The 283537-nt window shown below is 37.0% G+C and overlaps 24 protein-coding genes and 2 long non-coding RNA genes across 42 annotated transcripts; 12 read left to right on the top strand and 14 right to left on the bottom strand.

Annotated features, from left to right (window-relative positions):
* Positions 1-1370: 1370 nt before the first annotated feature.
* On the bottom strand, positions 1371-4886 carry LOC149616153 (glycine receptor subunit alpha-4-like). The gene is made up of 6 exons (XM_089856157.1): positions 4811-4886; positions 4677-4741; positions 2841-3067; positions 2703-2785; positions 2472-2639; positions 1371-1756 (listed from the first exon to the last, which is right to left on the bottom strand). The coding sequence occupies exons 1-6, from the start codon at positions 4884-4886 to the stop codon at positions 1371-1373; spliced, it is 1005 nt and encodes a 334-aa protein (XP_089712283.1).
* Positions 4887-10294: 5408 nt separating this feature from the next.
* Positions 10295-44459, bottom strand: LOC149616152 (anoctamin-5-like). The gene is made up of 24 exons (XM_089856156.1): positions 43599-44459; positions 22058-22453; positions 20750-20848; positions 20554-20595; positions 20397-20429; positions 19534-19700; positions 19341-19358; positions 19067-19179; positions 18956-19011; positions 18354-18404; positions 18086-18285; positions 17894-17999; positions 16870-16930; positions 16724-16806; positions 16592-16654; positions 16455-16529; positions 15565-15729; positions 15462-15498; positions 13998-14109; positions 13775-13927; positions 13556-13689; positions 12721-12926; positions 12466-12650; positions 10295-10948 (listed from the first exon to the last, which is right to left on the bottom strand). Exons 1-24 carry the CDS (start codon positions 44457-44459, stop codon positions 10606-10608), a joined length of 3759 nt encoding a protein of 1252 aa, XP_089712282.1. The 3' UTR covers positions 10295-10605.
* Positions 44460-57737: 13278 nt separating this feature from the next.
* Positions 57738-61164, bottom strand: LOC149616151 (uncharacterized). 2 transcript variants are annotated; one of them, XR_016375799.1, is made up of 4 exons: positions 61027-61164; positions 59571-60937; positions 59278-59415; positions 57738-59193 (listed from the first exon to the last, which is right to left on the bottom strand). It is a non-coding gene; the product is annotated as an uncharacterized LOC149616151 (long non-coding RNA). The 2 variants fall into 2 exon arrangements; XR_016375800.1 differs by lacking the exon at positions 61027-61164 and having other exon boundaries at positions 57738-58990; positions 59046-59193; positions 59571-60210.
* LOC149616150 (ABC transporter G family member 20-like) lies at positions 60854-73955 on the top strand. Of its 3 annotated transcripts, none has more exons than XM_089856351.1 (11): positions 60854-61238; positions 68357-68516; positions 68584-68738; positions 69696-69897; positions 69963-70166; positions 70472-70834; positions 71236-71413; positions 71939-72054; positions 72157-72493; positions 73030-73116; positions 73188-73955. In XM_089856351.1, exons 1-11 carry the CDS (start codon positions 61006-61008, stop codon positions 73403-73405), a joined length of 2253 nt encoding a protein of 750 aa, XP_089712477.1. In that variant the 5' UTR covers positions 60854-61005; the 3' UTR covers positions 73406-73955. The 3 variants fall into 3 exon arrangements, with proteins under 3 accessions (XP_089712477.1, XP_089712478.1, XP_089712479.1); XM_089856352.1 differs by lacking the exon at positions 60854-61238 and adding an exon at positions 62156-62281; XM_089856353.1 differs by lacking the exon at positions 60854-61238 and adding an exon at positions 68236-68266.
* Positions 73956-74653: 698 nt separating this feature from the next.
* LOC149616149 (staphylococcal nuclease domain-containing protein 1-like) lies at positions 74654-87263 on the bottom strand. Its single transcript, XM_089857028.1, has 16 exons — positions 86973-87263; positions 84637-84883; positions 83483-83564; positions 82333-82582; positions 82129-82272; positions 81311-81417; positions 81068-81250; positions 80798-81004; positions 80544-80730; positions 79590-79731; positions 79212-79513; positions 78310-78448; positions 78042-78235; positions 77836-77943; positions 77241-77486; positions 74654-76446 (listed from the first exon to the last, which is right to left on the bottom strand). The coding sequence occupies exons 1-16, from the start codon at positions 87027-87029 to the stop codon at positions 76387-76389; spliced, it is 2655 nt and encodes an 884-aa protein (XP_089713154.1). The 5' UTR covers positions 87030-87263; the 3' UTR covers positions 74654-76386.
* A 608-nt stretch (positions 87264-87871) lies between these two features.
* LOC149616148 (uncharacterized) lies at positions 87872-89378 on the top strand. Of its 2 annotated transcripts, none has more exons than XM_089856214.1 (2): positions 87872-88252; positions 88339-89378. In XM_089856214.1, the coding sequence occupies exon 2, from the start codon at positions 88359-88361 to the stop codon at positions 88971-88973; it is 615 nt and encodes a 204-aa protein (XP_089712340.1). In that variant the 5' UTR covers positions 87872-88252; positions 88339-88358; the 3' UTR covers positions 88974-89378. The 2 variants fall into 2 exon arrangements, with proteins under 2 accessions (XP_089712340.1, XP_089712339.1); XM_089856213.1 differs by having other exon boundaries at positions 87872-88255.
* Positions 89202-94050, bottom strand: LOC149616147 (uncharacterized). Its single transcript, XM_089856212.1, has 3 exons — positions 93409-94050; positions 90120-91710; positions 89202-89471 (listed from the first exon to the last, which is right to left on the bottom strand). Exons 1-2 carry the CDS (start codon positions 93929-93931, stop codon positions 90251-90253), a joined length of 1983 nt encoding a protein of 660 aa, XP_089712338.1. The 5' UTR covers positions 93932-94050; the 3' UTR covers positions 89202-89471; positions 90120-90250.
* A 10196-nt stretch (positions 94051-104246) lies between these two features.
* Positions 104247-108748, top strand: LOC149616146 (transmembrane protein 216-like). 2 transcript variants are annotated; one of them, XM_089856969.1, is made up of 6 exons: positions 104250-104680; positions 104743-104759; positions 105350-105443; positions 105545-105637; positions 106462-106663; positions 108546-108748. In XM_089856969.1, exons 1-6 carry the CDS (start codon positions 104662-104664, stop codon positions 108568-108570), a joined length of 450 nt encoding a protein of 149 aa, XP_089713095.1. In that variant the 5' UTR covers positions 104250-104661; the 3' UTR covers positions 108571-108748. The 2 variants fall into 2 exon arrangements, with proteins under 2 accessions (XP_089713096.1, XP_089713095.1); XM_089856970.1 differs by having other exon boundaries at positions 104247-104680; positions 106462-108748.
* LOC149616145 (PRKC apoptosis WT1 regulator protein-like) lies at positions 108742-132418 on the bottom strand. 3 transcript variants are annotated; one of them, XM_089856966.1, is made up of 8 exons: positions 132058-132418; positions 130879-131682; positions 118335-118451; positions 118174-118220; positions 115539-115566; positions 115354-115464; positions 115178-115282; positions 108742-113860 (listed from the first exon to the last, which is right to left on the bottom strand). In XM_089856966.1, the coding sequence occupies exons 2-8, from the start codon at positions 131371-131373 to the stop codon at positions 113771-113773; spliced, it is 993 nt and encodes a 330-aa protein (XP_089713092.1). In that variant the 5' UTR covers positions 131374-131682; positions 132058-132418; the 3' UTR covers positions 108742-113770. The 3 variants fall into 3 exon arrangements, with proteins under 3 accessions (XP_089713092.1, XP_089713094.1, XP_089713093.1); XM_089856968.1 differs by having other exon boundaries at positions 130894-131682; positions 132058-132417; XM_089856967.1 differs by lacking the exon at positions 132058-132418 and having other exon boundaries at positions 130879-131790.
* A 1093-nt stretch (positions 132419-133511) lies between these two features.
* TSG101 (tumor susceptibility gene 101) lies at positions 133512-145789 on the bottom strand. The gene is made up of 12 exons (XM_089857480.1): positions 145418-145789; positions 144529-144597; positions 144338-144422; positions 143915-143980; positions 143095-143258; positions 142902-143025; positions 141991-142101; positions 140534-140904; positions 140378-140470; positions 138566-138699; positions 138395-138497; positions 133512-137491 (listed from the first exon to the last, which is right to left on the bottom strand). Exons 2-12 carry the CDS (start codon positions 144574-144576, stop codon positions 137408-137410), a joined length of 1383 nt encoding a protein of 460 aa, XP_089713606.1. The 5' UTR covers positions 144577-144597; positions 145418-145789; the 3' UTR covers positions 133512-137407.
* A 1548-nt stretch (positions 145790-147337) lies between these two features.
* Positions 147338-177389, top strand: Mical (Molecule interacting with CasL). Its single transcript, XM_089856987.1, has 20 exons — positions 147338-147453; positions 147837-148204; positions 149779-150018; positions 151614-151937; positions 152876-153227; positions 155394-155665; positions 155795-156128; positions 159718-160232; positions 161942-162202; positions 166721-167210; positions 168715-169225; positions 169738-170168; positions 170683-170787; positions 171368-174963; positions 175075-175300; positions 175467-175727; positions 175797-175902; positions 175962-176035; positions 176123-176237; positions 177250-177389. Exons 2-20 carry the CDS (start codon positions 147887-147889, stop codon positions 177320-177322), a joined length of 8604 nt encoding a protein of 2867 aa, XP_089713113.1. The 5' UTR covers positions 147338-147453; positions 147837-147886; the 3' UTR covers positions 177323-177389.
* A 7430-nt stretch (positions 177390-184819) lies between these two features.
* kud (oligosaccharyltransferase subunit 5 kud) lies at positions 184820-186517 on the bottom strand. Its single transcript, XM_089857558.1, has 4 exons — positions 186368-186517; positions 186076-186188; positions 185715-185857; positions 184820-184930 (listed from the first exon to the last, which is right to left on the bottom strand). The coding sequence occupies exons 1-3, from the start codon at positions 186383-186385 to the stop codon at positions 185731-185733; spliced, it is 258 nt and encodes an 85-aa protein (XP_089713684.1). The 5' UTR covers positions 186386-186517; the 3' UTR covers positions 184820-184930; positions 185715-185730.
* Positions 186518-192754: 6237 nt separating this feature from the next.
* Positions 192755-202608, top strand: LOC149616141 (nose resistant to fluoxetine protein 6-like). 2 transcript variants are annotated; one of them, XM_089857557.1, is made up of 15 exons: positions 192755-193067; positions 195339-195565; positions 195631-195745; positions 196082-196169; positions 198613-198737; positions 198826-199005; positions 199586-199679; positions 199750-199851; positions 199947-200112; positions 200175-200254; positions 200328-200456; positions 200598-200718; positions 201256-201442; positions 202151-202293; positions 202357-202608. In XM_089857557.1, coding segments are annotated over exons 1-15 (1893 nt in total). In that variant the 5' UTR covers positions 192755-193066; the 3' UTR covers positions 202492-202608. The 2 variants fall into 2 exon arrangements, with proteins under 2 accessions (XP_089713683.1, XP_089713682.1); XM_089857556.1 differs by having other exon boundaries at positions 192755-194296.
* An 894-nt stretch (positions 202609-203502) lies between these two features.
* Positions 203503-204382, bottom strand: LOC149616140 (uncharacterized). The gene is made up of 2 exons (XM_089857011.1): positions 204026-204382; positions 203503-203961 (listed from the first exon to the last, which is right to left on the bottom strand). The coding sequence occupies exons 1-2, from the start codon at positions 204274-204276 to the stop codon at positions 203751-203753; spliced, it is 462 nt and encodes a 153-aa protein (XP_089713137.1). The 5' UTR covers positions 204277-204382; the 3' UTR covers positions 203503-203750.
* Positions 204383-204671: 289 nt separating this feature from the next.
* LOC149616139 (uncharacterized) lies at positions 204672-206172 on the bottom strand. The gene is made up of 6 exons (XM_089856155.1): positions 206057-206172; positions 205757-205833; positions 205596-205668; positions 205344-205508; positions 205111-205279; positions 204672-204988 (listed from the first exon to the last, which is right to left on the bottom strand). The coding sequence occupies exons 2-6, from the start codon at positions 205819-205821 to the stop codon at positions 204672-204674; spliced, it is 789 nt and encodes a 262-aa protein (XP_089712281.1). The 5' UTR covers positions 205822-205833; positions 206057-206172.
* A 2950-nt stretch (positions 206173-209122) lies between these two features.
* On the top strand, positions 209123-217791 carry PNKP (Polynucleotide kinase 3'-phosphatase). Of its 3 annotated transcripts, none has more exons than XM_089857580.1 (15): positions 209123-209439; positions 209521-209808; positions 211022-211266; positions 211703-211782; positions 213452-213530; positions 213611-213818; positions 214515-214582; positions 214654-214746; positions 215379-215483; positions 215577-215604; positions 217023-217084; positions 217165-217274; positions 217341-217449; positions 217526-217593; positions 217649-217791. In XM_089857580.1, exons 1-15 carry the CDS (start codon positions 209298-209300, stop codon positions 217770-217772), a joined length of 1809 nt encoding a protein of 602 aa, XP_089713706.1. In that variant the 5' UTR covers positions 209123-209297; the 3' UTR covers positions 217773-217791. The 3 variants fall into 3 exon arrangements, with proteins under 3 accessions (XP_089713706.1, XP_089713705.1, XP_089713707.1); XM_089857579.1 differs by having other exon boundaries at positions 209132-209439; positions 209509-209808; XM_089857581.1 differs by having other exon boundaries at positions 209137-209439; positions 209509-209808; positions 217362-217449.
* A 7858-nt stretch (positions 217792-225649) lies between these two features.
* Positions 225650-227164, top strand: LOC149616137 (uncharacterized). The gene is made up of 2 exons (XM_089857054.1): positions 225650-225963; positions 226741-227164. Exons 1-2 carry the CDS (start codon positions 225672-225674, stop codon positions 226995-226997), a joined length of 549 nt encoding a protein of 182 aa, XP_089713180.1. The 5' UTR covers positions 225650-225671; the 3' UTR covers positions 226998-227164.
* Positions 227165-227737: 573 nt separating this feature from the next.
* On the top strand, positions 227738-233527 carry LOC149616136 (nose resistant to fluoxetine protein 6-like). The gene is made up of 12 exons (XM_089857049.1): positions 227738-227856; positions 227922-228043; positions 228262-228438; positions 229058-229151; positions 229455-229550; positions 229870-230035; positions 230343-230422; positions 230484-230612; positions 230822-230942; positions 232008-232197; positions 232255-232397; positions 232844-233527. The coding sequence occupies exons 3-12, from the start codon at positions 228369-228371 to the stop codon at positions 233024-233026; spliced, it is 1272 nt and encodes a 423-aa protein (XP_089713175.1). The 5' UTR covers positions 227738-227856; positions 227922-228043; positions 228262-228368; the 3' UTR covers positions 233027-233527.
* LOC149616135 (uncharacterized) lies at positions 233254-236827 on the bottom strand. 2 transcript variants are annotated; one of them, XM_089857048.1, is made up of 3 exons: positions 235983-236827; positions 235773-235907; positions 233254-235679 (listed from the first exon to the last, which is right to left on the bottom strand). In XM_089857048.1, exons 1-3 carry the CDS (start codon positions 236575-236577, stop codon positions 233602-233604), a joined length of 2808 nt encoding a protein of 935 aa, XP_089713174.1. In that variant the 5' UTR covers positions 236578-236827; the 3' UTR covers positions 233254-233601. The 2 variants fall into 2 exon arrangements, with proteins under 2 accessions (XP_089713174.1, XP_089713173.1); XM_089857047.1 differs by having other exon boundaries at positions 235773-236827.
* Positions 236828-237110: 283 nt separating this feature from the next.
* Positions 237111-243291, top strand: LOC149616134 (protein D2-like). Of its 3 annotated transcripts, none has more exons than XM_089857053.1 (8): positions 237111-237195; positions 240158-240183; positions 240587-240662; positions 240758-240810; positions 241773-241831; positions 242358-242481; positions 242555-242692; positions 243062-243291. In XM_089857053.1, exons 3-8 carry the CDS (start codon positions 240637-240639, stop codon positions 243244-243246), a joined length of 585 nt encoding a protein of 194 aa, XP_089713179.1. In that variant the 5' UTR covers positions 237111-237195; positions 240158-240183; positions 240587-240636; the 3' UTR covers positions 243247-243291. The 3 variants fall into 3 exon arrangements, with proteins under 3 accessions (XP_089713179.1, XP_089713177.1, XP_089713176.1); XM_089857051.1 differs by having other exon boundaries at positions 237135-237195; positions 240558-240662; XM_089857050.1 differs by lacking the exons at positions 237111-237195; positions 240158-240183 and having other exon boundaries at positions 240307-240662.
* Positions 243292-244264: 973 nt separating this feature from the next.
* LOC149616133 (uncharacterized) lies at positions 244265-247213 on the top strand. 2 transcript variants are annotated; one of them, XM_089856305.1, is made up of 4 exons: positions 244265-244794; positions 245879-246171; positions 246749-246912; positions 247004-247213. In XM_089856305.1, the coding sequence occupies exons 1-2, from the start codon at positions 244383-244385 to the stop codon at positions 246121-246123; spliced, it is 657 nt and encodes a 218-aa protein (XP_089712431.1). In that variant the 5' UTR covers positions 244265-244382; the 3' UTR covers positions 246124-246171; positions 246749-246912; positions 247004-247213. The 2 variants fall into 2 exon arrangements, with proteins under 2 accessions (XP_089712431.1, XP_089712430.1); XM_089856304.1 differs by having other exon boundaries at positions 244267-244794; positions 245879-246183.
* Positions 247214-252234: 5021 nt separating this feature from the next.
* 128up (GTP-binding protein 128up) lies at positions 252235-256890 on the top strand. Of its 2 annotated transcripts, XM_089856225.1 has the most exons (8): positions 252235-252421; positions 252528-252693; positions 253920-254120; positions 254187-254356; positions 255413-255711; positions 255791-255913; positions 256030-256125; positions 256797-256890. In XM_089856225.1, exons 1-8 carry the CDS (start codon positions 252380-252382, stop codon positions 256801-256803), a joined length of 1104 nt encoding a protein of 367 aa, XP_089712351.1. In that variant the 5' UTR covers positions 252235-252379; the 3' UTR covers positions 256804-256890. The 2 variants fall into 2 exon arrangements, with proteins under 2 accessions (XP_089712351.1, XP_089712352.1); XM_089856226.1 differs by lacking the exon at positions 256797-256890 and having other exon boundaries at positions 256030-256129.
* A 904-nt stretch (positions 256891-257794) lies between these two features.
* LOC149616131 (uncharacterized) lies at positions 257795-258702 on the bottom strand. The gene is made up of 3 exons (XM_089856154.1): positions 258633-258702; positions 258131-258252; positions 257795-258049 (listed from the first exon to the last, which is right to left on the bottom strand). The coding sequence occupies exons 1-3, from the start codon at positions 258700-258702 to the stop codon at positions 257795-257797; spliced, it is 447 nt and encodes a 148-aa protein (XP_089712280.1).
* A 6170-nt stretch (positions 258703-264872) lies between these two features.
* LOC149616130 (uncharacterized) lies at positions 264873-265864 on the bottom strand. Of its 2 annotated transcripts, none has more exons than XR_016375903.1 (2): positions 265322-265445; positions 264873-265210 (listed from the first exon to the last, which is right to left on the bottom strand). XR_016375903.1 is itself a non-coding variant. In XM_089856687.1 (2 exons), the coding sequence occupies exons 1-2, from the start codon at positions 265638-265640 to the stop codon at positions 264972-264974; spliced, it is 330 nt and encodes a 109-aa protein (XP_089712813.1). In that variant the 5' UTR covers positions 265641-265864; the 3' UTR covers positions 264873-264971. The 2 variants fall into 2 exon arrangements, 1 of the variants encoding a protein (XP_089712813.1); XM_089856687.1 differs by lacking the exon at positions 265322-265445 and adding an exon at positions 265550-265864.
* Positions 265865-266859: 995 nt separating this feature from the next.
* On the top strand, positions 266860-277022 carry LOC149616129 (uncharacterized). The gene is made up of 7 exons (XM_089857578.1): positions 266860-267123; positions 267277-267357; positions 267454-267553; positions 272167-272234; positions 272563-272851; positions 273762-273980; positions 274760-277022. The coding sequence occupies exons 1-7, from the start codon at positions 267065-267067 to the stop codon at positions 276644-276646; spliced, it is 2703 nt and encodes a 900-aa protein (XP_089713704.1). The 5' UTR covers positions 266860-267064; the 3' UTR covers positions 276647-277022.
* Positions 276783-278868, bottom strand: LOC149616128 (uncharacterized). Its single transcript, XR_016376115.1, has 2 exons — positions 278556-278868; positions 276783-277266 (listed from the first exon to the last, which is right to left on the bottom strand). It is a non-coding gene; the product is annotated as an uncharacterized LOC149616128 (long non-coding RNA).
* Between the last annotated feature and the right edge of the window lie 4669 nt (positions 278869-283537).

Here is a 283537-nt window from a genome sequence, read left to right as displayed (position 1 = left end):
GATCGTCTTTGGAAGAAACTCAATTTGAAAGCACGCGTGAAAGAACGTAAAATTTTCCTTGGACAAACTTATAAATTAATAATCTACTCTGGACGATTTTCACATGAAGGGCTTTTAAGGCCTGTCCAGACTGACACATTTTGCGAGTTCGCATCTTCACTATGCTTCTTTGCAAGATCGCGCTACTGTCCACATTGGGTTTTCGCTACTTTGCGTCCTCACCTCGCGAAGGTACAAATTTCTTGTGACAAGGCCAAGAATTTCGCGCCTTCGCGAGAAAAGCACCAATCACAGACGAGAGGAAGGTTGGGGCGATTAGTTTCGTTTTTCTCGTTGGACAACGTCGATGGAGAAGGGCAGATGGCGAAATGATTGCTCAAAATTTATTGGCTCTCAGAATGGGAAAAGCAAAATTTTTGCGTGTATCAGAATAGAAGTGCAAATGTTTTTCGTGATCTGTTACGAAGACGCGAATAGACGAAGGCGCGAACACGCGAACGCGAGTTCAATGTGGACAAAGCTTTAGATGTAAATCGATGTTACCATAAGTGGAAAAGATAAGTTCCATAAGTTTGTCACTGATTACTGAGAGTTTGTCATGTAGTGTCGTAGGTCATAGATTCTCGTAAAGCGACGCCTGGTGAGACGCTGTCAAAGGCTTAGAGGGTCTTTAAAACCGCGTCTAGTCAATTCTCGCGTCGTTCGCCTCGAACTAGCTCTCAGTAAGTCTCTAGCATTACGAAGTCATACTTATGGAACATATCTTATAAACTTATGATGTTATTTAGAATCCCACCACCAGACTGTATTTCGCGTCAGACTGTCAGTTAAATATGTTTTTGTCACGATTTCTTTACCAGATTAGCTGAAGGTTGTAAGTGCTATATAGCAGCACAGACTGGTTTTTCCGATATAGTTATGACCTTTCAATATATTTATATTATGACGTTAAGTTTTTCGCTTAAGGTCTAAGTCACTTTCACATCGATTAGTGGATTTTTTAAGTGAAGCAACAATTTATTGACAGATTTATGTCAGTAAATAATGTCAAAATTTCAGTGATTGATATTTCAGTTTGTTTGCAATAGACGCAACCAACAAATCTTTTGAATTTTTATAAACGACTCAGATCTCGTTCTCGGGTTTTGAGGCGAGAAAGGGATAACCTGATTGGCTTGATTTTGCCATGCGCAGAACCTATTTTACCCCAAGAGTCAGATTATAATCCAATCAGAAAAATGAGAGATTTATTTTCGTCGCTCTACGACAGATGGTACTACAGTCAACTTCGGTAGTCACGTGATCCTATCCCTTAGATGGAGGCGAGACCAAGCCAACTTGTTAATTTGTTAGTTCGGTTTATTCTATATTCATTCATTCGCCTTTTCTTCAATGGAAGCCTGAGCTATGATATTTACCTTCACGTTGTCGCGAGCATTTCGTCTCGACAAACTATTCGCAATGACAAATTCCACCAATGATGTAAATACCAGAATAAGGCATCCAAATAACCAAACATCAATAGCCGTGATGTAGTTGATGGATGGTAGGCCGTTCCTGGCCGATATCATTTGAGTTGCAATGGTCAAGAAAGCCGTTATGCACAAAGAAATTCGTCCCGGTACGGCATCAATGTCTAACCAAAATGAAACGTAAGCGACGCAAACCACCAAAAAACTTGGTATATAAGTATTAACAAAAGATGACGTTGTGTAACGTTTGAATTTGAAATGACATTGTAAAGCTGTAGTATTTCCTAAAGGTGTATGAAAATATTAACAATGTTAGTGTTATTCTTAAAAAGACTGTATTTCAAAATATAGGCCTAGGATATTTTGACTCAGCGCTTTTGAATTATTTCGGTTAAGTATTAAATGGATACTCTGGGCTAGCTTTTTTCATTGTAATCAAAAGAGCGTACAAAAAAATAATATATCAATTGGAACACTGTTTCAATCTACAATATTAAAGAATATACAAGCAATTAAGTTTCCGCAATGGTGCGTAATGGACACTATGCGTTAGGCTTTCCCTTAAAGCACAGGAAGTACCCCCATTGGACAAATTGATTATGTAGTACTTGGCTTCAAAAAAATTCTAGCCCGTAGTATCCCTTTAAATAAAGATTACATTAGTTATTAATTTAACAAATATTTTCAACTTCATCTATACAAAGGTGATAGAGAAACATCGTGTTAGGCTGCTATAGGAGTTTTTATAACCAGCTAGAAAAATTTCTCACTGAAATTAATCGCTAATCGTTTCCATCTATGACTAAAGCTAGTATTTAATCAATAAATGTTGAACTAGAAAATTGAGAACTTGGATCACGCGAAAACCAGCCAGCCGTAATGAGTCTCTGTAAAAACTTTTCATACCCGAGCAGCAAAAAAGTAAAAATCAATTATATCTATCGATGTTTGCAAAACTCGAAAGTTTCAATGGTAGGTAGTGAGGGTAATCATACATACCGGAAGTGTATGTCATTTTTCTCGTCATTGGAGTAACTTCTTCAGTGCTAAATTGATGCAGCTTATTCAGTAATAAAGCGTGCATGGCAATGCTGCCGATTTTTCTAACTTTCTCGTTATTTGATTCGTGCATCCAGTTAAGAGTCGCGGTGTTATCTCTACTCGAAACTTATATGAAAACAATAATATTAATTTTCAAATCCGTCTTTATGTGGAAAGAAGCGTACTTACAAAATTGTATGTAAAACGAACATGTTTGGGTATCCATGGGGTAATTTCTGAAGTCCAATTCGCAGCCAATTACTAAAGAATACCTAAAAGATTACAATGAATAAGTAGATTGTCATGTATGTACCTTGACAGTCATACCTGCTGTACTGATAAATGTAGCCACCTGGCATGATTTTAGTCACTACATTTGGAATTGTAATTTTAAATTCTGATGAATCTTTCGAGTTATAAAATACAATATCGGGTTTCCAAACACATTTTCTGAAACCTTCCGGCAAAAGTAACGGTGATTTTAATTGCATTTCTTCAACGTTCAAAAATGGATCAACCCAAACGAGCTTCAATAACGTTTGCACAGAAAATTGCTGTAAAATTGCAATTATAAAAGAAAAGTTCGATTATAATGTTTCCACACTATGAATGTAAACGGGATGTACAAATTCAGCTCAACGGTAAAACGACATTACAACAACGTTTTATTAACCACTAGCTGTTACCCACGGCGTCGCTCGCGTGTAATAAGGACTTCCAACAAAATGATATAAAGAATGGGTAGATTTTACTGATGACTAATATTTTTGTAAAACTCTAGGAGCGAAGGCACTCGGCGTTGCCCGTCGGGACATTTTTTACTACTTTTCATGCGGACATTATTCCATAAAGAAGAGTTTTAAGTTTTTGGCCGCCATTTAAAAAGATGGCAACAAATCTAACCGAAAAGACCATTCAGCCCATCTATAGCTTAAAGGAAACCAGTGTACTAAATATTTGTGAAATCGGTTGAAACGCGCGGACTTTGTTGCATAGAGAAGATTTTTTTACATTTCTGGGCGCCATTTATTAAGATGGCGGCGGATTGGGAAACTATTTCTTAGTACGCGCCTACTACTTATGAGTAACGTTCCTGCAAATTTTCAGCCTTCTTGGGCAAGCGGTTTGGGCTGGGCGTTGATTATCAGTCAGTCTGTCAGTCAGTCAGGACTTTGATTTATATAGATATAGATTGGGCCAGATGGGCATGCACTGATTGCTAGGGGTCCCACTAGCACAGAGCGCTGTTAAGGGGACCCCATAATTTAAACACATTTATTTAAATAATTGGTCCAGTGTACTTGTAATGCTATTAAGGCGGCCAACTATTACTTTTTGGTGCTTTCCTTGACGAGAAAGGTTTTGGCCTATAATTATAATATGCGTAGGTACTTTTAATCAACGTTAATGCACTTCTTAATAGATTAAGTATTTTTCCCAATATAGTACGCTACAATTACATTATTAAATTTAAATCCTGTTATGCAACGATGCTATTGAAATCCAATAGGCATTATCGATCATACAGTTATATAATGTGATATATTTCGAAATCTCTGACTTGTGTACCTTAACCTTCTGAACAATGGAACAAACCAAAAATAACAGTATATTATAACAAAATTGTATGCTATGTGTAATACCAACGCCCCATTTATTGAAAGCCGAGATTGCATCACATCTCAAAACGTGCAATACTTTTCGAGATCTAAAGTAAACACGTGCTTCGTGAAAAATTAACAGCTTATATCGATTCACACTCTTGCCTGATTTAATAAAATGAGAATGTAGGGCAAACAAAAGCTGGGGTTAATGGTTTTGTCTCTTAGCACTATGTGATCTAAGGTAGGCGTTCTGAGAGAAATAAGTATTCCCATAAGTTTATAAGACATGTTCCATAAGTATGACACTATTTACACTTCGTAATGTTAGAGACTTACAGCTCGAGCTAGTTCGAGAACGACAAGCGAGCATTGAATACACTCGGTTTTGCAGTAAATCTATCCTATTTAGTCTGCCCTAAGCCTTTGACAGCGCCTCACCAGGCATCGCTTTACGTGAATCTATGACTTACGTCACTTCATGACAAGCTCTCAGTAACCAGTGACAAACTTATGGAACAAATCTTATGAACTTATGATGAAAGTGATAACGTATGCGTACCATTTGAACTTCGTTAAAATCGTAAAGTTGATACAGCAGTAATCCGGCGAAAACCTCAGTTGGCTCTTCAAAATAAAGTGTGTCAATAATTACACAAGTGATATTAATACGCAGAAATAAATGCAATTCCTTACCTCGTTCGGAAGAAAAATTTGAATTTGAGAAACATGATTTGATCTGACAATTAGAGCATTCATTCAACGGGTTCATGCTTTGACTTAGGCTTGATTACAAAAAACAAATTACAGGCAAAACGTTCATTAGAAATCAAATTAAAATTAATTTCATCCACACGTTCAGAGATGTCAGTCGGTAATTTGCCAAATACCGAGGTAAATTACCGATTTATAGCATACCGTAATTTAACAATGGTAATTTACAGGTAAACTACCGCTGTAAATTACCAAACTGGTTCCAAATTTTGGAGTTCAGAGTCAAAACATTTTTGAGCAAAACTAAGTGCTCAAAACTGCCAGAGACTATAAAAATTAGCCTATTTCACATCGAAGTCCAGGTTTTTAATAATTTCCCATTAGTTCTAGCTGTTTAAAGCACCCAAACTAGGTACAAAGTTCTCAAAATTCAACGTGGTTTAATAGACTATATTCACATGAAGAAAAATAAATTATCAAACAAACTGTAATTTTATTTTTCCCAAGTTTGAATCGGTAATTTACCCAGCAAATTACCGATTTTGCAAATGATTCGTTGCACCTCAGATTAATAACCCCTGGATATGAAAGGCAAGCAAAACCGGGCGTTTTCAAATAGTATCGCCATGTGGCGCCCTCAGACGGCAAAACGTAGCACTTTGTCACCCCATGCAGATGACGCAGTTTGAATTGTACGGTTGTACCGGCAAGGCCTAGTAAACGTAAACGGTTTTTTCTGTCTTCGAAGACCGTTATTGCTTTTCTGTCATTTGATTTATCAAATTTATAGTTTAATCTAATTTTTACATAACTAAAAAACCAAAAACCTACCTAATTTAGTGACCAAAACCTCCGGACCAGGTACCGGGATGAGAAGAGAAAAAGAAACGGGAACAGCGGATAAAAAGTAGCCGAGACTTAAAAAAGCATGGAGTAGCAAACGCGGTCACGCGCTTACTGAGTCTGTTTGGGGTAACTTTTTTCCAAGTTTTGACTATAGGGGCGCTAGAGATGCCGATGCCCTATTCCAGTATGCCTCCCTATTTCCTTTCATATCCAGGGGGTTATTAATCCGAGGTTGCACAATGCCTTTCAATCTAAAGAACTCGCGTTAGCAGTTGTGCAATCACCGAAAACGTGAGGATAACAATTTCAGATATAATTTTAATTCAAAAAATATTACTTACCATAGCTGGTAGGAAAGATAAGTAAACCAAATGAGGGTTAATTTTCCAAATTCCATAATATTAATTCAAAGCAGAGTGAAATTTAAAATAAAATATTTCATGTAATACAAATGCAGTTCTTCAGGTATATCGTGTGAAATTTGGATTCAAGTAAGACTCGTCTAAGGCTTTCCATTTAGTGACTCTATATATAAATAGAAACGCGCGTGCAGAAACTTGGGAAATGCAACTTTTATTGATTTATTTAATAATAAAAGGGACACTTAAATCGGCGCTAGATTTTTAAAAACAACACGACATGGTTAAAAACTTGATGGAAAGATATGAGATGGAGTAAGTGACAATGAAAATCTCCCAGAGTACGTTGTCTCGTAGCGCCATTTAAAAATAGAAGGTGGTTCTTACGATTTACCTTCTATTTTTAAGACACAGGTGGCATTGTAGAGGTTTTCATACCATACGGCCCTACTAAAACCCCCACATGACATTGACCTTGGAGGAACCAGCTTGACTGGAGGCGAAAGGCCTATATATACATTACAAAGAGGTCTTGCACCTATGGTTGGCAGTTTAAAAACCCAGCATACTTAGCGTTAGCCTGGACCTACGCCTCAGGTGACATCTAGTGGACAAAATAGCGAAGATTTTTGAATGTTCACACATACGATAAGGCTAAAAACTGAGGTATACAAGAGATGGCGCTGCAATATTAAGCCCTAGTGAACTAAATAATAGAGGGTAACTTATGCTGCTGAGCATGTCACACCCTCTTTCGCCTCCAGTCAATCTAGTTCCTCCTTGAAGGAGAGAGGAATGGAGTGGACACCCCCCATACCGATAGCGTTGCATTTGTACCCCCACCTACGGCACCGTAGTCCTCCCAGCATCCTCAGCGGTTATGTAGGGTCGTACCGAACCAAATTGTAGGGGACGCTCCCTCTATCTTAAAAATAGAAGCTAGTTCTCATACAAATACAATGGCGCTACGCGGCAGCACTTAACAATCGCCTACCGAAGGTAGGGGAGTGCGCGAGGTACACTGAGAGAGATACGGTGCCGCAGGTCGCCCATCATCATTTCCAATCTATCCTACCTCCCTTATCCCTGTTTCCTCCAAGCATTGGCGTAGCTACCCGCGCAACGACTCCAGCAACCTATGAACGCTGAACCCTAATGTAAACAAATTATTTTCGCGTATGGTCACGGGTGTGTGAACGACGTTTGATGGTTGTCCTATCTATATATGTGAACAGCCAATGAAACGCGAGGAAAGGGGAGCGTTCGGTTTTTCAAAGTTTAAAGTCTTTCCCCTTACATTCAATCAGATATTAGTATTGGTCTATTCCAAGAAGAAATCCATCTACTTTTGGCTTCATTATAGGTATGGAGATTTCTAATCCACTAACCTCTCCCCTACAAGGCCATTATGAGTTTAAAAACAGCCACCTTCTAGCCCTACGTAATTATTATTTGATTAGAGTCTGTTATTACCTTGGACTCGGAGCATTTTATACGCGCATGACTCATGGAACCATACGCGCCACTCAAATGTCACGTAGCGATTTCTTGCACACGGCACGTTATCACTTAAGCACTACCACCAAAAGAAAATAGAAAATTATTTTCTATTTTCTTTTGCTACCACGCGTTGGTTTTAAAGATTTCACGTAAACGTTATTAATAAGCTCAAAAGTACTCTTGAGTGACGACCCACTAACATTTTTCCTTCTGCATGACTATTCCAAATCTTGCTTGTTTTATGAAAGAGCGTAAGATCTCATTTCCAATACTTAAAACGAAACTTTAACAAAAAGAAAAACAAGTTAAAAGCTGCGGACTTTGTTTTACTTCCAAAGTAATTACTAAGGAACAATGCATAGCAACTCCCGTATCTATTTATACTTCGTTCTGATGCTTTTCCAATATTTATATCGTTAGACTAAAGGTTTTTTTATTAATCTGTAATGATTTTTGTTTCGTAGTTTAACTTTACTTGGTTATATTTCTAGCACTGGCGGTAAAAGTTTACAAACTTTCAGTCTCACGCTATGAACTTTGTACAAACAAAAATAATTATATATTAATCACGTAAACTTTCTTTAGCTGTTGCAAAACAGCCATGCTATTTTCTAAAACCCGTCAGTGTGCATGGCAGTTACTCGATCTAGGGCACAAAAATCATGGAAGAGAGACAGATTAAAGGGACTGTAAAGGTGGCATTAGCGGATTGGTAAACATTATTTGAAATACCTCACAGACACCACGTGAAACCAGTATACAAAGACTACATTTGGAGTGGGACTGGACACCTAGTCCTTGTTTTTCAAGAGATTGCAGCGCCATTTCCCCCGAAGTGGTAGTTTTCAAAACAAACGAACGAAGCTTCTTTGAACCTCGTCTTCCCTCAGTCACGTGTCTATGACGTATTTCACATAATGTTTACCTACCCACCGATGCCTTCTTTACAGACCTTTTAAAGTGTTCGCCAACCCGCAACTATTTCCTTGTTTTAGGGCCCAATCAATGTTTGGGATCTCATATCTCCGAGATAACTAAATGTTGTAGCAGGAGTTCATAATAACCCTTCTTCGGGGGGGGGGAGTATGAAACTGGCCATAGAGCTAATGGTAAAAATCGCGAACAAGTTTCTGTCGTTGAGCATAGAAAGGATTAGCCTGTTTATGGACATACAACCATACCGTATATCGTAGTGGTATCTATGCTCCTTGGTTTTCGTTCCAAAACTTCCGTTGGCTGGGATCTCCGTCGAAAAGAAAAATGGCGATATGGTGGACGTAGAAACACGTTGCAATTCTTATATTAAAGATACTGCGAATAAATTTGTCAAAACCGTTTTAATTTAACCTCGGAATTCTCACTCACACATATCACAACAAAACATTATTGTCGATCGTTTAAATGTTTTGTAGAAAACTAGAAACTCCGACTAGAAGCCAAGTTCTTAGCCAAGGCTTAATTTACACCGTTCCGACAGAAGCAGACGTGAGCCATTTTCTCTCTCAAAATCACAAGATAAAAATAGTGCTAAACCGGAAGTGTTAATGCGCGTGGGCGCTAAAAAATGGGGTAACTATTTCTTTGGGAGTTAAGCGGTGTATGAATCCGCTGAGTTTTACGGCGAAACTTTGTTGTTACGGGCTTTTTAACCAGTTTCGTACTTAGGGTTATTATGAACTCCTGGTTTAGTAGACCTCATGTTCTTTGAGACTTTCAACTACCTTGGATTATGGTAGATTGATCAGAAACACACTCGACTACCACACTTTCAAAATTGATCGAATGAAGGTTATCTATCCTTTTTTACAGAAAAGTAGACAAAACTTTCAGGCATTTGACAAGCACGTACCTGGTTGTACATAGTCAGACTGACATCTCCAAAGCACGAAAATCGAAATATAAAAACAATGTGGGAATAAAATCTGACAGCCACAATTGCATTTCTATGTATGACTAAAGAAAGATTAATGTATCGCAAGGGGGCACTGTATAATTCGAGGCGGTTACTTATGTGTACATGTATACATCTTTACTCTATCTGATTGGATCTGACTTAGACTTACGAAGTAACGATCAAATAAATTGATTGGTATACACTCTAACTCAATCATTCAATATCAACAGAAAGAAAAATAGAAGCGTCACACGAAATCTTTACCTTGCGTCTCCACTGTGTTAGGACGAAACTTCGGAACCTATACCCTTCAAACGCTCGACTAGGCCATGGTAACGTTGTTGAAGACGCTCATCTATATACATAAATGTCATCGCGGCGTCACAAGAATTCTTCGTGTCACTTGTAGTTTGTATTTGAGGAAATATAACCCAATTATGCATAAGTATGGGTCTGTCGTATGGGGGTTATAATATACCCCCATTGACCATTCCAGAGAAAATAAATGAGATTTCTGCGTCATCTTTGCTTAAAAAATTCTCCTCTAAATCAAAACAGAGTGCCCCATCATGGTTGGACTGGGTAGACCTCTAATCTGGTTGTTCTGGGTAGATGTAGGTCACAAGAGACGCTTTGTACATGGATTAACTAATTAACATAGCTGTTCGATAAACCGTATGGCAGAAAAATATTCATCCACATTACGTATTAAGGACTCAGATATTAGCACTTTATAGAGGAATCAAAGTCCAAATGCTTATCATCACTGTCCAAACAATTTTTGAGATAATAAGGATACTAGAACTGTATATCAACTACAATAATGGGAGACTATCCACTTTTCTCGCATAAATGAATGAAACTCAATTAAATTAACATTACAATATTTAATATTATTAATTTGTACAGAGCAATGATGAATTTACAATGCGTGTTGTAATAAAATATACGTCGGTTTTTGATTTATACAATCCAATTAAATAACTAGTTAACTACTTATAACGAGTCAAAAACTTACTAGTATTTAATGTCTGTATTAGTAATGACCTAAATATCATAGAGCTGAAAGACAATGAGATATAACCAACACTACTAACAACCTCATTAACATCTCTTTCTCAGAGTCTTTCAGCTCTAGGACAGTAAACAAATAATTGGTTCTACTTTAATCCGGTTTGTTAAACCGAATTTTCTTCGCTGATCGATTTTGAACTGCCTGGTTCTACGGTGCGTAGTCCATTATTAGAATTATTGTGCGTGGACTCATTTGGTACTGTGCCACTAACGGTGCTCATTTCGGCTTTGTAAAGTGCTTCTTGAGCCAGTAGTCGATGTCTTTGAACCTTCATTTGCACGGAACGTGGAATATCCGGAATCAAATAGGCCATCAACCCGGTAACGAAAAAGATCAGGTGCTCAAAAGCCACTACGAAGCTGAGTCGAGCCGAAAATATGTGCCAGTATTCCATGGTCAAGTTATACTTTTTCGTGTGATTGTTGTTTTCTCTGTAATCTTGGTACCTATTTCGAAAAACGTGTCATAAAGTAAACGATTCTGTTTACGAAAATTATTTTGATGGTAAAAGTATGGATATGTCAGTCGGTTTTTGCTTCCAAGGGTTTTTATTCTACATCCACGGGTTGAATTTCGGTAAGGCGTTTTTTGAAACCTTAACAAGGATGTGAAAAATTCTAAAAGCCCCAAAAACGTTTCTCTCGTCTTGATTCTGTTCTGTTTAAAGGAAACACGCGAAAACTACAACAAACCTAAAAGTACCTAACGTTTTCTACCGTGTTGACTCTGGCCTCAACCTTTTAGTGTACTTCAACCTAAGCTTCAACTGAACACTACCTTGACTGCCGAAGATAGGCTTTCAGACTATTACAATTTAAAATTCAATTAAAAGTGATAATGAATTTTACATTAACGAAAGAGCTTCAACCCTAATATAAGGTAAACATTGAAATTGTATCTAAGTCGCGTGTATGCTGATTGATTATTATTGATATTGAAAACGCGTTTTGTCTTCTATCTACTATCTATAATGATTGTTTGCATATGAAAACATAATTTGGGCAGAAAAATATTTGACTTATATATAATATTGAAATTCAACACAGGCAGAAGAAAATAGGGGAAGTACGTATTCTTAGCTATTTCGCGAGACGTCACTTTATCGGTTTTTTCGCGCCACTGAATATCCGCTTTTTTTGGCGGGAAACCGCGGATGAATACAAGAAACTATTTTCTTCGAAGGTTCGTCTGCTATTGTTGATCCTTCTGGTAGTGTCTTTATATTAGACTTCTTCAGTTTACTATGGCCGAGGCTTAACGAGTCACTCGAATTTGGCGAAAAAGCTACTTGAATACCTTTAGTTTTGCCTTAAAAACTTGTCTGGCTTTTCTTGTCACTAGTTTCCCGATATACTAAATTACTCTGGACAGAACTATCCATTTTTAACTCTTAATTGAACGATAACTTTCAATATCAATCTACCGGGGCGAAAGAAGGACGGAAATCGTCGTCTATACTCTGTAGTTCGGTTTCTCACGGTATGGTGGCGCACCTTCAAAAATTTCTATCGGTTCTCTGCCTATCTCTGATTGGCCAATTTAAAGCGATAGCTTGTTTCTGGGAGAGAAGGACGACTTGCACTAGCTAAAGGTACGAATACGTACTTCCCCTATTTTCTTCTGACACAGGTCATTGTTTAAGACTAAATAAATACGTTCAGTAAATGAATCAATAGTGAACCTGGTGCAAGCCTTTTACAATATTTGATCACGCAATACTGGATAAAGGAAAAACAATCGTTGAGAGAAAGGGAAATTTTTTGTCGAAATGTGGGAAGAGCTTTTATATAAGATGATTAGCTTGAGAAAACACTAATGTAATCAGGAACCCTAATGTCACGGGTAATTTATCTAACTCTTGAACCTTATTAGGCAAGACAATATGTAGAAGCATGGTAGAAGGTATCATGACTCTTCTATTACTTAACTGATTTACCTTGTGAATAGAACATTAAATACACACCTACATATTTTTACAGTATCATTGTCTATTGTGGAAATATCTGGCTTGGACTTATCAGGAAAGTCTTCGGCAAGGAAATAAGACATGGAATGGTCAATGTAGCCATCCAACGTCCCGTTCGGACTATACACGTAACGGTAGACTAATTGCGGTATAAAGTCGCTCGTGTACGCTATCATAAAAGCCTACAATTTAAAACCACAATTAGTTATAATTTATTAGGCAAGTATTTAAAAGAAATTCAATTAGTCTTACGTTACTGATAACGGCACATATTGATAGGCCTTGTATAATGGCTTGCCACGCGCCTATGTTTGGCACTCTAGCCGCGAGCGGCCTTTGTAACTGCGTGACGTATTTGTAGGCGTCGAGACGGATCTCCACAACGTTGTTGAGCAAGGCAAATATCGGAGCTAGAGGAAAGGCAGCTACGAACAAGGTCACGAAACCGTACTGAATCACTAAAAAGTAAAATAAATACATTACTAAGCAAATCCTTTCATGTGATCATATGGCTTAAGTTCATCGTCCATTTCGATGGAAAAAGGTGGAGCCATGATTTAACCATATTCTTCAACTCCAAATATAACTTAATTTAGAGAGAGGGTATAGAGGTGCTCTAAAAAAAGGGTGGTAGGAGCGAAGTACAGGGAGGTGATTCTAAGGGTGATTTTGAGTCGAAAATGTAACTTCTAGGACCTTTCGCCCTGAAGACCACCCGTTTGCAAGTTATCATTGGAGTTCCCTTAATTTTAAGAAAGAAACTAAAAGACAATGCTAAGTGGTCTCTAATCATAACTTGTAAAGAGTAATAAATCATAGAACATTTTCGGCTCAAAATCAAACTTTGACTACGAAGGGATGTTCACACTAAGCCTGTTACTTCTCTACAGGTGGGTCCCTTTACAAATCATAGAGGGGTGGTGTCTGGCTCAAATGCTAGAGCTAACTGACAGCGCCCTGTAATAACTATTATCGTTACCCTCATCAAGGTTTGATGTAAGGGAAAAACCGGGTCCTTTAACCCTTTGTGCATCGGTCCTATCACCGTTTTTGGAACATCATGTACATTAATGGATTAAATCCATACCCATTTCTAGGTATTCATCGAAAAGCGCGAGTCGTCCACATGTCTGCAGGTTGTAATCCTGCTCCCATCTTGTTTTGGCAGTTCGACTCTCCTCGTGACCTCGTCTCCAGCTTTTCCACCAGTTATAAAATTTTCTATCATGGACAAGGCGTTTGAAATATTAAACACAAAGGCAGGCAGCTGGTAATTAAGCGAGAAAGTACTGATAATAGTCCTTACGATGTACTGAATTCCATGATGTTGTTCAGTATCTGTTTGCCAACCATAATAATGGCTAGTTGAATGCATACTTCGTAAAGGCAACCACCCAAATCGCATTGATCTTGGCGAAAACCAAATAATGTAATTGCATCGCCCGGATGGCCAAAAAATCTTGAAAAAGAGCGAAATATCATAAATAAACTTTCGAATTATTTTCCAAATTCAAAAGTAGTTAGCTTACCTTCCTTTAAAAAACGCAATATAAATTAAAGATGAGTAAGTATTGATGAATTGAAATAAAAACATCTTAAATGTGAAGCTATCTTCGTAAGCTCGTTGAGTTCGTGGTTGTTCTATGAAAAATACAATTAAACAAACTTAAAACTGTTACTTTAAAGTACTATTTCACACTTTGAACCATTTTCATTTAGTCACCACAACTTCCAGAAATATGAATCTGAGTTCAAACTTATTACCAAAAGCTCAAAGATAAAACCAGAAAGTAGACTTCGTTCACAGTTCCCAGTCTTTGACTGTAAAACCCATATAAAATGAGAAGCAAACAACCCTCCTCTTAACCTCTACAGTAGCCAACCAATCAGAAAAGAGCTTTTTTAGGTCAAAGGCTTACGGAAAATTCTACTCTATGGTGGTGGTCCAAACGTTAATTCTGTTACCATATAAGCCTAATCACGCATGTTCCCTGTGCTACGGTCCTGCAGGTAATCATAATACGCAGATGGGGGTTGGCACTATTCTGAGGCTAACGGTTTTCCATATTACACGGCACGAGTAAGTACCAGTGAAGTATACTTTTTGTTTTAATCTATAAACGTTTGTTTTCCTCATAATTCTCAAAAACAATTCGAAGGATTTGGTATAAGTTTCCAAATTTGAGAGTCTAGTGGTATAGCATTTTCATATAATTAATAAATATTATCAAAAGTAATATAAGAAACCTCCCTACGGTAGGAAAGTGTACAAAGGCGAATTTTTCCCGATACATCCTCGTACCGCGAATGTCCCCGCGCACTTATACGGCCGTAAACAAAGTTTAAAAAATAGGGCTGGGCCGCGTAGAGCGTAGGAATACATTCTCTGATCTCGCGATTGCGTCGGCTGCTTAAGTTTGTCAATTTCACAAACTCATTGTAATTTTAAACTTTTCCAATGAAATAATTCATGCAGTATTTTTAGATTTTGATGATAATCAATCATTAATAGACAGGCAGTGCCTAGATTATAGGATTTTTATGGGTCTTTGCATAAAATTTGAATTAAACCCTTACCTTGCCAAGGTATATGACTAACACTATACATAGATAGATTTTAAAATGGTGTTATTATCTATCTCGAAATTTTATTCTTGTATTCATCATTTTCATCTTCATGGCTTCACAACAAACTAGGTTTTCGTTTCTAAATAACCGTATGTGAATATTTATAAGTAAAATCAAGAATCATCTGTTTCTTACGACAGACGGCTAAGCAGACTACACTAGTTTGAAACGCTTTTTCCTCTTTCCTTTTCCAACGACCATATCGAAGGACTACCGTACCTTGTCCATGAGCAATAGTGTCTGAATATGGTATTTGGCGGTTCGAGGATGTCTCGCGTGTTTTAACGTTATGCCTATGGCGTCTAGTATACTTCCCTCCCGTAGGGAGGTTTCTTATATTACTTCTGATATTATCTTATACTAACCCCAATCTGTGAGCTTTATCGCTAGACGGCGATATACCTGTAAAATTAAACTCGGTGTTTTAATTTCTATTATAAATTGAAAAAGTAATTGTTATAAACCAACATCATCCATGATCATGATAATGATGAGATTAAGCGTGGCGGCTGTGACGGACGTTATTGGTTTCGTCAAACTTCTCCATTCGTCGCTGTCAATGGCGTACAAGGTAGTAGCCACGATAATTCGGTAAACAATGACTCCAAAAACGGCAGCCCCAACAACAAACAACTAAACACAGAAAAAAAACATCCCATTAATTTCGTACACAGCTGATAAATTAATATGCTGGTTCTTGGATTTCAAAAATTATTTTAGCTGAGAAGGGGATTGTTCTAACCATTAATGTCTCAACATAACATATTTTCATAACTTTTTCTAAGGAACTAAGAAGCGAATATGGGAACCCCTTATGCTGAAATAAGGAGAAGGTATAAATTCGCCACATTTCTAGCTTTATCTCCAGTCCAAACATAGGTCCGGAGTTGATCCCCGCCTCTAAATTACAACCAGCATCTCATTGGTCAACGCGACGCGAATGACGAAAATTACGTATTTTCCGACTGAGGAGAGGCGAAATAGCACGGCCCCCTTTTACGTCCCCCCTAGTACTTTGAAAGAGGGACTGGGACTAAGGCGCGCTTATAACTTCTGCCTAGTAAACTAGATATCGCTTCTTGCTTAAGCTGTATGCCACATGGTCCCTAGCTTACACTGGCCCAGGTAAAACTTAAAAGTGGTTCGGCCACTACCCTAAAATGAATCGAGGTTGCAAGTTCATACTTCAAATATTTCTTAAACTTTTCCGCTGGTTATAGAGAGTCCATACCATCAAGATAAAAAAGTGCTAAGCCTTATTTCTGAGCTATAGTGATAAATACTGAATTTAAATATCCGCGGTTGTTAATAAAGTTCGCTATTTAGTTTCTTCGTAAAAGATAAGTATTGAAACACACCATGAATACCACCACGGAATTTGCAGCGAGAAATTTCCCTATTTTCGTCCAAAATGGAAGGTATGGCTCAAACGTCTGTTGAAAAAAATAATAATAATGAAAAACTTTTCAATCAAGTTTTACTGTAAAACTAGTACCATTGTAACAGGATTGACACGGTAAGTGAATACTTGAGCCTCGTATTCTGGTCGGACAACTTCCTAAATCAAAATAAATATCGCAATTAAAATTTATTTTCTCAACGAGTGTGTTCGATTAATTGAACCAACTTGGCTTAATTCAAATGTTCCCAGGTTCCATTCCCAGGCTAATCGGGCTTGTCTTCGTTTCCAAAGCTCCATAAACATAGTGGCTGTTAAAAAAAAATTAAATTGTGATATCTTTTTACAATGATTTTGCAGACAAAAAAATTTACCCCATAGGGACATGAAAGCCGCGAAGAAAACAGTAGCTGGATTGTCAACAACATGGACAACCTGAAACATAAACATTTACCTTAATGATTTAGTATTGTTTATGTTAGAGAAATTTCCTCCCACCCTCTGTCAGTTTAAACTTCAACGCAGTGTTGTCAGGCCCTCTGTGAGTCAAGTTGGTCAAGTACAGAGTGGAATTGAACTGTTTATCTTTGTCTACGCTATCGCTTGACTCACTAACGGCCTGGCAACGCTGGGAGAACACCAAAAAGCCTTAAGTGGACACAAAGTCTGGAACGCTATACATTGAACATGGGGATTCACGCCATTTGATAAAATGTAGTTCATCCCCCTGCTATACATTGTAATCCTACTGTCGTAAGATGAATGATCTAAATGTGGATGAAGGCAACATATCCCCAAGAGTCGTGAGCTTAACGTTTATGTACCAGCCTACTTCGCGAAGTTTCTTTCTAGCACAGTGAACACGTAGATAAGAATTCCAAGTGTCATGTCTATAAACTGCGAAATTATGAAACTTATGAATGTGTGAGGAGATTATCTCCTTTATTGACGTCAACATGTCTCAAGCGTCGCTAGTTTGCTTATGTACCCACCCATCTAGCGAAGTTTAATCCTTACATAATGCTGATTGTTAGTTAAGAATACTCTGTGTCAATTTCATTAATTCATACTTTAACTAAGGTAAATTTATCTTGCAAATATAGATATTTTTGAAATATTACTGTTGTTAAGGCAACTTTATTTCAAGGGCGTAAAAACGGAAGTTATGTCCAAAAACTTACAATTATAGGCAGTGCCGGATCAACACCCTCAAGGGCTCCTAGGCACTAGGTATTCGGGGGCCTACACTGCTCAAGGCTAACCATCGGGGACCTCTAGGCACTAGGTATTCGGGGGCCTACACTGCTCAAGGCTAACGTACCTACAGTGACTTTTGGATAATCCGGCACTGATTATAGAACTTGGTTTCACCGTATATTAAAATATGGCACTAAATACCTCGCTATATGAACAGGCAGCTTTTAACCTCCAATACTCGCATTTTTTATCACACAAAGGGCACATCACCAAATTTCCAGATATATCAGGATCACAGATTTCTCTCCTATATTGAAATGTAAAAAATATTACATTTTCATTTCATATCCTATTTCTTAGAGAAAAGTTAAATTAAATTATGACATATCATACGTGGATGTGTTCGTTGTCATGGTAGCAACTCCGTATAACATTATTAAAAATCCTAGCAGTGCCGCAGGAATTAACATAACAGTGTAGAATCCCAACCATGCGAAATATAAACCAATTTTTTCTCCAAAATATCTTCTAATCATGTAAAGAGGCTGCTTTTTGTACCAACAGGCTGGACGTGCCCAATCTGTGTATAAGATCTTAAAATTGAACAATAAATATTAACTTCCAGAAAGAAATTATCAACCGTTTCATTCAATTGGTTTACATGTCTTTCGTTTGGTTTCCCCAGAGCTTTGGCTTCTTTACCCCAAGGACCCTACGTGAAAGAACGGTAAAATTTATGTTTATAGTTTCAATTTTTCTCGAAAAACCCTCGCGATTTTACTAAGATCTGCGTTTCTTTTTGGGCTGACTAGAATTGTTTAAATTTTTATCGAAAGAGCATAAAAATAATGAATTTATCAATTTGAACCACTTTTCCGGAGTATTCCTTCAACGCCCATTGGTCTCTTGTTTTTACAAACAGTGCAACAAAATATATGAAAAGCTTTTATATTGGCAAATAACAATAATTTTCCATACAGCGAAACATGAGAAAAAAAGCAATTAGAGGTATAAAGAAACGCCAAGAAGTAAATCTAGATGGAGTTAGATGAAGCTTAATTCTCTAACATTCGAAGAAGCTCAGCTATATCTAGGATTTTTTCTTGACATTTCATTCATAGATACTTTGCGCTTGATTCTCTGCATGCAAAATATGAATTCGGCGACGTTTCGGCAATGTGCTTCATCCGCACATTGCCGAAAGCAGGACAGTTGTAAACTACATATAGTGTCTTATAGTAAGCGTTAATCAAAGTTATTTACGTCATGAAGTGGAAATGCTGCCTTGTAAACGTCATCAGAGAGCAAACCAATAATTCCTTCGTAACAAAAAATATTAAGATCATTTCAGTTGTTAATCGGATCTCACTTTACCTCCAGCTTTAGCTCTTTCATCCAACTCAAATGACGTCCTCATAAGAATCTCCCAGACAATTCTACTCCGTTGTGCAGGCGTGAAAAACTTGTCTCGATCAGATATTAGAAACCTGTTGCAATTAAAAGTCTTTACATTGCGCAATTGCTATAATAATTCATAAATTTACTCAGACAATTTATGCACATCACGTAACTACTTTACTATAACCCAGTGACATTAATATTACTATGAAACAGTGGGACATTAACACCAACCAGATCACAAACTTACTCATTATCTTTGTCCTTCCTGACGGGTAAGGCAAGGAAAAATAGGTTAAAATTTACAAGTTTTAAGATTATAGTTAAAGGAAAGGTTCACGATAAAAATTTCTTCTAATTCCATGAACTTTGACCCATGCACCCAAAGGTGTGAAGCTTTTCACTTAATAATCTACTATGATAATAAAAATGAAATAGCGTACTGCTTTTCGTTTTCACGAGTGAAATGAGCATTGACGAAATTGGGATTCTCAGTCAGCATTCGCTTGTCTAGATCAAAAGGGTTCTTGCAATTGAAACACCACAAGTCGGAAAATTGAAACTCGTCTGGGTCGTTTTCGTCTGGCGCTTGAATATCTTTTTGGTCCACCTAGTTAATAATTGTATCGGTTAACACTTCTAAAATACTCATACAATAACAACTGATCGAACGAAATTGTTATGTTTGTTTAACTGTTCATTAAATGGGTGACAATGAATTAAGAAAACCATATGGGTCCAGGACAGTAACGTGAGTCCGACTAACCTCAAAAAACGCCCCTGAAAATGGTGTAACTAAAAACTTAAAACCAAATTACACGAAAAATAGTCCCTAGATTACGCAACTATAACTTTCCCCTCACGTTGTCTGCTACAGTGTGAATAGTTTGATACCGTTCCCAAATTCTAAATTAAAGAATTACGATTTCACTCTGACCTATTATTATTTGTTCTCTACGCGCATCTTAAGGCCATTAAACGTCACAATTACGTCAAAATATCGTTAGCCAATTAGGGAAATAATTACTATATCACGCCACTGTATTTGGTCTACTACAGTGTGAATACCCTGGTACCGTTTCACTACGCTAACTTCCCCAATTTTCACTTAAATAATGGCGATTACAATTCTGATGCGTATTTTAAGGTCATTAAACCTCACAATGACGTCAGAAGCTCGTTAGCCAATCAGGGAAGGGAAGGTAGTTCGAGGTTGGTAAAAGTCTCGTTACAACCGTTAAGTATTAAGGATATACTGTTCGATGTCTTCGATCCCCGAAAACCTAGTAAATTCACTTTAACTTACCCACGCTGCAGTTGACGTACGTCTGTCAGGTCCCTGTATTGAAATGAATTCAATTTAATAATCAATCATAAGCTGACAAATTTATTTTAAGTTTAATCTAAGTGTGAATAAGTTTGATTGTAAATAAGGGTTATTGAAACTAGGGCTTAAAACTCACCCAAGTTATAGTTGATTGCCTTCGACTAACTAATTCATCCATCTTAAATATAGCAGCGTAAAATTGTATTTCAGGGGGTATTTTAATAATTTAAATTTAGCGATAATGATTTAATATTACGAAAAAAGGGGTAGTTATTTCGCAAGCACAAAACTGGTTTTTACTAAAATAATAGAAAATGATCTTGTGTATTTACCTTCAGGGGTTTTTTCATGTTTAGGAACTCAGCATATTTAGTGAGAACCTTCCAGGGAGCGTATAGTTTTGCAAAGTAAGTTTTACCATCTTGGGAAAGCTATCGTTAAAGAAAGAAATATCATAGTTGAACATTCTCGCACTTAGAAGCAGTTAACTCCTAATGATAACAGAAAGGACTATGAAAAAATCAATGTACGCATAAGGACAATATCAAAATTTTCTTTTTGCTTATCTAGACCATTGTTTCACGCGGACCACCAGTGGTGTTGGACTGTTTGGGTCTCTCAAAGATTGTAACTTAACACAATTTAGCCTCTGTAATGTTTTGATGACGAACAAGAACAGTAGCACTTGGAGTAATTAAACTGCGAATTTTTATTTTTCCTACATAGTAACTTCCTTAGAAGCTAACTGCACTTACAGTACAACAAAAACTTCGTTGTACTATGTGGTAGTGGAATATGTTTAGGCGATCAGTAGACATCATTATTAGAGGCGAAGAGTTAATTTATCCTAAAAAATCACAAACATTGCTTTGATCATAAAAGACTGACTTATTCAAGACAGGTATTGGTTAAAATTTCTAAACATTTTCCAAGTATATCATATCGAAAACAACACGAACTATGTGCTATGAAATACTATAGCAATTACTTTTAATTATAATTAGTTATTTGCTATGTGAAACTCATACTGGTCATAGCTCATGTAATGCATGTTATCAGGAATTCAAAAGCTAATGGGAATCATTGTGTAGCCATTACTCCCAAGGTATCTAGGCGTGCTTTGAGGGAGGAGCTATAAAAATCATTATGTATCTCGCTGCGCATTGAACATTGCTCCTGACTTCGCGTCGCTACGTCACAGTCATGGAATATAAGCAGACAACCAACAAATTAAATCACAGTTAGAAAGACGTAAGAATTATGACGCGTGACGTAGAGCACTTAAGCCCTGCCCACAAAACCCGCATTGAAATCAGTCTGGGAAATAGGGATATTTTTTTAAACTAGTCCTTGGGACCAGTGACCCCCCTAGCGTCCTAAGTAACAAACTGGTCTCCGGACTGGTCCCCGCCTTTGTTCTTCTATATATTTGCAATTAATAAAGTGGTCCCGAGGACCAGTAACCCCCACTTCTTGAATTAAAAAAAAACTAGTTCAAGCAATTAATAAACTGGTTTTGGACCAGAGGAAGTGTGCTATTTCCCAGACTAATTGAAATTAACTTGGAATATATGAGGGCAAAATGATAAGTATTCGCTTATGGATCCCTGTTGCGTTATAAATGTGCATGTTCAACTCACGGATTTGTGTTCTATTTCGACTTCTAATCCTTCTTTCTTGAGATTCTCGACAAAGCACCTTCGTTTCTCTTCCTTCCTTATGAGATCATCGGCCCAAGCGAGCATGAAATCTATTCGCCTTTTGCCATCTCGGAAAAGTATGGCATTGGGGCCATCAGTCAGTAAGTCTTCTTCGCTGTTCTGTTGAGGATAGGGTGGAGCGGCGCCCATATTGGAGACCAATCCCGCCGAGGATGAGCGGTGGTAGGTGGAAGCGGGAATTACTTTAAAAGGAGAAGGCTGAAAGGCCGCGGACGGCAATGTGGCTGCATTTAGAATCTCCGACGGCGCGACCACTTGACCAATGCCTGAAACGGGCCGGGTGTTTTGCGCTGGACCTCCACGACGGATATCAGTCTGTAGGAAGAAGATATATTATAAATTATAAACCAATATTTCGTTCAATACCAAGACAGGGCTGATACTTCAAGTTTGCGTCTGGTTTAGTTGAAATATAAACTATCTTTAATGAAGTGAACAATGCGTAGCTAAAAATAAATATGCTAATCAACGAAATTTAATTAAACTTCCGTTTATTAAAATTTAATCGCCGGAATTGACGGTAAGAACAGGATTTCCGCAAAATGTTTTCTAGAACGATAGGGTTGTAAATAATAATGCAGGGATATTCATGGAAACTTAATCCAAAAATGTTATATTAGTTCTTTCTGACAAATTTCACTTGAAAAATATATAGTTATAATATTATATAATAGAGACAACCTCTCGAATTCTTTAAAGATAACCGCTCGAATTTTAGAGAAATAACTTCACGAATTTTATTGAGATAACCTCACGACATTTATAGAAGTTTATTGAGAACCACTCCAATTTTAAAGAGGTAACCACTCCAAGTTCATTGAGATAACCTCTCTAATTTCATAGAGATAACCTCACGAATTTTATAGATTTAACGTCACGAATTCTTTAAACATAACCACTCGAATATTATAGAGATAAACGCTCTAATATTATAGAGATAAGCGCTCTAATATTATAGAGATAGCCTCACAAATTATATCGAGTAAACCTCACAAATTTGATAGAGATAACTGCTTGAATTTTGTAAAGATAACCTCTCGAATTTTATAGAGATAACCTCTCAAATTTTATAGAGATAACCTCTCGAATTTTGAAAAAAAAAAATAACTTGCTTTTACTAACCATATTTCAAAATTAATAACTTCTGCCGTCTGTTATGATAATTAGCATGGCAAAATATCCCTGTAACTGTTTTCATTGAAGCAACATTGTTTCTGCTCCAAACCTTTCTCTCTCTCAAAAAGAGCATCCACGCGTCTTTAGCCGTTAGTTTGCATATGTCAAATACTATGTTTAAAGTGTTTTGAAAATTGTCAAGGGATATTGAATGAATGTCATAACAATGCAAGGAATAGGGAAAACCTTGGGTAAACATAATTCCTTTCTAGGAAAACTTGTATTCTTTAAACTGAATTACTGTCCAAAACATGTCAGGATTAAGTTGGGGAAGAATATATAAATGAACAGCAAAATGTTGGGCCTAATCTCAACTATAAAAATCTCATTAGGAAACAACGTAAATTGAGACACATAATTCATTACATTTCTGTCAACTGGTTGTAGGCTGATCGATTAGTTTTTATTATTAATCTCATTATTCGTGATGTTTCTGTTCTCTAGCTTGTAAAGGAAGTAAAAAGGCTCAAATCTTAGTGTGAATCTCATGTAAAGCATGTTTCTTATAAGTCTGCCATAAATTAAAGGGTGTGCTCTTTGGATCAAATCATAAGTTTATAAGATACTTCGTGATACTATTACTCAGAGCTAGTTCGGGAACGACTCGAGAATCGATTGGCTACACTCGGTTTTGCAGTCCATCTTCCTCATTACTCTGTACTAAGCCTTGACAGCGCCTGCCGAGAATCTATGACGTTTCATCAACGTCATTTCATGACAAGCTCTCAATAACCAGTGTCAAACTTATGGAAGTAGTCATTCATGTGCCGTAATTAGCTTTACTATATCAGTGTACGCACACTACTGCACATTTAATAGTACATTTTTTACTAGATAAAGGTTCAATAACGTTATTAGATTGAAGACTACACATGTGTGATTATTTCAGAGAAAGATTTATTTTTAGAAGTAGGAATAGAGAACGGTTAGTATTTACTTCAGTCCGACTCATAGCCCAGTATAGAGCCTCTCCTTCCAACACGTAACGAAAAGTTTAAATTATATTGACTCACTTAAACTACGTTTTGATGACGTTGCTGACGGGGACGGCGAAAAATACGTTATTCCTTTTTACCTCTTTCGCTATGATCCTCACGCCTCTTCTTTCATACCCCCGTGGAAGGGGTTCCGGGACTTTGACGCGCGCCCACATTACTCTGTTCTCCATTCCTACTTCTAAAATTAAATTTATCCCTGTTATTTCCTAGTTTTTGGAGCCAATCAATGTTTGGGAGTCCATGTCTACGTAAATAAATGTTGTAGACCCCAGGTACTTTAACACTTTAAACTCAGTTTGACCTTATGAGAACATAACCTTTAGTTTATAGTAGTCTTATCAGAAACCCCCTGTAATAGTACATTGAACTTATTTACCTGAGTTTGCTATTTTTTTTTATAAATTTTTTACAGAATTTTTGCATTTAGATATTGATTTATTTAAAAACTATCGAAAGTTAAAACCTTTAGGTTTTTTTTTTATTGTTTTGATTTTGAATTTTCGTATTTTCAGAGTCCAAACTATAATAATAATAATCATAACGTTTCTATTTTTAAAACTTAATGGTACGTTTTTCAAATCTCAAAGATAAAAATACCTTAAAAATAAGTCATAGCTATTTTCAAAAACGGGTTTAACATAATCGACTATATTTGACCTTTCATGAGAAAAAAGGGGCGTGGGCCATTTATGAGAGAACAGCATTTCCTTTCCCAATGGACCAATAATAATTCCTAGTCCAAGTCTTCGAACGAATTTCCATGATATTTCCGGTATTGGTTTTTCAATCTTCTTCTGACTTAAAAATTATGGTCAAGTGAGACGCGATTTTCACATGATTTATGAACAGACGTAAACGATTTGACTTGTCATTAGAGGCCGATTATTATCAAAGCTCTACTTTGTATAAATAAATTCGATTTTCTATACTCGAATTATTATTCGGTACCAATATACGATAGATATTGAACGGAAGTGTTCAATATTCATTTTGGTATTTTTTCTGGATCTTTTCCAGGATTTCGAGAAATTTCTATTCAACTTTCAAACATATATTTCTTGAAGTAAAGAAATTTCCACGTGGTTTGACATATTTTGTAATATTGGTGGTTAAGAAACTTTTTTTAAACTGTATAGCAGTGTCGTCTGCTTTATTAAGGGTTAAGATTGAAAATTTATTGGTATGTGGACCCAAAGACGCTAGATATGGCCTCAAAGTTAACAGTCCACCAAAGTCCATAGTTTGAAGCCATATCTAACGTCTTTGTTGCACATATGCACATGGTTTAAGAAAACAAGGTGGTCAAACAACAGACTCTGTTTCACCCCACGACTTTTGAATTAAGTGTCATTTAAATGAAAGACGTTATTGTACTCGGGCTCATCTAGCGTTGAATCTTGAAATTATTATTTTTACCCCAAATGTACTTCGTATCCCTAAGTTTATAAGATATGTTCCAAAAGTATGACACTACATATATACTTCGTAATGCTAGAGACTTACTGAGAGCTAGTTCGAGAACGACGCCAGAATTGACTACACTCGGTTAATTTGGCAGTCCATTTTAAATCCTTTTTAGTCTGTACTAAGCCTTTGCCAGCGCCTCACCAGGCGTCGCCTTACCAGAATCTATGACCTATGTCACATCATAACAAGCTCTCAGTTACCAGTGACAAACTTATGGAGCATAATCTTATGAACTTATGAAAGTACGACTTTGTTTATGCCGTGAAATTTATTGACAAAACCTATAATAAAATTTCCATAAAAATGAACAAGATTCAAAGGCAAAACAAAATCCCTTAGTGACAATTAACCAGCTCCTCTCAATGCAATTTCAACGGATATTACTCATCTCTAATGTCGCTGCTATTAAAGCATAAGGCAGCCTGAAAATCAATAAATCTACTATCCAATACCCTTCGATTACGTTAAAAATTATTTGAATACGATAAATAATGTACAATGTTCGGTGAAAATCAATTGCTTTGGGTGGGTTGTGCCGCGTAACAAGAAAAAAATAGGGCAGTGTCTTAGCCATTGAAGTTTTTTCCGAAAACATGGCCTTGATAAAATGTCAAACGTTCAAGATATAAGTAATGTTTCAGAAGAAAGTGTAACGGAGACTCGCCTTCTATACAAATATCGTTGTTTATCGAGTGGACCATAACAGTGCTGGACAAGAGGGTAACTTGTCAACGTTACTGGAGATTTAGTGAAGGTCCTGAGATATTGGTACTAGAATTGAATGGAGTGTCAAGTAACCCCGTAAGAAAGGTTATGTCGATGAAAGCATGGAGGAAGTAGAGAAAGGAGAGTTAAAGAGGGAAGGTATCTTGAACGGCACAGTCGTTTCTGTATCTCACGCGCATGTGCACACCTAGCTCGGTGCCAAGCTGAGAAATAAGGCGGTGGACTCGAACAGAGATCCATGTGATTTAAAAATTAGATGGGTCAGTTTAAAAATTAAATGCTTTGAGGGTCTAGTGGCCACTTAATTAATTAAAAACGTTCCAAGGTTTCACCATTTTCAATGGCTAATGGCCACTTTTTTTAATTAATAGTGCTTTGGCTCTACTGGTCAGTTTAAAGAAATTTATAATTTCTCAACCTACTCGGCGCACAGCCGATAAGTCAGAGATCACGTTAAGCATACACGAACACGAACCAGGAACGAACAACCGCAGCTAAGAACTAAGCCTTGGCCGTAAGTTTTAAACAAATCTCTCGCAAATTGCGCTTGTGCGGAACTGTAAGACCGAGCCAGTGATCAGTACCAGTTTCAAAGGGGATGGGAGCTGATGGAGAATTTTGTCTCTTCGAGCCTCCTATTTGTGTTCATTGATAAAAGTTTACTTGAAGAAGTTTTCGAAAGAAATCTTATTAATTAAAAGGCTTGAAATAGGCTGGAAAAGCTTAATTTCGACTACCATAACTGTTTTTGTAGCTTTAAATACTTTAATTTTTAGCCCAAAAAAGTAATTTTGTTATTAGAAACTGAAAAATAAAATATTGAATTTAATACGGTGATGGAGGTCATAATAGTGTCGCTTTCTGGTGGAAGAAATCTGTAGCTGGCGATTTTCGTTTGCTCCAGCGTGCAGTGTGCAATGAGGCAATTAAGGCAACAAATCAACGTCATCACTTCAGGATGTCGCCAAAGATTATTTAAACAGAAATTTTATTTATACTAGATATGTCTCGATCCATGTGGACATGAATCGAGAAATTTATGTTCCAATCAAAAATAGTTTCAATCCGAAATTTGATGATCAATTCATATGCTACTATCCCTTTACATAATATACTTAGAATAAGGTCGAAAGGTCAATATAAATGATAAATGGATCTTTTAATTACTGGACCATGACTGATGGTTTGCCAAATAATACTGTTTGACCAAGAATTCTTTACTTGAAAAAGGCAGGAATGAACACTTTTATATATAAACGAACTCTACGTGTTATGTTTTAAAGAAAACTTATAATAACGTGCAATATTTAAATTTTCCTAAACCCAAGAACTTTTATCCATTAAAATATCAACTTCCCTGACTTAGTCCAAACTCTGACCTAGTTGAACTCGTAAAAACGCTTAAAATTCACTGACTTTGTTAAACCTTTTAAAATTCAGTGGCTTTGTTAAAACTCTTAAACTTCGCTGACTTTGTTAAAACTTTTAAACTTCGCTGACTTTATTTAAACTTTTAAAGTTTACTGACTTTGTTAAAACTTTTAAAATTCACTGACTTTGTTAAAACTCTTAAACTTCGCTGACTTTGTTAAAACTTTTAAAATTCACTGGCTTTGTTAAAACTTTTAAAATTCATTCACTTTGTTAAAACTTTTAAAATTCACTGACTAATAGTTAAAACTTTTAAAATTCCCCAACTTTGTTAAAACTCTTTAAAAAAATCCCTGACATTTCCAGGATTCTTTTGACTTATTTTGAAATTCATTAGAATTTCCAGCTTTTTTTCCTGATCTGTGACAAGTTGACAACCCTAAATAGTCATCGCTGAGACATTACCACACAGTACGTGTACTTTTAAAACGACATCTCATTCGCGCCTCTAAATCTCCTGTGCAGAAAAACGTTAAAAACTGAAAAACCAGACCACTCACATCAGGTATATCCAACGACGAAACTCTGGCGAACATGCCCTAAACTCCTAAACAAAATCCAATTCTCCAATTAAACTCGACGAAAAGTCAAAAATCATCATTGCCCGCATCTTGAATCTAATAAATTTAATTAATTTATAAATAAAACTTCCCTAAAACCGAGCCATATTCGCGAGTCAGAGCGTTCACCGAGCAACTCCTAAGCCCGTGAACGGTGGAATAAAATAATATGAAATAAATCGGTCATTGGGTTGGAATACCGTTAATATAATCGGTTAAGAAATTTTTGACCAACCAGGTTGACAATTGATGAATTTGAGCTATGGGTCAACCTTGGCTAAGATATTGGTGATATTGATTTAACCAAATATTCCATTTCTACCCCTTATCAGGGATGAGTAGAAAAGGAGACGTATTGTACACACATTTTCGACTGATAAAATCAGTAAATCTACGGAAGTGCGAAAAAATTATCACGTGGCAAGCGGCATATCGCAAACTCGCACTATGGATATGAATAAATACTAATGTGCCTATGGATTCCCAACTAGGCCAAAAAGACAGTCACCAAATACGCGTTCCACCCGTGGATGAGAGGCAGCTGTAAATTGAGACGAAAATGGCTAGTTCACGTGGGGAAAGGAACTATATTTCTCTGGCGAATTTTAACCTATGCGCAAAGAGAGAAAAATACTAGTTTCCCTCTCACTCACAAGGTTGGGGGGGGATGGTTCACAAGTGATATTTTTTCTCTGCGAACGGGCGCCTAAGCGAAATGCCTTATAGAACGTAAGAGATGGGAGTCCATGATACGTACGAACTGTCCTCCCGTTTTGACTGTAGTTACGCATTCAGTACGAGATTTTTTTAAAATTATACATTTTGTGTTGAAGAGAGGGCGAGAAATAGTAGCTCAACATACAAACCGTAACCAACGTGACAAGAAGGAACCAATTTAACCAACCTTCGACCCCTTTCTCCCAATGTAGTGGAGTCTAGGCTCGCGGTGTAGAACACTATTTTACTCCACAATACTACTCCCTTTCTACTACTCCCTGATCTTATCACGCAATAAAATGCCCTCGAAATTGTACAAAACATCACGGCCCTTAATTTATTTCTAATGTAAATTTATATTTTCCGAACAACGAAATCGATAACAGCCGATACAAGACTAAGGTTGGAACTATCAGGAGTTCTAGTTTTGTCCGAGTTTCTATATATTAACCTTTCGAAAAATATTATGAACTTTAAAAGTTTATTATTTTCCGTCGTAGACTAACATGAAGTTACCAATATTTTTCTCAGACGTCACTCTACACTACTACCTCGTTAAAATATAACCATGGACTTTGTTTTTCTAAAGCGAACTAGTATCGCTCGAGCACACTTAAGCTATGTTCACACTTCCACTGAAGTCTGTTGACAACTCGTTTGCCTAAATAGTTTTGAAACGGTCTTTATTAAAAGTTCCAAGATATTTCAAAAGCCTCGGTTAACACTTTAAGACGCTTCTGTGAGTGTTGTCTGCTAAGGCCGGTGAAAATACCCTTAAGACTAGTCTCATCCCAGGTGAAATACCCTTAAGACTAGTCTCATCCCAGGTAAAATACCCTTAAGACTAGTCTCATCCCAGGTGAAATACCCTTAAGACTAGTCTCATCCCAGGTGAAATACAATTAAGACAAGTCTCATCCCAGGTGAACTACCCTTAAGACTAGCACACGTATCTTTGCCTTTATTAGGGAGAACAGAGTAGTCTGGGCGCGCGTCAAAGTCCCAGACCCCCTTACCCGGGAAGAGGGGTATGAAAGAAGAGCCGGGTCATAGCGACAGAGGTAAAAAGGAATCACGTGTTTTTGGCCGTCCCCGTCAGCAACGTCATCAAAACGTAGTTTAAGTGAGCTAATAAGATAATTTAAAATTTTCGTTACGTCTTGGAGGGAGGGGCTCTATACTGGGCTATGAGTCGGACTGTAGTAAATACTAACCGTTCTCCATTCTTACTTCTAAAATTAAATCTATCCCTGATTTAATAGTAAAAATTTCACATTGAATTATTTCGTCTTAGACATTGCATGATGTGACCTTTGACCTACGGCAATATTTCATATCGGAAGGTACGGGTATTTAATGAAAACGTTTAAACCGACGCTTACTATATTATTATCACATCTGGCTCATCCCCAAAATAACCACACTCGTGTTGCTTCAATAAACACTTGATTTTAATATCAAAACTAATATATTCGGTTGCAGGGTCAGGAAGTTCTTAAAATACAATTGAAGAAGCGGCTTTTCTACGAGAATAAAGTGACTTCTAAGACGGTTTATTGTAGTATTTATGTATACATAAGAAAAATCGATAGGTAGACATTATTAATTTTGGTTAAGTAAACATATTTGAGAAGTTTCAAATATTAAAAATGTCTTAGCTCACTGGAAAGCACCGTTTGTTTTAATAACCTCGATTTAAATCTTTGTGGTGCTCTGAAAGGTGCTCAGAAACTACGGTTTGTCAATTTCGTGGAAAACTGAAGGGTTAATGATGGTTTGGATAAATATATTTTCTAATTATTTAGAATTAAAAAGTAAATTTCAAATCATGAACTCTATAATATGGATGTATATATTTTGTTTGCTATAGATAATTGCGATGTATATTAGTAAGCCATTAGAAATTAAAATAGTTGCCAAATAGGCAATTCTGATTTTAAATATTAAATGCATTATACAAATATGATATTAAACCTAATCCATTAGTACAGAATTATTATAACTTTGACGAAACCCAACCCAATTTTTCTTCAATTTAAATTCATAGAAAATGGAATATTTAAAATGCAATTTTCCAAAAAGATTAAAATTTAATATTAATAAAAATACTCCACCCATATATAATATACATAAACAAGGCCTATATGCTTTATGTTAACGTTTTCCGCTTAAAAATATTAAAATTTGAGCGTGGAAAAATGTATTCTGATGCACGTGGTAGGCCTTGAGAATTTCAAACGTAATTAAACACCTATGAATCCAGACACCTACCACTTATTTAAGGAACTTAACGCATACAAGTTTACATTAGTGTTTCTGAAATTTGTGACGATTTCAATATTATTCACCATCGAAATAGACATTTCGTTCAATCAGGGATAGATTTAATTTTAGAAGTAGGAATGGAAAACGGTTAGTATTAACTTCAGTCCGACTCATAGCCCTGCAACGCGTAACGAAAAGTTTAAATTATCTTATTGGCTCACTTAAAGTACGTTTTGATGACGTTGCTGACGAGAACGGCGAAAAATACGTAATTCCTTTCTACCTCTGTCTTTATGACCCGCCTCTTCTTTCATACACCCTCCCGTCCCGGGGAAGGGGGTCCGAGACTTTGACCCGCACATAGATTACTCTGTTCTCCATTCCTACTTCTAAAATTAAATCTATCCCTGGTTAAATATATAAAAATATAAGGGATACGTCGGTAGTTTATCGTAGGTAAGTTACACCTTACCATAAAAGGTAACATACCTTGATTACACCAAATTTTAATCGGTAAATTAAAATTTTTAGCTAATTATATGATAACCACAAAGAAGGATGATAACTTCAAAACATTTAACCCGAATCACATACACAATAAATAGTTCCCTCAATATTAGCGCTTAACTATTTGCCAAGGCGCATGCGCTTGTGTATTTTTGTCCCACTTCAAGACAATCAAGGTTTGTGGGTTGATTGCTGTATTTAGTACCACCAAACAGTTATAGAATTCACCCTAGCACGGTGCGATGCTCATCTGAAGTTTGTTGAGCAGGAGAGCAAACAAAAATTGTGAGCCAAGGAAGAATCATGATACATAACTAAAGTATTAAGAGGATACAGAATACATAGTGTTATCCTTCTCTTAATATCCTATTCTGGTGATAATGAATAGCTAATAATGTAACATATTAAAAATGACTGTAATTCCTCGTGTTTAATTGCAACTCTAGCTAAAAAAATATCATCTTTACAAAAAGAGAATGCGCACAACTCAGTGGGACTAAAGCATGATTCTCATCCTTGATAATTTGTGTACAGTTGAATGGAAATGGAACTTGTTTTTCTGCATTCGTTGCAAAACAACACACACTCGTACACAAATCTTATCAAATATTAAGAGCGTTCCAGCGTAACAGACCTACATATGAACGAAAGAGTAGCGTCTAAGGTTACGGACAGGTGAGTACGTCTTTTTTGTTTTTATCGATATTTCAGTATTTGCAAAGCGTTTTACTACGATTGGCAGAGTCTGTCGTATAGCAAATGCAAATAGAAGGAATTGAATGTGAGGCACTGCGATGGTTTGATTGAAGGGCTAGTATGTTGTTCCGAAGGCTGGTCTCGCTTTCTCTCAAGCTTCTTGGGTCAACGACGATATCTTTCTCCTCTCTCCTACAAAGATTATTATGCTTCTAATGTTTTAGTTTTTTGAAAATATTTTACACGCCTAAAAAATGTTCTTATTTCTATAACCAGGTGGCACCAAAAGCGTATGTCCATCTAAAGAACCGGGGTACCATGGGTAGAAGCAAAAGTCTATAAATATAAAACAAAAAGTAGGCTTCGTTGAAAGTTGGTCGCGCCGTGGCACCAAAAGCGTATGTCCAACTAAAAAACCGGGGTACCATGGGTAAAGCTATGCATATTTTGTAGTAGAAGCAAAAGTCTATAAATATAAAACAAAAAGTAGACTTCGTTGAAAGTTGGTCGCGCCGTGTAATATGAGAAGCCCTCTTTGATGCCAGAATAGTGTCGCTCCCCATCTGTGTATGATTACCTTCCCGACCGTGGCACAGGGAACAAGCCGTGAATAGGTTCACGAAATAACAGACGCTTCAGTAACAAGAATTTACGTTGGGATCTATAGCATCATGTACTACTTTCAATAAACCTATGATGTCAAGAAGCTGATGGGTTAATTCATGTAGAGAGTTGAGAGGACGGTAGTTTGCTTCTCAGTTAGCATGTCGTCTACACAGGGCCGGATTAAGGGGGGGCAGAGGGGGCACCTGCCCCCGGGCGCCAGCAAAATAGGGGCGCCCAAGATGTCTGGTGACACCCAAATCTGAGCGATTGTTTTATTAAATTTTCGAAAAACTCAAAAACATGACGTTAGTTTTGAATGATTACGGGACTGTTTTTCGTTTTTAAATAGGTATATTAGCTATCGAGACCAATTTATTACACCAAATTAGTTGGGAGGAGACGATAAAAGGATTTTCCGAGTCTAAATCTAGAAAAGCCTATTCAAAGACATAGGCAGGGCTGATACTAAGTCACTTTTTTCAAATTCGGTTACTAAAAGTCACTTTTCCAAAAATTAGTTACTGTTTGTCACTTTTTTTGGATTTTTGAGTCTTTCGGTGTTATTTATCTTCTCGACCACAAGGTTAAACGTAATATATTTGACTGTATGACGGTTTAAACGCAAAAACAGCGAGATTACAGTTGATCAAACCCAAAAAATTGTGGAGCTCGCTTCGCTCGCTCATCAAATATTTAACTTAATATTTATAATCAATCCAATTCAAATGATTGTTTTAGTTTTGATTTAAAACGACATCAATTACTTTGCATTCTGAGCTGTGCTCCAAAATGGTTTAATTCAATTTCGCCGTAGAAATTTTATGATTGAACCTTTCCTTTGACTGGAAATATCTAAGCCCATAGATTGGGCTTAATTACGGCACCGACCTTTAAAATATCTTTAATTACTGAAAGTAATTATGAAAATCGATCATGTCTGAAAACATTTCATTTAAAGTGCCCTTATTTTATAGCTTAATTTGCCCTTATTAAGTCACTTTTTGCTTACTATTTTTAAATTCATTAGTCACTTATTCAACTAAAATTGAGAGTATGAGTGAGTATCAGCCATGCATAGGGATACTTTTCACTTATCAAAATTACAATAGGGAGCTAACAGCTGGCTAGGGGGAAGAGATAGTCTGACGTCACGCAGCCGCCCTCTGGTTGGCATTTTTGCGCGTAGAATACTGTTTCCAACCGTTAGGGGGTATGAAACTCCAGTAAGAGATAGAAGGGTGTGACGTTTCAGGGTCAGAACTGTTAGCTCCCTATATTTCTAATAAAAACAAAATTGTTAAAATTTCTAGCTGGTTTTTATAAATTATGGGGCCAAGGGAGGGGGCGCCCATCGAGCCACTGCCCCCGGGCGAAAATCTTCTTAATCCGGCACTGCGTCTACAGCCAAATGCGGGGAATTGTTAATGATGTGCACTTCTTGTTTTTACATCTATATACTTTTACCTTTTGGTACTAGCCTGGTAAACGTGATTCTGTCTCTTCGATGTAATAGCGTTTTCCTTTGGGTCCTCGCGGAGCGCTCCCAAGGAGCAATAAAAATGGTAGTAGTAGTTTCCAGCTTCGTTAAAGACTGTTTTTGAAGAATAGGATCTCCTAGTTTTATTCCTCCATGGGAGCGCTCCGCGAGGACCCAAAGGAAAACGCTATAAGAAAGGGGAGAAGCAACCCTCAGTATTGGGATATAAAATGGGGTTGACCCATAGCGAGATAGAAGGCAAAGTATTACCCTCGGCCTCGTGTCTTTCCCTATCGGTTGCATAAAAAATGTTTATATTCATACGATAGTTTTCCTCTATTACACCGTGAAAGGTAGTAAAACCAAAAACGGATTTATGTACTAAGAACGTCGGATCGTAGCTTTAGCCTCTAGTACCATCCTCGCATACTTTATTGAGAAACTTCGTCTGCTTATATTTTGACTCCACCCACAAATTCTGTATATAGCGACTCTAGAGATCGAAAATGTCATTTTTATCTCTATTTTCGTGGTTAAATTTTTTTTTCGAAATTGCTATATACAGAATTTGTGGGTGGAGTCAAAATATAAGCAGACGAAGTTTCTCAAAAAAGTATGCGAGGATGGGTAGTGAACTTGCTACCTTCAACGTTCTTCTTGCATAAATACGTTTTTGGTAAAATCTTTTTCCAAACACACGTCGCCTACGCTCTTCTTACTATCTCATTTTCTGTTACTTCTCTTTTGCCTTTGCGTATAGTTAGTTCTTCTCTCCGAAAACAACTTTGCTTATAAGCTTCAGTTTGAGACGAGATTCAACCTTTTTCCATTATCCCAAATGGAAATTTCAGTAGTCAGTTTCAACATACCAATAAAACTTATAGCCTAGCTTGAATAGGTTTTTAAAATGTGAAAGTCTACAAAGTGATAAAATCGTCTAATACCGAGAAGTTATTTATTTCACTTTGAAAGGATTACAAGTAGATTAGATTATTTAACGTAAAAGCTAAAATTTCATTGAAATTAATTTGTGAGATTGAAGACTTATTACGCTCATATTTATTCCTTAAATTTAAGAAACACAGCACGTATCTTTGCCTTTATCGGGGATAGATTTAATTTTAGAAGTAGGAATGGAGAACAGAGTAACCTGGGCGCGCGTCAAAGTCCCGGACCCCCTTTTCCGGGAAGGAGGGGTATGAAAGAAGAGGAGGGACATAGCGACAGAGGTGAAAAGGAATTACGTATTTTTCGCCTTCCCCGTCAGCAACGTCATCAAAACGTAGTCTAAGTGAGCCAATAAGATAATATAAACTTTTCGTTACGAGTTGGGGAGAGGGGCTCCATACTGGGCTATGAGTAGAACTGAAGAAAATACTAACCGTTCTCCATTCCAGCTTCTGAAATTACATCTATCCCCGGTCAAAATAACTGATAATCTTTCTAATTACCGTTAGGAACTGTTACTTTTTTCTAAATTTAACGTTGAAAAACTGTTTTGATTTTCAAAGGCAGTTTTAAGATAAACCAAGCGATTGAAAGATTTTTACCCATTTAGGATTAACTATTTGATTGCTTCGCGTTTCAACCGGAAAAGCCCGAAAACTTTCACTTAAGATTATGGAGAAATACTTCGGATTATTCTCGACCCATTTTATCTACAAATGCAATGCAAGATGTGTTTAAAGTATTAGGTTTAGTATCATTACGATAGCGAGGAAGAATGAAATCTCTAGATGAGATGAACCTATACTGTATTTTAGGTCTTTCAAAAAAAAGTCCCAAAGGCTAAAAGGAATTTACCTTAAAATATGAAATATGTTGGCTTTTCAAAATATAGTATTAAAACTTTAAAAAGGATTTCTATTGAAAAACGTCATTCAGTTGGAAATTCTAAAAGCGACATTTCAGAAATGTCTTTAGCCGAATTTAAGAGACGAAACTCTTGGGTATTTAGTTGGTTGGTGGTTGCGATAAAAGCAAGTAACTTTATTATTTATTCAATTTTAATGAGCTAGCCATGCAGAAATTTCATATTCATTATAAGCAAATCTATCTCTTAATGTTAGTAAGATTTTGGACCTTGGGGGTTTACAATAATTTTCATTATTTGTAACTTTACAAATTGAGAATTTTCGATTAATGCTTCTAGAAAAGCTTCAAACTTTATGACGAAAGTTTGTAAAACCTTCAAACTTTATGACGAAAGTTTGTAAAACCTTCAAACTATGACCACCGTTTCTAGAACCTTGAAACTTTGACCAACGTTTCTAGAATCTTCAAAATCTGACCAGCGTTTCTAGAATCTTCAAAACTCTGACCAACGTTTCTAGAATCCTCAAACTCTGACCAACGTTTCTAGAATCTTCAAACTCTGACCAACGTTTATAGAATCTTCAAACTCTAACCAACATTTCTGGAATCTTCAAACTCTGATCAACGTTTCTAGAATTTTCAAAACTCTGACCAACGGTTCTAGAATCCTCAAACTCTGACCAACGTTTCTAGAATCTTCAAAATCTGACCAGCATTTCTAGAATCTTCAAACTCTGACCAACGTTTCTAGAACCTTGAAACTCTGACCAACGTTACTAGAATATTTTAACTCCGATCAACGTTACTAGAATTTTTAAACTCTGACGAAATTTTCTAGAATATTCAAACTCTGACCAACGGTTCTAAAATCTTCAAACTCCGAGGAACATTTGTACACCAACTTTTAACACAATGACAAATGATCCTAGAATAGCTTTTAATACTACAACAAAGCTATTTTTCCAGAGTTTCTAAAACTATTTCGAGCTCTTAGGCGATCGATTCTAGTCTTAACTTTAAGCTTTTCCGCCTATTTGAATGTTTCAAAGCATCTCTGAGCCTCTAATAAATTTAAGACTTTACAACTTAAGTAGAATTTTAATTTTACTTCAAACATCCCTCTCTCTTTCTCTCTCTAAACCTCGAATACAATACTAATCCGCATGGAGTAATTGAAACATTTAAAACGAAAAAAATATATGAAGTAGCCAAATGCGAACTTCAGAAACTCGAAACTAAAGTAATTCAACGCATTTTAAACGTATTAAAAATTTAGATGGGACTTCATTAACTCTTAACTCTTAGCAATATGGTAAAGCTCCTGAAAGCTTAAACAAAACGTGTTTGCATTTGATTAAAGTCGAAAGAGGATTCCAAAAAATATTTAACTTTATTAGCAAAACTCAAGAAAATTAGTTTTCGCTCTGCTCATTCCCAAATGTCTTTCAAGCTTTCCGCCAAACACCGAGAGAATTAGATTACTAATTTACTAATTACTTTCTCCAAAAACAAATAACGCCAGAAAATAACTAATACTCTAAAATCAGTATCATCAGAAGTATATAATACTTCTCTTCGAGAGAAGTGTACTTGCACAAAACGGGGTAATTAGTAATTGTAACATGATTCTTCCCAACATCCCTTAACATTTATTATAGCAAGGGTACTAAATCGAATCATGCACATACGCGATAAAAATGTTCCCTCATCAATACTCTATTAGCGCTTAACTATTTTCCAAAGGGCTTGTGAATATTTGTCCCACGTCAAGACAATCATGATTTGTGGGTTGATTGCTGAGGATTTAGTATTCACCCGGGCCCCAAGGTGAGATGCACATCTGAAGTTTGATGAGCAGGAGAGCAAACAAAAAGGGATACCTCACCTGGGAAGAATCGTGTTACGTAACTTAAGTATTAAAAGGATACAGAATGTCATACTTCTTCTTTTATCCCCTTCTGGTTTCACTTATAACAGATTTTTCATATAAAATCCAGAAACACAATTAAAAAAATTTATACATAATAAACCCTCTTCAAAACGGGGGATAGCAGTATTGTCTGCCTGATACAGGGCTAGTACGAAATATCCGGTATTTCAACCCAAAGACCATAAATAGGGCTTCAACGTTACCAGTATACCCAAGTCCTTTCGTTTAAACACCCCAAAATATCTCACATACCCTTCAGAAACACCCTCTATATGACCTTGATATGGGGGAACCATTAATAGTTGGGGTGAAACAAAACCCGAGATCATGGCACTACAACGTACTCAGGTTTTATTCTTATATGGGTTCTTGGTAATACGTAGTCATTATTTAATTTCACCATAGATTAATTAATGCGCCTCAAATTTCGCAATTTTGTCAAATGTGGTTGCAGTGGAGAATACAATTTGCATTGTAGTTAAAAGAGTTAATGAATTATGGCAGCTCGTGGCACTTTAAGACAATGGAGAGAAGCTAAGATGAATAATTATCATGAATTTATTTATGTTAACGATGAATATATAGTTACTCAGCAAGGCTATACCTTTCAAGTTTGAGTAATGAACCAAGGCAGTTAGTAATATGCACTTCCATGAACCTTTTCTTGGCTAGAGGAGGAGAAAATGAGAAGATTCGTACACGCTCTCTATTCTAAAACCTTAACTACCACAAAGAGAGAACGAGGGATCAGGGATGTTATCACGTGGCAAGAGGCAACAGAGTTCCTGCTAACTCTCGTGAGCATCTCGATAAGGAATAAAGGGTAAGTTAGCTGTTGTTGCATGGGCAATCAGTACGAGACTTTTTTTTGAAAACAATGCGTTTTTTGTTCGAAAGAGGGCGCATAATAGTGGCTCAATATGCAAACCGTAACCCACTTGGCAATAAGGAACTAATTTAATTCCCTTTCTAACCCAATGGGAGGAGCCTTGGCTCGCGGTGTGGAATAGGCCTAATTAGTTCACTTCTCAATACAGCTCTGTTTTCTACTCTTCCAGGCTAACAATGGAGGTTAAGCATAAATTATCGATCTGGCAGCCCTGCAAATGTTCGATGAAGATTACTGACAATATAACTTGCCATGATCTACAAACCTCCACTTCTGACTTTTTATCGGTTTGTAGAATCAATCAACGGCCAACTTCAAAAATATGGAATAAAAAAGTTGATCATGTAATTCCATACTCAGTGGCGCTCAGAAGGTAAAAATGGCCGGTGGGTTTTATAGTTTTGATTAGCCTTTGCGAGAATTGTTTGCGCCGCATCTGATAAACATAGCAATTACGCAAGAAGATAAATTTGCATTTTAAGCCAGAGGGTTCTGTTGCAGTGATTTATTTATGGTAAACAAGAATAAACTCAGGATATCATTAAAGATGGCCGCAATTAGAGTGCACTTCCCTAAATTGAAATTCAATGGAAATGTATGTGAAATTTACCAGCCGCTTCTTAAAATGAATACGGAATAGACACAATCAGAAGTATATAATACTTCTCATCGAGAGAAGTTTACTGCACAAAGCGGGGTGGGTAATTGTAACATGATTCTTCCCAACATCAGAACACTTGGAGCAAGGTTACTAAACCGAATCACATACGCGATAAATAGTTCCCTCATCATTACTCTAATAGCGCTTAACTATTTGCCAGGGCGCATGCGCTTGAGGATTTTTGTCGCACGTCAAGACAATCAAGGTTTGTGGGTTGATTGCTGAGGATTTAGTACCGAACAGTTATAGAATTCACCCTAGCACGGTGCGATGCCCATCTGAAGTTTGATGAGCAAGAGAGCAATTAACAAAAAGAGCTCCCCGCTTGGGAAGAATCATGTTACATAACTAAAGTATTAAGATGATACATAGTGTCATACTTCTTCTATTATCCCCTTCTGACATAATGTATATACTGTATTTATATATCTACATTTTCTGCAAATTTACGGAAATTATTCTATCAGAAAATTTTCAGTTCAAGTTTTCCTAATGAAATTCAAAAGAACAATTCCTTCGTTTTGACCTTCGTATATATTTATTTTTCTTTGTAATATTAGACAGCTTCTCAAATTCTCACTGACAGCGAATAGAAAACTCTTTCTTTTTGTCCTGAATCCAATGAGAGAACTTTTGAAATTTCATTTTTAGAAATGAGATTATTATATGGATGCCATCAACTGGTTGAAAGGATTTTACGGCATAAACGCCAGGTTTCAGCTGATGTGAAAAAATGTTTTTAAAAATAGAAAAATAACAAGGTGCCTTAGAAAAGTGTTGGACAGTTACACAATAGAGAGGTCATCCAATTATGTCAAGGCTAAAATTATAAAGCGTCGTACCTATCTCGGACTCTCAGTAAATTTCAGAAATAACTGAAACTTCAATCTATATCTATATTTATGTATGTAAGTAAAAGTCACAAATGACTGACTGATAAGGGAGTCTTGTCTTAAGTAGTGGCAAGAAGCGATATCTAGTTTATTAGGGAGAAGGAATAAACTCGCCACATTTCTAGCTTTATCTCCAGTCCAAACGTAGGTCCGGAGTTAATCCACGCCTCTAAATTACAACCAGTATCTTATTGGTTCTTGAAAACTCACGTCAGCGCGACGCGAATGACGAAAATTACGTATTTTCCCACAGAGGAGAGGCAAAATAGCCCGGCCTCCTTATACGTCCCCCCTTGGATTTTGAAAGGGGGACTGGGACTATGGCGCTCGAATACTTAGGCATCTTTTACCTTCTCCCTAGTAAACTAGATATCGCTTCTTGGTAGTGGCAAGAAAAATAGAAGAGAGTATAATACTTGGGTCAAAATTTAATTTAAACCCTGATTTCTACGTTGTTTGACGGTCGTCCTGTTTTTTAACCCCCTAAAATTTTAAGTAGCCAATCAGGAGGCTAGAGGTTAGATATTGTGTTTATGGAAAGTAGCCCTACTTGAGGGATTTCTGGGAGAGGGAGCCGCTCCTCATCCGCCGCCTCTAGGCCTTGTTCTATTTTTCGGGAACTATTTTTCTCTCTCTAAAAGCTGTAAGTAGGCTATCCTGAAAGGGGTGGGTCTCGACGCTAGAGTGCTAGAAATCTAACCCCTCAAACGAGGCGCAGTACGCGGAGGAAGAAGTATTACACTTTCTTTTATCTTCTCTTGCAAGTTAGTAGTAGGTACTAAAGAAGATTCTTTGGGAACTAGGAGGAGAGATGTGAGACGGAGTAGTAATCTCTATAGCTATAACGTAGCCTCTGTAGATGAAGATCTACGGAACGGCAACAAAGTCCTCCCAGCATCCTCAGCGTTTTGGTAGGGTCGTACATGCCACCTGTGTCTTAAATATAGAAGCTAATTTGCGAGAACTCGCTTCTTTTATCAAATGGACAGCACTTAACAATCCCGTATAAAATCTAGCGGCGTCCGTAAAGTACTGTACTCTGGGAAACTTTCATTGTTCTTAGACTAAATTGTCCTCGACAGGTTACTAAGTCCGGCATAGGATCCGTTTTTCTCTTTTGATACTAAGCAGCTTTGCAAAACTGAGAAAACAGTAGGAGCTTAACAATTCGATCAAACTTATTCTGTTATGCCAGGAATACATAAAGCTAATAGGAATCTTTGGGAACCCATGTTAGTTTCTATGCGGGTTTCAGAACTTAATATCCGTCACGCCTCATAATTCTGACTGTGATTTCATTGGTTGGTAGCAACGTGAGGTCAGGGGCGTGCGCAAGGTACCACGTGCAGTGAGATATATTATTCAAGGGCCAAAATTCATCATACATAATGATAGTCTAGATCTTTCAACAAAATCCGCCTAGATACGTTGAGAAAAACTATGTGTAATCCTGGCAGAAGAAGTATACTTCTGATCCTGGTTATGCTTATTTTGCAGTTTGGAAGTTATTTAAGCCCCTCTTGTTTAGCCTTCCGAATTTTTTACTGGAGTGCAAGATAGAATGACGTTGCATAACGTAGTCCCAATTGGAGTTTCTCTTTAGATAACAGCCGTTCTCAGATAGTCCACTGAACAGTTACCAATATATTTACGCTATTGACTTAAAATGGGATATTTGCTGGGTATAGGCCGATAGACCATTCACTCAGCGTAGGTGAATATATCTTATAAACTTACGATACAGCTAATAGAAATCATTGTGTAGACATTTTCTCAATTTATTTAGAAGGACGCCATCAGAATTATGAGGTAGTGACGGATAGTAAGTTCTCAAGCCCGGCCCACAAAACGCACATAGAAATAAACATGAGAGATATGAGGGCATAATGATTCCAATTAGCTGTATGTATTATGGTATGGTCATTCCATTAATTTTTCTAAAAATTTGAATATATAGCTACTCTTTAATTGTTAAAATAATTTCCAAAATACTCAACAGTAAAATTATCCAAAGAATACTGAGGTACTTCTCCATTAATTAAATTCAAAATTCAGAAATAGAGAGAACAAACAACCTCGACCTATACTATGTCCATTCAAAATTGACGAGCTATTCCACATAATAATTAATATCGATTATCAAAAAGCGCGTTAATTGTCTTATTAATTGAGGTAGAAGCTTTATTTCATTAAAAAAAGTATAGTTAAGTCTTTTTGCAAATTTCTTCATTTTAAAATGAATTTTATGTCTTTGAAATTCGTCAAGTTGTTACAAGTGCCAAATTTTGAGCAACATCATACAGCACGTGCAAGATGAAAAATAAAATGATTCCGAATAAATAAAAACTGTTTTCCATTGCGAATTTCAGTATTTTTAAAAGTGAATTTCTTTTAACGTTCTATAATATATAATACATTAAATTTTCGTGTCCCTAAGTGAAGAGGTCATATATATACTTAATTAAAGTAAATTAGTATAAATTATCATGGAAATTAAAGTTGGGCTAAATTAAATTCATACAAGCTTAAGTACTGTACATACATACTAACAAGGCGAATCTCTCTCCATCAACACCCAAACGAAACATCACCAACAGATAAAATACGATACCATGAAAATAGTAATGATTAAAGTTTATCCATTACCTGAACAGCGACGGATTTTTTCCGTCTATTTTTGTTGCGATCGCCTTTTCCACCGCAATTATAATTAGACGAGAAGGAGCAAGCGGAGTACAATTCTTCTTGTTCCGTGGTGTTAAATTGTCCCCTCGGATCCAGACTGAAAGTCGAGGAACCCAGCCGCGAAGAATTTCTGGATTTCTTACGGTGTCCGGAAAAATCGTTGGATGAATGGCGAGACTCTGGTGATACGTCGCTCACCCTGGTGCTGCTCTGAACGTGGACGGAGCCTACGGAGGAGGCAGCGGATCCGTCGCTAGTATTATCATCCGCGGATTCGATCGAAAAGTTGTTCTTGGATGTAGAGGATAGTCGTCTACGCAACCTGCTCCCGCGTTTCTCGTGCAGGGAACCGTTCATAGGGGGCCGGTTATCCCGGAGACTGCGGCTTCTGCTCTTCCCAACGGGAAGCTCGGGATGATTCGTGGCAACGAGCCCTTCATCAACGAGCACCTCGGAGCTAGGATTGTCTTCCTGTTCTTCTAAATCTGAAAGCAACGATTTAACGGATCCCAGTGAGAAAGAATCAACCTCGGGAGAGTATCGAACAGAACGTGTTTGGGTGGTGGTAGACGTGGGTGGCGTTGTTGAGAACAGGAAGTCGTCGTTACGACTAACGCGGGTAACCGGAAATGACGTCGATTTTTCATCTTCGTCAGGGAGAGACTCTTTTGTGTTTAGTTCTAATAATTCTTCAATAGCCAATGTATACTGGTCGGATTTTGATTCTTTTTTGTATAGAATTTGGACGCAACTGGGGATGTCCTTTAATAAGGGTTCGATGCATTGTAAAGAGTCTGTCGAATCGATATTTGGGTTCGACATGATGGATAGAGGTTTATTTCAATGAGGTTGTTCGCTAGGGATCACTCTAGTGTCACGTGGGGTTTAAACGAACGCGTAAACACACAGTTTTTTAACATGACCGTTCCGTTATTGGCTCAGTACATTGTTGAGTATCAATTTAAACGTCGCTGTGTTCGTTCTTATATTTATTTATTTCAGAAGGTAGAGTTGATTTAAAAACCCACAGAGAAGTTATCACCTATTAAATATGTCAGATTACTTTTATATTTGTTACTTGTCGCAGTGTGGTAGATTGTGGTATAAAGCGACTTCTGAACGGTGAAGGATATACTGACTAATTAGGGTGATGGTGGATTATTAAAAACCGTTCCTGCGTGTAGTCTATTTCAGTGTCGTTTGCAACAAGCGAGTAATAAGTGAACTTTAAACAACATAAAACAGGTCTGCAAGAGTGTATACTTAAGGAATATAATATTCCCAATAGCTTTTTATAGAAACAATATTGTAAATATTACATGGAACTGGATTGTGGAAAGTATATGCGAATAGTTGCCAGGATTAAAAATTTACCACGAATCGAAACACATACAAATCAACTCATTTTCAGTAGCCAATAAGACTTCAAGGCTTTAGTCAACAGACGCTAACCTATATTAAACTCATCTAAGCTAATGACGGTGAGATTTTTAACGTTATTTCAACGACCGTACCGAAGTATTGATCCGAAAAAAAAACGTGAAAGTTAAACTTTCGCTTGCTTCGCGAAACTTTGTAGTATCGATTTTTTAAAAAAAACCTTTTCGGACAACAATAAACCAAAACACTTTATAATATCATATAAATAATTCTAACACAAATTCGCACTTTCATATTTTAATTTTGATATTTATATTTATATTAAAAATACACGACTTGACTCTTACTGCGACCGGCGAGTCCCAAATACAAAATGAAATTTGAAAAACTGAAAATCGAATTTTTCTTTCTCTATGTTACTCGACCCATAAAAGTTATTTTGTTCTTAGAGACGTGATTAGGGTAATATAGTATAGATTGTTGTCGATTTAGAAACGCCCGTTTTATACTAGAAATATATCCTGTTTTCCAAATCGCTTCCAGATATATTACGGTAAAGATAAATTATTGAACTGTATGGGAAGAGAAAAATCGAAAGTTTATTAAAATATCTCTTAGACCCCAGAATAGCCCGCTGCTACGTTTGCTGACGTCACAATAAATATATCGATATACGTCATAATATTTTGATGCGGTTTGTTTGCTATGAATTTATTATAGCACCTTGAGACATTTTCTGAAATTGTGACGTAGATATTTGGCACAATAAATTGGTACTGGTTTTTCATAATTAAATTCGATTAAAGCAAGTGGCACCCCTAAATTCTGGCTTATCTTATACACCCAAATTTTAACTTGACAAAGGCAGGAGGCAATCAGAACTCGTTCATTAGGGAGGAGCTAAAACTGGCCTTTGTTAAGCTTAGAGGACCAGTCAACTCCTTCCCTTGATTACGGGAGCATCTAGTGACATTTGTTTAAACCAAGAATTGATATCTAGTTTATTAGGGGGAAGGAATAAACTCGCCACATTTCTAACTTTATCTCCAGTCCAAACGAAGGTCCTGAATTAATCCCCGCCTCTAAATCACAACCAGCATCTTATTGGTTCTTGAAAACTCACGTCAGCGCGACTCGAATGACGAAAATTACGTATTTTCCAGCTGATGGAGAGGCGAAATACGGGATTTACGTGAGGTTTTCTGTGGGCGCTGCCATAACCTGTCGGCGGCCTTTAGTTAGTGGCTGACATTGCCTGTCGTCGAACGCGCTCTGTAGCCTTGGCAGAACAACTCTCCGAAAAGGGGGCGGTAACCTCGTAAGTCCCGTATAGCTCGGCCTCCTTTTACGTACCCCCTTGTATTTTGAAAGGGGGACTGGGACTATGGCGTGCGAATACTTAGGCATCTTATACCTTCTCTCTAATAAACTAGATATAACTTCTTGTTATAAAGCCGAGACTTGCTTTAAACGAAACTAGAAAATTTTATATAACACTTCCACAAACCACTTTATTTAATATTCAAAAGAACTTATGGCAAACCGGTAAAATTCCATATTAAAAATACAGATATAATATACGAGCCTTAGGGGTTTTAACGGCTGTAAAATGAAAAACTATGCATGATTTATGGCTTATTTAAATGCGGCGTAAAATTGGTACTGGCGTTTCATATTTCACTTGTATTATAATATAAGCGGGAGAAAGGGCTCTAGCATAAAATCAATACGTATTTTTGCCAGCGTTTGCGCGTATTCTTGGAATGTATTTCCATTATAAAGATTGCCAATAAAGCCGAAGAAAGTCGAACAAAAAAGAATGGTCATGACATGGAAGTGTGTTTAACCTCGTTCCAAGGTGAGTTAAGGACAAAAACACACACGAAAAAAAAATAAGAGTAGATTCATTAGAGGAACGGAGATTTCTTATTCTGCACTTTCAGCTTATAAGTTGACACTGATTTAATTTCATCGATTGGTTTAAAAGGATATTGGGATTATGGGACTGAGTGTATCAGGATGTGATCAATATTACACAGTAAATTATTTGGAAATAACTCGAATAATTTCCCAGTAAATTACTTGGAAAATTGCCCAGTAAATTACTTGGAAAATAACTCTGAAAATTTCCCAGTAAATTACTTGGAAAATTGCCCAGTAAATTACTTGGAAAATTGCCCAGTAAATTACTTGGAAAATTACCCAGTAAACTACTTGGAAAATAACTCTGAACATTACCCAATAAATTACTTGGAAAATAACTCAGAAAATTACCCAGTAAATTACTTGGAAAATAAATCGGGAAATTACCCAGTAAATTACTTGGAAAATAAATCGGGAAATTACCCAGTAAATTACTTGGAAAATAACTGGGAAAATTACCCAGTAAATTAGTTGGAAAATAACTGGGAAAATTACCCAGCAAATTAGTTGGAAAATAATGGGGAAAGTTACCCAGTAAATTACTTGGAAAATAACTCGGGAAATTACTCAGTAAATTACTTGGAAAATAACTCGAAAAATTACCCAGTAAATTACTCGGTAGGTTGCCCAGTAAGTTATTCGGTAAATTGCCATGTAAATTATTCGGTATATTTCCGGTAAATTATTCGGTATATTTCCGGTAAATTAATGAGTAAAATACTCGGTATATTTCCGGTAAATTAATGGGTAAAATACTCGGTATATTTCCGGTAAATTAATGGGTAAAATACTCGGCATATTTCCGGTAAATTAATGGGTAAAATACTCGGTATATTTCCGGTAAATAACTCGGCATCTTTTTGGTAAATTACTCGGAAAATTGTCCGGTAAATGTTTTGGTAACTTGCTAGGTAAATTTCTCGGTAAATATCTCCGAAAACTACCCTGTAAATTACTCTGAAAATTGTCCGGTAAATATCTCAGAAAACTACCCTGTAAATTACTCAGAAAACTACCCTGTAAATTACTCAGAAAACTACCCTGTAAATTACTCAGAAAATTGTCCGGTAAATATCTCAGAAAACCCCCCTGTAAATTACTCAGAAAATTGTCCGGTAAATATCTCAGAAAACTGCCCAGTAAATATATAAATTACGACAAACCGATAAATTGTAATTTAAATGCATATAGTATCTAATTCAATCAATTTAAATTGATCAAAACCTATTTTTTCAACTGATCATCGAAACTAGACAACTGAAACTGGTTTTGCTGGAACATTAGTCTAAGACGGGACGGGCCGCCCTCTTAGCCAAAATGACTTCCAGAAAAGAAACTAAAACATCACGTGTAACGATATTTACAAAGAAAGTATCGTTTTTAGTTTGAACTTGTGGCCATCTTGGAAAATGGCGGTCTGAAAAAGTATACAAACTATCCTTACGAAATAACTTTCTTAAATTCAAACTATTCACAAGGACACCGCTAGGAACCTTTGCTAATACCCCAATAAATAAATTAAGCACATTCTATTCTATATCTAAATAATCATAAGTTTATAAGATATGTTCCATAAGTATGATACTTTCTATACTTCATAATGCTAGAGACTTACTGAGAGCTAGTTCGAGAACGACAAGCCAGAATTGACTACAGGCGGTTTTGCAGTCCATCTTCCTATTTGGTTTTTGACAACGCCTCACGAGACGTCGCTTTACCTCGAATCTAGGACCTAGGTCACTTACTTCATGACAAGCTCCAGTTTGTAACCAGCGACAAACTTATAGTGAACATATCTTATGAACTAATGATATAAGTCTTTACGCCAGGTACCTTTACTGCTAATAAAAATATAATTAGACTATTTTCAAGCTGTTACCATGCACGCTCTCGGTCACTTCACCACAGGATTTTTTATCTTCGTCTTTAGATATAGAGCATAGACACCGCCCACCATACACCACGACCATCACCACACTCCATATTCAAGTAACAAAATCAAGCACGGTTCATAGCTTAGAACTATATAAAAGGAGTATAATTAGAATTCTTTTCAAACGCTCCAGGGCGCACTGGGACACTTTCATAAAGAATCTGATAGCTCAGCAAGCAGACTAGACACACTCTGAAGAAAAATCCTTGATAAAAAACGAACCAACCACTAAGAAAAAATTAGAACCCTTTTAAGGATGCCATTCTAGAGTACACTGAAAGTTTCAAAAGGGTTTTTCACTTCGACTAGCGGTAGACTCGTCCTAAATTTCACAGGGAAAATGGTAGCGAATCGAAGGGTTGGCCGCCGACGAGATCAGCAAGACCCTCTTGAAGATAAATCGACTTTTTTGCCGATATCAAAAACCTTAGGCAGGGAGGATTAGAAAAGGAGTCGAATTATGAGGTGAACTAGTATTCTACACCGCCGGTCTTGAGTTGACTCCTCCCACAGTGTTACAAAGGGGGTCGAAGAGGGGTTTAATCGGTTCCTTCTAGTCACGTGGGTTACTGTGAGAATATTGAGATACTTTTTAGCGCCATCTGTGAAACACAAAAGTTACTAGTTTCAAAAACGTCTCGGATTTATTGCGCAACTATCGCCAACGGATGTTTTTTCTTTTTTTCGTTATCAACATCCTCACTAGAGGGCAGTTCGCAATGCGAGTTGGCAGAAACTCTGATGGCGCTTGCCACGTGATAAGGGATAACCTAGTTTTCCAACATTCCCCTAAAGACCATTTCGATGTACCTAAGAGGGAAAGACACGGGGGTGAAACTTTGCCTTCCATCTCGCTTTTTGGCGCCTGCGCTGTAGTCTTTTTGTATCATAAGAGTGCGCAACGACGGCAATGTATCATCAACCCCCTTGTATGTCCCGATACTGAGGGTTGCCTACCCCCTTTTTTTTAACGTCGAAAAGGACTATTTCCCGTTGTGGGAGTTAAGATGTGCGGTTGCCAGTGCAATACTTCTCCTTTTGTAACTCCTCCCTGCCTTGGGAAAGCGGAATAAAAATTGGGGGACTGCCCACTAACTTTATTCTACCACGTCTTCTCTTGTAGAATTTCTTCAAAGAAGGCTTTTTCCATACGGTCAATTGACTGAAGAAAAAAATATTTATTTTTTTGATCGAAATAAAGAATTCGAGCGGTACATAAAACATGTAAGATTGCAGGGTGGTCAGTACGTTACGAGTCTCTTGGGGCTATCTATTCTGGTTCTGGATGATATTGAAGATATATTTACACCGGTATGTTTGGACCGTTAATATGAATAAGTGTATCGTTATAGGTGTCCGTATTAGGAAGAAAAGCATTGCTTTAAACTGACATGGAGTGGAGCACCGTGGGAAAAGTATAAAAGGAGTGGACTACTGTAAAGAAAAGTGATTCTGAGTGGACTAACGAAAGAAAATGAGGCATTGAGTGGACTATCGGATGAAAAATAGGCATTAATGGGCAGACGTAATAACAACTGAAATTGAGTGGACTCTCGTATGACCAACTGATATTTAGTAGATCATCTTATTAAAAATGGAGTTTTAATGAACCATCGTGTTAAAAACTTAGAGTGGATCACCACATGGAAAAATATCTTTGAGTGGGCCACCGCATGTAAATATATCTTTAAGTGGACCACCGCATGTAAATATATCTTTGAGTGGACCACCGCATGTAAATATATCTTTGAGTGGACCACCATATAGAAAAATATCTTTGATTGGAGCAAGATAAGGAAAAATATCTTCAAGTGGAGCACCAAATGGAAAAGTATCTTTGATTGCAGCAAGATATGGAAAAATATCTTCAAGTGGAGTAATATATAGAAAAATATCTTTGATTGGAGCAAGATATGGAAAAATATCTTCGAGTGGAGTAATATATAGAAAAATATCTTTGATTGGAGCAAGATATGGAAATATATCTTTGAGTAGAGAAATATATAGAAAAATATCTTTGAGTGGTCCGGTGGTATGAAAAATGTGAATGAAAAAAGGTTAAAGCAACCCATACTCCATAATCCGTGCACAGGTCATCTAAGTGTGAATAACCCCACGAAACAATCACACGGATGAACCGAAAAGAATTCGAGTCTAGTAGTGATAAATTTCACAAATAATGTTTAAGCAATTTCAGACCACACTGCTTTATAATGGAAACCTTGCCAAGAATATATATACTTGTGTTGATTTCAACGTTTATCCACTTTTCCAATATATCTATAAAATGCTGTTGTACGTTCTATCGTTTGGCAAAACCGGAAATAAACGGGATATGCAACACAAGTAAGCATATATGACCAAGTTTCCATTCGCAGGGAAACCATTTAGAGGATAATATATACAATAATGCACTCGCTTTATAAGCTCATATGAATAAAAACATCCAGGTTGCTGAAAAAAATATATACGCTGTGTGAAAACTGCAGTGAATACCCAGTTTCTTTGAATTTTGCTTTGTCAAATCGACGCAATTTTCTATACATTTTTCAGAGAAAAGCACTTTCACGATATCAAAAATGAAATACATGTGTTACAAGAAAATTATTTTGCATAAAGAATTTCCAGATTTTTTTATCTGGTAAGATTTATGTGATTTATGATAAACATTTTACACTACGTTACACCGTTACGCTTCACCTTTTTTCAGAAAAGATCCTCACAAAAGCATGCACACAATTCCACCATCAACTCCATTTCAGAAATCCACGTGCTATTCGGGATGTTTCAAAAAGGGTTTGAGTACAAAGGGTTCTACCAGAAGTGTACCACAAAGCGAGGTAATTGCAACATGATTCTTCCCAACATCCCTTAACATTTGGAGCAAGCTTGGTTACAAAACCGAATCACATACTCGATAAATAGTTCCCTTATCATTACTCAATTTGCGCTTAACTGTTTGGCAAGGCGCATGCATGCGCTTGTGCGTTTTTGTCCCACGTCAAGACAATCAAGGTTTGTGCAGGTTGATTGCTGAGAATTTAGTACCAAACCGTTATAGAATTCACCCCACGGTGCTATGCCCATCTGACGTTTGATGAGCAGGAAAGCAAGTGTTTTACTGGTGACCATTGTCTTTAAGTTCGTTACTTAAATTTAAGTGGTCATCCGTAAAGCACTCAAATCATACCTTAGGGCAAAACGTCACAGAACACTTTGGACTCAAAATTGATTTCCCTTACAACAAACTGTACTTGGTTCCTACCAATTTTTTAGGAACACACCGCAGAAGCGCATGTACATAAATACTAAGAAAAGATACGTCAGAATGCTAATCAATCAATAATGTTTATTGACTATCCTACCCTATTATAATTAGACTTTGACAAACTAAAAATCAATTAGCCAATATAGAGTTTAAACGCCCAGTTGTCCAATATTGAAGATAATATAACCAGCCATGAGTGTCATAAAGTAAAAAGTAAGACAATGAAAACAAGGTACTGTAGTCGATTTTCACAATCTCACGAACAGTGCCTCTACCAATTGTTGTCACTGAAAGGGAGATTCAATGTGACAGGTTGTATGTTGCATACTTAAGTGCAATAGATAAGTGAATTAATTTCACGATATTTATGCCTTTTCCATTGGCAATTATTCTGCGGTAATTTCATTGGAATGAAAGTGAATCAAAGCTTCCTTAAAAGTGCATTACGACAACTTTTCGGCAAATTGCTGTCAGACAATCGAAAATGGATTAAGATCAAAATAACATGTGGTTTTTTTACAATTTGTCGCATTCACAAATCCGCTTGCTTAGTGCTTAACATGTGTTAAAATTTTGAAAAAACAATTGTCAGTCAGAAAATAGCATTTATAATAGATTAAAAATCAAAATATATAGAACAAAATTTATCCTCGCCTGGCAGCACTGCAAACCCTATCGCATGTGTTAAAAACACGACCTTTTGTGTTAAAAACACTACCTTATGTGCTAAAAAACACTACTTTGTGCTAAAAAACACTACTTTGTGCTAAAAAATACTACTTTGTGTTAAAAAACACTGCTTTGTGTTAAAAAACACTACTTTGTGTTAAAAAAACACTACTTTGTGTTAAAAAAACACTACTTTGTGCTAAAAAACACTATTTTGTGTTAAAAAACACTACTTTGTGCTAAAAAACACTACTTTGTGCTAAAAAACACTACTTTGCGTTAAAAAACACAGCTTTGTGTTAAAAAACACAGCTTTGTGTTAAAAAAACACAGCTTTGTGTTAAAACACTATTCTGTGTTAAAAAACACTACTTTGTGCTAAAAAAACACTACTTTGCGTTAAAAACACTACTTTGTGTCAAAAAAATTACTTTAAGTAAAAAAAAAACATTACTCGAGTCAAAAAAACACTATTTTGTGTTAAAAAAAACACGACTTTGTTTTAAAAACACTAATTTATGTGTAAAAATCACTACCTTATGTGTCAAAAAACTCCACCTCGTCCTCATTTGTCAACCTGGCTCATAATTTACACATTTGTTTTACGAGTGGTATACTTATAGTTTTCTCATACTTTTGTTAAGTTTATTAGTTCTGGGAATATGGGTTACTTTAAGTACAGGGTATCTTTAATGTCCTTCACTTTCGTTAACACTCTTGAATCACCCTGTACGAAAAACTACGCAATTGGAAAATTTCCCACAAAGTAGATAAATCAATGAAAAAGCTTCGAAATTATATAGATTTGTGAAGATGATAGGAATCATTTCGAAAAAAAACTTAAGCCAACTAGTTATTAGGAGGGTTTCTGTTTCAAAACAAAATCAATTGTAAATTCTTCGGATTGGCCTTTTTTTCAAGTTTCGTGTATTGATTACATTTTCAGACAAACCTTCCATGGGTTTATCACTTTAACTCGTATATAGCTACATATGTATATGGCAGAAAAGAAGACTTAAGTAATAGGGTTAAAGATAAATACCAATTGGTTAATGGTGCACACAGTAAAGTTTTTTTTCCATTCTGATTGAATCGCTTGTGTCAATATAAACAACAAAGTATAGACAGTAGCACCAGAAGGAGATAATTGAAGAAGGATGACACTCTGTATCCTCTTAATACTTTAGTTATGTAACATGATTCCTCCCAGGAGAAGGAGCCCTTTTTGTTTGATCTCCTGCTCATCAAATTTCAGATGGGCATGGCACCGTGCTAGGGTGAATTCTATAACTGTTTGGTACAAATTCCTCAACAATCAACCCACAAACCATGATTATCTTGACGTGGGACAAAAACGCACAAGCGCATTGCCCCTTGGCAAATTGTTCAGCGCTAATAGATATAGTAATGATGAGGGAACTATTTATCGCGTATGTGATTCGGTTTAGTAACCTAGCTCCAAATGTTAAAGGACGTTGGGAAGAATCATGTTACAATTACTCACCCCGCTTTGTGTAAGTACACTTCTCTCGAAGAGAAGTATTATATACTTCTGGTAGCACTTGGCAATGCTCTAGTCTTGCCATGGATTCATAGCTCAAAATGATGGAACGCATTGTGGGTGGATATCAAACTTGTACAAACACACGTCATATATGCTTACGTAATAATCTGAGAGCTTCTGATTGGTTAACACATTAAAGTGAAAGGAAGGCAAATAGGCGCATTCGAGGGAGGGAAGAATGCCCTTCATCTCTGTCCCCCCCTCCAGCAGCAACATATTTCTTTCGCCATGGGCTCTTGGCAATCATATTATATCAATTACAACTAACCAATTGTTAGACTAATTGAATTAAAAATTTAAGGTATGGCAAACAACGCAATAATGTAAACCTTCTGAGCAAAAAACGTGGTATTGATATTGGATAGACTATACAATTAAACGAGAATCCACAAAAGACACGAGAATTAAACGTTTTCAAGATGTCATACTTTTACACTATGTTTGAACACAGGAATCCATATTCTCATAGGAATCATTGTGCTTCCATATCTTTAATGTTAATTTCTACGCGGGTTTTGTGGGAGGGGGCTTGAATGTTCTCCGTCACGCATCATAAATCTGACGTCTTTCTAAGGTGATTTCATTGGTTGATCATCTAGTGCATGGGCAATAAAGACGCAAGCCCATATGACTGACGTAGAAACGCGAGGTCAGCTTCAAAGCGCAGCGAGATAAATTATTCACGACACAAAATTTATCATATATAATAGGCTAGCTCCTCCTTAAAAGCCCACCTAGATACATTGAGTAAATGGCTACACAATGATTCTTATTATCTTACGAATTCCTGTTAAACATTCTTAAGACCTAAATAAGTTCTTGAACTAAAATAATAGAACGATATCTTACCGTTATTGTCCTGTTGAGAACAACCATGATTACAATTAGTTACTTCCATATTTACACATATGGCATAAAATTAAACTTAACTTTGAGTCGACCGTGGCCGGCATTCTATTACTTGAATTGTTTAGCTGAAACGACTAAATTATAGCTTTAGAATCGGAAGATAATAGTGTACGGGTACAAAATTATGGATAGAGAAATACGTTATTGGTCTGGAACTCCAGTTCTAAATTGAAACACCTGCCGGATAACTGTCAAGATTATCGATAGGTAATGTAAGCACAACCTGTTTCGTCCTTAAAATGAGTACAGGGATGGATTAAATTTTAGAAGTAGGAATGGAGAACAGAGTAATGTGGGCGCGCGTCAAAGTCCCGAACCCCCTTCCACGGGACGGAGGGGTATGAAAGAAGAGGTGGGTCATAGCGACAGAGGCAAAAAGGAATTACGTATTTTTCGCCGTCCCCGTCTGCAACGTCATCAAAACGTAGTTTAAGTGAGCCAATAAGATAATTTAAACTTTTCGTTACGTCTTGGAGGGAGGGGCTCTATACTGGGCTATGAGTCGGACTGAAGTAAAAACTAACCGTTCTCCATTCCGACTTCTAAAATTAAATCTATCCCTGATGAGTATAAAGAGATTTGAGAAGAGTCTGCTACGGTAAGCATGGGGACAACTTCTTTTTGTAGGTAAAAAATAATTAAATACATTTTTTGGTTACCTTAACCTCCATCAAATCAAATGCATAAGGAAGCACAATGAAAGGATTGCACAATAAAAGAAATTCAAATGCATAAGAAAGACCAAACTATAATCTTACAATGAAAGGATTGCACAACTAAAGAAATAATATTTATACATGTATATAGTTTTTACTATAGTCCTTGTCCATATTTGGGGTAACGCCGCTCTGTTGCCGAAATGGCAAAACCTAGCGCCATTTCGAAGGTGCAATGCTGCCAGACACTTTTCACTAATGTTTTTTGGACTGATTGTCGGCCGCTATTCTTTCAGTTTTCGCATATTTTTGTTTGTGGCTAACTTTAATTGGCTTAATTTCAATAACTATTTATTGAAATGGAATCGTTTTCGCAGTTGGCAAATCGGATCTAACGTGTTCGCAGAAAGCAATTCTTGGCTTCTATTCCCATCGTTAGGATTAATAAGTACACAGCGATCGGCTAGGGTTACGAGAAACGTCTAGCCTCCCAATAAGATTCCAACAAAGATTCACGCAATAGGCCTTTACATAAAATCCGTATGTTGCCGGGGGAAAAAGCAGAGACGAAGGCTATTCTTCCCTCCCGCGAAAAGAAAATGTTGCCGGGGGAAAAAGCAGAGATGAAGGGCGTTCGTACCCTCCCGCGAAATAATTTATAGAAAGGCCTATTGTGGATTTTCTTATAATTTATTGTGAATCAATCGCTTTATATACTCTAAATTTCCAAAAATTGTTAAAGAGGCATACGCTTGAATTCAAACGTCAACAATAACTATGTTTAAAATGTTTTAGGAATAAAGTTTCTTAAAACGATTTAACTAGAATTAAGGTAAATTACTGACGATTAAAATAATTAATATCAATTATATTTATCTAATTCTTTAAGAAAACCCTCTTCTCGACTTGGAGAGGTTTATTTTGGTTTCCCAACTTGTTAAAATTGTGCCCTCTACTTCTCTAAACTGTGAAGTAGACGATAATCAGTTAGTTATGCCAAACAAATCCCTTCTCCATAAATGGCGGTCGATCACTTGTTTATATTTTTCCCGCGGAAAACACCGCAAGGTTCTTGAGACAACTGCGGCATGGGGCAGAGAAATAAGGATATTTTAATAAAAAATAACTGGAAAGTAGAGCCAAAACACTTTTAGTTAAAAACCTGAACATTATCCAATTAAAATTGTGAAACCTTGGAGCGTTTTTAATTAAGTAGATCTCCAAACCTTTAATTTTTAAACTGGCCCAGCTATTTGTTAAAGTGGCCACCGCCTTATTTCTCATCCTCAGATTCTGCTCCGCCTAGGTGGACTAATATTATTGGGGATAAATAAAATGACTCCCCTTCTCATCTTTAACTTGTGTTGTCCAACCCACTGTTAGTCAATTGATTCAATCAGAAGTGAGATGAGACTAGAAGTGAAGGGCTCTAGCATTGGTAATAGATCCTGGCAATAGTGAACAAATTTGAGGATTTTACGCCGCTTCAATCGCGCCTACGCTAGAGAGAAAAAAATTGGTCGAGTTCCAAAAAAATTTCCTATCCCCTTCCCCTCAACCTAAAGTGGCGAAACACGGACGCGGGTGCTTGAATCTAGTTCGGCCGTCTACCACCGCGAGCGTCTCAAGTTTTGGGGGGAAATTCTGAAACCGCCACTAGAGGGCCAACCGTTGGTGTGTTATCAAGAATATTCACTTTCGCCGAGTGAAGAATTTGGTTAGCTCAGTACTTCTAGTCTCATCTCACTTCTGATTCAATGGTAACAACCTTCAGTGAAAAAAATATATGTATTAGTTAAGTATTTTAAATTCCGCATTTATTTATTTATTACAAACCTCTATCTTTTATTTTCCTGGCCATGAGTTTATATGCCTTTGTGAAAAATAAGTTTTCACAATTCATTATTTAACATCTTATAACCCCTTAGACTACCAACTCAGAGAAAACGGGCGGGAGTCAGTCTGGTGCGAGACAGTTATATTAACAAAATTTCCTGTAGTTTGCAGCTGAGCATCTAATTTACTAACCATTATTAAGTTTAGCTTATTGTATATTGAATTTAACCATTACCGAATCAGGAAACTAAGAAATGAAATTAAAAAACTCGCTTTTCATTACGTGTATCGTCTAGGTACTGTACAAAGCATTCGCGCCATAGAACTTATGTTAGTTTTTACCCTTGTTTTTCATAGCAAATTTAGTAATTAACTTTCCCAACTCAATTATTATTTCTAGTCAATTCAATCAGTGTTAAAGAATTTTTTAGCGAAGCTTAGGCCTACAAGTAACTAAACAATAATGATGGATACCGATATTGAATTTTCGACAATCCCCAGTGCCATTCCTTTACTGGATAAATCATCTATATCTATTAGTTCGCGACCGAAAGAACCAAAGACTGCCTTTACAGTGCGCGATGCCAAGTTTACATATGGTAGGAGCGTCTGTGCGTCATTATCAGACGTCAGCATGAGTGTCAATGTTGGAAACTCGTAAGTGTTATGAAGAGTCAACTCTATTTCTATGTTTATCTGTTTGTTAGTGTTTAATTTGTTAACTTCATTAGTAACTCCAGTAATTGGAAAACTTAATATTAATAAAGTTTAAATTGGTGTGGTTAGGGTTTCAAACTTTGGAGAATGTCAGCGCTAGCTCATCCACCGTGACAATTGAATCGTTGAAAGGGTATTGTTTAAATAGTACCAGTTTGAAACATTGTATTATAATTGAAGTTAGATGTACCATTTAAGGCAGTTAATTCATAGTTAAACACTTCAGGTTCTACTTAGTTTTTACTGTATAATGCTTTGTCCCAAAGTAATTGTCCAAGAACTATTCTATAACGTTTATCTGTTCCGAAGAAAATTAACAAAATCAGATTAGAAATCGATACTGAATACGAAATAGTAACAAATCTTCTTCATTGATAGTGGTAATTGAAGAGGTTTTAACGTTGGTTTAATTTTTCACGAGTTTTTATTCAGCCTTTGGGAATTCGTACTATGTTTTTCATTTTTTGGAATGACTTCATTTTCTTATCTATTTGAAAACTTGAAAATACTGAAATTTACAAACAAAATTTAAAAACAACATAAAGGTATTTACTTGATATCTATTGGAAGAGCTATTTGTCAGTATTTAAAGTTCTTCAATTTGCAGTGTGATATCATAGATTTGAACTTAATCTAAATCTTAATCGACGATTTGTTTAGGCTTTATATCTTCTAGAGCGTTTATAAATCGAATAATTGTTCTATTCATTCAAGCGTTTAGGTTGAAAAAAATTATTAATAAATTTAGAAACCAGCGCATTTTTTAATATTAAGAAATTGATTACCACTGTCTTAGCCAGGGTTTGAATTACTCCAGTTGATAGCTTAGGGGATACCGGTAAAATATCACGCGTACTGTACATGTCATCAAACGTAAAATCAAGGAAAATTTAGCCTGGAGTGGAGATTGAGACTTGAACCTCCTAAAATTTAAAACCAAGAATGATTAATAACAGGGTTGGAGATTGTAAGGTTATAATATACGTGTACATGAACAAAGACGGTTCGTCAAACTTAGAAGTTTTAACTAATAGGTAGGCTACTGTTTCCAGCAATAAAAATGAGGATTAAAGCTTACTACACACAAGCATGTTTCGAAGCTTTGCGTAGGGTATCATGGGTAAGTGTTTTCCGGCGCAAAAACGCATACGCTATCCAACCATGGATGGATGGATTCCCATCTCTTTCTTTCCACAAGGCATTTCGCTTAGGCACACGTTCAGTAGAGAAAAAAAATTACTTCCAACCCCCACCCAACCTTGTAAGGTAGATGAAAATTCGTACTTTCTCTCTTTGCGCATGGGCAAAATTTCAAACTGACCACTCAGGATTTTCCGGAGAGCTATATTTCCTTTCCCCACGAGATTTAGCAACTTCCGACTCAATTTAGAACCACCTGACATCCACAAGTGTATAGCATATTTGTTTGCCATCTTTTAGGCGTAGTTGGGAATCAATAATACCATGAATTTATTCATTAACATGAATATACATGTGTATTATTAGCCTTTCTATCATGTTATTCAGGGATGGGAGGGACCTTTCTATTACAAACGCGTTTAACGTCATCGCGGTAGCCAATCAAAATCGAGACACCTGGAAGTTCGAACAGCAGACGACCAGTTTAACAAAATTGTATTAAGGATACAATTTTCGGTTAGCTTTACTAAACTGTGTCAACTGAACATTAAAAAATGATCGCCGATACGTGAATAAATATCTCGGCACGATGTCCGAAGGTGATATTGATCTTTTACAGGAAATTATATTAAGTGCGTACAGTGTTTTTCCGAATCTAAAACTGAAAACTGTTGGTAAAGTGCTAAGCCTTGGCCATAAAGAAAAAGGTTGAAAATTAACTACCAACATCTGAAATGGTGAGAATTGATGATGCTGGGTTTTTTTCCTGCTGTTGGAGGTAAAATTAATGCAGTAGCTGATCAATTTACAAGCATAGCTAGCCTTTCGCATGACAAGAGCTTTAGCTTTAAAAACAAACCGCCGGAGATTCTCTGACGTCACGCAAACTAAGCCCCTCCCATCCCTGAATATGTAGTTTAACTTGTCAATGCAGATATATATTCATGTTAATGAATAAATTCATGATAATACGCATTATTAATACATGGTGCAACGCTTGAAAACGCGCTGATGTGTGGTACGCTTAGAAGTTTGCAAATACATAAATTAATGGACGGAAATGGTTAAGCAACTTATATATTCTAGCATAAAGAGTTTATTCATTAAACCACAGCCTACTCGACCCAAAACTCATATCCCAACCATTATTTTTCTATCCTTGACGCGGTCGAAGTTATTGATGTAAATTACACGAGAAAAAAATCAAACTGGTATTTTTTTTCTTTTTAAATCCGGAGGCACTTTTGTACGTGACGAGCTCAAGTCCAGTTTTTCAAACACGTTCTGCCTTTTGTGATAGTATCTCTGACAGTGAAAATTATATGTCTGTTACGCCATGATCTCAAGGACGTTCGAATCAAAAATTGTAGAGAATGGATTGTTTTCACTCATACATTTATCGAAAGATGGTCGGTTTAGATACGCCAGAAGAAGGCTACGAACTTTCAGTTCATAAAAATAAACCATTAATACAAAGTTATCCTCCTAAAGAATCCAATGTCGCGCTTAAAGTTTGTGATATGTCATTTTGCTACAAGAGCGTGAATGGTTCAGTGAAACACAAAGTGTTATTCAATGTAAATGCTGAAATCCGTGTTAGTAGTCTGTAAGTAAATATGTACTTCTGCAATATTTTTTTCTGGATTGAAATATCAGAACAAGCAAGGCTGGGTAGTTCAGCTATTACTAATAATATATATATCCAGGGAGTCCAGCGGTCTTATTATTCCTATGAAATCCTATATTATCCTATAATTTCATTAAAGGTCCTATAATACGATATCATATATTTTTGATTTTGTCGAAGTTTTACCCACAAATTTATCAAAATTTAGCTCTTCTATCGAGATCACATTTGATTAGACACCAAAATTGCGGAGCTCGCTAAAATTTTTATGTTATATTTTAATTAATCCAAACTTTTCAAAGTAAAATCCAATTTGTTATTTTTTTAGATTTGTCACATAGTTTTAAACAAAATATTATTATATATGAGCATTTTTATTGCAATATTTTCCTATAAAAACATATTCCTTGTCCTATAATTCCGGATAAATGTCCTATTTTTCCTATAAGGAATTTAAAATTTTGGCTGGTCTCAATGAATATCTTATACTGAGATACCTTTATCCCCAATTTATTAAAAAAAAGCCTTTGTACTACGGTTTGAAAAATATCAAAATCCTAACAAAAACATTAACATGTAAAAATAAACCAAGTTAATTAAATTCGCTTTGAAACTGCTAAATTGTAAAAGGATCCGAGATCCCATTTTCAGCCAAGATGTATATAATTATAAAGTTCATTTACCGTTTGTTTAAATAAGACATATCGTCACCTGGCTATCACACAGCAAAAATTGAATAATAATAATAATAATAATATTACGTACGTGTTTACCTGCCGAGTGACGATAGTCATCATGTAAACAAATTGTATAAACTTTACAGTAAAAAACTTGTCTGTACATGTTATCTCAGAACTTTTTAAGGTGTAGCTGTTCCAAAGCGAAGCTTGGCATATCTTTATATATATGTTAACGGTTTTTTTTAGGATTCAAATATCACAGCACCTTGTAAGAGTTTAATCGAAATTTAAATGAAGTATGTAAAACACAAATGGTTTTTCAGGCGCCAACCTTGAAAGATGGTACGTCTTTTCGTAAATGTTTTCAGTTAATCTACTCTTTTAAAAGTGTTATAAGCAGATTTTAAAATTTAATATTATTAATTGGTAATCCCAACTACCTGGTTATGTTTCTATTAATTTTGTATTTGAAGCAATTTTATATTCCCATTTTCTAAACCAAATTTCCAAGTATTAGCATAATTATGTTTGTTTTTTTCTGGGTGATCTAGACGGCATTGCTTTGGCTAAATTAATGTAGATTAATTGATTTAAAGCATTTAATTAAGGAACGTTTTAAAAACAACCTCCGAAGTTAGTGCCATAAACCGAGGGGCTAACCACTCGGAAACACCATGTACACCGATTACTGATTACACGTAATCATTTTAGCACTGTCAAAAGCAGGCTTGGGCGTAATCGTTTTAGTGCAGACAAAGGTACAGCCGTGTATACCGATTACGCTAAGTGACTAGCCCCTCGCCATAAACTCAAGGATAACGACTCAACTTTACCGAGCTTTTTAATAAACAGGCATTAATTAATTTTTTTAATCAAAATAAAGCCAAATTGAAAACATACTTAAAATTCAAAAATAAAAACCGGTCAAAACACTGATTAATATCTATAATCAGATCAATAACATACTCTTAAGCAATATTTCGATTTAAATTATTTTCGGTTGTAAGTCGTTACTCACAGAGGGCAGCATATGATGTTTTTAAATGCTCATAAATAAGGAAATAATTACAATTTGGAATTTTGAAAGTGAATGTTTATTTCAGAGAGCATTTTAACTTTCACTGAATAGGTCTTTCAAAAAATGATTCCAACACGTAAAAAGATGGGAAACTTTGAAGTAACAAGATGACCAAAAGGGCTGGACCATAATAGTATAGCCATAAGTTTATAAGATATGTTACATAAGTATGACACTTCCTATACGTGGTAATGCTAGAGACTAGTGATGCCGCGAATATTGATTTTGCCGAATACCGAATACCGAATATTCGGCCATGCTCTCGGCCGAAGCACCGAATATTCGGCAACCGAATATTCGGGCGTGAGATATGCGCAACTCGCGCGAAACCGATTATGAGCTGTAACCCGTTCTGCGAAATATGTACATCCCCCGCACGGACCGCAATGGGACAGGTCTCATCATGGAAGAAGAAGGGTATGGAATGGTGAGGTGAATAGGCAGACGGCTACGCGAAATGTAGGGTCGCGTGGGAACAGCGTGGGAAATAAGACGGTGGCACAGGGCAAATGACCAGTTTAAAAATTGCCCGGACCAGTTTAAAAATTAAATCGGAGGGGGGGTCAGTGGTCCACAGGACCACTAAGAAAATTCAATGGTTTCCAGAGTCCAGACATTAGCTTATATATTTTAATCATCCACTTCTTCAATTTAGCAGACGATGCGCCCTGGTCAGTGGTCATGGACCAGTTTATTTATTCCAGGCCAGAGGGGTCGCTGGCCCAATGTCCAGTTTAAAAAAAATCCTTATTTCCCACCCTGCGTGGGAAAACTCCTCTCCTCTCGGCACTAGCTGTAACGCGATTACTGCTCTGCGCAATATTGGCGCGCAAGCAGAGAGAGGGATACACTGTTTAGATCCGCTCTTTACCGCCTCTGCTACAGCGCGCCTGCGCGGAAGCTATTAACGTTGGTGATAAACTCGGGAAGGAGGGATTGAAAAGGGGGAAGTTACGATTTTTCAACGCGCTCTCTTTAACACTATAGGACCCGTCTATAGCATCTTTAGGTTTTTGGTTCATTTGAGAGTAGATCGTCTCACTATATGCTTTTTTTTATTCATCACAACTTACCACTGGTAGATTATAAATATGAAAGTAAAAATTGTTATTGAAATAAATAATTTTTGAGCAATTTTTCCGTTTTTTTCCTTCATGATTGGAGATTCGGTATTCGGCCGAATATTACGAATTATTCGGCCGAATACCGAATACGAAAAAAATGGCCGAATACCGAATAGTAACCGAATATTCGTGGCATCACTACTAGAGACTTACTGGGAGCTAGTTCGAAGGAGAACGACGCGAGAATTGACTACACCCGGTTTTGTAGTCCATCTTCCTATTTAGTCTGTACTTGTAAACTAAGCCTTTGACAGAATCTCACCAGGCGTCGCTTTACAAGAATCTATGACGTTTCACCTACGTGTTTCGCTGGAAAACCTAACGTCCAGTGAATTATATGATAATAGCCAGGGGTTCAGTTATTGAGGTGTTAACTTTAACTGTTCTTGAATTCGTTAAAATAGTTAACTCTTTTTAACCTACTTATTTGCCTACATTTACATGGCAATATAGCCTTTAAAGAGATACGAGGACCAAACGTATTTTTCATACCTATACAAATGCAAAAGAACCTTGAATATAATACAAGGAAGAATTCAACTATATTTTCCACAGTAATTTATTATTATTTATAATAGAAATAATTACCTCTGGTACGCCCAATTATTACTTGACTCTAAGGGACAAATTTGGACTTTAAAGGGAAGGTGTTATGGTGAAGGGGAAAAATAAGCAATTTAAGTTGACTATAAGCCCTATTCAAAAATCGGGGGTAAAATTGAGTCTAGTGTTTGAGCATCTTGTTTTCTTAAAATTGAACACCCGGTATGTGGGTACAAAGACGTTATATATGGCTTCTAATAAAAGTGCTTCGGTGGACTGGTAGTTTTAAAGCCCTATCTTATGTTCCGTTCTCAAAATAGATTCAGATTTCATCGATAAAATTAAAATTTGCACCTCCGATAAATCGTCGTCGAGCTAAACAAACAAATTATTATTAATTAACCTATGAAATCTTGATCTATCTTGGTTTTTAGCCACATGGTATGGAGTATTTCTACGAGGATATTAATTTATCCTGTAGGGCTGTAGTGGTAGTAGAGTTAGCGGCGGTGGTAGTAGTGTTAACGGTGGTGGTAGTAGTGTTAGTGGCGGTAGCGGTGGCAGTTGTAGTAGTAGTAGTGGTAGATGATGTGCCTTATTCTTTTAAATTGTAATTTTCAAATGTCGAAAAACGTTCCAGTTGACCTTACAAACGGTCTGTTTTGATTATTAGAATCAATCCTAGATATTTCATTGAGTCTTCCCTTTAATAAACTTGAATTTTTGGAATAATATTTCCGTGACTAGTTTGAAACAGCGGCCATATATTTAAGTATGATAATTTTATAAACATTAAACTATTATTGTATTGTAGATTACGTTATGTAACGGTCAATAAAAAATCGAAAATCTCAATCTAGATAATTATCTACATCATTAAATGAGTATTGTGAAAGCAAATTGAGTTTCCATCGCATTCAGAGTACTCTACTCGAGCTAACGGTTCGGATATTCGTTCTTAAGTGTTTTGAGTTGTACGTGTGCGTTATGAGAGGTGTAACTAACCTAGCTTTTACATTAAACGAAGGAAAAACCGGTGATTTCCAATGTAGCTCGAAAGTTATAATAAAGCAAATTGTGAATGTTACGAATGCGGATTTTAGTTACAGACAGCGTGCCAATGTTTTCGAGAAATTATCTCTTGAACTTCATACAGGAGAATTGTGAGTTTCAAATTTACAATCGTTGAATTGGGTAAAGGGCTTGAAATAGTGAGAAAAGAGGTAAAATGAAGTGGTAATGATGATGGGCGACGAGAGACACAAACTCTCGCATTGTACCTTGTGCACGCCCCTACCCTTTCGGTAGGCGATTGTTAAGTGTTGCCACTTAGCGACATTGTATTTGTATGAGAACTATCTTCAATTTTTAGGACAGGGAGCACGTCCTTCACGTTTCCGTACTGTACGACCATACCTAAAATGCTGAGGACTTTGGTAGGACTTCGGTACCGTAGGTGGGGTTAGAGAGGAAACGTTATCGGTATGGAGATTGCCACTCCATCCCTCTCTCCTTCAAGCTTTAAAGATTTCTAGAGACCAGTCAGCAAAACTTCCATGTAACTTAGAGGGAAAGACACTGGGGTAAAACTCTGACTTCCATCTCGCTTTTTAGCGCCTGCGCTGTAGACTTGAGGGATCATGACAGTTTAGGGAGTGTGCCCCTTTGTATGTCCCGAACTGAGGATTTTCTACCCAGTGTTTTACATTGAAAGTGTTAATTTCGTATGCTTACGAATTAAAATCTGTACATTATATTCTGTCACAAGATGGGTACATCTCATAAGTGCAATAACCCTTCAGTGACAATAAAATTTAAATCAAACACTTCACTTGCAGATTATCAAAAAGTTAAAATTACCTGCTGATTTTACCTAATACCTATATTAGCATAAGTTACACAATAAATGATAAGAATCAAATTACTTATACATCAATATAAGTCAAAGTCATGAATGATAATTAACACCCATAACACCCCGCTTTATCTAGAAGGCTGAAATTTTGGAGAGACTTTAAGCTAAAGTAGTACACATACACTGAGAAAGAATTTCTCAATCAGCCGCCATCTTGAAAAAATGGCTGCCAGAAATTTAAATGGAATAACGTCCGTTAATTTCAACAGTTTTCCGTAATATTAAGTACACTTGGTCCCTATATCCTATAGACGCCCCTTATGGCTTTGGGTTTCGATTTGCCGCCATCTTTAAAAAAGGCGGCCAAAAACTAAAAAAAAATATACGGAAGGGTTTTGTAACCGATTTACTACTCAATTATCTCACAAGCCATTGACTCAATCGGTTTTAGGATGTTCCTCTCAAAATAAGAGTACCATAAAAATTACATAAAATACAGTATATGTAATTTTGCCTTGTGATAATGCTATATATTTGATAATTGCTTATCACACTCAACAATATGTGTATGTAACATATATCATTATTTATGTCGCGTCCAAAGTGCCGTTTTAAGTTCGCTTTGATAATTTGGAAGGATAGAGATTAGTTTTTCTTTCTTTTTTTTTAACTTTAAATTTCTGTAGAAGAAATATATGATAAGTGTTTGATTATGTGTTTATTCGAGCTTGAATATGAATCGCGCAACACCAATGGAAAACAATCCAAGGGATTCGTTAATAGAATTGAATGAGAGTTTAAATGTACTAAGTTACGCGGTTGAAGTTGAATTGGAATCATTTTGTTACAATATTCGGACTAGAGTAGACTCTGATTTAGCACTTAGAAACTTGAGTATAAAAGTGCGTGTCGGTGACATGTGAGTTACATTTTTCTAATGGGTTCTCCTCCATCCCAACCTTGAGGAACTGAACCAAACCACGTGTAATGAACCTTGTACATTATAATTAATGTTCTATCTGTGGTCTCAAATACGTCCAAAATATGAATGTTCTGTTTGCATCTGTGATCTGAAATACGTCCAAAATATTAATGTTCTGTCTGCATCTCTGACCTCAAGTACATCCACAATAATTAATGTTCTGTGACCTCAAATATGTCCACAATAATTAATGTTCTGTGACCTCAAATATGTCCACAATAATTAATGTTCTGTGATCTCAAATATGTTTACAATAATTAATGTTCTATCCGTCATCTCAAAAAAGTCCACAATAACTAATGTTTTATCTGTGATCTCAAATACGTCCAAAATATTAATGTTCTGTCTGCATCTCTGACCTCAAGTACATCCACAATAATTAATGTTCTGTGACCTATGTCCACAATAATTAATGTTCTGTGACCTCAAATATGTCCACAATAATTAATGTTCTGTGATCTCAAATATGTTCACAATAATTAATGTTCTATCCGTGATCTCAAAAAAGTCCACAATAACTAATGTTTTATCTGTGATCTCAAATTCGTCCACAATAACTAATATTCTATTGGTGACCTCACACACGTCCACAATAAATAATATTCTATTGGTGACCTCACACACGTCCACATAAATAATATTCTATAGGTGACCTCAAACACGTCTACAATAACTAATATTCAGAAATACGTCTACAATAATTTATGTTCTATCCGTGATGTCAAATACGTCCACGATAATTAATGTTGTATGTCCCGCAAAATTTAATATTTGTTTTTGTAATGTTCTTATATTTTCATATATAACTTTTAAATTAAAATTAATATTTTTACAGCTATGCCCTTTTGGGTCCATCAGGATGTGGAAAAACTACCTTGCTCAACGTTATAAACGGACGATTTAAACTGGACAAAGGAGAAGTAACGCTTTTTGGGCGATCACTAGATAAATTGCCAATCAGAAAAAGAGCTCCATTAATGGGATTCATGCCTCAAGTAGGTTTATACATGAAACCAAATATTTTCTAAACACAATAAAATTTATAGACGCATTTTTATATAGGAACTATCACAATACTCTCAATTCACAATAGAAGAAACGGTTTATTTATATGGGAAGCTTCAGAATATGAAAGACTCTGAGATTAAAGAAAGACTGGAGAGTCTAATAAACCTACTAGAACTTCCACCAAAACACAAGAACGTTGGGTCCATCAGGTAAAATGATTTTAAAAGGGTTATCGAACTTATGGTATTATCAGTAATACCTGGTAATACATAAAACTAATAGGAATCATTGCGTCCTCATATCTCCATCGTTAATTTCTATTCTGGTTTTGTGGGCCGGGCTTGAGAACTTACAATCCGTCACGCCTCATAATTCTGACGTTGTCTTTCCAACTGTGATTTCATTGGTTGGTAGCAACGCGAGGTCAGGCGCAAGAGGTGCAAGGCGCAGCGACATAGATTATTCGCGTGGTAAAATGCGTCATACATAATGAGTAGTCTAGCTCTTCCCACAAAATCCGCCGCTATAGATACATTGACAAAATGGATAAACAATGATTCCTACTATCTGTATATATTCCTGGTGTTATCTATATCAATGAAAGTATTCGCTGACAATTCAAATTTGAATATGCACGTTACGTAAAGATCACATTCCATACAGAATCGAAACCTTCACCGGCAACTAGTCTAGATACGCGTTGGTGTTAATTTGAAGGGCATTTACAGGCGCCAGTAACGACATTCAATGGTCTTAATACTTTTAATTCAAGACCCCAACTGAACCGTAAGTTTATAAGATATGTTCCATAAGTATACATTTCATATACTTCGTAATGTTGGAGACTTACAGCTCGAACTAGTTCGAGAACGACGCGACCATTCGGTTTTGCAGTCCATCTTCCTATTTAGTCTGTACTATTAAGCCTTGACAGTGCCTCACCAGGCGTCGCTTTACGAGAATCTATTACGTTTCAGTAACCAGAGACAAACTTATGGAACATATCTTATCAACTTATGATAATAATATTTAAATTGGTTTTTAACATCTGTGGCTATTTTACCCGCATTTTTGTAATAGGCATTTTATAATTATGTTCTCAACTAGTCATTAATGGAGTGACCCATGAAGCAAATTAAGTAATTAATGCCATTCATTCCCATTAGTGGTGGTCAGCAAAGACGTGTTTCACTAGCCTCGGCGCTTATTCACAATCCGCCACTTCTAATACTCGACGAACCAACAGTTGGTGTCGATCCACTCCTGAGGCTTAAGCTATGGAAATACCTCACTGATCTTTCAGTCAATAATGGAACCACTGTGCTATTAACCACTCATTATACTGAGGAGGCGAAAGGAGCTTCTAAGGTAGTTTTACAGCTATTAATTTTAAACAAAAAGAACTAAAATCATTAATAAGAATTAATTCGTAGGTTGGCCTTATGAGAAATGGCGAAATTCTAGTCGAAGGCACACCAACGGAAATTATGAGGAGGTTTAATACACGAACGTTAGAAGCTAGTTTTTTGATAGTTTGTTCACAAAAAGAAAAAACTATTAAAGAGGAAGAGACTACCAATGAAAAGGACGTCAAAACCAAAGACATTAAATTGGAGGAAGCGCAAGAAATGCGAAAGGTTAGTTTTTTAAGGGAAATTATCGAGATAACAGGAAAAATTGTGCAACCCCCATATATCCCATATTAATTTCAATGCGAGTTTTTGGGCATCCGTCACGCGTCATAATTATGAGGTCTTTCTAACTGTGGTTTGATTGGCTGGTAGCAACGGGAGGTCAGGCGCATGCGCAAGATGCAATGCGCAGAGATAGATTATTTGATAGGTATAACACGTCATTGGTCTAGCTTTTCCCAGAAAATCTGCGATAAAATTTGCAATACTTGTATCATCGAAATAATTTTTGTCAATATTTTTAATTCCAGATTGACTGTGATGTATTAGAAAAACAGGATTTAAAACCCAAAAACACATTGAAAAGATCATATTGGTACACATCTTTGCGCAAACATAAAGATCACGGTACACGCCAGACAAGTCACAGTTTCTCGTTACACGACTACTACCTCAAAATCAAAGTTGTTTTATGGAGAAATTTTCTGTTTTCCAAGAAGAATTTCCCTCTGTTAATATTTCAAATTATCATACCACTCTTGACGATCATCCTTATTAGTTTCTCAGTGGGTACTAAGTTATTTGACATTCCCATTGGCTTAGTGAATGAAGAAGACCCGCCAAACTTCAGTGAGGTTTTCATAAATTCACTAGACAACGAGACTATGAAATTGGTAAGAAATATTTTGTAAAATAGAATTTTAATTTTCTAAACCGTGATTACCGAAGTGGTTTCGGCTATCGTTGTCATGACAATCAAAAACCACTATTTTGTCACACGCTGAAATAGGACACGCTTTTTTTAAAGCAAATGTCGGCTCCAGTGGCGCCCCTAACATGCTGGCTAATCTTCTACACACCTATTTTACCTTAGACCAAAGACAGGAACCAATCAGAGCTCGTACACGATGGCGGAGCTAAAATATAACCTTTGCTAGGCTTAGCGGTTCAGTTAACTCCACCCCTCGACTTTGGGAGCATCTAGTGGCGTTTGTTTGAACTAAACCACAGCCGAGATTCGCTTTAATCCACTGAAATACCCGCAAACCATTTAAAATTGGTTTCTGAATTGCAGTTTACCTTCAGAAATATCGAAGAAGGTTTAGAAGCAGTGCGAAGTGTCAAAGTTAAGGGTCTGATACAAATTGGCCCTGAATTTTCAGAATGTATCTATAACAAATTACATTTGGGACTCTTAGTCGACAATTCTACCATAGAGTGCAGTGCCATCAGGACACATTTTGACAAAACAAGTACGCTCCTTCTCTTGCTAAGAACAGGGAGCCGCAGCCAAAATAAATCAGAATTATAGGATTTTATAGGAGAAAAAATGTGTTTTTATAGGAAAATATAGAACTAAAAATTCTCATATGTAATACAATTTTGGCTAAAACAATGTAGGAAATCTCAAAAATGACAAATTGGATTTCTTTTTGAAAAAAGGAACTTAATTAAATTATAAAATATGAGAAATCCTGAGCGAGCCTTCGAAACGAGCTCCGCAATTCGGTGTCTAGTCAAATGTGATCTTGATAAAAAGAGATAAATTTGATGCTAAACTATACGAAATCTTCGACTACGTAAAAAATATAGGATATTACAGGACCTTTCGTGAAATTATAAAATAATATAGGTCAGGTTCAAAAATATTGGATTTTACAATAATTATAGGACCGCTGGGCTCTCTGTAAGAATAATTCACCGTATTAGATAAATTCGCCTTAAAATTGTGTCGGAACGACTTCAAGAATGATTTTCAATTCGAAATTCAATTTCAGATAGCGTGCTATTTGGAATTGTTCACCACAGTATTTTAAAAGCGTATGAAAAATTTCATAAAGAAGTACTACATTTGACTGAATTGGAGTTAGACTTAACAACACTGCCAATTGACGTATGTTATAGTTACTTTTGAAAATTTGAATGAAACCTAGCTAAATTTGAGATGGCAAATTTTAAAGTCAATTAAATGAAAAACTTAAATGTTTTTCTACAGATGTCTAACAGTACATACGGTTACGACGAAGAACCATTCTCTCACTTCGTTTTACCGGGGGCCATAGTTTCGTTATCATTCTACATGCCGTTGCTGGCAAATTTATTCACCTTCATCTTCGAGCGAAGAAGCGGTGTTCAAGATCGACTACGCGTTTCAGGCGTAACGTTCAATCAAATACTCATATCTCAGTTTCTAACTCAAGCAATCATCGTAATGCTTCAAGCGCCATTGATACTAATATTTCCCATTTCGGGATTCAAACTTCCAATGCGAGGATCCATCGTGTTGACTTACATACTACAAATTTTGACAGGAACTATTGGCTTAACATATGGTAATTATATTATTATTAAATTTGAATGATTATGAATTAAGCATGCGTTTAATGGTTTTCCAATGTGGGTTGTGACCGAGTATGATTTCATTGGTTTTTTTAAACGTAAAGTGTTCGTTGTCGATCTTAGTATCCCTTTAACTCGATGGGTACGACATTTAGGCAAAATACCGTTTGCGAAACCAGTGCAGTGAAATCGCGAAATGTACGAAGAAATCGCGAAATATTCGAAGAAATTGCGAAATAGTCGAACAAATCGCGAAACATTCGAAAAAATTACGAAATATTCGAAAAAAAATCACGATATATCCGGAAAAAAAATCAGGAAATATTCGAAAAAAATCACGAAATCTTAAATGAAATATATAGAACTACAAATCAACTTCTGAATCAAACCCGTTAACAGCTCTGTTTGAAAAATTTTCTTATCTCGTATTTGCTAGGAGAGGAATACATAGATTTAACTTAACAAATATGAGCCTGGGAATACGTCTTCAGAACTTACTATTTTACTCTGAATTCTTTTGTCATTATAGGATTTTTCATATCAGCGCTAACTAACAACGAAAACACGGCTATAATGATAGTTTTAGCAACACTGTATACGAACCTCAGTTTGTCAGGTAAGTGATACTGTAATATCAGGATACTTAGAATTGACACCAGGGAATATATATATTATTAATTTTTCTAGGCTTCATTTGGCCATTGGAGGCAATAGCTGTGATATTGCGAGACATCGCTTACTATCTTCCTATCACAATGCCCATCGCAGCTCAAAGAGCAATGATGCTCAAAGGATGGGACTTATCATACCCAACTGTCTATCTTGGATTTATATGTACTTTTTGTTGGTCATTCGGGTTTTTAATACTGACAGCAATTGTTTTAAAAATCAAGAGAGAAAAATAGGGGCTATATTTATGAAAATGGCATTGAAATAATTATGCAACACAATATCAATTGTTAAAGATTCAAACAGCCTTCATCTCATCTCGTTCATTGCCTTATCGAAAATATTTCGAAGTCCGCAATAAAATTTATACATTTTTAAAGTTTTAAATTTTGAAAAGGATAGTCTCAGCATTTAGGGAGATGCCTTGCCCTTTAAAAAGACACTAGGCGATATAAAATTGAAGATTATTTTCAAATGATGAAACAGAGTTATAATTACGTCGATAATACTTTGTTATTAAACGTTCATCAGAATGTTAGTCGGGGTCTGTTAAAGGGACTGTTCGGGGGTGAGACAGACGACAATCTAGTTCATGTACAGAGAGTGGGTAAAAATGAAGAGGAAGCCCCTTTAAGAATGTTTGTGCTGGTACTTGCCTTTGATTGTTTCCAAAACATTTTATTATATAATAATTATATAATTTATTATATAATAAACATATATTGTGGATGATTTTTACATGTATATTGTTAAGTTTGATTAAATCTTGAATTTTAACCAAAACGACATAGTTTTTGATAAATTCTTGATGGGTCAAAACGAAAATGGTCAAGTATCTAGAATGGGAAGTTTTAAGTTTAGGTCACATATCTTACCATTTTTCCACCATAATAACGTTGCACCAAAGGAGAGGGGTCACTCTGTCAGCCCGAGGTCAGCCCGTTTAAGGAATGACTCTGGAAGAAACCACTCACTAGCGCCAAAAATATCAAGAGGCAAAACCAGCGTGGGAAATAAGGCGGTGGCACAGGGAAAATGACCAGTTTAAAAATTGTCTGGTCCAGTTTAAAAATTAAATCGCACGGGGGTCAGTGGTCCACGAGACTACTAAGAAAATTCAAGGGTAACTAGAGCCCAGACATTAACTCAAATAATTTAATTATGCACTTCTTTAGTTTAGCAGACGACGTTCCCTGGCCAGTAGTCATGGACCAGTTTAATTATTCCAGGTCAGGGGGGATCGCCGGCCTAATGCCCAGTAAAACAATCCTTATTTCCCACCCTGGTTCTGGTGGCGATTATTTGGAAGTGGCTCAACGCAGGGATAAGGGAGTTGAGATGGATTGGAAATGAAGATGGGCGACCTGCGGCACCGTATCTCTCCCAATGTACCTCGCGCACGCCCATACCCTTCGGTAGGCTGGCTCAACGTAAACTGCCCCAGTGCCCTGTAACCTCATTGAAATAATAAAAAACACAAACAATTGACCTTCCAAGACTTTTATTTCACAATATATAAAATTTATATTCCTTGACAGTGTTATTATTAGGGTCCCTCAGCAATGATACATTTTTTATTGAAAAAAAAAATTCCTACCCCACAAGTACCCACCCAATAAGAGTAGCGTTTCAATTCTATATGGTAGCACTTCACTTATTCTTCGACATAATATAGCTTGTTAATTTATCTAAAAAATTTGACTTGCCTTTTTACAATTGTTGTAATTACGTGAACGAAAGCAAATTTTTGTGTAGCGTTCTATTACTGCATGCTATTCTAATAGTGTTAAGTGTAAACTAATTAACAAACACACCAGTTAAGTAGAAGGAAACTTCGAAACACATTTCATAGCGATTAATTAAAATAATTAGAGATAAAGATATTAATTATTAAAGGTTTAATTAGATGAAGATTTATAGGAAGACATTTTCAAATTATGTTATAGTAAAAATAGATTTTGTTTTTATCAATTCAATTCAATTCAATTCGAAAGGAAACACTATAGTATTTTTATGTTAATTTGTATTGTATTATATTATATAAATTGTAAGCCCTAATTTTTCGTTAGAGTGTAAATATAGCCTTAGATTTCATTATTTTATTTTTATAATTTGAAAAAATATATATACTGGTACTAAGTACTCTTTTTTTAATGGGTACACTAACTAATATAATTTGCTAGCTAATTTTTGAACACGCATTGGACATTCATACACAGTTTTCGGCGGCCATTTTCTTTCTATTACGATCATGATTTTAATCTAATCTTTATTCCAACGATTTTATTTAAACTAAGCAATAGTGGAACTTAAAAAATTAAATTGCGATACAATTGTACACAAATTCGCAGTAAATTGAACGTAATCATAATATATATACGAGTGTGCATTATGAATCTACCATTTATGGCATTAATTGACAACTAACCAATAATTCGTTTCACAATAAAATTAAGCTAATTTCAAGTTTGGTCTTATGTACTTTGATACTTAACAGTTGTTATAATTCATGATTATAAGCATAAAATTCTCCCAAAAGTGCATAGTCGTAACTTTCAGTTGACATTTACGCAACCTGACGAAAAATTGATAAATGGGGGTTCGTTGTTTCTATTCATAATTCGAAATAAATTTTAGTATATCATAATTCATAGTCTAGCACTTTATATATTTTAAACGTGGGAAAAGTAGCATCGTATACTCATGAGTATCACAAATGTGTATCTAGTGACCTCTGTTGATAATTTTTTAGTGCAATGAACGAAACTAAGGGATAAATTTGTAAAGGTACCCGTACGTAGCGGAAATGAATGAGAAATGTTTCATGCCCAACTTAATATAAAAAAAAACAGTCCATGCAATCAATAATTCGTATTAATTACCGAAAAATAGTAAAAAAAAACCATCCTAAGTTTTTAGGACAAAAAAAAATATTTCAGATTTATAATTTTTTAACCGGTGAAATTTATGCTTCTATATTATATTTATATTTCTTTAAAGGGGGAATAATAAAAGAAGGCTTATAATTTTAATATTCATATACTTTTTAATAAAAGGGATTGGAAGGTCCTTTAAATCCAACCATCTCACCTATAATTATTTTTTAATTATATTTCATTTTGTATTTTTGTTTTTTTTTTTGTTTTCTTATTTTATAATTCTGAAAACCCCAAACTTCATTTTGTTTTTATCTTTTCTCGTAGCAGCAAAGATTTGATTACATTCCAAATTCTTTCGCTTCATCTTCAGTAATATCACCGTACTGCCAAAGGTTTAGCTGGGAAATCAAAGTTCAAGGTTATGAATGGAGGAAAAATAGAGGTTTGTAAAGAGGCTATCAACTTTGAAAGCAATTGTACAACGTAACTGTATATTTGTGTTTGAATTGTATAACTATCTCATGCATGACTAAAAACTAGTGTTCCCTTTAACCTATCTATAACCCCTCTGAGTCCCTATTTTGTCATCCAGTTTTCAGTGTAATATTAAGAGCACCGAATTGATAATCTATATCTTTATATAAATCAAAGTCCTGACTGACAGACTGACTGACTGATAATCAACGCCCAGCCCAAAACCGCTTACCCTAGAAGGCTGAAAATTTGCACGAACGTTACTCATAAGTAGTAGGCGCGTACTAAGAAAGATTTTTCCAATCCGCCACCATCTTAAAAAATGGCGCCCAGAAATGTAAAAAATCTTCTCTATGCAACAAAGTCCGCGCGTTTCAACCGATTTCAAAAATATTTAGTACACTGGTTTCCTTTAACCTATAGAAGGGCTGAATGGTCTATCGGGTTCGATTTGTCGCCATCTTTTTAAATGGCGGCCAAAAACTTAAAAACCCTTCTTTATGGAATAATGTTGGCATGAAAAGTATTAATAAAATGTTAAGACGGGCTGACGGGCAACGCCGAGTGCCTTCGTTCCCAGGGTGCTTCAAAAATATAAGTCATCGGTTAAATCTACCCATTCTTTATATCCTTTTGATGGAAGTTCTTATTACACGCGAGCGACGCCGCGGGTAACAGCTAGTATTAAAATAAGAATTATTAAGACACGCTTGCTTACCCTCTTCTTTCTGGCTTCTTCCTCGGACGCGATATAATCCTTAAGAAACTTTTGGAACCTTCTTTCCCTCTTTCTTTCCACTAGTAGTAGACCTTCTCCAATCAGCCCCTTGACAATATCATCGCCGTCTTCCGTTACAAGCGTGACGTAATCAATTCCCCCTAACTTGTATTCAACATTCAACTTTAACGCTTGATTGTTGGTGTCATGATGGAAGACATAACGAGCCTCTTCTAAGATTTCAGGCTAGGAGAAAATAACAATGATTTACATAAGTACTGAACTTGGCAGCCCTCAGATACCAAAAAAAAAAAAAAAAAAAAGGCACCAGGTGTCGCTGTATGCCTACAGTTTAAATTACAATCAAAATTTGATTTACATAAGCACTATATTAAATAGTTTGAACTTGGCAGCCCTCAGATACCAAAAAAAAAAAAAGCACCAGGTGTCGCTGTATGCCTACAGTTTAAATTACAATTATCCTTCAAGTTCTTGATTAAAGGGAGAATGAAAATTTTCCTCATGTTTTAATGTTCTTTTAAAGCTATCTGTCACCCTCCCTATTGAAGTTTCTATAGCAAACTTTTACACTTACATCTTTCGGAAGCTGAATGCAGGCAAATGCGTATTCATGGGCACCATAGGGAACACCGTGATATAAAGTTGGCAATGCTGCGAGCTTTGTAGACTGAGTTTCTTCACGCTGTGTTAATATAAAATAAAAAAAAAATAATGAAACCCTTGCCTATAGACACTAAGCAACAACACAATAACAATTAATAGAGCCATTGAAATCCTTACATTTCCAAAGTCAACATAGAACACTTGAACAGTGCTTCCGGTAACCTTCTCAATTCGTACTCTATACCAAAGATTGTCATCACTGAATTTGGCGACGCAGAGATCTCCCTTTCTCGGAGTGTAAGCACCGGGTAATGGAGGGCTTGACGTTAGTTCTTGCCTCATTTGCAATTGCATTTCTTCGAGTCTTTGACCTGTTTAATGTAAAAAACAAGGTTTTAATGATTTATTTAGACATTTTCCAATGGTTGTTACTGGCGAGGCTCACCATCTTCTTCGTGTTGGGCGTAAAAATTAAGATCAGGTTTAATTTCTGTGATGACAACTTTCTTGTAGTTGACATTTCTATCTGAATCTTCATTCTCAATTAATTCATCTGCTTTTGGCTCAACGTAATTTAACCAAATCTTAAAAAAAAAAAAAAAAGGTACAAAGTTGCAAAATACAAATGATATTAGCGTACTCTTTAAAAGTATGGGTTTAAATGATAATTGCTAAGAGCATGCACAGGATTGGTTGAATTCTCACAGGCTGAGTCATTCTTTTAAGGCATTAACTATGAACAAATGTGGATGAGAGGGAAAGTATGACAATGGCCATAGAGCCTGTGTTAAAAAAAGCGGACATCAAAGTTTCCCCAACCAATAACTATTTAGTTTACTAGTGACTGGGACTTGCAAACTCGCGACTGAAAGTAGTTCAGACATTTAATAAATGCTCCTTGGTTTAACCATAGCCCACTCGATCACGCGCATCATAAACGCAAGCTGCTCGCGCTATATCTAAATAAATTACCGAGATTTGTTATAAATTAGCGTATCTATAGTTTTATGCGCATGCTCTTCTATTGCTTCGATAACCTTACTTAAATCCATATTTTACCTTCAAATACCTTTTAAAACATCACCAGCTACTCTTTCCTGACTACAAACACAACCCGAGGATGTTCTAGCATACACAATAGCAGACGACTGTAACCACGTAACCGCGAATTAACACAAGACCTATTTTAAGGGAGTGAACAGGCCCAGTGTATAGCTACGCCAATAAAACGGTCAACTACGTCGAAACTCTGATGACTCGCGAGTCGACTTTTGGCCATTTTCATACTTTTCCTCTCATCCACTTTTGGTATGAAGTTATGTTAAGCAATTAAAAAAGGTACTATACCTTTTCCTTTCTGGATTTAGCATCATCTTGCTTAATTCTTAGTTCACTCGCGTATGGTGATCTTTCAGCAGTGAAATGAACACTGGCTAAACCTTCAGCCACAAGAGCAATTGATAGATTTCTTCCTTCAACCCAGAGCCAGCCGATAAAATTGCCAGCCTTGTCCATGGCCTCAACTTGAATTTCAACTTCTCTTTGTAAACACTGCTCCTTAGTAAAGAGCAGGGCTTCTTCACCGTAAGGTTCACCCTCTATTCTTGTTCCATTGGGACCAGGTCGCGTTGCTCTTGGACAAGAAATTCCTTTAAAATGTTAAAACATTTTGTATTAATGATCGTGTAATATTACAATTTAATTTTTTGTTGTTTTTCTACAAACCTCCTAGTAAAAAGGTGATTAACTTATTCTCTTTCGGAATGTAAAGTCTTAATCTCGAACCACTGGCAACAAATTCAACAACAGCTTCCATTCTGCCAGCTCGTTCAAGGAATGGGAAAAAGGCCTTTGATTTGGAAAGATCCTACAATTTAAGAAGGATGATCACATTAGAAACTTTTCATAATAAATTTCAATGGCTACCCAGGCTATGATCCGCCATGTTCCCTGACTATCTGAGGTTTTCCCTATCACCTATAATTTTCTATGACTATTTCATGTTTTCCCTATTATTTGTAACTTTCCCTGACTATTTCACGTTTTCCCTATTATCATAAGGAGATTATCTCTCTCTCTAAGGGCCCAAGCGCATCTATTAGCAAAAACTTCTAGTTATGCTAGATGTAACGTAGATTTTGTATAGGGGCTCCTTCCGAATTTTTCGTCAAATTCAAGGGAGAGAAAAATAATTTTCAAAATCAGCCACGACCGATATCCTAAGCAGGTCGTGGTCTAGAGGCGAGCTCTGAGATAACGCTCTCAAGCGGTTGGGAATCAAACTAAAACAGGCGGGGAGGCGAGACGCGAGAGAGGAAGGACTGAGGGGAAAAAATAAGTAAGAGAATTTCGAGAACCCCCCAGCTCTCTCAGACACAAGAGGTAAATTCGCGCTTAGTAAAAATCACGAAGAGCTGTCGTGAGAAATCTTTGAAGGAGGGAAAAATGTTCAATACCGGGTTACTCTGCAGCGAATGCGCTCGGCCTCTGTTTAGGCTAAACAATTATTATACCACTTGAGACGAGACGGATGGCAGACCAAATCGGTCATACATACATTTCAACCGTAACATAGAATCTTGGGCCCTTAGAGAGAGAGATAATGTCCTTATGCTATTATCTGTAATTTTCCAGATCTTCCCCAACCAATTGCAATCATCCAATTTCTCCTTTACTTACCCCAGAAAGATCAACAACTCTATGGACCGCATTGTCTTTCTTGCCATGCATTCCTTTAGAAGTTTTCTGAGCTTTCATTTCGGCAGCCATAAGTTCATCATAATGGGATGATCTCTGATCAACGTCACTCGATTTATGTCGAATAACCATAGCTAAGCCTTTGCCAATGAGTGTTTCGGCTACATTTCTGAAAGTATTAGATTAGTTAAGACACACTGACAACCTGTACTGGAAAAAAGGAGACTAAAACTTACATTCCTCCAATGGTAACGGTACAGCATGTTTTCTCAGGGAAAGAATTAGATGCGGGTTGGATGTAATCAACGGAAACATTAACCTTCTTGCCAATAAGTTTCTTTCGCAAAAATTCACGGGCTTCGTACATGAATGGAATGTCATAGAGAGGTTTAAAGTTACGTCCCTTAGGGTCAGTTTGTCCTTCAGCAGCTTTTTCTTCTAGCCTAGAAACAAACGAGTCCTTATTAACTCATCTTATAAATAATAAAAAAGCAAGGGATAAATACCTGGGGGGTCTAACACTAGAGAGGAAAATCTTTTTAACTTGACCCGATGGTGTTTTAACAACTAAAGCATCAGCATTAACAACTTCAACAACTTTTCCTGTGAACTCCTTGTCTTTAGCTTCAATAGTAACACCAGTGGGAGTATAGTTCTTCCAAATTCTAAGCCTCTTATCTCTAGCTTGTCTGAAATTATTTTATTTTTAATTAGATCAATGAATGAAAGGTGTTATGAGTAATCCATACTTCTCAGCAGCCCTTAGTTTTTCTCGGCCTTCAGGAATCATTTTCAAACTGTACTCTGAGCACGTGGCAAAGCCTTGACTCAAGAGAAATTCAGCAATGTTGCCGTTCTGCAACAACAACAAAAAAATATATATTAAAATAAAATAAAAAAAATTATAATAATATAAAACAAGATGGCCCCGATCACATTATGCTTTTGCTGCGGCGGCCTCTAGCGGCTAGACCATGTATGATTCCGCGTTATTCTTTTGTTGTTTATAAAACATACTTCCCATAAATAAAATCAATTTAGTATAATTTTCGTATAATATAAACACTACTGATAATTTGAAATTAAAATATATGTTTTAGCAAAAATAATTACAGTCATTCGTTTTAATCTTATCCAAAGTTTTTTTGAATTAGTGTTCTAAATAAAATCTTTCTATTGCAGTTTGATAACTCAAATAACCCTTAATAATAATTTTGATCAAGCACTTTCTAAGGTTCTTAAACAAAAATTGGCAAATAGCGTTTGAAGATTAAATTTGCCTATAAACGTTTACGATAACTCTTAATTTTAACTTGTAATAAGAGTTAGCAATATTAAATAATCACTAATCTCAAGAAAATAATTTCTTAAATAAAAGAAAAACGTTAACATTGCAGAGCAACCTAAGTATGGTTCTGAGCACTATTTATAAATTTCAATCCGATTCCGCACGCTTAAAAAAGAGGAAAGCGGGGAAAAGGCGCCCAGCCAGCCAGCCAGCCAGGTTCAGACCAATGCTTTTGTACCCCTAGAGCGCAAAAGCAAAAGTTTAGGGACAAATACTTACAGGATGTTGCACCGTTCCAATGAAGTTTTGATTACTAACTCCGAGAAGAGTAACCTCAACCTGCCTCTGAAGAAGTCTAGATTCGGTAAAGTATTTTGCTTCTTCACCACCATCTTCCGGATTATTTGGACCACAAGACGGACACTAAATTAATGAAGTACAGTTAATAAAGTTTCCCAATTTACTTGCGTATGAGTTATTCACCTTGATTCCGGCAATGAGAACAAGCACATTATAGAAATCAGGAAGCAGTAATACTCTGACAGTACTGCCATCGCGAACATGCTCTACAATAGCTTTCACTGGTTGTTTTTTCAGTGAATCAACAAAATTTGTTGGATTCTCTATCAGATTTTTGATATCTCGGATATGAAGGTGAGGAAGGTCTGTACTCCATTTTCCTTTTAGAGCAGCTTTGGCTATTGCTTCCAAGTCTTTCAATTTAGTTTGCCATCTATGATAGTTACAAACATATGAAAATAACCATTCTGATCTTTCAAACAGGCTAATACAATTTTGGAAAACTAATTTCTCTGACATTTCCAGGTCTTTTCCCCAAGTATTTCCCGGATATTTCTAAGGGCAAGGCCACTTTGTAACTACTGGTTTAGTAATAACTACAGGGTTGGTTATATTTAGTTGGACCAACCCCTTCAGCTCAAATTTACTCAAGCCTCCCAGATTTCCCCGATTCTCCCAAATTTACTACAGGGTTCGTACAAAATTTTTGGAATGAAATTCCCTGACTTTTCCAAGTTTTCCCTGACAAAATTCCACAAATTTCCCTGACCATTTTCAATAATGTACATGGCGAACATATATGAAAACCAATTCACTAGAGTCATTTTTGCACGAATTATTGTTGTAAATAACTAGAGCGAGCGAAGCGAGCTCCGCAAATTTGGGGCTCTGCTCAAGTCTCAGAAGGTCACCCTACTGTTATCCAGACTTTAAATTTCCCTCCAATAAATTTTTCCCTGACATTTCCCTGACTTTTAAGGTCCATTTTTAATTTCCCTGACATTTTAGGCCCATTTTCAACTTCCCTGACCTTTCCCTGACATTTTAGGCCCATTTTCAACTTCCCTGACTTTTCCAGGTTTTCCAGGTCGTGTACGAACCCTGTACTAATAATTAAAAATATCCAAGTTTTCCCTGAAGTTTTAGTCAACAATTTATTTCCCTGAATTCTTAGTCAACAATTTTTTCCCTGAATTCTTAGTCAACAATTTATTTTCCTGAATTCTTAGTCAACAATTTATTTTGTTATGAACCCTTTCAAATGTGTTTATTCTATGCAATTCAAAATTAGCTTATCAATAATTAGAGAATAAATATCCCTTTCAAAACTTACTCGCTGGGTTTTTGAGTCGAAGTTCGCACTTCAACTAAGCCTTCAGCTACAATGGCTTCAGAAACATTTTCACCATTCTGATCTGTGTGTGAAAAATTTCATCAAAAATGTTATTTACCGTATTCCACTTCAGGGAGGAATTAATAACTGTCTACTCCCCTCTCTACCACCACTAATCTATCAGGGTTCATACAACTTTTGGAAAACAAATTTCCCTGAGATTTCCAGGTTTTTCCCCATATACTTCCCTGAATTTTCCAGGTTTTTCCCCTATATGGAGTATCCTATGGAGCAAATGTTAACGAAGGAGGGGAGGAGGCGAATAGGACTATAACATAATCAAAGGACATCCCCTTATCTCTAGTAGAACCAGAGTTATGAGCCCCCAAAGTATAGTGTAATGTTAATCAATGGAGGGGATGTTTATGAACATTTTGCTTAATTACTCGGCCCCTGTTTGTCGTAGCCCTATGTTTTTAGTATGGTTGGATGGGGGACAAATTGGACTATAACATACTCAAATGACATCACCGTATCTCTAATATAACCAGAGTTATGAGCCTCCAAAGTTGGGTGTAATGTTAATCCTATGGAGGGGGATGTTTATGAGCATTTTGCTTAATTACTCGGCCCCTGTTTGTCGTAGCCCTACGTTTTTAGTATGGTTGGATGGGGGACAAATTGGACTATAACATACTAAAAGGACATCCCCGTATCTCTAATAGAACCAGAGTTATGAGCCTCCAAAGTTGGGTGTAATGTTAATCCTATGGAGGGGTATGTTTATGAACATTTTGCTTAATTACTCGGCCCCTGTCTGTCGTAGCCCTACGTTTTTAGTATGGTTGGATGGGGGACAAATTGGACTATAACATACTCAAATGACATCACCGTATCTCGAATAGAACGAGAGTTATGAGCCTCCAAAGTATAGTGTAATGTTAATCCTATGGAGGGAATGTTTACGAACATTTTGCTTAACTACTCGGCCCCTGTTCGACGCAAATTTCCCTGATTTCCCTGAATTTTACTAAAAATTCTAAATTTCCCTGAGGTTTTTGTCAACTATTTATTTCCCTGATTTTTCCAGGTTTTCCAGGTTTGTATGAACCCTGTCTATCTTTAATGCAAAACATATATAAATAAGGTCTTACCCCTTCCAAGAAATAGAATTCCACAGTCTCTGCTAGTGGCTGGTATCTGATATTCAACAGCCAAGTAAACCTCTTTACCAATGACTCTTTCCCTTAGAAATTCTCTGGCTTCCCAAGCATATGGTTCATCTTTACCATCTTTCTTGGCAATCTTGGGAGCCATTAAATACGCCAAATTGACAGTAAACTCCGCAGGTCTGGCTCCTCTCGGAATGTCCCTTATAATCAAGGAATCTCCAGACAACACCTATTTCGAAAATATTACTCATTTTTACAATATTTAAATGGAAGTTTTGGAATTAATAAGTTCATTAAAGGGAGGGTGAAGTAGAAAATCAAGTGATTTTTAATCGATTCTTCTACTAATTATTAGACCAGTCTGCATAGTGAAATATTCAGGAAATACTTCCGAATGATTTTAAAATTCAAATTAGGATCAGATTTTAAGGATAATTTTAAATAAGCCCCTCCGACCAATCGCGTAATGCCCTGCCTTCCATTTAACAAAATTCTCGTGGCACGTTCCGTGTCGAATGAAATTTATCACGAGATTTGATAAAATTTGGCGCGCGACGTGACAATCGTGGCGCGAGACATGGAACGTGCCACGAGAATTTTGTTAGTAAAAAGGCAGGGCGTTACGCGATCGGTCGGAGGACCTTCTTTAAATTTATTCTTAAAATCTGAACCTAATTTGAATTTTAAAATCATTCGGAAGTATTTCCTGAATGTCTCACTATGCAGACTGGTCTTATAATTAGTAGAAGAATCGATAAAAAATCACTTGATTTTCTTCTTCACCCTCCCTTTAACAAATTTAATTCTTTTAAAATGTAACTAAGCAAATTGTAACGATTCTTTTTAATGGAATATTCCTTTAAATAAATAAAAAAAATTCAGGTAATATTCCAAAAAAAAAAACACTCCTAGAAAAAACGCATTTTTGTATATGGCTTCTTAAAAAAAAATTATGACCCATTTTGGGTAATGGGATGTGCATGGACATGATGACCACAAATTGAACACTTTTGAATGAAACTTTGGGAGGTTAGTTTGGGGTTACATATCCTATGTGGTGCAAGACTGAAAAGGATATCAGGGTTCATACAACTTTTGGAAAACAAATTTCCCTGATATTTCCAGATTTTTCCACATATACTTTCCTGAATTTTCCAGGTTTTTCCCGTATATGGAGTATCCTATAGTGCAAATGTTAACGAAGGAGGATGGGGTAAATAGGACTATAACATACTCAAATGACATCACCGTATCTCTAGTAGAACCAGAGTTATGAGCCTCCAAAGTATAGTGTAATGTTAATCCTATGGAGGGCATGTTTACGAACATTTTCCTCAATTACTCGGCCCCTGTTTCACGCAAATTTCCCTGAATTTTACTAAAAATTCGAAATTTCCCTGAGTTTTCCTTGAATTTTACTAAAAATTCGAAATTTCTCTGGGTTTTCCCTGAATTTTACTAAAAATTCGAAATTTCTCTGAGTTTTCCCTGAATTTTACTAAAAATTCGAAATTTCTCTGAGTTTTCCCCGAATTTTACTAAAAATTCGAAATTTCCCTGAGTTTTCCCCGAATTTTACTAAAAATTCGAAATTTCCCTGAGTTTTCCCCGAATTTTACTAAAAATTCGAAATTTCCCCGAGTTTTCCCTGAATTTTACTAAAAATTCGAAATTTCCCCGAGGTTTCCCTGAATTTTACTAAAAATTCGAAATTTCCCTGAGGTTTCCCTGAATTTTACTAAAAATTCGAAATTTCCCTGAGGTTTCCCTGAATTTTACTAAAAATTCGAAATTTCCCTGAGGTTTCCCTGAATTTTACTAAAAATTCGAAATTTCCCTGAGGTTTCCCTGAATTTTACTAAAAATTCGAAATTTCCCTGAGGTTTTTGCCAACTATTTATTTCCCTGATTTTTCCAGGTTTGTATGAACCCTGGATATGTAATGTTTGGTATCAGGTAAGTCTATAAATCAACAAAATAAGGAAAAATTGCCTTTTGATGCTAATACATTAATTGTGGGTTGTGAACTACCAAGAATGATAAGACCTAATTCCATAGTGAAGGAAAAATAACAGTTTGACAACTTCTAAAGTTCTAATGAAGCTAATTTCTAAAAATAAGGGCATCATTTTAATTCAAGTGTAATGACAAGTTAAGAAGGAAGCATGAACCATATGGATAAATTTCTAAAATGCCTATGCTAGTTTTCGACAAAAATTCATAACAGCGTTAACATAATAAAAATGAATTTCTTTATTACAAATACATTTAATTAACATATTTTTAAAAAAACATTTATTATAATAAATCAACTTTACCTGTTTAACGATACCCACGACGGGTTTAAATTGCTGAGGCTGTTGAGGGGTCGCCATGCTTCAAACTTCAAAAACCAATTTTTAACCTTAAATTTCACTTAAATTAACTTCAATACTTTGACTCTAAGATTTTACAGTTAATTGTTAGCTCAAATAAGAAATTAAACGTTAAATTTCGTAAAGTAGAAATACTAATATCCCATACAGAAAAACTATATCCAAGACCACGTAGGCCTAACACTCGAAAGGGCTGTGAAAAGAGTTCACCACGTACCACGACACCGCACGACTTCACCGATGCTTGTATGATTGGCTAATCAAATTTCAAAAGGGGCCCGTAATAGGGGTGATAAAAGTCTTTGACCCCGGAATACCGGCTTTATTTCGGAGTGAGCTTAAGAATTTGTAACATTTTTTACAATACTTTAATAAGAAGTAATCAATAATTAAAATATAGAATATGTTTATTTTAAATATTTGATAGTAAAAAAATTGCTCTCCACATGCACCATAATAAGCCAAAGCAGTCCTTGTTGCGTTGCGTTCAGCACTGGCAGACCACGGGCAGACCACAAACGATGAGAGAAGCCGGGAATGTGGCGCACTCCTGTAAGCCAAGCTTCTGGGCGGCAACGTTTGAGGGAATAAGACACATGTCGGCCAGTCTGGGAAATAAGGATATTTTTTAAGCTAGTCCTTGGGACCAGTGACCCCCTAGGGTCCAAAATAATAAACTAGTCTCCGGACTGGTCCCAGCCTTTGTACTCCTATATATTTGCAATTAATAAACTGGTCCCGAGGACCAGTAACCCCCACTTTTTGATTTAAAAAACTAGTCCAAGCAATTAATAAACTGGTTTTGGACCAGAGGAAGTGTGCTATTTCCCAGACTGATGTCGGCGATCCTACCCTATAGGTGCCGACTGCCCCGTGTCCGCCGGAGGTGACTTGACCCCCACACCCCGTCCGTCACCTCCCAAGTAAACCTCATTTCCTTCCCCTGCTTACACACATAATGATACCTGAATAATCACATCCTTGCCGAGGTCCACTGACCCACTCGCATTGAAAGTTTGAAACCTCCAAAAAAAAAAATAATGCATAAATTGTAGCGGCGTAGGTTCGTCTGCTTAGCATTCTTCTAATTGTTTGTGATTGTGTTTTGAATTCGTTGGCGAGGGTTGGCCATTTTGACGGTTAACTTTATGTACACCACAGTCACAGAGTCAAATAAAATTTCCGCTTATGAGTCATATTCGACCGGCACTTGAAAGGTCAAGGTTGTGAGTTTTTCGTGTTTTATTATTATTATTTTTCCTTTTTTTTTTCATTATAAACAAGTCTAAATCTGGGAAAACCCATATAGCATTATAATTCGTCTTTAAAATGGATTACGAAATGGAATTTAATAGCTTTACCAGTAACGATAGTGATAATAGCTCAAGTTGTGATGATTATGAAGATGATGATGATGAATTTCGTAATATTTGCAAAAATTGTTTTGGTTTTTTTAACCCCATCAAAGACTCATTATATGAAAATCAGAAGCTTGGACCCTGTGTCCAAGCAAAATCTTGCCAAAAATTTGCCCTTATTCAAAAGTGCTTTAAGTCGAGACAACGTCAAGAGGAATACATAATAAACCGTGAAAGATGGTTGACAAAATTGTGGGTTTGGGAAAATGTCAAACAAGACAGGCGTTATCATAAGCGTGCTATTTTTATGAGGGCGTTTAAAAAAGCAGTGAGAAATGATCTAATAGACAATGACACACTCGAAAAAATTGTCTTTCAAATAAGGCGCGGCAAGTGTCCTTACCATTTGCTAAGACCCGAAAGCGCTAACAATGTGAATGCAATTGCAATCACATTATTTGAAAATGATCAACCACCGCAACAACCGTCCATTCCATCTCGACGACATCGAAGAGAGAGATCTACCAATTTTCGGAGATCTGATGAAGTTTCGTGGCATTTTCGCGGTCCTCTACCAAGAATCTAGTTCAACATCGCATCGAAAATACCTTTTGATAAACTTGTCATGAAAATAAAATTTTATGCGTGGTCAAGAAAGACCCAAATTACTTGTTTAATATTAATAATATCCTCTTTAATATGTTGCAATAAAAAGTATTATTGAACAGTTTAGAAGAATATAAAGAAGCGTTCCATCTCTACATCAAAAACAGAGATTTACCATTCCTTTAAAATCTAATAAAGTTTCGTTACATTTTCGCATTGGTTTACCAAGAATCCATTTCAACTTCACATCGAAAAGACTTTTTGATAAACTTGTCATGAAAATTTTATGTATGCAATTGCATGTTCAATAAAGACAAAAATAACTTGTTTAATATTAATATCCTCTTTTGTATGAATGTTTCAATAAAAGTGTTATTAAAAAGTACTATAGAAGACTATAATTCATTGACATTATAAAATCATCGTCAAACATGTTGATTTGTGACACAACATTATACCTTAAAAGAACGGCCTTTTCCTAAATATAAAAGGAAAAAATATATGATCTCTTATTACAAAATAATTAGCATTTAATTAAGTCTTAAAACGAAGACTACTGCGCATGCCGTCATTGATTTAGTGGCGTCTGCTAAATCTAACCTCTTACCTCTCTCTCTCAGCCCGTGAGAATTTAGCCAATCCTGTAGTGGTAAGTGGTTCGAATTAGCAGACGCCACTAGATCAATGGCGGCACCGTAGTTTTCGTTTTAAAGTCTAATTAAATGCTATGACATTATAAAATCATCGTCAAACATGTTGATTTGATTAAAGTCAGGTAACACAACATTATACCTTAAAGAACGCCCTTTTACTAAATATAAAAATTAAATGATCTCTTATTACAAAATAATTCGCACATAGTCTTAAAAACGAGGACTATTGCGCATGCCGCCATTGATTTAGTGGCGTCTGTTAAATCGAACCTCTTACCTCTCTCGGCCCGTGAGAATCCAGCCAATCCTATATGGGTAAGTGGTTCTAATTAGCAGACGCCACTAGATCAATGGCGGGTGGCACTGTAGTTTTCGTTTTTAAGACTAATTAAATGCTAATTATTTTGTAATAAGAGATAATTTATTTATTTTTTCCTTTTATATTTATAAAAGAAGGTATAATGTTATGATACCTGCACTTTTCCTTTAATCTGGCAAAACACAACCACACTTTTAGCTTCTTTCAAGAAAATTCTTTAATGGTTTTCATTTTCAAAAATAAAGTTTATATTATGGCTGCAATTACATTAACGAAATCATCATTTTAATTTGATTCTTCAAATTCATTCATATCATTTAACTCTTTTTCTTTCCTTAACCTGTTATCTATTAAATCTCTTCTGATGGGTTTGGCCACGTGTGTCAAGTTTTCGAGGTAAGCCGATATCGTCCAAACCTTACTAAGCTGCTCGTGCATAGAGATAGGTTGGGTGTACTTAAAGATCTTGTACCGATTCACAACCCCGCCGAACTTCTCAACATATACTGTTGAGCTTATGTTATGTTCAATTTCTGTAACTTCATTCGTATCACTAGTGTGTGAAGCATCTTGAATTTCACTACTTTTGCTTGTTTGTGAAGCGGAATCTTCGTGAATGTGTTGTTGATGTGTAGTAGAGTTTTCATTCAATTGCAATTCACTGGGCTGTGACTTACATTCTGCATCACTAGTTTGTGACGTACAATCTTCGTCACTGGATTGTGATAGATGTAATGCAAAATCTTCGCTAGATTGTGACAATTGTAGCGAACAATCTTCAACACTAGATTGTGACTCAGAACCATCCCTTTGATAGGTACGACTACGTTTGTCATGGTTCACAGAAGCAGACGTTTTTCCTTCAAATCTATCATCTATCGTTTGAAACCGCGAAGAATTTATGACTTGTGATGTTGAACCACGTTGCGCATTATCACGTTGGTAATTAAAATTTGGAGTAATTGTATCACGGAATATAACGGGTGAAAGATCTATCGCTGAATTGTCATTAGCAGATGGGGATTTTTGTTCAGGTCGATCTAACCGAGGGATTTTGTTAGGTATTACAATTTCGTCAGGTACTGCCTCGTTGACATTCGGAGGTGTTTTTCTTTTGGCATTACTGTTTATCTGATAATTAATTAGCGTTGTACTATCTGTCAAAAATGATTTTGGCATAAATGAATCGAGAATTTCTTTAGAGGGCCAGGACATAATTAGAGGAAGTTTGTCATTTAAGAACTTAAGCCACGTTTTCCATATGTTTGAAACGGAGGCAAGGCTTATATCAAAACGATATGCCAAATCTTCTTCCACTAATCCAGCTTTGATACGACATAGGAACAAAAATAATTGGTTTTTAAAGTCTAGGGTAGTAGATCTATCGTGATTTGACTCTGTTCTCGGTTTTTTTCCTATGTATTCATTGGATCTGTTAATTACGTGTAAGTTATCTAAGTCTGGTTCGATACACTTGTAAAACTTTTCAAATTCTGGCGCGGATTTGAATCCAGTGTAAAATTCGAGTTTGCGACTATCTTCAGCAATTTTTTTAATTCGAAAAGGTTGGTTTTGTTCGGTTTTATCGTCAATTGCCTTCTTATATTCTAATAGTTTATCCAATTGGATCTCGTTTTGAAGGGTTAGTTTTTCTATTTCTCTTTTCAAATCAGCGATCTCGTATTTTAATGAGACTTCTTCCCAAGACTCTGATCGATTTATGAAGCGATTGCAGTAACTATGCTCTGAAATGGAAACAAGAAATATTTCCAAATGTGAAATAATAATCTAAAATGGTTTAAAAACTTTAGAGCCTGTGCTATGACGTCACTTCAGACATGGCCACTAAGATGGCGGCCTACGTCATTGTAATGTCATCATTACAAAGAACAAGGCCGCTTTAATAGACGAATCTATAAAGTCCTTTTGCGGGTGGGAAGAACTCCCTCCTCTGGTTTCTCAACATAAGGACTTTATGTAGTCATCTATTAGATTTAAAATAAGTTTAAAATATAAGTTCCATATATTATGAACTTATGATTTACATGAAGTTTTTAAAATAACTCAGTTCCGCAATCCTATGGTATCTGTTTATAGCAAGGTGAGGGTTACGATGGAAATTACTGTAGAAAGATGTTACAAATGGAACATTATAGGAATATTTAAGAAAAGCTAGCTTTGATATAGGGACTACACGCGTAGTCATAAAAAGCCTACTTATTGAAATTTCTTTTAACTATTCAATCAGTTTAAATTCCCCTCTGATGACGTTACCACCGAGAACGCGAGTTTCAAATTAGGTAATGAACAATGACAACCCCTAATGACGTCATCAGGGGAGTTAATTAATTTTATATAGGAGGTAGTGGTAATTGTTTTGAGGTATGTCTTAAAGGGAGGGTGAAGTAGAAAATCAAGTGATTTTTTGTCGATTCTTCTACTAATTATAAAACCAGTCTGCATAGTAAAACATTCAGGAAATACTTCATAATGATTTTAAAATTCAAATTAGGTTCAGATTTTAACGATAATTTTAAACAAGGACTGCCGACCAATCACGTAACGCCCTGCCTTTTTGTTAACAAAATTCTCGTGGCACGTTCCATGTCTCGCGCCACGATTATCACGTCCCGCGCCTAATTTTATTAAATCTCGTGATAAATTTCATTCAACGCGGAACGTGCCACGAGAATTTTGTTAATAAAAAGGCAGGGCGTTACGTGATTGGTCGGAAGTCCTTTTTTAAAATTATCCTTTAAATCTGAACCTAATTGTAATTTTAAAATCATTCGGAAGTATTTCCTGAATGTTTCACTATGCAGGCTGGTCTTATAATTAGTAGAAGAATCGATAAAAAATCACTTGATTTTCTACTTCACCCTCCCTTTAAGGCGCTTTTTTACATATTACAGACAGAAAGGACAAATTTCTTTGAGTCGTTTCACTTAAGATATTATCTTATAATAAGCCATTAGATGTTTTAAAATCAAAGCTAGAAACTTCTCAAAACACGTGTCCGACCCCTTAAAAGCAAAGCGCAAGTCATGTGGTTCCCCTACAAGTTGACTTTCATTACGAACTCCAGTTTAGGCTCCAAGTCCGGTTCGTAAGGAAAGTCAACTTGCAGGGGAGCCATGTGTCCCACGCTTTGCTTTGAGAAACTGATTTCATAGCTCACTCGATCACGCGCTCTACGACGCAAGCTGATCGCGTTACAGGAAATAAGGATTATTTTTCGAAACTGGTCCAAGGACCAGCTCCCCTTACACTATGTATTTAAGTTTGGAATTATTTGAGTAGTACTAAGGACTAGTGAGGCTTGGGTTTGAATAATTAAAAAGTGGTCCAGCAAATTAAAAAACTGGTTTTTACTCGTAGACTTGTCTTATTTCGAAGCCTCGTTTACACACAAAATTAAAACAAAAATTCACATTAATACATACCTATAAAATCTACTGAATCTTTAACACGTCTGTTGTCCAGTAGTGGATGTACATATTTTTCAGGCAGATTTGGGAAAGTTTCAAAAGCTGCTGGTTCAAATGTTTTATAATCATATTCATTTACGCGTATCCAAGATCGATTTGGAGTGGGGATAAGTCTCGGAAATTCATATTCATCAATGTAAATAGGATATCGGTCCACTGATTCCTTTCTACCATTCTTTCTAAAGTGCAAGGAGCACACTGAATGTGAGGAAGTTGGTTCCCATTTATTGGGGAAATTACGCTTCTTGTTCCTGTATTTTTTAAGCAGGTTTTGTCTTTTCGCATCACTTTCAGGCAATTTCATAATTTGTCTCATGACGTATCGAATTCGCGCAATCCATTCTTTTCTAATACCGGGATCTTTGGGGAATTTATGAAAACCAAGAGCGGGATTTCTTGTACCAGAACGACTGTAACAGTTTGGCACACAACAACCTTTAGCAAGTGTTTGAGCTTTAGCACGTTGTTCTTTGGACATCTTCAAATTGTTTAAATGAAGCTAATATCTAAAAACACACTTTCGATCAAAAAATGGTGGTGAAAATTGGAAAGGGATACCGATTTCGCGGCTTTGGTCAAGTAGAATACTAAGCAGACGATCATGACGATGAGAAACAGAAAAAGGACGCTACTAATTTGCATAAGTTTCCAGCAAACCAATTTTTTTGCTTACGGCCGCCATTTTCAAAAGTTTGCTTCCAAAATACTAATTTGCATAAATTCTGAAAAAACTTTTTCATGCATAAAACCAGTATTTTCAATGGTTTGCAGCCAATATACCAATTTGCATAAAATTCCCCATCCACCACTATTTTCAAAAGTTTGCTACAAGAATATTAATTTGCATAAATCTACCGAAAACTCGATGAAACTCATGGTTTTTACAAGGAAACCTAGCTTCGCTTAGGGCTTCGCTTAGCTTCGCTTCGCTTAGCTTCGCTAAGCTTAGTGGTTTAGAGTAGTTTAGAGTGGTTTAGAGTGGTTTAGAGTAGTTTAGAGTGTCTTAGAGTGGCTAGAGTGGTTTAGAGTGGCTTCGCTTAGCTTCGCTTAGCTTAGAGTGGCTAGAGTGGTTTAGAGTGGTTTAGAGTAGTTTAGAGTGGTTTAGAGTGGTTAAGAGTGGCTAGAGTGGTTTAGAGTGGCTAGAGTGGTTAAGAGTGGTTTAAGGTGGATTCGCTTAGCTTCACTTCGCTTAGCTTAGCTTCGCTTAGCTTAGCTTAGCTTAGCTTCGCTTAGCTTAGAGTGGCTAGAGTGGTTTAGAGTGGCTAGAGTGGTTTAGAGTGGTTTACAGTGGTTTAGAGTGGTTTAGAGTAGTTTAGAGTGGTTTAGAGTAGTTAAGAGTGGCTTAGAGTGGCTAGAGTGGTTAAGAGTGGCTTCGCTTAGCTTCGCTTAGCTTAGAGTGGCTAGAGTGGTTTAGAGTGGCTAGAGTGGTTTAGAGTGGTTTACAGTGGTTTAGAGTGGTTTAGAGTAGTTTAGAGTGGTTTAGAGTAGTTAAGAGTGGCTTAGAGTGGCTAGAGTGGTTAAGAGTGGCTTAGCTTAGCTTAGCTTCTTTTAGCTTCGTTTAGCTTCGTTTAGCTTAGCTTAGCTTCGTTTAGCTTAGCTTAGCTTCGTTTAGCTTCGTTTAGCTTAGATTAGCTTCGTTTAGCTTCGTTTTGCTTCGTTTAGCTTCGTTTAGCTTCGTTTAGCTTAGCTTAGCTTCGTTTAGCTTCGTTTAGCTTCGTTTAGCTTCGTTTAGCTTCGTTCAGCTTCGTTTAGCTTCGTTTAGCTTCTTTTTGCTTCGCTTAGCTTCGTTTAGCTTCGTTTAGCTTAGCTTAGCTTCGTTTAGCTTAGCTTAGCTTCGTTTAGCTTAGATTAGCTTCGTTTAGCTTCGTTTAGCTTCGTTTTGCTTCGTTTCGCTTCGTTTAGCTTCGTTTAGCTTAGCTTAGCTTCGTTTAGCTTCGTTTAGCTTCGTTTAGCTTAGCTTAGCTTCGTTTAGCTTCGCTTAGCTTAGCTTAGCTTAGTTTAGCTTCGTTTAGCTTCGTTTAGCTTAGCTTAGCTTCGTTTAGCTTAGCTTACCTTCGTTTAGCTTCGTTTAGCTTAGCTTAGCTTAGCTTAGCTTCGTTCAGCTTCGTTTAGCTTCGTTTAGCTTCTTTTTGCTTCGCTTAGCTTCGTTTAGCTTCGTTTAGCTTAGCTTAGCTTCGTTTAGCTTCGCTTAGCTTAGCTTAGCTTAGCTTAGCTTAGCTTCGTTTAGCTTCGTTTAGCTTAGCTTAGCTTCGTTTAGCTTAGCTTACCTTCGTTTAGCTTCGTTTAGCTTAGCTTAGCTTCGTTTAGCTTCGTTCAGCTTAGTTTAGCTTCGTTTGGCTTAGCTTAGCTTCGTTTAGCTTAGCTTAGCATAGCTTAGCTTAGCTTAACTTCGTTTAGCTTCGTTTAGCTTCGCTTAGCTTCGTTTAGGTTCGTTTAGCTTCGTTTAGCTTAGCTTAGCTTCGTTTAGCTTCGTTTAGCTTCGTTTAGCTTCGCTTAGCTTCGTTTAGCTTAGCTTAGCTTCGTTTAGCTTAGCTTACCTTCGTTTAGCTTCGTTTAGCTTAGCTTAGCTTCGTTTAGCTTCGTTTAGCTTAGTTTAGCTTCGTTTAGCTTCGTTTGGCTTAGCTTAGCTTCGTTTAGCTTAGCTTAGCTTAGCTTCGTTTAGCTTCGTTTAGCTTAGCTTAGCTTAGCTTCGTTTAGCTGCGTTTAGCTTCGTTTAGCTTCGTTTAGCTTCGTTTAGCTTAGCTTAGCTTAGCTTAGCTTCGTTTAGCTTCGTTTAGCTTCGCTTAGCTTAGCTTAGCTTCGTTTAGCTTCGTTTAGCTTCGTTTAGCTTAGCTTAGCTTCGTTTAGCTTCGTTTAGCTTAGCTTAGCTTAGCTTCGTTTAGCTTCGTTTAGCTTCGTTTAGCTTCGCTTAGCTTCGTTTAGGTTCGTTTAGCTTCGTTTAGCTTCGTTTAGCTTCGTTTAGCTTAGCTTAGCTTCGTTCAGCTTCGTTTAGCTTCGTTTAGCTTCGTTTAGCTTCTTTTTGCTTCGCTTAGCTTCGTTTAGCTTCGTTTAGCTTCGTTTAGCTTAGCTTAGCTTAGCTTAGCTTCGTTTAGCTTCGTTTAGCTTCGTTTAGCTTCGTTTAGCTTCGTTTAGCTTAGCTTAGCTTAGCTTCGTTTAGCTTCGTTTAGCTTCGTTTCGCTTCGTTTAGCTTAGCTTAGCTTCGTTTAGCTTCGTTTAACTTCGTTTAGCTTCGTTTAGCTTCGTTTAACTTCGTTTAGCTTCGTTTAGCTTAGCTTAGCTTCGTTTAGCTTCGTTTAGCTTAGCTTAGCTTAGCTTCGTTTAGCTTCGTTTAGCTTCGTTTAGCTTAGCTTAGCTTAGCTTCGTTTAGCTTCGTTTAGCTTAGCTTAGCTTAGCTTAGCTTCGTTTAGCTTCGTTTAGCTTCGTTTAGCTTAGCTTCGTTTAGCTTCGTTTAGCTTCGCTTAGCTTAGCTTAGCTTCGTTTATTTTCGTTTAGCTTAGCTTAGCTTCGTTTAGCTTAGTTTAGCTTCGTTTAGCTTCGTTTAGCTTAGCTTAGCTTCGTTTAGCTTAGCTTAGCTTAGCTTCGTTTAGCTTCGTTTAGCTTCGTTTAGCTGCGTTTAGCTTCGTTTAGCTTCGTTTAGCTTAGCTTAGCTTAGCTTCGTTTAGCTTCGTTTAGCTTCGTTTAGCTTAGCTTAGCTTAGCTTCGTTTAGCTTCGTTTAGCTTCGTTTAGCTGCGTTTAGCTTCGTTTAGCTTCGTTTAGCTTCGTTTAGCTTAGCTTAGCTTAGCTTAGCTTCGTTTAGCTTCGTTTAGCTTCGCTTAGCTTAGCTTAGCTTCGTTTAGCTTCGTTTAGCTTCGTTTAGCTTAGCTTAGCTTCGTTTAGCTTCGTTTAGCTTCGTTTAGCTTAGCTTAGCTTAGCTTCGTTTAGCTTCGTTTAGCTTCGTTTAGCTGCGTTTAGCTTCGTTTAGCTTCGTTTAGCTTAGCTTAGCTTAGCTTCGTATAGCTTCGTTTAGCTTCGTTTAGCTTAGCTTAGCTTAGCTTCGTTTAGCTTCGTTTAGCTTCGTTTAGCTTAGCTTAGCTTAGCTTCGTTTAGCTTCGTTTAGCTTAGCTTAGCTTAGCTTAGCTTCGTTTAGCTTCGTTTAGCTTCGTTTAGCTTAGCTTCGTTTAGCTTCGTTTAGCTTCGCTTAGCTTAGCTTAGCTTCGTTTATTTTCGTTTAGCTTAGCTTAGCTTCGTTTAGCTTAGTTTAGCTTCGTTTAGCTTCGTTTAGCTTAGCTTAGCTTCGTTTAGCTTAGCTTAGCTTAGCTTCGTTTAGCTTCGTTTAGCTTCGTTTAGCTGCGTTTAGCTTCGTTTAGCTTCGTTTAGCTTAGCTTAGCTTAGCTTCGTTTAGCTTCGTTTAGCTTCGTTTAGCTTAGCTTAGCTTAGCTTCGTTTAGCTTCGTTTAGCTTAGCTTAGCTTCGTTTAGCTTAGCTTACCTTCGTTTAGCTTCGTTTAGCTTAGCTTAGCTTCGTTTAGCTTCGTTCAGCTTAGTTTAGCTTCGTTTGGCTTAGCTTAGCTTCGTTTAGCTTAGCTTAGCATAGCTTAGCTTAGCTTAGCTTCGTTTAGCTTCGTTTAGCTTCGTTTAGCTTCGCTTAGCTTCGTTTAGCTTAGCTTAGCTTCGTTTAGCTTAGCTTACCTTCGTTTAGCTTCGTTTAGCTTAGCTTAGCTTCGTTTAGCTTCGTTTAGCTTAGTTTAGCTTCGTTTGGCTTAGCTTAGCTTCGTTTAGCTTAGCTTAGCTTAGCTTCGTTTAGCTTCGTTTAGCTTAGCTTAGCTTAGCTTCGTTTAGCTTCGTTTAGCTTCGTTTAGCTGCGTTTAGCTTCGTTTAGCTGCGTTTAGCTTCGTTTAGCTTCGTTTAGCTTCGTTTAGCTTAGCTTAGCTTAGCTTAGCTTCGTTTAGCTTCGTTTAGCTTCGCTTAGCTTAGCTTAGCTTCGTTTAGCTTCGTTTAGCTTCGTTTAGCTTAGCTTAGCTTCGTTTAGCTTCGTTTAGCTTAGCTTAGCTTAGCTTCGTTTAGCTTCGTTTAGCTTCGTTTAGCTTCGCTTAGCTTCGTTTAGGTTCGTTTAGCTTCGTTTAGCTTCGTTTAGCTTCGTTTAGCTTAGCTTAGCTTCGTTCAGCTTCGTTTAGCTTCGTTTAGCTTCGTTTAGCTTCGTTTAGCTTCTTTTTGCTTCGCTTAGCTTCGTTTAGCTTCGTTTAGCTTAGCTTAGCTTAGCTTAGCTTCGTTTAGCTTCGTTTAGCTTCGTTTAGCTTCGTTTAGCTTCGTTAAGCTTAGCTTAGCTTAGCTTCGTTTAGCTTCGTTTAGCTTCGTTTCGCTTCGTTTAGCTTAGCTTAGCTTCGTTTAGCTTCGTTTAGCTTCGTTTAACTTCGTTTAGCTTCGTTTAGCTTCGTTTAACTTCGTTTAGCTTCGTTTAGCTTAGCTTAGCTTCGTTTAGCTTCGTTTAGCTTAGCTTAGCTTAGCTTCGTTTAGCTTCGTTTAGCTTCGTTTAGCTTAGCTTAGCTTAGCTTCGTTTAGCTTCGTTTAGCTTAGCTTAGCTTAGCTTAGCTTCGTTTAGCTTCGTTAGCTTCGTTTAGCTTAGCTTCGTTTAGCTTCGTTTAGCTTCGCTTAGCTTAGCTTAGCTTCGTTTATTTTCGTTTAGCTTAGCTTAGCTTCGTTTAGCTTAGTTTAGCTTCGTTTAGCTTCGTTTAGCTTAGCTTAGCTTCGTTTAGCTTAGCTTAGCTTAGCTTCGTTTAGCTTCGTTTAGCTTCGTTTAGCTGCGTTTAGCTTCGTTTAGCTTCGTTTAGCTTAGCTTAGCTTAGCTTCGTTTAGCTTCGTTTAGCTTCGTTTAGCTTAGCTTAGCTTAGCTTCGTTTAGCTTCGTTTAGCTTCGTTTAGCTGCGTTTAGCTTCGTTTAGCTTCGTTTAGCTTAGCTTATCTTAGCTTCGTTTAGCTTCGTTTAGCTTCGTTCAGCTTCGTTTAGCTTAGTTTAGCTTCGCTTAGCTTCGTTTAGCTTCGTTTAGCTTTGTTTAGCTTCGTTTAGCTTAGCTTAGCTTCGCTTAGCTTCGTTTAGCTTCGTTTAGCTTCGTTTAGCTTAGCTTAGCTTAGCTTAGCTTCGTTTAGCTTAGCTTAGCTTAGCTTCGTTTAGCTTTGTTTAGCTTCGTTTAGCTTCGTTTAGCTTCGCTTAGCTTAGCTTAGCTTAGCTTAGCTTCGTTTAGCTTCGTTTAGCTTAGCTTAGCTTCGTTTAGCTTCGTTTAGCTTAGCTTAGCTTCGTTTAGCTTCGTTTAGCTTAGCTTAGCTTAGCTTCGTTTAGCTTCGTTTAGCTTCGCTTAGCTTCGTTTAGGTTCGTTTAGCTTCGTTTAGCTTCGTTTAGCTTCGTTTAGCTTAGCTTAGCTTCGTTCAGCTTCGTTTAGCTTCGTTTAGCTTCTTTTTGCTTCGCTTAGCTTCGTTTAGCTTCGTTTAGCTTAGCTTAGCTTAGCTTAGCTTAGCTTAGCTTCGTTTAGCTTCGTTTAGCTTCGTTTAGCTTCGTTTAGCTTCGTTTAGCTTAGCTTAGCTTAGCTTCGTTTAGCTTCGTTTAGCTTCGTTTCGCTTCGTTTAGCTTAGCTTAGCTTCGTTTAGCTTCGTTTAGCTTCGTTTAACTTCGTTTAGCTTCGTTTAGCTTCGTTTAACTTCGTTTAGCTTCGTTTAGCTTAGCTTAGCTTCGTTTAGCTTCGTTTAGCTTAGCTTAGCTTAGCTTCGTTTAGCTTCGTTTAGCTTCGTTTAGCTTAGCTTAGCTTAGCTTCGTTTAGCTTCGTTTAGCTTAGCTTAGCTTAGCTTAGCTTAGCTTAGCTTCGTTTAGCTTCGTTTAGCTTCGTTTAGCTTAGCTTCGTTTAGCTTCGTTTAGCTTCGCTTAGCTTAGCTTAGCTTCGTTTATTTTCGTTTAGCTTAGCTTAGCTTCGTTTAGCTTAGTTTAGCTTCGTTTAGCTTCGTTTAGCTTAGCTTAGCTTCGTTTAGCTTCGTTTAGCTTAGCTTAGCTTAGCTTCGTTTAGCTGCGTTTAGCTTCGTTTAGCTTCGTTTAGCTTCGTTTAGCTTAGCTTAGCTTAGCTTAGCTTCGTTTAGCTTCGTTTAGCTTCGCTTAGCTTAGCTTAGCTTCGTTTAGCTTCGTTTAGCTTCGTTTAGCTTAGCTTAGCTTCGTTTAGCTTCGTTTAGCTTAGCTTAGCTTAGCTTCGTTTAGCTTCGTTTAGCTTCGTTTAGCTTCGCTTAGCTTCGTTTAGGTTCGTTTAGCTTCGTTTAGCTTCGTTTAGCTTCGTTTAGCTTAGCTTAGCTTCGTTCAGCTTCGTTTAGCTTCGTTTAGCTTCGTTTAGCTTCTTTTTGCTTCGCTTAGCTTCGTTTAGCTTCGTTTAGCTTCGTTTAGCTTAGCTTAGCTTAGCTTAGCTTCGTTTAGCTTCGTTTAGCTTCGTTTAGCTTCGTTTAGCTTCGTTTAGCTTAGCTTAGCTTAGCTTCGTTTAGCTTCGTTTAGCTTCGTTTCGCTTCGTTTAGCTTAGCTTAGCTTCGTTTAGCTTCGTTTAACTTCGTTTAGCTTCGTTTAGCTTCGTTTAACTTCGTTTAGCTTCGTTTAGCTTAGCTTAGCTTCGTTTAGCTTCGTTTAGCTTAGCTTAGCTTAGCTTCGTTTAGCTTCGTTTAGCTTCGTTTAGCTTAGCTTAGCTTAGCTTCGTTTAGCTTCGTTTAGCTTAGCTTAGCTTAGCTTAGCTTCGTTTAGCTTCGTTTAGCTTCGTTTAGCTTAGCTTCGTTTAGCTTCGTTTAGCTTCGCTTAGCTTAGCTTAGCTTCGTTTATTTTCGTTTAGCTTAGCTTAGCTTCGTTTAGCTTAGTTTAGCTTCGTTTAGCTTCGTTTAGCTTAGCTTAGCTTCGTTTAGCTTAGCTTAGCTTAGCTTCGTTTAGCTTCGTTTAGCTTCGTTTAGCTGCGTTTAGCTTCGTTTAGCTTCGTTTAGCTTAGCTTAGCTTAGCTTCGTTTAGCTTCGTTTAGCTTCGTTTAGCTTAGCTTAGCTTAGCTTCGTTTAGCTTCGTTTAGCTTCGTTTAGCTGCGTTTAGCTTCGTTTAGCTTCGTTTAGCTTCGTTTAGCTTAGCTTAGCTTAGCTTAGCTTCGTTTAGCTTCGTTTAGCTTCGCTTAGCTTAGCTTAGCTTCGTTTAGCTTCGTTTAGCTTCGTTTAGCTTAGCTTAGCTTCGTTTAGCTTCGTTTAGCTTCGTTTAGCTTAGCTTAGCTTAGCTTCGTTTAGCTTCGTTTAGCTTCGTTTAGCTGCGTTTAGCTTCGTTTAGCTTAGCTTAGCTTAGCTTCGTATAGCTTCGTTTAGCTTCGTTTAGCTTAGCTTAGCTTAGCTTCGTTTAGCTTCGTTTAGCTGCGTTTAGCTTCGTTTAGCTTCGTTTAGCTTCGTTTAGCTTCGTTTAGCTTAGCTTAGCTTAGCTTAGCTTCGTTTAGCTTCGTTTAGCTTCGCTTAGCTTAGCTTAGCTTCGTTTAGCTTCGTTTAGCTTCGTTTAGCTTAGCTTAGCTTCGTTTAGCTTCGTTTAGCTTCGTTTAGCTTAGCTTAGCTTAGCTTAGCTTAGCTTCGTTTAGCTTCGTTTAGCTTAGCTTCGCTTAGCTTAGCTTAGCTTCGTTTAGCTTCGTTTAGCTTAGCTTAGCTTAGCTTAGCTTCGTTTAGCTTCGTTTAGCTTCGTTTAGCTTCGTTTAGTTTCCTTTAGCTTCGTTTAGCTTCGTTTAGCTTCCTTTAGCTTCCTTTAGCTTCGTTTAGCTTCGTTTAGCTTAGCTTAGCTTCGTTTAGCTTCGTTTAGCTTAGCTTAGCTTCGTTTAGCTTCGTTTAGCTTCGTTTCGCTTCGTTTCGCTTCGTTTAGCTTCGTTTAGGTTAGCTTCGCTTAGCTTCGTTTAGCTTAGCTTAGCTTCGTTTAGCTTCGTTTAGCTTGGTTTCGCTTAGCTTAGCTTAGCTTAGCCTCGCTTAGCTTAGCTTCGCTTCGCTTAGCTTAGCTTAGCTTCGCTTAGATTAGCTATTCTAAGCTAAGCTATGTCTTTTCTCTGTTATTTCAACATAGTATAATAAATTTATAAATTTCCTCCTACCATGGCTAAATAATTCTACATCAACAAGAAATTAGTGTTGCCCATTCACGTTTTCGCCGTTCTGTGTTGGTTGGCGACGAGTAGACCACTCTGATCAATACGGTAATCCAACTATAGGCCTACTTTATTCTGCAGTACTCGCTTCAGGGTCATTAATACTTTAGTCCAGGAATGACATTTTACGAGTTTGTTCTTTCCCCCATACCTAGTTCCAGTTTTTAAATACGGCATAAACACTATTCCAAGTATACATATTTTATTCCTGTTAGTTATTATGCCATGTTCCCATTATACTTTATTCCACCATCCCTTGTTAAACATTATGCATGTCAAAAATCCCCGTTAAAAGCTTAATGTTAATAAAATTTAATTGTGAAATGGTAATATAAATTCGAAATGGAAATTCTAAATTAATGTTGTAATTAACTTAATATATTTCCTTGAAAAAACCATGAGTTTCATCGAGTTTTCTTGTTTTATACTTTTCATGCAAAATAAAATTGGTTTGAAACCTGTGAAACCCTCGATAATATGGTATAAAATTAATCGCTAAATTATGAGCGTAAATAACTTAATAAGTTTCCTTGAAAAAACCATGAGTTTCGTCGAGTTTTCTTGTTTCATACTTTTTTATGCAAAATAAATTTGGTTTCAAACCTGTGAAACCCTTGATATTATGTTATAAAATTAATCGCTAAATTATGAGCGTAAATAACTTAATAGGTTTCCTTGAAAAAACCATGAGTTTCATCGAGTTTTCGGTAAATTTATGCAAATTAGTATTCTTGTAGCAAACTTTTGAAATTAGCGGCCTTATGCATGGGGACGTTTGTTGGTGAATTTTATGCAAATTAGTATATTGGCTGCAAACTAATGAAAATACTAGCCTTATGCAAGAAAAAGTTTCAGAATTTATGCAAATTAGTATTTTGGAAGCAAAATTTGAAAATGGCGGCCTTATGCAAAAAAATTGGTTTCCTGCAAACTTATGCAAATTAGTAGCGTCCCAGAAAAATCCGGTGCAGGGTTGCAGACATACATGCAGTAAGCCTATATATTTGGAAAAGTCTGCTCAACCACGAGTCCACGAGCAGGCTGGGAAGGATATTTTTTAAACTAGTCCTTCGGACCAGTGACCCCCTAGTGTCTGAAATAGGGTACGTTCAGTAACGAAAATCTCAAAGAAATCGCTGTTTTCTTGATGTTTGGTTGATGGGCTCGAGACGTCACAGTGACGTAAAAGGTTGTTGAACGGAAAAGTCACATTTTGAAGTTAGCGCTGTTTTCGAAAATGGGGTTGGGGAAATGTCTTACTGGCCCTCAGAACGTTACGAAGCGCAAATGGTTTTGTCCACTATTAATGAACTCGCAAATAATGAAATTGTTTAAGAAAATTATGTCCATTTGAATGGTAGAAGTAGTTTTGTAAAGAAAACGAATACAATTACTGTTGGAATAGCATTATTGGAATGTAATTTTTAAATCCCGCGCCTACAACAGTCAAGCGCTACGTCACGCCATCAAAAAAACCATATCGATTAGATGGTTTTTCTGATGAGCAAGCGCTGAGCATCATGACGTCAAAACCGGAAACGCGAAAAAGCGTACAGTAGTGAAAATCTGGCATCGCTTAGTAAGCGCTGCCATCAAAGAGGGTTACTGAACGTACCCATAATTTACTGGTCTCCGGACTGGTCCCAGCCTTTGCTCTCCAATAGATTTGCAATTAAAAAACTGGTCCGAGGACCAGTAACCCCCACTTCTTGAATTATAAAACTAGTCCAAGCAATTAATAAACTGGTTTTGGACCAGAGGAAGTGTGCTATTTCCCAGCCTGTCCACGAGTGACGGTCCACATTGCCCAGTCCATGGATGTATAAGTATCGTGCAGAGTGCAGACCAAGGGCAAAGCAACTTAAGTTACTTAACCAAGATTATTCAGCACTTTCGTTAGTCTGTGGATGTATTTCCAAACAAAAGAAGTTTGAAATTATATTTGGCATGGCGGTTGTTTTGGAATGAGTGGAGTTTAGTAGTAGAATGTCAATGGATCAAACGACGTGATAAAAATAAATGAAAATTACTTGTGTTAAAAGTTAATATAATTATAACAACATTAAGGTCATGGCAGTTTTTAACAAAGGTATGCATTAACATCTAACTGTATTCTTAATATCATTCGAAATGTTGAATTTTTATTTTTAGGCGACACAACAACAGTGGTATCCTTATATAGTCATGTTCGGTTTATTTTCTTCTTGACAGATTTCATTCAAAATTAGTACATTAATGTGTCATAAAAAGACGCTTAAAATACTACGTCATGCAAGGTCAGGTTACCTTCCACTTTAACCAGGTGGAACATACCAGGAGGAGGGGCTTATAGTTTTCATTCATTAAAACGACATACCAGAATGGCGCTGGGGGCGGAGTTAAGCCCGAATTGCCAAGTCCCTATAATTTGAAAATCCTCATAACCTCATCTAGTTCCTTTGTCCATTTAAAACAAGTATCTGGCTGTGGTTTAGTTAAAACAAATGCCACTAGATGCTCCCATAGTCGAGGGGTGGAGTTGACTGGGCCGTTATGTTACGTAGCAAAGGCTTATTTTAGCTCCGCCCTCGTGGACGAGTTCTGATTGGTTCCTGCCTTTGGCAAGGCAAAATTGCTGCGCAGAAGACTAGACAGCATACTATGGGCGCCAAAGGAGCTTACATTTCCTTTATTATTTGCCTGTATTAGGTTGTCTTACTAGAACTGATATTTTTAAAAATTTCAATATCCATACGCCTTCACTCAATGAAACATTTAGCTTTCTTCACTTCCATACCAAATACTTTTGTATTTTGGTGGCTGGTTTGCTGCTGTTTATTTGATAGTTGAATTTTGTATTTTGGTATACAAAGGTGAGAAGTACAAGTACATCAAAATTATAATGAATTGAATAACATCAAAGAAAATAACAAAAAAAAAAAACAGAAAACAAAAATATATATCACATTTACAGGTCTAATTTTTCCATATCCAACTGGAAATTTTGTTTCCGAAATATTTCTATTATTGTTCGTATTGGGGATTGAACTTATTCGAACTTTTTTGGGTAAGAGTTTTAGTTATAGGGACTGTAAAGAAGGCATCGGCGGGTGGGTAAAAATTATTTGAAATACGTCAGAGGCACGTGACCAAGGAGAGGCGTGGTTCAAAGAAGCTCAGTTCGTTTTATTTCGAAAACCACCACTTCATGGAATTGGCGCTGCAATCTCGCGAAAAACAAGGACTAGATGTTAACTAGTTCCACTCCATGAGGAGTCTTTGTATCTTGGCATCACGTGATGTCTGTGACGTATTTCAAATAATTTTTACCCACCCGCCGATGCCTTCTTTGCAGTCCCTTTAAATTCTTCATGAATATTTATTGTTCTGTATTGCACTAGTACACAAAGCTCTTTAAAGGAAAAGTTTATGTAACATAACATTATACTTTAAAAAAACTGCCTTTTTCTAAATATAAAAGGAAAAAATATATAAAAAATGGAAAGATCTCTTATTACAAAATAATTAACATTTAATTAGTCTTAAAAATAATCAAGGACTACTGCGCCATCCGCCATTGGTTTGGTGGCGTCTGCTAGCCCAAACCATGACCTTACCCTTACCTTTCTCAGCCTGTGAGGAGTCAACCAATCCAGTAGGGGTTCTGGCTAGCAGACGCCACTGAAGCAATGGCGGATGGCGCAGTAGTCCTTGATGGTTTTTAAGACTAATTAAAAGCTAATTATTTTGTAATAAGAGATCATTTGCTATCTCTAATATTTAATTCCTTTTATATTTAGAAAAAGGCGGTTCTTTTAGGGTGTAATGTTATGTTATCTGAACTTTTCCTTTAATTTTATAGATACCAGTAATTTTTTTATAATTACATAGGAAAAAAAGGCAATTTGACAGAGCGACCTCTGTCTGTGGCGGTTTCAGTTGGACTAACGGCTCCCGCTGTTATTGGAGTAATATATTTTTTACTGTGGCAAACCTACGTACTCCGAATTGAACTCATAATGTGTGGAATTCAACTGTCCTTTCAAGGAAGTCAGACACTCCTCGGACTAATGGCCATGTTAAATTTTGCGAAGTGAGGCCATTAACATATGTTAACCAAGCCTTCTGAGTTCTTTGTGTTTTGCAACAATAGCACTTTTCTTCATAGACTGAAGTTTTTGGCTGATTTTCGTAGTTCAACACATTTTTGCAATGAATGTTGTAGTCTGCCACAATGTTCCATTGATTTTCGTAGTTCCACACATTTTTTGGATGATTTTCATGGTCAATGATTTTTCCAGTTCTGCGCATTTTTGGCAATGATTTTTCTAGTTCCGCACATTTTTGCAATGATTTTGCTAGTTCGCCACATTTTTGCAATGAATTTTCTAGTTCAGCACATTTTTGCAATGAATTTTCTAGTTCAGCACATTTTTTGCAATGATTTTTGTAGTTTGGCACATTTTTTGCAATGATTTTTCTAGTTCAGCACATTTTTTGCAATGATTTTTGTAGTTCAGCACATTTTTGCAATGATTTTTCTAGTTCAGCACATTTTTTGCAATGATTTTTCTAGTTCGGCACATTTTTTGCAATGATTTTTGTAGTTCAGCACATTTTTGCAATGATTTTTCTAGTTCAGCACATTTTTGCAATGAATTTTCTAGTCTGGCACATTTTTTCCAAGGATTTTCGAAGTTCGACACATTTTTCGGATGATTTTTCTAGTTCGGCACATTTTTGCAATGAATTTTGTTGTCTGGCGCATTTATTCCAATGATTTTCATAGTACTACACATTTTTTGGATGATATTCATAGTCAATGATTTTTCCAGTTCGGCACATTTTTTGCAATGATTTTTCTAGTTCGGCACATGTTTGCAATGAATTTTCTAGTTCGGCACATTTTTTTCCAAGGATTTTCATAGTTCGACACACTTTTTGGAGGATTTTTCTAGTTCGGCACATTTTTGCAATGAATTTTGTTGTCTGGCACATTTTTTCCAATGATTTTCATAGTACGACACATTTTTTGGATGATTTTCATAGTCTGGCCAATTTTTGCAATGATTTTTCCCGTCCCGCATAATTTGCAATGGTCTTCATAGACTACATTAGTTTTAAACCTAATTTTTGTAACCATAACCCAGTTTTGGTATGATTTTTCTAATCAGCACGTTTGGAAAAGTAGTTGATCATTTGGAATACAATACATAGTTTCCACCAAAGGTGGAAGAGTCTTCTCTATTCCTCCAATGTGCCAAGATATTGCAGAGAAAAGAGCTAGCAGTTCAGTTTGAGTCAGTACTTGACTAACATGGCAAACAAAGAGAGTGACAACACTGCACTGAAGTTTTAGCCACGGATGTGTATTGTAGAAGGGCCTAGACATAAGCGTACTAGTGCTCCACGCACAATTTTCGCGCATACCGAGCCAATGTAAACAATCTCTGACGTCACGTGTTTTAAAGGCGGCGTCCGTTTTCTTCTTTCCCGGCTTAATTCTTTGAATATTTTCCATATTATAATTAATATAAATAGAAATAATAGTAAAAATAAAAATTTAAATAAGATTTGCAAACCGTTGAGAAACTCCGGTCACTCGGAAGTCGATACACAAAAGACCGAGGCTTAACCCTCCTGAACGTTCGTAGCTCGCGGCCATCTTTATTGTTTACATTGGCTCGCCTAGGTTTGGAGGGAGGGTCAAAATTCATACCCCCTTTTTATGGACAAATAAGGTCTAGCTTTTTTAGTAGAGGGGAAGCTACGAGTCTCTACTCCTTCTACAATACAGCTCCGTGTTTTAGCTGAGAATGGTAGAAAGTTTCTGAAGCCCTTTAGTGATAACCTTACCAACTATTGCACGGATATGCTGCACCTGCTTTTATTCGAAAGTTATATTTTCAAAATTGTGCGAACTCGTTTTAATCAGCATTAGTCAATCGTTTTACCTTTTACGAAATTGCTTTCAGAGCTCCTCCTTCAGGATTTCGATGAAGTGAATTTAAAATCATCCAGCGGTGATCTAGACATCGATTTGACTATTTTTGTACCTTTTCGAAACGTTCACCTTACTTTGAAACAATTTTAAACATTTCCTCTATTCCTTGGACAATGGCAAAAAATATCGATGTCGATCTGTTTTTACTTACAAATAAAGCACATCAGTTCCATATTTCTGATAAGCTATTTTATTCACTTCCCCGGTTTTACATAATTTTATCAGCAAATAATTCAGAAAAAATTCCATGAATTTTTCAGCGTATGGTTGGTTCATTAGGAAGCAATTAAGCTGTAAAAGTTTTAATGTCTAATAACCATTCTACTGTTTTTTAAAACTCGTACGTTCAATTTGTAAAAGTAAAAAAGTAATTCAAAATAAAACCATTAATCGGGGACAAAATTCGCGAAACACAATTTTTTAGATCGCCATCGCAAAATGCACTTTTTAATTACATTAATGTGACGTCACCTATTTAAAAAAAAAATCACAGATTTTTTCGACAACGAAAACTAAGGTAGGAAAAAATGTTAATATTTTTGATTTACAATGTTGTACGTAGCTGCGAAGTGCCACCTTGTGGCTACCTTTTGGGAAAAATTAATAAAATCACAAGTTTATAAGATATGTTAAGTAAGTTTGGCACTGGTTACTAAGAGCTAGTCTAATTCGTAAAAAGATGACCAGGATAAACATAAACATCCAGATTTTTGGAAAACTCTCAAAAAGGGTCCTCCCATACCCATAGTTGAGGAACGGGGTGGTGTTAACTGACCCACTAAGCTTTAGCAAAGGGTAGTTTTAGCCCCGCCCACGTTTTTACAAGTTCTGGTTGGTTCCTGCCTTTGGCAAGGCAAAATTGGTGTGTTAGGGACGCAACAGGAGACGTACGTTATTTCCGCCTATCTCTCCTATGTAATATCCGAAAAATATGAGACTTAAAATGTATGGTAAGAACCAGAAGTGAGATGAGACTAGAAGTGAAGGGCTCTAGCATTGGTAATAGATCCTGGCATTAGTGAACAAATTTCAGGATTTTACGCCGCTTCAATCGCGCCTACGCTAGAGAGAAAAAAATTGGTCGAGTTCCAAAAAAATTTCTTACCCCCTTCCCCTCAACCTAAAGCCGCGGAACACGGACGCGGGTGCTTGAATCTAGTTCGGCCGTCTACCACCGCGAGCGTCTCACGTTTTGGAGGGAAAATTCTGAAACCGCCACTAGAGGGCCAACCGTTGGTGTGTTATCAAGAATATTCACTTTCGCCAAGTGAAGAATTTGGTTAGTCTCATCTCAGTTCTGTAAGAACTTAAAAGCGGAGTTTAGCTATAGTTAGTAACATCTGCCAGTAGCGCCATCTGACCACGCACTACAGCGTAATTTATGATGGCATCTTATGATAAAATGCTATTACTACTTTTAATTAATATATTATGAAAGAAGATGTTGTTAAGGACCAAGTACATAAATCTCACTGCCAATTTCTTCTGGCCTTATTCACCAAGTAGCTAGCTCTTAGTACAGTAAGGGAAGTATATTACTTAAGTAACATATACTATAAACTAATGATAATGATACCAAAACCCATGTTAAAGATCTAATCTATTCACGAAGGATTATATGAATTTCATTCAAAAATATTTTTGACAAAAATCTGTGGTAGTTCATCGTTTGTTTTAAATACATCGTTGGTTTGCATCAGCTTTGATATACTGTAGAAATTGCAAGCTCTTACGCTTTCGCTTTTATACATGTCTATAATTTATAATAAGTAAAGAAATCCCATTGTTCCTTTGAAAATTAATGTCTTTCTGAACAATGCATAGGCGTTTTTTGAGTATTTATATATAAATATTCAAGTACCAATAGTTGTTTTATAAAATTAACGTGTTACCATGGATAAAGAATGCGCTTGAGGAAATTTGTTTTTACGCTATAGGATAGGCAACTCCCATCTCGGACGACAGCTTATTCTGTATATACTCTGTTACAATTACAACATCGGTTGTCAGCACGCGTAAAGCTAAGTCTCTATGTAACGTAGCTTTGTACGTGCTGTCAAGAGACAAAAAACTTCAGGATCTTCAGGATTTAAAATATCCGCGAGTTTTTTAGCTCGAATGCACGGATCTCTAGGCCTTAGTTTCAAATACGTGTAGTAGGCTGTAGGCAATTTTAAACATATTTGAAACTAAGGCCCAGAGGTCCGTGCACTCGAGCTAAAAAAACTCGCGGATATTTCAAATCCTGAAGATCCTGGTTTTTCGTCTCTTGACAGCACGTACAAAGCTACGTTACATAGAGACTAAGCTTTGCGCGTGCTGACAACCGATGTTGTAACAGAGTATATACAGAATAAGCTGTCGTTCGAGATAGGGAGTTGCCGATCCTGTAGAGTGAAAACAAATTTCCTCACGCGCATTCTTTATCCATGGTGTTACCGTGTTATATCATGTGACAGTTCCTGGGGGCTTCGTATTGTACATTAAAAACTTAATATTAGGCTGACATGAAAACATCATTTCAATTTTCATCACTAAGCTCTACCCCTTTTTTATTGAAAACTAAATTATTATCAGATGCGAAAAGGAAAAGGCTTAGCCGATGTTAAATTTCGGTTTGTATTTACATGTTTTTTCCAAAAGAAATATGGGAAATTCAAATTTCACACGCATATAATAATAATTTTCGTTTCATCTTTGATACGTTAATTTGTACCAACTGATTCGAAATTCCACGACTAGTATCATTAGTATGTTAAGTTATAATCATGTTTAAATACTTCAAAATGGTATATTTATAATTATAAAGGGAATATAACCTGAAGGATTTTTTAGGAAAATATGATTAATTTAATCCACAACCAACGAAATCACTCAGTAGCTCAAAAACAAAATGGGTTACGTAAAAATGGAAATGGCATTTATTGTTTTTTAAACTTTTCGTGTTGCGTACGAAAAATATGGAGTTATATTTCCATTAAAGAGAGAATGAATGTTACTAATTCAATCTCAAATTGTTGTATAGACATTTCATTCCCCCTTTAACTTGATTTTTCGTCTTTACAGTGTATAAAGCTGCATAATTAAGGCTTACATGCTAATTAGCCATAATATATAGCAAATTAAGTAATAGAGAGTTTTCGATATATCACAAAATGTTTTTTTTTAAAAAAAATGTCCTTCAAGGGTTAAATAATATTTTACATTTCAAAAAATAAAAGTTAATGTTAATTTTTTTCTTTCTAAATTGCATTTAAAAATTCGGAATTGAATTCATGTATAAAAATTATAAAAGCTAGGCATACATGTATAAGCTCTAAAAATGATACTATAGTAGGGAGTTTGTAACCAGATAGTGATGATACCATTGTGGGAGAACAGAACATTGTATCATATCCCTTTAAATTGAACAGGGTTGCCACAGAACCCGGGAATGCTGGAAAGTCGGGAATTTTGAAATTGAGTGAGAAATATTAGGGAATTTTCAACAATTGTCACAAAACTCAGGGAAATAAATGAATTTATACATTCACGGTACTACTAATTGTTAAATACAGCATTCTGACTTTTCTATAAATGAAAGTACAAAAACTCATCAAGTAAAATGACTTTAAACGTCAGGGAGAGCCCCGAAAAGTCTGGGAGAGCCCCGAAAAGTCTGGGAGAGCCCCGAAAAGTCTGGGAGAGCCCCGAAAAGTCTGGGAAAGCCCCGAAAAGTCTGGGAAAGCCCCGAAAAGTCTGGGAAAGCCCCGAAAAGTCTGGGAAAGCCCCGAAAAGTCTGGGAAAGCCCCGAAAAGTCAGGGAGAGCCCCGAAAAGTCAGGGAGAGCCCCGAAAAGTCAGGGAGAGCCCCGAAAAGTCTGGGAGAGCCCCGAAAAGTCTGGGAGAGCCCCGAAAAGTCTGGGAGAGCCCCGAAAAGTCTGGGAAAGCCCCGAAAAGTCTGGGAGAGCCCCGAAAAGTCTGGGAAAGCCCCGAAAAGTCTGGGAAAGCCCCGAAAAGTCTGGGAAAGCCCCGAAAAGTCTGGGAAAGCCCCGAAAAGTCAGGGAGAGCCCCGAAAAGTCAGGGAGAGCCCCGAAAAGTCAGGGAGAGCCCCGAAAAGTCTGGGAGAGCCCCGAAAAATCAGGGAGAGCCCCGAAAAGTCTGGGAGAGCCCCGAAAAGTCTGGGAGAGCCCCGAAAAGTCTGGGAGAGCCCCGAAAAATCAGGGAGAGCCCCGAAAAATCAGGGAGAGCCCCGAAAAGTCTGGGAGAGCCCCGAAAAGTCTGGGAGAGCCCCGAAAAATCAGGGAGAGCCCCGAAAAATCAGGGAGAGCCCCGAAAAATCAGGGAGAGCCCCGAAAAATCAGGGAGAGCCCCGAAAAGTCAGGGAGAGCCCCGAAAAGTCAGGGAGAGCCCCGAAAAGTCTGGGAGAGCCCCGAAAAATCAGGGAGAGCCCCGAAAAGTCTGGGAGAGCCCCGAAAAGTCAGGGAGAGCCCCGAAAAATCAGGGAGAGCCCCGAAAAGTCTGGGAGAGCCCCGAAAAGTCTGGGAGAGCCCCGAAAAATCAGGGAGAGCCCCGAAAAATCAGGGAGAGCCCCGAAAAATCAGGGAGAGCCCCGAAAAGTCAGGGAGAGCCCCGAAAAGTCAGGGAGAGCCCCGAAAAGTCAGGAAGAGCCCTGAAAAGTCAGGAAGAGCCCTGAAAAGTCAGGAACAGCCCTGAAAAGTCAGGGGAGAGCCCTGAAAAGTCAGGGGAGAGCCCTGAAAAGTCAGGGGAAAGCCCCGAAAAGTCAGGGAAAGCCCTGAAAAGTCATGGAATTTAAATGAAAAATCTGTGGCAACCCTGGCAATTGCACCACCCATAATCATCTCCACAGTGATAAACTCCTGTATCTAATATTCCACATTTTTTTAAGCCATAATATACTGATTTGTATAAGACTTGTCAGAGCTACCATATTATCTAGCACATGGGGGGAACAAACATTATATGTGAGGTATTACTGTCATTGATCTTAGGGACAAAGGCCACCTTTATGTCATATTGTAAAGTCATGGATGCTGCGAAATACATTATAGCTGTCCATATGCGATAGGCATTGTTAAATATAGGCAACCTTACGTTAAGTAGGGACTTATGTTAATGAAATTGCATTTCGGTTGGTTTTTTTTTTACAGATATACTTAGTATATGTATATACATTAATTAATAAGTAAGAGTCGAGGCTAATTTAGTCGAGCTTCCGACATTGATTTTATCAGTGAATAATTTTCCTCTTGTAGCTTTTTCCTAGCCGAGTCTGTCAATGACAAATCCTGTTGGAGGAAAATGAAATGTATTTTAAACTTTTTCGCATTGTAGACATCCCAACTGATTTTTAATGTCATAAGAGTTCTGATTGGTGTAGAAGATTAGCCAGCATGTTAGGGATAACACAGAAGCTGAAATTTGCTTTAAAGGGAGGGTGAAGTGGAAAATCAAGTGATTTTTTACCGATTATTCTACTAATTATAAGACCAGTTTGCATAGTGAAACATTCAGGAAATACCAGTTCCGAATGATTTTAAAATTATTTCAAATTAGGTTCAGATTTTAAGGATAATTTTAAACAAGGACTTCCGACCAATCGCGTAACGCCCTGCCTTTTCATTAACAAAATTCTCGTGGCACATTCCGTGTCGAATGAAAGTTATCACGAGATTTGATAAAATTAGGCGCGCGACGTGACAATCGTGGCGCCAGACATGAACGTGCCACGAGAATTTTGTTAACAGGAAGGCAGGGCGTTACGCGATTGGTCGGCAGTCCTTGTTTAAAACTATCCTTAAAATCTGAACCTAATTTGAAATAATTTTAAAATCATTCGGAATCTGTATTTCCTGAATGTTTCACTATGCAGACTGGTCTTATAATTAGTAGAAGAATCGATAAAAAATGACTTGATTTTCCACTTCACCCTCCCTTTAAAGCAAATGTTGACTCCTGTGGCATCCCTAACAGGCTGGCCAATCTTCTACTCAACAGTTTTATCTTGTGACTTCTTGTCATAGGCAAGAACCAATCAGAATTGGTCCACGAGGGCTTAGCGGGCTAGTGAACTTCATCCCTCTACAATGGCGACATCTAGTGGCATTTTCATTAAACTGAACCATAGCCAAGACTTAATTGCTTTAAAGCAATAAAGTCTCGGCCGTGGTTTAGTTTAAACAAATGTCACTAGATGTTCCCATAGTCAAGGGGTGGAGATAAATAGCCCGCAAAGCTTAGCAAAGGCTAGTTTTAGCTCCGCCCCTTGTGTATGGGTTCTAATTAGCCTTATTCCTGATCAGCGCCACCTACCCATAGCGGCGACTTTGAGAACTACTGTAATCGGCAAGCCAACCAGATGTAGCTAAAATCTGGTGACGTCATTTTTGGTAAGACCCCGATAGTGCCCGTCAGTGACGTCACCAGATTTTAGCTACATCTGGTTGGCTTGCCGATTACAGTAGTTCTCAAAGTCGCCGCTATGGGTAGGTGGCGCTGATCAGGAATAAGGCTAATTGGTTCCTGTTTTTGGCAAGGTAAAATTGGTTTGTGTAGAAGATTACCCAGCACAGCCAAAATTTGATTTAATTAGTAAAATATCTTACCCTGTTTAAGTTGTTGACAGTTTGTTCCAAAACGGCTATCCTTTCATCCCGTTCTTTCAGTAAATCAAGGAGTCTACAATTTTCTTCTCGCGCCCTTTCCAGTAACTAAACAAAACAGTCATAATTACAAAACAATTTCGGTCTACAGCATGTATAAGGTAAAAAATATCTGTTACCTCTTCTAAATTTTCACTACAAGGTGTCTCCGGTCTACCATTAACAGGGGGCCTTATGACACCCCCTTCGTGTAATAAACTGACAGCTGAGTCTGATTGATTTGACTGTAACTGAATTTTTGATTAAGAAGTTACTATTAGAGATCAGTATATTTTTCATGATAGGTTTTACAAAATTTAATTACCTCGTCGTCAGCATCTAAATCTGATGGGCTGTAAGAGAAAAAGTATTTTTGAGAACAATACCTAGTTACAATAGACCATTTCGATGTAGCTAAGATGAAAAGTCTTGCTATAAGTTCATAAGATATGTTCCATATGTTTGTCACTGGTTATAAACTGGAGATTGTCATGAAGTGACGTAGGTCATAGATTCTGGTAAAGCGACGCCTGGTGAGGCGCTGTCAAATGCTTAGTACAGACTAAATAGGATTAGATGGACTGCAAAACTAACCGAGTGTAGTCAATCCTCGCTTGTCGTTCTCAGTAAGTCTCTTGCATTACGAAGTATAGATAGCGTCATACTTATAAAACATATCTTATAAACTTATGGCAGGGTGACCACAACAAAGCCTTCAAAAAAATATAGGAAAATAGGAAATTTACAATTGATTTATAGGAAATTATAGGAGATTTTTCATTAAAATAATAGGAAAATATAGGAGATGTTTCATTAAAAAAATAGAAAAATATAGGATATTTGCCATTGAAAAAATAGGAAAATATAGGTTTCAAATGATTTGGATTAAATAAGACATGATTTTCAACACAAACTAAAACAGTATTAATCAACTTAATTTAAAAATATTAAATACAATTCGTTAGCCAGATACCTCGTGGAAATGACGGAATACTAAACTCAGGGCCCGATTAAGCAATTTTGCACCCGGGCGCCAAGATAATGTGCATGGAAAAAAGAACAGCAAATGTTGCTAAGGGGGAATAGTTTAACTCAATGCGACGGCAACAAGTCTTGCGCCCAGGGGCCATTACCCACTCGCCCCCTTTAATCCGTCCCTGACTATAACATATTCAAAGGGCATCTCCCTATCTCTGGAACAACCAGAGTTACGAGCCTCCAAAGTAGTGTAATGCTATTCTTATGGAGAGGGGTATGTTTGTGAATATTTTCCTCATTTACTTCACCCCTGTTTTCTCGATCCCCAAGTTTTTAGTATGGTTAGATGGTGGGGGGCAAATAGGACTATTACATAATCAAAGGGCATCTCCGTATCTCTAGTAGAACCAGAGTTATGAGCCTCCAAAGTTGACTGTAATGCTATTCCTATGCAAGGTGTGTTTATGAACATTTTTCTTAATTACTCAGCCCCTTTTTACTCGACCCCCAAGTTTTTAGTATGGTTGGATGGAGAACTCAATGCGCCCCCAACAAGCCTTGTGCCCCCTCGGTCTCCCCTTTAATCCGTCCCTGGCTAAACCTTGGATGAGACTGTAATGGATTGGAATATAGCATACATCTAACACGGGCGGCGGGTACCTCACCTCGGGACAGAAGGGGGGCTGTTTGGGGGTTTTTAGTTCGGTCGTACGACTTGAGAGACACCTACTGTAGAATTTTTTCAAAACTCGTCTGTTTTTTTCACAATATCTTTTTTAAAAGTAAAGTGTTAACGGTTTTAACTTGGATGAGACTGTCTCAGTCTCAGGTTTGAAGAGATATTAACTTAATAACGGTATAAAATATTAATTCAATTTAGTATGTACTAAGAAATTATTGAATTTGATGTAGATGAACATTTAAGTCTGAGTTAGGATTTTTAGTTCAAGGCTTAGAGACAAATTGCCGAACCTACGTCATTTACAAGGTGAAATAATTTCTCAAATTTAAAATTCTTCTCCATGATGGCAGCACTAAACGACGACCGAAATAAAAACGATATTGCGCAATCACGTGTCCCGAGCTTAGGTACCGAACTTTTCCAATCCATTACAGTCTCATCCAAGGCTAAACTAAAACACGATCTGAAGCAGACAACAAGTTTTTTTAACTCTTATTTTTTTTCCGTTTCCCATAACATTTTCATGGAGTAATTTTATCGGCGTGAGAATTATGTTTCCTTAAAAGTGCCTTACATTGCATCTAAGTCTCCTAAATTATAGCTCCATGGTCGCAGGCTGGCAGCAAGGATTTATAATACAAGCTAAACGTTAGCTTATGTTATTAATCCTTGGTTTCAGAAATGCAAAACTGCATTCATGTGTGTCACACTTTATATTTTTGAGTGCCATCTACTAAAACCAACAGTGAGAGCGCGCAAAGTATCAAAAAAATTCGAAAAATAGGAAAATATAGGAAAATTGTCTAAATTATAGGAACTAATAGGAAGGTATCGAAAAAATAGGAAAAATTATAAAATATAGGAATTGTGGTCACCCTGTTATGGTCTTGCTGAGCATATTTCGATCTGTGGCAACTGTGAACAAGTCATTTGCCAAAAAGACTTTTGAAAATATTTATGAACTTATTTTGTATTTGTGCCTTATAGCGTTATTTTGTATTTGTGCCTTATAGCGTTATTTTCTATTTGTGCCTTATAGCGTTATTTTCTATTTGTGCCTTATAGCGTTATTTTCTATTTGTGCCTTATAGTGTTATTTTCTATTTGTGCCTTATAGTGTTATTTTGTATTTGTGCCTTATAGTGTTATTTTGTATTTGTGCCTTATAGTGTTATTTTGTATTTGTGCCTTATAGTGTTATTTTGTATTTGTGCCTTATAGTGTTATTTTGTATTTGTGCCTTATAGAGTTATTTTGTATTTGTGCCTTATAGTGTTTCATTGAACTACATGTAACTTGCCTTTTGTTATTTCTTACAGGATAACACTTCATTGCGAGAGATTCACCCTAAATTTCAATAAAGATTAGCATTATCTTTACAGTATTAAGAAAGAATGGTACGCGTCACGAAAGGCGTCTTAAGTTAGTCAGGGGGAGTCTCTGTGGTCTGTGGGTATTTACCTTTGCAGCAGCGGCGGCTTTTTCCGCTGGAGTTTCGTTAAGGGCCGTGTTACGTTTAGTTTCATTACACATTGATAAAAGTTCGTCTTCATCTTCTCCTGTGCTTCCACCAGTACTCTATAAAGAGAATAGATTCAAGGATTTAAAACTTTCCCAATCTTCAGATAATTACGCGTTGGATGTTAGAACACGTGGTTAGAGGTAAAATGCGAAAAGAGAATTCTAGATGGCGCGCGAAACCTATAAATTCAAAGCTGTACCAGAATTCGGGTTTCATCCAGAGTTGATTCTGGGTATTTCTATTAACTCTAATGTCGATACTCAAAGCAAAGGGCGGATTCAGTGGATCCCCTACAAGGCGACTTTCCTTACGAACTCCAGATTTAGCATTTGTGGGCGGGATTTATAACTGCACTTATAAATCCCGCCCACAAGTTCAGGAGGAAAGTCAACTTGTAGGGGAACTACTGGGACCTCGCTTTGCTTTTAAAATTCATCTATTTTTCTCATTTCTACAACTGTTAGGTGACATAGGCCTACCCCTGTCACTAAAACGTGACACCACACTCCTATTATTTAAACTTTGTTGGCCACGTGACCGCTAGTGGGCCTTTGACAAAAACTTAAGACTCCAAATGACTACAACCTAGCTAGTAAAGAAAATGAGGCTCCTTAACCTCATTTGGCCCCCTAATCTTCTAAAAACACCAATTTAACCTTCCCAAAAGTAAGAACCAATCTGAGGTCAAAGGGCGGAGTTAAAACTAGTCTTTGCGGGTCAGTCAACTAGCTCCACCCCTCGACTATGGGAGCATCTAGTGGTATTTGTTTTAACTAAACCACAGCCGATATTTTGCTATAATAAAAATAATATAATAGGGGCCTGCAAATACAATGTTTTAACCCAGAAAACCGCCCAACAACTACAAGAACTCCGTAAGTGCAGTTTAGTAAAGTGTCTTAATATGATGCAATAACACATTCTTCAAGTCCTCAAATAATCTCGCTTCGTCATCAAAAACTGTTTAAAATTCCAACCACTTATGTCTAGTTTAAAAGGTTTCAAGTTTTAGTTGCGAAAAACACCTTAACGGCCTATATAACCATGTAACTATCTTTATACGCGACTACTTGTTCGTCTAAGGAGGCAAAGACTAAATATTAAGCTTGTAGGAGTGTCGGCGATTATTATATCGCGTGGCCTTAGCCCGGCGAGAACTCTTTAGCGATCACGTGACGTATCCATGCAGGCTACAGCTGCTAAGAAGCCGTGCGTTGACAGAAACCCACGTGAAGGCCGAAAGAGAAAAGAATTATCCACAGCTAGGAAATTCGATAAAGAAGGGTCGCGTTCAGTAACGTTCAACGGATGCTCCGTTGAATGACCAATACTGAAGGAAGGACTTTTTGCACTTCCGGTTTTGACGTTACAATCAGTCTGGGAAATAAGGATATTTTTTAAACTAGTCCTTGGGACCAGTGACCTACCCTAGGGTCCGAAATAATAAACTGGTCCCGAGGATCAGTAAGCCCCACTTCTCGAATTTAAAAACTAGTCCAAGCAAGTAACAAAGTGGTTTTGGACCAGAGGAAGTGTGCTATTTCCCAGACTGGTCACGACTCCCAAGGACTAGTTTAAAAAATATCCTTATTTCCCAGACTGGTCACGACTCCCAAGGACTAGTTTAAAAAATATCCTTATTTCCCAGACTGGTCCCAAGGACTAGTTTAAAAAAATATCCTTATTTCCCAGACTGGTCCCAAGGACTAGTTTAAAAAAATATCCTTATTCCCCAGACTGATCCCAAGGACTAGTTTGAAAAATATCCTTATTACCCAGTCTGGTTACAACGTATGCGAACGTCACGGAGCTCAACGCGTTTAGACTCCGTTGATCATTACTGAACGCACCCAAGCTAGAGTTTTTATAGGGCCGTATCTACAGGAGGACAGTAAGTAAAGCCCCTAGTGTTTCAGGCAAGATACGAGGTCAAGTATTTCTTCAAAAAACATTTTAGCGTATTGTTACGACCAGACATTTTCGCGAGATAAATATTTATGAGATATGTCTTCACGGTGACTGACATGCTAATTTAATTTATAGTGTTTTACGAGGTGTTGTTGAAATGCAATATGTCGTACCATGGCCAAACAAGCAGTCTCGTGTTATAAGGGTTTTATATAGGTTTAGAGAAAATGTGCTTTAAAAATATAAATATATAATTTAAAGACACTAAATTGAGTTTGGCAAGATAAGCATTTTTGAACTGGAAACCACTATTGACAAAAGTACATAAGCACTGTTTATATGTACTTTTGCTATTGACCAATTAAGTTTGGAAGTTTAGTTAAGATAAAAGAAAAACCTCTTAATTATAATTGCCACTTGACAAACATTTGCAGCAAATTAAGAACCAGCGACCATGAGCATTAGAATAGCCAGGTTCCTAAGTACTTCGCAATAGGCTATTATATTAATTCTAAAAGGTTAGCAAACACCAGAGGGGCGGGGCCACCGACTTGGGTTACTTCCTATGATTATCTGACGTTGAGAACCGCCAACACCCAATGGCATGAGGTCACCAATAGACAAAAAAATAAAAATCCGGCAACATAAACGGCCAGCTTGTCATGAAGTGAATGAGGTAGGTCATATATTCGAGGTAAAACGACGCCTGGTGAGGCGATGTCAAAGACTTAGTACATAGTGACTAAATAGGAAGATGGACCGCAAAACAGGGCGTAGTGTAGTCAATTCTCGCTTGCCATCCTCGAACTATAAGTCCCTAGCATTACGAAGAACAGGTAGTGTCATACTTATCATTAAACGTATCTTATAAACTTATGGTATGGGGAGCTGCTAGAGAGGTGTGGCTTAAGATGGCTCCTCCCCTTTCCATCAAAATAGCGGCAAACTTCACAGAGTGAAAGGCTAGTGGGGGAAGGCTCCTGATTGGCTAAGTGAGGGTCTGACGCTTAGTAGGGGAGATTTTCACCCCTATGTCCATTCCCTATTGCCATAAGTTTATAAGATATGTTCCATAAGTATGACACTTCCTATACTTCGAAATGCCAGAGACTTAATGAGAGCTAGCTCAAGAATGACGCGAGAATTGACTACACGCTTGTTAGTTTTGCAGGACTACCATCTTCCAATTAAGTCTGTACTAAGCCTTTGACAGCGCCTCACACTAGGCGTCGCTTGACCTTGAATATATGACGTTTAATCTACGTCACTTCAGGACAAGCTCCAGTTTGTAACCAGTGACAAACTTATGGAACATATCTTGTAAACTTATGCTATTGCTAAGAGAACCAATTGCTAAGATCACGTGTTAGAACCGTGAATGAACATATTTTTGGAAACCGATGGTCGTATTCCATCCATTCATTCATAGCATCCTATAAATAATCCACACAAGTTCAATGTCATTGTCGCGCCCCTATCTTTATAATAATAAAATTCATCCCAAGCCACGTTGATTCATTTTTAACAGGAGCAGCTGTTTAATACTAGGCTATCCTGTTATTCATAAACAAACAAATCCGGTCGGGGAGCAGGAATGTTAACCGGACACGTGAGATCCTATAAGTGTGTAAGTGTAACTGACGTCCAAGCTGACGTCACTCTTTTGAGAGGCTTCCATTATCGCGTGACCCTTTTCTCGGAATGAGCCGTCAGTAAAACGGTATACCGCTAATAATAGGCGATACTGTTATAATTATAGCTCGTTCCTCGACCGATTTAGCCGGAAACCATTATGGAAATCCATGGCATTTTTGTATATTTTAATATAGCTAGCGCCTGGTGGTGACGCCAGACTAGACTCTCATTTTAATTCTAGGGAACTTGGAGCGCCACCCCCTCTTTAATGAATTCATTTTTAATTTTACACGTAATTTTAATTACGGTAAAATTTAAGAAACGGCACCAAAACCCCTGTCCCTGTCCCTGTCCCTGTCCCTGTCCCGGACGCGTCCGCGAAACGAACGCTTACGATGAGAGAGAGAGGGAAACCGGTCGCGTCCGCGAAACGTACGCTTACGATGAGAGAGAGAGATCGCTAGCGTACGCGGTGGCGATACGAAGCTCCGCGTAGAGAGAGAACTGCCTGCCTGGTATATTAGTGAGAGGGGGAAGAGGGAGAGGGGGCATCCCGCTCGGAGAGAGAGGAAAGAAAGGTAGTTTAAATCTCGCGGGCTTTTTTGAGTGAAGGGAAACAAGATGATAATTTTCGTGCACTACTGCACTTTTTTAATTTTACACGGAATTTTATTCCGTTAAAATTTAAGAAACGGCACCATGCGCGTGATACATCAGAGATTATGCTGAATGGTTAGGTTAGGTTAGGTTAGGTTTCGTAAAATAGAGGGGACGGTTTACGGTCATAGTGATTTCTGGTTTAGGGGATCCAGGATTTGGTTTTAGATACATTATTTGATTCGTATGGTTTTGAAAAATTATACTTTAGTGGGGTGCACAATTTAGTTTCATTAATATTATTTGAAATGTGACGTTATTAGAAATTAAGGGGATACACGATTGCGTTTCAGAAATGTTTTTAGTTGTACGATTTATTGGAGATCAACTATACGGGGGGGTCACGTGAGCCGTGTAAAATTACTATTAAGGCCCAGCCCTTGGGCCATCTTGTTATTTATTTTTTTAATAACGAACTGTTTAAAGTTTAAACAGATTTGCATTTTCCTGGGGCATAGAAGAGGCAATTCTTACAAATTATATTAACCAGGGATAGATTTAATTTTAGAAGTAGGAATGGAGAACGGTTAGTATCTTCTTCAGTCCGACTCATAGCCCACCCAGTATAGAGCCCCTCCTTCCAACACGTAACGAAAAATTTAAAGTATCGTATTGGCTCACTTACACTACGTTTCGATGACGTTGCTGACGGGGACGGCGAAAAATACGTAATTCCTTTTTACCTCTGTCGCTATGACCCGCCTCTTCTTTCATACCCCTCCGTCCCGTGGAAGGGAGTCCGGGAACTTGACGCGCGCCCAAATTACTCTGTTCTTCATTCCTACTTCTAAAATTAAATCTATCCCTGTTTTAACTTAATTTCGGTGAAAGAGTAATTTTCCCCCAGCTAAAATTAGAGGTCGTTACGGGTCATTCATTGCAAGATGATAAAGTGAAAGTATGATAATTAGTCTTAAAAACGAGGACTACTGTGCCGCCATTGGGATAGTGGCGTCTGCTAGCCAAAACCCTCTTACCCTAATGTCTCTAAGCCTGTGAGAATTCAACCAATATCGTAGGGGTAAGAGGTTCTGGCTAGCAGACGCCACTAAACCAAAATGGCGGATGGCGCAATAGTCCTCGATTGTTTTTAAGACGAATTAAATGCTAATTATTTTGTAGTAAAAGATAATTTATTTCTTTAATATTTAATTCCTAATAATGGAATTTTAGTTTCAATTTCGCGAGAATAATGAATGAACTGTTTTGCTAAAGATATTTATTTTTAAGTTTCAGTTGTACCATGTAAAGAAACAATCGGAACACCTTGTTTCTTGGGTATCCATTACCTAATTGATTCGTGAAATCGATTTTTGGGGTCTAAGCCCATAAGATAAGGTGGAAGGCTCATTTTAGGCTGAAGTTTGAACACCTGTGCTGCTGTTAATGCACAACCATAAACAGGACAGGGAAAAGCCCATTGTTTCAACCGTACACACCTGGTGTTTAAATTTGAGAGTTATACAGGCAGACTTCAATAAACAGTCGGGAACTTATTCAGGTTACCATAAGAACGTTGAATCGTAAAATTGGTCTCTAATACTCTATAGAAAATAGTAAATACACCTTTTCAATGAATGTAAGAGGGAAAAGTGTGGGGTAAAACTCTGTCTTCCATTTTCGCTTTGTTGGCGTTATGCGCTGTCGGGGTTTTGGATCCCTGAGAGTGCGCAGACGTACATATAACTTCACGGCGCCAAGCATAACATAATCTTCTTTCAATGTAGTGATCGTACGGGGAACCCGAACCCGACCCGGGAAGTCGGGGATACCCGGTTTTTTCCAACCCGACCCGACCCGACCCCGCCAGTCAATTTTGAAGTCGGGTTTAAAAAAAAATCGGGGTGGGCCCGTAGTAGAGGGTAAGTTATTATTGACGGTCGCGCTTTGTGATGCAGTAGATAGGAACTCGAATCTGATTAGGGCGAGCTTGAATATTTAATTTTTTTCTGTCTCGAGGCTTCGAAAGCCAGTAGAAAACTGATATATGTCGGCAATTGCATGGTCGTCCGTCAAACGCCAATGTATACATTGTGTGTTAAGTTGCGAGCAATTGATTTCGAAATTGAAAAAGTATTAGAAGAGTTTCACGAGTACCAGAAACCCCTTTCAGCCACTGCCAATGACATAGGACAAGGACAATTTGGAAACTTTACAGATGGAAGACGCGCCTGTTCTGGGACAATTAGTTACCCCAATCCCTTCCACGACGTTATATCAGATATATCGCCTACTATTGGATTCACTAAAGCAGTGATAACTTGGAACTAAATTACAGAAAATAAATTCCTTACATTACATAGTACATAGCTACTATGTATAATTTTTTAGAATATGTTAATTCCATTTATATTATTAAAAAAGAAAACCCCGACCCGACCCGACCCGATTTTCCGGGTTTTTTTCGCAACCCGACCCGGAACCCGACCCGACAAAAATGTCACCCCGTACGATCACTATTTCAATGTTCTTGTAGTGTCATGAATACGTTCTTTATTCAGCTGGATAATTCTTGTTAAAATTGTAGTTATAAATTTTCCTTTATTTGAACTAAGGAACCCATACAGCTAATAGGAATACTAGGCCTAGCCATTTTCTCAACGTATCTAGGCGGATTTTAACTTGCGAATAATTTATGTCGCCTGACCTAGCGCTACCAACCAATGAAATTGCAGTTAGAAAGACAACATCAGAATTCTGAGGCATAACTTATACCTCCGAAGCTCCGCCCACAAAACCCGCATAGAAATTAACATATTGGGGCACAATGATTCCTAGTGGCTGTATGTATTCCTATTGAAACTGAATCTATATCTATATAAATAAAAGTCCTGACTGACTGACTGACTGATATCAACGCCCAGCCCAAACCGCTTGCCCTAGAAGACTGAAAATTTGCAGGAACGTTACTCATAAGTAGTAGGCGCGTACTAAGAAAGATTTTTTCAAATCCACCGCCATCTTAAAAAATGGCGACCAGAAATGTAAAAAAAACCTCTATGCAACAAAAACCGCGCGTATCAACCGATTTCACAAATATTTAGTACACTGCTTTCCTTTAAGCTATAGATGGGCTGAATGGTCTTTTGGGTTCGATTTGTTGCCATCTTTTTAAATGGCGGCCAAAAACTTAAAACCCTTCTTTATAGAATAATGTCCGCGTGAAAAGTAATAAAAAAATGTCCCGACGGGCTGACGGGCAACGTCGAGTGCCATCGCTCCTAGGGTGCTACAAAAATATTAGTCATCAGTAAAATCTACCCATTCTTTATATCATTTTGATGGTAGTTCTTATTACAAGCGAGCGACGCCGCGGGTAACAGCTAGTTCCCATATAAAATCCCTCGACCTTTTCAGCGTTTCACGTAGTTTCTTATTTTTAATTAACTGATTTGCATATATCTGATCATATCAATACGTTAAAGGTGGATGGTAATGGTACGTAAGCTGACACTTGGAGATAAGGCACCACCAGTCTGGTATAAGGTCATTTTGACACCACCCCTATGAAAGGTTTTATTTGAAATAAAATAAGGGAAAAAACCAGTCCCAATCATTCTTCCCACATCTTAACTTACTAACAACAAGTTCTAGGCCTAACTAAATCTCTCGTACATTATTTTGACAACTTCACCGTCATCTCTAATATTATCGGAGAAGTTCTAACGGAATGGATTTTGAGTTTCTCAATAAAATCCCTCCTAAGGCGAGGACGGTGATTTCCTTTTTAAATCAAATAGAAACATCCGGTATTTTCCCCTTCGATTCGAGATAAAAACTTGGTACCTCTCCGAGTGACGATAACGACACGGAGAGGTATTACACTGGACGTCTCTGTAAGTGTGTCTGTCACCGCATTCGCAGTTGGAACATCTGAGTAAACGTGTTCGCAGAAAGAAATATTAGCTTCTACTCCATTATCATCGTTAGGGTTAACATGTACGCGGCGATCGGCTAGGGTTACGAGAAACGTTTAGCCTCCCAATGGCAGGGCTTCCACCCAAGGTTCACGGGATTGCGGCTTTTTTTATCATTTATTGTGAAACAATCGCCTTATATACCCTAAATTTTGTAAAAATTGTTAAAGAGGCATACGCTTGAATTCAACCGTCGACAATAGCTATGTTTAAAATGATTTTAGGAATTAAGTTTATTAAAACGATTTAACTAGATTTAAGGTAAATTAATGACGATTAAAATAATTAATATCAATTATATTTATTTAATGAATTAAGAAAAACCTCTTAATTGCGTTATATATCCTAAATTTCCAAAAATTGTTAAAGAGGAATACGCTTGAATTCAAACGTCAACAATAGCTATTTTAAAATCATTTTAGGAATAAAGTTTCTTAAAACGATTTAACTAGAATTAAGCTAAATTAATGACGATTAAAATAATTAATATCAATTATATTTATTTAATGAATTAAGAAAAACCTCTTAATTGCGTTATATATCCTAAATTTCCAAAAATTGTTAAAGAGGCATACGCTTGAATTCAGACGTCAACAATAGCTATTTTAAAATAATTTTAGGAATAAAGTTTCTTAAAACGATTTACCTATAATTAAGCTAAATTAATGACGATTAAAATAATTAGTAGGTATCTATTATATTTATTTAATTATTCAAGAAAAACCTTAATTTCGTCGCGTCTCGACTCGGAGAGGTTCTTTTGGTTACCCAACTTGTTTTACTTTTAAAATTCATTCAAGAGCATTTGCTGCATTTGGCTTTCGTTTTAAAATGTACCAAGCACCACCTCATGACGTGGGCGATATAAAATGAGAAAAATCATATCCTTTTGCGATTTTTGAAGGATATTTGTCCAGACATTCGAAATTAATAGGCTAATAAAATACATCGGAAACGACAAAGCTACGTTGTGGTGAACAATTTTTCGTATATACAGGGTGCGGACCCAAGTACAGTGCTGGGTTCTACGAGCGATTTTTAGTTGAAAATGTATAATTTATATGACATTATGGCACAAGGGGCACCGTTTTATAGTTATGACCCGTAAATTAAAGGAAAGGTTCACGCAACATAACATTATACCTTAAAAGAACGGCATTTTATTTTCTAAAAATAGAAGGGAAAATATTAAAATAATAAATTAATTCTAATTTAAAATTAACTAGTCTTAAAAACGCTGACAACGGCCTCGTCATGTTTAGACGCGTCTGCTAGCCAGAACCCGCATGGGACTGGATCAACCAATCCCGTAGGGGTAAGGAGTTCTGGCTAGCAGTCGCCTCAAAATATGTCGAGGCAGTATTCCTCGTTTTTAAGACTAATTATATTTCTAAATATTTTGTAATAAGAGATCATTTTAAATTTAATATTTTTACTTTCATATTTAGAAAAAGGCCGTTCTTTTAAGGTATAATTTGTAGAACCGGGATCTTTTCTTTCAATTAAATTAGCATTGTCTTTCAGTTTCTTAATTAAATTTAAGGGGTCATCCATAAAACATTCAAATCATAACTTATAAACGGCCACAACGGGCCGGTGACTTTCAGAGCAAAAAAATGTCACAGACGACTTAAAATTGTCCTAAAGTTTTTAAACCACAGTACATCAGGGTTCTACCATCCTTAATTAGAAAATTACGAAAAAGCTTTGTATGAAGAACCATAAAAATATATAGAAGCGACATGGTACCGCGATGATGCTTTTAGATATGGGAGGGGCTTGTATCGTACCGCCCACTTTTTGAAGTATCATCCTTTACACACTTTAAACAGGGCAGAGAATATTATTCTCTGTTTTGCTTATATTATAGTTAATGCCAGAACATACGCCGTAAGTTTCGTTTAGTAAAGTTTTTAGAGTAAATGGGATTACCATTTACCAACTGTGTTTATTATGATTTCACTCTTCATAAACTCAACTCCCAAGAAATAAATTTCCAACTCCTCTAACTAAATTTTTTAAAGCTAACATATTATCATTATTATTTTTAAAAAGAGTTGTTGACTGTCAAAGTTGTTTATACATTTGGGAAAAATTATCGCCGCTCAAAATGAAAAAAATACGGCACCTTGGAAGCTAAACAACGTTTTTTTTTCTAAGCTGTTTGATAAAGAATAACTTCCAAAAGTTCTTGCTAAAAGTAATATCTTTGAGCCCGAACTTTCGGAGGGAGGAAAGAGAAACAAGTTGGGTAACCAAAATAACCTCTCCGAGTCGAGACGCAATTAAGAGGTTTTTCTTAAATAATTAAATAAATATAATTGATATTAATTATTTTAATCGTCATTAATTTAGCTTAATTATAGTTAAATCGTTTTAAGAAATTTAATTCCTAAAATCATTTTAAACATAGCTATTATTGACGTTTGAATTCAAGCGTATGCCTCTTAAACAATTTTTGCAAAATTTAAGGCGATTGATTCACAATAAATAATAAGAAAACCCGCAATAGGCGATTTTAAAAATGACGTTTCACAGGTGCGCGCGCAGAAATTAGGGAGGGAGAAATGCCTTCCATCTCTTCTTTTTCCCCCGGCTACATATTTTGTATAGGGGACTTTTTGAAAAGGCCTATTGTGTGAACCTTTGGTGGAAGCCCTGCTATTGGGAGGCTAGACGTTTCTCGTAACCCTAGCCGATCGCCACGTACCTCTTAACCCTAACGATGATAATGGAGTACAAGCCAAAAATTGCTTTCTGCGACTACGTTTGCTCCGATTTGCCAACTACGACCGCGGTGACAGAGACAGACACACAGATACGTCCAGTATAATACCTCTCCGTGACGTTATCGTCACTCGGAGGGAGAGGTAAAAAAAAGAAAAGATTTTTGGCGCTGCACCCAAGTCTGGGATAGTAAGTAGGCTGGCTCTAACATAACCTTCGAGAATCGTAAGCTTTATTATTTTGGCTGGGCACTTTTTATCTGCTGCCATCGAAGAACATTATTTCAAACAAAAATAAGGTCTAGTTTCGTAACTCTTATATAGGCATGTAGAAAACTCGCTAAAAGCGGTTATGGTCCCGTAGAAACCAGTACTTTTTTTAGAAGTACATTTCAAGAAGTTTCTTAGCCATTTTTCTTCTTATCATTGAAAAAACTTTAAGGCCGACTTCCAGCAAGCTGAGAACCGAGCATGAAGACTAACAATAGAGCGACCGTGCCGATTTTTCGAATTATATTTTAAAATCTCCTTTTGCGGCCTCTAAAATGACATTTTGTGTATGTGCGGTTGGATCAAAGTTAGTGGGAAAGTGACCCAATTGATAAGATACATACAATATATTATAACACCATAAACTATATAATGGTGAACATTAATTTTATGCCGGCGGCATTAGATTAAAGGATTCAGAAGTAAGGATTATTGGTTGCACGTGACACGAGGTTGAAGGATTATTGGTTGCACGTGGCACGATGGTGAAGGATTATTGGAGAGCATGTGTCACGAGGGTGAAGAATTATTGGTTGCACGTGTCACGAGGGTAAAGGATTATTGGTTGCACGTGTCACAAGGGTAAAGGATTATTGGTTGCACGTGACACGAGGTTGAAGGATTATTGGTTGCACGTGGCACGATGGTGAAGGATTATTGGAGAGCATGTGTCACGAGGGTGAAGAATTATTGGTTGCACGTGTCACGAGGGTAAAGGATTATTGGTCGCACGTGTCACGAGGGTAAAGGATTATTGGTCGCACGTGTCACGAGGGTGAAGGATTATTGGTCGCACGTGTCACGAGGGTGAAGGATTATTGGTCGCACGTGTCACGAGGGTAAAGGATTATTGGTTGCACGTGTCACGAGGGTAAAGGATTACTGGGTGCACGTGACACGAGGGTAAAGGATTATTGGTTGCACGTGACACGAGGGTAAAGGATTATTGGTTGCACGTGACACGAGGTTGAAGGATTATTGGTTGCACGTGGCACGATGGTGAAGGATTATTGGAGAGCATGTGTCACGAGGGTGAAGAATTATTGGTTGCACGTGTCACGAGGGTAAAGGATTATTGGTCGCACGTGTCACGAGGGTGAAGGATTATTGGTCGCACGTGTCACGAGGGTGAAGGATTATTGGTCGCACGTGTCACGAGGGTGAAGGATTATTGGTCGCACGTGTCACGAGGGTGAAGGATTATTGGTCGCACGTGTCACGAGGGTGAAGGATTATTGGTCGCACGTGTCACGAGGGTGAAGGATTATTGGGCGACGCGAGGGGTCAAAAAATTAAGTTGAATATAACGATCATGTTACCAACACCAAAATTAATTACAATTAAATTTAAACAAACAAAAGTGATCTTACATGAGTAAAGCTTACCTCGGTGGAAGGCAAATGAACCACTCCCGTACTTCTTCGTTTCTCCCTCAACTTTCGTCTTTCTCGTTGCGCTTTTCCTTTGTTCACGTGATTGGGTCGGGGACATCTTTTGTCTTTAGCCCTGGAGGAAGGTTTCGGCGAGACATCGTGATCGCCCGCGGTCCCGCACGATATACCCGACGGCCCTCCAACTTCCGAACCACCGGGCGCGTTGGACGACGCTCCTCCAACCGCCCCGCCGCCGCCACCGACGTTACCGTGTAAACCGACACCTACACCCGAAAGCGTACCGGACAATCCACCCGACACCCCACCAATCATGCCGGTGCTTGTACCGTCTCCCTCCGGGTCCTGAGTCGTTCCCAGACGGCATGTCGGCGTATTACGAGCATTCGCTCGCGCCGATCGAATTCTAGAACGTCTAGAACTTAGTTCGAAATCGTGATCAACATCCTCTTGACTCAGTGAACTCGAAGCCATGATTAATTTAATTACGTACTACGTTATAGGACTTTAATTTTAACACATATTCAAAGTTCGCGAACTGACATCCGGTAACGTTCACACATTTGAGGAAAAATGCGCGCACTATTTCACGGGAAAGTTGGTTGCCAGAGAGAGAAAATAAAATATCCGCTTAGATCGCAAAATTCCAACTCTTTCCCAATCCCAAGCTTAATAATTATTGGAAATATCGCATCCTTGGGAGATTCGTCATAATTTATAACTTTACTCCGGTATTGTGATGGGGTTTAGGAGCGTAGGCTGGAGTCGTCGCGCAGCTGTGAGCTAAAAATAGCCCCAGAAACGTTTTATTAGCTTAAGCCTTGTGACGTCAAAACGCGGCATCCAAAACGGAATGGATGAGGTGAAGAGCTAGCTAACCTACGTACGCTACTTCTTCGTTCGTTTAGGGGAGAGGGTTGGTTTGTTTACGTCTTTCACTGTGTTTCTAAGACAGACGTCAACTGTCAAAATCGAGGAACCCTGATTTTTTAAAAGCTTTATTAATCACGATGCTGCCTATAACGCGGTGTCAAATTCAATTATGACTAGTTAATCGGTCCACATTATAATTTTAAGCATTTACAGGATATTACGCAATATCTAAAACTACCGAAATCATTAAACATTATCCAGTTTTAATAAAGTTTATATACTTACGTTTAAATATATTTATATTTTATTTAAACCGATCGCAACGTGTTAATCGAAACTGTGATGCAATAATAATAACCGAAGTAGCTGAGCTCCGTACTAGGCCAAGGCCTAAAGCTTTACGCCAACATAAAAATTCCAAATACGGATAAATTATTTTATTGATTTAAACTTTTCGTTTAACAACTACCCTTTCGTCAATTTATTTTTTAAGTGGATTAAAACTTGGGTCCGCTAAATATATGGCATACTTTCTTAACGGTTAATATGGTTTAAAATTTAAAATTTGATCTAGCACACTTAGCAACGATCTCTCCACTCACCAGTCCACCAACAACCGCTACTGGCTGGTCCTTTATGATTGTTGTTACAGCGTTGCTTCTACCCCCTCATCTTTAGATTCGGAAAACGTGCGCCGATGTCGGAGGGTTAATAGCTTGAGTTAAGATTGTCTGTCTTTTACTTCGTGACAGTTTTCAATGTAACACGGATGATCAACACATCAAAGCAGAGCCTAGATGGCGCGCGTTTCATCTCTGGAGTCTGGAGTGCTATAATTTTTTTTACCGTTTGGACACAAATGGCGCAACCTGGTAGGCAAATAAGCTTGTAATATACCATAGCCCACTCGATCACGCACTCGACAACGCAAGCTGCCGCTTTTTTAACTGTCACGATAAAAAATTTATAATGTATATGATATATTTCACTAAAAGTAAATTCGGCAAAAAAACGAAGAAATTTCAGCCATGAGAAGTGACCTACAGTGCTCACAGTATTAAAAATTGAAATAAATATCGCTTGCATTAGGCCAACATCTAATTAAAAGCATTAACCAATTAAAATGCGTCAGAAGCGCGAATTCACTCAACACTTGAGAAAAGTATTTTGCGAAAGGAATACATTTTTGGGCTTTCTTTTAAACACAATAATTAAAATTTATCCTCCTCTAATAAGCGCATCAGAACTCGTTAGGCTAAAACTAGGCTTTGCTAAGGTTAGGGCCAAGTTCTTTAGTCAACCCCACCCCTCGACTATGGGAGTATCAGGGATATAATGCGAAGAATTATTTTACGAACCTTGGGCGGGTTGGTCCGCTTCGAGGCTTTATTACTCTTCTCTCTCCGGCGCTGTCTAAGTCACACGCCGCGGTGTCTACGCGCATGCGTCATATTTAAAAACCACCGGCTTTGAACAGGAGTGGGAGCTGGCGTAGTGTGGGAACCGACGGACGCCACTCGCGCATGCGCGTCAGCTAAAAACGCGGGAGAGACAGATGAAAATTAATACCCTCCCGTTTTCCCCTTCCATTTACAGTACTGCTTCTTTAACATTAGACCAACACTCCCTCTTACCTCACTCCTCCTTGGGAGTATCTAGTAACTAAACCACAGCCGAGACTTCGGCCTACGTGAATCATAATAATGTATTTTTATTCCCCAAAAAATGAAGCAACGTAATCAAAATTACTTGAAAATTTTATTGGGAGTATCTTTCATCAGCCTGTATATAGCACAATACAGTTAGAAGAAAATATCTGTTTTTATTAGTGTCATGGGCTCATGGCACAGTTTAAATAATAAAATAAGCGCATCCTATTGGCTAGATCATATAGAAATCAGAATAAGGTTGGTGCCAGCTTAACATTCTACCCTTCACCCCATAATGAATGGGTATATACTGTATATACATTTATTCTAGTATAAAATCACTTTTATTTCAAGTTTGCAATCAACGTTAACGTTGGTTGGTTTCTTCGGCAGCAAATACTTCGTTAAAACAAGTCACACACCAACCTCTTTCGTTTTAAGGGGTGAAAAGGTTAAAGGGTCTTGGGTTCTGATCGATTTATATGACACAAAAAAGAATTACATGGCCATTAAAATATTATAAAATAACTTAATTATTACGGAAATTTAACTACGATGCGTGATTACTCAAAAAAAAAATAATATTAAATACCATTTTAAGGAAATTAAAACAGTCCTTTATATACATATAGTAAATATAAATTCACGCGAGTATATAATACCGCGTCATACTGAGTCTATAGTATACTTTTTTTTCAACAGAACGTTCACTATTAGTTCTCAAAAATTGTATGGGCTGCTAAGAATTACTGATTGTACCGAAAGAAATTTCAGTTCTGCTGTTTTGGTAGGTAACACTAGCCTGTACGAAAATGTAACTTAATTTAATGAAATGTCGGTGAAAAGGACTATCAAGTGATTTAACTAAATTTCTGTGGCACGCTCTATCTCTTGCGCCACGATTGTCACGTTAAATGTAGCAGAGCGTACCACGGGAATTTCGTTAGCTACAAGGCAGGGCGTTACCCGATTGGTCGGAGGTGCTAATTTAAAACTAGCACCTCCGACCAATCGCGTAACTCCCTGCCTTGTTGCTAACAAAATTTCCGTGGCACGCTCTATATCTTGCGCCACGATTGTGACTTCAATCTCATTCGACGTGTAGCAGAGCGTGCCCATGGAATTTTGTTAACAACTAGGCAGGGCGTTACGCGATTGGTCGGAGGTGCTAATTTAAAACTAGCACCTTAGACCACTATATTTGAATTTAAAAATCCTTCGGAGCTGGTATTTCCTTAATGTTTCACAATGCAGATTGGTCTTATAATTAGCTGAATTTCATTCGACATGTAGCAGAGCGTGCCCAGGGAATTTTGTTAACAACAAGGCAGGACGTTACGCGATTGGTCGGAGGTGCTAATTTAAAACTAGCACCTCTGACCACTATATTTGAATTTTAAAATCATTCCGAGGTATTTCCTTAATGTTTCACTACGCAGATTGATCTTATAATTAGCTGAATTTCATTCGAGATGTAGCAGAGCGTGCCCATGGAATTTTGTTAACAACAAGGCAGGGAGTTACGCGATTGGTCGGAGGTGCTAATTTAAAACTAGCACCTCTGACCACTATATTTGAGTTCTAAAATCATTGGGAGCTGGTATTTCCTGGATGTTTCACTACGCAGATTGGTCTTATAATTAGTAGAAGTATCGATAAAAAATCACTTGATTTTCCTTTTAACCCTCAGTTTGAAGGAAATGTAAAGTAGATGGCAGTTGGGTGGAAGGTAAATAATATTTTAAATACTATACTGCACTAAGAATGCGGAGAACAAACCGGTTTGGGAAGGCAGAACACGACCTTCCTAACTCCACAAACCATGTGCATCAATGTATTTAAAAATATTCCTCCAATATGGATTTTCATACAATTCCTTGAAAATTTTCCTCAAGCCGCTTGCAATAACACAGAGGCGGGGGCAAGCAACTTTTGGAATCCTTTTGATATTGGTACCAATTAGGGTAAAATCATTTGTGTAGTGTAAAAATTTTAACATCAGCTAAGTAATTCATTCAATAAAGTAACGGATGTTAATAACAATATTCAAATTATGTTAGTAAGGGCTCCAACCCTCAATTTTTGTCCCTTGAAACAAGAAAGTATATAACTTCTTGTGTTAAAGCAAATTTTGGCTACTGTGGCGCCCATAACATCCTGGTTAACCTTCAGCCCACCAATTTTACCTTGCCAATGGCAGGAACCAATCAGAACTCGTACACAAGGGCGGATCTAAAACTAGCCTTTGCTGAAGTTTGCTCCACCCCTCAACTATGGGAGCATCTAGTGGGATTTGTTAAAACTAAACCACAGCCGAGACTTGCTCTAAAATATATGTAAATTCAAATGTGACCTTTACTTATACATTAAATAACCAAATGCTAAAATGTTTTACGCAACGCAAATTCAAACTTGCTAATTCACAGATCTAATCAGTAAAATGCGACTTTTTATACCTTATTTTGAATTACATATGAAAGGGAGTACAAATACCGGAAATAGCTGTCAATATGCACTCCGTTAACCCTAAATAAGCTCATTCATAAGTTTATAAGATATGTTCCATAAGTACCCATACTTCGTAATGCTGAAGACTTTCAGATAGCTTGAGCTACCCTTACCAAAAAAACCACCTCTAAAATACGTCTTAGGTTGGGATGAAGACGTGTTTTAGAGGCTTTTTTTTCGGTAAGGGTAGTTCTAGAACAACAAGCGAGAACCGACTCACTACACCCGGCTTTGCAGTGTACTAAGCCTTTGACAGCACCTCACCAGGTGTCGCTTTACCTCCACAAATCTATGACCTACGTCACTCACTTCAAAATTACAAGCTGTAGTTTGTAACCAGAGCGAATTTATAATAGGGAGTGGTATGTAGCTCAAAAATCACGTGATAAACTAAACTGGCCAGGTCTATTTCCGGTATGATTTTTGTGACCCCTCCCTCTAGGGTGGGTCTCTAGGGGAGATGAAATTTGAAAATTTGGCATCTGGCTTAACATATCTCCAGATGGCGCCAGTTGCACTCGAAATCGCGAACCCTAATTGGTTAATTTGGCATCTGACTTAAAATATCTCCAGATGGCGCCAGTTGCACTCGAAATCGCGAACCCTGATTGAATAATTTGGAATCTGATTTAAAATATCTCCAGATGGCGCCAGTTGCACTCGAAATCGCGAACCCTAATTGGATAATTTGGCATCTGACTTAAAATATCTCCAGATGGCGCCAGTTGCAATCGAAATCGCGAACCCTAATTGTGTAATTGTACAACAGTATTTGACGGCAAACTTTAAAATTAAAGGAGTATCGATCATGTGACCGGAAATTTTACCTGGCCAGTTTTGACAACACAGCTAAGCCTACTTGTTTTTGAGCTACGTTAAATTTAGCATTGTCAAGGGCAAGAGCTTCCACTCCCGATTATAATTATAAATTCTCTCCACTCCCTATTATAATTATAAATTCTCTCTGGATTAACAAACTTATGGTGAACATATCTTACGAAGTTACGGCACCTTATATGCTTAAAAAATTCGATTAAATTAAATTAGCGTTGATGTAGATATAGATCTATGAATTAACTTAAGTTATTTCATAGCATATTCGAAAAATTTAATTTTAATTAAATTAAATAGCAGAATTCATTTAACAAAAAAATAAAGAATTAATTGGGTTTTAAATTTCAAACATTATTAATCAATGTGCCAATTATTACTTTTGTATATTTTTTTTTTTTTATGGTATATGGATATAGGTGATTTTTCAGAAACTTATTTATATTACAATTCAATTTTTTTTTCCTCTAATCTGGTAAGATTTTGTTTTTTTTTTAGTTTACTTATGTATATTATTTACATTGTCACTTGTTTTTTTGTTTTTTAAACCTTTTGCTACAACCACAGCTTTAAACACGGAATTTATATCATTCATCAGTCACTTACACTTTATTCAAAAGTTTTATTTTCGATTTGTATTTTTTTTTTTAATATGGTAGTCCCGCCTTCTGACGACATTTCTGCATTAAAGCTCGAAGCATGAATTGTTTTCTGGATAGTTCACGGACATTCTATAATGAAAAATTTTGGTCAGTCGCGAGTACTCGAGCTCAGTCGTCAATAATACTCGAGCTCGGTCGTCGCGAGAATTGAAGAAGTTGCTGAACAGGGGCTATAACTTAGAACTGCCAAACTTAAATTGGATAATTCCAGGGTTCATACAACTTTTGGAAAACAAATTTCCCTGAGATTTCCAGGTTTTTCCCCATATACTTCCCTGAATTTTCCAGGTTTTTCCCGTATATGGAGTATCCTATGCGGAGCAAATGTTAACAAAGGAGGGGAGGAGGCGAATAGGACTATAACATAATCAAAGGACATCCCTGAATCTCTAGTAGAACCAGAGTTATGAGCTTCCAAAGTATAGTGTAATGTTAATCCTATGGAGAACATTTTGCTTAATTACTCGGCCCCTGTTTGTCGTAGCCCTACGTTTTTAGTATGGTTGGATGGGGGACAAATTGGACTATAACATACTCAAAGGACATCCCCGTATCTCTAATAGAACCAGAGTTATGAGCCTCCAAAGTATAGTGTAATGTTAATCCTATGGAGGGAATGTTCACGAACATTTTCCTCAATTACTCGGCCCCTGTCTGTCGTAGCCCTACGTTTTTAGTATGGTTGGATGGGGGACAAATTGGACTATAACATACTCAAAGGAGATCCCCGTATCTCAAATATAACCAGAGTTATGAGCCTCCAAAGTATAGTGTAATGTTAATCCTATGGAGGGAATGTTCATGAACATTTTGCTCAATTACTCGGCTCCTGTTTGACGCAAATTTCCCTGATTTCCCTGAATTTTACTAAAAATTCTAAATTTCCCTGAGGTTTTTCTCAACTATTTATTTCCCTGATATTTCCAGGTTTTCCCGGGTTTGTATGAACCCTGAATTCATTTCGAAACTTACTTTTAGAAAAACGTCTAAATCAATGACACCTCTTCTGAGAGCTTCGCCTAAATAATAAATTGCATCTTCCGTAGCACTTTCTTCAGCAAAAGCATTCAGTAATCTTTAAAATAAAACATTTATAGTTCGTCAAAACTGGAACCATATTTGAATAAACAATGTAAAATTTACTGTTTATATAAGGGAGCTGTAGTCACGACAACTTCATCAATATCCACCGATTCTTGACCTTCCAGTCGGGAAAGAATTTCTTGCATTTCTTCATTCTTGTCACGTAAAACTTGAATGTTGCTTTCTAGCTCGGTCTTGAAATTGAAAGAAATGGTTTATAAAATTCTATTCTTGGTACTTCAAAATCCCATCTTATGCAGGGTTCATACAACTTTCGGAAAACAAATTTCCCTGAGATTTCCAGGTTTTTCCCCATATACTTCCCTGAGTTTTCCAGGTTTTTCCCGTATATGGAGTATCCTATGGAGCAAATGTTAACGGAGGGGGGGGGGCAAATAGGACTATGACATACTCAAAGGACATCCCCGTATCTCTAATAGAACCAGAGTTACGAGCCTCCAAAGTATAGTGTAATGTTAATCCTATGGAGGGTATGTTCACGAACACTTTCCTCAATTACTCGGCCCCTGTTTGTCGTAGCCCTACGTTTTCAGGATGCTTGGATGGGGGCAAATAGGACTATAACATACTCAAAGGACATCCCCGTATCTCTAGTAGAACCAGAGTTATGAGCCTCCAAAGTATAGTGTAATGTTAATCCTATGGAGGGTATGTTCACGAACATTTTCCTCAATTACTCGGCCCCTGTTTGTCGTAGCCCTACGTTTTTAGGATGGTTGGATGGGGGGTAAATAGGACTATAACATACTCAAAGGACATCCCCGTATCTCTAGTAGAACCAGAGTTATGACCCTCCAAAGTATAGTGTAACGTTAATCCTATGGAGGGTATGTTCACGAACACTTTCCTCAATTACTCGGCCCCTGTTTGTCGTAGCCCTACGTTTTCAGGATGCTTGGATGGGGGCAAATAGGACTATAACATACTCAAAGGACATCCCCGTATCTCTAGTAGAACCAGAGTTATGAGCCTCCAAAGTATAGTGTAATGTTAATCCTATGGAGGGTATGTTCACGAACATTTTGCTTAATTACTCGGCCCCTGTTTGTCGTAGCACTACCTTTTTAGGATGGTTGGATTGGGGGCAAATAGGACTATAACATACTCGAAGGACATCCCCGTATATCTAATAGAACCAGAGTTATGAGCCTCCAAAGTATAGTGTAATGTTAATCCTATGGAGGGTATGTTCACGAACATTTTGCTTAATTACTCGGCCCCTGTTTGTCGTAGCCCTAAGTTTTTAGTATGGTTGGATGGGGGGAAAATAGGACTATAACATACTCAAAGGACATCCCCGTATCTCTAATATAACCAGAGTTATGAGCCTCCAAAGTATAGTGTAATGTTAATCCTATGGAGGGTATGTTCACGCACATTTTCCTCAATTACTCGGCCCCTGTTTGTCGTAGCCCTACGTTTTTAGGATGGTTGGATGGGGGGCAAATAGGACTATGACATAACCAAAGGACATCCCCGTATCTCTAATAGAACCAGAATTATGAGCCTCCAAAGTATAGTGTAACGTTAATCCTATGTTCACGAACATTTTCCTCAATTACTCGGCCCCTGTTTGTCGTAGCCCTACGTTTTTAGGATGGTTGGATTGGGGGCAAATAGGACTATAACATACTCAAAGGACATCCCCGTATCTCTAATATAACCAGAGTTATGAGCCTCCAAAGTATAGTGTAATGTTAATCCTATGGAGGGGATGTTTATGAACATTTTGCTTAATTACTCGGACCCTGTTTGGTTTGACGCAAATTTCCCAGAGGTTTTTGTCAACTATCTATTTCCCTGATTTTTCCAGGTTTGTATGAACCCTGTTATGTTATAACACGGACATACTTGCTCTCTATCAATTTGACTAGAGATTTCTTCAAGTTTTGATTTTCCAGTGTTTAAATCTTCGTGCGTCTTTTTTAAAACCTCCATTTCAGCCTAAAGAAAAGAGTCCAATAATAATTCTATGCCCTCCATTCTTCAGGACATTAAAACACTCACTTGCGCTTGTGCGACGGTTTCCTTCAACCGTTTTTTGAGTTTGTCCTCAACAGCTGACAATAGGGAAGCCCTAATATGTTCCTGGGAAATGGTTCCGGTATTTGGAATCTGGGAAGCTTGTCCAATACCCTGAATGGCACCATTTGGTCCAGCATTTGGCCCAGGTGCAGCCGAGGTAGCCATTCCACCAGTAGCGGTAGCTGGAGGTTGTGGAAAATACGGAGGAAATGTTTGCGCTACTTGCGGGTAGGAACTTCCCGTTGTTGGAGGTGGTGGTGGTGGATTGCTTGTGCCCATACTGTTATTCGGGTAAGAAGGATACGGAGTGCTACTTGGAGGATTGTAACCCGAAGCTGGAGGAGGTTGGTAAGCTAAACAGGATAAAACGTTTTAGTTGTCCTAATGTGTATCAGACAATGACAACCCATTAAGACAAGTACTTTTGCAATGCAAGAACATTGTCATGTAGTTGTGGGGATTGACTGTAGCACATTTAATACTTACGTGGAAAAGCAATAGACCTGTTCACATTAAGGGCCGCGCATGAGAAGTTGCAATGTTTGGGGGCATGAGTTATAGCGCTTCTATGGAGTTAAACGTGTAAACTAAACTACGATGGACGTATGGGAGAACTTTTTGAAATTTAATATTAAAATAAAATGCCTAGTATTTAAAACCGAGATAGTACAATTAAAATCATGTTAAGAAATAAAGTGTTTAAGTTCTAATGGAAACGGTGCATTGATATTAGTAGGCCGCCATAACTCACTAAGCCTTGGCGACGGTACGGGATCATCCTTCATCGGCGGACATCGCCAATGCCGTGCCGTGCCCGGCCCCGAAAGCGCCGCGTATAACACGCTCGTAAGCCTTAGCGCCCAATTTGGTCTGTAGAATATTATAAACTACCCCAATTTTACGTCTATCAATTGAATTCGATAAAATTTCACCTCGGAAGTTCAATTAATACTTTTACAACAAGTAATACAACACTGTTTTATAAAAATAAACTCGAATGCGTAGCAAATAAGGCAAAAGGAATGGTTAAAAGTACTGCACTGCCCCCAAACATTCTTTCTACGCATGCTCACCTCTCGAAATTTTTCCCCCCTTTTCACCCCCGCTCTACAGGTGAAAAGGTCTATCCCCACAACTACAAGACAATGTTCTTCATTGCAAAAGTACTTGTCCTAACATGTATCAGACAATGACAACCCATTAAGACAAGTACTTTTGCAATGAAGAACATTGTCTTGTAGTTGTGGGGATTGCTTGTAGCACATTTAATACTTACGTGCTACAAGCGATCCCCACAACTACAAGACAATGTTCTTCATTGCAAAAGTACTTGTCCTAACATGTATCAAACAATGACAACCCATCAAGACAAGTACTTTTGCAATGTAAGAACATTGTCTTGTAGTTGTGGGATTGTCTGAAGCACGTTTAATACTTACGTGGAAAATTAGGAAAGTTGTTGGTAGCAGGACGGTAGGCAGTTGTACCAGTTACACTAGGATAAGGTGGATAAGGCTGACTAACCCCTGTGGATGTTGGCGGTACATATCCTGTTTCACAACAAATGTAACAGTTAGTTTTGACAGGTATCAACTATCTAAAAGGATTCATTGCGCCCCCATATCTTTCATGTATATTTCTACCCTGGTTTTGTGGGCGGGGCTTGAGTGCTCTCCGTCACGCGTCATAGTTCTGACGTCTTTCTAACTGTTGTTTCATTGGTTGGTCGTTTCCCTTAGTCCTAGCTAATGGGCAATAAAGTCGATAGCGCATAAGACTGTGTTGAGTGCGTGCCCATACATCTTTGATGTATTTTTCTACCCGGGTTTTGTGGGCTGGGCTCGAGTGTACTCCGTCACGCGTCATAGTTCTGACGTCTTTCTAACTGTGATTTCATTGGTTGGTCATCAGCCTATAGTCCTAGTTCATGGGCAATAAAGTCGCGAGCGCAAATGACTGTGTTGAGTGCTCCGACACGCGTCATATTCTGACGTCTTTCTAACTGTGATTTTATTGGTTGTTCGTCTGCCTATAGCCCTAGCTAATGGCCAATAAAGTGGCGAGCACATGTGACTGTGACATAGCAACGCGAGGTCAGAAGTGGGCGCAGTGTTCAACACACAGCGAGATAAATTATGTGACGCAAAATTTATCATACATAATGATTAGTCAAGTTAGCTCCTCCCTCAAAGCCCGTCTAGATAGCATTAAGCGAAAATGGCTACACAATGATTCCTATTAGTTTATGAATTCCCCCGATTTTGACAAACACTGAACATTTAATGCAGTATATATTATGTTCACAATAAGGAACATACAATACCAAAGAAAGCAACAAAAACCAACCAACCTGTAGGGTTGAAATAACTTTGTGAAAAATTAGTCTGCTGATTTTTTGGCTTGGAATAGACAGGTGGAGTTTCTCCAAAAACCATAACCATCACCTGAATAAGACCCAGTAAATCTGAGGAACTCTACGATCATAAATGTTCAATTAGAGACTATGTTCTAAAGAACACGATGTAAAACATTTTCATTCATACAGGATTCCATTCATGAAGGTATGGTAAGTAGATCCTGCCACTTTGGTCAACGTGTCGAGATACTTTAATCTCCATATCGACAGTCGGCTTAACAAAGCACATTGGGGAATTGTACGGATGAGTATCGAGCAACCAAACGCATATTGGTATATTGTATGTCACTCCTGGAATATCAAATCAAGTACGTCAGTGTCAGTGTCAATGTCAAAGGCAGGTTTAATCACATAATTGTGATTGATTAATCCATGGATAAAGAATGCGCGTGAGGAAATTTGTTTTCATTCTACAGGATAGGCAACTCACTATCTCGGACGACAGCTTATTCTGTATATACTCTGTTACAACATCCGTTGTCAGCAAGCGCAAAGCTAGATCTCTATGTAACGTAGCTTTGTACGTGCTGTCAAGAGACAAAAAACTTCAGGATCTTCAGGATTTTAAATATCCGCCAGTTTTTTAGCTCGAGTGCACGGACCTCTGGGCCTTAGTTCAAATACGTGTAGTAGGCTGTATGCAATTTCACACGTATTTGAATTGAAACTAAGGCCTAGAGGTCCGTGCACTCGAGCTAAAAAACCCGCGGATATTTTAAATCCTGAAGATCCTGAAGTTTTTGGTCTCTTGACAGCACGTACAAAGCTACGTTACATAGTGACTTAGCTTTGCGCGTGCTGACAACCGATGTTGTAACAGAGTATATACAGAATAAGCTGTCGTTCGAGATAGGGAGTTGCCGATCCTATAGCGTGAAAACAAATTTCCTCACGCGCATTCTTTATCCATGGCCATGGATTAAACTATAAATGAAAACTGATCCTGCCTTTGTAATTTACAGGTATAGTTCCTGATAAACATCCGAGTTCTTTACGAGTACCATCATTGAACACTGAAAATAAGTCAAAATGTGGTCATGTGATGAATGAAATTTGCATCAAAAGTAATAATATAGAGTGGTTTTGAGAGGGGAGGAGCTACGGGGACGTGACGTCAATATTGGTAGCCTGAGCTGACAACTTCCAATATGGTTGCCAAAGAGATCTTAGAAGGGTTTGACGTACGTCACAAAAAAGTTTGTATGTGTTTCAATGTACGTGAGAGTGGAGGTAAAGCAATTTTGGGTTTACAAGTATCTCAAAGGAACAACGAGTGGGAACTTGGGAAGAAGCAAATGTCATGAAGTGGCGACATCTAGTGGTGTCACTTGAAAGATTTTTTTTTATTGCCTAAATTAAAATATACTAACCAAACATTTCTTGTTTTGGTGAAAGGTTCTTGTAAAATTTCATTGCATTCAAGACATCACGTCTTGCTCTTTCAGCGTATTGGTACTAAAATAAGGGAAAATATTCTCTTATTCAATCAGAGTCTACGTTGCTTCAGTTTGTAGGCTTTTTTGTTTTGGCTATAAAGAAGGTTTCTGACAGAAATACTTACTTTGCTTAAAATTTGTGTTACATATGACTCAAACTGTGGTTGAGGCATATTGACTTCAATTGCAATTATCTGCAACGATACCAATCATTATAACATGGTTTTTTTTTTTGCCATAAAATAAACAAAGCAACATTGGCACTATCTAGATATTTAACATGTTTTAATGTTAATGTCCCAGTACAGAGTACAATAAAATCGTGTTGTCCATCAATGTTGTATTGCACTCCGATAATATTTTCCCTGCCTTCTATTTCAACCATAAAAATCACTAGTACGTGATAAAACACTCATATTTGTATATCATTATTTCAATAACAAATATGTATAATTATTGTTCATTTTTGTCATTCAAACTTTGTTCATTTGTGATCAACCCCAATCTAGTAGTGTCTTTTCAAAATTATGGTTATAGGTAAGCTTATAGAGTAGTGGCACTCCATGTTAACTACCCATAGAGCTTAATACAGTCAAAGGCAAGTAGGTGCCATTACTCTTTATAATCCACTGATTAAGTGGAAGTGTTTATGCATCATAATGGTTAGGAACCACTGACAAAGTGACAGCTTATTTCAATATTTGGTCTATTGACCTTATAAAATGTCTATTAAAATGCTCTTAACAATCTGACAAGCAATATGACAGCCAACTGTGACCTTTCATACAGTGTTTTCTTGACAATAATCTCACTTGTGTCTATTTAAGCACTTCATGTTTATTAAAACAATATTCTAATAAGGATACAATATATGGGGAAGTTTATAGACAGGAAACTAAATTCAAAAAGTGACAAATTGTAAGCTTAAAAAAGAGGAACTTTCTTCAATCTTTATAATTATTAACTATGACTAATGCAAGCTTATAATATAATATATCATTATCAAAAACTTACTGATTACTAATAGAGATTTGGTAGACCCAAGTTCCTATGAAAGAACTTTAGGGTGAGACTGTCCTTGGTCTTATGATGATATTTCCCGTTTACTGTGGTCCAAGGCTTTACAGAAATTCCTCGAAGCACAAATTTAATTATATCTAACTAGTTTATGTAGGTTAGATGTTTAACAATCTAGCCTTTGAATTCAAAATTTAATTTGGAATCATAATTATTAGTTTTAAATTTAATTATATTCTCCTTAATAATAAGTAAAACCAAAACTATGCACACAACACCAGCAGCTGAAAACTCGAAGAACGGTCGGTCTCTTTCTCTTTGGTCATTAGACGCAATTAACATTATTTTAGGATTACCACCAGGGGGACAATCATACAACATAACGTCATATTTCACCACACACAAGTGAATCACTATTGATGCAATACCAGTTCAGTTCTATTCATACCGGGATGAGTTTCTAACGCAGTGAACTCTAGAAAGCAGCAACAATATAGGGATCACAGGCTCACAGCCAGGCTAGGAAATAAGACAGGTTTACAGGTCAAAAACCAGTTTATTAATAGCTTGGACCACTTTTTTTATTCAAAACGTGAGGGTCACTGGTCCCAATGACTAGTTTATTAATTCCTACTTTCATTAAAAATTGATATGGGGACCTCTTTAATTATTTTCATTTTAACATAAATTTCGACTCCAGGAGTCCAGTTGTGTATACAACCCTAAGCCGAGAGAGATTTTTTTAGAAGAGAGAACGACCACAAGTCCTGGGACCAGTAGAAAAATAAATAGGGGAAGGGTCACTGGTCCCGGGACCAGTTTCATATTTAAGACATCAGGGGTCACCAATGAGATAGATAGAGTTCCAATTCAAATCGGCTTACCGCGATACACATTGTTTTTATCAAGCAAGTTTATCAAAACATGACAGCGCCACCTGTGAGCCTCTAGCGGAACTAATTACAACTTTTACTCGCTTATTATCAATCAGAAACATCGTTATGATTTTTATTTCATCTATTTATTAGATTAAAAAGGACTAGAGTTTTTATTATTTAACTTGCTTATTTTATTTAACACGTTTAAAAAACTATTTTGACAGCAGACGGTAATAAAAAAGTTCTTCAAGTGATTAATAGGTGGCGCCACCCGTATTTGATAAAGATTCATGCTCGACAAAAAGTGTATCGCGAATCGTCGATCTCGAGATCCCACGTTGTGACTCTAGGTTTATATATATATTCTATCTCATTGGGGGTCACTGGTTCGGAGAACTAGTTCAAAAATAAACCTTATTTCCAAGCCTGCTATTGATGCAATACCAGTTCAGTTCTATTCATTCTGGATGAATTTCTAACGCAGTGAACTCTAGAAAGCAGCAACAACAGCGGGAGCGGGATATAGCCTCCACTATACGTCTGCTCTGCAGACCCACAGACGCGCTTAGCTTAGTCTCATGCACCATCTATGCCGTGAAAAGTCCCGCGTTTTATATCGTCTATAAAAATTAGAATCTGCGTTCCAAGTCAGTCGGCTTCATCAAGCCTTGGTCCTTGGCGCGCTCCTGTAAGCCCAGCTTCTGGGCGGCAAAGTTTGAGGGAATACGACACATGTCGGCGGTCCTACCCTATAGGTGCCGACTGTCCCGTGTCCGCCGGAGGTGACTTACCCCAATTCCACCTTCCGTCACCTCCCAAGTAAACCTCATTTCCTTCCCTGCTTATCCACATACGACCTAGCGGCCCCCGTCTGTGCTGGGCCGCGTAGGGTCTCCCGCTCCATTCTTCCTGGTGCTCAAGGCCTAACGGCTAAGCACTAGTGCTCGTAGGTGGAAAAAAAAAAAAAAAAAAAGCCTTGGTCCTAGAAGGCTTTGAATTGATGAATATTTTGATTGAAGTTATATATAGGCATTGAAACAAGGTTGATAAAGCAACCAAGGAATATCTTAAAATTTGCGCTTTTATGTGAAACGCTCTGAAAAAAATTAGTTTTTGTACACTTCCGCGTTATCAAAGCTTTCTTTATAAAATTATGTAAGTTAAATTACATTCGATTTTGTTATGTAAAATTTCAGAAACTGGTCAATGACAGCGGTAAGCAGTCTAAACACTTGTGTCAGTCAGAGTCAGGGTGTGATAAGATAAGCCTTGGCTTCAATTGTTTTTAAATTTGAATGGGGCAATGGGCACAAGTGAAACCACTTGACTGTTTAATGTCACTTGATAGTGGAGAGAGATTTTATATTTTATTTTCTGAAAATATTTAAAGACTACTCTAATTTTTAAGTTTATAATCAGTACTAGTCAGTTATAAGTTATTAACCTTTTAATTAAACATAACCTAATTATAAAACCCAATGAAAAATAGTGAGATTTATTACATAACATAACATTTGTGGTGAAATTTGTCTTTTCAGGTGTTAAACCAAATTGGACCCCACAACTTGTGGGTATAGTGTGAAAGGCAATGGCAGGCAGAATGATGAAAGGCATGGGTATGAGAGGTGGTGCTACTGGACCACCTACAACCCTGTTGAGCCCAGAAAGTGCCATGGCTTCGGAGTTATTTGATCAGTTTGTCTCAGCTGGGACTTTCAAAGCTGTGCTATACACCTATAGACAAATTTGTGAACTTCTAAGAATGAAGCCCAGTTCTTTTCATAACTTCTACCCAAAATTAAAAGCCAAACTAAGATCATGGAAGGCAGCTTCTTTATGGGCCAAATTGGATAAAAGAGCCAGTCATAAATGCTATAACAGAGGAAAAGCTTGCCAAAACACAAGGGTGAGATGGTGTAGTTTCATTTTCAACTTTGAAGTAAAAATTTGTCTTGTGAGAATCAAAATGGGAACTTTAATATGAAATTATAAATTGTCTGTGTAAATTTAGTATGAAAGTGATCTTAATCCTTTTTTAGGCCTTTATAGATTTGCTTTTCTTAAGGGTTTTTTAATTTAAATTAAGGGTGACCACTGTTCCTATATTTCTTATTTTTTTCCTACAATTTTAAGTCCTTTCTATATTTTCCTATAATTTCATGATAATTTCTATACTCTCCTATAATCTCATGATAATCCCTATATTTTCCTATAATTTCATGATATATCCTATATTTTCCGATAATTTCATGATAATTCCTATATTCTCTTATAATCTCATGATAATCCCTATATTTTCCTATAATTTCATGATATATCCTATATTTTCCGATAATTTCATGATAATTCCTATATTCTCTTATAATCTCATGATAATCCCTATATTTTCCTATAATTTCATGATATATCCTATATTCTCCTATAATTTCATGATATATCCTATATTCTCCCATAATTTCATGATATATCCTATATTCTCCCATAATTTCATGATATATCCTATATTCTCCTATAATTTCATGATATATCCTATATTCTCCCATAATTTCATGATATATCCTATATTCTCCCATAATTTCATGATAATTTCTATATTCTAACATAATTTCATGATCATTCCAATATTCTAACATAATTTCATGATCATTCCAATATTCTAACATAATTCCATTAATTCCTATATTCTAACATAATTCCATTAATTCCTATATTCTCCCATAATTCCATTAATTCCTATATTCTCCCATAATTCCATTAATTCCTATATTCTCCCATAATTCCATTAATTCCTATATTCTCCCATAATTCCATTAATTCCTATATTCTCCCATAATTCCATTAATTCCTATATTCTCCCATAATTCCATTAATTCTGATATTCTCCCATAATTCCATTAATTCTTATATTCTCCTATAATTTCGCGATAATTTCTATATTCTCCTATAATTTCGCGATAATTTCTATATTCTCCTATAATTTCGAGATAATTTCTATATTCTCCTATAATTTCGAGATAATTTCTATATTCTCCTATAATTTCGCGAGAATTTCTATATTCTCCTATAATTTCGCGATAATTCTTATATTTTCCCATAATATCGTGATAATTCTTATATTTTCCCATAATATCCTATATTTTCCTATAATTTTAACTCCATAGGGTTATTCGTGATGCTGCTTTTTTTTTGCAATAAAACTAGGGTTCCTTCATCCTTAATATATGGATATCAATTTCTTCCTATATTTTTCATCAATTTCATATCATATTTTCTTATATTTCAAGGATATATTTCCTTTAAAGGAATTTACAACTTTCAATGGTCACCTTGAAATTTTTAATTGCAGTCTAATTATATATATGTATATATATATATATAGGTTAACTCTTATCTTGTATATGTTATACTATAAATCAAAACGTAATTTAATAGTAGACCATTATTGTGACACACTTGTCTTTTATCGTTTTCCCTACTTAGGTGTTGATCATTGGAGCCGGCCCATGTGGTTTGCGTACAGCCATTGAAGCCCAGCTATTAGGCTGCAAAGTTGTAGTTATTGAAAAACGGGACCGTTTCTCTAGGAATAACGTTCTTCATCTTTGGCCCTTTGTCATTCATGATCTCAGAAATTTAGGAGGCAAAAAGTTCTTTGGGAAATTTTGCGCCGGTTCAATTGATCATATTAGCATTCGACAACTTCAGCTTATACTTCTCAAGGTATTTCATTTTTAATTGTTTTTAGTGGCGTCTGCTAGCCAGAACCCCTCTTCTTACCCCTATCGTACCCTTACCTCTCTCAGCTTGTAAGAATTCAACCAATCCCATGGGGGTAAGTGGTTCGGCCTAGCAGACGTCACTAAACCAATGGATAGTTGCGCAGTAGAAATAATCAAGAACTACTGCGCCATCCGCCATTGGTTTAGTGGCGTCTGCTAGCCAGAACCCCTCTTCTTACCCCTATCGTACCCTTACCTCTCTCAGCTTGTAAGAATTCAACCAATCCCATGGGGGTAAGTGGTTCGGCCTAGCAGACGTCACTAAACCAATGGATAGTTGCGCAGTAGAAATAATCAAGAACTACTGCGCCATCCGCCATTGGTTTAGTGGCGTCTGCTAGCCTGAACCCCACTTCTTACCCCTATCGTACCCTTACCTCTCTAGCTTGTAAGAATTGAACCAAACCCATGAGGGTAAGTTGTTCGGTTTAGCAGACGTCACTAAACCAATGGCGGGTTGCGCAGTAAAAATAATCAAGGACTACTGCGCCATCCGCCATTGGTTTAGTGGCGTCTGCTAGCCCGAACCCCTCTTACCCCTGTCTTACTCTTACCTCTCTCAGCTTGAGAGAATTCAACCAATCCCATGAGGGTAAGTGGTTTGGTTTAGCAGACGTCACTAAACCAATGGATAGTTGCGCAGTAGAAATAATCAAGAACTACTGCGCCATCCGCCATTGGTTTAGTGGCGTCTGCTAGCCAGAACCTCTCTTCTTACCCCTATCGTACCCTTACGTCTCTAGCTTGTAAGAATTCAACCAATCCCATGAGGGTAAGTGGTTCGGTTTAGCAGACGTCACTAAACCAATGACGGGTTGCGCAGTAAAAATAATCAAGGACTACTGCGCCATCCGCCATTGGTTTAGTGGCGTCTGCTAGCCAGAACCCATCTTCTTACCCCTCTCTCAGCTTGTAAGAATTCAACCAATCCCATGGGGGTAAGTGGTTCGGGCTAGCAGACGCCACTAAACCATTACAATATGATAATTAGCATTTAATTAGTCTTAAAAATAATCAAGGACTACTGCGCCATCCGCCATTGGTTTAGTGGCGTCTGCTAGCCAGAACCTCTCTTCTTACCCCTATCGTACCCTTACCTCTCTCAGCTTGTAAGAATTCAACCAATCCCATGAGGGTAAGTGGTTCGGTTTAGCAGACGTCACTAAACCAATGGCGGGTTGCGCAGTATAAATAATCAAGGACTACTGCGCCATCCGCCATTGGTTTAGTGGCGTCTGCTAGCCTGAACCCCACTTCTTACCCCTATCGTACCCTTACCTCTCTAGCTTGTAAGAATTCAACCAATCCCATGAGGGTAAGTGGTTCGGTTTAGTGACGTCTGCTAAACCGAACCCATCTTCTTACCCCTGTCGTACCCTTACCTCTCTAGCTTGTAAGAATTCAACCAATCCATGAGGGTAAGTGGTTCGGTTTAGCAGACGCCGCAGTAGTCAGCGTTTTTGTAACAAGAGATCATTAATGTTTAATATTTTTCCTTTGATACGACTTCGTTAATCTTTTTCATTCAATTCAAAGGTTGCTTTATTGCTTGGAGTGGAAGTTCACGAGAATGTTAGCTTTGAGAATCTTATTGAACCCCCCGAAGATCAAACGAAGGAGAGAGTGGGTTGGAGAGCGACTGTAACACCTGCAGATCATCCGGTGGCTCAATATGAGTTTGATGTTTTAATTGGCTCGGATGGAAAGAGGAATACTCTCAAGGGTTTCAATAGAAAGGAGTTTAGAGGGAAATTAGCTATTGCAATTACCGCTAACTTTATCAACCGCCAGACAATGGAGGAAGCCCAGATTAATGAGATCAGTGGAGTTGCTTTCATTTTCAATCAAAAGTTCTTCCAGGTAATATATGGCAGTAATTCGTCAATGAGGGGTGTATAATAGAAAGGTTGAGATAATATAACATTATGCCTTAAAGGAAAGGTTTAGATAATGTAACATTATGCCTTAAAGGAAAGGTTTAGATAATGTAACATTATGCCTTAAAGGAAAGGTTTAGATAACGTAACATTATGCCTTAAAGGAAAGGTTTAGATAATGTAACATTATGCCTTAAAGGAAAGGTTTAGATAATGTAACATTATGCCTTAAAGGAAAGGTTTAGATAATGTAACATTATGCCTTAAAGGAAAGGTTTAGATAATGTAACATTATGCCTTAAAGGAAAGGTTTAGATAATGTAACATTATGCCTTAAAAGGAAAGGTTTAGATAACGTAACATTATGCCTTAAAAGGAAAGGTTTAGATAACGTAACATTATGCCTTAAAAGGAAAGGTTTAGATAACGTAACATTATGCCTTAAAAGGAAAGGTTTAGATAACGTAACATTATGCCTTAAAGGAAAGGTTTAGATAATGTAACATTGTGCCTTAAAGGAAAGGTTTAGATAATGTAACATTATGCCTTAAAAGGAAAGGTTTAGATAACGTAACATTATGCCTTAAAAGGAAAGGTTTAGATAACGTAACATTATGCCTTACAGGAAAGGTTTAGATAATGTAACATTATGCCTTAAAAGGAAAGGTTTAGATAATATATAACATTATGCCTTAAAGGAAAGGTTTAGATAATATATAACATTATGCCTTAAAAGAAAAGGTTTAGATAATGTAACATTATGCCTTACAGGAAAGGTTTAGATAATGTAACATTATGCCTTAAGGAAAGTCTTAGATAATATGACATTATACCTTAAAGGAAATGGCGCGGAAAACATGATAACATTATGCCTTAAAGAAAAGGCGCTGATAACATAACATTATACCCATAAACTTTTAGGATATGAAAGAGCAGACAGGAATAGATTTGGAAAACATTGTCTACTACAAAGATGACACTCACTACTTCGTGATGACTGCCAAGAAGCAGAGTTTATTGGAGAAAGGCGTCATCATAAATGACTTCAGTGATACAGCCAGACTGTTATCCCCCGATAATGTAAATAGGGAAGCCTTAATGGATTATGCCCGCGATGCCGCTGATTTTGCCACCTGTTATCAAATGCCTCATCAAGACTTCGCCGTTAATCATTATGGTCAAGCTGATGTTGCCATGTTTGATTTCACCTCCATGTATGCCGCGGAAAATGCTTGTAGAATGGTGGAAAGAAGAGGCCATAGACTACTTCAAGGTATGTGCCTATTTTTGGTTGTTTTCAAACCACAATTTAATATTAGGCCTAGTGATGTCTTAGCCCAAATGTTATTAGTTTTGTACTGTTCAAATAATAGTTCATAAAATTAGAAGGGGATAATAGAATAATACTTAGTTATGTAGAATGATTCTTCCCGGGCTCATGGCACCATTTTTGTCTATTAGTTGGTTTTGTACTGTTGAGCTCCATTTCGGTACTGCCCTTATTTAATTGTGCATATCAGAAGGGGATAATAGATGGATGACACTCTGTATCCTCTTAATACCTTAGTTATGTAACATGATTCTTCCCGGGCTCATGGCACCATTTTTGTTAATTTGCTCTCCAACTCATTTAACTTCAGATGGGTAATTATCGCACCTTGGGGTGAATTATATAACTGTTTGCAGTACTAAATCCCCGGCAATTAACCCATAAACTTTGATTGTCTTGACGTGGCGGGACAAAAAACGCACAAGCGCATGCATGCTTCTTGGCAAATAGTTAAGCAGCACTAATAGATATAATAAGGATGAGGGAACTATTTATCGAGTATGTGCATGATTCGGGATAATAGAAGAAGGATGACACTCTGTTTCCTCTTAATACTTTAGTTATGTAACATATGATTCTTCCCGGGATCATGGCACCATTTTTGTTAATTTGCTCTCCTACTCATTTAACTTAAGATGGGTAATTATCGCACTGTGGGGTGAATTCTATAACTGTTTGCAGTACTAAATCCCCGGCAATTAACCCATAAACCTTTATTGTCTTGACGTGGCGGGACAAAAACGCACAAGCGCATGCAGCAAGTTACTTGGCAAATAGTTAAGCGCTAATAGATATAGCATAGTAATGATGAGGGAACTATTTATCGAGTATGTGCATGATTCGGGATAATAGAAGAAGGATGACACTCTGTATCCTCTTAATACTTTAGTTATGTAGCATGATTCTTCCCGGGCTCATGGCACCATTTTTGTTAATTTGCTCTCCAACTCATTTAACTTCAGATGGGTAATTATCGCACCTTGGGGTGAATTATATAACTGTTTGCAGTACTAAATCCCCGGCAATTAACCCATAAACTTTGATTGTCTTGACGTGGCGGGACAAAAAACGCACAAGCGCATGCATGCTTCTTGGCAAATAGTTAAGCAGCACTAATAGATATAATAAGGATGAGGGAACTATTTATCGAGTATGTGCATGATTCGGGATAATAGAAGAAGGATGACACTCTGTTTCCTCTTAATACTTTAGTTATGTAACATATGATTCTTCCCGGGATCATGGCACCATTTTTGTTAATTTGCTCTCCAACTCATTTAACTTCAGATGGGTAATTATTGCACTGTGGGGTGGATTCTATAACTGTTTGCAGTACTAAATCCCCGGCAATTAACCCACAAACCATGATTGTCTTGACGTGGCGGGACAAAAACGCACAAGCGCATGCAGCAAGTGCCTTGGCAAATAGTTAAGCGCTAATAGATATAGCATAGTAATGATGAGGGAACTATTTATCGAGTATGTGCATGATTCGGGATAATAGAAGAAGGATGACACTCTGTTTCCTCTTAATACTTTAGTTATGTAACATGATTCTTCCCGGGCTCATGGCACCATTTTTGTTAATTTGCTCTCCAACTCATTTAACTTCAGATGCGTAATTATTGCACCGTGCTATGGTGAATTCTATAACTGTTGTTTGTACGAAATCCTCGGCAATTAACCCATAAACCTTGATTGCCTTGACGTGGCGGGACAAAAACGCACAAGCGCATGCGCCTTGGCAAATCGTTAAGCGCTAATAGATATAGTAATGATGAGGGAACTATTTAAAATGGCGTATGTGCATGCATGATTCGGTTTAGTAACCCCAATTGCTATAATAAATGTTAAGGGTTGTTGGAAGAATCATGTTACAATTACCCATCCCACTTTGTGCAAGTACATGCACTTCTCTTTGTGGTACACTGAGGGTTAGCAAAATGCAACCGATCCGACTGTCAATGTGCTTTATTAAGCAATGTTCAAAATGTCTTGTGTAACCCATCGCACTTGTATCAGAGGGGAATAATTTTGTTAGGATGGCACTTGATAATGAATGATATGTTAGAAACATCATGACAGTCTTTGTTCATAATAATTTTAAAGGATTAGTCGGGGATTGCCTCTTGGAACCTTTCTGGCCCACTGGCTCCGGTTGCGCCAGAGGTTTTCTTAGTGCCTTTGACGCAGCTTGGATGGTACGAAGTTGGGCTTCTGGCAAAATGGCCCCGTTGCAAGTACTGGCTGAACGAGAAGCAATTTATCGATTACTGGCTCAGACAACACCCGAGAACCTCAGTAAAGATTTGAACCAGTACATGCTCAATCCATCGTCTCGCTATCCTAACCTGAATTCAAATTCAGTACTACCGTCCCAGGTTAGAAAACAAACTCTAAGTCATTTAATTTGGGGATTAAATTTAATTTAAGTAATCTTAATAAGACAGAGATTAAATTTAAGTCATCTTAATCAGGTAATGTATTTTTGGGTTTTGATAAATTAATAGGTTAGGTGTTTATGCGACACTGATGCGGAGATTCAAGATCAACTTCCTGATGTGGTTCCGGATATTCAAAGGAAGAAGAGAAGGAGGATGTCCCTGATTCATCCTGATGCTCTGTTGGCCTGGTGTCAACGTCAAGTTTCTCATATTGAGGGATTGACTATCGATAACTTGTCAACGTCTTGGAAAACCGGATTGGCGTTGTGTGGGATCATTCATCGGTACAGGCCTGATCTTATTGATATGAAAGCTCTGAAGGATGAAGACTCCGCTAAGAATAATCAGCTTGCTTTTGATATTTGTGAAAGGGAGTTTGGAATTCCACCCGTTATGACAGGTAAATGTTTTAGTAATTCTTATGTTTATTTACGCGTTGGGATTCTAATGTTTGTTTAAGTGTGTTAGTATTTTGTTTTTTACGCGTTAGTATTTTGTTTTTTACGCGTTAGTATTGTTAGTATTATGATCGTTTATGCATTAGTATTATTATTATGTTCGTTTAAGCGTTAGTATCATTATTATGTTCGTTTAAGCGTTAGTATCATTATATTCGTTTACGCGTTAGTATTATGTTCGTTTACGCCTTAGTATTATTTTCGTTCACGCCTTAGTATTATGTTCGTTTACGCCTTAGTATTCTAATGTTCGTTTACGCCTTAGTATTATAACTTTCGTTTACGCCTTAGTATTATAACTTTCGTTTACGCCTTAGTATTATAACTTTCGTTTACGCCTTAGTATTATAACTTTCGTTTACGCCTTAGTATTATAACTTTCGTTTACGCCTTAGTATTATAACGTACGGTTACGCCTTAGTATTATAACGTACGTTTACGCCTTAGTATTATAACGTACGTTTACGCCTTAGTATTATAACGTACGTTTACGCCTTAGTATTATAACGTTCGTTTACCCCTTAGTATTATAACTTTCGTTTACGCCTTAGTATTATAACTTTCGTTTACGCCTTAGTATTATAACTTTCGTTTACGCCTTAGTATTATAACGTTCGTTTACCCCTTAGTATTATAACGTTCGTTTACGCCTTAGTATTATAACGTTCGTTTACGCCTTAGTATTATAACTTTCGTTTACGCCTTAGTATTATAACTTTCGTTTACGCCTTAGTATTATAACTTTCGTTTACGCCTTAGTATTATAACTTTCGTTTACGCCTTAGTATTATAACTTTCGTTTACGCCTTAGTATTATAACTTTCGTTTACGCCTTAGTATTATAACTTTCGTTTACGCCTTAGTATTATAACTTTCGTTTACGCCTTAGTATTATAACGTACGTTTACGCCTTAGTATTATAACGTACGTTTACGCCTTAGTATTATAACGTACGTTTACGCCTTAGTATTATAACGTACGTTTACGCCTTAGTATTATAACGTACGTTTACGCCTTAGTATTATAACGTACGTTTACGCCTTAGTATTATAACGTACGTTTACCCCTTAGTATTATAACGTTCGTTTACCCCTTAGTATTATAACTTTCGTTTACGCCTTAGTATTATAACTTTCGTTTACGCCTTAGTATTATAACTTTCGTTTACGCCTTAGTATTATAACTTTCGTTTACGCCTTAGTATTATAACTTTCGTTTACGCCTTAGTATTTTAACTTTCGTTTACGCCTTAGTATTATAACTTTCGTTTACGCCTTAGTATTATAACTTTCGTTTACGCCTTAGTATTATAACTTTCGTTTACGCCTTAGTATTATAACGTACGTTTACGCCTTAGTATTATAACGTACGTTTACGCCTTAGTATTATAACGTACGTTTACGCCTTAGTATTATAACGTTCGTTTACCCCTTAGTATTATAACGTACGTTTACGCCTTAGTATTATAACGTTCGTTTACCCCTTAGTATTATAACGTTCGTTTACGCCTTAGTATTATAACGTTCGTTTACGCCTTAGTATTATAACTTTCGTTTACGCCTTAGTATTATAACTTTCGTTTACGCCTTAGTATTATAACTTTCGTTTACGCCTTAGTATTATAACTTTCGTTTACGCCTTAGTATTATAACTTTCGTTTACGCCTTAGTATTATAACTTTCGTTTACGCCTTAGTATTATAACTTTCGTTTACGCCTTAGTATTATAACTTTCGTTTACGCCTTAGTATTATAACGTACGTTTACGCCTTAGTATTATAACGTACGTTTACGCCTTAGTATTATAACGTACGTTTACGCCTTAGTATTATAACGTACGTTTACGCCTTAGTATTATAACGTACGTTTACGCCTTAGTATTATAACGTACGTTTACGCCTTAGTATTATAACGTACGTTTACCCCTTAGTATTATAACGTTCGTTTACCCCTTAGTATTATAACTTTCGTTTACGCCTTAGTATTATAACTTTCGTTTACGCCTTAGTATTATAACTTTCGTTTACGCCTTAGTATTATAACTTTCGTTTACGCCTTAGTATTATAACTTTCGTTTACGCCTTAGTATTTTAACTTTCGTTTACGCCTTAGTATTATAACTTTCGTTTACGCCTTAGTATTATAACTTTCGTTTACGCCTTAGTATTATAACTTTCGTTTACGCCTTAGTATTATAACGTACGTTTACGCCTTAGTATTATAACGTACGTTTACGCCTTAGTATTATAACGTACGTTTACGCCTTAGTATTATAACGTACGTTTACGCCTTAGTATTATAACGTACGTTTACGCCTTAGTATTATAACGTTCGTTTACCCCTTAGTATTATAACGTTCGTTTACGCCTTAGTATTATAACGTTCGTTTACGCCTTAGTATTATAACTTTCGTTTACGCCTAAGTATTATAACTTTCGTTTACGCCTTAGTATTATAACTTTCGTTTACGCCTTAGTATTATAACTTTCGTTTACGCCTTAGTATTATAACGTACGTTTTACGCCTTAGTATTATAACGTACGTTTACGCCTTAGTATTATAACGTACGTTTACGCCTTAGTATTATAACGTACGTTTACGCCTTCCTTAGTGTTATAACGTACGTTTACGCCTTCCTTAGTGTTATAACGTTCGTTTACGCCTTAGTATTATAACGTACGTTTACGCCTTCCTTAGTGTTATAACGTTCGTTTACGCCTTAGTATTATAACGTACGTTTACGCCTTAGTGTTATAACGTTCGTTTACGCCTTAGTATTATAACGTACGTTTACGCCTTAGTGTTATAACGTTCGTTTACGCCTTCCTTAGTGTTATAACGTTCGTTTACGCCTTCCTTAGTATTATAACGTTCGTTTACGCCTTCCTTAAGGTGCATTTTCATGCTCGCTAGTAGCGGGCAAATCTGGCGTAAGCTTTCAAATTTCGCGGGCATTTTTGACAACTAGATTATTTTGGATTTCCGCTTCCGCTATACGCGTTTTTTATTTTCATGCTTGCTCATTTGTTACCAGATGGCGCCATGTCTGTGCGGGGAGGCCAAAAACTATATTTTAGAATCCCTCTGAATGGCTGAAATAAGTCACGTGGTGTTGAGCTTTAGCGGATTTGAAAAGCTAAAGCGGTAAATATCTGTTTCGATTTGATCGGCGCGGAGAGAGAAAATCTGCTTAAGCTTTAAACTTTCAGCGGAATATTTCTGCTTTCGCGAGCATGAAAACGACTCAAGCGTGTAGCGACAGCGGATTTTTTGTGTGTTTTGCCCGCTACTAGCGAGCATGAAAATGCACCTTTAGTATTCTAACGCTCGTTTACGCCTTCCTTAGTATTATAACGCTCGTTTACGCCTTCCTTAGTATTATAACGTTCGTTTACGCCTTCCTTAGTATTATAACGCTCGTTTACGCCTTCCTTAGTATTATAACGCTCGTTTACGCCTTCCTTAGTGTTATAACGTTCGTTTACGCCTTAGTTAGTATTATAACGTTCGTTTACATAATTCATGTTTACAGGAGAAGAAATGAGTCAGTGTGATGTTCCCGACAAATTAGCCATGGTAGCGTACGTGACTCAGATCTATGACACCTTCAGGGGAGAAATTCCGTATCTAGTCCGTCCAGCCCTTAGTCCGACATCGGATGACCAAAGGGCCAGTGGAAGTACCACTCCCGTTGATCCGGAAGCCGCGGAAATGGCCAAAGGGGAGCCGAAGAAGTTGAATCTGAGCAAAGTCAGGCTTCCACACAGAAAACGTTATTCCATCGAAGGTGAAGGCAACGCTGAAGGATCAAAGAGAATCAAAACTCCCGCTGGTTTATCCAATGTTGGTCATAGAAGACGCATGAAGGAAAAGAACTTGGCTCTTAATCTCGAATCGAAAGACGTGGCACTGACTAGTTTTAAGAAAGTAACTGGGACAACGCAAGCCGCCACTGATAGAGAACAATTTCGAATCAAGATGCGCCATTTGCAGAAGCAACTCAGGAAAGATGAAGGACAACGGGTCTCGGATGATAGTGAAATGGAGGTAAGGTTCTTTCCATTATTTCACTTTAATATGTGGTCAGGGTTCATACAAACCTGGAAAACAGGGAAATAAATAGTTGACAAAACCTCAGGGAAATTTCGAATTTTAGTAAAATTCAGGGAAATCAGGGAAATTTGCGTCAAACAGGGGCCGAGTAATTAAGTAAAATGTTCGTGAACATCCCCTCCATAGGATTAACATTACACCCAACTTTGGAGGCTCATAACTGTGGTTCTACTAGAGATACGGGGATGCCCTTTGAGTATGTTATAGTCCTATTCGCCAACCATCCTAAAAACGTAGGGCTACGACAAACAGGGGCCCAGTAATTTAGGAAAATGTTCGTGAACATCCCCTCCATAGGATTAACATTACACTAAACTTTGGAGGCTCATAACTCTGGTTATATTAGAGATACGGGGATGTCTTTTATTTGATTATGTAATAGTCCTATTTGCCCATCCTCCTTCGTTGATATACGGGAAAAACCTGGAAAACTCAGGGAAGTATATGGGGGAAAACCTAGAAATCTCAGGGAAGTTTGTTTTCCAAAAGTTGTATGAACCCTGTATAAGTATTCGTGGGTATAAGTCTTGGTTGTAAACTAATACTTTCTGTACGTGTATTACGGGTAAACATCGAGGGTCTACTCACTAAAAACTCGTTGCCGATTTTAAACGGGATTGGGATTAAGGGTTACATAGAGATTACGGCGGGTAGCACTGTTAAAGGCAGCTCGTCGAGGGGCTACTCACTAATGATAATTTTTGTTTATTCGGGGTTTTCATTGGTGATTTTGAAAGGGATTTACATTAAGGGTTACTTGGGGGTTACGTTAAAGGTTACTTAGGGGTTACGTTAAAGGTTACTTAGGGGTTACGTTAAAGGTTACTTAGGGGTTACGTTAAAGGTTACTTAGGGGTTATGTTAAAGGTTACTTAGGGGTTACGTTAAAGGTTACTTAGGGGTTACGTTAAAGGTTACTTAGGGGTTACGTTAAAGGTTACTTAGGGGTTACGTTAAAGGTTACTTAGGGGTTACGTTAAAGGTTACTTAGGGGTTACGTTAAAGGTTACTTAGGGGTTACGTTAAAGGTTACTTAGGGGTTACGTTAAAGGTTACTTAGGGGTTACGTTAAAGGTTACTTAGGGGTTACGTTAAAGGTTACTTAGGGGTTACGTTAAAGGTTACTTAGGGGTTACGTTAAAGGTTACTTAGGGGTTACGTTAAAGGTTACTTAGGGGTTACGTTAAAGGTTACTTAGGGGTTACGTTAAAGGTTACTTAGGGGTTACGTTAAAGGTTACTTAGGGGTTACGTTAAAGGTTACTTAGGGGTTACGTTAAAGGTTACTTAGGGGTTACGTTAAAGGTTACTTAGGGGTTACGTTAAAGGTTACTTAGGGGTTACGTTAAAGGTTACTTAGGGGTTACGTTAAAGGTTACTTAGGGGTTACGTTAAAGGTTACTTAGGGGTTACGTTAAAGGTTACTTAGGGGTTACGTTAAAGGTTACTTAGGGGTTACGTTAAAGGTTACTTAGGGGTTACGTTAAAGGTTACTTAGGGGTTACGTTAAAGGTAACACGTCAAGGGGCTACACACTAAAACCTCATTGGCAATTTTAAAAGGGGTTGGGAATAAGGGTTATTTAGAGGGCCCGGGTAATCATTTTAGATTAACCCTTGTTCTTTTTAATACCGTGAATTCTAGCCACATGAACAAATGGATGTGAAACCACCAAGACCCCAACTTATTGGCAAGATAAATGCCGAGGATTGGAACATTAAAATGCTCGAAGAAAAATTGAAAAATCGTGGCAAGGTTACCGATCTGAAAAAGACTCCTTCACCGAAACCAAGTAGATTTAAGAAAGACGAGTGGAACATCAAACTTCTCGAGGAAAAGCTGAAACAGCAGCAAATGCCACCAGCTCCAAAGGATGTATCGGAACCAAGGCCCAAAGTCCTCAAGGTAATAAGATTTTTCAATTTCCTAAGTCAAGTTAAAAACCGAGTTGGCAACTCCTTCCGAAGAACGTAATGCATGCATGAACAGTTCCAAATTTATGAAACTTAATTCCCATTCATTTTATATAACAATTTACAAAATTTTAAACTGGTTTTAAATATTTCTGTACGAATAAAATTCTTTTAGATTTATCGCCTTAATCGCTTTGCAGTTAACATTGGTAGTTAAGCCTATTGCACATATTACATTTAACTAAAATGTAGCGAGTCAATGGCTTGGTCTATTTTGAACTATAGAGATTTTGACAATTCACGCTTTGCTGTATTAAAATACTTATGTGTGCTTTATTGCATGACATAATGGAAGCTAATATAACCGTTGCGACAGCTGCTTGAACATTTTTAATACGTTTTTTATTTGCTGGCGAATAGGGACAGGCAATTCTAGTATGCATTTTTAGCCACATCGTAGTATACGATGAGGCTCTTAGTTTGACCCGAGCCGTAGTAGTAGTAGTAGTAGTAGTAACCGTAGTGGCCGGAGTTTTCGCTATCGTTATCGTTATATTTTAGGTTAAAAGGAACTCGATAGTACCTAAACCCACCAATAGGGGTAGCTATTCGGATCGCAGCCGGGAATCAAACTCGGATCGCTCACGCAGTGGACAGACATTCTACCACTGAGCCATAGAGACTTGATAAAAACTCCCAGTTTTTGTCCTTAAGTTTTATCTCTAAAATGTCGGGGTGATGTGGGGTGGGGTACTTCATCTGTGGGGTCGGATACTTTTGAATTTTTATCTGTGGGGTCGGATACTTTTGAATTTTTATCTGTGGGGTCGGATACTTTTGAATTTTTATCTGTGCTGGGTCGGATACTTTTGAATTTTTATCTGTGCTGGGTCGGATACTTATGAATTTGTATGTTTGGGGTTTTTATATTTATTTTCTTTTTATTTATGTGCTGCTAATTAAATAGATAACGATTTTCCCCGTTTCGTTCTCGTTCGGTAGCTATCGCCATCTATGTTATGATTGACTGGAACGTTTTAATATTACAATTACAGCATGGGTAAATCATTTCAGCATTGTACTCATTAGGGTAAGGTATAGAGGAGTTATCCACTCGTTTGGGTAGGGTATAGAGGGGCTATTCACTCGTACGATGTGGCTACTATTACGAGCCCTTGGGCCGTCTTGTTCAGATTATATAAGCAATTTCAGCCACCCTTCGTATATTTTTTTTAGCTAGAGTGGAAGGTAGCGCAGGGAACACAGTGGCCCTATAATTCCTATATATATAATCCTATGTTTTTTAACCTGTCCTATAATTTCATGAAAGGTTCTGTTTTCAAAGTAAAATCTTGGTAATTTGTTACTTTTTGTTACTTTTTTAGATTTTTATACATAATTCATCCCAAAATATTATATTATATATTAACAGTTTTATTCCTATATTTTCCTATAAAAACACATGATTTTTTTTCTACTATAAAATCTTATAATTCCGGGATGATGTACATATATGATGAGGCTCTTAGTTTGACTTGCCCTAGCTGTTGTCGTGCCAGAATACCCGCCTTTGGCAGTATAAAATTTTTCGTTCGTCATTGAAGGGAAAGTGAAAGGGAGAGAATTGTGTAATGAGGTGACATTTTCGTTCATCTACTTATAAGGAAGGGAATTATGATAGTAAGGTTAAGCTACATACTCTCCCTTGAAAATTTCTCTCGCTCGTCGACAATACGATTTCACGCTTTCAATACCGCTCCCCTATTTCAAAATTCAAAGAAATCGAGGGGAATTTAAAAGCAAAAGAAAATATATATGCCTACCTACTGAGGTTATTTTTAGAATGGAATTTTTGACTGCGCTCCCTGCTAGTGTGAGGTTGGTTGCATGACGTAGTACTGCCTAGTCAAAATCAATCATTGAGGCTGACAATTTATTGTTACGTTCGTTTCAATTACGCAAATCGGCTTTTTGCCTTTGTTTCTCGCTTCTCACAATGGAATTGCATCTTTTGACATTGTTCAATAGCTATTGCTTCTTTTGGACCAATTTGCTTCTGGAATCATGGATGAAGGATGCGCGTGCAAAACTTTCGACGCTCAACAGGATGTGCAACTCCCTATACTAAAAAGTAGACAACTCGATACTAGCGCCGCCTGGCTACCAGCGCTGGAAACCCTCGTGGGAAAAATAAAAAATACTGGACACGAGAAAAAAACACGCGCTACCGTTGATTTTTTTCCTTAGCGTCGTCTGCTAGAAGCAAAACAGTGATTTTTTTTCTTATGTCCAGTATTTTTTATTTTTCCCGCGAGGGTTTCCAGCGCTGGTAGCCAGGCGGCGCTAGTATCGACTTGTCTACTTTTTAGTATAGGGAGTTGCACATCCTGTAGAGCGTCGAATGTTTTTCACGCGCATCCTTCATCCATGCTGGAATCATTCAATAGTTTGTCGCTTTCATATCGTAATTCGTTAAACACATTTCGACGATTAGAAGTTAGATTGTCACTTGGGGTGCACAATATACCTTTGGTATCGGTGTGTGAGTGTGACGCGGCAACGTGTCACCCACTTGAACAGAACAATACAATTATCACGTACTATACCTTCTATTCCAAAAATCGTTTAAATCATAAATCAGACTTGCCACAGTACCTAGAAAACCTCGAAAATTGTCAGGGAAATTGGCTTATATGGTCAGGGAAAACGGCTTTATATGGTCCGGGAAAACGGCTTTATATGGTCAGGGAAATTGGCTTTATATGGTCAGGGAAATTGGCTTTATATGGTCAGGGAAATTGGCTTTATATGGTCAGGGAAAGCGGCTTTATATGGTCAGGGAAAGCGGCTTTATATTGTCAGTGAATTGGCTTTATATTGTCAGGGAAATTGGCTTTATATGGTCAGGGAAATTGGCTTTATATGGTCAGGGAAATTGGCTTTATATGGTCAGGGAAATTGGCTTTATATGGTCAGGGAAATTGGCTTTATATGGTCAGGGAAATTGGCTTTATATGGTCAGGGAAAACGGCTTTATATGGTCAGGGAAATTGGCTTTATATGGTCAGGGAAATTGGCTTTATATGGTCGGGGAAATTGGCTTTATATGGTCGGGGAAATTGGCTTTATATGGTCAGGGAAATTGGCTTTATATGGTCAGGGAAAACGGCTTTATATGGTCAGGGAAAACGGCTTTATATGGTCAGGGAAAACGGCTTTATATGGTCAGGGAAAACGGCTTTATATGGTCGGGGAAAACGGCTTTATATGGTCGGGGAAAACGGCTTTTTATGGTCGGGGAAAACTGCTTTATATGGTCAGGGAAATTGGCTTTATATGGTCAGGGAAATTGGCTTTATATGGTCAGGGAAATTGGCTTTATATGGTCAGGGAAATTGGCTTTATATGGTCAGGGAAAGCGGCTTTATATGGTCAGGGAAATTGGCTTTATATGGTCAGGGAAAACGGCTTTATATGGTCAGGGAAATTGGCTTTATATGGTCAGGGAAATTGGCTTTATATGGTCAGGGAAAGCGGCTTTATATGGTCAGGGAAAGCGGCTTTATATTGTCAGTGAATTGGCTTTATATTGTCAGGGAAATTGGCTTTATATGGTCAGGGAAATTGGCTTTATATGGTCAGGGAAATTGGCTTTATATGGTCAGGGAAATTGGCTTTATATGGTCAGGGAAATTGGCTTTATATGGTCAGGGAAAACGGCTTTATATGGTCAGGGAAATTGGCTTTATATGGTCAGGGAAATTGGCTTTATATGGTCGGGGAAATTGGCTTTATATGGTCAGGGAAAACGGCTTTATATGGTCAGGGAAAACGGCTTTATATGGTCGGGAAAACGGCTTTTTATGGTCGGGGAAAACTGCTTTATATGGTCAGGGAAATTGGCTTTATATGGTCAGGGAAATTGGCTTTATATGGTCAGGGAAAACGGCTTTATATGGTCAGGGAAAACGGCTTTATATGGTCTGGGAAATTGGCTTTATATGGTCGGGGAAAACGGCTTTATATGGTCGGGGAAAACGGCTTTATATGGTCGGGGAAAACGGCTTTATATGGTCGGGGAAAACGGCTTTATATGGTCGGGGAAAACGGCTTTATATGGTCGGGGAAAACGGCTTTATATGGTCGGGGAAAACGGCTTTATATGGTCGGGGAAAACGGCTTTATATGGTCGGGGAAAACGGCTTTATATGGTCGGGGAAAACGGCTTTATATGGTCGGGGAAAACGGCTTTATATGGTCGGGGAAAACGGCTTTATATGGTCGGGGAAAACGGCTTTATATGGTCGGGGAAAACGGCTTTATATGGTCGGGGAAAACGGCTTTATATGGTCGGGGAAAACGGCTTTATATGGTCAGGGAAAACCTGGAAAAGTCAGGGAATTTTGAAATGAAAAATTTGTGGCAACCCTGTTTAATAAAGTTTTAAATTTAGATCATTTGATTAGTCCCAAAAACGTCATAAGCAGACAATGTAATCTTTCCCATTTAGGAAATATTCGACAGTAGACTTAACAACATGGCATCGAGACTACAAGCCGAAGGTGGCCTTACTGAAGAAGAAGCTGCAAAATTTGGCCAATTCGATAACACATTGCAGAAATTAGACCAAAGATTGAAAGAAGGTACTCTTGAAGCTGGAAAGAAAGGTCATAACCGAGTGGCAGCTATGACGCAGTACATGGCAACAAAATTGGACACAACCCTGTTACCAACTGGCAACAAAGTACCTTCACCACCTCCACCTGTACTGCCAGATACTGAAACTTACTACGAACAACCCGCGCCTCAAACTACTTTTGGGAAAGGTGGAAGCGAATCGTGTTGTTTCTGTCGCAAACGCGTCTATTTAATGGAAAGGTTGAGCGCCGAAGGGTTGTTTTTCCATAGAAGTTGCTTCCGATGTGATTATTGCGGAGCTAATCTGAGGCTGGGGAATTACGCCTGTGATAGAACTGTTCATGATGATCATGAAACTGTTGGTAAGTGTTCAAAGCGTCCATAGGAATTACAGGAAGGCCAGCTGTCCTGTAAAATCCTATAGATGGTTTTCACACATGGAGAATTCATATCATTTACACCAGGAGACCGGGCTACCTGGAGGGCAAAAAGCAGACGGATTTCTGTCCTCCAGGTAGCCCTGCCTCTTGGTGTAAATGGTATGAATCCTCCATGTGTGAATTATATCTATATTTTTGAACCTATCATATAGAGCTATCTCAGTTGTGACGTTACTCCCTAGGTAAAACGTCAAGGGCTTAGCTTTGGCAGTGGGGGCCCATGTTTGGTACCGCTTTGGTTCTATGGGAAAATAACATGGGTGAGGTCACACTAAGGCTTCTGAGATAGCTCTATATTATCCTATAATTTCATGAAAGGTCCTATAATATCCTATATTTTTGACTTAGTCGCGAGTTTTCGTGTAGTTTAGCATCAAATTTATCATAATTTAGTTGGCTCTATTATCGAGATCACATTTGACTAGACACCAAAATTGCGGAGTTTCCTCAGGATTTTTAAATTATATCATTTAAGTTCCTCTGAATTTTCAAATTAAAATCCAATTTGTTATATTTTTTAAAGGTTTTTCTCCATAGTTTAAGCCGAAACAGTTCTAATAAAAAATGTCTTAGTGGACAAAGACTAGGAAAGGTTATAGATAAGAGAATAAAATGGAATGACTGAAGTACCAGATATTAAAATTTTTCAGTTTAAAGACATGATTATAAAACATCAATTATTCGAAAAAATACTTGTCTTCTTTTTTTTTTCACCAAAATTGCATTTGTCCAAAATATTTTATCATGAAATACCAGAATTCTTAGTCCTATATTTTCCTATAAAACAGGGAGCCCACCGGTCCTATAATTCCTATAAATTCCTATATTTTTGAACCTGTCCTATATTATCCTATAATTTCACGAAAGGTCCTATAATATCCTATATTTTTGACATAGTCCAAGTTTTCGTATAGTTTAGCATCAAATTTATCAAAATTTAGCTGTTTTTATCGATATGACATTTGAATAGACACCGGAATTGCGGAACTCGCTTAGAATTTTTTTTTATATATTAATTTTTTTTATATGTCAATAATTTATATATTTTAATTAAGGTCTTCTGAATTTTCGAAGTAAAATCCAATTAGTTTTTTTTTCTTTTTTTTTTGAGATTTTTCTACATAGTTTAAGCCACAAAATTGTATTAAATATGAGCATTTTTAGTCCTATATTTTCCTATAAAAACACATTTTTTCTCCTATAAAATCCTATAATTCCGTGAAAAAATTCCTATTTTTCCTATAAGGAATTTAAATTTCAGAGTGGGCTCCCTGATAAAAATACATGTTTTTTCTCCTATAAAATCCTATAATTCCGATTAAAATTACAATTTTTCCTATAAGGAATTTGAATTTTTGGCTGGACTCCCTGACGTCACATAATCTCCTTATCTATATTATGTTCCCATAATTCTACTTCGTTTCAGCTAAATTTTACTGCCCACCTCACTTCCGAATGCAAAGAAGCGATAAGCAGATGCAGCTGAAACAGAAACGCTTTGCGGAAATGATGAAACGGAAACACGCCTTCCTGACGGGTCCTTTGGAAGGAGTGACCTTACCCAAGAAATCACCTCCCGGAACTCCGGTCACTCCAAAAGAAAGCGAGAATGAAGTTTTGCAGTCAACACCGAAAGAAATAGAACCCGATATCACTTGCCAAACGCCTAAAACGCCAACCCTTAATGAAGCTGCGATCATTGGCAATGAGGACCAATGGGACGCCAATAACGTAGCGGCTCACAGTTCGTTGTTTGTGATATCTAGCGACTTCATAGAAAATCTAACTCCGGAAAGAGTTGAGTTTGAAAATAGTAACGTTGCCATGTCCGAAGATGAATTACTGACCAGTGAATTAGAGGAAGAGGAATTGACTCAGAAGAATCTTGGAATGTCTCAGGAAATTGATACCAGTGATGACTCGTTTTCAGATTTAAGGTTAGTGTCTATAATTTTTTGTAGACTTTTGTGTCTGTAGTCTGTACAATAGGTCTGGCACAGAAAGTAGTAAAGACCCCTTAGATATGCAGCAATCCAAGATGGCCGCCATCACTACAGGGTTCATACAAGCCGGGAAAACCGGGAAAAAATCAGGGAAATAAACAGTTGACAAAAACCTCAGGGAAATTTCGAATTTTTAGTAAAATTCAGGGAAATCAGGGAAATTTGCGTCAAACAGGGGCCGAAGCAAAATGTTCATAAACATCCCCCTCCATAGGATTAACATTACACCCAACTTTGGAATCTCATAACTGTGGTTATGTTAGAGATACGGGGATGCCCTTGATTATGTAATAGTCATATTTGCCCCCCCCCCTACTTCGTTAACATTTGCTCCATTGGATACTCCATATACGGGAAAAACCTGGAAATCTCAGGGAAATTTGTATGAACCCTGATTTGAAATTCATTAAAAAACCAGTCACAGCATAACTTTAATCTTTCTTCAGCACCGACTCTGACTCAGATCAAGAAGCAGCTTATGTAGAACAACTTCTGTCCTTCACTGCTGACGGTACTAGAAAATTAGCCGAAACCTGGCAACAACGACAATGCGCTAGTAACAGCGTGAAAGAAGAACGTAGCCAAAAATCTGACAACAAATTAGCTGGAAAATTAAGCCAAGTTAGATTCAAAGGTAGAATTGATGATGGAACCACAGATGCCAGCAAAGAATTTATCCGTGGTGACGAAGGACATAGCCAAGGGTCATCTACTCCAGAAGCCATAACGGAAGAGGATGAATCCGAGGATGAGTATGATGACGATGATGATGATGATGAGGATGAAACAGAAACAGGCGGAGATGATACTAGCGACGATGTCTTAACTGATGAGGAGTATAATTACATGGAACCTGAAAATGTCGTGGTACCTGAAGGTGAGTGAATTGTTCCCTTTTGATATGTTCATGTTTATTTTTATTAAGATTGAAAGTGGCATTGAAATAGTTGTATCATAAATCTGAAATCTTAGTCTGGAGGACAGATATATTTTATTACCTTCGTTAGATATGATAACGTTTGTTTCCATAATATTTGACTCGTGTATTACAACAGCCCAACTTCGGGAAGTGTTTTATCTTGGAATTGAATTGTAAATAATCTGTTTATAACACACTCCAAACATATAAGCCAAATGCCTTATTACCTAGCTTTTATAGCTTTAAGACGTACCGATTTTTTTTCGTCGGATAGTGTAACAGATAAGCGTAGTTACATATATATATATATGAATCATCGCGGGGAAGTGTTTTCAGCGTTATCTTTGTATTTTCTACTTGGGTGCTTCGTGTTTTTAAAAACGTACTGCTTAGTTGAAATCTTAGTCTAGGTTCATCATCATTGATTGCTGGTACCATTAAACCATAGCATAGGTCTGTTTTCTGTTGTTAGTTATAGTCACTGATAGTGTGCCAAAATGTGTGACTGAACAACGAGATGATGTGGTCATGGAAGTTCCTATATTGAAGCCAAAAGAGGCTACATCTGACAGTGAAGGTAAGCAATTCACATCATAACCCAATTTCAGGTGTTTCTTATATTTAACGCGAGATGTGTACATGTTACTTGGTCCGCGTAATATTGGTTTTTCGCGTCATATTATTGTGGTCACTCTTAATTGTACGCCTTATAATATATGTACTTAGTGTAATCCGCGTACTCATGATCTAATATTAGTGTAATCCGCGTACTCTTGATCTAATATTAGTGTTAATCCGCGTACTCATGATCTAGTATTAGTGTTAATCCGCGTACTCATGATCTAGTATTAGTGTTTATCAGCGTACTCATGTTCTAATATTAGTGTTTATCAGCGTACTCATGTTCTAATATTAGTGTTTATCAGCGTACTCATGTTCTAATATTAGTGTTTATCAGCGTACTCATGTTCTAATATTAGTGTTAATCCGCGTACTCTTGTTCTAATATTAGTGTTAATCCGCGTACTCTTGATCTAATATTGGTGTAATCCCACGTTGCATTATCATTGTCCTTCCAAAGTCAAGTGATAAGCCCACGATTTAATATAACACACTTAATCTTTGTTAACCGTAAGCAACTACATATTGTTTATTAGAATACACTGTAAGTGAGAGTGAAGAATGTGAGGAACTAGCAATCCAATCTGACGAGTCTTTGGAAGAATCTACCGAAACTGAAGAAGAACAACCTCCGATTGCTCATTCCATACCAACTATTATTATTGACGAATCGCCCCCACAACCCGTTGTTGAGCAAGATTGGGCTGAAGAAATGGCAGCCAAAACTGCATCCGAAACAGATCATAGCAATGAAATTGATAAGGTAGATAAATCGCGTGAAGTTAAAGACCAAGCACCAAACAAAGATAAGAAGCAGACGACGGCTATTGAAGATATTTGCGAGAAAACTGGTGAACAGTTTGACTTGGAAGCTGCCAGAGCTGCTGCCTGGTCTTTTGTAGATGACGTAGTTTCAACTGCTAGGAACTCATTAAACAATATTGATGATGAAACGGTTAATCAGAAATCAAAGGAAAATAAACTAAAAATTGAGGAGGGTGTCACGGATCAAGTTAAATCTGAAATAGTAACACCGCTTTTCACCGAAAAACAGGAACAAGTTAAAACTATAATGGTCGAAAGCTCTCAACCACAAATTGACGTTTTCAAAAGCTCCAAATTAAAATCTCTTCCTAAGTTAAGCATTGATAATAATAAGTATAACAATGAGAATAAAATTATTATGGATGATCAAAAGATTGTCAAGCAATCAACGGATTGTTCCGCTACTTCTCCCAAATCCGCTTTAAGTACGGCTTCGTACTCTTCCTCTCCGTTGATTATGGATTCCGCATTTACATTCAAAGATACCGGTGCTCAGTTACCACCAACTCCGCCGAATTCCGCTACTATTTTACAGGCATCAAGATTAAGTATGGATAAATTTCGATTCATAGCCGGATCGGGTACTCAAAGCCCCAGTTCTCCGGTTTATAATTCGCCGCAAAAGTCTAGCGCAACTCCTAAGGAACTCGCGTCAAAGTTGAATGAATTTAGGCGTAAAATTGAGGAACTTCAAAAGCAACTTCCTTCCCCGGATCAATCCGTATCAGCTGTTAAGCCTATTCAACAACCTAAAACTAGAGGGGAGTCTGCTGCTATGACGCAATTTGACTCGCGTTGTGACGAGTACTATACGTCCATGCAGAAGAAGAAAGAAAATGGGGAGGAGTTGTCGAAAGATGGTCCGAGTTCGCCTAAAATTGCAAAAGAAATAGAACCAACTCTCACTGTAACTGAAACTGAAACTAATAATAAAGAATCTAATGATAAGGTTGTGCAAAAGGCATCAACTACAACCGAAGCGGGATTAGTTAGTGCCAAGATCGACGACGACGCCCCTATATTGCCATTGGTGCCTCCTGATGAAGATCGTAAGATTAAAATTGAAGAAACTTCGAATAAATGTGATTTAAATCAAACTACTTATGAAAAAGATATTGGGAATGAGAAACACGTTAAATTGGTGCCAAATTTAGACTTGGATCTTCCTGTGAAAACAATTACTTTATGTAGTAATTCCCCCGCTCCTCTTATTAGCAGCTCTCCGGAGAGTACACCAAGCACAACGGAAAACACGATTAGTTCACCCGAAAAGTTTACAGATCATGTTTTACCCTTAGTTACCCCCGATAGTGAACGTGAAAATCCTTTTGACATTGATAAGAATGACAAAAAAGATAAAACTGATCCTAGAGAAACTGAACTTCAGGAGTTGGCAGAGAAATACAATTTCAATCCGTCTTTTATTACGTTACGTCGTAAAAAGGCTGAGAAAGAAGAGTTACCATACTCGAAATTTCATAATGAATTGGTTATTGATAGTAAATATCAAACGACACCCAGAAGCGTTACACCATCTAGTTCTTCCACACCACCTATTGTCTCTACTTCTAAGCAACCATTTTTTCCGCTTCAAAAAAGTAGTTCGGTCGCTACATCTACTGGAATGTCGAAAAGTTTGTTGTCCAAACCAGGTTACGAGTCACCATCCTCTGATATGTATAAAAGAGTATCTTTTTCGCCACAAAAGATCAACTTCGATTCCTCATCTTCAAGCGCTACACCTTCGAGCGAAACCAGGTTTCAAGGATATCGCGGTAGTTTCGCGGACAAAATTAGACCCAGAAGTTTATTAGGTGATACTATTTATTTGAAATCAATCGACATCAACTTGCAGAAGCAAGCTTTCCCATCTTTAAGCAAGCAACAAAATTTTGGTGGCAGTTGTGGGAGGTTGAAGGAAAGTGTGAGAAGTTCCAGCGAAGAGCCTCGTTCAGATATTAAAAAATCAAAGTTTAGCTCTAGTATTGGTTCCAGAAGTACGGATAATATCTTACTCGGTAGTAGAGAAGAAGATGATGATGACCTAATACTTAGAGATAAACGGGATATTAAAAGTTCTAGTCCTGAAATACATCTCACTCGGCAACCTTCAATCCCTAAATCAACTCCCATTTCTATACCAAGCAATAAAACCTCAGCCTCACTTAGCAAATCCGCGGAACCAATCAAAGTTCAACAAAAGATTAAAAAAGTTCCTTTCGCCGATGACGAAATCAAAAGTCTAGCTTCGGAATCGGCTTTTGGTTCAACTGAAGATGTTTTTGTTACTCCGTGCGCCGATGGGTTGTCCAAGAATGACAAGACCTTTTATGGAACTCCACCCAATACGATGTCTAATATGCAAAAGAACTACACTTCCGCTCTAAATAAACTCGAGCTGGATGAACCATTAACTCAAGAAGAGGAGAAAGCATTAAGGATGCAACGTACTGTTGATCAGGAAAAGGCTAGACAAGAAGCCAGGGAAAGGGCTCGTATGAAAAGTGACGAAGAATTGGGATTAAGTCCGTGTAATTATCGCAAAAGATATCAAGCGTCTTCGTTAAGTTTAGGAAATTACGACGAATTGAGCTCGGAAGATTTTCTCGATGATGATAATGAGGATATGTACGATGATGATAGCTTACACGAATCAAATGATAACTTCGTAGCTAGAAAACTCAACTTCAACACTTCTCTAAAAGATCTGGATAAAAGTACCGAAGAAGGACTAGAAACTATCAATCCTTGTATTACTAGTCCATCTGGGGGTGAATTAGATCAAGCTACGTCCTCTTTAACTGATACCAAAAACTATATGGAATCATCCCTTTCACCCGATGATATTGAAGTTGCCATCGAAGGAACTGGAATTAAGAATTCCCTTATGAGGAAAACGGTACCAATTATTACCAAACCGAGGAATGTCGTGTCATCTTCAACTGAAAGCAGTCCCGAAGGTTTAGATGCCCAGGGTGCTTCGATTGTAAAGAGTAAAGGAAAGATTAAATTCCGTTTGGACAAGAAACCAGCGGAATTGGAAAGCAGTTCAGTAGAACCTGATGAGAAAAGAAATAGCGGTAGTGGGAAGAAGTCTTTATTTTCGCTGTTAACTTTTGGAAGGAATGGTAACAATCCCAAGGACAAGAAAGCATCCAAGAACAGGTCTTCATCCTTACCACCTGATACTCGCACTAAACCCAAAGAAAGGGCTTTTCCATTGCTCAAATTTTCCAAAGGGAAAGAAAGGACCTCTAGGGAAAAGCAGAAAAAATACCTCTTGTCTCAGTCTGAGGATCAGAACGATGTGAGTTTTACCCTCTCGATATGTCACCTTTAGCCTGTTTCAGACTTAGGCTGTCGATAGGACACTAATGCGTATTCTGCATTATTTGAGCATTTTTACAATATCTTGTAGGAAAACGTCCAAACTACTAAAAGCGTACCATCTCCTGTCAACACTGCTGAAGTGAAACCAAAAAGTGCCTCTGAACCGCCAGAACTTAGGGTATCTTTCACACCTAGCCCAGCTCCAACATCACAGTCTATTTCTCTTACACCAGTTACTCCATTAACACCCGTCACACCTATTACTAGTGCAACAGTTACTCACTTGGAAAATGGTCTAGCACCCAAAGCTTCTGGTATGTTTGTTTGAAATCTTCACATTTATCAATTCAACACGAGACATAAGCATCCCAACCTTTGCACCTTAATGTACACCTACAGAAGCCAAAGCTTGGCCCCGATAATCTCTCACGTATTTACCAAGATTTCAGCTGCAATAATCAATAATTTCGTTGTGTCCAGTTGATAGCTACACAGACACAGAAGAAGAATCAAGCAAAGCATTGGGACTTTCATTAGCTTTAGCCGCAGATGCCAAAAGAGAAAAGATAGAACGGGATAAGAGGGTTCTCAAAATGGCACAACGTCTCCATCATCAACAGGAACTAAAAAGATTCAGAACAGCCCAAGAAATTCACAGACGATTGCAAGAAATTGAAGTTTCACGAAAGGATCTTGAAAAACGAGGTGTCACCTTAGAAAAAACTCTCAGAAGAGAAAGTGGTATGTTATTTTGGTTTTGATTTTCGTTCTGGGGGTCGTTTGAGATGTATTTGTAATTTTGTTAAAAAGGCGGCCAGTCTGAAGGCAATGAAGATTTCGATCTTATGCAAGAATGGTTCAGTTTGGTTAGAAATAGGAATAAATTAGAGAGGGAAGAGCAAGAACTAACCATAAGGTTCGTTACTTAACTTGCAATTAAAAAAGGATTGCGTTAAATTTGATATTGGAATTTAGGATGAAAGATTTAGAGTTGGAGGAGAGGCATAGCCATTTACAACAAGAAATGAGGGAACGAATGGCAATTGATGGTAAGAATTAACTTCGTTTGTTTAAATGTAGTTTAGGGATTGAATTTACACTCCGGAGTGCCAACTTTTTTCATTGGTAATTTATAGATAGTATAAAAACTAAAGCAGACATCGAAAAGGAAAGAGATATTCTCAGTGAAATGTTGAGAATTGTCGAGAAACGAGATGAACTCGTGTTGTCATTAGATCAACTTAGAATAGGGTAAGGTTTTATTTTTAATCTATAATATTCATTAATCATTCGGGGTTGAATTTAAATGTTTATGCATTTTTCACCACTAACTAACACGTTTTCCATCGCGACAATGCACGTTTTTCCATCGCGACAATGCACGTTTTTCCATCGCGACAATTCACGTTTTTCCATCGCGACAATGCACGTTTTTCCATCGCGACAATTCACGTTTTTCCATCGCGACAATTCACGTTTTTCCATCGCGACAATGCACGTTTTTCCATCGCGACAATGCACGTTTTTCCATCGCGACAATGCACGTTTATCGTTTTTCCATCGCGACAATGCACGTTTATCGTTTTTCCATCGCGACAATGCACGTTTATCGTTTTTCCATCGCGACAATGCACGTTTATCGTTTTTCCATCGCGACAATGCACGTTTATCGTTTTTCCATCGCGACAATGCACGTTTATCGTTTTTCCATCGCGACAATGCACGTTTATCGTTTTTCCATCGCGACAATTCACGTTTATCGTTTTTCTATCGCGACAATTCACGTTTATCGTTTTTCCATCGCGACAATTCACGTTTATCGTTTTTCCATCGCGACAATTCACGTTTATCGTTTTTCCATCGCGACAATTCACGTTTATCGTTTTTCCATCGCGACAATGCACGTTTTTCCATCGCGACAATGCACGTTTATCGTTTTTCCATCGCGACAATGCACGTTTATCGTTTTTCCATCGCGACAATGCACGTTTATCGTTTTTCCATCGCGACAATGCACGTTTATCGTTTTTCCATCGCGACAATTCACGTTTATCGTTTTTCTATCGCGACAATTCACGTTTATCGTTTTTCTATCGCGACAATTCACGTTTATCGTTTTTCCATCGCGACAATTCACGTTTATCGTTTTTCCATCGCGACAATTCACGTTTATCGTTTTTCCATCGCGACAATTCACGTTTTTCCCTTTATCCTTCGAATTCAATCAATCTTTAATATGCATTAAATTTATGCCCTAATCTAGCGAGGAGGTAGAGGAGAAGAATTTGGAAAGTAAAATGGCAGCTCAGGGTTTATCGCCAAGTGTTAAAAGTTGAGTGCTGTTCGGACAAATACATATATAAACATTTGTTGTTGGAAAAAAATATAAAAGTGCTATAGGAAGACGTTATGTTGGTTGAAATGAAAGTGAATACTGGAAAATCAAGAGACCGGTGGACAGGGCGAACGTAGCCCGGGTCGTATGAATACAGAAGAACTTCAGCCCAAATTTTATTCCCATATTTTTTAATGCTTTATGACACATTTCGGCCGCATTAACGCCAGCTAATCTTTGAAATTAGAGATTCAACAGTTGCTGTCCTAGTCATAATTTTTTAGTGGGCTTCGCTTTACTAAATTTATACCTGATTATTTTATTTAGCTATCATTAATTATATTAACAATCATTGTTAATACACGTAACCTAGATGCAAATTTTTTTTTAAATCAAATTAATAATGCTAAATATTAATTGCCCCCTTTAACGTTTAAGCCATCCTTTGCGAAGGTTGATGTAAATACTATTTGGAACAGTTAAGGGGGTCTTTACCATAATTCAGATAACTTTATCTCCAACTACATCAAAGTTTTAGATATAAAGTCGAGGTTATAATTTGTTTTCATATAGATGACGCTTTGCTTTAAACTTACGGATCAGGTTATTTGAAAACGCGTATAAAATAGTCAATATTTCAAATCGGAACCATTTATATGTTTACAATATTAAAAAAATACGAGCAATTTGGTTTTCTACAAGACCTGTGTGAAGCAGATCATGACGTAATGCTGTGTAGGGACTGTAATTGGTCCCTGCAGATTATGACGTAATGCTGTGTAGGGACTGTAATTGGTCCCTGCAGATCATGACGTCATGTTGTGGAGGGACTGTAATTGGTCCCTGCAGATCATGACGTCATGTTGTGTAGGGACTGTAATTGGTCCGTGCAGATCATGACTTAATGCTGTGCAGAGATTGTAATTGGTCCCTGCAGATCATGGCGCAATACTGTGCAAGAACTGTAATTGGTCCTTGTAGATCATGGCGCAATACTGTGCAAGAACTGTAATTGGTCCTTGTAGATCATGGCGCAATACTGTGCAGGGACTGTAATTGGTCCCTGCAGATGATGACGTAATGCTGTGCAGGGACTGTAATTGGTCCCTGCAGATCATGACGTAATGCTGTGCAGGGACTGTAATTGGTCCCTGCAGATGATGACGTAATGCTGTGCAGGGACTGTAATTGGTCCCTGCAGATGATGACGTAATGCTGTGTAGGGACTGTAATTGGTAAGTTTAGATCATGACACAATGCTGTACAGGGACTGTAATTGGTCACCCTAGAATTGAAACGTCATCTGATTCACTGAAAACTTAAACTTAAATTAAAAACATGGTTTTAATTTTAAATACTTATTTTATACACTCTTTTGAATATAGCCTGGTCCTTGTAAGTACTAGAAAACCTAAACGACATTCTACCCAAAAAAACGCATAGATTTTACTTAATTGGTTTTTTGACCCTTCACTGTTCCTGTATCTATTCACTCCTTGGCAATAGGCTTAATAGACAAGGCAGCTTTACTAAAAATGCTCATTTAAAAATACACCCGGACCAGAATATCTCGATTTTTATTTTGGTGATCTGTTTATAACGCTGATATATCTGGTGTAATTGCTTTAATTAATTTCTCTTTACTGATATTCGAGTTGTGACAAATGTTGTTTGAAAAAACAACTGCCAGTTTTATATACACCAGTTAATTAAAGCAAATGGACTTTAAAGCAATATATTTAATTATTTTCTTTAATGATGTTTTAACATAAAACGTGTTTACTACTGATTAAGGTGCCATTAATTGATACCAGTGTTTAATAATTAGCTCTTTTTTTTTAAAGTAATTTATGCTAGGCTTTCAAACTTAATTTAGAAAATGATAATTGAGCACTACGTTTTTTTTTCATTAATTAATTTTTTAGGAATAATTTTTTATTAGTGATTTAATTAACTAGTATTAATCTTAATTATGGTTTGTAATATTTTATATTTAGGTCGTTAATTCGATCCCCAGTTGTTTATTGTTAATATTGCTTTGAGATGCGTCTATTTAGTTAGCATCTTTGAAAGTATATAAATGTACAGCTGGTTCAGTGGAAGACTGACTTAAAGGTACTTTTAAATGGTTATTTTTGTGGTAATGTAAAGGTTTTTGGAAACGTAGTGGTTGGTAAGACCACGGAGCTGTATTGTAGGAGTAGAGACTAGGCCTCTAGGGCCTAGACATAAGCGTACTAGTGCTCCGCGCACAATTTTCGCGCATACCGAGCCTATGTAAACAATCTCTGACGTCACGTGTTTTAAAGAAGGCGTCGTTTTCTTCTTTCCCGGCTTAATTCTTTGAATATTTTCCATATTATAGTTAATATAAATAGAAATAATAGTAAAAATAAAAATTTAAATAAGATTTGCAAACGCTTGAGAAACTCCCGTCACCCGGACTCTATACACAAAAGACCGAGGCTTAACCCTCCTGAATGTTCGTAGCTCGCGGCCATCTTTATTGTTTACATGGGCTCGCCTAGGTTTGGAGGGAGGGTCAAAATTCATACCCCCTTTTTATGGACAAATAAGGTCTAGCTTTTTTTTAATAGAGGGGAAGTTACGAGTCTCTACTCCTTCTACAATACAGCTCCGTGGTAAGACATTTGGGGTTTGCTACTCATTCAATTTATTCGGCATCTGCCATGTTTTTTTCAGCCAATCAGGAGTAAGCTTAAGCCAACGTTTTACGATCACTTTAATTGCCATATATTTTCCAAAATGATAAACAGCCCAGTAAATAAGCCATTTTATTTCAATAGATATTCTTGTAAGATTGAAAATAAATTATTATCACGGTGTTTTAATTGTCACTTTTAAGAACATTCATTCACACGTTTAGCAAGGCTTAGTGAAATCAAGAAGTGATATCTAGTTTACTAGGGAGAAGGTATAAATTCGCCACATTTATAATCTAGCTTTATCTCCAGTCCAAACGTATAGTAGGTCCGGAGTTAATCCCCGCCGCCTCTAAATTACAACCAGCAATCATCTCATTGGTTCTTGAAAACTCTAGCACGTCAGCGCGACGCGAATGACGAAAATTACGCATTTTCCGACTGAGGAGAGTGTAGCGTAATAGCCCGGTGGCCTCCTTTTACGTCCCCCCGGCTTGTATTTTGAAAGGGGGACTGGGACTATGGCCCTCGCGAATAGAGAGTTTAAGCATCCCCTATACGCGTACGTGTAGCCACCTTTGACATTGCATTGGTCTAATGCACTGTGGAAGGTAGCTACACGTACGCGTTTAGGGGATGCTTAAACTCTCTAATACTTAGGCATCTTATACCTTCTCCCTAATAAACTAGATATCACTTCTTGGTGAAATTAAGTCAGTCAGAAGCTGTTGTACATTTTTGTCTGTATCACATGGTGCTGACTTAAAATGCATCTCATTGTTTGATTCTATATTATAAACCTGAAAAATTATAAATATAATTTGAAATACACGAGTCCGGTTTACTTTTTTAGACAGTAAGGGGTAAATTGTAATGGGGCGGTTCTTCCAAAAAACACGCCCATAACTGCTCTTTATAACTACCAACTGGGGACAGTTATGCACCTAAATGTTAACCTAACATTGATATTTACCTTAGTTAGTTATGTGAGAATAATTTATTCCATATACCTTTTTTCAGATCAAAAGTTTAAAAAAAAAAGATATATATTTGAGTGATAAAGTTGATAACTTTTGTCTCTCATCAGCAAACGTTTTATTGCTATGATTAATTTGTACGTTCTTTTTAACAGCAGTACTGCTGTTAAATTTGGTGTAGTAGTAATATAAGTGCTATCTACATTTTAATCTTAACTAACCGACAGTTTTTAAATGCCCTGGGTGAAGTATTGCATATTTTTCTTGGTGGTAAATTTATTTTGAAATGTATGTTACCGATACATAGATGGAAATGGGTAATGTCTTAAACTGTTACTTTCACGTGCAATTAACGTTAAGAAATCATTTCCAAAGATACGTTATAGAAGCAATTCTTTCAATGTTGCTGTTAAAACAATTTTGATGTTGCCTACTACAGTACACCATGTTAATGATCATCTGTCAAAATTAAGGGCTTCTTGAAGGGTAGTAAAATTTTCTTGAACAAAGCGGGACACCTTAAAAGTCTCGGCTGTAGTTTCCCTAGCAGCACTTAAGTGTTGGGCCGGCAACCTTTGGGTATGAGATGGCCAACAGTGTCGGTTAACTGCCCTTTTTGGTGTCGAAATGTCCTTGGCCCACAGTGCGTTTTTGTGTTTGGCTTGGCTAAAACCCCACAAGAAAAATGGTGACCTTCCCATCTCTTAACCGTTATCGTTTCGACCAGTTACCCGCCCCATTTACCACCTAGTAGACGTCGCCTTTACCGCCACTTAGACGTCACCTTTAATAGACGAGGGTGCATTTTGCAGACCCGCTAAGCTTATCAAAGGCTAGTTTTTAGTTCCACCCCTTATTGGTTCCTGCTTTTGGCAAGGTAAAATTGGTTTGCCAGCATGTTATGGGTGCCATAGGAGCTGACATGATTTGCTTTAACAATAATAGCACTCTTCATGTGTCTTTGTTTTCATTCTATAATGGCGTTGCCTAGCCTGTAACAAAGCCATAGACATTATAAAATATGCTGCATTTATAATACTGCGAAACTAACCCCGATGCATAACTATCTTTGGAAATGCATTTCTTCTGTATGATAGACATATTAAAAAAATGCTCAATTCAAAACTGTACTTTTAATTAATTAATTAACCTAACCCAAAACTAACTTTTTACATCCATGATTCCGATTTTAGCATCCTTGGGTTTTGATGTGTTAAATCCTTAGTTTCCTAGTTTTTAAAGATCACCATGCAAAAAAACTTCATTTGATATTTATTACGACACGATATTAAAGTGTAACTACTGGATAAAGTAATTGAATTATTGGTACGCAGTTGAAAGCAAAACAAACCCCTTAAAATCTACTAAATTGTTAATTATACCCTAGGGACATTAGATAGGGCGGTTTAGATCAACACGTGATTCAAAATATATCCCTACTTGTATACTTTGTACACTTGTGGTTCGATATATTTCCCGATCTATTGTACATTATTCAAACATCGTACACACGGAGTTAAACTATCTAATCTAATATCCCTTAAATTGTTTCCACAGTTCGTTTAAACTTGACAGTGTGATATGTACAGGTTATAAAAAAAGAGAGTAAAAGGTCTGTTTTGTAATGATTTCATAAAGCAGAAAAACAAACTAAAAAGTTAACAAATGAACAATTACTACAGTTTATATAGAAGAAAAAATGTATAAATAAGTGAATTAATTGAGAGAGATTGATTGCTCTTGCAAAATGTAGCCTTATTTTTTAAAGGGATTGACAGCTTTTTCAGTGGTTGTATCATTTTTTCACCAAATGAAGCTGGTAATCATGTATTGCAAATGGCAAAAAAAACTACAATAAATAAATTGTATATTAGAAGATTAATTGTTATTTTAGTGTTTTGTTTCAGTGAATTACGTTTATACAAAGCAAAAGTCTACAGGTTGCTTTTGAAGAATCTACCTATGGAAACAGATCGCATATATTAATAAGTTGGGAAACCAAAATAAACCTCTCCAAGTCGAGACGCAATTAAGAGGTTAAATAATTAATTAAATAAATATATTGATATTAATTATTTTAATCGTTATTAATTTAGCTTAATTATAGTTAAATCGTTTTAAGAATCTTTATTCCTAAAATCATTCTAAACATAGCTATTGTTGACGTTTTAATTCAAGATTTGTGACAGACACACAGACACGTCTAGTCTAATACCTCTCCTGGACGTCACCGTCACTCGGAGAGGTAAAAACTCACGGAAACATCTCGCATATATTAATAAGTTGGGAAACCAAAATAACCCTCTCCGAATCGAGACGCAATTAAGAGGTTTTTCTTAGATAATTAAATAAATATAATTGGTATGAATTATTTTAATCGTTGTTAATTTAGCTTAATTATATTTAAATCTTTTTAAGAAATTTTATTCCTAAAATCATTATAAACGTAATTATTGTTGAAGTTTGAATTCAAGATTTGTGACAGACACACAGACACGTCCAGTCTAATACCTCTCCTTGACGTCACCGTGACTCGGAGAGGTAAAAACTCATGGAAACAGCTCGCATATATTAATAAGTTGGGAAACCAAAATAAACCTCTCCGAGTCGAGACGCAATGAAGAGGTTAAATAATTAAATAAATATATTGATATTAATTATTTTAATCGACATTAATTTAGCTTAATTATAGTTAAATCGTTTTAAGAAACTTTATTCCTAAAATCATTCTAAACATAACTATTGTTGAAGTTTGAAATCAAGATTTGTGACAGACACACAGAGACGTCCAGTCTAATACCTCTCCTTGACGTCACCGTGACTCGGAGAGGTAAAAACTCATGGAAACAGCTCGCATATATTAACAAGTTGGGAAACCAAAATAAACCTCTCCGATTCGAGACGCAATGAAGAGGTTAAATAATTAAATAAATTTATTGATATTAATTATTTTGATCGTTATTAATTTAGCTTAATTATAGTTAAATCGTTTTAGGAAACTTTATTCCCTAAAATCATTTTAAACATAGCTATTGTTGACGTTTGAATTCAAGATTTGTGACGGACACACTTACAGAAACGTCCAGTCTAATACCTCTCCTCTGACTTCACCGTCACTCGGAGAGGTAAAAACTCATGGAAACAGCTCGCATATATTAATAAGTTGGGAAACCAAAATAAACCTCTCCGAGTCGAGACGCAATTAAGAGGTAAATAATTAAATAAATATATTGATATTAATTATTTTAATCGTTATTAAATTAGCTTAATTATAGTTAAATCGTTTTAGGAAACTTTATTCCCTAAAATCATTTTAAACATAGCTATTGTTGAAGTTTGAATTCAAGATTTGTGACAGACACACAGAAACCTCCAGTCTAATACCTCTCCGTGACGTCACCGTCACTCGGAGAGGTAAAAAATCATGGTGTTAATAACTGATCATGATGGTTGGATGAAAATCAAGAAAAGTACAACTATCTTCCAAAGAGCGTTTGTGAATATTATGATTTCCTTATTACATGGAAAACTTATAATTAAGTGGTTGGTCTTGGTCTCCTCTGAAATGGATTCTTAACGTGGTCATTAGCGAAGGGATGTCCTTGAAATATGTCATAATTTTGAGGAAAAGCTTTGAGTGCCAATATCTCATAGCCTTAAGTCACTTAATCACTAGATAATAATGTTAATTTGAATTTTACGATGAAAAGATCGTATGGCATTAACATAAAGTGTTATGTTAAGTATCTATAATTGTAGGTCTATGAAGATATAATTCGAATGGAACCTATAATAATTAAATCCCCATCCCCATTTGGTTTGTTCCCAAAAAATAATTTTACAACAAAAAAACACATCTTTTAATTTAAACATTTCAGAATGGGTTTTATTTATTCAAAACAAGATGACAGACAATCCAAGAGAAATTCTTCAAATGTACAAAAATAATATTTGATGGAAAAAAGATATCTATTAAAAAATAAGACAAGAATGAGTATAGAATACGTTAAAGGGTAGATCCTTTGGCACCCCTTTATGGTGATTTTGTAATGGCAATTCATGTTAAATACCCATAGTTCTTAATGCAGTCAAAGGCATCGAGGTGCCATTACTCATTTAGTTTACTTAGAAGCACCAATGGGCCCACCTCTGGCTTTAAAGGGAGGGTGAAGTGGAAAATCAAGTGATTTTTTATCGATTCTTCTTCTAATTATAAGACCAGTCTGCATAGTCAAACATTCAGGAAATACCAGCTCCGAATGATTTTAAAATTCAAATTAGGTTCCGATTTTAAGGATAATTTTAAATAAGCCCCTCCAACCAATTGCGTAACGCCCTGCCTTTTTATTAATAAAATTCTCATGGCACGGTCCGTGTCGAATGAAATTTATCGCGAGATTTGATAAAATTAGGCGCGCGATGTGACAAACGTGGCGCGAGACATGGAGCGTGCCTCGAGAATTTTGTTAACAAAAAGGCAGGGCGTTACGCGATTGGCCGGAGGACCTTCTTTAAAATTATCCTTAAAATCTGAACCTAATTTGAAATAATTTTAAAATCATTCGGAGATATTTCCTGAATGTTTCACTATGCAGACTGGTCTTATAATTAGTAGAAGAATCGATAAAAAAATCACTTGATTTTCTACTTCACCCTCCCTTTAATTAGAACTTTTCAGTTCACCACAATATTTCGTGGTATTTGTCACACAAAAAGGTGAGAACTGAAAGTTCGGTCTCTTTTTACATTTTACCTTTATTGGTAATTTCTCAAACGTATATCCCAACCCATAATAAGAGAAACAAGACCCCAAATCCAAGGAAAAATGCTGAAACTAAAGATATTAAGAGTTCCTTGAATAGATCTCTAGTGAATTTGGTAGAAGTAACTTCATATCTGTTAAACTTTGTCAAGGATTGTAATTTTCAACTTACAAACCTTACCAAGAAAAGATTTGCCTGTATTTCGTTTTTAGACTAGGATGATTGATACCAATTACACCAGGAGACCAGCGTACTTGGTGGACAAAGTGCAGTACTAAGTAGTCTCGCCTCCTGTGGTAAATTGTATCAATCCTCCTAGTCTGAAAACCTTGTATAGTATTTAAAGGATACACAAAAAACCACGCCATGAAGAAAATCCCAATTCCTAGAAGAACAAGTGTCAGGTGTGGGTAAACGGCAGGATTTACCGGGCTGACATATCTGCTCATTTGCTCCACAGCGAGCTGAAATTAATTTTAATCAAGCATAAGTAATTTGACAGGAAAGCTAACATTCACAATCATAAGTAACGACACGTAGTCTAGGCTAAGCCTTGGCAAAACAAATATGAATTCAATTTATAGTTAAAATTATTTTAATATTTATTAACAAAGCATCATAATTGATGAATATATTAACTTACAAATGTTTCAACTCCCATTCTGAATGATTAAGGAATTAACTGTAATTAATTAACTTAATATTTCACCCCAAACGTGGAGCACCAGCACGGATATCTATGGCAGAAGTTCTTGTCAAGATCAAGAAAATGCCGGCTGCCGGCTCCATAACCTCTACTTCTCACAATTTCAATCGTAACTAACCCTCTACCGTCCACTACTCATAATTGTTAAAGCCGGCTTTTCCAGCGGGTTTTTCGAAATCTGGTTCATAAATAGAGACGTTATTATTAGAATAACGTTCAAAATTACACCGGTCTACCATTTATTAGAAAAACGTGTTTGAACGCGTGTACTCAGATTTGAGTGAATTTGTCTTCAAATGCGTTGTAAAACAATTTAGCAGTTTAAAAACGGCCATTTATTACTTATTTTATTATCTACATGTCCTTGATGAAACCTAAAACTTTAGTATTTCCACTTTAGGCCTAAGCAATGACGATGTTTTAAGTTGATTCAAGTGATTTTTTACGTAATTTTGAGTTTTTTGACCTTCATAGATGGTAGAAAATTACGAGTTTCGAAACTTGTGTAGATTATAGGTTCAATTATAATTGGTGGAACACCGATGACATAAAACTTCGGAAAAACACGAAAAAGTAATTTCATTCGGTTTAGAAGCATCAATTAGTATTTATGGAGGTATACACTTAGCCACCCTGCAGTGGATGTTTGTTCAATGTGACCTTTATGGCTTCTTCAGCATGTTACATAAAAACATGTCCTTGAATATACGTCTATATATATATGTATTTCGAGAGAAAACTATAGAGGTTACACAGGAATTCTTCTGGTACTACGATGAAACTTGAGGATGTGGCAGAGTCTTTCAACATAGAATTTTATGACGTCATCAGTAAGCATGGCGTGCCCACATTACGAAGCTTCATCCTTGCAAAGAGCGGGCCGGAGCCGCGGGGCAAACCTATTGGACGAATCAGTCATACCAGAAGTATACAATACTTCTCTTCGAGAAAAGTGCACGACTAAGCGGAGTAATTGTAGCATGATTCTTCCCAACATCCCTTAACATTTATTATAGCAAGGTTACTAAACCGAATTAGCCACATACGCCATCTAAATAGTTCCCTCATCATTACGCTATTAGCGCTTAACTATTTTCCAAGGCGCATGCATGCGCTTGTGCGTTTTTGTCCCACGTCAAGACAATCAAGGTTTGTGGGGATTTAGTACCAAACAGTTATAGAATTCACCCTAGCACGGTGCGATAGGCCCATCTGAAATTTGATGAGCAGGAAAGCAAACAAAATGGGCTCCCTCGCCTGGGAAGAATCATGTTACAGAACTAATTAATGTATTAACAGGGTACAGAGTGTCATCCTTCCTCTATTATCTCCTTCTGGTCATACTAATCGTCCAATATAATTTAATGTCCCTCTGTCTTTATTCTCGTCACCTTCGCATAGATACCTAACGTCTACTTAATTTCCTAAATTTATGCATGGTTACATTTTTGGAAATTCATTATGTATGTATGTACTTTCAAACGATTAAAGCAAAGGGCGGCTCCGTTGATGCCCCTGAAAGATGCCTTTTCTGCTTCACGTTGGCTAAGCTTGCCAAAGGCTAGTTAAACCAAAGGCAGGAACCAATGGGACCTAGTGCATTAGGTCTGATTGGTTCCTGCCTTTGGCAAGGTAAAATTCGTGTCCAGAAGATTAGCCAGCATGCTAGGGGTGATAATGGAGCCGCCTGTTACTTTAAGAAAAGACTCGATTTTCCTTTTAACGTTTCACATACGAACCAACCCTGTTAATTGTATTTAAACGATCTATCTAATATAATATATGTTCTTTATATTTTAATTTCCCTGGGGCTTACGGAAATTTAAGTGATTTTTTCATGGTTGTCAAGATACTTAGATAAGTTTAGATAAAAAATAAAATTGATCGTTGAATCTAGGTATATACTAGTCTGGAGGATAACTGTCGATTTTTAATAAAATCATGCACTTTTTCAAGAAAGCATGAAACTTGGTATAAAGTTAGTTTGAAGTATATTAAGTCAATTAAAGATTGGAGGCATTCCGTATCTCTGTTGTGACAGCCGTGACAAGCCGTCAAAGCGGCCGTGAAATTGTAAACTCACCTAACATCATTTTAGGTAGCACCCCTCGAGATACGCAGCCTTCGAGCTATAGAGAAAATGTAGGGGTCGTGTATAAAGCAAAAATCTCTCCGATTCGTAGGAGCTCAGTAAGGAATGAAAGAAATTTTCAATAGAAAATCAAACCACGCGCTACAAAATGAAAAAATTTTCGACACCATCCCCACGCTAGGCATATCTGAGAGCCTCGAACGCGCCGGTATCTCCGGTTCGGCCCTACGTTGGTTGACCTCGTTCGTGTCCGACCGCAGGCAGAGTGTCGTCCTTCAGGGTCATACTTCGGCGCCTTTGCCCCTACATAGTGGGGTCCCGCAGGGCTCCGTATTGGGACCGCTTCTATTCGGCGTATTCATCAACTCTCTTCCCGCCCTAGTTCAGGACTCGCAGATCTTGTTATTTGCTGATGACTGCAAACTATCCCGACGTATCACCGACCCCTCCGACTGCCTCGCCCTCCAGGCTGACTTGGACGCTGTCCTCGCTTGGGCAACTTCTTACGGCCTCAACTTCAACGCCGGGAAGTGTGAAGTCTTACACCTCGGGTCGCGTAATCCGCGTCACCAGTATCGAATTGTAGGGGCCGCTCTTCCACCTACAGCGTGTGCTGCCGACCTCGGCACCCTTGTCGACGACGCCCTCCTATTTCGCGACCACACCTCCAAAATAGTCGGCCGCATGAATTCCATCTCGGGGCTGGTCCGCCGAAATTTTTATTTTCGGTCACCCAGGTTCATGCGCACCATCTACAATTCGCTGCTTCTCCCGTCCGTCGATTTTGCGTCCATCATATGGTCTCCTCCGCAGGCGGGGCCACGCGCTTCGCTAGTCAAGGCCCACAATCGGTTCACGAAGCTAACCAAGGGTTTTGAACGTCTCCTCCCTGCCCAACGCGACTCTAGGCTCAGTGTCTTGCCGCCCACCCTCCGCCACCGGGTCAATGACCTGGTGTACGTGTTTGACTTGTTTCGGGGGGCCATCGATGCCCCGGTCGAGAAGTACTTCGACCTTAACTCTGAGTCGCGCACTCGCGGTCATCGGCTGAAGCTCCGTAAGCCACGTGCCCGCACCCGCCACCGCCAAAACCACTTTACGTCCCGCGTTGTGACCGATTGGAACGCGATACCTCCCGCCCTCCTCGATTCCGCTGGCCGCAAGGCGTTTCGGTCCGCTGTATCGTCCTGGCTCTCCTCGGTCCCTTAAGTCTCGCGCCCGTGGTTACCCTGGGGTTTTTTGTGTGTATTTTTGCTATGATTTAATTTTTGTTCTTGCTATGATTTGTCGTTATTTTTGCTATGACTTGTTTTTATTTTTGCTCCGATTTGTTTTTATTTTTGCTCCGATTTGTTTTTATTTTTGCTCCGATTTGTTTTTATTTTTGCTCTGATTTTTATTTTTTAGCTATGATTTGTTTTTATTTTTGCTATGCTTTGTTTTTATTAATTTATTACTTATACGTGTTCTGTTTGTAATTTCGTACCTACTCCCGTATTGTATCTTGCCTCTTGTGTCATGGAGGGGGGTCGTACCCAAGCCCTGGTGGCTTCACGACCCTATCCCTCGAGCCTTGTTAAATAAAAAAATAAAATAACACCTGTTACTATTATTAATAAAAATAGTTAACCATAAATATTATTAGAGTTGTAAACAACTTTTTTTTAATCATTCATATGTAAAACCCTCTATGGTTTAAATGAATTCCATTTTCATAGCAGTAAACACAATAAGAAAAAAGTTACGTCCAATAAAAGAAACCCTCCTTATACATGAAAGCCAATATGAAGTCTTATCTAAGAGAGCTACCGCTCTCTTAGAATTATTGAACATTTTAAAGTAACAATTTCGCAACATTTAAGAATAAACAACTGTCAACATTTTAAGTAATAATTTGAGAATATTTTAATTATTCTTCACATTTTAAAGACTGAAAAATATTTTTATGATACAGGCATTCAGAAATTCGGTATCCCAATACTGCTAATTTATGCTTGTTAAGTTGTAAAGATCTGAAAATTCATGGCAAATTTTGGTATTGTGGTGATAGAATGGAATTTTTTCTGGTTTTTTGGGTTATTTACTGGGTTTTAGTGATCTTTTGCATGACAAAAAATATTAGGACTTCATATCATAGTTGTTTAGTGCAGAGCGTGGTTCACGTTAAGTTACCGGAATTTTTCTTTTATAAAATTATATTTTAGTTCCCGTCATAAAGATCGCTTACGGTAGTTAAATCCAAGTTAAATTATACTTCGGCTTAATTATGAACAGGTTCGTGTTAGTGAAAGACGATTCTCTAAATTTAAAAGGAAACGAAGAAACCAAGATAAACTAGGAAATTTGCTTCTTATGTAAAAAATACCACTGAAAAACTGACTTACCAAGCGGGCCATATTTGGGGGCAGGTACCTGTCGGATGGAACAAAATATAAAGCCAAAATGGGTTATTTGAGTATGAACCTTGTTTGTTGGATGGCCTTGCCGCCAGCAGGTGATGTGTGCAGAGAAATAATTAAGTGCGGTTGCGTCAAAGGCTGTCGAGGTAATTGTAAATATCAGAAAGCGAATCTACCGTGCACTGCGCTTTGTAAATGTGGAGGGTGCCTAGAGTTGTGAAGCGCTAATTATTTAAAGAGCCATAGACTTCTCTATCTTTAAACATAATTTGTTTATAAATTTTGGAATAGATTTAAACCATAGAGGATTTTACACATGAATGATTAAAAACTCTAATTATGTTGCAAAATTATGACTCTAATCATGTTGCGAAATTATGACTCTAATCATGTTGCGAAATTATGACTCTAATTATGTTGCGAAATTATGACTCTAATTATGTTGCGAAATTATGACTCTAATTATGTTGCGAAATTATGACTCTAATTATGTTGCGAAATTATGACTCTAATTATGTTGCGAAATTATGACTCTAATTATGTTGCGAAATTATGACTCTAATTATGTTGCGAAATTATGACTCTAATTATGTTACGAAATTATCACTCTAATTATGTTGCGAAATTATGGCTCTAATTATGTTGCGAAATTATGACTCTAATTATGTTGCGAAATTATGACTCTAATTATGTTGTGAAATTATGACTCTAATTATGTTGCGAAATTGTGACTCTAATTATGTTGCGAAATTATGACTCTAATTATGTTGTGAAATTATGACTCTAATTATGTTGCGAAATTGTGACTCTAATTATGTTGTGAAATTATGACTCTAATTATGTTGCGAAATTGTGACTCTAATTATGTTGCGAAATTATGACTCTAATTATGTTGTGAAATTATGACTCTAATTATGTTGCGAAATTGTGACTCTAATTATGTTGCGAAATTATGACTCTAATTATGTTGCGAAATTAATTACTCTAATTATGTTGCGAAATTATGACTCTAATTATGGTGCGAAATTATGACTAATTATGGTGCGAAACTGTTACTTTAAAATGTTCAATAATTCTAAGAGAGCGGTTGGCTTTCATGTGTAAGGAGGGTTTATTTTATTGGAAGTAACTTTTTTCCTATTGTGTTTACTGCTATGAAAATCATTGGAATACATTTAAACCATACACATTTACACATACACATTTACACATGAATGATTAAAAAAATGTTTACAACTCTAATAATATTTATGGTTAAATATTTTTATTAATAATAGTAACAGGTGATACTTGGAGTTGTGCTTATACGAAATTATGCCTTTAATTATGTTGCCAAATTGTTATTTTAAAATGTTCAATAATAGCAGTTAAAAATTAAGTAATTTTTTTCATTTTGTAGCGCGTAGTTTGATTTTCTATTGAAAATTTCTTTCATTCCTTACTGAGCTCCTACGAATCCGAAAGATTTTTGCTTTATACACGACCCCTACATTTTCTCTATAGCTCGAAGGCTGCGTATCTCGAGGGGTGCTACCTAAAATGATGTTAGGTGAGTTTACAATTTCACGGCCGCTTTGACGGCTTGTCACGGCTGTCACAACAGAGATACGGAATGCCTCCAATCTTTAATTGACTTAATATACTTCAAACTAACTTTATACCAAGTTTCATGCTTTCTTGAAAAAGTGCACGATTATTTCAGCTATCCTCCAGACTATACAGGGTGTTTCGAAAAAAGGTACGTGGTCGAAGGACCGAAGTACAATGGGTTCTATGGGCCAATTTGAGTCGAAAACGTTCTATGACATTTTGTCCTAAGGGACACCGTTTATAAGTTATGATTGAAGTGTTTTTGAGATGCTCCCTTAAATGCATTGCTAATTTAATAAACACATTAAATACTCTAATCATAATTTGTGAACGGTGTCAAAATGGTATAGAAATTAAATTTCGACTCAAAAAAGGCCATTTTCGGTCTCACCACTACCCTTTTTCGGAATACCCTGTATAAATCAAATTGAAATTGACGGAATATGGAATCGATTATTTTTTAATTGAAAGGGTTTTTAAATCAGTGAAGTCATAAGTTTATATTATCGTATAAGTTTGACACTGCGTATACTTTATCTGAAAGGCTACTTCCTTAGTAAGTCATTACCAAGTTTTTGACAGCGAATCCTATAAATAAATTGTTTTAGGCTTTTATAGGGTCAGGGTGTTCTTTGGGAGCTTTTGAATTGAAAATGTTCTGTAACGTTTTGTACTAAGGGCCGCCGTTTACAAATTATGACTTCTTAATTAAATTAATAATATCTTTCAGTTTTTTAATTAAATTTAAGGGTCACGTGTAAAATAATCTAGTCATAGTTTGAAAACGGTGGCCTGGACGGAAAAATTTATAAACGTAATAGAACATTTTCCATTCAAATGCCCATAAAACCATCATAATTTCCTATGGTCCTATATTATCCTACAACCACAAGTTTATAATATATGTTCCATAAGTATGACGCCACCTATACTTCGTAATGCTAGAGAGTTACAGCTCGAGCCAGTTCGAGAACGACGCCAAAATTGACTACACTCGGTTAATTTTGCAGTCCATCTAGGTCCTATTTAGTCTGTACTAAGCCTTTGACAAGCAGCGCCTCACCATCTATGACCTACGTCACTTCATGTCAAGCTCCAGTTTGTAACCAGAGACAAACTTATGACGGAACATACCTTATGAACTTACGCTACATCGCATCGTATTTGCATATAAAATAAATTTAAATATTTTCGAACTTAATTACACCAAATCGTTTTGTCATTAAATAATACCGCACGTAATTATATGACAATGTCATTGAAATATGGGAGATTTTCCAAAAGCATCGCTTTCAAAATGCTTTAAAATCGAAAAAAAAAAATACCGAGGCCATTATAACCAAAACGCATTTGTGATTGGTTAACTTTTAAGATTTTATTATATATTATTAAGAAACATACTTATACCTTTACAAACACGCAAACTGAAATCGTTTCTTCTCTGACTTCGACTTTTCGACTTTAGTTTTCTTTATGCAACGGATGTCAGCATGAAGCTATCTTACGTTGCGTTTGCGTATTTCGTGTTTTGCGGTCAATTATGGATTTGCACTAGTAGCCCTTATAGATTCCCCAGTGTCGTAACGGAAAAAAGTCACGTTGAAGTGATAGCGAAATGGAACCGTATATTAAGTAATATTAGGTCCTTAACGGATAATGTATTCAAACAAGTTATGCCTATGCTAATTCGTTCAACATCCGAAATTGAATTGTCGACGGATTGCCAAGGAAGTCTGCTCAAATTTGCTCTCGATTTGCGACAAGGAAAACTATGGGCCGTTCAAAGTAAAAATTTTATTATTATTTACAGAAAAATACATCTCGTTCTAATTCCTCTTCCGTTAAAATATATATATACATATATATTTTTAAATTAACTAAATCTATTTATAAGTTGAGATTACGAACGGAGAATATTACGGTGTAAATTTTCCTTAACTTAAAATCGTCTAGTGAAAACTATATCATGGTTTCTTCGCTTCTTAAGTAACATTCATGCCCTATATTTGCTTTCAAATTATACAAACCGAGGTTTTTCAAAATTCTGGCTTATTATATTAATAATCTTCGGTCAATTTATAACAAGAAAAATTACGATTACATTATATCAATAATAGCATAAGTTCATGAGATAATCGTCGGTCAATTTCCTGATTATATCAATAATAGCATAAGTTCATGAGATATGTTCCATAAGTTTGTCACTGTTTACAAACTGGAGCTTGTCATGAAGTGAGTGACGTAGTCATAGATTCGTGAAAAGCGGCGCCTGGTGAGGCGCTGTCAAAGGCTTAATACAGACTAAATAGGATTAGATGGACTGCAAAATTAAGCGAGTGTACTCAATTCTCTCTTGTCGTTCTCGAACCAGCTGTCAGTAATTATCTAGCATTACGAAATATGGGTAGTGTAATACTAATGGAACATAACTTATAAACTTATGATAATAGATTGTAGTGAACTCGGGCTCCTTCTAGCGTTGGTAGGAATAGATTTAAGTTTAGAAGTAGGAATGGTGAACGGGTAGTATTTACTTCAGTCCGACTCGTAGTCCAGTAAAGAGCCCCTCCCTCCAACACGCAACGAAAAGTTTAAATTATATCATGGGCTCACTTAAACTACGTTTTGATGACGTTGCTGACTGGGACGGCGAAAAATACGTAATTCCTTTTTACCTCTGTCGCTATGACCCGCCTCTTCTTTCATACCCCTCCGTCCCGTGGAAGGGGGTCCGGGACTTTGACGCGCGCCCACATTACTCTGTTCTCCATTCCTACTTCTAAAATTACATCTTTCCCTGATATTACTCTAATTTCATCATAAATAGTGATGGACGCCTCGGGTAAACCATTTAGTGGCATGACATCAGGAACACTCTCTGATGTGGGTTCTTATCAAATCTGCCTTCAAATCAACGTCACGCAAACGTATGGACAAAGTTTCAGAGGACAGCATTGCATGATTGATTTCCGTCCACCATTACCCAAAGAACCACGAAATTCGTATTTGGGTGATGTCATAGAACCCTTTAACAACCTTACAGGAATCACCGAAGTATGATTTAATTTGTCATTTAATAAAAACCTGATTTAAAAGGCAAATGTTTTCAATTGATGAAGGTTCTTGATGAAATGCTGAAATACGTTCAAAGTTTTTATCACTTTGCCATACGATTTGGTGCCTGTGTACCGTCAACTTGTTCAAAAGAAGATATATCAAAAGTTGCTAAATATGGTAAGTGGCTGTTTGTAATAGGAATCATTGCGTAGACAATTTCTCAAAGTATCTAGTCGAATTTTGTCAGAGGAGCTAGACTAATCATAATGTATGACGAATTTTATCTCGCTGCATGCTTGTTGCACCTTCCGCGGTCTAATGATCTCGCGTTGCTACCAACCAATGAAATCACAGTTAGAAATACTTCAAAATTGTCAGGCGTGACGGATAATAAGTTCTCAAGCCCGGCCCACAAAACCCGTATAGAAATTAGCATCTTAGATATGGGAGCACAATAATTCCAATTACCTTTATTTATGCTTGCCCATATTTATAATTTCATACTATGTTCAGTTGCAGATTTAGTAGGTGTCTACGCTGATGTTCCAAGGTGCGAAGTTGCATCCGAACTGGAATTTAAAACTCATCAACTAGTCATAGTGTAAGCTAATAACAATTTTAATTTAAATTATTTTATTCAATTTTATTGGATAGAAAAAATTCCTGAAGTGATAAGCCAATGAAAAATGTTTACACATTATTGATCACTAGATAGGTGTAATTACATTTTAACATTATCGCTCAAACGTTTCATATGATGAACGTTGAATGGTTGGATCCTAGTCCCCTTGTTTTGTATCATACTTTCTCTTTTATGTATCAACCAATCAGGAGCTTTATGATTTTTATTAGCTGTATCATAAGTCTATAAGATATGTTCCATAAGCATGACACTATGCTAGAGAATTACTGAGAGCCAGTTCAAGCGAGAACGACACGAGAACTGACTACCCTCGGTTTTACAGTTCATCTTCCCATTTAGTTTGTGCTAAGTCTTTGACAGCGCCTGACCAGGCGTCGCTTTACGAGTATCTATGACGTTTCGCCTACGTCACTTCATGACAAGTTCTCAATGACCAGTGACAAACTTATGGAACATAACTTATAAACTTTTGGTTGTATATATTCCCGTTAAAGTTACTGTAAAGAAGGCATCAGCGGGTGGGTAGAAATTATTTGAAATGCGTCACTGGTACCACGTGACGCCAAGACACAAATACTCCACATGGAGACGTGGAACTGAACAACTAGTCCAAGCTTGTTTTTCGCGAGATTTCAGCACCAATTCCCCGATGTACCAATTTTCGAAATTAAACGAATTAAGTTTCTTTGAGCCACGCCTTTCCTGAGTCACGTGCTTATGACGTATTAAAAATAATTTTTACCACCCACCAATGCCTTTTTACAGACCCTTTAATATTGGTACAAGTATCAAAAGTGTGCCAATGAAAAGCTAAATCAACCAGAAAAAATAGAAAGTTTTCGTGTTTCCACACACTCATATAGAAGACACACAGAAGTAGTCTTTTAACAAGTTATTATCATATTTACACCTTGTTCCGGAATTTTGGTCGTGATTTTAATATATTCGGTCAAGGTTCTTGTAAGAAATGTATTAATGCAAAATTGTCACGTAAATTGAGGTAAGTATTACGCGCGGCAGTCGATCATTTCAAGGTTACTCTCTAATTACTTAATTCAGAATCTAGATCCAATTTTGTAATTACTTCCTACACCTCTGCTATTCTCAGATTATCTAGTTTGTAATATTCGTGTCTTTATGAGTAACCTAATACTAATAAGTTACCCAAAAAGCCAACCTATTTTCGTAGTAGAATAAGTTCTATAAGTTTGTCACTGGTTACAAACTGGAGCTTATCATGAAGTGACGTAGGCGAAACGTCATAGGTTCTCGTAATGCGACCCATGGTGATTCGCTGTCAAAGGCTTAGTATAGACAAGAACGAATTCAGGATACCATAAGAACGTGGAATGGTAACATTGTCCCCTGGTACCATGAAGTCATACTTCTTTCGAAAACCGTTACCGCCTTCGTCCTAGGTAACGCCTTAAAATCCGTTTTTAGCGCCATCGGTGGGTTATAAATCAGTTAAAGTGGCTAGTATCACATTCAGCTTCTCTGGCCTTAAGCCTTGGCGTTACACGGTGAAGTTTAGGAAATCCGTTGTACTGACTTTGTCCCAGATAAATCAGGCTCTCTAATAAAAATCTAGATTCTTTATAACCACTCTTTTTAAATATATCAGTTCATCATTAACGATTTTAACAATTTTTTTCTTGACAACGACACCAACACTCCTAGACCTAGGAGACTCCATTTTCCATATTCCCAAAAATAGGCCCCTCCCTCATATTATGAAAAGTATGACTTCATGGCGCCAGCATTGCCTTGTTTCAACGTTCTTATGGTATCCTGAATTCGTTCTTGGTATAGACTAAATAGGAAAACCAACCTGGCGTCGTTCTTGAACTAGCTCTCAGTAAGACTCTATAGCATTGTACGAAGTATAGGGAGAGGGCGTTTGTCAGGGAGGGAAAGAACATCCGACTTCATTTTATACCTCTACCTAGGGGAGCGTTTGTAGGCGCGATACTGAAATTCCCCCGCTAGGGGGATGGAATTGAGGTAAGAGATATAAGCCTATGACGTGGCAAGAATGGGTTTGCCCTCTCCCTATAGGAAATGTCATACTTATGGAAAAATAAAGTGCACTAAGGAAGACTTTCATTCTCCCTTATAGTCTGCTACTACGAACTTTCTCGTGACGTCACACCCTCCTATCTCTTAATTACCTCGGAAGTTGTCAGCTCAGGCCAAGCATTTTAGACTACCAATTTTGACGTCACGTCCCCGTAGCTCCTCCCATCTCAGTACTACTCTATACCTCACTTTCTGTCATTTCGTTTGCCTTTGGTATTAAAAAGAAACACGTTCCTTAAGAAATGTCAATTGTAGAATTAACTTTATTGGAAGCATCATACGTGTTGTTATTATGTTACTTACAATTTCTTAACTGTTTTAGGGGCATTTTCTCCGTTTTCGGATTAATTGTGATTCTGAGCACGATTTTGGATTTGTACTTTGAGTTCTTGAAGATAAAATCTAATAGTGATGGAACAGACGGCATTAAATCGAATATTATCGAAAGTGAGTTAGAAATTGGGTCGAACCACAGTAAAAAAAAAAAATAACACGCAGCTACCGGCTGTACTTATTTATTATTTATTTTTTAAAGAGCCTGATTCAAAATTGCGATTGATTTTGGATTGCTGCTCTTTAAGAACGAATACTGTCGCATTGTTTTCCACAAAAAGACGTGGTGGAAATCTTGATTTCCTAAACGGAGTGAAGGTTTTAGCAATATGTGGGGTTATAACAAGTCACTCTTTTGCAACCCACGAGTTTCAAGCTATACGTAAGCCATTATTTAATTGGAGATTGAGTACACGTTTTATTGGTCGATTAGAATGGGAAGACACATTTTATTGGGTGATTAGTAAGGGAAGACAAATTTCATTGGTTGATTAGTAAAGGAAGACAAATTCCATTGGTTTATTAAAGAGGTAGGAGAGATCTGATTGGTTTATTAAAAAAGGAGGACAAATTTTATTGGTTGATTAAAAAACGAGGACAAATTTCATTGGTTGACTGAAAGTTGAGGAACAATCTGATTTGTTGATTAGAAATTGAGAAAAAATCTGATTGGTTGATTAAAAAACGAGGACAAATTTCATTGGTTGCCTAAAAAAGGAGGATAAATTTTATTGGTTGATTAAAAATTTAGGAAAAATCTGATTGGTTGGTTAAAAAAGGAGGACAAATTTTATTGCTTGATTAAAATTTAAAGGCACTATAAGGGATGTGAATATTAATTAGGCACTATCTCTTAAAGAAAGAAAGGAAATAACTAATTTTTCAAATTGAGATCGAAATCGATTGACAAGAATTGGTTTCAAAATATGGAAGATTTATATATTTATTATTGAATATTCAAGGAGAAACATTTTTCGGGAAAGATTTGCCACAAAACTTTTTTCTTCAGGGTGTTATAAATGGAAGATTACACGTCGACACTTTCATCTTCGCCTCGTAAGAAGAACCAAAATATTTTCATCTGACTTCTTAAATATTTAGCTATAGCTTCTTTTTAACCTTTCAGTGCCATGTTATTTTCATACTTCATGTTGTCTTCGAAAGAAACAACGGAGAAGGGCTTGAAGCCATCTGCCTATTTGGTTATAATGTTGAAAAGAATTTGGAGGTATATGAAATCTATCAGAAGTAATATGGCAGTGATCCAGAAGAGCAGCGTATTTGTTTTGGTTGATTGAAAATTATCTTTATGTAATTTTGCAGGCTTCTGCCTCTAGCAATGATAACACTGGGGTGGATGTTTTTATTGCCTTTAATGGGTTCCGGACCATACTGGAACGATAATATTGAACCTTTAGTTGAAAACTGTGCCAATAATTGGTGGTACATACCTCTATTCATCAATAACCTTATACCAGTGGAAAATATTGTACGACTGACAAGTTAGAAAACATTTTAAATTGTTTAAACATGTCTGATTTCGACTTGCAGTGTATGGTTGTAACTTGGTACATTTCCTTGGATATTCAACTGTTCATATTGTTCCTCATATTTTTTGCTCTATACGTTAAGTACGTTCTTCATTTCCTTTTTGCTTATCCAATAGCTATCAATACTTACTTAGTTGTCGTATTGATATTTCAGAAAACGTACTGCTTCCTATCTTTTTTTAACGATTCTAGTTTTGGGTAGCATTGTGCCAATTACTGTGTTAACGTATTTGGACCCAATCGAATATCCACCGGTTCAGATAGTTAGAACAGCGACACCAAGGTATGTCTTGTATGTTTTGTTAGGGTTTCTACAAAGATGACGACAAAAGGTCTATAAAAACTTATGGGACGAATCTGTCACGTGGTATTAAACGTCCAATAGATAGACAAATTTCAAACACACTCGTGTTTTACTTTCTAGGGAAGTTTTCAGAACCTCAAGTGCAACATCATTTCGTCCTTATCTACATTTCGGCGTTTTAGTTGTCGGTATTCTGACTGGTCTCTTATTTACAAAGAAAAAGAAACTAACAATACATTGGGTACGTATTTTCATACACTTTTGAAACATGTATTTTCATACATTTTTGAAACATGTATTTTCATACATTTTTGAAACATGTATTTTCATACATTTTTGAAACATGTATTTTCATACATTTTTGAAACATGTATTTTCATACATTTTTGAAACATGTATTTTATGCATTTTTGAAACATGTATTTTCATGCATTTTTGAAACATATATTTTCATACATTTTTGAAACATGTATTTTCATACATTTTTGAAACATGTATTTTCATACATTTTTGAAACATGTATTTTCATACATTTTTGAAACATGTATTTTCATACATTTTTGAAACATGTATTTTATGCATTTTTGAAGCATGTATTTTCATGCATTTTTGAAACATATATTTTCATTCATTTTTGAAACATGTATTTTCATACATTTTTGAAACATGTATTTTCATACATTTTTGAAACATGTATTTTCATACATTTTTGAAACATGTATTTTCATACATTTCTGAGACATGTCGTTTCATGATTTCATTCTCGTCACATAATTAGGCAGTTCAATTGGCACTCTGGGTCGTAACACTAACCGGAGCTATCGGTGTATACATGGGCACTGCTAAGTGGAACTATTTCATCGAGGCACAACCATTAGATTCGGCGATATACGCGGGAACTTTCAGAATCGTTTGGTCACTTTTCTTGGCCTGGCTTAGCTCGGCTTGTTTCTACGGATATGCTGGTAAATATTATTTTATTTCACTTGAACTATCCACCATTACTTTTCACTATGAGAATAAATAGGAATTCATAAGCTAAATACGAAAAAGTTTCAACCAATCCAAAACCCTTCTTTATACATTTGAGACAGTATGAAGCCTAAGAATAGAAAACATTGTGAAGCCATTTTTCAACATATCTAGGCGGGCTTTGAGGAAGGGGCTAGGATATATTTTGTGTCATGAATATAGAGCTTTCAGTTGGAGAAGGAGCTGAGTCTCGTGACGTAATTTACGCTGCCATATTGGTGAGTTTAAAGCAGGAATGAAGCTGAGACCACCCAATATGGCTACCAGAACAGCAGTAAGACTTGGTAGGGTGTGACGTACTAATACCCCATCTGGAAGCTCTCTATAATTTACCTCGCTGTGCGTTGAGCATTAGCCCGCTTCTGACCTCGCGTTGCTACGTCACAGTCAAATGGGGTCGTGACTTTACTGCTCATGCGCTTGAAACTTAAGTAGACGACCAACCAATGAATTCACAGTTAGGCGTCAGAATTATGACGCGTAATGGAGAACACTCAAGCCCCGCCCTGAAAACCCGCATAGAAATAAACACGGAAGATATGGATGGGGGCACAATGTCGCGCGCGCGTACTGGGCTTGACCCAAGTATTGAAACCGACTCTATCAATTGAATAAATCTTTTATATGTATCTGAAACGCAGGATACGTCAATTCATTTCTATCGTGGAGTTTCTTCATGCCTCTCAGTCGACTTACGTTACTGGTATTTTTGGTGCATCAACCCATACTTCACGCCTATTCGGCCAGTACTAACGGTCCAACTGACTTCAGATTCACAATTTTTGTGAGTATCTAGTAACTTTTTAACAATATTCATAAATTATATTATTAATCTTAAATTTTTTAGGCGTTTTTGTCTTGCGGGTTGGCTGTAGCATCGTTGGCCTTTTCCATATTCATGCATTTGTTGTTCGAAGGTCCTCTGAAACTCGTCGATAAGATGGTATTTCCAAAGCCTTCGGGTAAAACGCAGAGAAATTAAAGTTATCGTTGTTTTCCTTATTTATAATCATTATATCTTAATAATTGTTGTATTTGTTCCAATGATGAAAAGAAGAATATTGTTTTCATGCCTCTCTAATAACACCGTTGAATTTAATGTTTTTCTGTTTAATGTGTTAAGAATTTCTAGTTCTGTTTTCCTTTATGATAACCCAATATAATGCGTAAGTATTGGTCTGCCGTAAGAGCCCATATCGTCATTGTCCAGGTGCTTTAAGGGAGTAAAAACAGGGTAAGGTTTCTTGTCTATATAGACAACAAACGTAGTCAAATGAAATATCTGCATGATATTAGTTTATTTTAATAAACTAACCTTTCACCTGCACTTTCAAATAAAATTTCCATGATTATGAGTTAACCATAAAGCCAAGTACTATGAATCTAGATTATAACGTTCTTAGCAGTCTAAATGACTAGGGGTTCTAACCTTGAGAAGATCTCATAAAACTAAAGCACTCCTAAAACCGTGCTCTGGTGATACTGTTATCAATACTACTACGGTTTGGTCAAATTCTGTAGCAAACAGTGATTGCACATAAAGAACAAACAGCTTGCATAATTTGTCTTATAAAATCCTATTAAGCAGAAAAATGTCATCTTGCATATGAGACATTTATATTTTAGGCTGAGTTAAAAGTTGTTGGGACAAAACCCGTTAAATTTTATTATTTAACTTTACCAAATAATAAGCAAAACTTTTCCTAAATACATTATTATCGTAATGGATATTTTAAAAGCCTTGTTTTTCTGAATTTTAAAATTCGAAAATAATTGCCTAGGCTATTACAACCAAAATGCATTTTTTAATGGTTATCATTTAGCAATTACCATTTTATTATATATATTAGTTTCTTTGCAAATACGAAATCTGAAATCGTTCTCTCCTTGTTTTTGATTACAAAAATTATACGAAAGTCATCATGAAGCTATCTTACGTTTGCTGTGTCAGTTGAATATAAGGTTGTTGCCTGTTCATGGTTATATGGTCTGAGTTGGCATTGAGCTTTGCAAATACAACACAAAAGAATTGATTGCTTTAAATTGTAGTACGACAAAACACTGACATCAGCATAACAAACCGAACTTTTCAACGGTCTCTTCCACGTGACGTATTCAACGTTGTGATGAAACACAGAATCCAATAATGTTGTCAGCCATTGATTTTCGTCAACACGAGACTTTAACTAATTGATTTATGGTACATTAAAACACTCTAAAGAGTTTGACTGAATTTCACCGTTAAGCCGCTTCACTGAAGAAAACCTCAGTAAAGACAATGATTAAAGATACGGACAGTAGCGAAAAAAGCAAGACAAAAGGAGAGATGACGCATTTAAGGTCCAAGTTAGCCGAGGTTTTCGACGGTGTCTTCCACGTGATGTATTCCATGGGGCGATGGGGTGCAAAGTCCAGATAGTTGAAAACTTGCGTTTCGAAAATTGGTCCCATTCTGCAATAAATGATTTTGTTAATTTCGTTGAACTCGTTCACTGTACGGTTAAGTTCAGACTGACATTGTTTGACCGTGCTCGTGTATTTGAGGACTGCTATTCATCCAAGAGGTATTGTAAACTATGTGTAAGTAATCGAAGCCAATTGCGTATTGTGGAAAGTAAAGTCCTCCATCGTTCGCGAAGATCTCTTTAGTCTCAGAATCAGAGGTCAAGACTTCTCCCAAGAGCCAAGTCAGATGGACGTCCGTTATGATTAGAGCATTTTCCCCGGAAATTACCGGAAGGTATCCTTCAATCATCATAAAATCCATAATACTTTTGAAAATACTGCTCTGATCGAGTGCGTCTAACCATTTCTGAACAACTGGATCGTTGGCAGCCTAGATAAAATCTGAAGTATATAATACTTCTCTTCGAGAGAAGCGTACCACAAAGTGGGGTAATCGTAACATGATTCTTCCCAACAACAGAACATTTGGAGTGAGGCTACTAACTGAATCACATACGCGATAAATGGTTCCCTTAATTATTTGCCAAGGCGTGCTTGTGGATTTTTGTTCCACGTCAAGACAATCAAGGTTTGTGGGTTGATTTCTGGGTATTTAGTACCAAACAGTTATAGAATTCACCCTGCACGGTGCGATGCCCATCTGAAGTTTGATAAGCAGGAAGACAAACAAAAAGGGTGAGCCTGGCAAGAATCATGTTACATAACTAAAGCATTAAGATGATACAGGGTGTCATCCTTCTTCGGATACAATGTAGTTAGCCCAATGAAGGTTATAATATGAAAAAGACTATTCACCAAAAGTTGAAGGTATTCGAAAGTTCCGCTACCTTCGATCATTATAGGTGGAATTCCCGATTTGATCAAGTCCGAGAGTGTGTCGATGCAATCGTAACTTTCTGTCGTGAACTCGGTTCGCAAGAAACAACTTAAGAAAAACAGAATGAAAGTCACTCCGATAAGCCACGACGAAGCCAGCAGTCGACAAGTAATGTGGGGCAGAACGTTGGAAAGTGCTATAGAAAATATCATCCAATTGTTTCATTTTTTGAAATGTAAAATATATCAGAGACCCACAAGTTCATTCTCTTGCTCTACCATCAAACCCATTGCTAACTATATAGAAACAACTTCTTACGTTCAGAACACAAGAGTGACGCATTATTCCAGACATTTTCGAGGGTTTCTCGGGCTAGTTTTTTGATAATTTTTTTGTTGGACAACGATTTGTATTTGTTCATTACTATCGAATGAAGGACAAGCAAAAGCGACAGAAGGACGACGGTTAACGCCGTTAAAGTCACCACCTAATTGAACCAAGAACGAATCTACCATTTAGTAGTTAGTTACCTGTCATTAAGCGAAAATTACCTTTGCGTCCATATTAAGGTATGACGACGTGGTTGATGTGACTCTCTTCGGCGCGGCGGAGACGATAATCGTTTTGGCCGTTGCAAATGGCAAAGATGGACTGAAATATTCCTGTCTGCCATTGAAATATGATGTCGGCATTGGAAGCATGATACTATGAATTTCCTAAACACAGAATAAATTTATGTCGCAATGTTATTTGTAGTATTTTTCGATACTTCTATAGCAAAAAAAAAAATAAAAAATACTTACGTTTGCTAATTGAGGTTCGTTAAAGATTTTAATAATGTCAAAATAGCCAACTTTATTGCTTTCGAATATTGCCCTAGAAGTAAATCGATTGGCCTTTAACATATTGCATCAACACAATTTAGTCTAACTCAAAGCATAGCTCAAAGTACAACAACAAATACTTTATGTTGAAGGATCTTTTTAAATAATCTGCCGTGGTTTGGTACCGGGACACTTGGTTCGGCATCCCCCACGTTTCCTGTCAAGAAATTAAGTGTAATCAGAAATAAAGCGGGGTAAATGTAACATGAATCTGCCCAACACCCCTTAACATTTGGAGCAAGGTTACTAAACCAAATCACGTACGCGATAAATAGTTGTGTTACATAACTAAAGTATTAACAGGATACAGAGTGTCCTTATATTATCCCCTTGTGGTATAATATACAATCTTGCTTTAACAATAATATTGGTAAACTCACCGTAATTGTCGTATAGTTTATGGGAGTCTCATTGGCGTACCTATAATAATTGGCGCATTATTCAAATCAAAGAGTAACATTTTATATTTATAAATTCCAATTGTACCTGTATTTAAAATAGCGATCATTGCCAAGAAATTCAAATTCGTTTTCTGCCATTTTTCAAGTTTCAATGAAAACTCAGCTGCATGTGACGAAAATTAATTTTGGGTATAAGGCATTATGATAATCAGAAAATAAGTTTTCATAGAAATTCCTTCACGTCCGTTATGGTTGTGGCTGTGAAGTGTTGGCAATAGAATCTCGGAAAATTACTGGGAAACGACAGTATTTTTGCGTGCCTATAGGACGAATTAAAACCCTACGGAAAGAGCATTATAGTCGGTCGATTTTTCAGCGAGGTAATTTAATAGGGCTACGGTAAACAAGAATAATAGAAAGTATAGCCACTGGAGTATATTAAAAGTTTCCGTAGTGCCCAGTATTATAATTCTTTGATTTATTTTTTCTCAGCTTCTTTGGTCAACTAATCAGCGCTCTATGACGTTACATTTTTCCTCTCTTCAACGAAAATATTACCGCTTTTGAGCTTCAAGCACTCTGGACGTTAGTATAATATTTTGCTTCTTGGTCATCATAGGTTTCGCAGTGAAAAACCGATAAGATTATTTAGTTTGCCTGCTTACGCTTGTATTCATACACGAGTTTACCCCGAGTAATGAATGTTTTTCATTGGCTCAGAGGAAAAGTGAATCACATAATTGTCGCCTGAGTTTACTACCTCAAGTTCTCTATTTCTATTTGCCTTTGGTAGCGTAAGTTTAATTAAATTTATTTTTTGGAGCATGAAATCATTTTCAATCCACGCAACGAAAATAGCGAGTGCGTGGCATTTCGCGCAAAAGAACGGAGCAATTTGCAGGAGAAAATAAATCTAAATCGATGGTAAACGTTTTCGGAGTGCAACTTGTGGTCGATATCTCACGTAGTAGGGTTTTAGTTTATAAGGAATAAATATGCCTAATTTTGTGGAATATTTTGTAAATTTAGAAAGCCTCTTTCTCGGACGAATAGTTATTTTACTAAAAATTCATTAAAACTTTTTTGGTGCATAATCACAACCTATTTAGTAACCCAGGGAATTTTTAGGAAATTAATTATTCGTGTTAAAACTTCAAAACTTTTGCAGGATATTTTAAAACCCTTCAATATACCACATTTCCAACGTTTGATTATGGATAATTTCCGTTTTAATTTTTTTACAAATCAACCATGAAACATAAACGTTTGAAGCTTTGCACAAAAATAAAAAACTTTATTTTACACATCTCATTAAAATTTCAAGATATTTGAACCAATATTTTCAGAATTATGGCCAAAAAATGGGGCTTCTCCCCAAGGTCCGTAAAATCGCAAAAGCTCTATTTGGCTTCTCCCATAGACGGCCGTGTTAAAAGCGGACTCCTTTGGTTTTTCTAGTGAAAAAGCCGAAAATCCACGATACGCGCTTTAACATAGGATAACAATTGTTTGGAGGGGCTTCAAAGCATTTCTAATGTCTATGGTTTTAAAAAGTGCCGCTCGCTCGCTAACAACGAAGAACTGTCCCACATATATTGGAAGTTGGAAGCAGTCTGGGAAATAGCACACTTCCTCTGGTCCAAAACCAGTTTATTAATTGCTTGGACTAGTTTTTTAATTCAAGAAGTGGGGGGTTACTGGCCCTCAGGACCAGTTTATTAATTGCAAATCTATAGGAGAACAAAGGCTGGGACCAGTCCGGAGACCAGTTAAGTATTTCGGGGACTAGGGGGGTCACTGGTCCCAAGGACTAGTTTAAAAAATATCCTTATTACCCAGACTGGTTGGAAGCAGGGTAGGAAATAAGACAGGTTTACAAGTCCAAAACCAGTTTATTAATTGCTCGGGCCAGTTTATTTATTCCAAAACTTAGGGTCAGTGGTCCCAGGGACCACTTTATTAATTATGGTTTTTGGAAAAAATAGACGGTGGGACCAGTTTATTAATTCGGGGTTCCTTATTAGAATTTTTCTAGCTCAACACATTTTCTACCAATTCTACTCATAGGTAGTTAGTACTCCTTCAAAGACCTTGGCTACAAGTCCTACAACTTCCCTACAAAAGTTTTGTAGTCTATTGATCTTGTCTAGCGTCTATACTCTAGAATGAGTCTCTTGTAGTCGACAGTCTAGACCATAGCCAGTACTAGTTGTCAGTGGTCGCATTAGGCAGTAGTGTATGGTCACTCACATTACAGGATTTTGACCTGGCTTACTGATAGCGAGAGAAGATATTGCCACCGAATTTATGTAAAATGCAATAAGGAATAAGGATAGTAAAAAAAATGCAATAAGAAATAAGGATAGTTCAGAAAAGGATTAAGAACTTCAAATATCATTAGACATGTTGATTGATATATAGTGGCAACTAGTTGAAAAATTGTGATAAGAAATAAAAGTTAACTGTTATAGATTGTTATATGCTACTTTTTCCTACAGTAAAAAATTCAAAATCAATTAGAATTTTCAGCTTCTTTACTTTTGTGTCTTTACTTGCTTTTTATTCTCACCATTTTAGAAATTTAATTTATAGTGGGACCGGTAAAATAATAATTAATGCGAGTTTAATAATTCCAACTGTAAGGCTTCATTCAGCCCTAGCTCGTATCCAGGGCCGGAAATAAGCACAGGACACTGGACATTGTCCAATAAAATTTTAAAATGTCCCATAATTTTTTCAAAAACTAAGGGGGTCACTGGACAGTTTGACCAATAAATTTTCCCATGTTTTGATAGCTTGACTATGATGATGCGACACTATTTTTGCACACTCCAGTGGACAATGTCCTATAAAATTTCCAGTCAAACAGGGGGGCACTGGACACATGTCCTATAAGAAATTTTTCTTATTTCCGGCCCTGCTCGTATCCCCCCTCAGGAGCAAAAAAAAAAAAAACATGAAGGGTCGCTGGTCCCGAGGACCACTTACAAAATTCACCTTATTTACAACCCTGGTTGGAAGTATGCAACGCTTAAATCTAAGACCGGTCTGTAGACGTCTGCTACAGTTTCTGTCTTTGTGTGTCGCTATAATAATCGGAGTTGTTTGTGATTTCGTACGCTTTTTGTTGTTTGTTCCTCGTGTTTTTTATTTATTTATTTAATAATAGAAGCTCTAGTTATATTTTCTTTTTATTTTCCGGGATTTTTACGTAATTTTCATGTCTTTTGGAATTGAAAAATGTGTTTTTGAAAGTGCCAATGGTTTCTATGAAAGTATCGAACTCCCTGATGGAGTTAAAGTGGTTGTGGGACGAAGTCGTAAAACTCGCATTAAAGACAAACGATGCTCAAAACAACAAGGTAATTAAATCAGTTTAATTTTTAGTAATTAAGTGACGTGATCTACAGTAAACTTAACAAGTTTTTCAGTTGAACTTACAGCTAGTTATAACGATAAAAGTATTAACGTACGTCATACTGGAGCCAATGATTCGCTCATAAATGGAGCAAAATTTAGGAGAAACGACGAAACAACCTTGAAGCACGGAGATACCCTTTGTCTGGTCACTAGAACAAATATTAAATTTCAAGTAAGCTTCATCAAGAAAACACATAGTCATGATGATGGGGAAGAACTTCCTTCCGTTGACGATGTTGAAACTAAAAAAGGGCAAAATTATGAAAATGATAGTAAAAAAAATGCTAGTAAGAAAAGGAAAAGATCTGAAGGTAAGTTCAAGTTCCAGGGTTCATACAAACCTGGAAAACCGGGAAAACATGGAAAAATCAGGGAAATAAATAGTTGACAAAAACCTCAGGGAAAACTCAGGGAAATTTAGAATTTTTAGTAAAATTCAGGGAAATCAGGGAAATTTGCGTCAAACAGGGGCCGAAGCAAAATGTTCATAAACATCCCCCTCCATAGGATTAACATAACACTATACTTTGGGGGCTCGTAACTCTCGTTCTACTAAAGATACGGGGATGTCCTTTTAGTATGTTATAGTCCTATTTGCCCCCCATCCAACCATACTAAAAACTTGGGGTTTCGTCAAACAGGGGCCGAGTAATTAAGCAAAACGTAAACAAACAACCCCCCTCCATAGGAATAGCACTACACTATACTTTGGAGGCTCGTAACTCTGGTTCTGCTAGAGATACGGGGATGTCCTTTTAGTATGTTATAGTCCAATTTGCCCCCCATCCAACCATACTAAAAACTTGGTGTTTCGTCAAACAGGGGCCGAGTAATTAAGCAAAACGTAAACAAACAACCCCCCTCCATAGGAATAGCACTACACTATACTTTGGAGGCTCGTAACTCTGGTTCTGCTAGAGATACGGGGATGTCCTTTTAGTATGTTATAGTCCAATTTGCCCCCCATCCAACCATACTAAAAACTTGGTGTTTCGTCAAACAGGGGCCGAGTAATTAAGCAAAACGTAAACAAACAACCCCCCTCCATAGGAATAGCACTACACTATACTTTGGAGGCTCGTAACTCTGGTTCTGCTAGAGATACGGGGATGTCCTTTTAGTATGTTATAGTCCTATTTGCCCCCCATCCAACCATACTAAAAACTTGGGGTTTCGTCAAACAGGGACCGAGTAATTAAGAAAAATGTAAACAAACAACCCCCCTCCATAGGAATAGCACTACACTATACTTTGGAGGCTCGTAACTCTGGTTCTGCTAGAGATACGGGGATGCCTTTCAAGTATGTTGTAGTCCTATTTGCCCCCCTCCCCTCCTTCGTTAACATTTGCTCCATAGGATACTCCTTATACGCGAAAACCTTGTAAACTCAGGGAAGTATATGGGGAAAAACCCGGAAATCTCAGGGAAATCTGTTTTTCAAAAGTTGTATGAACCCTGAGTTCCTTAATCTTCTCACAATTAAATTATACAAAGAAATAAACCATTTTTTGTAAAATGATAAGATTCAAGTGAGGATGACGTGGATGTATCCAATGCTAAGAAACAACTCTTAGAAATGCAGAATACTTTAAAAAATGTACCAGAAACGTTCGAAACGGAAGCAAAGGTCCATGAAACGAAAATCGCCGATATATTTTTAAAAAAGAAATCACCAGAGGTTGCCAGTATCTCTGTTAAAACTACTTGGGTTCAAGCGAAAGATAAACTTTACGTCTACACTAGTGCAGGGGTTGAGAGTAGGCCTTTGGTATGCATAGACTTCATACCTTAATTGTTTATGGCATGGATTAACTAACGCTAGGGATTGTTCACTAGCAGTGTTTCCCATGTATTTCTATCGCCAACTACATGTTCCGAATTATTCCCTGATTCCCCTCTTCATTCCCCCAATTTATTGGACCAAAACGGATGTAGATATAGCGCCATCTCTCGCCGCCAAAATAAATAGTTTTTGCGGATTTTAAAGATGGCGGCGCCCATTTTTAGGCGGGATTTTAATTTTGACGTCATAGGACACGTGATTATTTGGTCCAATTTCCTTATAACTTCCTGTTAGGGATAGTAGCTGCGGCTAGGGGCGTTTGGAACATGTATACTTTATCTTTTAGGGGGAACGAACAATCCCTAGCGTTAGTTAATCCATGTTTATGGTAATTGGAATAGTTTAACTTTTGCGAATTCAGATTGCGGCTTTTGATTTGGATGGAACTATAATAACAACAAGGTCTGGGAAAGTATTTGCTACTAGTCTCTCAGATTGGAAGTAAGTTCTGTTGAAGTTGAGACAAGTAATTGCAAATGTGGATGAGAGGGAAAGTATGACAATGGCTATCCATAGAGCCTGTGTTAAAAAACGCAACGCGGACATCAAAGTTTCGCCAATAACTATTTAGTCTACTAGTGACTAATGGACTTGCAAACTCGCGATTGAAAGTAGTTCAGACATTTAATAAATGCTCCTTGGTTTAACCATAGCCCACTCGATCACGCGCATCACGACGCAAGCTGCTCGCGCTATAGCTTAATAAATTACCGAGATTTGTTTTAAACGTATCTAGTTTTATGCGCATGCTTTTCTATTGCTTCGATAACCTTGCTTAAACCCATATTATTCCTTCAAATACCTTTTAAAACATTACCAGCTACTCTGTCCTGACTACAAACACAAATCGAGTTAGTTCTAGCATCGAGGGGGCCGTCGCTCCTTCAAATCTCGTACACCTGGTTTTTTAAATCATTCAAATCACATAAATCACTTCCCGAATCTAGAAAATCACTAAAATCGCTATGAAATCAATCAAATCCTTCAAAGCGCTGCACAAATCAGTGAAATCCTCGCTAGTAAATCATTCAAATCAGTGAAATCATTCGTAAATCATTCAAATCATTATACAAAGCAATCAAATCAAGAAATCATCAAATCAATCAAATGTTTAAATCACTATGAAATTAACACCAAATCACTCGAATCACTAGCAAATCATTCAAATCGCATCAAATCATTCAAATCCTCGACAAATCATTCAAGTCGCACCAAATCATTCAAATCACTACCAAATCATGCAAATCGAACCAAATCATTCAAATCACTACCAAATCAAGCAAATCGCACCAAATCATTCAAATCCTCGTTAAGTCACCAGTCATTCAAATCATACAAATCGTTCAAATCATTTCCAAATCCTTCAAATCACATAAATCGAATCGAAATCATCGTAAAATCGTGAAAATCACTCCCAAATCATTCAAATCGGCTCCAAATCAGCAAATCAGTCAAATCATTCTTAAATCTTTGAAATCATCAAAATCGAGAAAGATTTCAAATCTCGTACGCTCTCATGAGTAATGACGGCCCCCTCGCCATAGAGCCTGTGTTAAAAAACGCGAACATCAAAGTTTCGCCAATAACTATTTAGTCTACTAGTGACTGATGGACTTGCAAACTAGCGATTGAAAGTAGTTCAGACATTTAATAAATGCTCCTTGGTTTAACCATAGCCCACTCGATCACGCGCGTCACGACGCAAGCTGCTCGCGCTATAGCTAAATAAATTACCGAGATTTGTTTTAAACGTATCTAGATTTATGCGCTCTTCTATTACTTCGATAACCTTACTTAAATCCATATTATTCCTTCAAATACTTTTTAAAACATTACCAGCTACTCTGTCCTGAATACAAGCACAAATCGAGTTAGTTCTAGCATACACAATAGCAGACGACGGTAACCGCGTAACCAACCGCGAATTAACACAAGACCTATTTTAAGGGAGTGAACAGGCCCAGTGTGTAGCTACGCCAATAAAACGGTCAACTACGGCGAAACTGATGACTCGCGACTGACTTTTGGCCATTTTCATACTTTTCCTCTCATCCACTTTTGCCAGTAATTGTATGGTATTAAGAATAACTTAATTCGTACTTTTATTTAGATTACTTTATCCTGAAGTACAAAAAAGGCTTAGAGAATTATTCAGTAATAATTACAAAATAGTCATTTTCACAAATCAGGTGTGGTATGCCAGCGCGTAATTCAGCATACCATTCTTCGGTGTAATTTGTAATTGTTAATTACAACTGATTTGTGACAGGCTGGTATGTCTAGGGGAAAGATGTCTCCGTCTGACTTCAAGAAAAAGTTGGATGACATTCAAAGAGAATTGGGTGTACCTTTACAAGCTTTTGTCGCCATTGGTCAAGATATTTACAGGAAACCCGGACCTGGAATGTGGAGGTTTCTTATTAAGGATAGCAATGATGGAATAGCTGTGGATGTCGAGAAAACTATTTACGTTGGAGGTAGGTCGAATTGAGAAGGCAACTGACCACAAACATAAATTAACATAACATGGAGCCCAAAAATCCTATATTTTTGAGCCAGTTCTATGTTATTCTATAATTTCATGGAAGGTCCTATAATATATTATATATTTTTGACATAGCCGAAGTTTTTGTATAGTTTATCATCAAATTTATGAAAATTTAGTTACCACTTTTATTGAGATCACATTTGACTAGATTTGACCGAAATTGCAGTTTGCTCAGGATTTTTTATATATTTTTAATTAAGTTCCTCTGAATTTTCTAAGTAATCCAATTTGTTATTTTTTGAGATTTTTCTACATAGTTTAAGCCAAAATAGTATTATATATAAATCATGCATTTTTAGTCCTATATTTTCCTATAAAAACACATTTTTTCTCCTATATTTTCCAATAAAAACACATTTTTTCTCCTATATTTTCCAATAAAAACACATTTTTTCTCCTATATTTTGCCATAAAAACACATTTTTTCTCCTATATTTTCCTATAAAAACACATTTTTTCTCCTATATTTTCCTATAAAAACACATTTTTTCTCCTATATTTTCCTATAAAAACACATTTTTTCTCCTATAAAATCCAATAAAAACACATTTTTTCTCCTATAAAATCCTATAATTCCCAAAAAAAAAAAAATAAAAAATCCTATTTTCTTTTCATTTCCTGTAAGACGCTGCTGGAAGGCCCGAAAAATGGGAGGTTGGTCGAAAGAAAGATTTTTCACTAAGTGATCGACTTGTAAGACAGTTTTTATATAACAGTCACAACCAAATATAATAGTAGAATCTTATAAGAATGGTACTTTCTAGTTTGCTATAAATTTAGGTTTAAAATTTGCAACTCCCGAAGAATTCTTCCTTAAAAAAGCTGTTGCGCCCTTTAATTTGCCCGACTTTGACCCTGTAAGAGTCAAATCTTATGTTAATAGCACAAGTGGATGAGAGGAAAAGTATGAAAATGGCCAAAAGTCGAGAGTCGCGAGTCATCAGTGTTTCGCCATACGTAGTTGACCGTTTTATTGGCGTAGCTATACTGGGCCTGTTCACTCCCAAAAAATAGGTCTTGTGTTAATTCGCGGTTGGTTACGCGGTTACCGTCGTCTGCTAGAACTTCCTCGATTTGTGTTTGTAGACAGGACAGAGTAGCTGGTAATGTTTTGAAAGGTATTTGAAGGTATAATATGGATTTAAGTAAGGTTATCGAAGCAATAGAAGAGCACATAAAACTAGATACGTTAATTTAAAACAAATCTCGGTAATTTATTAAGCTATAGCGCGAGCAGCTTGCGTCGTGATGCGCGTGATCAAGTGGGCTATGGTTAAACCAAGGAGCATAATTGTCTGAACTACTTTCAGTCCCGAGTTTGAAAGTCCATCAGTCACTAGTAAACTAAATAGTTATTGGTTGGGGAAACTTTGATGTCCGCATTGCGTTTCTTAACACAGGCTCTATGGCCATTGTCATACTTTCCCTCTCATCCACCTTTGTTAATACACACACCTTGAAATATTGTAATGAGAATTATCTATGACAGAAAAATTTGGAAGCGGGTCCTTTAGGGTATAAATTTTTACCGCGACCTTTGGGTGGCAGACCTGAAGAACAAATATACGAAGAAAATCTATGTAAACCACCCGAAGTTAGTTTAAAGACGGCAGGTCTTTTGCTGTTACTGGAAATAATTAATTAACATTTCACGGCTCATCTGAGCCATCTTTTATTTTTTATTAAGGTTATTGTCATGGTTGGATATCCTGCAGGTAAATATTTTCTATTTTGGTTCTTTACCAAACGTAAAAAAGCATTAGTTTTTACTCCGTGTGGTTATGGGTATGTTATCGATTGGGCGTGTTATCAAAACAATATTGTCCAAAACGGCTTTTTCATAAACGCGTTTGCCATTATAGCCATTTCTCGTTTTAGCGCATTTTGATTACAGCGTTTATATCTTGAGCGTACGAAAGTACGCCTTTTCCAAAATATTGCTGTTTATCTTCAATAACTTTCCAAAATAATATGCCTTTTCCAAAAAAGTATATTTTATATTTACTTCCGATATAACATTAACGTACTCCTTTTTGCATAATATTGTTCTTTGTCCTACATACTTAATATAATTGAGATTTCCCTCCCTATCAATCACAGTTTTGGCGGAAACAGCAACCGCTGTTTTGGGAAATAGCTCTGTATTGAGAAACGCGGAAACAGCAACCGCGGTTTTGCTTGTACGCGGTTTTGCAAACCGCTGTTTTGGGAACCGCTTTATTCCAAAACGCTCTTTTGAAAACCGCTCAACTACCCGTGAACCGTGGTTATGTAATTACCAACGGAGTAATGGGCTGATATCTCGTTAGTTAGTTAGTTAGTTAGTGAGATGCAAGCGATTCCATGGATATTGCAATCGTAAAGGTAACTGGTAAAAGTGACAGCTTTGATAGTTCAAAAATCGTGGTACAAAGACGGTTTTGAAGTTCAGTATAAAGCTCTGGTTCTAAAAGGAGTTGTGAAACGTATCTAATTAGTGTTTGTAGAACTATAGGATCATTTTTCAATGAAGAATTTCGCATTTTTGATAGTGCCGTATGAGTATATATCGTCCCTGACTTGCACCAGTCTTATACGGGAACAAGTTTTCGTGTGCATATACATGTATTTAAAGTCTTCCCTCACTGGGAGGCGATTATTTGCGGTGAGGTTTCTTTCAAAATTACATAGATATCTGGAACACCTTCAATAGACCACTAAGTTGATGGATTTAGTTTTTTGGCAAACGAAATTGTGAAATTAGTTACTGCAAGGGTTTATTTATGATTGTGTTGATTTTCTGTGAGTTACGGAAAGCGAAAAATGTAAGATAAACTAGAAATTGCACCTTTATAGTGTCGTGGTCAATGTATCCCGCGCGTATTGAATTGGGCATTCATTTCTCAAGTGTATGTGGAAATCTTCGTAACTTTGTAGTGTATCGATTACACACTGTATAGCTTTAGCCAAGCTCATTGTTGGGTGCTGTACAACCTTAACATATTGGAAACCACACGGAGTATTGCAAAATGATTTTTGCCCTTGTCCAAGTCCTTTGTCCACTCGCTCGAGAAAAATTAGCCAAGTCATTTTATTTACGTTTCATCATTTTCCATTTCATTATCTCCATCTTTATTTTTCAACAAATACAAAGCTGGAAAGTCATTCTTCGCTAAGAAATATTTAGTTCCTAAAGGCTACTTATACATTAATCGGGTAATTAGATTTATAATTACCAGTATTTTAATTAGAATACTAAAAAAGTCGCTTGTTAATTATGTCGTTCGTTAAAAAAGGATACATTAGGTTCATGGCAAAAATGCGTTGCTATATGCGAAGACGCAATTTCTAAGTCTAAAAGTATAGTAATCGATAATACTAATCCCGATAAAGAAAGTAGAAAAAGGTAATAAAGCGTAATGCAAAAAATTATTTGTGAAATTATGTTTTCGTGTGAAATTAAATTTAGCAGCCTTTTTTTATTACCTCAAAGATACACTGAAATTACTAACAAAAATAAATTAAATTGCCGATGTTTTTTCTTCGATTGTTTATTAGATCAAGCTAAACATAATAATAAGGTAAACACATTTACATCGGATCGGGTTATGATAATGTTTAAATTAATGTCTGTTCATCACTTTTGTTGAATATCAGTTTAGGCAATTGATTAAAAAGGACCCATCTCATGTCAACGTTAATGACATAGTATTAAATTCTTTCAAGTAAGGGCTTTTTATTGTAGGTATTGAAATGAGTTTATAACGCTACTTTTGTCAGAAATAAACTACAACAGCCAGAATTATCGGAGGGATTTACTGAAGTTGTGAAAATAAATTTTGTTCCCGCTTTTGAAAATGAAGAGGATGAAAAATTATACAGAATGTATCTATTAGAAAAATAAAATTGTATTTGAAAATTTCCCCGTTTTCTTTATTTTAAAATTTTTTTGGTATAGGAGGGTCTGAAAACATTTTATCTTCGCGTAAGTGCCTGAATATAAATAACAACAAATTTTTTGAAATTATGAAGGCACCCACTCATAAAATCTTTCACAGTAGTTGACAGGACAGAAAATTACCAAAAAACATTTAACATATAGTGGGCGATGATATGGTTGCCCGGAAATAATTATATTTGCAAAGTAGATATTATTATTAGTTGGGTCTGTAATATGTTTTGGGCATAGTTTTCGCCGTTCCTGCTATAAGAACAATCGCTCACTGCAGGGCCTAAACATTGGGCCATATAGCCACTTCGTTATTTATTATTAGTTGGGTCTGAAATTACTTTTCGCCTTCGCCATTCCTGCTATGAAAACAATCGCTCACTGGACCCAAAGAGGAAAAGACTAAATAGCCAGCTCGTTATTTATTTTTAGTTGGGTCTGAAATTACTTTTCACCTTCATCGTTCCAGCTATGGAAAATAATCCCTCAATGGGAGTTTTGTGATTTTGAAATTTGGTAGCACGAGCCACGAAGTTAGTTCGGATTCTTGCTTAAGTTTTTCAAAAAGTTAAAAGTTAATGAATGCTCGATCTCAAATTTAACGAAGGTAAGCGTAATTAAATGTAATTAAAGAGAATTATAACTGTGTGAGCCGCACTCAACTTATAATACAACTGCGTAGTTCTATTTAATACAAGTCAAAGTCATGCTAGTGCACAAATGGTGACCCTATTTAAAATCCTATCCCTTTCCTCCCAGACATATTTTTCATTTGCTTCTCATAGTAAGGGTACTAGAGGCCACAGCCGTAAACTTTTTCTTCCTTCTTCCCGTACCAATATCTTACGTAACTCCTTTTTCCGCAGGACCATTCCCTTATGGAATGCTCTGCCTGAATACCTAGTTTCCATTTCTTCAGTGAATCAATTTAAGAGTCATTTAAAATTATTCCTAAATATATAAATTTAAACTTCGCCCCTATTTCCCGTGTAATTTAAAATTCTTGTTGTCTGTATTATATTTCATATTGTTTAATTTCTATTACTTTTGTATTATATTGCCTATAGCATGTAATGTATAGTGTACATATGTATCTTCACAAAGTTTCGGAGCTGTAAGACCTTCTCTTTGGTCCTAGCTCGACATAATAAACGGAGCAAAAAAAAAGTTAATTGTAAACCTTGGTCGTAAAGGTATAGGCCAAGGCATATATGTATATGTATATATCATAGTTGGTATCTCATAGTTTTTCATGTAAACACGTTGAGTAGGAATATTTATTGAAAAAAAAGAGCACGTGGCACAATCAACGGAAGTAAGTGAAATAGTTGAAAACAGTTTCACTGGTAACACGCGAAGGGCTATTGTTTACATTAGGTAATGCGTAAAACATGTAACTTGCTCCCAACACACTTGTTGATTTTGGAAAATAAAGTCAGTGCAGATTAAACATCGAGAAAACTAGATTTTGGAATTAAGAATCCGATAAAAGTTAGCGTAGCAACAAGCAGTTAAGCTGCTGAAACAGTTAAAACTTTCTTTTATGAGCAGTTTTTGCGCATAAAAGGATTTAAAACCTTTATCTTGTGAAGTATTTAAAACTCATATAACCTTTACTGAAGAGTGCCAGAAGTTAATTCGGAAAAATCTTAGGACAATGTAAAGCCTAAAGCCTGGTCAACAACACTCACCAATGTCACCATAGAAAAATGCAGTTCTAAATGTAATGTAAAATAGTGGTTGAAGTTGAGTTCGTAATAATTGGCGGGCTTTAAATATAAGAACCCCATAAAACTGGCCTAGCAACACGCGGTTAAGCATTTGCCGTTGAAAATGAAGGCTGTACCATCAACAACATCTGTTTACGTTAAAGAAAATCGGGTCTTCATTGTAGTTCTAAAATTCTTGCATATTTGTGGCGTAGCGAGTGATTTCAAAACTGCAAATTTGAAAACCAAGTTGAGTCTAATCCTGAAGTGTATTATTTTTAACGCGTATACCGGCTTCGTGTTTTATAGCTTATTTTCACAAGCAGAAATTGTATCATCAAACCTCAGTTTGATATACCAACTTTTGTACCCTATAAACATAATTGTCGCATCTTTACCATTGACTTTGAACCTTTTTGGACATAACATAGTTAGAAAGTGTCGCGAGTCATTACAAATTCACGGATTATATGGACATACAAATGAACTAACGTTTTCCGTCATTATCGTGATATCGTTAATTGGCGTATGTATTGTTACCACCGTAATTGTGTTTTTGCAAATAGATTACCAAGAAATAATTACACGTTATTCATTCCTGGGCATTAACAAAGAATATAAGTTAACAAACTACGCGTTAACCCTTTTTGATGAACTTCTCTTTTTATTTCTGTTATTAATTAAAAGTTTCATGCAAATTGTAGTTGCGTTTACGGCAAACGGTTTGAGATTGAGGGTTAGTCAATTAAGTCGTAATATGATGGAAAAATATGACGAATTTTTGATCCAACATACTCATATCATGTCTAAGGTGAAAGAACTAAACTCTCAAATAAGTTTTATGGTTTTTGTCTGGCTTAGTGAATGGGTAGGAAATTTTTGCTTGAACTTTACAATTCTTTTCAAAGAAATACAAAACTTGTCCATCTTGTACCAATTGTACTCAATCTTAGAAACAGTATTTCCACTCTTTTCGACGGCCATTCTAATGGTGACACTTTCTCTAATGTGTAACGCGAAACAGGGTTTAATTACAGCGGCTAATCAAGTTCAATTGCCGAGACGCAATTACCTATTGCAACATGAAAGAATGCGAAATTATGTGAAGCAGAAAGTGGCAACTGGAAGTTTAGAGTTTAGTTTCCTCGGTTGCGTTACCATCGACAATAGTTTTGTGTTTAGTGTTTTTGGTGGAGCGGTGTCGTACTTTATGTTCGTGCTGTCAATCGTACCCAAAATGGAAAACCATCAAATATGTGACTTGAACTCTACATGTACCTGTAATTCAACTGAATCGTAACTAATATACAGTAGCTACAAAATTTAGCTTTCAAATTTTGGATTGGAAATGTACTTGAGACAGAGATTTCACGTCGATATTTCGATCGCCCTGTTTGAAATGACCAAAACTTAATTGAACTTCGTGCAGTATTAGATTAAGTACGACTTCAGTTAATTCGGAACCTGTATTGTATCTCATAAGTTCATTACATATGTTCCATAAATTTGTCACTGGTTACTGAGAGCTTGTCGTGAAGTGAAGCAGCTGAAACTTCAAAGTGGTGAGGCGCTGTCAAAGGTTTAGTACAGACTAAATAGGCAGATGGACTGCAAAACCGAGGGTAGTCAATTGCTTCTCGAAGTAGCTCTCAGTACGAAATGTAGGTAGAGTCTTACTTATGGAACATATCTTATACACTTGTGATATCTGCTTATGTTTTGGCAGGCTAGGCGAAGTAATTATTTGTACCCCATATTTATGAATAATTTTTCTGTATTTGTCAGAATAATTGCATGAGAAATCGCACATGTGGTGGCCAAAAAATCGAAATATCCTTGAAAATACGTGGAAAGGTGATAAAATGTTTCTACTACAACACACTGTGCGAATTTTTTCTGCGCTTTGACGTATGATTTTGGAGTGAACATTTATAAAACAAATTTTTGCAGGAAATCTCGCGGAATCCACGGAAAAATATGTTATTTGCTTTTGTGATAAAATGTTTGAATATTTTAGGTTTAACAAAGGTCTTCAAAACGGGCGGTTATAAAAACAAACTTCGCGCTTTTGTTCCTTTCATTTTTGTCAATCTTTATCTAACTTATACGTTTTACACGAGCACATATCAGTATTTAATAGTTAAAGAAAACACCGGGTTCGCTTATCAGATTTTATATGTTATGCAAATCCTAGTAGCTACAGTTCCCGTAACTATGAACATTTTCGGTAAAAACATATTGATGAAAAGTTTGAAATTCCCAGAAAGGATTTCTACTAATTTTACATTTTCAAAAGTGTTGAACTGTTTCATTATATTCAATCTTGTTCTATTTCTTACTGCGGCAACCAATCAGATAATAATAAGAGCGAAATTTAGTACTAAACAAGTACTTTATTACAGTGCATCACAATTAGGTATACCACTCAATCTAGTCAACTTTAACTACCGCGCCTTTGTATTAATCTCAAACATCTGTTTTTCGTGTCTACTCATAATTAAGTACCTTTATCAAATTTATATTGCTTTTGTGGCCAATGCTTTGCAGAAAGCGGTATTACGTTTAAAAACAAAACTTGAAATATCTATGGAAGAATTTCTTAATGATCACACGGAATTGATGTCAATTGTTCAGGATTTTGACTCGGATATTAACTTAATGGTTTGCCTATGGATTTGCGAGTGGGTTGGTAACTTTTGCCTCATGTTTACGATTATTTTCAAAGATATGAAGAAATACTCCTCATCCGAATTTAACATAGCTTGTATTATATTGAATGCTATAGTGCCCTTAATTTTTGCCGCTGTTCTTATGATTAATCTGTCATTGATGAGGGAAGCAAAATCAGATTTGGTCATTTTCTGTTCCCAACGAGCTATACCACTGGACTTTCAATATTCAGCGCGGCAAGACAGATTGGACAATTATCTGAAGCGAAGGGTAGAGAATGGTAGTTTACAGTTTACGTTTCTGGGTTGCGTTGCCATCGATAAGAATTTTGTGTGTAGTATTTTTGGTGGCGCGGTCTCCTACTTCATGTTCGTACTGTCAATGGTGCCCAAAATACAAAAAAATCAAAGTGAATTTAATTCTACATGCAATTGTACCGGAAGGTAATATCCATTTTGTGTGAAATTTAGCAAAACTGTAAATGGCAAAGGAAAATCGATGTAACTGAAAGCATAAGTTCATAAGATAGGTTCCTTAAGTTTGTCACTGGTTACTGAGAGCTTGTCATGAAGTGAAGTAGGTCAAACATCATAGATTCTCGTAAAGCGACGCCTGGTGAGGCTTGCCAAAGGCTTAGTACAAACAAAATAAATAATGAGATGGACTGCAAAACCGAGTGTAGTCAATTCTAGCTTGTCGTTCTCGAACTGGCTCTCAGTAAGTCTTTAGCATTACGAAGTAAAGGTAGTGTCATACTTTTGGAGCATATCTTATGAACTTATGCTAAAGTAAGTTAGTAAGGAGAACGCCAATGAAACATGCAAGTCGTATATTTCAATATGTTTTTCGTGAAAACCATTAAAGAAAACACACTACATATGCGTTCGATATATATGAATGTACCATTCATGCCTAGAAAATGGAATTTCAGAGAGCGTTATAGAAAGCGTACACGCAACAGGCTGTTTGATTATTCATAGTAAAGGCGTATAACATCGTGGAACTTTTTTCGCAACATGGACATTGTAGATATTGGAAATCGAAGTCAAATTATCTCTAGATCCGAACACTAAGAGAACATGCACCACAGAATGGAAGATTGCAAGATTTAGACTTATAATCACAACGACCTAATTGCGGTCTTGATCCCTGATTCTATTTAAGGACCTAATATAAATAATTTAAATTTGTATATAACTTTCGGCTTACTCTTAACCGTTACTACCACTTCAGAGGAAACCAAGCTAATATCATCGTATTTATCTTAGCTTGGGCCTAGAATGTCTTTATATTTAGATCCAGTCCGAACCGATATAACATAAATGAAAGGAATGATTTTAAGCATTACTTTCCATTGAATCTTGTTCAAATCACCTCTGAAACTCTTTGATAATACGATATTTCCAAAGCCTCCAGCTAAAACATGAAACGTTACAGAAATCCACTGATCGATCATATTTTTAATATATTACTAATTATTGTAGTCGTTCTCATACCTTTCTAATAATACCGTTAAAATTAATTTCAGAATTATTTAGTTTGCTTTATAAGGTTTCAATTATTAATTATAATTGTTGTTTTGGTTCCAATAATTAAAAAAGATGTGTAATTTTCATACTCTCAACTTTCAACTCATACTTATAAAGTGTATTTAAATGCTGATGGCGTTAGGCCTAATTTAATCGAAACATTGTAAAACTCACGTCATTCGGACTTGTAACCTGCGGGTATCTAATTTCAAAACGTGACAGAATTTTCAATAAGAGCTATTATAATTTAATCAACCTTGAAACGTAGGCCAGGAACTCTTTTTAAAAATACTTGGGTCGTATTTTATTTAAGATATTTATTACAACCTTTTTTAGTCGCTAATAGTGTAAAAATGCCTTTACATAATAATTATGGGAATACCCAAATAAATTTAGTAATTATTTGAGACGGATCAATTGCATATTTAATCCATTGATTTTCTTATATCTGTAGAATTTACATCTATAGGGGAACAACAAAAGGGGCCGGGCTTCAGACGGCTCCTCCCATATACATCTACATGGTGGAGGATTTTACGAAGTAGAAGACAAGAGGGGGAGTAAAGATGATTGGTTAAGCAGAGGTCTGACGGTTTGTAGGAGGGGTTTACCCGTTACTGCCGTGTCCCTTTAACAAGAGTTAAGAGTTGGAAATTCTATATTTTTAGTGCAATTGGGAGGGGGAAAATCACTAATTTTAGAACACAATTTGAATCATTAATTAGAAGACAACGCTAATTTAATTGAAGAGTCATTTGTAGAACACTCCAACTTGTAAACGGTGGTACGGACGCAGGGTTCGTAAAACCCCGGTTTTAAGTTAAAAAAAAACCCTGCTCAGCAGGTTTTATTGGGTTTTTTACCTTTAGCAGTAGCGTGCATTGTAGAAATTGTCATTCAAAAGTAACTGCTTAGTAAAAAAAAGTCTTAAAATGTTTTATAAAAAAAATAAATATTATTAAATAATGTCTTTGAAGTCGAAACCATAAATATCTTGAACTATCATTAAAATGAAATTATCCTATTATTCAAATTCATCAAAATTGAAGATATTAGTGATGGGTTTTATTAAGCGGGTTTTTTTTATGGTGGGTAAAACCCAATAAAACGCGTGCTTTTTTGGGGGCTGGGTTTTTTATTTCGAACCCTGGGGAGTGAAGAGGATTGGTTAAGCGGACGTCTGGCGTTTTGTATTAGGGGTTTATCCCTTGTTCCTATAACAAGAGAATTGTTTTCTTTGGAAATTCAGGGGAAAATAACTAATTTTAGAACACAAATAGAATCACTAATTAGAAGACAATGCTAATTTAATTAAGGGGTCGTCCGTAAAATACTCCAACAGGACCGCAAAATGTCATGGAATATTTTTGACGTCCCGCTTATTGTGATATACCTTTTATACTAATGGTAACTTTATCAAAAACTGCACGATAGACAACGTCGATTAGCGATTAATAGGTATGCGAGTGTACGGAATATTAAATGAAAGGGGTTTTTCCCTAGGCCCAAGGTGGATGGTTCCTGACCCTGGAGGAACGTAAAACTTAGAAAATTGAAATTCTGCACGAGATGTCAGAGACTATCGGTAGATTAATCCAAAGACAGGTTTTTTACGATGCTGGAAGACTTCTAACTGTCTTCAAGCCCAATTACGAATTCTCTTTTCAGCTTCAGTCTAATAAAGAAATACTTACTTCAAGTAAAATCATGTGGGAATGTAAAAGCCAGTCTACATAGCGTAAGAGCTCTTTCTTCTTTGATAATAAAGTTATGACGTCAGTTGTCAGTTAATTAAAAATAACTTGTCCTTGAAATGGTAATTTTAAAGATCGGGGAGCACGGATGCTTCGTAGATTAAAAAATGTCTTAGGTGATTTTTATAAATCATTTTGTAGTTTGAGTTTTCAAGTGCGGTGTAGCCAAAGTGAACGGTCAAATTGGGAAGCATGAAGAACAGAGTTTGTCTTTTAACCGCGGTTGTTTTCGTTCTTTGTTCGGTTGTAAATGGTAGTGTGTACCGAGATGTTGAAATAACAACGGAAGCCTCTCACGAAATTGTGTTGGAGAAATGGAAGGGTTTTCTCGATCAATTGAAAGACATATCGGAGAGAGTTACCAAAATGATCTTGCCCATTCTTATACGAGTTAGTTCTGAAATTGACTTGTCGGCTGATTGTCAAGGAAGTTTACTGGAATTGATGCTGGCTCTCAGGAAAGGAAAGCTTTGGGCTATTCAAAGTAATTTTATTGTTATTGTTTGCATAACTATTATCTTATATAAACGCTATCAAGGGGTCATATACCAGTATCTATTTCACCCCCGAATTTTGCAAATGGCTCCATTGGAGATTGAAAAAAAAAACGTCTAGGGCATTAAACGTTAACGTACACCCTTCTTGTTGAAATGTTTTAAAATATGTGATAGATATACAGCGTGTTTCTTATAAGGCTGCCATAAATTAATGGGAGAGTTCTTTGGGTTAGACTGAGTGAAAATTGTCAAAGAACATGGGCTCTAAAACATTTAGTTTCGGAGTTACGGGCCCCCAAGCATTGGCCCCTAAAAAAGGAAATTGGCAAACGTGAGTAGTAAGATATATCAGAGTGCCCAACTTGTTTAGACGATTACAATAGCCTCCAATCTAAGAACGTTAATGAGCCCTTGTCGGGGAAAGAAAAATTAATTAAAACAAGAGGGTGAAGTAGGAGTGTTGCTTAAGAAGCTAGAATAAATTTACCAGACAGTACTATAGTTTCTATTACGGTTTGAGAGATGGAACTCGTTTCGAAGAATGAGTGGAAGTATCAGTGTCACTTTTGGAAAAATCGGGTTTGTTTTAGACTTATTTTCGCACCAAAAACGGGATCACTCAAGGTCATAGCAATTACGGTTAAATGATAGCTAGACTGATTGATTTTAATTTAATTTCTAAACTGTATATCGAGCATTAGAAAAACCATCTTATAAATACAGCATATGCGGTAAAATAATGATGATCAATTTTAATTTTGAAGTGGTCGACGCTATTGGGAAACCATTAAGTGGAGCTATGGCGGGTACAGTTGTCGATTATGGATCCTACAAATCTTGCATTGATATTAATGTACAGAAAAAGTATGGAAATGACTTTCAAGGCATGTACTGTTTGGCGGATTTCCGAGCGCCCATGCCTAGGAAACCAAAACACTTCTACTTAGAACAAATTATAGAACCGTTTCAAAATCTTAGTAGTTATTACCAAAACGATGTAGGTAAGCGCATAGCCTTATAATACTCTTCATAAGTATGGTTGAAAGGATATTTGCTAGGAGCAGGCATCCTATATTAAAGGGAAGTGGGCGGACCAACCTTAAACAGAAATCATTCACTACTGTGATCTTTATCTCTATCTATAACCCTACTCGACCATAGAAGAAAATCACGGAAGGCCATACCTCTATAAACCACTTCGATGTAACTAAGATAGAAAGTCATGGAAATAAAACATTTCCTTCCATCTCGCTTTTGGAGCCTGCGCATGAAGGCTTTAGGCTTTAGGCTTTAGGCTTTAGGAAGGATCATGAGAGTTAACATAGACGGCAAGGGATTAACCCCAATGCATGTCCCGATACTGAGTCTTGCCTATCCCTTTCTTACATCGAAATGGTCTATTCTGTACCTGTTAAGAGAAAAAAAAACCTTTAATACAGATGGCACCACCGTCTCTTAAATTTTTTCTCACGCGAACTAGCCAACGGCAAACACATATACTTATGAAGAGTAATATAGTGTTATATTAAGTAGGCATAAATTATTAGTGCAGCACGAAAATGTATTTTGTGTATTTCTATCTTCAACTTTTTGTAGGCTCTAGACCACTTACTAAAATACGTCACTGAGTTTTACTTCTTCTCCGCTCGTATTGGCTTATGTCTACCTTCGACTTGTACGAAACAGGACGCGCAAAATATCATATCTTATGGTAAGTCATAAAACGAATACGACTTCTCGAACGAACCTGAAACTTGCAATTATTATTATGTTATTATTAATGTATCAATAGCCACGAAACAAATAGGCTTTTATGGTGATGTTCCAAGCTGTGAAGTTAAAACCGACTGGTCTCTGAACAAAACTCAACTAATTATTATGTTAGATTAACTACGATGTCCCTTATACTGTCCAGATTTTTATTGTATTATCCTTGCATTTACAGATACATATTTTCCGGTTTTATTTTACTCGTTGTGTTGGCAACAGTGTTTGACGTGAGTTACGAACGTTGGTTTACGTCATGTAACATTAATGAACAAGTTGAGGATAAAAAACCTGAGAAAGGTACGTGGTTATGATGTTAAAGACCCTTTTCAAAACGTGGTCGCAGTAGTGTCTGCTTGGCTTCAAAGTTACAAGTCCTGGAAGTCCACCAAGGTCCTTTTGTTTGTAGTCATTTCTAAGGTCTTTGTTGTCCTCTTAAGAAACCAAGATGGTTGTCAAACACTTTTGAAAACGGTCTATTTGTATTTCAATTTGAGATTTAATATGCATGTTTATAGGACCTGGACTTCTAAGAGCGTTTCTTCTTGGCTGTTCAATCAGACGTAACTTAAAGATCCTTATAAGTACCGAGAAAAAAGCGGGCAACATTCATTTTTTCGATGGAATGAAAGTCTTGGCCATGGGCGCCATTGTGGCTTCCCATATTTATTCCAATTCGGAATACCACGCACTTCGTAAGATATACCAATATTACTATATAATTTTTATATTATATTTGCAAAGAAGATAGATCAAGTGTATTTTAGATAAATTTCTTCAGAACGTCTTATTTAGGCTTAAACGTTGTAATTCAAACAGTTATTTAAATGGAGAGTGAAAAGGAAATTCAAGTGATTACCTACATAGTCAAATTCAAATTGGTTTGAGATTTTTAGACAAATTCGAAATTTGCACCTCCGACCAATCACGTAACGCCCTGCCATATTTTTAACAAAATTCCCTTTCCCTGCTCAGTGTTGAATGATATTTAGCGCGAGATTTGATAAAAATTGTGCACTATGTTACAATCGTGGTGCATGATGTAGAACGTGCTAGGTAAGGCACGGCATTACGCGATTGGTCGAAGGTGCAAATTTCAAATTTCCTGTGAAATCTAGGTTTGAATTTTAAAATCACCCGGAGGTATTTCCTGGATGTTTCAATTAGCAGATTGGTCTTATAATTAGTAGAAGAATCGATTAAAAACAACTCGATTATTTCCTTTAACAATACCGCGTTAACTATATTTAATCTGTATTTCAAAACAATCCGTAGTGGAATAATTCAGAACACGATTTACCTTATTGTTTAAAGGTGAACCACATCATTTTTCCAAAAACCTTTTTGATGTGCCTTTACAGTATCTCGTTAATGGAAGAATTCATGTCGATACTTTCGTATTTATTTCGTAAGTAACAACTTATAGACCTGCTCTTTTGAAAAGTGAGGGGCAAAATAGAGTCCTCGGTGCTTGACCACCTCTTATTGTCTCAAGATGGAATGTACGGTATGTGAACAACAAAGACGTTAGATATGGCTTAAATCAATACGGACCAAATTTGGTGGACTGATAACTTCGAAGACCTTTCTAAAGTCTTTGTATACTGGATGTTCCCTCTTAGCCCTATATCAAACAGGGTCCATTAGTTACAAATAACAGTTAATTTAAAAATCTAATGCATAAATAGTAATATGGTTTTTTTTAATACAGTGGTGCATTATATACTTATCTCTTCATAAAATCAGCGGGAAAGAGAAAAATGAACATATTAAACATGATTCTTTTTGTAGGTAGAAGAATTTGGAGGTGAGTTACAACATAAGCATATATTACTCTCCATAAGTGTGATATCTGTCAAGGGTAGAGGGGCATTTGCTTTTGGTCTCTCCCCAGCCTTAACCCTACTTGACCAAAGAAGGAAATCGCCATGCCTCTGGTCTTTTCCGTTTTGGGATCAAAACTTTTAAACGATAGGCGTATTGACCCAGACGTTTAGGCATCTACTACAGACTAATACTTATGGAGAGTATAATCGGGTTAAGGTTTCAAGTTTCTTTTGGGTTAAGGTTTCAAGTTTGTTTTAATAGCCTTTTCTGTAAAGTTAATTTTGCATATTATTGTTAAGGCTGGAACCAATGTTCTTGGTTGTAGTTGGGATCGTTCTTTTATCGCCTCTCATTGGTTCAGGACCAATATGGAATGACAGTATTGGAGCCATTGTTGAAAACTGTTACGATAATTGGTGGCACTCGCTGATTTTCATAACTAATTTCACTCCAATTAAAAAAATGGTAATTTCGTGATTTTTGAAAACAGTAGCTTACTAAGAATTTATTTTATATTTACAAAACGTTTTATAGACTGTTTGTTCGTTTTTGGGTGTTCTATAGTAACTAAATCAAGAGTAATTTAACTAGGGGTTAAGAGTATTGGTTTTAATTCAGAGCTCTTTACTACTCGTTAATTTACTTAAGTACTCATCAATATAATGCTATCAGTTTCAGAAAATGTTTTTTTTTTTTTTTTTCATAAAATAATAAATACGTTCTTAGTCCCACAGAAACAAATTAAATTATAACAATTTTATTGTTTCAATAGTGTATAGCACCTTCTTGGTACATCGCTATGGACATGCAGTTATGCATCATTTTTATTATTTTCTACTTTTTGTATCTAAGGTAATCTGATTCAAACTATTATTTTTGGTCATATATTACATCATTTGTAATGTTTTTTAAGACAACGGACCTTAGGGTATGGATTTCTATTGGCTCTCACTCTTACCAGCGTCATTCCAATTGCTATTCTAACCTATCAAGACTCTGAGACTTACGCACCATCTGTTAACGTAAAGATTGGTGATCCAGGGTAATAGAGCTACAATACTCCCCTTTATTATGTGTCCGTCATAATAGCCGCTAATGACCACGAAACTATGCTGAAAATAAAAACTCAATAAACAGCAGTGCACTAGCTGCTCCTTAATTTCCACCCTTGCTATTATATCATAGCGTTATGACCTAACTGAAATGCAAAATTAGTTTGGAACAAAAGTGTATTTGTATTTTTCTTCCTAGTCAAATATTTTCCATCACGGACCTTACTGCTATTAAACTTTACCTTCATCTTGGTGTATTTGCAATTGGAATGGCAACTGGAATCTTCATTTCTAGAACGCCCAAACTGACAATTCCTTTAGTAAGTCTTGCCCCTTACCATATAGAGAGCTTTCAGATGGGATAATAGTACGTCACACCTTCCCAAGTCTTACTTCTGTTCTGGTAGCCATATTGGGTGGTCTCAGCTTTATTCCTGCTTTAAACCCACCAATATGGCAGCGTAAATTATGTCAGGAGACTCAGCTCCTCCTCCAACTGAAAGCTCTCTATATTACGATAAAAATTATATACAGCGCCTCTATCGAGAGGAATATGAAGTAATGATGATTGTAGATGTAAAAAACAATGCCGACTCAATTTATAAAGGCCCATGCATGGTGCCTCGGGAGTAGGGGACCGGACCTTTTATCGGCCGCCTCTCCCAGGAGCTAGGTGGCGCTTTCTGTTGTATAAATATTTGAATGAATTTAAAGTTCGCGCCAAAGATATTTTGGCGCCAAAATGCATGATACCTAAAATATCCGTTTTTACTAGCATAATTTTTAAAATTAAGAGGAAATACGACTATATGATGATAAGAAAAAAATTTTTACCCTAGAAATTAACATATATCATTACAAAAATTATAATATCTTATTAATGACCAGAATTAACATTTTGTAACAAAGCGGTATTATCGCAATGAAAAATATCACACTCTTCCCCATTAGTCTACATTCATTTAAACTTTATAAATCCCGTCCCTAATTATATTTCATAATATAGGAAACTTAAACATAAACTAGTTAAATTTATTAATTTACATTATTTACTAGCCTTGCGAAAATTATTTCCTCCACATCAAAAACAGTCGAGAACTCCGTTTCCGAAGAGTCCCTTAACAGTCGTATACTCAAAGAGGAGGGAAATATTTCCCTCCTCTTTGGTATACTCCCCCCCCTCAACCGCATAGCCGTAGTTTCCATCACTCTTATTGGCTCTTACACGGCGCGAAAACATTTTGAATCCTCTGTATCGAAGAGCGCCAAGTCGCTGTGCGGCACTTTTTGGCGAATTCGAAAAAGCGAAAATAAATTAAAAAACCGAGGCATGCATGGGCCTTTATAAATTGAGTCGGCATTGTAAAAAAGCGTATCTTCTAAAGGGTTTCAGAATTTTTGCCTGGCTTTTCAACATCTTCACCTGCTGCGCCGTTCTGTTCGGAAATGTCGGTTGGAACAGTGGTGAAGTGAAACCTCAGCCCCTAGAGGCAGCGGCATACGCAGCCACTTTTAGAGTCGCTTGGTCAGTAGGCTTAGCATGGTTAACCATTGCCTGCCGTTATGGATATGGCGGTAAGATTTTACTAATTCACACGTTAAGTTGAAACTAAATTCATTATTTTTTAACAGGTTACATTAATGACTTTCTATCGTGGGGATTCTTTCTACCTTTCAGTCGTATCAACTTCATCGTATTTCTCGTAAACATGCCTGTTCTGCAGTTAATCGGGGCCAGTACTTATGGAGTTGTTGATTACAGGCACACCATCCTGGTATTTATTATTTTAAAGCAAAGGACCACTCTAAAATATATCTCTTTCATTCAAAAGAGCATTTAAAATTATGAATATTTCAAATTGGAACCATGATCCTATCTACAATATTAAGGAAGATACAAGCAATTAAGTTTACTTGCTGGACTCTACGCGCTAAGCCTTTCCATGCTTTCCTTCAAGCGAATGACGTATTTTTGTGTGGGGTCTGTGATTGGTCGCTCTAGACCAAAAACGTCGGCTGCTTCACGCAGAGGCTTAATGCATTGGGTATTGTTTGAAAACTAATCTGTTCGTATCTTCTTTAATGTTGTAGATAAACACGTAATTCGAATTTGAAACAATCATTATTTTATACCCTCTTTCGAATGAAATGAAAAAAAATGATAGTACCATAGTTCTTACCTTTTATTATTGTAGCTCACACCACATAATAATTTTTCCAGGTTACTCAGGTTATAATGGTTACTGTTTCCAGCGTAGCCCTATCCATATTTCTCTATATATTTTTCGAATGTCCAATTAAGTTGGTTGACATTATGCTGCTCAATAATAGCAAGTCCCGAATTAAAGCAAAACCGAAAACGATGGAGAAACCAGCAACAAATGATAATTCAACGAATTTTTAAAACTAAACACAATAAGAGAGCTCAAGATTTACATTCTTTGTAGATTATAAATGGTGTACTTCAATTTATACCAAACAATAATTTCTCTCATTGAGGACTAAATATTTTCAAGTTCATTTTGTTCTTAATGGTTGAGTTGTACTTCAGTTAAAAGGCTCTTGAAAATTTCGTTTTTATTGCATGAGAAATTCATGATTTTTAAGATGTAATAAACAAGTTCAACAAAGTATGTTTGAACAAAAAACATCTTTATTTTTCAAAATTACAAAAGCTTGAAAACTTGAAGACAGTAACAGTGTTGTTCTGAAAAATGAAAATCTTTCTATATTTCTAAGTTAACATTTATGCCAGTTATATAACTTTCATGAACTACTTGTAACCTCGAAGTGTAAGTTAAAGAATATTGTAATGAGAAATATAAAACAAAATTGTGAAACTAGATATGAATCGCTAGGATAATAAAAAAAAATATCAAAATTAGAATAATGTTGAACATCCAAATTCAAATTCGACGGTTTCATCTGGCTCCCAACTCAATCCATCTATAACAGATTATCTGGATTCTGATTCATCCGCTATGGAAGGCTCTCTGGACTCAAACTCATCCCGTATGGATGTCTTTCTGGACTCCAACTCATCCCGTATGGAGGTCTCTTTGGATTCCAACTCATCCCGTATGGATGTCTCTCTGGACTCCGACTCATCCAGTATATATGGCTCTCTTGATTCCGACTCATCCAGTATGGATGGCTCTCTGGATTCCAACTCATCCAGTATGGATGGCTCTCTGGATTCCAACTCATTCCGTATGAAGGCCTCTCTGGATTCCAACTCATTCCGTATGGAGGTCTCTCTGGACTCCAACTCATCCCGTATGGAGCTCTCTCTGGATTCCAACTCATTCCGTATGGAGGTCTCTCTGGACTCCAACTCATCCCGTATGAAGGTCTCTCTGGATTCCAACTCATTCCGTATGGAGGTCTCTCTGGATTCCAACTCATCCAGTATGGAGGTCTCTCTGGATTCCAACTCATCCCGTATGGATGTCTCTCTGGATTCCAACTCATCCCGTATGGATGTCTCTCTGGACTCCGACTCATCCAGTATATATGGCTCTCTTGATTCCGACTCATCCAGTATGGATGGCTCTCTGGATTCCAACTCATCCAGTATGGATGGCTCTCTGGATTCCAACTCATCCGGCGTGGATAGCTGCCTGGATTTGACTCTTCCCACGTGGCTAGCTCTCTGGATTGTGACACATCACGCGTGGTTAGCTCTCTGGATTGTGACACATCAAGCGTGACTAGCTCTCTGGATTGTGACACATCACGCGTGACTACCTCTCTGGATTGTGACACATCACGCGTGGCTAGCTCTCTGGATTGTGACACATCACGCGTGGCTAGCTCTCTGGATTGTGACAAATCACGCGTGGCCAGCTCTCTGGATTGTGACACATCACGCGTGGCCAGCTCTCTGGATTGTGACACATCACGCGTGGCCAGCTCTCTGGATTGTGACACATCACGCGTGGCCAGCTCTCTGGATTGTGACACATCACGCGTGGCCAGCTCTCTGGATTGTGACACATCACGCGTGGCCAGCTCTCTGGATTGTGACACATCACGAGTGGAAGGCTCTCTGGATTGTGCCTCATCTCGTTTCAAACTCAACGCAGGCCTACTTTTGTTTAATGATGAGTTTCCCTTGGTAGTTAATATGGTTATTTCGTTGTTAATGGCATTGGGAACGACGTGGATGGCCCCTTGACTTATAGCTTTGGTAATGGAGTTTACAATTATTTCATTGGTAGCTTCAGAGCGTGACAAAGTCGCAACGTTGTTATTGGTGCTAGAAAGTACTTCTTTGGCAATTTCCTTGACACTATTCAACGGGATGAACAATCCAGCTGGATGATTGCTAAGGTGCGCTGCTAGGCCTGTTCTTATGCCATATCTATTGGCATACTCCATTAATACCTGACTGTTTGGTAATGGGTTTATCAGTCCGAACTGTTGGTCCAAATAAATTCCAAATACATTGGCCAAGGCATTTTGACAAGCTGCGGACTTTGCTGAACCTAAGCCAGGCCCGGTACCGTAATAATCCTTGCCGTTTACAGTAATGGCAATACTCAAATGGTTCATCTTGGTATTGATGCTTTTCTTGTCTTTGTAATTGTTGCCTCCGAACAGTTCATGCATTAACACGCGACAATTGATTTTTCTCTCGGTGAGTAATTCGTAAACTTTTAGCATGCGACTGTTAATTTCTAAATCGGAAAGCTTCTGCTTCTGTGAGACAAAATGATTCATGATTGCATCCAAGGTGGTCGAATAGTCATTGCAAAGTTTTTGACATTCGGATTCGAATTTTTCATTAATCTTAGTGGATGACAATAGAGGTTTCCCATCCTTAATTTCTATAATGGTGACATAATTTTCCGTGTCTGAAGTCAGTAACGGGATATCCCCGTCCTCTTCCAGGGCAGCCAGTCCATGGGTAGTCGAGTCCATTTCATTATCACCTCTGGTAGTAAAGTTCTTGTCTGTTTGTTCATTTTTAACCACATCTGGCTCTGTTTGAAGCTCTGCTGTTACGGGTAAAGGACGTGTTTCGGTTTTCAGCTGAACTTCAGGTATTGGTGGCCCTGGTGGAATAAATGGAACATGGTTATTACCGTCTGACTCATTTTTAAGTGAGCACAAGTGGATGATTTCCATAATTTTTTTGTTATTTTCACCTTCACTTATTCCCAGTAAAACCGTTTCACCCTCTTCCGGCTCAATTTGGTTCATGATGATCTTATCCATATTGTTTTCTCTGTTGTTGGTGCATTTTTCATGTAAATTCATAGTTTCAGTTTTGATTTGACATCCTGGCATTGGTGGTACACCATTATTCGCTAGTACCTCGTTTTTGACTGTACTCAAGTCCATAATTTTATTGTTACTTTTATTACTGTTCCCGTTGATAATGATGCTTTCAAGTATCACATCGTCATCGCTGCTGTTTATGATTTCAACTTCAACGTCCTTTACATTGCGGTTTTTAACTGCACGGGCGAATAGGTCCTTTTCTACTTTTGGAGCAGACTTATCCTCGATGTTTTTTCCCCTAGGACAAATTTTGTTCGACTCCTTGCTTGATGAATTTTCATTACCTTCATTTCTAACTCTAATCGCAATGGGGGTTTCCTCCGTATGTACAGTTTTTCTGGCGTGTCGACCGTGATTGGGTTTACTGGTACTCGTCGGTTCATCATTAACTAAAGAATTTTCTTGATCATCATGTTCTTTAAAATAGGAATCAGATGAGCATCTACGCTTCGGCTTAGTACAAAATGCAACCCTATCTTGATCATTCCAGATCTCGGATATTTTGTTGCTGTTTTCAAGCTTTCGCTTACAACTTGATCTTGATAAGACCGATGCCTGCAAAAGTCGTAGTAATCCGTCTATTTGGTCATTGGTTTGACTTTCACTTGTAACTTCAGTAGTTTTAGAATAATTTCCCATAGAATCTTCTTCGTTGTTAGGTTTTGACATTTTAATTAAGATATTTCTCAATCGAAAATGATATATTGTTTCCGTTTCCGCCAATACCACCGAATCAGTAACTCAGTTTTCAATTCTACCAGAAACTAGCGCAAACCACAGTAGTGGAAGCCAACACGCATGGTAGTCAATAGGCGATAATGTAAAATCCCTATTTTTGCTCAGGTGCCTTCAGGGAAAACGTTTACAATTTTTCCGCTAGAGGCTCAAAAATAGCAATAGGCCTAGTGGTCCGTTTAAGGGGCGATTTTATAGTTTGTTTCACTGAAGTTTAAACCGGCAAAGCTCTTTGCAGCGAAGGGAAACCTTAAGTTTATATTATCGACGGTAGTGGGTTCTGACAACCTAAATTGTTGGAAAGTATAGACATCAACTTCTTGGAAACTCTTTCAATAATCCCTAAGCACCGACCGACCCTACCCTTGAAATCGAACAAAAGGCCTTTAGAAAAAGTTCCCTATACCAAAGATTTTGTCAAGAGATAAAGTAGAGATGGAAAGTTTTCTTCACTCCCACCATCCACGCTCGCAAACCTGGTGAAAGTTTTGTAATCGTCTGTTTTCTTGCTCAACTTAAAGAGTGGGATAGGGGAAAAGCAGAGATTACTATTAGTCTGGAGGATAACTGTCGATTTTTAATAAAATCATGCACTTTTTCAAGAAAGCATGAAACTTGGTATAAAGTTAGTTTGAAGTATATTAAGTCAATTAAAGATTGGAGGCATTCCGTATCTCTGTTGTGACAGCCGTGACAAGCCGTCAAAGCGGCCGTGAAATTGTAAACTCACCTAACATCATTTTAGGTAGCACCCCTCGAGATACGCAGCCTTCGAGCTATAGAGAAAATGTAGGGGTCGTGTATAAAGCAAAAATCTCTCCGATTCGTAGGAGCTCAGTAAGGAATGAAAGAAATTTTCAATAGAAAATCAAACCACGCGCTACAAAATGAAAAAATTACTTAATTCTTAACTGCTATTATTGAACATTTTAAAATAACAATTTGGCAACATAATTAAAGGCATAATTTCGTATAAGCACAACTCCAAGTAACACCTGTTACTATTATTAATAAAAATAGTTAACCATAAATATTATTAGAGTTGTAAACAACTTTTTTTTAATCATTCATATGTAAAACCCTCTATGGTTTAAATGAATTCCATTTTCATAGCAGTAAACACAATAGGAAAAAAGTTACGTCCAATAAAAGAAACCCTCCTTATACATGAAAGCCAATATGAAGTCTTATCTAAGAGAGCTACCGCTCTCTTAGAATTATTGAACATTTTAAAGTAACAATTTCGCAACATTTAAGAATAAACAACTGTCAACATTTTAAGTAATAATTTGAGAATATTTTAATTATTCTTCACATTTTAAAGACTGAAAAATATTTTTATGATACAGGCATTCAGAAATTCGGTATCCCAATACTGCTAATTTATGCTTGTTAAGTTGTAAAGATCTGAAAATTCATGGCAAATTTTGGTATTGTGGTGATAGAATGGAATTTTTTCTGGTTTTTTGGGTTATTTACTGGGTTTTAGTGATCTTTTGCATGACAAAAAATATTAGGACTTCATATCATAGTTGTTTAGTGCAGAGCGTGGTTCACGTTAAGTTACCGGAATTTTTCTTTTATAAAATTATATTTTAGTTCCCGTCATAAAGATCGCTTACGGTAGTTAAATCCAAGTTAAATTATACTTCGGCTTAATTATGAACAGGTTCGTGTTAGTGAAAGACGATTCTCTAAATTTAAAAGGAAACGAAGAAACCAAGATAAACTAGGAAATTTGCTTCTTATGTAAAAAATACCACTGAAAAACTGACTTACCAAGCGGGCCATATTTGGGGGCAGGTACCTGTCGGATGGAACAAAATATAAAGCCAAAATGGGTTATTTGAGTATGAACCTTGTTTGTTGGATGGCCTTGCCGCCAGCAGGTGATGTGTGCAGAGAAATAATTAAGTGCGGTTGCGTCAAAGGCTGTCGAGGTAATTGTAAATATCAGAAAGCGAATCTACCGTGCACTGCGCTTTGTAAATGTGGAGGGTGCCTAGAGTTGTGAAGCGCTAATTATTTAAAGAGCCATAGACTTCTCTATCTTTAAACATAATTTGTTTATAAATTTTGGAATAGATTTAAACCATAGAGGATTTTACACATGAATGATTAAAAACTCTAATTATGTTGCAAAATTATGACTCTAATCATGTTGCGAAATTATGACTCTAATCATGTTGCGAAATTATGACTCTAATCATGTTGCGAAATTATGACTCTAATTATGTTGCGAAATTATGACTCTAATTATGTTGCGAAATTATGACTCTAATTATGTTGCGAAATTATGACTCTAATTATGTTGCGAAATTATGACTCTAATTATGTTGCGAAATTATGACTCTAATTATGTTGCGAAATTATGACTCTAATTATGTTGCGAAATTATGACTCTAATTATGTTGCGAAATTATGACTCTAATTATGTTGCGAAATTATGACTCTAATTATGTTGCGAAATTATGACTCTAATTATGTTGTGAAATTATGACTCTAATTATGTTGCGAAATTGTGACTCTAATTATGTTGCGAAATTATGACTCTAATTATGTTGTGAAATTATGACTCTAATTATGTTGCGAAATTGTGACTCTAATTATGTTGTGAAATTATGACTCTAATTATGTTGCGAAATTGTGACTCTAATTATGTTGCGAAATTATGACTCTAATTATGTTGTGAAATTATGACTCTAATTATGTTGCGAAATTGTGACTCTAATTATGTTGCGAAATTATGACTCTAATTATGTTGCGAAATTAATTACTCTAATTATGTTGCGAAATTATGACTCTAATTATGGTGCGAAATTATGACTAATTATGGTGCGAAACTGTTACTTTAAAATGTTCAATAATTCTAAGAGAGCGGTTGGCTTTCATGTGTAAGGAGGGTTTATTTTATTGGAAGTAACTTTTTTCCTATTGTGTTTACTGCTATGAAAATCATTGGAATACATTTAAACCATACACATTTACACATACACATTTACACATGAATGATTAAAAAAATGTTTACAACTCTAATAATATTTATGGTTAAATATTTTTATTAATAATAGTAACAGGTGATACTTGGAGTTGTGCTTATACGAAATTATGCCTTTAATTATGTTGCCAAATTGTTATTTTAAAATGTTCAATAATAGCAGTTAAAAATTAAGTAATTTTTTTCATTTTGTAGCGCGTAGTTTGATTTTCTATTGAAAATTTCTTTCATTCCTTACTGAGCTCCTACGAATCCGAAAGATTTTTGCTTTATACACGACCCCTACATTTTCTCTATAGCTCGAAGGCTGCGTATCTCGAGGGGTGCTACCTAAAATGATGTTAGGTGAGTTTACAATTTCACGGCCGCTTTGACGGCTTGTCACGGCTGTCACAACAGAGATACGGAATGCCTCCAATCTTTAATTGACTTAATATACTTCAAACTAACTTTATACCAAGTTTCATGCTTTCTTGAAAAAGTGCACGATTATTTCAGCTATCCTCCAGACTATATGGGAACCAAGCTGTTTTACTGGATAGGTAAAATTTTGTATCGACATGTCATGGGGATAGATTTAATTCTAGAAGTAGGAATGGAGAACGGTTAATATTTTCTTCAGTCCGACTCATAGCCCAGTATAGTGCCCCTCCCTCCAACACTAACGAAAAGTTTAAATTATCTTACTGGCTCACTTAAACTACGTTTTGATGACGTTGCTGACGGGGACGGCGAAAAACACGTAATTCCTTTTTACCTCTGTCGCTCCGTTCCGGGGAAGGGGGTCCCGGGACTTTGACGCGCGCCCAGATTACTCTGTTCTCCATTCATACTTCTAAAATTACATCTATCCCTGGCCCAACTCATCAGGCAGAAGTGGGAAATCCTTACCTTCCCTTTCTTGTATTTATGGAAGAAATCGATAACGTTTGTAAACAAATTTAGTTAGATAAAATACTATTGAGAATTGTATCCGAATTGGCAATAAATTTGAGATGAAACCTTCAGACAAACGTAAAAGGTTATTATTCTGGGAATATTCGTCATTTCAATTTGAAGACACACTTTTGTTAGTTGATGAGTACTATCACCCACCACTAATATTGGTATAAACAGGGATAGATTTAATTTTAGAAGTAGTAATGGAGAACAGAGTAATCTGGGCTCGTGTCAAAGTCCCGGACCCCCTCCACGGGACGGAGGGGTATGAAAGAAGAGGCGGGTCATAGCGACAGAGGTAAAAAGGAATTACTATATTTCTCGCCGTCCCCGTCAGCAACGTCATAAAAACGTAGTTTAAATGAGCCAATAAGATAATTTACAATTTTCGTTACGTGTCACACTATTATAATTATAACAGAAGTAAAAATGAAGTAATCATTTTAAAGCAGTTAAAGTACCGCATCGAGGGGCTATTCACTTAAATTTTCTGTACGGTTTTTAAGTACGGTACGATGTGGCAACTATTACTTGGGTCGTCTTGATCATTCAACAATGTCATCATATATATTTAGAACATCTGCGTAACTGTTATTGTCCAAAAATTTGTCATTCTTCTTCAAATATATCTCGACAGTTTTGACATTACGTTACGTATTAGAAAACTAATCACATGCCACATATGGTCTAAAATGACTTAACTATTATTAATAAATATACAGGGTGTTTGTGAAAAGTCCATCAATAATGAAAGAGCGTATTTATTGGGCCATTTTGAGTCGAAAATGTTCTATGACATTTTGCCGTCCGAGCCACGGTTTTCGAGTTATGATTTGAATATTTTAGGGATGACCCCTTCATTAAATTAGCGCTGTCTTTCAATTTCTTAATTAAATTTAAGGGGTCATCCGTAAATTACTCCAATCATAACTTGTAAACAGTGGCTCGGACGGCAAAATGTCATAGAACATTTTCGACTCGAAATGGCCCAATAAATACGCCCTTTCATTATTGATAGACCTTTCACAAACACCCTGTATAGTGATTAATGGGATAAAAATCGTATATAAAGAGCAATTCCTTGTATACTTCAGTTTCAGTTTCAGTTTTCTGAACGAAATGTTTTACCAAATATTCTTCATAGCTCTTTGGAGCTACGGACAATGTCGGTCTCCTTTCTTGGACATTGCGTTTAAAAATTACAAGATTGTTAACGATGCTATCGATGTGGCACCAAAAGATACCATGAAGGTAATTATACATGATTACTAAATCAGTATTTAAATGATATTTTACAAAATGACCACGTATTGTAAAAACATTTCTTAGTAACTACATAGGGAGCTAACAGTTCTGACCCTGAAACGTCACACCCTTCTATCTCTTACTGGAGTTTCACCCCCCCTAATGGCTGGAAACAGTATTGTACGCGCAAAAATGCCAACCAGAGAGGGGCTGAGTGACGTCAGACTATCTCTTCCCCTTAGCCAGTTGTTAGCTCCCTATTGCGAAGATAGTTTTGATTGAAGGCTGATATGCCTTACTACACATCTGTGACTGTTTCCTTGATTGGGGGCCAAAGTTTGGGAGCCCGTATCTCCGTAATTAAATGTTATAGACCCCATGTTCTTTGAAACGTTCCACACAGTTTGACCCCAAGAACACACCCTTTTATTTATGATAGACTTACAGCTTTTATGCAAATATAAACAGATTAAAATATTGCTTTTTTTCTGACTTTTAAGCAATATTCAAAATTAAAAACAATTCATTTTAGATTGTGTTCCCCTCTGGAAAAAGGGCTATGATGGGAAACGATCTAAACCCTTCCGATATCGCTGAAGTACCTAGAATTTCATTTAAAGCTAAGCAAGATCAGTTGTACACTTTGATTATGATCGGTATTTTCATAATTAAATTTTATATGGTTTCATATTGAATTGTATAAATGTCCCATTTAAATCTAATTTTCAGATTTAGACGTTCCTAGCAGAGTAAACAGAAGTTTGAGTAACTTTGACCATTGGCTAGTTGTCAATATCCCTGGAAAAGATATATCTAAAGGAACAACGCTTACTGAATTCATTGGTTCACAGCCTCCAAAGGATTCTGGTAGTTTATTCTTTAAGTGAGATCAAGAAGTGATATCTAGTTTATTAGGAAGCAGGTATAAATTTGCCACATTTCTAGCTTTATCTCCAGTCCAAACGTAGGTTCGGAGTTAATAACCCCTCTAAATTACAACATTGGTTCTTGAAAACTCACGTCAGCGCGACGCGAATGACGAAAATTACGTTTTTTCCGACTGATGAGAGGCGAAATAGCCCGGCCTCCTTTTACGTCCCCCCTAGTATCTTGAAAGGGGGACTGGGACTATGGCGCGGGAATACTTAGACATCTTATACCTTCTCCCTAATAAACTAGATATCACTTCTTGGTGAGATCGTATAATAGTAATAATTATTTGTATAACGCGCGCAGGACTCCATAGATACGCTCTTTTAGCGTACAAACAACCGGGAGAACTCGATGTGTCAGAAGAAAGACTAATTAAAAAGGACGATGACGTCACTCTGAGAATGAAATTCAATGTTCGTGAATTTACAGAGAAATACAACTTGGGTAATCCAGTAGCTGGTAACTTTTACCGATCGCATCCTGAATAATTGAGGAATATATTAATGAAATTAATAAATTAATTACTAAATTGATGTATGAAAAATTATTTAAAATTATGTGACACAAATTCTAAGTTAGCAATCATGGAGTTGCCACAGTTTAGGGAAAACATGGTAAAATCGGATAACTCTAGACGATGTCCGGTAGGCCCTTCTATATAAGAACCCACACCTTCCCGTAATGTTAAAGGGTATGGGAATTGACAATTTCACATCATATTTTACAACGAAAGTAGTATTATGTTGCACTTTCAAGTCTTTACTTCCAAAATATCAAGTTTTTAATATAATTGAACCAAAGTTTCTATTTTTAAAATCCATTGAAAAATCACGAAAACTCAGTTCCGATATATCAATAATTTTGTCTTGTCGAGCTTGTTTTCGCCCTTTTGATGACATCACTATGGAGTATCCACGTGAGGAAAATAAGCGCGGGAATCCTATACCAAAGAGAGTATAGGGGAGGAGTTGAAGCTCCCCTGCTCCATAAGGCTAAATTACAATGTTGCCCCTAAATTATAGTTTACTAGTGGTACGAGGGAGTTTCCGGCTCAGTCGCGCCACCTACGATACCATTTAATGTCTCAAACGGAAATGCCTCGGTACTGCGCATTGAAGATGCGCGGTAGAAAAGAGATTTTCCCCTCTTTCCACTCCTCCCCTATACTCTCTTTGCCTATACGCGTCTCTATTCTCGAGCAGGGCGGAGGGCTTCACCAAAGAGAATATAGGGGAGGAGTAGAAAGAGGGGAAGATCTTGTTGCTCTTTTCTACCGCGCATCTTCAATGCGCAGTACCGAGACATTTCCGTTTGAGACATTAAACGGTATCGTAGGTGGCGCGACTGAGCCGGAAACTCCCTCGTACCACTAGTATAATTTAGGGGCAACAATGTAATTTAGCCTTGTGGAGCGGGGGAGCTTCAACTCCTCCCCTATATTCTCTTTGGCTTCACCGTCAGCCTTCACGCCAGTAAGCTCTGGGTGGCTGAGTTTGAATCGTCTGATAGCAGAGAGAGTGGCCAAGGGTTAACGGCAACACGGTTTCTGGCCCTTAAAAGTTAAAAGTTAAAGTTAAGAGCGCGGTTTTAACTTAAGTAAAAGTTTGTTTATAGTTATTATAAGATGTCTAAACCCAGTTCGATTTGTGTCGTTCCAGAGTGTAAAAACAATAACTTAAATAAGTCCGTATCGTTTCATAGTTTTCCAAAAGACGCTGCTTTAGCAGCAAAATGGTTAGAAAACATTGATAGACCAAACTGGACACCAAAACCTAGATCTCTCGTGTGTTCATCTCACTTCACTAATGACTCTTTCCAATATCACCCCGAGATGATTAGAACTTATATGCCCAAAAAAACTCAACGTTTAATTAAGTCGGCTATCCCAACTATTTTTCTTAAATATCCACCGCGTCGCGACAATTTGCCAAAGACCAATCCTACCAAAAAGGTCATAACTAAAGACAAATACATCCAAGTTCATAGTCGTGGCACAAGTGTTCGTACTCAGACTCGGAAATTTAGGCGACATAAAGGTTTTATAATCTTCATAAATAAGATATGGTCATGGATAAAGAATGCGCGTGCGGAAATTTTATTCACGTTATAGGTTAGGCAACTTCCTATCTCGAACGACAGCTTATTCTGTTACCCGCGGCGTCGCTCGCGTGTAATAAGAACTTCCATCAAAATGATACAAAGAATGGGTAGATTTTACTGATGCCTAATATTTTTGTAGCACCCTAGGAGCTAAGGCACTCTGCGTTGCCCGTCGGGACATTTTTTTATTACTTTTCACGCGGACATTATTCCATAAAGAAGGGTTTTAAATTTCTGGCCGCCATTTTAAAAGATGGCAACAAATCGAGCCCAAAAGAGCATTCAGCCCGTCTATAGGTTAAAGGAAACCAGTGTACTAAATATTTGCGAAATCGGTTGAAACGCGCGGACTTTGTTGCATATACAAGATTTTTTACATTTCTAGGCGCCATTTTTAAAGATGGCGGCGGATTGGAAACATCTTTCTTAGTACGCGCCTACTACTTATGAGTAACGTTCCTGCAAATTTTCAGCCTTCTAGGGCAAGTGGTTTGGGCTGGGCGTTGATTATCAGTCAGTCAGTCTGGACTTTGATTTATACTGTATAGATTACAACATCGGTTGTCAGCACGCGCAAAGCTGGGTCCCTATGTAACGTAGCTTTGTACGTGCTGTCAAGAGACGAAAAACTTCAGGATCTTCAGGATTTAAAATATCCGCCAGTTTTTTTAGCTCGAGTGCACGGACCTCTAGGCCTTAGTTTCAAATACGTGTGAAATTGCCTACAACTAAGGCCTAGAGGTCCGTGCACTCGAGCTAAAAAAACTCGTGGATATTTCAAATCCTGAAGATCCATAAGTTTTTTGTCTCTTGACAGCACGTACAAAGCTACGTTACATAGAGACTTAGCTTTACGCGTGCTGACAACCGATGTTGTAACAGAGTATATACAGAATAAGCTGTCGTCCGAGATAGGGAGTTGCCTATCCTGTAGAGTGAAAACAAATTTCCTCACGCGCATTCTTTATCCATGATACGGTTTTTGCCAAGTTTAATTAATCTTAGACTGCTTTCATTTAGAATGTCAAACGGAAAAAACCGTGGAAATGGTTGATGTGGGAACTCAAACATATTCAAATTCTAATTCAACTATGATCGAAGATGAAATGACTGAATCTGAATCTGAATCTGATATCAGTGTTGATGACCCACTTGATACAAGCTATTCACCTTCAGGTCTTGACTTGGAAGATACTAGGCCTAGTCATTGCAAAATTTCCACTAGAAGAAGCATGCGGTTTTTGGTGGTCCAGCACATCAAATAACTTTAAAACTACAGCGAAGTTCATTTCGACATATTTTCAAATTAACAAGTAATATTCAAGGTATGCCCATGGATAAAGCATGCGCGTGAGGAAATTTGTTTTCACGCTACAGGATAGGCAACTCCCTATCTCGAACGACAGCTTATTCTGTATATACTCTGTTACAACATCGGTTGTCAGCACGCGCAAACCTAGGTCTCTATGTAATCTAGCTTTGCGCGTGCTGACAAGAGACGAAAAACTTCAGGATATTTTAAACGATTTTAAATCCTGAAGATCCTGAAGTTTTTTCTCTCTTGACAGCACGCGCAAGGCTAGATTACGTAGAGACCTAGCTTTACGCGTGCTGACAACCGATGTTGTAACAGAGTATATACAGAATAAGCTGTCGTTCGAGATAGGGAGTTGCCGATCCTATAGCGTGAAAACAAATTTCCGCACGCGCATTCTTTATCCATGGTATGCCTTTACCAAGTTTCATCAAAAACAATTAAGTCTTAAGTATTTTATTTTAATTAATTTGTAAAGTATTGCAAAAACGGTTTTAGCTATACCCAGTCAATTTAAAACCTTAGCATATTCAAAGCCAGTATGATGATGATGATTTTCTTCGATTTTTAACTAGGGCAAAAATAATTTCGCAATACTCCGTGTGGTCGCCAATGTGCTAAGGTTGTACAACATTCAACAACGATCTAATGCTATACAGTGACTCGCATGCACTATAACGTTACGAAGAATGCCATATAAACTAGAGAAATGGCTGCCCAGTGACAACGACACCAAAAGGTGCAATTTCTAGTTTTGCTTACATTTTTTTTCTCTCACCGTAAATCGTAGAAAATCAACACAATCTACAATCACAAATTAACTCTTGCAGAAATATATTTCAATTTCGTTTGCCTAAAAACAAAATCCATCCATCAACTTGATGGTCCATCGAAGGTGTTCACGATGTCTGTGGTATCAAAGAGGGTAGAAAGAAATAATTGACCCTCTTAATTTGGTGGTATTTAAGAGACAGAATTAAATGAATTCGAATGATGCAACTTTATTTTTCAATAAAAAGCAAAATATTTTTGTAAGTTTATATAATCTTTATTAGCATGTAGCGGACACGCTTTTTAAGCGAAGAGGTTACAAGCAATTTTGTAGAAACGTCTCGAATCTTTGAAGTTTATAAGTTTGAGGAATATTTTAACAAAAAAATATCAAACATAAGCTTTAACCCTAGTTATTAATTGCTAGGATAAAAATAAACTAAGCAAAATTATAAGAATAATGATATAGAACTTAAACAGTTCACAAAATTATATTCTCTACTCAATCCAAGGCCTTTTCTGTTAATCATGGGTTATGTTTAACAATGAATTGTACTTGTTTGTCGATACGGCTCCATTCCATCCGGAAGCCTTAGTGAATTTTGATTCTTCCTTGATGGGCCTTGGTTCCATCTGTTTGGAAGTCATACTGGATCTCGACTTCTTTGTTTCTGATACGTTGCTTCTACTCAACCCTGAAGTACTAGGCACCGGTTCCATTTGTCTTTTCACGACGGCTGTTGAATTGTCCGGCTGTTGAACGGTCTTTTCATTCTTTGTGGTTTTTGATTCATCCTGTTTGCTAGTCTTGGTGGGCCTTGGTTCCATCTGTTTGAAAGTCGTACTGGATCCCGACTTCTTTATTTCTGATACGTTGCTTTTACTTAACCCTGAAGTACTAGGCACCGGTTCCATTTGTCTTTTCACGACGGCTGTTGAATTGTCCTTTGTCGTCAGACTCGTCACTATGGCTTTTTCATTCTTTGTAGACTTCTTAGGAATGATATAAGCAGCTCCTTGATTTACAGCTTTAGCAATGGTGTTTAGGATTTTTTCACTGGTAGCTGGTCGAGAGCTTGACAAAGCCGCGACATCGTTACTGGTAGTCGAAATTACTTGTTCGGCAAATGTCTTGATACTTTTCATGGGTATGAACAATCCAGCTGGATGATTGCCAATTTGCTCTTCAAGGCTTCTTCTTATACCGTAATTTCCGGCATACTCTGTCATTTGCTTGCTGTTTGGTAGAGGGTTTATCAATCTTGATGATTCGTCCAAATAAATTCCAAATGCGTTGGCCAAGGCATTTTGACAAGCTGAGGACTTGGCTTTCTTTTTGTCAGACCCGCTACCCGGATATTTTTCTCCGAGTGCGGTAACATTTATGCTAACTCTTCGCGGGTTTTTATCGGCCTTCAAGTCAGTGTAAGTGCATCTGCCCAGAATAGAGCTAAGCAACATGCGACTTTTCACTGGTCCATCGGTGAGTATCCTGTAAATTGTGAACATGCGTTTCGCTATTTCGAAATCTGTCATCTTTTTCGTCTCAAAGTGCTTCATGATTCCGTCCAAAGTCGTCGCATAATCTTTCTGAAGTTTTTGACATTCGGATTGAAATTTTTTATCAAACGTGGTGATGACATTAAACAAAGGTTTTCCGTCCTTAATTTCAACAATTGAGACGTCATTATCGTTGTCTGAATCCACGAACCATATATCTTCAAGGTCTTTCAAGACATTTTTATTGTTATCCATGTTGCTGCTTGTTTTGTACAAATCAATTGGTTCGGTTTTCATTCGGCTGCCTTGTTTTGCTGGAACTATTGACACATCGTCACTGTCAATTGGCTCCTGTTTGACTCTCGTCAAGTCGACGACGGCCAAAACCTTATTGTTATGTTTTTTCTGGTAATTCTGGATTCTCTTCGATAATACGACATCGTCTTCGCTGCTGCTATCAGTAACTACTTCTTTCTTCATTATAGGGTCTTTGACATCAGAAGCGGACTGGGTCTTCTCTAATTTAATACCAGCTTCAGTCTTGGCCTTTTTCAACAATTCCGCTTTAGCCTTGGCTTTTTTCACGAGATACGCGTCAGTCTGGGCTTTCTTCTTGAGGTTCGCTTTAGCCTTGACCATTTTCACGAGGTCCGCGTCAGTCTTGGCGTTTTTAAAGAGGTCCGCGACAGTCTCGGTTTTTTTCATTAGGTCAGAGCCAATCTCGGTTTTTTTCATTAGGTCAGAGCCAATCTCGGTTTTTTTCATTAGGTCAGAGTCAGTCTGGGTTTTTTTCAGAAGTACAGAGTCAGTCTGGGCTTTATTCGCTAGGTCCTCGTAAGCCCTGTCTTTTTTGTCGCGGTCCGCTTTAGCCTTGGATTTTTTCACGAGGTCCGCTTTAGCCTTAACGTTTTTCACGAGGTCCGCTTTAGCCTTAACGTTTTTCACGAGGTCCGCTTTAGCCTTTTCGATTTTCACGAGGTCTGCTTTAGCCTTAACGTTTTTCACGAGGTCCGCTTTAGCCTTAACGTTTTTCACGAGGTCCGCTTTAGCCTTTCCATTTTTCACGAGGTCCGCTTCAGCCTTTTCGATTTTATCAAGGTCCGCGTCCGTCTTGGTGTTTTTATCGAGGTCCGCGTCAATCTGGGCTTTTTTCATGAGTTCAGCTTTAGCTTTGGCCCTTCTGATAATGAGTGCCCTAATAGGCCAAGGCAATGGGTTTTTCGGTGCTATTTTTCTTCCACTATTTGCGTTGGCCGATTCCAGACCAGATGGATTTTCAGCCGGAACAATTCCTGTCTCATCTGAAGTTTTCTCCATGCAGACAGTTTTCGTGTCTTTTCCAACACTTTCTGGCTTACTGGTACTTGCGCTGTCTTTTTCATTTTGTCGATTAATGGGGAAGTTAGCACGATAACGTTTTGTCTTGGGACCAAGTTCAATCAAATCTTCATCATTCAAGCTTCTGAATCTCTTGCTGTTATTAACAATCTTTCGGCTACAACTTGAATCTCGCGGAGATTCCTCCAAACTTTGTAAAATTCCATCTAATTCGTCGTTGACTCGGGTTTCCGTTGCAATTTTATTAGTATCTTCTCCTTCGGATTCGTCTTCAGATGCTGACATTACCATCATGATTGGGCCTTTCTTACTTTAAAATAACTCCGTTGTTTGAAATATTAATAAAGATTTAGTTACTTTTGTGCATCCATTACATTACAATGACTCATCGATACCTCTCGCCTTAAGCAAAAACGCGGCCTGTTGACTACCGCAAACGAGGCGAATAACTCACCAATTTCAAGCTAGGTAAAATGATACTGAAATGTGGAACTATTTTACTACCGGAAATTGAACTATTTTTTCAGTAGGCCTTATGCGTACCAAAAATAGTAAAAAACATTAAGGGAATTACGTAAAACGGATCCAAAAAAACCGAGCAGACCTCATAGGGTTTGCTTGCCCCAACTAATTTCATTCATTTTTTATTTTTTTATTTATTTTTTATTATTATTTTTTTTGCAAAATACATATTACTATCATAAATAACCAAATTATTACAAAACACAGCACACCTGATCACGCGAATCGTTACTAGCCAGTTAGAATACTATAAAAAACCGTTATATGATAATTACTATGCATTGACGCTAATAGTGTCTTTTGCTTCTAATTAAAAATCTTGAAAAATACGAACTCATTTTTTTCTGTTGCTTGGTTTCTACTGTAACTACAATAAGTGATGTGTTTTAAGTATTCAATGGTCCGAGGAAGGTTTAAAATGTTTTAATGATAATGGTTTTTAATCAAATAAATATTAAGATTACAACACCCAGAATTGCACATTCAAAATTGGCGGGGAATATAATGTCGTAGGCGAAGTTATGAAGTTAGGCGTTATGGACGTTATGGTTAATAAATCTCTTTATCGTCTGCTTTGATAGTGCTACGTCGTCTCCACCAAGCACCAACTACCGCCATCAGGGTTGCCATATTGGGCTGGAAAGCCGCCAATTGGGCTTCGTCTCAAAAATATTGGCTTGAAATAAAAGGGCTGGCTGTTGGCTGGAAATAGACCTTTTCGCAAATTTATGCGCGCATGCGCTTGTCGTGCGCCGTGGATAAAATAGCAGACGACGCCATCGGCCTACGGAGAAATAGCTGGGACTGTAGGTAACGGAGTGAATTTGAAGCTAAACTATGATAAACTCAAAATATTGGAACTTAAATAAGTTTGTAAAAATATGGGAATTATATTTAAATCCTACTGTAGAGAACACATGCACATTGAAGCTTAAAAAATTATAATATCGAAAATATTTCCCTTAATGACCAAGGCTTAGTGTCGGCTTCATAAATAATGTCGGTATCCAAGCAGGGCCGGGCAAAACCACGAGAGCGACCCCTCAAAAAAAGAGCGCTTTCCCCGCGAGGGCCGCCGATTCCCGACCGGGGTCCGATACCCACTAACGAAATGCATGTTATCTCCGTCTTTGGTGTTCCAACATTTTCGTTTTATAACTCGTTCTCCTTTTCACAACAATTCTGTGAAATTTAATTTCCACTGTTTTACCATCCCTCTTTACTTTATACGACTGATTCTTGCATCCCACCCACTACCACAACACAGCATCCAGGCATAGTGCAAAGGCTTAAGAATCATATGAAAAAAAAATAATTGAACAATGCTACAAAATTGAACTAAAAAACCACTGGCTTAAATGAATTTTATTCCACTTTTTCTCCAAATTTCTAAGAAAAAAAATCAAGAAAATGTGTCGAAAATGATCAGATTTAATGGCAAAGTTGATGCCTCTAAAATAATGAGGAAATACGCGGAGGCTAAGACCGTAGTCTGCTATTTTATCCACGTTGTTACTAACACGCATGCGCCTCGCATTTTCCCCCACTTTTACCCTCCGACATGCGAAAAGGGCTATTGGGCTTGTCGGGGTTTTTCTTTGGCTTGCTGTACTTAAAATACCGCCAATAGGGAAGATCATTAGAATGCCCAAAAAACTGACAAATGGTGCTGCCAAACCTTTTGAGCGGCTTATAAATCACGATTAAATAAAATGATTTCATTTTGTTTTGCGTTTTTAAAAAGGTGTCAGTGTAGAATTTGCATTAAAATTTCTAAAAAAAATTCCAAATTTTCACGATAAATTTTTGGCTTGTTTTTGGGCTGGATAGTTTAGATCTTAGTCAGTTTTTGGGCTTCTTTTCGAAACACCGATTGGCGGCTTTTTGGGCTTGTTTCCAATTTGATTTTGGCGGGTTGAAGGTTTTCAATCTGGCATCCCTGCCGACGACGGACAACGTTGTCAACTTGTCACATTGTGCTGCATGTTAGAATGTTTTCATAATTTTGGCCCTTTACGGTTGAAATTATTATCATTATTAATTTAATTGAGTTATTGAAGACACTATAACTTAAAATGAGTGGAGTATTAGAAAAAATCGCCCAAATTGAGGCCGAGGTAAGGTTTTTTTTATATTTATGCAAAGGCTTAGGGGTAGTAAAAAAATTCCGTTATCATATTGTTACTTACATACTTCAACAATTTTAATTATTTCACAATAAAGATGGCCCGAACCCAAAGGAATAAGGCAACTATGGGTCATTTGGGTCTTCTTAAAGCCCGTTTAGCCAAACTTCGACGAGAGCTCATCACCCCTAAAGGTGGTGGTGGAGGCCCAGGTGAAGGTTTCGATGTTGCTAAAACTGGAGATGCTAGAATTGGTTTTATTGGTAAATTATACACCTAAAGCTAAATCAGGGTTCATACAAGCCTGTAAAACAGGGAAAACCTGGAAAAATCAGGGAAATAAATAGTTGAGAAAAACCTGGAAAAATCAGGGAAATAAATAGTTGAGAAAAACCTCAGGGAAAACTCAGGGAAATTTAGAATTTTTAGTAAAATTCAGGGAAATCAGGGAAATTTGCGTCAAACAGGGGCCGAGTAATTAAGCAAAATGTTCATAAACATACCCTCCATAAGATTAACATTACACTAAACTTTGGAGGCTCATAACTCTGGTTCTATTAAGAATACTGGGATGTCCTTCGAGTATCTCATAGTCTTATTTGTCCCCCATCCAACCATACTAAAAACTTGGGGTTGCGACAAACAGCGACCGAGTAACTAAGCAAATTGTTCATGAACATACCCTCCATAGGATTAACATTACACAAAACTTTGGAGGCTCATAACTCTGGTTCTACTAAAGATACGGGGATGTCCTTTTAGTATGTTATAGTCCTATTTGCCCCCATCCAACCATACTAAAAACTTGGGGTTGCGACAAACAGCGACCGAGTAACTAAGCAAATTGTTCATGAACATACCCTCCATAGGATTAACATTACACCAAACTTTGGAGGCTCATAACTCTGGTTCTACTAGAGATACTGGGATGTCCTTCGAGTATCTCATAGTCTTATTTGTCCCCCATCCAACCATACTAAAAACTTGGGGTTGCGACAAACAGGGGCCGAGTAATTAAGCAAAATGTTCATAAACATACCCTCCATAGGATTAACATTACACTAAACTTTGGAGGCTCATAACTCTGGTTCTACTAGAGATACTGGGATGTCCTTCGAGTATTTCATAGTCTTATTTGTCCCCCATCCAACCATACTAAAAACGTAGGGTTGCGACAAACAGGGGCCAAGTAACTAAGCAAATTGTTCATGAACATACCCTCCATAGGATTAACATTACACTATACTTTGGAGGGTTATAACTCTGGTTATATTAGAGCTACGGGGATGCCCTTTGATTCCCCCCCCCCTTCTTCGTTAACATTTGCTCCGTTGGATACTCCATATACGGGAAAAACCTGGAAAACTCAGGGAAGTATATGGGGAAAAACCTGGAAATCTCAGGGAAATTTGTTTTCCAAAAGTTGTATGAACCCTGTAAATCACCTTTATAAACAAGCAAACTCTGAAGATGTATTATATTTTTACAGGCTTTCCATCAGTTGGAAAGTCAACGCTGATGACAACGTTAGCTGGCGTATACTCTGAAGTTGCTGCTTATGAGTTTACAACTTTGACAACTGTACCAGGGGTTATTAAGTATAAGGGAGCTAAAATACAATTGCTTGATTTGCCTGGTATTATTGAAGGTGCTAAGGATGGTAAAGGCAGAGGGAGGCAAGTTATTGCCGGTAAGAACTTGAGGTTAATACCTTATAACTTTAAATGTTAAATCTCAACACCTGTTAATTATTTAGTGGCAAGAACTTGTAGTCTTATTTTCATTGTATTGGATGTTCTTAAACCGTTACAACATAAAAAGATTATAGAAAGGGAAATTGAAGGTTTTGGAATAAGATTGAACAAAGAACCACCTGGTGTTGTTGTAAGAAGGAAAGATAAGGGTGGCATCAATTTGCAGACACTTGTGAGATATACCTTGCTTTTTTGTTAATATTGCAGTGATATATGGGTTAAATTGCGCAATTTGTCGTTAAATACATGCACATATAAGCCTTTAAAGTACCTTGGTGTTAAAACCTTTCAAAAGCAATAAAACTATTTTAAAGTTTTGACAGGGTTGCCACGGGTCAGGGAAAACCTGGAAAAGTCAGGGAATTTAAAAATGGGCCGAAAAGGTCAGGGAAAATCTTAGAAAAAGGTCAGGGAAAATCTTAGAAAAAGGTCAGGGAAAATCTTAGAAAAAGGTCAGGGAAAATCTTAGAAAAAGGTCAGGGAAAATCTCAGAAAAAGGTCAGGGAGAATATCAGAAAAAGGTCGGGGGAAAATCTCAGAAAAAGGTCGGGGGAAAATCTCAGAAAAAGGTCAGGGAAAATCTCAGAGAAAGGTCAGGGAAAATCTCAGAAATAGGTCGGGGAGAATCTCAGAAAAAGGTCAGGGGAAATCTCAGAAAAATGTCAGGGGAAATCTCAGAAAAATGTCGGGGAAATCTCAGAAAAAGGTCGGGGAGAATATCAGAAAAAGGTCAGGGAAAATCTCAGAAATAGGTCAGGGAAAATCTCAGAAATAGGTCAGGGAAAATCTCAGAAATAGGTCAAGGAAAATCTCAGAAAAAGGTCAGGGAAAATCTCAGAAAAAGGTCAGGGAAAATCTCAGAAAAAGGTCAGGGGAAATCTCAGAAAAAGGGCAGGGAAAATCTCAGAAAAAGGTCAGGGAAAATCTCAGAAAAAGGTCAGGGAAAATCTCAGAAAAAGGTCAGGGAAAATCTCAGAAAAAGGTCAGGGAAAATGTCAGAAAAAGGTCAGGGAAAACCTGGAAAAGTCAGGGAATTTTGTTCTAAAAATTCCGTGGCAACCCTGTTGAAGTTTTGAGGCATTTTTTCAATCATAGCTGGATAATTACACATATAGTGTTGATTATTATCCATTGTTGTATGAATTTTAATCACAAAATGCCTAGTTTAATCTTTAGAAGAGCCTATAACCTCAAATCTACCAACATACTAAACCAGTTAATGTATTAGGCAAGCCAATCTGAATTGGATATGGATACAGTGAAAGCTATATTAGCTGAGTACCGTATTTCTAATGCTGATGTGGTACTGAAATGTGACGCAACTACTGATGATTTAATCGACGTAATTGAAGGGAATCGTGTTTACATCCCTTGCATCTATTGTTTGAATAAAATTGATCAGATATCCATCGAGGAATTAGACATAATTTATCAAATCCCCCATTGTGTTCCAATATCAGCCCATCATAAATGGAATTTTGATGATTTGTTAGAAAAAGCTTGGGAATATTTAAAATTAACTCGAATGTAAGTTTAATGCAAGAATTTGCATTGCATTGCATACAATAATGCACTGGCGTTTTTAAACTGTTCTTTGTTTATTTAGTTACACAAAACCTAAAGGTCAGCTCCCTGATTACGAAGCTCCGGTTATTTTGTCTATTGAAAGGAAAACTGTTGAAGATTTTTGTAACAAACTGCACAGAACTATCATGAAAGAATTTAAATGGTAGAGAAAATTTATTTTTAGGTTCAGTTCCAACATTGCATTGCATTTCAGAAGCGTGGTATCCCGGTAAAAAGTATAAGAAAACATTGTTTTCAAAATTGATATCATTTTTACAGCGCTTTGGTTTGGGGTTCTTCTGTTAAGCATTTTCCCCAAAAAGTTGGTAGAGAACACGTACTAAATGACGAAGATGTAGTTCAAGTGATTAAGAAGTAAGACATACATGGGACACACCTTAAGACAGTATCAAGCAAATTAATTAGAAATAGACAAATCATTTATATAATACTAGCTGTTACCCGCGGCGTCGCTCGCGTATAATAAGAACTTCCATCAAAATGATACAAAGAATGGGCAGATTTTACTGACGACCATTTTTTTGTAGCACCCTAGGAGCCAAGGCACTCGGCGTTGCCCGTCAGCCCGTCTGAACATTTTTTTATTACTTTTCATGCGGACATTATTCCATAAAGAAGGGTTTTTAAATTTCTGGCCGCCATTTTAAAAGATGGCAACAAATCGAGCCCAAAAGAGCATTCAGCCCGTCTATAGGTTAAAGGAAAGCAGTGTACTAAATATTTGCGAAATCGGTTGAAACGCGCGGACTTTGTTGCATAGAGAAGATTTTTATACATTTCTGGGCGCCATTTTTTAAGATGGCGGCGGATTGGAAAAACCTTTCTTAGTACGCGCCTACTACTTATGAGTAACGTTCCTGCAAAGTTTCAGCCTTCTAGGGCAAGCGGTTTGGGCTGGGCGTTGATTATCAGTCAGTCAGTCAGTCAGGACTTTGATTTATATAGATTGGGGGAAATATGTGCTTGATACTCTCTTCAAGGCTTTCTCTTTTTTTAAGGTGTTAACTTATCTTTATTTTAATTAGGGTCTAATTATATTGGATGAGGACTTAAATGTATGCTGACTTTATAAGCTATATATATTTAATTTTAAATAAAATTCTTGTAATTGAAACTAAAGTTTTGTTTGTGTATTATTTTGTTGTTGTGTCAAATTATTTAATTTCGCCTGAATAAGAATAGAATATACATTGAATTCTTGACTTCCGTGCAAAATTTCAAAGATTAGTTCCGTTTTTTCGTTTATTCGTTAACTAGATGGCTCTGACTTCATTTCAATCTGCCATTTCTTCCATAACTTGGCCAGCTTGTTTACATTTATTTGGGTCTTTTGTGCAAGAAACCATGTGTTATTTTGAGTATTTTATATTACTCGATAGAAGTGAAACAGTTTGACGAATTTATTCTTCCATTGTGTTTTGAGATATCTGTAATCCACAGTCGGACCAAAGTTCGGCCCACCTCAAATAATCAAACGGTATCTCATTGGTTTCACCATAGGTTTATAAGATATGTTCCATAAATATGACACTACATACAACAACTGAAAGCTAGTTCAAGGGAGAACGACACGAGATTTGACTACACTGGGTTTTGCAGTCTATCTTCCTATTTAGTCTGTCCTAAGCTTTTGACAACGCCTAACCAAGCGTCGCTTTACTAGAAAATATGACGTTTTACTTACGTCACTTCATGACAAGCTCTCAGAAACCAATGAAAAACTTATGGAACATCTTTTGAACTTATGCTTTCAGTTACATCGATTTTCGTTTGCCATTTACAGTTTGCTAAATTTCCCACAATATGTACTTAAACATGGAACCTATCTTACAAACTTTGGTTCCATCCCAACCTGTATCAACGCTTCGAAAATTACAATATTACACACGATGCAAAATTGTCTCCAAACTGAACTTGTGGACAATTACTCAGGGTGAAATAGGAGATTTCAAAATAATTTTCAACGTTTTTATTCACGTATATTAAACAGTACATATTTACTGTCACGCGGGTGTTATGCCTATCATGTAGCTTTCTTAGTTGTTGCTGGAGCGGAAGTACTCTCTTTAGCTTTGGCTGTTGATGAAGGAGTGGTTCCTTTAACAGCGTCTGTTGATGAAGGAGTGCTTCCTTTAACTGCCGCTGTTGATGCGGTAGTTGTTCCTTGAAGAATTGATTTCTCAATGTTATCCAACACTGAATATACGATCTGCTTTGCCATATTCAATTTAACCGCTCGTTTCTGCGTGTCCGGTGTTTTAGATTCAGCCAACGTTTCCTTTTATAATAGAAAAGTGGTGTTTATAAATACTTCATATTTCATTATAAAGTTAAAATGACATTAAAAAATTATTCAAACCTCGACAATTTTCCTGACGTTTTTGACCGTTTCGCCGATAATTTCCACAATATTTTTTATTGAATTGATTCCGGAACCAGTCGCATTTTCAACAGGAACTGTAGCAGCTGTTGGTTTCACTACTGTAAAGAAATGTACCCGTTGAATGGCTTGACCGCTTGGTTTGGCCCAAATTTTCCATGCAAAATTCTGTTTAACTTTTTTGAAAATATTAATTCTGAAAGTTTTATCTTGTCGGATAAAATATTAAATAAAACTTAATGAGCATTATAATAATATTGTAGCGTAAACAATATTGAATAATTCGCTCTGATTGCTATGGAGACATCTTTTCTAATTTTCAGTTACATATTTCCAAAATAATTCGGTTCTTTCGTGAATATAATCTAATCTAGATTAAGTTGGGTTCCGTTAGACATCTGGACCTATTCTTTAAAATTTGCTTAAATTTTGAATGGATTTGGTCGCGTTTGTTTAAATTTCAATTTTTACTCGGTCATACCTGGATCAGCGCATTCAGTGTGCGTTAGAAGACAGGCAGCCACGGATATTAAAATGTAGAGCAGCAACATGTTGATTCCGACTCCGAGTTGTTAACTGGTACAACTTTCTATTGCAGTTTGGAGTATTTAAGCTTTTCAAACCATTGTGATATAGTTTTGAAATAGTTTATGTGGAGTGTAAGTTTTCAATTGACAGTTAAAGTTATTTGGTATTGTAGAGTTTTCATTTTTATTATATGACACGTGTAGAAAGTTTAGCACTATATTATGCTTTCAATGTAGTTTATGTTCTTCAGTGAATCAGTGTTAAAACTGCTGGCGGGTGAATTTAAAATCATGGTTTTCGAAGTGGCTATCCATAAATAACTAACACCTGATGCTATTATTTATGGCACAGAATGATAATAATACAACTCGAAGGGTACATTTAGTTTTGTGTTTCATATTATCTCAGTTGAGCCGTAATTTTTATAATTATTAATATTAGTACGTCAAGGGGCCCCCCAATAAGGTTGTATATTCATTCGTCCGAGCCTAGTTTATTAGTTTCATTCTTCACCGTTGGGGTGTGATGTTTCAAAAGCTGCGTCTTAACCGGGGGCCACGTTTTTAAGATTTTTTATGTCTTTTGAATTTTCCATCCATGTTAAAGGATGGGTAAGATTGCAATGTCAACAGTCCCAAAGTTTGCGGATTCTAACTCTTGACATTGCTTTTTGCTAAAGAAAATTTCTGTAATTCCTTCAGGGAAGCAAACACAGGGGGGAGGCCACAACTTATGCATTCATTCGCTCCGCTTTTCCAACTGTGAACGCGGTGACAGACAAAACACACAAACAGACACATCCAGTTCAATACCTCTCCGTGACGTGATCGTCATTCGGAGAGGTAAAATATTTACGCCTTTATTTTTTTAAACTTTTTTATTCATTACATAGTTTTATCTTTTATACAACATGCCATGTATTTCACAAAATGTTAAATAAATTAACCAACGTTAGGAATATTCATCAAGTTTGTCAGTGCTTCTAAGTTCGGTAGGGCAACTTTTAATAAGAAATCAAAGCCCTTTAAAATAATTGACGGTTGATTCGTAATAACCGAGAATAAATGTTTAATCAATTCGATCCATTTTCTAAACAAAGGTGGAATATCAAGGACAGCATGAATTCCACTTACAATCGCATTTTTAATATTGTCGATGGACGTTTCTTTGAAATTAAAATATATAATTAGGTCCTTATTGGCTTATATTATTTATTATATTACTAGCTTAGCAGGAAAGACTAAAAGAGCGTCGAACAATCAAAGATGTAGGTTTTCTTACCAAGTGACGCGTCTCCGTGACATTTAACTGCAAGTATTAACAAACACCCAACTGATAAAAGTATTGACGAAAGTACGCTTGCCATCATATAGGTTTTATTCACAACTCTTTTTCTATATAGCGTTTTGTGAAAGGTTTTGTAAATTTAATGGAAACTCGCGTTGAATATAAGAAGTAATTTATGTTTACGTAATAATTTACCTAACAATACGTCTTGAATTGTGGATATTTTCCATAATAATAATAGTTAATAAATTTTTAAATTAAAGTCTGAAATGTCAATTTTTTTAAAGGGAGTATTAAATAAACAGAAAAGCTAATTACCAACACCATATATGGTTTTTAATATATTCATGGCCCCATAGCATTTGTGAAACGTAGGTGATGTGAATGTGGAATTTTCCATCTATGTTAAAGGCTCTTGATGTTACATAGATAAATGGTGAAGTAATTATTAGATTAAATATTTATTCGACAGAAGTTAGTGGATTCGTGTTGCATCTAGTACATTCTTTTGTTATTGGTATTATTGTATTGCAACGTATGGACTAATTTTCACAAACCCCTTTAAAGTGATTTTTTATTGATTCAATCTGCTCAGTGAAACATCCAGAGTTTAAAATTCCAATTAGTTTGAGATTTCATAAATAATTTGAAATTTGCACCTCCGACCAATCACGTAACGCCTTGCCTTCTTGTTAACAATTTCCCGTGGCAGGCTCTATGTCGAATGAAATTTAGCGCGAGATTTGATAAAGAATGGCGCGAAATAGGAGCGTGCTATTTAAATTTTGCTTACAAGAAGGCAATACGTTACGCGGTTGGTCGGAGGTGCAAATTCCAAATAATCCATTAAATGTGAATCTAATTTAAATTTTAAAATCATTCGGTGGTATTTTGCTTGATCTTATGAGTAGAAAAATCGATGATTTTCCTTTTCAACCTCCCCTTAAAATGATTATCCGCGATTTCAGAACCGTTTCAACGATTTCCTCTTATTTGCCAAAGATCTAATAGACTTAAAGGATTATATTGTTTGGTTGCAATTCGGTTTTAGATTAAGTTTAAGCAAAAGTATAAACTTCTGGTTTAAGCCTACGTAGTTAGTATTCTAAGTAATTGGCACCTGGTCAGTGGTGCCGAACAGCCAGACAGTCCATGAATTAAAAAATAAATAAAATGAAATTTACACCTTTATTTTAACACCTTTTTTATTCATAACATATTCATATCATTTAAAATTTACCGTCACACATTGTTAAATAAATTAATATTTTAAAAAAGCTTAGGTAATTTTATGAGATTTGTAAGTGGACTCATTACGTCCATTATACTTGGCAATTTGAAAGGCAAGCCACCATTTAGAAGTAAACCAATAGTAGCTGCCGGTTGATTGAACAAAAGATTGAAGATTAGTGCTACTATTTTCATAACATGGAAAAACTTAGATGCCACGTCACTTGCAGACTGAATTCCAGATGATATACCATTTTTAATGTCTGTTGCAGTTGATACTATGGAATTAAAATACATATTTAGGTCTATGTTAATTTTGAATAGTACAAGAAAGGATAACTTATCATACCAATTGACTTAGCGTCATGATATTCAACTGCAAGTATTAACAAACACCCAACTGATAAAAGTATTGACGATAGTACGCTTGCCATCATATTCACAACTCTTTTTCAATATAACGTTTTGTGAAAGGTTTTAAGTTTAATCGAATCTCGCGTTGAATATAAGAAGTAATTTATGTTTTTGTAATAATTTACCTAACAATACGTCTTTAATTGTGGATATTTTCCATAATAATAATAGTTAATAAATTTTTAAATTAAAATCTGAAATGCCATATTTTTAAAGGGAGTATTAAACAAATAGAAAAGCTAATTACCAACACCGTAGATGGATTTTAATATATTCATGGCCCCATAGCATTTGTGAAGCGTAGGTGATGTGAATGTGAAATTTGATATCCATGTTAAAGGCTCTTGATGTTATATAGATAAATGGTAAATTCTGGGTAAGTTCAAAAATATTAACAGCGAGGCAACAGATGGAATCCGAAACATTTATTCCATAGAAGTTAGTTGATTCGTATTCCATCTAGCACGTTCTTTTGTCATTGGTAATGTTGTACAGAAAGGACGTTGTAACCCTTACCAGAAGTAAGATGAGACTAGAAGTAAAAAGCTCTAGCATTGGTAGTAGATTCTGGCACTAGTGAACAAATTTGAGGATTGTATGCCGCTTCCATCGCACCTACACTAGAGAGAAAAAATTGGTCGAGTTCCAAAAAATTTCCTACCCCTTCCCCTAAACCTAAAGCAGCGGAACACGGACGCGGGTGCTTGAATCTCGGATTAATAACCACCTGGATATGAAAGGAAATAGGGAGGCATACTGGAATAGGGCATCGGCATCTCTAGCGCCCCTATAGTCAAAACTTGGAAAAAAGTTACCCCAAACAGACTCAGTAAGCGCGTGACCGCGTTTGCTACTCCATGCTTTTTTAAGTCTCGGCTACTTTTTATCCGCTGTTCCCGTTTCTTTTTCTCTTCTCATCCCGGTACCTGGTCCGGAGGTTTTGGTCACTAAATTAGGTAGGTTTTTGGTTTTTTAGTTATGTAAAAATTAGATTAAACTATAAATTTGATAAATCAAATGACAGAAAAGCAATAACGGTCTTCGAAGACAGAAAAAACCGTTTACGTTTACTAGGCCTTGCCGGTACAACCGTACAATTCAAACTGCGTCATCTGCATGGGGTGACAAAGTGCTACGTTTTGCCGTCTGAGGGCGCCACATGGCGATACTATTTGAAAACGCCCGGTTTTGCTTGCCTTTCATATCCAGGGGTTATTAATCTGAGCTTGAATCTAGTTCGGCCGTCTACCGCCGCGAGCGTCTCACGTTTTGGAGGGGAAATTCTGAAACCGGCACTAGAGGGCCAACCGTTGGTGTGTTATCAAGAATATTCACTTTCGCCGAGTGAAGAATTTTGTTAGCTCAGTACTTCTGCTCTTACGTATTGACCAATTTTCACAATTTCTTTTAAAGGCTATGTCAAAATAAAATTGAAATCAAGCAATGCATGCTTGCATAGTGAAACATCCATAAAATACCTCCGCGTGATTTTAAAATTTAGATTGGTTTGAGATTTCATGGATAATTTGATTGGTCTTTGGTTGCAGTGGGTGTTCCAGATAAAGTTTAAGCCTACGTAGTTAGTGTTCTAAGTAATTGGCACCTGTTCACAAATTGTGAATTTACACCTTAATTTTAACATATTTTTTATTCGAAACATATTCATATCATTTATGATACAACATGAAAACGTACCTTCACACATTGTTAAATAAATTAATTTAAAAAAACTTAGGTATGAGATTTTTAAGTGGATCCATTACGTTCTGTATACTAGGCATTTTGAAAGGCAAGCCACCATTTAGAAGGAAATTAAAAGCAGTTTTGAAAGCTGCCGGTTGATTAAACAGAAGATTCAGGAATGTTGTAATGAATTTGATAGTCTTGGAAATCTTAGATGCCACGTCACTGGCAGACTGAATTCCAGATACAATACCATTTTTAATGTCTGTTGCAGTTGATTCTATGGAATTAAAGTTCATATTTAGGTCTATGCTAATTTTTAATTGCACAAGAAAGGGTAAACGGTCATACCAATTGACTTAGCATCGTGACATTTAATTAGAAGTATTAACAAACATCCAACTGATAGAAGCATAGATGAAAATACACTCGCCATCCTTTTTGTTAAGTTTTATTCGAGGCAACTCAATTTCAATTCAACGATGCGTGCCTTGCCGTGTAGAAATTGAAAGGTTTTATAAATTTAATCGCAAATCGCGTTGAATATAAGGATTAATTAATGTGTAGGTAATAATTTACTTGACAATCGTGTTTAAATTAATAATAATTGATTCTTTTAAATTAGTAGTATGTGTAATGTCATTTCTTTAAAGGGAGTATAAACAATAGAGAAGCGTTCGATTGTGATTTAGTTTAAACAAATGCCACTAGATGCTGCCATAGTTGAGGGGCGGAGTTGACTGGAACGTTGAGCTTAATTAGAGAAGGCTAGTTTTAGATCCGCCCTCGTGGATGAATCTGGTTGGTTCCTGCCTTTGGTAACGGTAAAATTGGTGGGTAGAAGATTAGCCAGCAGCTCGTTATTAAGAAGCCGAAATTTACTTATGTCTGTTCGGGCCTTGTGACAAACGGTGATCTTCCTCATAGAGTTCGGTATTCAGCGTGTTGGAAAAAGGAGAGAGGGTCAAACAGATCTACAACTAGCATCAACAGAGTCTAATGACACATTCCCCTACCCCCAATACTTTTGAAACCTTTTGGACTAAGCTGTTGCTGTTTATATGGTCTTTGTTTGCAATAGATTAAACGGGGTTCTGAATGAAGTATAAGCCTACGACGATTACTTTTCTAAGTAACTTTCACCATGAAGCAAACTTACCTTGTATCAGGCCAGCGATCCTGGATTGAACCAGGGATAGATTTAATTTTAGAAGTAGGAATGGAAAACGGTTAGTATTTACTTCAGTCCGACTCATAGCCCACTATAGAGCCCCTCCCTCCAACAAGTAACGAAAATTTCAAATAATCTTATTGGCTCACTTGATCTACTTTTCGATGACGTAGCTTGCTGACGAGGACGGCCAAAAATACTTAATTCCTTTTACCTCTGTCGCTATGACCCGCCTCTTCTTTCATACCCCTCCGTCCCGTGGAAGGGGGTCTGGGACTTTGACGAGCGCCAACATTACTCTGTTCTCCATTCCTACTTCTAAAATTAAATCTATACCTAAGCAAACTTAACTTGGATCAAAACAGTGATACAAAGTTTACATTTCACAGCTGCATTTTTAATTCATAACATATTTATTACTTATATTATGGAACATGAAATCATATCTTCACGAAACGTTAAATAAATTTATGGCGAATACATAACAAAGATTAATAAATTAACAACTTAGAAGAACTTTGGAAGATTTTTAAATGGATTCACATTGTTTGGTAAGCCTGGCACTTTAAAAGGCAAGTCACCATTTACAATGAAATCAAGAGCCGCTTGAATAACCGCTGGTTTATCGAACATAAGTTCTAAGATCTGTTTTGTTAATTTGATGACTGCGACAGACTTAGATAAAAATTCACTGACGGAATGCACTGCAGATGTAATACGGTGTTTAATACCGTTGACTGTCGATTCTTTGAAATTAAAAATATGTATTTAGCTCTATGTTGATGTTTATTTGTGATATCATAAGATATTTTCCATAAGTATGACACTACCTTTACTTCGTAATGCTAGAGACTTACTGAGAGCTTGTTCGAGAACGACAAGCTAGAATTGACTATACTCGGTTTTGCAGTCCATTTTCCTATTTAGTCTCCACTAAGCTTTTAACAGCGCCTCACCAGGCTTCCATTTACAAGAATCTATGACGTATCACGAGTGATAAACTTATGGAACATATCTTATGAACTTACGAAAGACTAAACCGGACTAAACGTGCATAGAGCATAGAAATAAATTAATTTTCTTACCAATTGAATTAGCGCCGTGACATTGAACAACAAGTATTGACAAATAAACCACAAATAAAAACATGACAGACAAAAAAGCATTCGCCATCATATTATAGGCTTTATTCAAGACAACTCTCTTTCTAAAGAGCGTTGTTTGTCGACGTGTTAGTGAATTAAAAGTTTTTATTAAATTAGCCGCAAATTCTATTAAATATAAAAGCTAGTTTATGTGTATGTAATAATTTACTTAACAATCCAATGAATATTTGGAATAATAATAATTTATACAATTCATTGTATCGTAAGTTTATAAGGTATGTTCCATAAGTATGGCTTAATGGGAGCTAGTTCGAGAACGACGCGAAAATTGACTACAATCGGTTTTGCAGTCCATCTTCCTATTTAATCTGTACTAAGCCGTTGTCAGCGCCTCACCAGGCGTCGCTTTACCAGAATATGTGACGTTTCGCCTACGTCATTTGATGACAAGCTCTCAGAAAGACTTATGGAACATATCTTATGAACTTATGTTTATATTAATAAAATCTGAAATGACCAGGTTTTATTTAAAGTATGAGCCGTCATAAACCGCAAGGGGCATGCTATGATTTGCTATCATGGTTCATGACCAGGGTGGGAAATAAGGAATTTTTTTAAACTGGACATTGGGCCAGCGACCCCTCTGGCCTGGAATAAATAAACTGGTCCATGACCACTGACCAGGGCGAGTCGTCTGCTAAATTGAAGAAGTGGATAATTAAAATATATTAGCTAATGTCTGGACTCTGGAAACCCTTGAATTTTCTTAGTGGTCCTGTGGACCACTGACCCCCCTCCGATTTAATTTTTAAACTGGTCCAGGCAATTTTTAAACTGGTCATTTGCCCTGTGCCACCGCCTTATTTCCCACGCTGTTCATGAGTTTCCAAAACGTGGCTTTTAATGATTTGAATTTACCGCTTTGAAATTATTCATTTCAATTGAATATGGCTAAATACAAACATAATTAAATAAGTATTATGACCAGCTGAGGAAGAGTCACGACTCGAAAGCTCCTGATTTTAAACTTTAAATAAAATAAATATATTTCTCCATGAAGTAGCGGACTTTTAATAAAACTTAGAATTTAATTAAATAATTAAATACATAAACTATATATTTAAGCAGAGACTCTGCTTTAAAAATATCGCCATAATTGGAAATAAGTAATCGAGATTAACTTATTAAGTACCTCCACAATCAATTCTTATAAACTAAAGAAACTGAACTGAACTGAACGTAGTCCTAAGCCCCGAAACCGAACGATGCGGTTTTGGAAAGATCGGCAGGCCGGTGTTTGTGTGAGATATTGCAGTCCCTAATTCCATCCATGCCGAAAGAGATTACAATTGCTGGTTAGACTGTCGTTTTCCATAGTAAAATTTTGATTAGGAATTAAATATTTCGTAGTTTTGAAGCTTTTTACGGCTTAATCGCGCTAATGAATTGCATTTAAAACTCGTGGATTAATAATTAAAGAAACAATACGTTAAAATGGAGGACGAAACTAATGTTACTGAAGCGGCTGTCATTAACGATGAAGTTACTGAAGTGTAAGCCTTAGCCCTTTTTAGTTTTTTTTTTTCGTGAATAAATTTTTACCTTTGTGTGTCCCGATTTTGTGACGGCTTTTAAGCGAGCCTTGGCAAAATTTTTACAGGCGATTTTGGCATTAAAATTGCGCAATTTTTCGTTTACTTTTCTAGACCGCCCACAGTTATTGATATGGAAATTGAAGCATTGAAAGCTATTTTCATTAATGAGCTGGAAGTTATTCAAACTGAAAGGTATTGTAGATGTAGATTATTAATAAATGTTATTCAGTTGTATTATATTTATATAAGGGATATGCATGCATTAATTTTAATTTATTTAATTCACAGTTCAGGTCATGTGCTGACTTTAAATTTGGAACCAGCTACTGCTGACAACAAAGAGGCTTGTTATGTATGCCTCACATTGCACATAAGTGTACCTGAAAATGTAAGTTACAGATATTTTTATTAATTTATTTCTTATGTTTGCTGGGTATGGTTATATTTATGAATGAGAGAGAAACATTCAATATTGGCCAAATTTCTGGTATTCCAAAGAATCTTATAAATGATTCAGGAATTGAAATTTTCTATTTCTTACCATTACAACTAAAGGGGCTATAGGGAGCTGCCAGTGAGGTGTGGCTTAAAATGGCTCCTCCCCTTTCCACCAAAATGGCGGCAAACAGGGTTCATACAAACCTGGAAAACAGGGAAAACTTGGAAAAATCAGGGAAATAAATAGTTGACAAAAACCTCAGGGAAATTTATAATTTTTAGTAAAATTCAGGGAAATTTGCATCAAACAGGGGCCGATTAATTAAGCAAAATGTTCATAAACACCCCCTCCATAGGATTAACATTACACCCAACTTTGGAGGCTCATAACTCTGGTTCTAGTAGAGATACGGGGATGTCCTTTGAGTATGTTATAGTCCTATTTGTCCCCCATCCAACCCTATTAAAAACGTAGGGCTACGACAAACAGGGGCCGAGTAATTGAGGAAAATGTTCGTGAACATACCCTCCATAGGATTAACATTACACTTTACTTTGGGGGCTCATAACTCTGGTTATATTTGAGATAAGGGGATGCCCTTTGATTATGTAATAGTCATATTTGCCCCCCCCCTCCTTCGTTAACATTTGCTCCATAGGATACTCCATATTCAGGAAAAACCTGGAAAATTCAGGAAATTATATGGGGAAAAAAACCTGGAAATCTCAGGGAAATTTGTTTTCCAAAAGTTGTATGAACCCTGGGCAAACTTTACAAAGTGAAAGGCTAGTGGGGGAAGGCTCCTGATTGGCTAAGTGAGGGTATGACTCTTATTAGGGGAGATTTTCACCCCTTTGCCCACTCCCTATAGAAAAATGCCTCCACCCTTTCTCAGCTTTAAGTTAGTCTTGTCTTGTCTTGGCAGTAGTTTAGTTTAAACAAATGCCACTAGGTGCTCCCATAATCAAGGGGTGGAGCTTAGCAAAGGCTAGTTTTAGCTCCTCCCTCATGGAAGAGTTCTGATTGGCTCCTGCCTTTGGCAAGGTTAAATTTGTGTGTTGAAGAAGTTTAGCCAGAATGTTAGGGGTGCCAAGCCCACAGGAAAAGACAGTTGCTTTAAAGTACAGTGCAGTGTTGTCAGCTCAAGTACTTAGTGAAACTAAACTGCTAGCCTTTTTTGTGGAATTTCTTGACTCACTGGCAACACTGGGGAAATGAGAAAAAAAAAAAAAAACCCTTTCGTGGAAACTAAGTTATTTTAAACAAAGCTCTGAAAATATTTAAACTGGTTTGAAAAGTAGTCTGAATATTGTATGCAGGGAAGCAAAGTTCCAGGGGAAAGGCTCCATACTGGTTAATTTCCCTCACACCCGTGACACAATGAGACACCCCTAGAAGCAGGCCCAGTTGGCTAGTCTAGTCTCTCGCATGCAGTGAGCTGCCACTAGTGCTATCTCGGCGTCAGGGAAATTATACAGCATGGACAGGGTTCATACAAACCTGGTAAACAGGCAAAACCTGAAAAGCTCAGGGAAATAAATGGTTGACAAAAAACTCAGGGAAATATAGAATTTTAGGTAAAATTCAGGGAAAACTCAGGGAAATATAGAATTTTAGGTAAAATTCAGGGAAAACTCAGGGAAATATAGAATTTTAGGTAAAATTCAGCGAAAACTCAGGGAAATTTAGAGTTTTCAGTAAAATTCAGGGAAAACTCAGGGAAATTTAGAGTTTTCAGTAAAATTCAGGGAAAACTCAGGGAAATTTAGAGTTTTCAGTAAAATTCAGGGAAAACTCAGGGAAATATAGAATTTTAGGTAAAATTCAGGGAAAACTCAGGGAAATTTAGAGTTTTCAGTAAAATTCAGGGAAAACTCAGGGAAATATAGAATTTTAGGTAAAATTCAGGGAAAACTCAGGGAAATTTAGAGTTTTCAGTAAAATTCAGGGAAAACTCAGGGAAATTTAGAGTTTTCAGTAAAATTCAGGGAAAACTCAGGGAAATTTAGAGTTTTCAGTAAAATTCAGGGAAAACTCAGGGAAATATAGAATTTTCACTAAAATTCAGGGAAAACTCAGGGAAATATAGAATTTTCACTAAAATTCAGGGAAAACTCAGGGAAATATAGAATTTTCACTAAAATTCAGGGAAGACTCAGGGAAATATAGAATTTTCACTAAAATTCAGGGAAGACTCAGGGAAATATAGAATTTTCACTAAAATTCAGGGAAGACTCAGGGAAATATGGAATTTTCACTAAAATTCAGGGAAGACTCAGGGAAATATAGAATTTTCACTAAAATTCAGGGAAGACTCAGGGAAATATAGAATTTTCACTAAAATTCAGGGAAAACTCAGGGAAATATAGAATTTTCACTAAAATTCAGGGAAAACTCAGGGAAATTTGTGAGTTTTGAGTAAGTTTGCCCTGAAGTTGTTTTTTCAACTATAAAAACGACTCCCTTTGTTATTACTCCATATATTGGGTAGAAAAAACTGGAAAACTCGGGGAAATTGATTTTCCAAAAGTTGTATGAACCCTGAAGGAGGTGTGCCCCTAGAAGTTTGTTCCTCTGCATGTAATATTCTTATTGATCTATTCAGTTATTTCTCCCCACTTTGGAGTGTAAGAACTCTGGTATTAAGAGAGATTCAGGGAAGTGTTTTAAAATTGTGTTAAGCCATACTTCTTCCCTTTGTAATAGACCAATTTGAATATTACATGCAGAGAAACAAACTTCCAGGAGCAAGCCGCCATTCTGAATAATTTCCCTCACGCCAGGAGACACCACTAGAGGGCAGCCCAAGTTCACTGCGTGTTAGAGGCTAGCAAACCCGGTCGTCATGCCTCTAGTGATGTCTCCTGGCGTGAGGGAAATTATTCAGAATGGCGGCTTGCTCCTGGAAGTTTGTTTCTCTGCATGTCATATTCGAATTGGTCTATTATGATAGGAAATAGTAGGGATTCTATTGAATAGAGCTTCAATAATATAAGGCATAGACCATTCCATAAATTACTTCAGAGAAGCCAGTACACAGGGGCGGTTAGGTTATTTCACTACACGCGGAGGGAGACTAACCAGTAACCAACTCGCACTGCCTCTAGCGGTGCTTCTTGGCGCGAGTGAAATAACAAAATGGCGGCCCCGCCCCTGTGTGTTACCCTCCCTTCGGGAATTTATGGAATAGTCTATAGTCACTTCAGGTGGATTTTCAGATTCGCATAGGGGGATGAAGGAATAAAGAGAGTGGGCGCGGAATTCGAGAGGAGAAAATATTTTGTCAAAATCTGTGTCCAGGTGACTGAATCGGGAAAATCCCAGGTTTTGGGAAACCCCCTGACCCCCATTCTCAGGACAGTTCACCCACCTGCACTCTTCCCCTTCCCTCCCCACGAGATATATGTCTTTTGGTAAAAAAGGGAAAACTACCGGGCGTTGAGATAATAGAACATTTCGGAAATTACATACTGAGAAACCAATACACAAGGGCGAGGTTGCCATTCTCCCTGTCGCCAAGAAGCACGGCTAGGAGCAGTGCTAGTTGGCTAGTCTAACACCGCGTGTAGTGAAATTCGGGTATTGAGTGTAGGGAGCTAACAGTTCTGACCCTGAAACAGTATTCTACGCGCAAAAATGCCAACCAGAGAGGGGCTGCGTGACGTCAGAGTATTTCTTCCCCCTAGCCAGTTGTTAGCTCCCTATTGAGGGAGAATACCCCAATAGCACCTTCCCTCTGTGTGTTGGATTCTCTGTATATAATTTCCGAAATGGTCTATGCTTGCCAGAATGTCCATCAACTTAAAAGCGGAAAAGTACCTCCGATTTTTATTGGAGGACTCGGGAGTTATCTCTCTCAGACGTTTTAAAAACTAGTTAGGGGTTATATGTAATCCTTTTACACGTAATCGCTGAGGTACCTTCCGTGATTACGCGAAGTGATTAACACCTCGTTTTTAATTAGCGGGCGGAAAACAAAACTAAAGAGGAATAATTTTTAGAAAAACTAAGAGCCCTATATCATGGATTAACTAACGCTAGGGATTTTTAGTTCCCCCTAAAATATTAAACATGCATGGAACAAACACCTCCTAGCAGCAGCTACTATCCCTAACCGGAAGTTATAAGAAAATTGGACCAAATAATCACGTGTCCTATGACGTCAAAATTAAAATCCCGCCTAAAAATGGGCGCCGCCATTTTTAAAATCCGCAAAAACGATTTATTTTGCCGAGAGATGGCGCTATATCTACATCCGTTTTGGTCCAATAAATTGGGGGAATGAAGAGGGGAATCAAGGAATAATTCGGAACATGTAGTTGGCGATAGAATTACATGGGAAACCCAGTTAGTGAACAATCCCTAGCGTTAGTTAATCCATGCGTATATGTTAACATTGATTCACATCTGAAGTTAGAATGATATTTGAAAATCGGGCTTCCAAGCGAGTTAAACAATGAAAAAAGAAATATGTTTTCTTTAAGAAATATAATTAAATTTAACTCTAAATATTTAAAATATTTAAAATAGTACACTGAGCAACCGTAATTTTTGTGTTTTAGTACCCAGATGAGCTACCAACCATAGTTATAAAGAATCCACGTGGATTATCGGATGAAGGATTAAACAGGTATGCAAATTACAATAATTTAGATTATTTTATACTAAAAAGATATAGCGGACTACAAAATTTACTTTTTGAGATATTTTTCTCTGGGCTGTTATTTATTTATTTTTTGGATCAGTGTTCATAAAAAAAGTTAGAACTCGGCATTTTGTGTTCATTATCCGCGTAAATTTTATCTTTAACCATACTCGAAAGTTATCCACAGAACTTACATGTTAAATTGTATTATATCCACAACTTTGTTTGTATAAAATCGTTTATCCACCAATTTGTGGATAATGAATAGGAAATGCCGAGCTCTAAAAAAAGCTCGAACAATTTCGATTTCTAGGATCATGACGGATATTGGCGCAAAATCTTCGCAAATGCGTGGAAACCAAATGTTATTCGAATTGATTGACGTAGCTAAGGAATATTTGACGTTCTGGAACATGCCTAGCTGTCAATGCGCCATTTGTCTTAATGGCTTCTCGCAAGATGACGTCTTTACCAAAACCGAATGTTACCATTATTTTCATTCCCATTGTCTCGCAAAATTTGTCAACTACTCAAAGGAGCAATTCGAAGAAAATCCACCCTTTGGAATTGAACATAGTGGAATGAATCCTCAGAAATTTCAGGTGCGGTGTTTGTCTGGTGCTAGAACTCGGGCCTATTTGTAAAACCATAAGTTTATGAGATATGTTCCATAAGCATGACACTACCTATACTTCGTAATGCTAGAGACTTACAGCTCGAGATAACTAGTTCGAGAACGACAAGCGAGAATTGAAGTCCTACACCATGGATAAAGAATTCGCGTTAGGAAATTTGTTTTCACTCTACAGGATAGGCAATTCCCTATCTCGAACGACAGCCTATTCTGTATATACTCTATTACAACATCGGTTGTCAGCACGAGCAAAGCTAAGTCTCTATGGAACGTAGCTTTGTACGTGCTGTCAAGAGACAAAAAACTTCAGGATCTTCAGGATTTAAAATATCCGCCAGTTTTTTTAGCTCGAGTGCACGGACCTCAAGGCCTTAGTTTCAAATACGCGTAGTAGGCTGTAGGCAATTTCAAACATATTTGAAACTAAGGCCTAGAGGTCCGTGCACTCGAGCTAAAATACTCGCGGATATTTAAAATCCTGAAGATCCTGAAGTTTTTCGTCTCTTGTCAGCACGCGCAAGGCTACGTAACATAGAGACCTAGCTTTACGCGTGCTGACAACCGATGTTGTAACAGAGTATATACAGAATAAGCTGTCGTTCGAGATAGGGAGTTGCAATGCCGATCCTGTAGAGTGAAAACAAATTTCCTCACGCGCATTCTTTATCCATGCGTACACTATGTTAATTTTGCAGGACTTCCATCTTCCTATTTAGTCTGTACTAAGCCTTTGATAGCGCCTCACCAGTTGATCTATGACCTACCTCAGTTCATGACAAGTTCTTAGTAATCAGTGACAAACTTAAAAATGGAACATATCTTATGAATTTATGGTAAAACTGTTAAATGTAATGTTTTTTTGATTTTTTACTTTACAGGCCGAATGTCCCATATGTCGTTTGGCAATAAACTTTGAGTGTGACGTAAATTTTCCCGCACCATCAGCCGCGGCTGCCGCTGATGAACCCTTTGAAATATCGGAAGACATTAAAGAGATTCAAGAGAAATTGGCGTCTCTTTACGAAAATCAAAAGGCTAAAGGTGGAATCATTGACTTGGAAGAAGAGAGAAAGAAATTCATGATTGAAATTTCAACTGTTAGTGTTTTTAACCTATTTTTATTATACTATTACCGAGGGGTCGGACGTTTGTCAAAATCCCGTACACTTCGTTTGAAATCTGTTTAAAATCTCTCTCGAAAATCTCGAAATCCCGAAATCTCACGTCAAAATCTAAAAATCTTAAAATCTCACGTCAAAATCTGAAAATTTTAAAACCTCACGTCAAAATCTAGAAATCCCAAAATCCCTACCTTAAAATCTGAAAATCCCGAAATCCCTATTTAAAAATCTGAAAATCCCGAAATCTTCACCTAAAATCCCGAAATCTCACATTAAAATCTAGAAATCCCGAAATCTTAACGTAAAATCCCGAAATCTCATCCTAAAATATCAAAATCAGAAAATCTCCTCGAAATCCGAAAATCTCCTCGAAATCTGAACATCTCCTTCAAAATCTGAAAATCTTGTTCCAAAGCCCGAAATCTCCTTCAAAATCTGAAAATCCTGAACAAAATCCTGAAATCTCCTTCAAAATCTGAAAATCCTGAACAAAATCCCGAAATCTTCTTCGAAATCTGAAAATCTCCTTTAAAATCCCGAAATCTTAAAAATCTTGGACTAGATTTCCAGATTTCTAAAATCAGAGTCAGAATCTCAAAATCTGGGGCCAAAATCTTAAAATCTTTGTCAAAATCTTGAAATCTCAAAATCCCGTACACTAAAATGCCGAACGTCCGACCCCTGGACTATTACTTTAATACTACACCTTACATTCCCCTTTAACTCTTAAAATTAAAATTAATCGAAATATTCAGGTCCCTAGCACAAGAATAACACTTCCAACTGAATCACAATCGGAAGACGAAGAAACGGTTAACACTAATTCCCCCAAGAGAAAACCACAAGTAAAGAATTCCCAATACTTAAAAGAAAAATTACGTACGAAACAATCGTCTGCTGTTAAAAACGATTCCCAAGATGGCGGCGGCGGTGGCGGCGAAAATGAAACTAAAGACCATCCTGAAGATACGGAAGATGTTAACGCTGACAAAGATGTAAATGTAAAGAAAAGCCCAAATAGAAGCAAGGAAAAACTTAGGACAACCAACCATCAAGACAGACGTCCTAATAACAATTACAACAATAGAGGACGTTATAGAGGAGGCGGAGGAGGAGGTTATAATAACTACAATGATAACTACAGACGACCCCAACGTGGCGGTAGCGGCGGTTATAACCAGTACAATAATTGGTACGGAAACAATCGTCGTAATTACAACAGATATCCCAACAACCGAGATTACAATGATTATTACGACGGGGGTAGACCTCAAAGGGGATCCAATCAGAATAGAGATAATCGTCGACCCAGACAAGATTCCGAGCCTTCGAAGAAAACTCATCTTAACGGAGATACTGATACTCAAGAAATGCTGCATTTAAATGGAACTCAACAACAAGATTCGTACAAGGATGAACAAAATGATGTCACTGGTAAGACAAGTGGCAATAAAAAGGGTTCGAATCGTGATCAGAGACCCATCAGGAATAACCCTCGTAATCGACAACGTGATGATTATCGAAGTCGTAAAGAATCCGTCACCGTCAATTCAAATCACACCGAGAAAGACACAAAGGATTACGTAGAGAATAACGAAGATGTTGCGTCGCCCAAATTGGTGGAAAGAATGACTAGAAGTTCCCCCAATCGACGTAACAGGTACAACTCGAAAAACAGCAATCATTCCGCCTCCGAAGTTGACGTTGTTGAAGTTGCTACGTTAAATAGTAGCCCACCTCAAAATGACGAAGGAAATAACAGAAAATCCAGTGGAGGTCGGGGAGGAGGTCGCAATTTTCGACGTGGATCGAACAAATCCAAAAATGCTAAAAGTTCATCTAAAGACGGTGGTGGAATGCTGAATTCCCTGAATAAAGATTTCGAGGAGTTTGTTAGCGAATTTAAGGAAGAGGAACCACCACAAAAACAACAACCACCCTCGACTCAAAATGGCTGTGATCAAAACAGTGGTGAGAAAACATCCACCGTAGATGCTGATGATGCTGCCGGTAACGATTTTGCAAAGAGTCACGAAGAAAATAGGACTATTTCTAATCAACGCGGTAAACATAACGAGCGCGGACCACCCAGGAATAATAATAACAACAACAACTATAGATCACCACCCCAGCAAAATCGTTATAATGGTTACAACGGTAATCGCGGAGGTGGTGGTGGTGGTGGTGGTGGTGGCGGTGGTGGAGGCCGGCAACAATATCCAAGGCAAAGCAGATCGGGAAATTACCGTCGACCAGGAAATTACGATTATCAAGATAGAGACTCGTACAATTCTTCCTATAATCGTGCAGGAGGTGGAGGAGCAGGAGCAGGAGGAGTAGGAGGAGGAAACTACAATTCGTACAATAGAGTTCCTAATAACTACAACAATTACGGACCCAGGAGCTACAGGAATGGAGATTCACGAGGGCCAACTGGTGGTGCCGAAGGAGGAGGTGGAGGAGGATATCAACATACTCAGTCGTCTCGTCAAAATATGATGGATAAACCAAGGCCTAATCTAAGTAATGTTGCCGGATATAATCGAGATGCAAATTCACCCAAGATTCGACATCCCGAAGCTCAGTTTCATCCACCAGGAATACCAGTCATGAAACCAGTTGTGACTAATCAGTCTGAATAATAATTGGACTATTGGTAAAATTGAATAAAGTTTAAAAGAAAAAAATTAACTAATATTAGTGAAGAAGTTAATATTCAAATTAAAAATATGAAATTAAATCCGGTGTTCCAACTTATTTTTATAACAACCCGGTACATTAATTGTAATTATGTTTTTTTTTTTCTCATGTTTACTTCGTATTTATTTTTTTTGTTGTATGTTTTGTTTTGTTTCAGTTTTGGTTAAGAATTTTCTCTCGAATATTTTGCAATTAGGCAAAATATAAATAATTACTATTTTTTTTTCATGATATTGTAAGCGCAGCTGCTGTATAGAATGAATTACTAACATTCTCAAATTCTTTGAACTAAATAAATAATATCTCTTGTTCAGATAAGTATGTTTTGTTTCTTTTTATTATACTGGGCTTACAAGGTTGCTTTCTCCGTTTATGAGTACTTGCGGAAAGCGATGTACTGATGCTGATAGGCAATGTCAGAAATGCTGTGTACTTGGAGGAGATATTTAAGGTGAAATCTTAACGCCTAGAGTGATGTCTATGTGCCCCTGTGAACCATAATGATGTCTTCCCATAATCCTGTGTTTCATTAGTGTCTTACTCTTCTGCTGAAACCTGTGTACTTAAAAATATAATAAACGGTAATTATTTTCGTTAAATTCCTCGACATGGCAGCACTTTCCATACTGCATCGCACGACATTTTGAGAGACCTTGATAGAGGTACGTAAAAACTATTACTCCATTACGTCAGGATTACGCTAAGCTCCGAGTTTTGGAGCCGCCTTGTTAAATGATGCGGCGCACAAAGTTTTAACGAAACATTTTTAAGGCTACCTCTAATCCACTAATCGTCAACACATGATCAAACCTCAAATAAAATCTGATAAGTGCATCCGCCTAAGTATGCCAACTATAATAAATTTTTAAATTCTCCATTTAACTTACGGGATGTGCTTGGAGTCCTAGACCTTAACTGCAATACACTTGTCAGAACCTTGACTTTAAGTTACCTTGTATCTTGTCAACGTGACCCAATCACGTTTTACCCCGTACTGATAAGAAGTATAACAAACTTTGCATAATCTCCGACAACTCCAAAGATAGTATAGTTGAAAGTCAGTCTTTTATCAGTTGATTCGATATTGATTCTATTACTCGTAGGCTTTGAGTAAACAACTGTAGTAGTTACTATACACAAGGGCGTGCCAACTACGGGGGCAGCGGGGGCGAAGGCCCCCGCTCAAATTTTCAACTCTATGGGACTTTAACATTAGGCAGCCATTTTGCCCCCGCTCCAGTAGAAAATTTTGACTATACATGTTTTTTGTTGCACTTTATAATACTACTATGAGTACTACTTCCTGCCCCTTTTGGTGCTTCTCTAAAGAACAACTTTATCTTAGAGCGGGTAATGTGCGTTATAAGTGAATTAAATATTTCTCATAGAAATATTATTTAATCGTATCAACAGCTCATTTTGCGGAATATATATCAGACTACAGATTAATTGGACCCTAGTTAACACAATAAGGGTGGGTTTTTTTAGGTCTATGCAAACAAGTCTCACAAAACCATGGATTGTTGCATTTTAAAATAAATATCTTAACCGCAATGTTTAGACCAGAATCGTAGAATAAGGATATTTGCTACAAGCGCGCATCTTCATTACGGTGTATTGTAGAGAGTCGGTAGGCCCTTCTAGATGAGAAACCGCATTTCTTTTTATGGGCCCTCGTCTTTTTTTGTTGAATTTGCCGGACATAGAAATAGTCATCTCAACCCAAGAAAAATCATAACCGAAAGTACTTCTTTGATTTTGTCTTGCATGAATAGACTATGTCGATACAAACGGGCATCAGGTCTTATCTACAACGGTCTACCGGCTCTGTAGAATACTATAGGTTCCTACCTTGAAGGAGAGAGGTGATTAGAAATCTCCATACCTATAATGTAGCCTATGTACGGCATCGAAGTCGTCCCAGCTTCTTCGGCTTTATGGTAGGGACATGCGGTACGAAAACATCGACAATGCTCCCCGTGTCTTAAAAACAAGTTGGGAAACCAAAATTAACCTCTCCGAATCGAGATTAACGCAATTAAGAGGTTTTCTTAAATAATTAAATATAATTGATATTAATTATTTTAATCGTCATTAATTTACCTTAAGCCAAAAAATGCTTTCTGCGAACACGTTTGCTACGATTTGCCAACTGCGAACGCGGTGACAGACACACAGACAGGTCCAGTGTAATACCTCTCCGTGACGTCATCGTTACTCGAAGAGGTAATAGAAGCTTATTCATGAGAACTAGCTTCTATTTTTAAATGGCGCTACACGGCAGTACCAGAAGTACTTGCAATCCCCTTTCATTGCCGCATATGGCCCATTTCACCTATCTCCTTCATGCTCCTACAGCACATCCACACATAAGACTGTGCCGGTATGTGGATATAATGGGTTTACTAAATTCCAACATTGAACGTTACAATAAATATATTTTAAAACAAAACATGAAGAGTTCATTTATGAAAAAAATCTTTGAAAATATACTGTTATCAGTGATAACCTTAGGCCTAAAAATGTCAGGTAAAATTACAGGAAAGACTTAGGGAATACAAATTTGAACATGGAAATTTTGTGACAACTTTACTCCCTTAATTAATTCATCCAATCGGAATAAAACCATCAATAATCGACCCATCGTAATAATCATTTGTAGGACATTGAATTTGTCTGTATAACACTAACATAATGAAAAACAAATTTTTTTCTCTGATACGATAAGAGTACACGTTTAAAAAATATCGTTGACTCAAGCGAGCACTTGAAATTCGTACCACATCCCGTTATCCGTTATCGATTAATAGTGATTTTTTTCCACTTTTGCATTAGCAGGTGTTGGGGCATTAGGGTTGGTTGCCTTTTGTCTCAAGGGGTTGACGAGTCTTTTTAATTAAAGCCTAAACTATATTAGGCTTAAGGAATTTCTTCGAAGACCGGAGTTTACCGTTCATCTTTGCAAAGGTGTGTATCGTTTAGTTTGTTTATTATTTCCTTACTTACCAGGGTTCAATCGCGATACTTAATGGCCATGCGACGTAAAGGGAATTTACTTGCAAACATTTGAAACCTTACAGACAACATTCTCCTACTAATTTGTCAACATAAGAGAGACATTTTCATTCTGAACAACAAAGACATTTTATAACGTTACTTTTTACCAGAAGTATATAATATTTCTCTTCGAGAGAGGTGTACCACCACGAAGCGGGTTAATTGTAACATGATTCTTTTAACATTTATTATAGCAAGGCTACTACTCTATTAGCGCATAACTATTTGCCAAGGCGCATGCGCTTGTTGATTTTTGTCCCATGACAAGACAATCAAGGTTTGTGGGTTGATTGCTGAGGATTTAGTACCAGTCAGTTTTAGAATTCACGCCCATCTGAAGTTTGATGAGCTGAAAATCAATATAAAAGGATGAGATTGGGAAGAATTATGTTACATAACTTAAGTATTAAGAGGATACAGAGCCCTTCTGGCTGTATGTGTTCCTTCTGAAATTCTTTGAGAAAATATACTGTTTTTACCTCTCCGAATGACGAAGATGTCACGGAGAGGTATTACACTGGACGTGTCTGTGTGTCTGTCACCTCGTTCGCGGTTGGCAAATCGGAGCAAACGTATTCGCAGAATGCAATTTTTGCTTCTACTCCCATTGTTAGGATTAAGAAAGGTTACGAGAAACGTCTAGCCTCCCAATGGCAGGGCTTCCACCATAAGTTCACGCAATTGCGGATTTTCTTATCATTCAATGTGAATAAATCACCTTATATACCCTAAATTTCCAAAAAAATATTAAAGATGCATACGCTTGAATTCCAACGTCAACAATAGCTATGTTTAAAATTATTTTAGTAATGAAGTTTTTTAAAACGATTTAACTATAGATTTAAGGTAAATTAAAATACTTAATATCAATTATATTTATTGAATTATTTAAGGTAAAACCTCTTAATTGCGTTTCGACTCGGAGAGGGTTGCATTTGGTTTCCCAACTTGTTCTCTGTTGAGACTAGGCTAGTTCCGGAATGGTGATAGAGACAAGTGAACAATAGGATAAAAGCAATTATCTACTTTTTCTGCAGTCCCAAAAGGATTATAATCCTAACTACGGTTTTTACCTTCTTATCTTCAGGATTTTCGGCGTCTTAATGTCCTGAACAAAGAGATCACTAACAAAATTATACCAGGCCTTTTATCTTAGGAGAGTCTTCGGTGTCATTTCATTATTGGAAACATTGTATAGTTTATTTAATGGGAACTAATAAGAAACACATTAAAAAGTTACAAAACTTTATTACTGTGTAATTCTTAATATTTTCTATTAATAAACACACCTTTCGCTATTTACATAGTGTCAAGAACCCATATAAAATCTAAGAAGGTATGAATAGCCTTAGTAGTGCATAAGTTCATACTTTTGCACTGTTTACGCATGCTAATAGGGACTAGACAATACTTTATAAACCCCTTCTACTAAACGTCAGAGCTGAGCTTACCAATCATCTTTAGTTCCCTAGTGGCTATCTACTTCAAAAAATCCTCCACCTTGTAGATGTAAATCTTTCAACACATTTTGTTCGCACATCGTGCCTAACATGTGTTCATGACGACAGTGAGCGTGTGAGAAGGAGTCTCGCAGAGACCAAATTCTTCGTCAGCCCCCTTTTGAATTTCCCTTCTTAACGGATCACGTGACGACTGGCTCCTCGGCTGTGCGCCGAGGTAGATGTGCGTTAGAAAGATATCGGACTGTGCCGTTACCTTCCCCCTTCCTTCTTTGACTCTCCCTTAGTCCTTTTTCGTGCTCACTGATGAAGAGGCTCAAGTTTTTGAAAATTCGTTATTTTTGTTTCAGAGCGGTTCATTATCTAAAGTGTATAAAGCATGGCTCTTTGTATACTGCTTAAGCCTTACCAATAGCTTCTTCGAAAACAAGACTAGACTGGATTACACCAATCATCAACACCTGGTTTTCCAGTCCATTTCTTCATCGAACTAGTAAGTTTGACAGGTCATATGTCGAATTTTTCTTTTCAAAAATGTTAATTTAATTTTCACATTAATATTAGTTATCTTTGATTTTACACATAATAGGCCTATACTATTTAAAGTTTGTAGATAGTAGCATTAGGAATGTTCGTCTTTATGCAGATACTAGGTCCTCATTTTGCTTACGTGTTAGTTTAAAAACTCCTGATTGGTTGAGACGTTAAAAGGGGAAAGGAGGGGCCAACCACTATGGGGACTATGCTCCACCCGTTCTACGTTTCTTCATATGAATCGTTTTAATGTTACTATTCTTGTTGCTTAAGATCGTGAACCATTCTTGCTAACAGTGGTGACAATGTCTTTAAACTTCACTGCTGAATAAGAATGGACGCCATATATGAGCTTGTTGAGTCAACAACCCAAACACTTCGTCACATGAAAGAACAACTCTTTTTATCAAATTTTACTTGGTCGTTTACCTTAGTGATGTCAACTGTGAATAAAATTCAAAATAGGCTTCGTTATCCTTTTAAACCACACGCCAGGAGTCAAGGCCATTTTTTCGATATACTCTTATCTAACATTATAACAGATATGGGCTTAAGTAGACAAAGCAGTGCAGTTTATGTAAAGAGTTAGATTATGATAATTTTTTTAACGCAAATCAAGTGCGCGTGATATTATCGAATGGCCAGTCTGACCTTTCGGTCCATGAGGGTGGATGTGTTTGATATAATTCTACTTACCGAAGAAACAGAACCCAAAAATATCCAAGTTGAAACTTGAAAGACTCATATCTTTTTGTGGGTTGATTGCCGGGGATTTAGTACCAAACAAACAGTTATAGAATTCACCCTAGCACGGTGCGATGCCCATCTGAAGTTTGATGAGCAGAAGAGAAAACAAAAATGGCTCCCTGGCCTGGGCAGAATCATGTTAAATAACTGAAGTACTAAGAGGATATACAGAGTGTCCTTCTTCTTCTATTATCCCTTTCTGCTCCCATCTAGGGCATAACCTAGTTTCATACCAAAGGTTTTTCTAATAATGGTGCAATCCGTTAACAATCTTATCATGCAAGAGAAGTTCCTCAATGTGCAAAATTCTATTGGTCATGATATTCAGAAAGCAGGAAACTCAAAAATATTTTTATGATAAGTTAAATGTGAATATTCAATAACTGATTAAACAGTATCTATCTTTAGCAGAAAATTGCATTTCATACAAGTATTTATGTTTCTGTTCCGTTTTATTACTTGCATATTTTTATCATTCCAATATTAATTTATATGGGACATAAACCAGAAAATTCAATAACTGATTGAACAGTTCCTTGGTATGTATCTTTATCAGCAAATCGCATTTGAAAAGTACTTGTTATTTCGTTCCGTTTTGTTGTTTGTATACTGTTATCATTTCAACATTAATTTATAAGAGATTTTCAAGTTCTAGTTACAGAGTTACTTTTGAAATAAAATGAAAATAGGTAGATAAGCAACCACAAGTAACACGACAACAATTAGAATGACTTTCATTTAAATATCTTATTGGTGGTATATTTCAAGCAAAAATTTCATAACGTGACATCAAACAAACCACCATAAGTTTATAAGATATGTTCCATAAGTATAACACTACCTATACAAGTTCGTAATGTCAGAGGCTTACTGAGAGCTAGTTCGAGAACGACAAGCGAGAATTGAATATCTACACTCGGTTTTGCACACCTACTTCCTTTTTAGTCTGTACTGAGCCTTTGACAGCGCTAAACTAGGATAAGGCGTTGCTTTACGAGAATCTATGACGTTTCACCTACGTTCTTCATGACAACC

Source organism: Phalangium opilio, unplaced genomic scaffold (assembly GCF_054372755.1).
Source record: "Phalangium opilio isolate 3A_F unplaced genomic scaffold, DU_Popi_V2 ptg000217l_1, whole genome shotgun sequence".
NCBI classification, from domain to species: domain Eukaryota; kingdom Metazoa; phylum Arthropoda; class Arachnida; order Opiliones; family Phalangiidae; genus Phalangium; species Phalangium opilio.
Note: the sequence above shows the minus strand (reverse complement) of the source record. Positions and strands in the feature narration are given on the sequence as shown.

Excerpts from the sequence above, each read along its gene's own strand:
- LOC149616131 (XM_089856154.1), bottom strand. The coding sequence starts at position 258,702 with ATGTTGCTGCTCTACATTTTAATATCCGTGGCTGCCTGTCTTCTAACG. Across the intron at positions 258,253-258,632 it reads CACTGAATGCGCTGATCCAG|TAGTGAAACCAACAGCTGCT; the intron begins GTATGACCGAGT and ends ATTTCTTTACAG. Across the intron at positions 258,050-258,130 it reads ACGTCAGGAAAATTGTCGAG|GAAACGTTGGCTGAATCTAA; the intron begins GTTTGAATAATT and ends CTATTATAAAAG.
- LOC149616148 (XM_089856214.1), top strand. The coding sequence starts at position 88,359 with ATGGATTACGAAATGGAATTTAATAGCTTTACCAGTAACGATAGTGAT.
- LOC149616149 (XM_089857028.1), bottom strand. The coding sequence starts at position 87,029 with ATGGCGACCCCTCAACAGCCTCAGCAATTTAAACCCGTCGTGGGTATC. Across the intron at positions 77,944-78,041 it reads TCTATGTTGACTTTGGAAAT|CGTGAAGAAACTCAGTCTAC; the intron begins GTAAGGATTTCA and ends ATATTAACACAG. Across the intron at positions 77,487-77,835 it reads GCATTCAGCTTCCGAAAGAT|CCTGAAATCTTAGAAGAGGC; the intron begins GTAAGTGTAAAA and ends ATTTTCTCCTAG.
- LOC149616150 (XM_089856351.1), top strand. The coding sequence starts at position 61,006 with ATGGATTGTTTTCACTCATACATTTATCGAAAGATGGTCGGTTTAGAT. Across the intron at positions 68,517-68,583 it reads TAATGGGATTCATGCCTCAA|GAACTATCACAATACTCTCA; the intron begins GTAGGTTTATAC and ends ATTTTTATATAG. Across the intron at positions 69,898-69,962 it reads AGGCGAAAGGAGCTTCTAAG|GTTGGCCTTATGAGAAATGG; the intron begins GTAGTTTTACAG and ends ATTAATTCGTAG.
- LOC149616136 (XM_089857049.1), top strand. The coding sequence starts at position 228,369 with ATGAAAGTCTTGGCCATGGGCGCCATTGTGGCTTCCCATATTTATTCC. Across the intron at positions 230,036-230,342 it reads TCACTCCAATTAAAAAAATG|TGTATAGCACCTTCTTGGTA; the intron begins GTAATTTCGTGA and ends TTGTTTCAATAG. Across the intron at positions 230,943-232,007 it reads CCAAACTGACAATTCCTTTA|GGTTTCAGAATTTTTGCCTG; the intron begins GTAAGTCTTGCC and ends TATCTTCTAAAG.
- 128up (XM_089856225.1), top strand. The coding sequence starts at position 252,380 with ATGAGTGGAGTATTAGAAAAAATCGCCCAAATTGAGGCCGAG. Across the intron at positions 252,694-253,919 it reads TGCTAGAATTGGTTTTATTG|GCTTTCCATCAGTTGGAAAG; the intron begins GTAAATTATACA and ends ATATTTTTACAG. Across the intron at positions 254,121-254,186 it reads AGGGAGGCAAGTTATTGCCG|TGGCAAGAACTTGTAGTCTT; the intron begins GTAAGAACTTGA and ends TTAATTATTTAG.
- LOC149616133 (XM_089856305.1), top strand. The coding sequence starts at position 244,383 with ATGTCTAAACCCAGTTCGATTTGTGTCGTTCCAGAGTGTAAAAACAAT. Across the intron at positions 244,795-245,878 it reads GAAATTTAGGCGACATAAAG|AATGTCAAACGGAAAAAACC; the intron begins GTTTTATAATCT and ends GCTTTCATTTAG.
- LOC149616137 (XM_089857054.1), top strand. The coding sequence starts at position 225,672 with ATGAAGAACAGAGTTTGTCTTTTAACCGCGGTTGTTTTCGTTCTTTGT. Across the intron at positions 225,964-226,740 it reads AAAGCTTTGGGCTATTCAAA|TGGTCGACGCTATTGGGAAA; the intron begins GTAATTTTATTG and ends TTAATTTTGAAG.
- LOC149616141 (XM_089857556.1), top strand. The coding sequence starts at position 194,002 with ATGAAGCTATCTTACGTTGCGTTTGCGTATTTCGTGTTTTGCGGTCAA. Across the intron at positions 195,566-195,630 it reads ACCTTACAGGAATCACCGAA|GTTCTTGATGAAATGCTGAA; the intron begins GTATGATTTAAT and ends CAATTGATGAAG. Across the intron at positions 195,746-196,081 it reads ATCAAAAGTTGCTAAATATG|TTGCAGATTTAGTAGGTGTC; the intron begins GTAAGTGGCTGT and ends TACTATGTTCAG.
- LOC149616146 (XM_089856969.1), top strand. Across the intron at positions 105,638-106,461 it reads ACTTATTCGAACTTTTTTGG|GAAAAAAAGGCAATTTGACA; the intron begins GTAAGAGTTTTA and ends ATAATTACATAG. Across the intron at positions 106,664-108,545 it reads GCCATGTTAAATTTTGCGAA|AGCTCCTCCTTCAGGATTTC; the intron begins GTGAGGCCATTA and ends AATTGCTTTCAG.
- LOC149616145 (XM_089856966.1), bottom strand. The coding sequence starts at position 131,373 with ATGGCTTCGAGTTCACTGAGTCAAGAGGATGTTGATCACGATTTCGAA. Across the intron at positions 118,221-118,334 it reads AAGCCGCCGCTGCTGCAAAG|GGTGAATCTCTCGCAATGAA; the intron begins GTAAATACCCAC and ends ATTGAAATTTAG. Across the intron at positions 115,567-118,173 it reads CCTGTAAGAAATAACAAAAG|CCCATCAGATTTAGATGCTG; the intron begins GCAAGTTACATG and ends TTTCTCTTACAG.
- LOC149616134 (XM_089857053.1), top strand. The coding sequence starts at position 240,637 with ATGAAACCTTCAGACAAACGTAAAAG. Across the intron at positions 240,811-241,772 it reads ACAGAGTAATCTGGGCTCGT|TTAAAAATTACAAGATTGTT; the intron begins GTCAAAGTCCCG and ends TGGACATTGCGT. Across the intron at positions 242,482-242,554 it reads GTACACTTTGATTATGATCG|ATTTAGACGTTCCTAGCAGA; the intron begins GTATTTTCATAA and ends TCTAATTTTCAG.
- LOC149616130 (XM_089856687.1), bottom strand. The coding sequence starts at position 265,640 with ATGATGGCGAATGCTTTTTTGTCTGTCATGTTTTTATTTGTGGTTTAT. Across the intron at positions 265,211-265,549 it reads TCACGGCGCTAATTCAATTG|AATCGACAGTCAACGGTATT; the intron begins GTAAGAAAATTA and ends TTAATTTCAAAG.
- LOC149616139 (XM_089856155.1), bottom strand. The coding sequence starts at position 205,821 with ATGCCGAACCAAGTGTCCCGGTACCAAACCACGGCAGATTATTTAAAA. Across the intron at positions 205,280-205,343 it reads ACCTTAATATGGACGCAAAG|GTGGTGACTTTAACGGCGTT; the intron begins GTAATTTTCGCT and ends TGGTTCAATTAG. Across the intron at positions 204,989-205,110 it reads GTCACTCTTGTGTTCTGAAC|CACTTTCCAACGTTCTGCCC; the intron begins GTAAGAAGTTGT and ends TATTTTCTATAG.
- LOC149616129 (XM_089857578.1), top strand. The coding sequence starts at position 267,065 with ATGGAGGACGAAACTAATGTTACTGAAGCGGCTGTCATTAACGATGAA. Across the intron at positions 272,235-272,562 it reads TCGGATGAAGGATTAAACAG|GATCATGACGGATATTGGCG; the intron begins GTATGCAAATTA and ends TTCGATTTCTAG. Across the intron at positions 273,981-274,759 it reads TCATGATTGAAATTTCAACT|GTCCCTAGCACAAGAATAAC; the intron begins GTTAGTGTTTTT and ends CGAAATATTCAG.
- LOC149616153 (XM_089856157.1), bottom strand. The coding sequence starts at position 4,886 with ATGAACCCGTTGAATGAATGCTCTAATTGTCAGATCAAATCATGTTTC. Across the intron at positions 3,068-4,676 it reads ATTTTAACGAAGTTCAAATG|CAATTTTCTGTGCAAACGTT; the intron begins GTACGCATACGT and ends GCAATTTTACAG. Across the intron at positions 2,786-2,840 it reads TACATTTATCAGTACAGCAG|GTATTCTTTAGTAATTGGCT; the intron begins GTATGACTGTCA and ends GTAATCTTTTAG.
- PNKP (XM_089857579.1), top strand. The coding sequence starts at position 209,298 with ATGTCTTTTGGAATTGAAAAATGTGTTTTTGAAAGTGCCAATGGTTTC. Across the intron at positions 214,583-214,653 it reads TTTCACTAAGTGATCGACTT|TTTGCTATAAATTTAGGTTT; the intron begins GTAAGACAGTTT and ends GGTACTTTCTAG. Across the intron at positions 217,450-217,525 it reads AAGCTAAACATAATAATAAG|TTTAGGCAATTGATTAAAAA; the intron begins GTAAACACATTT and ends GTTGAATATCAG.
- LOC149616152 (XM_089856156.1), bottom strand. The coding sequence starts at position 44,459 with ATGTCGAACCCAAATATCGATTCGACAGACTCTTTACAATGCATCGAA. Across the intron at positions 20,849-22,057 it reads TCGAAATAGAACACAAATCC|CTTTCCCAAGATGGTAAAAC; the intron begins GTGAGTTGAACA and ends CTTTAACGATAG. Across the intron at positions 16,931-17,893 it reads CTGCCTGTTCATATAGCGAG|GTTGTCCATGTTGTTGACAA; the intron begins GTATTTAGTGCC and ends TTTATGTTTCAG.
- Mical (XM_089856987.1), top strand. The coding sequence starts at position 147,887 with ATGGCAGGCAGAATGATGAAAGGCATGGGTATGAGAGGTGGTGCTACT. Across the intron at positions 148,205-149,778 it reads AAGCTTGCCAAAACACAAGG|GTGTTGATCATTGGAGCCGG; the intron begins GTGAGATGGTGT and ends TTCCCTACTTAG. Across the intron at positions 175,301-175,466 it reads TCTAGCACCCAAAGCTTCTG|TTGATAGCTACACAGACACA; the intron begins GTATGTTTGTTT and ends CGTTGTGTCCAG.
- LOC149616135 (XM_089857047.1), bottom strand. The coding sequence starts at position 236,577 with ATGTCAAAACCTAACAACGAAGAAGATTCTATGGGAAATTATTCTAAA. Across the intron at positions 235,680-235,772 it reads TTTACTGGGAATAAGTGAAG|GGCCACCAATACCTGAAGTT; the intron begins GTGAAAATAACA and ends TTATTCCACCAG.
- LOC149616147 (XM_089856212.1), bottom strand. The coding sequence starts at position 93,931 with ATGTCCAAAGAACAACGTGCTAAAGCTCAAACACTTGCTAAAGGTTGT. Across the intron at positions 91,711-93,408 it reads AGATTCAGTAGATTTTATAG|AGCATAGTTACTGCAATCGC; the intron begins GTATGTATTAAT and ends TTTCCATTTCAG.
- LOC149616140 (XM_089857011.1), bottom strand. The coding sequence starts at position 204,276 with ATGGATTTTATGATGATTGAAGGATACCTTCCGGTAATTTCCGGGGAA. Across the intron at positions 203,962-204,025 it reads CACGAGCACGGTCAAACAAT|AATGGGACCAATTTTCGAAA; the intron begins GTCAGTCTGAAC and ends CATTTATTGCAG.
- TSG101 (XM_089857480.1), bottom strand. The coding sequence starts at position 144,576 with ATGCCTCAACCACAGTTTGAGTCATATGTAACACAAATTTTAAGCAAA. Across the intron at positions 142,102-142,901 it reads AAGTTATTTCAACCCTACAG|GATATGTACCGCCAACATCC; the intron begins GTTGGTTGGTTT and ends GTTGTGAAACAG. Across the intron at positions 137,492-138,394 it reads ATTTAGACGTTTTTCTAAAA|AATGTCCGTGAACTATCCAG; the intron begins GTAAGTTTCGAA and ends TTTTCATTATAG.
- kud (XM_089857558.1), bottom strand. Across the intron at positions 185,858-186,075 it reads TTCATGGCGTGGTTTTTTGT|ATATGAAGTTACTTCTACCA; the intron begins GTATCCTTTAAA and ends AAAGTTTAACAG.